Source organism: Ahaetulla prasina, chromosome 6, assembly GCF_028640845.1.
Source record: "Ahaetulla prasina isolate Xishuangbanna chromosome 6, ASM2864084v1, whole genome shotgun sequence".
Lineage (NCBI taxonomy): Eukaryota > Metazoa > Chordata > Lepidosauria > Squamata > Colubridae > Ahaetulla > Ahaetulla prasina.
This window is the reverse complement of record NC_080544.1, coordinates 14,569,520-14,857,877: the sequence shown is the minus strand read 5'-3', so window position 1 is coordinate 14,857,877 and position 288,358 is coordinate 14,569,520. Positions and strand designations below refer to the sequence as shown.

The 288,358-nt window shown below is 42.7% G+C and overlaps 2 protein-coding genes and 1 long non-coding RNA gene across 7 annotated transcripts in view; 1 reads left to right on the top strand and 2 right to left on the bottom strand.

Annotated features, from left to right (window-relative positions):
• Positions 1-98,564: 98,564 nt before the first annotated feature.
• LOC131201268 (uncharacterized) lies at positions 98,565-100,738 on the bottom strand. Its single transcript, XR_009155818.1, has 3 exons — positions 100,607-100,738; positions 99,934-100,002; positions 98,565-98,922 (listed from the first exon to the last, which is right to left on the bottom strand). It is a non-coding gene; the product is annotated as an uncharacterized LOC131201268 (long non-coding RNA).
• Positions 100,739-100,781: 43 nt separating this feature from the next.
• On the top strand, positions 100,782-254,722 carry RASGEF1A (RasGEF domain family member 1A). 2 transcript variants are annotated; one of them, XM_058189075.1, is made up of 13 exons: positions 100,782-100,880; positions 160,351-160,530; positions 180,190-180,318; positions 191,891-192,028; positions 201,111-201,332; positions 202,229-202,303; positions 204,747-204,839; positions 231,278-231,380; positions 232,289-232,368; positions 236,774-236,965; positions 238,427-238,550; positions 239,652-239,724; positions 247,305-254,722. In XM_058189075.1, the coding sequence occupies exons 2-13, from the start codon at positions 160,357-160,359 to the stop codon at positions 247,327-247,329; spliced, it is 1,428 nt and encodes a 475-aa protein (XP_058045058.1). In that variant the 5' UTR covers positions 100,782-100,880; positions 160,351-160,356; the 3' UTR covers positions 247,330-254,722. The 2 variants fall into 2 exon arrangements, with proteins under 2 accessions (XP_058045058.1, XP_058045057.1); XM_058189074.1 differs by lacking the exon at positions 100,782-100,880 and adding an exon at positions 141,231-141,401.
• A 15,052-nt stretch (positions 254,723-269,774) lies between these two features.
• CSGALNACT2 (chondroitin sulfate N-acetylgalactosaminyltransferase 2) overlaps positions 269,775-288,358 on the bottom strand; it is a 91,100-nt gene continuing 72,516 nt past the window's right edge. For 3 of the 4 annotated variants that reach the window (XM_058189072.1, XM_058189070.1, XM_058189071.1), the window contains exons 5-8: positions 284,558-284,736; positions 279,885-279,979; positions 276,817-276,898; positions 269,775-270,115 (exon numbers count right to left, since the gene is read on the bottom strand). In XM_058189072.1, the coding sequence (XP_058045055.1) occupies positions 269,823-270,115; positions 276,817-276,898; positions 279,885-279,979; positions 284,558-284,736 (649 nt within the window). In that variant the 3' untranslated portion in view covers positions 269,775-269,822. The remainder of the gene's footprint in view (positions 270,116-276,816; positions 276,899-279,884; positions 279,980-284,557; positions 284,737-288,358) is intronic. The other variant, XM_058189073.1, reaches the window with a different exon arrangement.

Here is a 288,358-nt window from a genome sequence, read left to right as displayed (position 1 = left end):
AAATAAAGATAAAATGGCATTGCCTGTGGGAGATGACCAGGATGAGATTGGGGGAGGGGTCAAACACGTCATCAGTCTTGAGACCATTAGTCCCCACAAGAGATTTAAGTCCAGCCCACCTTGAATTCTGTTGACTCTTATCTGTTGCCGATCTGCTTCTTGTAGATTCTTGTAGAGAGCTTTAGCATACAGTAAACCTACTTGTTGTGACGGAGGCCCAAATAGTGATTACCAAACACAATTCAGTCCTCAACAAACTTATTTTATTAAAACAGCCGAGAATTAATTCATTCTCAGCTTAGTCCAAAACAAATTCTTCATAAACAGTCCTTTGGCCTTATCACCAAACTTTGTTGTCTTTGGCAACCTGCCAAAGGCTTTTCTTGGCAAAAAACCTACAAAGTTCTGACACTGATAAGAAGCAATGGAATTAACGTTGCTTTTCCACAAAGAATCAAATGGCTCGTTGCTGCTCTTTTAAGCCTTAGGAAGTGGCCAATCATCTTCTGGCCTTACTCCTGAGTTGTCCTTTTTGCTTCAGCTGCTCTTGCCTTCTGGCAACTCTTCACATGCGTGCACTAGGAACAGGCTCCTCCTGTTCCTCTACCTCTCTGCTGTCCACCTCTGGAGGCTCCGGAGTTCATGCATCACTCTCACATGGCCCTGGCCCCATCTCTGCCTCCAACGCAGAGCCCTCGTCCGGGTCTTCCCATGACTCGAGGACTAGCCCATTTTCCTCCCCAGCCTCCTCACTGTCCAACTCCGCTGCCAGGTCCACAGGCTGCTGGCAGACAACAACACTACTGTATATATTCATTTGAAGTGCTCGGACTCCTGATTTCCTGTATTTGACATTACCAGTTCCAGCTGGAACTAGCAAGGGAGACTTGCTTCATTCTTGAGAGGAATATATGGGTCTCCCAAATAATTAAGGAGAGCAGGAGAACACGGCAGTCAGACGGCACCCATAGCTTCTGCTTCTTGCCATCGGTTCTCCTGTCCCAGCATCTCCAGCCAAACAGGGCAACCATTTCAATCTGCCTAATAATCAGACCTTGTTTTCTTCTGGGGTTATGAAACACAGAAGGCTCAGGAGTCAACACTACAACCACAATAGTGTGGGTTTCAAAAAATTTTTACTACCAGTTCTGTGGGTGTGGCTTGGTGGGTGTGGCATGGCTTGGTGGGCGTGGCAGGATACTGCAAAATCTCCATTTCCTGCCCACTCCAGGGGAAAGTTACTGCAAAATCCCCATTTCCTCCCGATCAGCTGGGACTTGGGAGGCAGAGAATAGATGGGGGCGGGGCCAGTCAGAATTCTTACTACCAGTTCTCCGAACTATTCAAAATTTCCACAACAGGTTCTCCATAACTGGTCAGAACCTGCTGAAACCCTCCTCTGAACCACAATAAAAAATGAAGGTGTAAGTAACATGCCGTGCCACATGTGAACTTGCTCCCTGAACCACAGTTCCCAAATCAGCGGTGGCTATTAATCAAATGTTATAACAAGCTGATTGCAACAGCATTCTGTATCCATGATTAATTAGCCAGAAGCTTCAAAAAAAAAAAAAAAAAGAAGAAGGAGCAAAGGCTCTTATTCAACCAGCAATGTGACATTTCAAGGCTAGGAAATGTACAAATTTCAATTGTAAGGCTATAGCGGGGTTGTTACAAAGATGTTACTTTGCTTGGGTCTGGGATCAATTGAGGAGGCATGTCAAGAAAATTAAGCATTTTGTACAACAAAAGGGATGATGGGAAGACCATGGGACACTAGTGAAACAGCAGTGCGAGTTATCATCCTTAGATGCTCTACACCAAGGATCAGCAACCTGTGGCTCTGGAGCCGCATGTGGCCCTTTCATCCCTTTGCTGCGGCTCCATGGTGCTCAAAATATGTGTCACAACTGCCAATGTGTGACACCCGCCGGCATGCGATTTATTGAGCTTTTTGACCCCGGTAAGCCAACTATGGATATATCCAAGAAAAGTTTCCGAAGAAAACATAATGTTTAATTCAACTACATATGTTAGTTTTGTGGCTGCTCAGGAAATAGTCAGGCATGGGAAGGGTTTTGTGGCTCCTGGTGTTTTCTTTTCTGTGTGAAAATGGTCCAAATGGCTCTTTGAGTGCTTAAGGTTGCTGACCCCTGTTCTACACCAATTTCTCTTGCTGAAAGCATTTGGAACAAGTGAATGGGACAAAATTCCATTGCATTGAGAAAAGCTTGGGATGACCCAAAAGAAAGATTACTTGACAGGAAAGAAGCAGAGATGGAATTTTTCCAAGGATGGATGATTACCAACTCAGGAACTGCGTCTGTTTAGTCTAATGAAGAGAAGGAATAGGGTGACATGGTAGCTGTCTTCCAATATTTGAGGGGATGTCACAGAGAAGAGAGGGTCAACCTATTCTCCAAAGCATGAGAAGGCAGGAGAAGAAGCAATGGATGGAAACTAATCAAGGAGAGAAGCAACCTAGAACTAAGGCGAAATTTCCTGACAGTGAGAGCAATTAATCAGTGAAACAGCTTACCTCCAGACATTGTTAGTTATCCATCACTGGAGTGTTTTTGTTAGAGTGCGCACAATTTGACTATTTTGAGACAACCCAGGAGCAAAAATACAGTAAACAGCGGTTTGTCTTTCAAATAGTGGTTTGCCAACAAGGAATATATACATACATGTATTAGGCAAAGTCAGGCAATCAATCATCAACTACAGCACAGAAGCACACATGAAGAGAGAGATGCCCTCACAGAGTCTCTCTTATATATACAGCCTCTTAAAGTGATAAGTTAAATAACCCTGCTGACTCATTCTCATTGCATCATCATTTCAGTATTATAGCCTTATAGTATTACAACATTACAGCAGCTGGTCCGCTATTCAATCATCATTACCCTGACAGTTTTTTCTGGTGAGACCAGTCTATCAGGGCAACCTGGTTCACCCAAATATGGGATGGAGAATACTGCTTCCACTTTTGTCTTTCAGCCCCAATCGAGGAGCCTTCACAGGCAGTTGTTTCCGCAACAAAATATTTTTGTGTTAAACTGGAGGTTTTTAAGAAGAGATTGGACAGCTATTCGTCCAGAATGACAGATTATTGTAATTCATTTAAAGCTTCCTGTTTCAGAGGTTAAAAGATTCTGAAAAGACAAAATTAAAATTTAATAAATTAACAAAAAATCATATATATATATATATGTATATATTCTGAGGTTTTCGCGGGTCTTTGTATGTAGGTCTTTGGTTATTCGGGTTTTCTCCCGCGTAAAATTGGAAGTGTCTTGGCAACGTTTCGACAAAGTCTCATTCGTCATCTTCAGGCTTCAGCTTCGTGCTTCTGGGAGCAATGTGTGATTGCAGCTGTTTCTTCCTTTTTAACTGCTAGTGGGGGTTTGAACTGATTGGGTGGGAGCTTGGCTGTGCTCTGATTGTATGGGGTTTTTTTGTGCTCTGATTGGCTGGGGGCTGTGTCCTGTTTGGGTGGGGGCTTGGTTGTGCTCAGATTAGTCTGTGTTGCAGAGGGATTTGAGCTGGTGACTGCATTGCTGTTGTTTGGCTTTGTGTTTGTGGTCATGCTACATCTTCATAGTGGGTGTCTGTCTGCTGCATGTATGGATTGGAGGGGTTTGAAATGGCTAATGTTGCAGCTGCAGTCTGGCTTCTGGTCCTTGGTCGTGCTTCATGATTAGTGTGGATTTGGGTCTGCTTTCTGGGTGGATGTGTGGTGGTGACATCCTGTGTGGACCTCGTGAGTGTGGGTCTGGTGTCATTCCTCGTGTTAGGGACTCGTTTGTCAATAAGGGCGGGTTTCCAAATGGCTGGTAGGCGGGAGGTATCATCTCGTTTGTTCATGCTGTGTGGCAACAAGAAAATGGCACAGCCCTCCTCCCATATATAAAAGGCACCACAGACAGAATCAGCAAGATCCTCCACAAACACAACATCAAGACAGCATTCTGCACAAACCAAAAAATATCCACCATCCTAAGAAACCCCAAAGACAAAATTGAGTTAGAAAATCAAGGAGTATATGAAATCCCATGCACCGCCTGCCCCACCACATATATTGGACAAACCAACAGAAGAATAAGTGCACGCATTGAAGAACACAAGAACTCAGTCAAAAAAGAGGAACCAACTTCTTCCCTGGTCCAACACCTTAAAGCCACAGGACACGATATTGACTTTAAAAAGACCAGAACTATCGCCAAAACTGAACACTTTAACAACAGAATAATCAGAGAAGCCATCGAGATAGAAAAACGCCCACACAGCATGAACAAACGAGATGATACTTCCCGCCTACCAGCCATTTGGAAACCCGCCCTTATTGACAATCGAGTCCCTAACACGAGGAATGACACCAGACCCACACTCATGAGGTCCACACAGGATGTCACCACCACACATCCACCCAGAAAGCAGACCCAAACCCACACTGATCATGAAGCACGACCAAGGACCAGAACCCAGACTGCAGCTGCAACATTAGCCATTTCAAACCCCTCCAATCCATTCATGCAGCAGACTGACACCCACTATGAAGATGTAGCACGACCACAAACACAAAGCCAAACAACAGTAATGCAGCTCACCAGCTCAAATCCCCCTGCAACACAGACTAATCTGAGCACAACCAAGCCCCCACCCAAACAGGACACAGCCCCCATCCAATCAGAGCACAAAAAAACCCCCATCCAATCAGAGCACAGCCAAGCTCCCACCCAATCAGTTCAAATCCCCACTAGCAGTTAAAAAGGAAGAAACAGTTGCAATCACACATTGCTCCCAGAAGCACGAAGCTGAAGCCTGAAGATGACGAATGAAACTTCGTCGAAACGTCACCAAGACACTTCCAATTTTACGTGGGAGAAAACCCGAATAACCAAAGACTCATCTTCAGCCATTAGAAATATGTGTTGGCTATAGATCTATATAGATTATTTGAGCCATGGTGGCACAGTGGTTAGAGTGCAGTACTGCAGGCTACTTCTGCTGTCTGCCGGCTGACTGCAATTTGGCAGTTCAAATCTCACTGGCTCAAGGTTGACTCAGCCTTCCATCCTTCCGAAGTCAGTGAAATGAGGACCCAAATTGTTGGGGGCAAGAGGCTGACTCTGTAAACCACTTAGAGAGGGCTGTAAAGCACTGTGAAGCGGTATATAAATCTAACTGCTAGTGCTATTGCTATCTGAGGAGAGGCAGCCAGAAAAAGCAAACAAGCCCAATTCACTACCTCTCTCAAATTTCTCATTGCTGAACCTAAGGTTAATGCTTTATCTGGGTAGTAGCTGGACGTCCGTGTTTTGCTTGAAACTATGTGTGATCGGGCATGTTAAATTGACACTTAAAGCCTGAAACTTAATTTAGAATGTGTAATTCCTTAGCATCAGAGCGTGTTAATAAAAGGCAACTGGCAGTTGGAACAGAGGTGGAGGGGGAGTAGAATGTCCCAGCCCGCAGGCTGGATGAGTCACGTGCTGGCCATGCCCATGCCCATGCCCAGTTTAGCAAAGGAGTAGCATCAGAACTTGTTAATATAAGGCAACTGGCAGTTGGGACAGAGTTCTTTTCAGGTGGGGAGGGGGAGTAGAACATTAACTCCTTAGCATCAGAGTGTGTGGATATAATACTGTATATGAAATACTAATGATCTGATGGTCATTTTGAAAAATCATTTCTTAGCGGGTACCTAGAAACCAAGAGGAACATACCTGCCAAATTTCAAGTTTGTAGGCTTTACCATTCTGGAGATTTTGTGATGAGACAGTGGGATTTGGCTTTTATATATATATATATAGATAGATAGATTGCGGCTCTTCTAAGTCAGATAATGGTATGCATGGAAGCGGTGGGCAGCCCTTTACTTCATATATTAATTACTATGTCTGTAAATCTTTAGGAAATTGATTCAATTCAATGGAGTGATGCACGGGCAATCAGTTTGCCCAAAGGCAACTTTGAAATGGAATCAATGGGACTTACACATTCATGTCAACAAGGCACATCAGAGCTATTTAAACAGATATGTCATTTCAACTTGGGAAGGTTCCACTTCTTGAATCCAGACTGTGTGACCAGTTGGAAGGTTCCTGATTATCCTGATTGTTTCCTGATTGCTTATTTGTCTTCTATGACTATCATTAAGTGTTGTAAGTGCTGTACCTTGATGAAGGTATCTTTTCTTTTATGTACACTGAGAGCATATGCACCAAGACAAATTCCTTGTGTGTCCAATCACACTTGGCCAATCAAAAATTATATTCTATTCTATTCATTACAGCCTTGGCACATGATGGCTTTCGAGTTGTCACCTTGGGGTCCTAGTGGACAATCCCTGAAACATGAGCCAGCCGTGTGCAGCAGCAACCAAAAAAGCTAATACCATCCTTGGTTGTGTAAACAGAGGCATAGAATCAAAATCACGTGAAGTATGAGTACTGCTTCATAAATCCTTAGTAAGGCCTCACTTCGAACACTGCATCCAGTTTTAGTCACAACATTACACACACAAAAAATGTTGAGACTTTGGAAAAAGTGCAGAGAAGAGCAATTAAAATGATTAAAGGAGACTAAAACATATGAAGAACAGTTGCAGGAATTGGGCATGTCTAATCTAGAGAAAAGAAAGACTAGGGGTGACATAATAGCAGTGTTCCAATATCTTAGGGGCTGCCACAAAGAAGAGGGAGTCAAGTTGTTTTCCAAAGCACCAGAGGGCAGGACAAGAAAAAATGGATGGGAACTAATCTAGAAGAAAAGACCTCCAAAGATGAGGAGGAGGAGGAGGAGGAGGAGAAAGAGGAGAAAGAAGAGAAAGAGGAGGGGAAAAAGGTGGTGGAGGAGGAGGAAGAGAAAAAGGAGAAGGAAGAGGGAGGGAGGGAGGCAGTGGTGGGATTCAACCGGTTTGCACCACTTTGGCAGAACCAGTTGTTAAATTGCTGGCTGGCCCCATCCCACCCTTCCCCTTCCTGCTTCTTCCAGAAGTCACCCCGCGGCCCATTTTTGCTCCCAGGAGGCTGCAGGGTGGCCTACTAGGCCCAAATCGGGGCACAGGGGACTGGTACCCCACCCCCCGAGTCATTTTTTGCTCCCAGGGGGCTGCAGGAGGCTGAGTGCTGCCTACCATACACCCGAGCCATGCCCACCATGGCCACACCCACCCAGCCGGTCATTAGGGCAGAGAACCGGTTGTTAAATTATTGAATCCCACCATTGGAGGGAGGGATGGAGGGAGGGAGGAAGGAGGGAAGGAAGGAAGGAAGGAAGGAAGGAAGGAAGGAAGGAAGGAAGGAAGGAAGGAAAGAAGAAAGAAAGAAAGAAAGAAAGAAAGAAAGAAAGAAAGAAAGAAAGAAAGAAAGAAAGAAAGAAAGAAAGAAAGAAAGAAAGAAAGAAAGAAAGGCAGGCAGGCAGTGGCTTTAAAACAAGAGTGATTTTTTTTCGCTCCTACAAATGGTAAAAATGGCCTTCTTCCAATAGCAGTAGGGTGGGGGGCGGCAGGCTTTACCTCTTTTGCAGGATTTGAAAAAGGTGTCTAATACGCTTGTTGCTAGGTGATTCATGGCTTTAGGTGACAGGCACAAATACTTCTGATGAGCTACAGTCTGCCAAACAAGCCAGCTTCTTGCTGAGTGGGCTCGCTGTTGCCTTGGTAAATGTTAATTTTGAAGGAATAGAGAAAACAGCAATGCCGGACTCGGCTCCACCACACACACACACACACACACACACACACACACACACACACACACACACAAAATAATACTTGAAAGTGGTTTTTAAGTTCACACTCCAAATCTACGGAGAAAGTCAGGAAAACATCTTGGATTGCTTGCTTTCTCCACAGCCTTGCCCAGTGGTGCACAAGGAGAATCTCTCTTTCTCCTACAAACTGGACCGAGACCGGACAGTTCATAACACTTTGGCAGTCCCAAACACCTCAACCTGGATTGCCGGCGGTATTACCAAAATCAAACCAGACTACTATTTCTGTAAGATCAGATAAGAGTGTCAAACTGAAGACCTGGGGGCTGGATCCGGCCCATGGAGTGCTTAGATCTGGCCCGCAGGCTTGGCCTGGAAATAGCAAAGGAGCGGCCCGGAGTGCCTCCACCAGTTAAAACGGAGTTCACGCAGACCACATGCGGCCCTTCTGAGCTCTGTTTTCGCTAGCAGAGGGTTGCAGGAAGCTGTCACAGCCGAAAACAGAGCTCAGGAGCCCGTTTTCACTGGTAGAGCACTTGGGCGCCCCCAACACAACTGATGTCGAGCTGGCCGCGTCTCCTGGCTACATACACCTTGCCCCCTCCAAAGTCAAACACAACCCTGATGCGGCCCTCAATGAAATCGAGTTTGACACGCCTGCTATAGATGAACAGGTTGCAAATATTTAATTTTAAAATATTGCCGTCTCTCAATGGAGAAAAGAGGGAGGAGGAGGAGGCAGGGAGGACTGGGGGAAACTCGCATCCCAACAACAGAGGCGGGACCAATGGGAGACCCCTCCCTTTTCAAATTCAGTCGCTTTTAACAAGACTCGAGTTAATTGGGGGCTTTTGATTTTTCACGGCATCGTTTTCCCCGTTTAGTTTTGCAGCCTGTGCTTTTCGGTCGTCGTAAGTGGTCTTTAAGCAGACACGTGCGGCATAAATTCAATAGGAAAGAATAAATAACCCTAAAGCCGGTCATTCTGCAGAGATGTGACTTAGGGAAAGTCCTGATGGGGTGGGGAACATGTCAGCTTGCGTTTGCAGTTTGGGCTCATGTTGCTTTCACACCTGCTGTCCAGAAGTAACAACACCAGCCGCTCAACTGGAGTTAAAACATATGAAGAATGCAGTGGTGAAATCCAATTTTTTTACTACTGGTTCTGTGGTGTGGCATAGTGAGTTTGGTGTGGCTTGGTGGGAGTGACAGGGGAAAGATACTGCAAAATCCCCATTCCCGCCCTGCTCCAGGGGAAGGATACTGTAAAATCCCCATTCCCGTCCTGCTCCAGGGGAAGGATACTGCAAAATCCCCATTCCCACCCCAGTCTGGGACCAGCCAGAGGTGTTATTTGCTGGTTCTCTGAACTACACAAAATTTCTGCTACCGGTTCTCCAGAACCTGTCAGATCCTGCTGGATTTCACCCCTGGAAGAACGGTTGCAGGAATTGGGTGTATCTTATGTTGGCTGGAGAATTCTGGGAGTTGAAGTCCACAAGTCTTACAGCCGCCAAGTTTGAAGACCTCTGTGGTAGGATAATGAATCTCTCAATGAATTCATGTCATGTCATTTTCTCAGTAGGACAAACCGTGCAACAATTGAATATGAGATTGCAGTCCTTCCAGGATCTCCAGAGTTATCAATGTATTCATTTTAGGGAAAACAATAGTTCTAGAGTTTAGACTCTGATTCAACTGAAAGGCTGTGGACTTTCTGATTTTTGGATCGAGGCAAGAACAAGAGCAAGAGCAAAGCAAGGCAAGAGCAATGCATTAAAAGTCGCATACCTACAAATCAATAATGAAATGCAGATTTACTTATAGTAAATGAACAGGTGATTTTTTTTTAGCTCTACGGTGCTTTGCTTGGTCCTGTTGTTACATTTTTCTTTCTCTTACTCTAATCCCATGCTGTGCTAGCTTCCAATATCAATACTGAAACATCTCCAGAGAAATACAAGATATAACTTAAGTCAAATAAGCTGCCCAGAAACTGTGCACTGCTGTGATCTGGTCTTAAATATTCTACTCTGAAATATTTTAACTCGTAAATCAAAAAACTTCTTTGGTGCAGTCACATTGAAGCTTTGGCTAATCCCGTTGAAAGAATCACCCGGCAATTCCTGCATAAATTCTCCCAAATCAACTCCACAGCTTTGGGCTAGTCACATCAATTCTCTTTCATGATCTAATATCTAGAAGATGCCTCAATCAGGAGGAAGGTTGGGGAAAAGCTAAGGGTGAACTCATGGAACAATGCCAAGCACAATCCTACTCAAAGAGTAATAAGATCTTCAGGCAGTGGTGGTTTTCAAAAATGTTTACTACTGGTTCTGTGGGTGTGGTTTGGTGGGCATAGCATAGCTTGGTAGGCATGGCTTGGTAGGCGTGGCTTGGTGGGCGTGGCAGGGGAAGGATACTGTAAAATCTCCATTCCCACCCCAATCCAGGGGAAGGATACTGCAAAATCCCTTGTTCCTCCCAATTAGCTGGGACTTGTGAGGCAGAGAATAGATGGGGGCAGAGGCCAGTCAGAATTTTTACTACCGATTCTCCAAACTACTCAAAATTTCCGCTACCGGTTGTCCAGAACTGGTCAGAACCTGCTAAAACCCACCTCTGTCTTCAGGGTGTGGATGTCACACTGCAACCACAAAATCATAATCGTCACCAGCAACTACAGCTCAACAATTCCTGCAAAGAAGTGAAGGACATATTCTATTCTATTCTATTCTATTCTATTCTATTCTATTCTATTCTATTCTATTCTATTCTATTCCATTCCATTCCACTCCACTCCACTCCACTCCACTCCACTCCACTCCACTCCACTCCACTCCATATTCTATTCTGTTCTGTTCTGTTCTGATCTGATCTGTTCTCCTATATTTTGGGGGAAACTTTGAATGATGCAGAATATGGCCGAGCAATTCTCTTTTCACAAATTACCTAAATTCCACTTTAAATGTTATCCTTTCCTTCTCACCAGTCATGCTGGCTTTAAAGGCAGGATAAGAAAAGGTTACAGTAGAAGGAGAATATCAGAAAGAAAGAGCAGAAGGTCACAAAATGAACGTTGTGACTGTGCCAGTCATAGGATGCCAAGGAAAGAATGAATGGGTTGCTCAAAAGTAGATGCCAACATCTATAAACATATTATGCTAAGCAGGGGAAAAAAATCTTTTAAGTGGTATTCAGTACAGACCCTTTCTTTCTTTTTAAGGGAAAATAATTATTCAAACTGGATTGATTTCTTCATAATTTTTGAAGGAAACCGGTGTGATGGAATATATTAGTAATCAAAGTTCAAGCTAATCATAGTTCTTCACATTTAAGGGAGATTTGCATTCAATCAGATTTGCACCTGGGCAAATTTTCCTAGCATAAACTTTTGTGGGGTTTCCTCATGCCTTGTCCTGGAACAAATAGCATTATGGATAATAAATAGCAACCAACAGATAGTAAATAGAAGTTTACCAGCGAATTCATACATTGAATTTGGCAAATAAACAGTAACTGGTGCATTTATAGAAAGATTGGGTTTAGGGCAGGGGTGAAATGTAAAATTTGTTACTACTGCTTCTGTGGGCATGACTTGGTGGAGTGTAATGTGACTGGGTGGGCATGACCAATTTTTTTTTTACTTTTAAAAGCATTTTTTCTACAATCTCTTCGGCTGAAGAGGTTGTTAAAAAATGCTTTTAAAAGCCTGTGATGATCAGGCAACTCAGATGGGATTGCCAGAGGGCAAAAAGCTTTTAAAGGGTTCTGACGATCCCAGGTGAGTTGCCTGATCGCCAGAACCTTTTAAAAACATTTTTGTAAAAAAATGCTTTTAAAAGGTTCTGGCGATCAGGCAACTCAGCTGGGATCACCAGAGGAGCCTTTTAAAAGCTTTTTTTTTTACAACCTCTTTAGCTGAAGCTTTTAAATGGTTCGCATGATCCCAGCTGAGCCGTGCGATCATCAGAGGCTTTTTTTTTTACTTTTAAAAGCATTTTTTTGGCTGAAGAAAAAATGCTTTTAAAAGTAAAAAAAAAAAACTTCTGATGATCACGCAGCTTAGCTCAGGTGGGGGGTGGAGGGGCAGGGATTTTTGCTACCAGTTCTCCAAACCACCTGCTGCCATCACTACCAGATTGGGTGATCCGGTCCGAACCTGGAGCATTTCACCCCTGGTTTAGGGACCAATTTCTTTTTCTCTCTATTAATTTTGATGTAACATGGAAAACAATGTTCACTTCATATAGTACCTCCTCAGTCTAGTAGTCATGCAAACGAGGGTTTACCACTCCATGCAGTGGTGGGCTGGAACCAGTTTAACAAAGCATGCATGTGTGCCTAACACGGTAGCTTGCAGCGTTCAAAATACAGCAATTTGAAGCTCAGCTGCTTACCTTCTAAGGCAGCCCCGGTAAGTAGAACAGCGGAGGTGTGGAAATCAGCTGTGCTGTGTGACTCAGCTGAGCCAGAAAGAAGGAAATATAGGACAGGATAGGGCGGGGCCTGGTGAGTGGGGCCAGCTGATCGTCGGAACTACCGGTTTGCCTGAACCGGTCCGAACCGGCAGCAGCCCACCACTGTCCAAGCCTTCCTTCATTGGTCGAATTTCCCAGTATCTTTCAAATCATGCTTACCATTAAATAACTGGCTAGCTATAATGTAATCTGATTTAAACTAGGATACGAAACCAAGGTCAGATTCTCCCATGGGAAAGATGGCATAGAATTCTACCACCTTATCTCTTTTTGCCTACATATATTTTGAAGCATTTTCTTCCCTTCAGCATAGCAGAGAGATCACCTTGCAGACAAAGGTCCACATAATCAAAACGATGGTTTTTCCCAATGGTGATGTAGGGCTGTGAGAGTTGGACACTGCAACTCTCTTGAGCACTGAAGAATTAATGCTTTCACATTGCAGTGTTGGAAAAGACTCTTAACAACGTCGTGCACTGTAAAGAGATCCAATCAGTCGATCCTGAAGGAAATCAACCCTGATTGTCCTTTGGAAGGACAGATCCTGAAGCTGAAGCTCAAATGCTTTGGCCACCAAATGAGAAGAAGACGACTCCTTGGAAAAGACCCTGATGTTGGGAAAATAGAAGGTGAAAGGAGAAGGGGACGGCAGATGATGAACATGGAACATAGTATAATAGAATTGGAAGGGACTGTGGACGTCTTCTAATTCAACCGTCTGCTCAACCAGGAGACTCTAGAGTAGTGGCCAAAACTGTGGAAACCTTTTGGGAAAAGTGTATTTTTGAGGTTTGAAGACTAATAACACCACTTTGCTTTTGGAGTTTCAAGATAATCCTATTCCACTGCTGGAATGGCCTGGGAATAGCCGAGACCTTCACCCAATTGAAAATCTATGGAGCCGACTAAAGAAACTTGTTAGTCAGAAGCGACCCAGCAATAAAACCCAGTTAACAGAAGCAAACCTTCAATCTTGGTTTCACATTAAAACAGCTGCAGAACTAAAAGACTTGATTCGCTCCATGGGAAGACATTGTAAGGCCATAATTCATGCTACAGGTTACCCAACTAAGTATTAACTGACATGGTGATAATTTTTGTATATCTCGTTTTTTCTACGTGTTTCACTTTTCTTCTTTATACTGTAACTGCTATTCTAATAGCAAATCCTTCATAATAGTTATTGCATTACATTCTTGATTCAATTATTTTTCCCTTGATATATAATTTTATGGTACTACTCCCAAAAAAAGTGGTGCTCTTATCTAGTTTTAGGAAATACATTTTTCCCAAAAGGTTCCCACAATTTTGGCCACTATTGTATACCATTTTAGACAAAACGCGATGCAGTCTCTTCTTGAAAGTTTCAAGTTGATGGGGCACCCATAACTTCTGAAGGCAAGCTGTTCCCTTGGTTGATTGCTCTCACCATTAGAAAATTTCTCCTTAGTTCTAGACAGTTAACTAGTGTCATCAATGCAATTAACATGAATTTGGGCAAACCCCAGGAGTCAGTAGAGGAGAGAGGGCCCTGGCATGCTCTGGTCCATTGGGTCATGACAGGTCAGATACAACTTAGTGACTGAACAATAACAAACCCTGAACATCTGTTAAAAAAACAACCCTAAAACCAGCAAGACAAACCCAAAACTATGTCTGTGTATTACTTAGTTTATGATGTAGTTGAAATGTGAAGAGACTAGAGCCACATTTATTTAAAAGAACAACATGTTTCCTCCATTAAAAATAAAAACAAATTAGAATATCCACAGGAGTTCGTTTATAAGTTATTAAAAAGGTGCCGCCAAGCAACTGCATTAAATAACTCAATTTGCGCTGAAGAAAACCGAAATGTGAGTAACATAAGCTCTTCTTTTAAGTTCAGGTGATGAATAACTAAGAAACATTTAAAAGAACTATGCTTAGAAAAACATCCTTTGAGGGAAATGAAGAAGCTTTTGATAACATTCCCCAAGTGGTGTTGTTGCTGTTTGATAGAACCAAGTGCATGAAGATGCTTTTCAAAATTAGTATGCAGGAGTAAACAACTCTTTAATGGAGATAAGAATTATCTAACAATAAAAACCAGGACTGCAAAGAGCAAACATGCAATTTACATTTAGAGAGATTTAAAAAAGAACAACAACAACAACAAAAAACCCAACACATAAACAAGAAAAATAGTTCTATCTCTGAAATGTCTGGAAACAAAGGAAAGAACAGCAAGTGTGCAAATTACACAGCAAGTGTGCAAATTACGCAGCCAGTGGTCACCTTGGAATGGATTTGGAGCTGTCCCTGGTACTGAAATCAGAATTACAGTAAGAGAAGATAACCTAGTTTAAAAAAAACAAAGAGAAATTTCGAGACAGAGAAAAACTTGGGTATAAATAGGGGTGGGATTCAGCCAGTTCATAGCAGTTTGGGTGAACCACCTGCCCACCCTATCTATCCCGCCCACCCTATCTATCCCGTCCTATTTATCTGTGTTTTTTTAAGTTGCGTGCATGTGTGCAGCGCGCGCAGGAGGAAAGTGCACACACAGAAGGCCTCGTGCGCTCACATTTTCAGTGCTGGGTTGAACTGTTTGTCAAATTATGTGAAGCTCACCACTGGGTATAAATAACATGGATTACAAGCCTTGTTCTCTGAAAATCAAAGTGATTTTTAAAAAAATGAGATAGTTACTTACAGAATAGAGTTGCAAGGGACCTTGGATGTCTTCTAGTCTAACCCCCTGCTCAAGCAGGAGACCCTATGCCATTCCAGACAAGTCTTTTCTTAAATTATTAAGCACCCATAACTTTTGAACGCAAGCCATTCCACTGGTTAATTGTCCTCACTGTTAGTAACATGGAGATATTACAAGATGCTAAACTGAAATGTCATGAAGAACTAAAGAGTGTCTTCCAAATCAATTTATCTCTTGGACTAGTCTACTTGAAATAAATAATCTAGACCTGGGGTTCCCTTATTTGTTGTATGGAACCATAATGAAGCTTTTATGAGAATTTTGTCTATGTCTCTGACATCCAATCAAAAGAAAGGCAGGCAAAACCAGAAGGAAATACTACAGAATGGAATGGAATGGAATGGAATCGGGTGAAATGCTACCGGATCAGACCGGATCGTGCAATCCGGTAGCGATCGTGACCAGTAGTTCGGCAATCCGGTAGCGATGGCGGAGCAAGCTCTGGCCACCTGCCCATGTGTGTTTTTTACTTTCTGTGCATGCGCACGTTTTGCGCATGCGTAGAAGGTCTGAGCATGCATGTGACACGGTGCATGCAGTTCTGAGCCAGTAAGGAACGTGAGCAGATTTCACCCTTGAATAGAATAGAATAGAATAGAATAGAATAGAATAGAATAGAATAGAATAGAATAGAATAGAATAGAATAGAATTCTTTATTGGCCAAGTGCGATTGGACACACAAGGAATTTGTCTTTGGTGCATATACTCTCAGTGTACATAAAGAAAAATAAAATACATTCATCAAGACTCATAAGATACAACACCTAGTGATAGTCATAGGTTACTAATAAGCAATGAAATCGTACTAGGAAACAAATAAAAAATATAAATTGTAAAGATACAAGCAACATGGTTGTAGTCATACTGTAAGTGGGAGGAGATAGGTACTAGGAAGGATGAGCAGAATAATAGTAATACAGTCTTTGTAAATAGTTTGATAGTGTTGTGGGAATTAGTTGTTTAGTAGAGTGATGGCATTCAGGAAAAAACTGTCCTTGTGTCTAGTTGTTCCAGTGTGCAGTGCCCTATAACGTCATTTTGAGGATAGAAGTTGAAACAACTGATGTCTAGGATGTGAGGGGTCTCTAGATATTTTCAATCTTCTTTTTGACTTGTTCAGTATACAGGTCCTCAATGGAAGGCAGGTTGGTGGCAATAGTTTTTTCTGCAGTTCCAATTATCCTCTGAAGTCTGTGTCTGTCTTGTTGGGTTGCAGAACCAAACCAGACAGTTATAGAGGTGCAGATGACAGACTCAATAATTTCTCTGTTTGGAACTATTAGAATCAAGCACCAACTTAATCCAATCTTGAATTTAGGACAAAGGATTAAAAACAATGTTTTTATCGGAAGTTAAAAAGGGAAAGATCTACAAAACCCGGAACTTATAAAGGCAATAAATCAGATAAATTGCCTGCCTACCAATTACATAAGGAATGGGATAAAAGAACCATTACTTCTTTCCTGAGATGTTTTTTAACGATAAAAGAGATGATGCAGCAATTTGTTATTCCTGATTATATCCTGAACAGACAATTAATCTGAAAGGGACAGAAGAATATTTGAGCGATAAATTACTTCTAAAAGTCATACATCAAGAGATGGAAAGTGTGCCATGTATGGAAAAGATGTGGAAAAGACAGAAGACATTTTGTGTAGGCCTCTTCAGCTTAATCTAGCCAATCTTAGAAATCTCCAATAAATACTGCATATAATACATATAGTATAATTTTATATTTTATGCATATATCTATGGGCAGTGGTGGGATTCAGTCGGTTCGCACCCATTTGGGAGAACCGGTGGTTAACTTTCTAAGCAGTTCAGAGAACTGGTTGTTGGAAGAAATCTCATTTTGTTTTTTCCCACTTTACAGGACTAATCCTGAAAGGAACTGAAACATTCTGGTGTTATTCCTAGCCTAATCTTTATCACCCTGCTAACAGAAATTGCCTCTCTAGTTAACCCTTATTACATTGTAACAGCTAAGGTGAAGCACCCATCGACATGAGTGATGTTGCGTTGGCCATGCCCACATGACCACCAAGCCACGCCTACCCAGCTGGTCATTAGGGCAGAGAACCGGTTGTTAAATTATTTGAATCCCACCACTGTCTATGGATGTATGCAAGAATGTAAGCACATACAAATCTATTTCACAAATGAATGTGGTGTCCTAATTATAGTCCAGGTCAGGGGTGTCAAACTCAAGGCCCAGGGTCTGAATCCGGCCCATGGGGTGCTTAGGTCTGGCCTGTGGAGTTGCCCTGGAAACAGTGAAGGAACACCCCATGATGCCTCTTGCCAACAAAAACAGGGCTTGGGGAGGGCTGCATGCGGCCTTCCCAAGCTCTGTTTTTACTGGCAGAGGGTTGCAGGAGGCCATTGCAGCCGAAAACGGAGCTCAGGAGCCCATTTTCACTGGCAGAGCGCTCGGGCTGCTACAGGGACCCCCGACATGAGTGACGTTGAGCTGGCCACGCCCACCCTGGCCACACCAAATAAACCCCTCAAGTTCAACCACAACCTTGATGCAGCCCTCAGTGAAATTGAGTTTGACCTCCCTGGTCTAGGTGGTTTGCAAGCATGGAAATAATACTGTAAAACCTTGAAAACATACAAAACTAGGACAAAATTCTCTCCCCCCCTCCCCTCCCCTCTCTTTTGGATAGATGTATGGATGAATAGATGAATGGATAGATGCCAGGGGGAAAATGTAAAATTTGTTACTACCGGTTCTGTGGGCATGGCTTGGTGGTGGTGGTGGGTAATGTGACTTTTTTTTTTTACTTTTAAAAGCATTTTTCTACAACCTCTTCAGCCGAAGAGGTTGTAGAAAAAATTCTTTTAAAAGGCTCCTCTGACGATCCCAGCTGAGTTGCCTGATTGTCAGAGGCTTTTCTTTTCTTTTAAAAGCATTTTTTTTTGCCTTTAAAAGAAAAATAAAATACATTCATCAAGACTCATAAGATACAACACCTAGTGATAGTCATAGGTTACTAATAAGCAATGAAATCGTACTAGGAAACAAATAAAAAATATAAATTGTAAAGATACAAGCAACGTGGTTGTAGTCATACTGTAAGTGGGAGGAGATAGGTACTAGGAAGGATGAGCAGAATAATAGTAATACAGTCTTTGTAAATAGTTTGATAGTGTTGTGGGAATTAGTTGTTTAGTAGAGTGATAGCATTCAGGAAAAAGCTGTCCTTGTGTCTAGTTGTTCCAGTGTGCAGTGCCCTATAACGTCATTTTGAGGATAGAAGTTGAAACAACTGATGTCTAGGATGTGAGGGGTCTGTAGATATTTTCAATCTTCTTTTTGACTTGTTCAGTATACAGGTCCTCAATGCAAGGCAGGTTGGTGGCAATAGTTTTTTCTGCAGTTCCAATTATCCTCTGAAGTCTGTGTCTGTCTTGTTGGGTTGCAGAACCAAACCAGACAGTTATAGAGGTGCAGATGACAGACTCAATAATTTCTCTGTTTGGAACTATTAGAATCAAGCACCAACTTAATCCAATCTTGAATTTAGGACAAAGGATTAAAAACAATGTGGAACTGCTAGATTTATCGGAAGTTAAAAAGGGAAAGATCTACAAAACCCGAAACTTATAAAGGCAATAAATCAGATAAATTGCCTGCCTACCAATTACATAAGGAATGGGATAAAAGAACCATTACTTCTTTCCTGAGATGTTTTTTAACGATAAAAGAGATGATGCAGCAATTTGTTATTCCTGATTATATCCTGAACAGACAATTAATCTGAAAGGGACAGAAGAATATTTGAGCGATAAATTACTTCTAAAAGTCATACCTCAAGAGATGGAAAGTGTGCCATGTATGGAAAAGATGTGGAAAAGACAGAAGACATTTTGTGTAGGCCTCTTCAGCTTAATCTAGCCAATCTTAGAAATCTCCAATATTGGACAATAAATACTGCATATAATACATATAGTATAATTTTATATTTTATGCATATATCTATGGGCAGTGGTGAGATTCAGTCGGTTCGCACCCATTCGGGAGAACCGGTGGTTAACTTTCTAAGCAGTTCAGAGAACTGGTTGTTGGAAGAAATCTCATTTTGTTTTTTCCCACTTTACAGGACTAATCCTGAAAGGAACGGAAACATTCTGGTGTTGTTCCTAGCCTAATCTTTATCACCCTGCTAACAGAAATTGCCTCTCTAGTTAACCCTTATTACATTGTAACAGCTAAGGTGAAGCACCCATCGACATGAGTGATGTTGTGTTGGCCATGCCCACATGACCACCAAGCCACGCCTATCCAGCTGGTCATTAGGGCAGAGAACCGGTTGTTAAATTATTTGAATCCCACCACTGTCTATGGGTGTATGCAAGAATGTAAGCACATACACATCTTTTTCACAAATGAATGTGGTGTCCTAATTATAGTCCAGGTCAGGGGTGTCAAACTCAAGGCCCAGGGGCCGAATCCGGCCCATGGGGTGCTTAGATCTGGCCTGTGGAGTTGCCCTGGAAACAGCAAAGGAACACCCCATGATGCCTCTTGCCAACAAAAACAGGGCTTGGGGAGGGCTGCATGCGGCCTTCCCAAGCTCTGTTTTTACTGGCAGAGGGTTGCAGGAGGCCATTGCAGCCGAAAACGGAGCTCAGGAGCCCATTTTCACTGGCAGAGCGCTCGGGCTGCTACAGGGACCCCCGACATGAGTGACGTTGAGCTGGCCATGCCCACCCTGGCCACACCACACAAACCCCTCAAGGTCAACCACAACCTTGATGCAGCCCTCAGTGAAATTGAGTTTGACCTCCCTGGTCTAGGTAGTTTGCAAGCATGGAAATAATACTGTAACACCTTGAAAACATACAAAACTAGATCAAAATTCTCTTTCCCCCCCTCCCCTCCCCTCTCTTTTGGATAGATGTATGGATGAATAGATGAATGGATAGATAGCCGGGGGGGGGGGGAATGTAAAATTTGTTACTACCGGTTCTGTGGGCATGGCTTGGTGGTGGTGGTGGGTAATGTGACTTTTTTTTTTTTTACTTTTAAAAGCATTTTTCTACAACCTCTTCAGCTGAAGAGGTTGTAGAAAAAATTCTTTTAAAAGGCTCCTCTGACGATCCCAGCTGAGTTGCCTGATCGTCAGAGGCTTTTCTTTTCTTTTAAAAGCATTTTTTTTTGCCTTTAAAAGAAAAATAAAGCCTCTGATGATAAGGCAACTCAGCTGGGATCATCAGAGGAACCTTTAAAAAAAAAATTTCTACAACCTCTTTGGCTGAAGAGGTTTTAAAAGCCTCTGAGGATCCTAGCTGAGCCGCGCGATCATCAGAGGTTTTTTTTTTTACTTTTAAAAAAGCATTTTTTCAGCTGAAGAAAAAATGCTTTTAAAAGTAAAAAAAAAAACCTCTGATGATCGCGCGGCTCAGCAGGGCTTGCGGGGGGGGCAGGGATTTTTGCTACTGGTTCTCTGAACCACCTGCTGCCATCGCTACTGGATCAGGCGATCCGGTCCGAACGAGGAGCATTTCACCCCGATAGATGCCCTGACTGTATCTCAAACTAAGGGATTACAGCTTCATAAAAAGGGCACTGAAAAAAGTGACTTATGACCATTTTTCCCACTTGTGACCATTGAACATCCCCAGGGTCATGTGATGAAAATTTGGATGCTTAGTAATTGACTCATATTTATGACAGTGTCTGTGTCCCAGTGATCACCTGATCCCCTTTTGTGACCTTCTGGCAAGCACAGTCAATGGGGAAGCTGGATTCACTTATCAACCATGTTACTAATTTAACAACTGCGGTGATTCACATAATAAATATATCAAGAGATGTCATAAAATGGGGCAAAGCTCACTTAACGAATGTCTCACACAGCAGGAAAAAGTTTTGGGCTCGATTATGGTCGATTATAATAATAATAATAATATCAGAGTTGGAAGGGATCTTAGAGGTCTTCTAGTCCAACCCCCTGCCCAGGCAGGAAACCCTACACCATTTCAGACAAATGGCTATCCAACATTTTCTTAAAAATTTCCAGTATTGGAGCATTTACAACTTCTGCAGGCAAGTTGTTCCACTGATTAATTGTTCTAATTGTCAGGAAATTTCTCCTTAGTTCTAGGTTGCTTCTTTCCTTGATTAGTTTCCACCCATTGCTTCTTGTTCTACCCTCAGGTGCTTTGGAGAATAGTTTGACCCCCCTCCCACTCTTCTGTGTGGCAGCCCCTGAGATATTGGAACACTGCTATCATGTCTCCCCTAGTCCTTCTTTTCATTAAACTAGGCATACCCAGTTCCTGCAACCATTCTTCATATGTTTTAGCCTCCAGTCCCCTAATCATCTTTGTTGCTCTTCTCTGCACTCTTTCTAGAGCCTCAACATCCTTTTTACATCGTGGCGACCAAAACTGAATGCAATATTCCAAGTGCGGCCTTACCAAGGCATTATAATGTGGTATTAACACTTCACGTGATCTTGATTTTATCCCTCTGTTTATGCAGCCCAGAACTGTGTTGGCTTTTTTGGCAGCTGCTGCACACTGCTGGCTCATATCTAAATGGTGGTCCACTAGGGCTCCAAGATCCCGCTCACAGTTGCTACTATTGAGCAAGGTACCACATATCCAGTACCTGTGCATTTTGCTTTTTTGGCCTAAATGTAGAACCTTACTTTTTTCACTGTTGAATTTCATTTTGTTAGATAGTGCCCAATGTTCAAGTCTGTCAAGATCTTTCTGTATCTTGAGTCTATCTTCTGGAGTGTTGGCTATTCCTGCCAGAATAGTTGAGGGCTTAATTTTTCAGAACTAACACTCTGCATTTCAAACTTTAAATATGTCTGGACTTCAATGCCTAGAATTTCCAGAACATTTGGGTGGGAAATTCTGGGAGTTCAGAGGTTCAGATGTTCAGACATTTGAAAATTGCCAAAGTTGAAAAACATTGTTCTAGACTGGGCAGTGGGGGATAATTAAGAGAGAGAGAGAGGGAGAGGGAGGGAGGGAGGGAGGGAGAGGGAGGGGGGAGAGAGAGAGAGAGAATATCACAGGGATGGAAGGGACCTTGGAGGTCTTCTAGTACAACCATCTGCCCAAGGTAGATCTTACTGCATCCCAGACAAATGGCCAACCAATTTTTTTTCTGGAAGACCTCCAGTGATGGAGCACCCACCCATCCAGGAGGCAGGCTGTTCCACGGATTTTTTGTCAGGAAATTTCTACTTAGTTCCAGGTTGGATCTTCTTCTGACAAGCTTCCATCCATTGCTTCTTGCCCTGCCCTCAAGGCCCATGGAGAATCAATCTATGCTTCTTCCCCATGGCAGCCCGTCAAGGAGTGGTGGGATTCAGCCAGTTTGCACCACTTCGGGAGAACCGGTTGTTAACTTTCTGAGCAGTTTGGCAAACTGGTTGTTGTAAGAAATCATTAGGGCAGAGAACCGGTTGTTAAATTACTTGTATCCCGCCACTACCTTCAAGTATTGGAAGATGCTATCGTGTCTCCCGTTAGTTCTAGGTTAGATCTCCCTCTGACGAGTTCCACCCAGTGGTGAAATCTGAACCGGTTTACTACCAGTTCGCTGGCTGTGCATGCGTGGCATGCGCATCATGCACCAAATGCAAGGTGTGAACAGGCGCAAGCAGTGCACACCAAAAGGAGGCATGGGGTAAGTAGAATAGCACGTGAGGTGGGTGGGGTGATCAGCTGTGGCGCACAATCTTTTTTTTTTACTTTTAAAAGCATTTTTTTTACAACCTATAATAGGTTGTTTAAAAAAATGCTTTTAAAAGTAAAAAAAAAAGGCTCTGATGATCAGGCAGCTCAGCTGTGATTGTCAGAACTCCTTTTTTAACCTATTTTTTAAAAGAAGCGGCAAGCGGGGAAGTGGGCGACTGTGCATTGGGTGGGCATGGGCAGGGGAGCAGGGATTTTTGCTACCGGTTCTCTGAACCTCCCGCTGCCATTGCTACCGGATCAGCCGATCTGGTCCGAACTGGGAGCATTTCACCCCTGGTTCTACCCATTGCTTCTTGTCCTGCCCTCAGGTGCTTTGGAGAATAAGTCAATCCCCTCTTCTCTGTGACAGCCCCTCAAGTACTAGAAGACAGCTATCATGTCTTTGATAGCATACCTACTAGCTAGGCATACCTACTAGCTGAATTAACCATTCATCATATGGTTTAACCGCCAAACCCATTATCGTCTTGGTTGCTCTTCTCGTCACTTTTTCTAGAGAGTTATATCTACAGTTAGTGGCCAAAATTGTGGAAACCTTTTTGAGGTTTGATGGCTGATAACACCACTTTGTTTTTGGAGTTTCAAGATAATCCTATTCCACTGCTGGAATGGCCTGGGAATAGCCCAGACCTTCACCCAATTGAAAATCTGTGGAGCCAACTAAAGAAACCTGTTAGTCAGAAGTGATAGTCAGCAATAAAACTCAGTTAATAGAACCAATCATTCAATCTTGGTTTCACATTATAACAGCTGCAGAACTAAAAGACTTGGTTCACTCCATGGGAAGACCTTGTAAGGCCGTAATTCATGCTAAAGGTTACCCAACTAAGTATTAACTGAGGTGATAATTTTTGCATATCTCACTTTTTTCTATGTGTTTCACTTTTCTTCTTTATACTGTACCTGCTATTCTAATAGCAAATCCTTCATAAAAGTTATTGCACTACATTCTTGATTCAATTATCTTCCCATTGATATATAATTTTACGGTACTGCTCCACGCAAAAAAGGGGTGTTCTTAGCTAGTTTTAGAAAATACACTTTTCCCAAAAGGTTTCCACCATTATAGCCACTACTGTAAATATCTCCTCCCAGAAATGGTAGGGACAGGAAACTCCTCCCCCTTCCTCCCCACGTGACTTGAACTAATATAATTATATTCAGAGGTGGGTTTCAGCAGGTTCTGACAAGTTCTGGAGAACCGGTTGAGGAAATTTTGAGTAGTTTGGAGAACCGGTAGTAAAAATTCTGACTGCCCACCCGCCATCTATTCTCTGCCTCCTGAGTCCCAGCTGATTGGGAGGAAATAGGGATTTTGCAGTAACTTTCCCCTGAATTGAGGAGGGAATGGAGATTTTACAGGATCCTTCCCCTGCCATGCCCACCGAGCCATGCCACGCCCACCAAGCCACACCCACAGAATTGGTAGTAAAAAAAAATTGAAACCCACCTTTGTTTATATTGCCAGCAAAATCAGATGGGGAAGAATAAAGTGTCAAAGGGAAGGCAAGAAAGAGAGAGAAAACCCTTTTAGATGAACAAAAAAACAACCTCACCTGGCAATCTTCCCTCCTAAGGAAAGATTAATTTTCAATCTTTACAGCAGCTGATCTATTGATCATTGTTGGAGTGAGGTTAGGATGGGGAGGGGAGGGGGTAGGTAGACTGTCCTATCCTGTATCCTGCAAGAGTGAAGGCTAAGTAGAAATTTAATCCAGTGTAAATCAGTTTCAAATAATGGACTTAATTAGAATTCAGAGGCATGTGCTATCGATGGCAATAAGAAGCTATTTATAACACCTTCTCAACACGGCATTGCACTGGGAACTGCAGACTAAAATATTGACTGGGAATGAGACACGGTTAATGAGACTTGTGTGTGTGCGTGCGTGCGTGAGTGTAGGTTGTATACAAGGTGTCACAACAAGCAATTAGCCTGGAAGATTGTTTAAGAACAATAGCTTTTCCAAACCACGGTGTGGTTTTTGTGCCAATGATTTTGTGATCAGAGTTTCTGTTCAAAGCTTCCCATTCGGGATGTTGGATCAGGGCTGATGAGTTTAATTGAACCCCAAAGGTTCCTCTCCAATCACAGGAACCCCGAAAAGCTCTTTTATACATGTAGGTCAGATCACTAAACTATCTACTTCGTTTTCCTTGACACTATGTCAGTCCCGGAGGCCATCTTTTTCTTTGGGCCTTCAGGGTAGCCATGCTTAGTGCTGTGGGAAAGTGGGAGGGGGATTGTGTGGAGTTGGTGGAGATATCTAGCCATAACAGCATTCTTTTCCCTGGGAGTCAAGGACGTTCAGCCTGCACATGGAGAGGCGTGACTGGGAGGCAACTCCGGTTGGGATGGTGGATTGATTGGACCATGTGATGGACATGTGGGTACAGGGGAAGGGACTTGGACTTTCTTTTTTTTATTTATAACACAACACAACATAACAAACACAAAACACATAACATATATTCCCTTATTACAACTGTTTCGTAGCGGTAATCTTCTAATATTTACATTTTCTCCCATTTCCCCTTATAATATTTATATCCTTATTGTCCCTTATTACTCTCTAATTTCTATCATAATATTAAATTTATACATTTTATACACTATCTTACTGACATTTTAGACTTATAATTTCACCCCTTTCCTTTATTTTTCACTATTTCTAATCTCCAGCCAGTTGTACCATTTATCCCATATTGCATAATATTCTGTATCTTCTTTTTCTTTAATTTCCTTTGTTAATCTTAGACTGAGGGATGCAGTGGCTTAGTGGGTAAGACACTGAACTTGTCAATAGAAAGGTCGGCAGTTCAGCGGTTCAAATCCCTAGTGCCGCATAACAGGGTGAGCTGCCATTAGTTGTCCCAGCTTCTGCCAACCTAGCAGTTCGAAAGCACTTAAAAAATGCAAGTAGAAAAAATAGGGACCATCTTTGGTGGGAAGGTAACAGCGTTCTGTGCGCCTTTGGTGTTGAGTCATGCCGGCCACATGACCACGGAGATGTCGTCTGACAGTGCTGGCTCTTTGGCTTTGAAACAGAGATGGGCACCGCCCCCTAGAGTCGGGAATGACTAGCACATATGTACGAGGGGAACCTTTACCTTTTTAATCTTAGATTGTGCCAAGATGGACAAATTAACAAAGAACTTGGACTTTCTTTTGGGTGGGGAAAACCTGGGAGCTTTCAGATTCGGGTTTTCCCAGATGTGCCAATATGGCATCTCTAATAAAATGGAACTTTGAGGAATCACATGCCTCATAGTCTTATTCGGTTGGGGGTGTTACTTGGAACCCTTACATTAACTCTAATCGCCTTTAAAACTTCAACTGGCTCCCCATTTAGCCGGATGCTGTCCGGGGTCCTGAACCTCGCACGCTGACCCGATCACCGGGCTGCGTGAAGATTCAGGGAAGATGACACACTAACTGAAAACCAACTCAGGGGGTGTCCAGGTACCATTTTCATGGAAAATGTATCTTCTGCCTTGCAGTTAAAACTTGACTTTGTGTGCAGTTGTTGCAAAAAGACAGATTTCGGTCCAGGGATCATTAGGAAAAGCACTAAGAATAAGAATTATAAGAATATAACTGACAACACTACAGTGCATCTACAGCTCATCAGCACATAAAATGCAATGCTTAGTTCTGGTTGCCATATGTAGCATGGAGGCTAGCATGGGGCAGGAAAAGCCAAAAGGAGCCAATCAGTAAACGGATCAGAAGTTTCAAACAAGGTTCTGATAAGAAACAGTTGGAACGTTTAGGATTATTTACTTAGAAAAATGGTGATTAAGATGGAGCAAACATGGCTGAGAGATATGCACTCGTATATGACCTACAGATTGTAGACAGGGAGAAATTTTACCCCTTCTCTTCGAGTATTAAAACCAGGAGCTGTTCCATGAAAATGAGGAAAAGATTTAGAAGAGATAGAAGGAATGACCCAAACTAGGTAACATCATTAGGACTAAGACTGATGATGTTACCTATTTGGGTAATGAAATGTCTGCAGGAAAACAAACTCATAGAACACCAAGAATTCACAGTTCTCCTTCTCCTTCTCCTTCTCCTTCTCCTTCTCCTTCTCCTTCTCCTTCTCCTTTCCTCCTCCTCCTCCTCCTTCTTTTCTTTTATGTACACTGAGAGCATATGCACCAAGACAAATTCCTTGTGTGTCCAATCACACTTGGCCAATAAAATTCTAAAATTCTATTCTATTCTATTCTCCTCCTCCTCCTCCTCCTCTCCGCTTGCCACACTCCCTTCTAGCATTGATGTATTACCTAGTTATATTTATATTGATATTGATATATTGACCATTATTTGTGTTGTAAATGTTGTACCTTGATGAAAGTATCTTTTCTTTTATGTACACTGAGAGCATATGCACCAAGACAAATTCCTTGTGTGTCCAATCACACTTGGCCAATAAAAAATTATATTCTATTCCTATTCTATTCTATTCTATTCTATTCTATTCTATTCTATTCTATTCTATTCTATTCTATTCTATTCTATTCTATTCTATTTGGGTAATGAAAGGTCTCCAAGAAAACAACCGAGCTCAGAGAGGACCAAGGACCCCTCATTTCAACCCTGAGCTTCGAATATTCTCCTTGATAGATAGAAGGAAGCTCTGCTATTGCTATTGCCTCAACCTTCCATCCTTCCAAGGTGGGTAAAATGAGGACCCAGATTGTTGGGGGCGACACGCTGACTCTATAAACCACTTAGAGAGGGCTGTAAAAGCCCTGTGAAGTAGTATATAAGTCTAAGGGCTATTGCTATTGCTGTTGACTCAGCCTTTCATCATTCTGAGGTCAGTAAAATGAGGAGCCAGATTGTTCGGGGCAATAGGTTGACTCTGTAAACTGCTTAGAGAGGGTACATAAGTCTGAGTGCTATTGCTAATAATATGAATTAAATGTCCATGATCTTATATGTCACACCGGTAGCAGCTGCAAAAAAAAATAAAAAAATGCAATCTATAAAAGAATTCCAGTGAAGCGCCTTCCTTAAAGGTGCTTCAGTTTAAATTCTTAAATATAGTTATTATTGAGTAGGAATTTCCAACCAGAACTCTAAAGAATTCCAAAGAAATACGATGCATATGTGAAGGTTAACGGCCCTTGCAGGGAGTCTCGCTGATTGTGGAGGCTCTGAATTCAAAGAGGATTATTCCAACTTTTAAATGAGTTTTGCAGTAGGTAAAATTAGGTGACGTCGCTACAATTTTTCTGATTCAAGAGCACCCTGAGAAAGACTCGGCTCTAGCGGTCAACTCGTTTTTGGTAAGCATTAGATTGACAAAGCACTTGGCGTAAATGAATGTTGGTGTTAACAATCACATCAAAAAAGCAATCATTGGGCATTGTGTTTGTGCAGTGAACCAACTGCTTCTTTGTGGTGAGTTCTTTTGTGATGTAGTTGGGGAGTGATAATTGTGTTCTCTAGACAGCACATTCCAGCCATTACCGCCTCCTCTCCTCCCATCCCCAAACCATGTTTTCAGATTAAAAACAAGATAAGCAAAGGAGGCCCATCTCTATCTACTGTTTTTCTCACCTACATGATCTTGCATGGAGGGTTGGGCCTGCTCTGATTCTAGAGCAGTGATGGCTAATCTTTTTGCCATCGCGTGCCAGGAGGGAGGGAGTGTGTGTGTGTGTGCGCGTGCCCACACCCATAATTCTATGAGCCCGCCCCTGCGCATGTGCGTGTGACCCCACCCCACCCCACCCCACTCCTGGCACATGATGGCCTGGTAGGCCTGTTTTTCTCTCTCACCTGGCTCCAGAGCCTCTCTATGAGTCTGGGGAGAGTGAAAACAGCCTTCTCTACCCTCTGGAGGTCTTCGGAGGCCAGGAATGGCCCATTTCTCAACTTCTGGTTGGACAGGAAGTGACTTTTTTGCTGTCCCCAGCCTTCAGAGACTCCTAGAAAGGCTAGGAACTTTAAGAACATAGGCCTAGGAGAACTATACCAGGCCTATATTTCAGGAAGAAAGGGAAAAAGGCCACTCCAGAAGTAGGGAAAGACAAAGTCAACAGTTCTTGCCAAGAAAACTATATATCCATGTCCATGAAATTACCACATGTCAGCTGTGATTTAAAAGATAATTTGCCAACTTCCTTTCCTTTCCCTTTCCCTTCCCCTTCCCCTTCCTCTTCCCCTTTCCTCCTCCTCTCCTCTCCTCTCCTCTCCTTTCCTCCTATTTTCCACTCCTCTCTCTTTCTTCCTTTTCCTTCCCTTCCCCTTCCCCTCCTCTCCCCTCCTCTCCTTGCTTTCCTCTTCTCCCTTCCCCTCCCCTTCCTCCTCCCCTCCCCTCCCTTCCCCTTAGTTTTTTTGTTGGTTTTTGTATGTGTGCTAATAGAAGGATTGTAAACCATTTTGCAAGTGATTCAGTCTCTAACAATGGGTAGAGAACAATGACTTTGGTACATCAGCATAGAGTAAACCTATCTGCTAGCTGTTATTTGTTTGATATATTTCTTTATGGCCCTTCAACTTAACAAGGCTAAACATAAACAATAAAATAAAATGTTACCCAGAAGGAATTGGAAGATTTTAATTTGTTGAAATTAAAATTGTTTGTGGGGGGGAAACATCCACAGCTTCAGCTATAATACCTTTTGATGACTGGAAGCCTGGGAGGCTTAAACAATTTACCGAAAAGAATGCAAATACTGTTGCTGCGCATGTTTATTTTTTTAAGTCAAGGATAGTCTATGAATTGGGTTCCTTTGAGGACATTTTGCTTCTCATCCAAGAAGCTTCTTCAGTTCTGATTGAAAAATCTTTTGCTTCTTTTCCAGGAAGCTGTTGTGACCTAAGCTCACTTAGGCATAAAAGACACACTTAGTCTTAAACAAACCTATTTTTTTTTATTATAACAGCTGGGAATTACTTCATTCCCAGCTTAGTCCAAATTAATTCCAAAACAAATCCTTCAGAAAAAGTCCTTTGGCCTTATCACAAACTTTTATCTGCTAAGGCACCCTGCCAAAGGCTTTTCTTGGCAAGAACTGCACAGAGTTAAGAAACAGGAGACAAGAAACAATTGTAGCAACGTTGCTTTCCTACAAAGAGCCCAAGAGCCGTTGTTGCTCTTTTAAGCCTTATGGGAGGGGACAATCATCTCCTGGCCTTACTCCCGAGTCATCATTTTTGCTTCAGCTGCTCTTGCCTTCTGGCAGCTCTTCACATGCGTGCACTAGGAACAGGCTCCTCCTTTTCCTCTACCTCTCTGCTGTCCATCTCTGGAGGCTCCGGAGTTCATGCATTGCTCCCAGATGGCCCTGGCCCTACCTCTGCCTCTGACGCAGAGCCCTCATCCGGGCCTTCTCCTGACTCCAGGACGGGCCCATTGTCCTCCCCAGCCTCTTCACTGTCCAACTCTGCTGCCAGGTCCGCAGGCTGCTGGCGGACCACAACAGAAGCTTCTTCAGTTCTAATTGAAGAACGTTTTGCTTCTTTTCCAGGAAGCCTCTTCTGTTCTCACATTTTCAAGGAAACCAAGATAGTCCAGTTGCCTTTTGGAAAAGCACCTTTGGGGCATGAGTTTTTATAGGAATTCAAAAAAGCAGTTTCTGGCAGGGAATCCTGGTGGAAGTATTGCATCCCATTTCAAAGCCTAAACAACCAACATTTGGTAGGAAAAATACCAGCATTAGAACAAATGAAACGAGAGGACTCCTTGGAAAAGACCCTGATGTTGGGAAAGATGGAAGGCAAAAGGAGAAGGGATCTGCAGAGGATGGGATGGTTAGATGGTGTCATCATTGACGCCATGAATGTAAATTTGGGCAAAGTCTGGAAAACAGTGGAGGACAGGAGGACCCAGCATACTAGAGTCCATGAGGTCTACAAACAACAACAGTAGAAGTACAATAGAGTTGGAGGTCTTCTAGTCCAGCGATGTTCTTTATATAGACCAGGGGTCAGCAACCCGTGGCTCTGGAGCCACATGTGTCTCTTTCATCCTGCTGCTGCGGTTCTCTGTTGCTGGTCGGCTACACAATTGGTAGGGCTTTCTGTTAGGACAGGTAGAGGAAAAAGGATGCTGCGCTAGGAGGACACTCTATAGTGAGGGAACTGACTTCCTGTTCTGTCCTCCCTTGCCTCCGTCCGAATGATGGCTTAATTAGCTGTCACTATCAGCTCTGGCAGCAGAATAGCCAACGTCTGCCAAGAGCCTCCGTTATCTTCCACGACGCTGGTGAGTCACCTAGAAACAAACTTCAGCTCTTAATCAGTGGATTTGCCTGTTACAAAGAGACACAGTAGCTCTGGCTACCTTTTATATCCTGTGGGGTGTGGCTCCATGACTTAGCACTTCCTAGGCCTGCCCCACCCTTGCTTCTGTTGTTCCCTCCTCTCCTGCCTACGAAACCAAGCCTGATTGCTGTCAGCTGGGTCTGCAGGCATGGCCGGGGTGGTGGTGGGGAAGAGTCAGGGGATGGAGGCCTCATTATCTCTTCCACCTGGCCTGTTTCTGGCTCCTGGAGCTGAGCCAGGCAAGCCAGTGCTCCTGAGGTAAGTCCTGACAGCCCTTCCCCCTCACTGTCCAAGTCACTTTCTGGCAGCAGGCCCGGCTCTGGGGGCGCAGACACAACACTTCCAGTTGGCAGAGGAAAAAGGATGCTGTGCTAGAAAGAGACTCTATGGTGCGGGAATTGGACTTCAGCTCCAGAATTGAATTGAGGCTTCTGGTTAGGACCAGTGTGGCTCTTTGAGTGTTTAAGGTTGCTGATCCCTGATATAGACCCTATATAAGAGCTGTGGTGGTGCAGTGGTTAGAGTGCAGTACTGCAGGCTACTTCTGCTGACTGCCGGCTGCCTACAATTTGGCAGTTCGAATCTCACCAGGCTCAAGGCTGACTCAGCTTTCCATCCTTCCAAGATCAGTAAAATGAGAACCCAGATTGTTGGGGGTGATATGCTGACTTTGTAAACTGCTTAGAGAGGTCTGTAAAAGCACTGTGAAGCAGTATATAAGTCTAAGTGCAATTGCTAGTGATATATATATATCCATATATATATATATGGATATATATATATTACATTTATATCCCGCCCTTCTCCGAAGACTCAGGGCGGCTTACAGTGTATAAGGCAATAGTCTCATTCTATTTGTATATTTTACAAAGTCAACTTATTGCCCCCCCAACAATCTGGGTCCTCATTTTACCTACCTTATAAAGGATGGAAGGCTGAGTCAACCTTGGGCCGGGCTTGAACCTGCAGTAATTGCAGGCTACTGTGTTCTAATAACAGGCTCCTTACAGCCTGAGCTATTCCGGCCCTGTTGGAAATATTCTCAATATTTTTTTTTAAAAAAAAATCCAAATGCTTCTTCAAATCCCTACCAGTTTTGGAGAAAAGAAGGCTATTTTGATTTCCAAAAGAACACCATGCCCTTATCATCAAATCTGTGGCAGATGTGACGTAGGCACATGACTGAAGTGAAAGGCATCTTAGAGACAAGTGTAGGATGCAAATATTGGACAACCTGAAGAAAAGACCAGCAGTTCTATTCCCCATCGGGCCTCTGTGGAAAATACGACCATGTAAAGAAAAGCTGCCCTCAAGGTAGCTTTTTCTGGGCAACCTACCAGCCTCAGCACAGCAGGGTGGGCAGAACACTTGACAAAGCCAACGGAAGTAGTTTTGAAGTGTTGCTTCGATTCAAGGTCGACGCCTTGCCGAAACACAGCTTCATGGATTAGGAAAGCTGCCCATCTCTCGCAATGGCCTAGATAACCTGCCATCAAAATATGCCTTTGAGAAACCCATTAGGGCGAAACGGTGAAACCAGAATATCACAGCGAGATGCTTCCAAGCCAATGAACAGAATAAATGGTCAGGTTTCTATTTTTGAGGGAAGAGTCCAATCATGCAAACTGAATGACGTCCTTGCCGTTAAGATCTAGGTGCGTCATTCGACAAGAGCGATGGAGGTCAGCGTAAACCTAACACTCCTTGAATTTTAAGTCTCATTTTCATACAGGGAGTCTTCGACTTACAACCACAATTGAGCCCACAATTTCTCTTGCGAGAAAATTTCTCACAAGCGAGACAGTTGTGCAGTGAACTTTGCCCCATTTTATGACCTTTCTTGCCGCCGTTGTCGAGTGAAACACTGCAGTTGTTTGGTTTGTAACATGGTTGTGAAGTGAATTCGGCTTCCCCATGGACGTTGCTCATCAGAAGGTCTCACAAGGCGATCCCACGCAGTAGTGGGTTTCATATATTCTTACCACCAGTTCGCCACGGATGTGGAACCTCGCTTCACATATGCCTTCTGCACATGCGCCTGGCCTCAGAAACATGGCTAAACAGGATGGCATTACACTGGAGCAGGTGGGCAGGCCCATTTGCAGTAGCACCTGAAGTCACACCTGCAGTGGCCGCTACCGGTTCGCCCAAACTGGTCTGAACCGGCTGAATACCACCTCTGATCCCACAACCCCGGGGCACTGCAACCATCACAAATATAAACCAGTTGCCAAGTGTCTGATCATGATCATGTGTCCATGGGGATGCTGCAATAGTCATGAGAAAAACAATCACAAGTCACTTTTTTCAGTGCTCTTGTAAAGGCGAAGGGGATGGCAGAGGATGAGATGGTTAGATGGGGTCACTGACATGATGGATGTGGGTTTGGGTGGACTCTGGGAGACAGTGGAAGACAGAAGGGCCCGGCATGCTGTGGTCCATGGGGCACAAAGTGTTGAATGAAGTGACTAAACAACAACAACAACAAAACCCCATGCACAGAGTCCTTCCCAATGGAAGCCCCCAACTATCTGTACCAGGGGTGAAATGCTACCGGTTTGTACCGGTTCGGGCTAACTGGTAGTGACAGTGGCGGATGGTTCAGCGAACTGGTAGTGGCGGCAGCACAAGACTCTGCCCACCTGCCCAGATGTGGCTACTTCCTGGTTTTAACCAGGAAGTAACCTGCTTTTGACCCTCTGCGCACGCGCAGAAGGCTTTGCGCATGCACAGAGGGTCTAAAATCGCACATGACACATGCATGCACTTCTGAACCAGTAGGGAAGGTAAGTAAATTTCACCCCTGATCTGTACTCACTATATACTCTGAGAACCGTTAGGGAGGAGTCTTCTTCATCCTCTTTCTCTCACACAAAGTGTCTGAGCTGAGCTGCCTCTTACTCCTCTGCAATGCACACCCTTCCTCTTGGGAATCCAGGCTACGTTCCATCTCACACCTACATAGGCCTTTTCTGTTTATTGGTTCACCCACTAGTCTACCTCTCTTTCATTTTCTGCCTGGTTAAAAGAAAAGTCTTCCCTATTGTGGCTTTGTGTGCAATGTCAGGAAAACATCACAAATGGATCCTCGCTGCTTGCTGGGCTGGCACATTCTTTGGGCTGCACCATTCCACATTGCAAGGAGTAGGATTTATCTACCTCCTTCTCTTACTCGTTGTTTGAACTGCTTGCCAGAGAACAGAGTCCCAGCTTTCTCTGGAATATCTATGCATTGGGTTAGTATGAGGGTTCCTGGATGCTTGGTTTTCTTGTAGACATTTCACTAACCAAACTAGGTATCATCACTAGCACTGATGATGTTACCTGGTTTGGGTAATGAAATGTCTGCAAGAAAACCAAGCTAGTTCAGAGAACACCAAGGACTCCTCCTCATGTCAACCCTGAGCTACAAATATTCTTCTTTAATGGGTTAATAGGGCCTCTGGTGGCTCAGCAGACTAAGTCTGTCTGTTATTAACACAGCTGCTTGCAATTACTGCAAGTTCAAGTCCCACCAGGCCCAAGGTTGACTCAGCCTTCCATCCTTTATAAGGTAGGTAAAATGAAGACCCAGATTGTTGGGGGCAATAAAAGTTGACTTTGTATATAATATACAAATGGATGAGACTATTGCTTAACACAGTGTAAGCCGCCCCGAGTCTTCAGAGAAGGGCGGGATATAAATTCAAAAAAAAAAAAAGTACATTAGTATGCATAGGGAGGTATTTTCTATATAGAGCCGAAGTGATGCAGTAGTTAGAGTGCAGTACTGCAGGCTACTTCAGCTGACTGCTAGCTGCAGTTCAGCAGATCAAATCTCACCGGCTCAAGGTTGACTCAGCCTTCCATCCTTCCGAGGTGGGTAAAATGAGGACCCAGATTGTTGGGGGCAAGAGTCTGACTCTGTAATCATCGCAGGGAGGGCTTTAGAGCACTGTGAAGCGATATATAAGTCTAAGTGCAGTGTTCCAATATCTCAGGGGTTTATTTATTTATTATTTATTTATTAATCAAACTTATATACCGCACCATCTCCCGTAGGACTCAGGGCGGTTCACAGGCATATTAAAACAGTATAATAAATAAACATTAAAACCCAATTAAAACTAAATATTATCATGGCCTGATCACTAAAACAGTAAAACCTATAAAAACCCCATTAAAATATGCTAAAACCTTCTATCTTAGGCTAGTCCTGCACGCTGAAACAATAGAGTCTTCAGTTCACGTCTGAAGGTCCGGAGGTCGGGTAGTTGTCGTAATCCTGGAGGAAGCTCGTTCCACAGAGCTGGTGCCGCCACAGAGAAGGCCCTCCCCCTGGGGGCCGCCAACCTACATTGTTTGGTCGACGGCACCCTGAGGAGGCCCACTCTGTGGGAGCGCACAGGTCGTTGGGAGGCAATCGGCGGCAGAAGGCAGTCTCGAAGGTATCCCGGTCCTAAGCCATGGAGCGCTTTAAAGGTGGTAACCAAGACCTTGAATTGCACCCGAAAGACTACCGGTAGCCAGTTGCCACAAAGAAGAGGGAGTCGGGCTGTTCTCCAAAGCACCTGAGGGTAGAACAAGAAGCAATAGGTGGAAATTGATCAAGGAAAGAAGCAGGAAAAATTTCCTGACAGTTAGAACAATTAATAAGTGGAACAACTTGCCTGCAGAAGTTGTAAATGCTCCAACACTGGAAATTTTTAAGAAAATGTTGGATAACCATCTGTCTGAGATGGTGTAGGGTTTCCTGCCTGGGCAGGGGGTTGGACTAGAAGGCCTCCAAGATCCCTTCCAACTCTGTTGTTGTTAAATGCTATTGCCTCAGCCTTCCATCCTTCCAGTAAAATGAGGACCCAGATTGTTGGGGGCAATAGGCTGGCTCTGTAAACAACTTAGAGAGGGCTCTAAAAGCGCTATAAAGCGGTCTATAAGTCTAAGTGCTATTGCTATTACTGTTGCTATATATAGGAGAGTGTAGGATACAATTTAATTTTCTGAAAAGGTTTAGCCTGGCTTCTCATTTGATTGCTGAACCCGAATTTTCAGTTCACTTTTCAGTCTTGAAATGCAAGAAAATATCAAACTGCAACGGTTGTTTAATGAAAGCTATTCAAGCAGAAGGGTTAAATTACAAGCCATGGCATATTTCTACCTGATGACCATTTCCCTGGTTGAGGAATGTACCCTTCTACGTTCAATGTGGCCTCAGAGTGGGAGAAGGTGACTGAGGAAGAACGATGACAACGAAAAAGGCTCCCGGAAAGGAAGAGTCAAATGATGGAAACCATCATGGCAATTTCGCGTCCTTTATGATTTACGTACGGCAGTTGTCCAAAACTATTTGCCTGGACGGCTGAAATTGGGACTGGTAATTTGAAGCTGAAAACCATTTGTAGCATGTCACTTCTAATTTCTCTAAGTGGAGGTGTATTTCCAGTGGCGAAACATTAACAATTCTTTTCACAGTAGAAAAAGAATGAAGGGCGCAAGCTAATAAGTGGCCAATTTGCATTGGTGAACACTATCACCAACCAGCCTTCCTCTGATAGATTGTCTCTTAGGACCTATCCTCGGGTGGCTGGACACTTAATTTTCTTCTTAAAGATCTCCTATCTTTAGCAATAGCACTTAGACTTATATACTGCTTTACGGTGCTTTCCAACTGTTGTGTCCTCCTCGCCTCCGTCCAAACGATGGCTTAATTAGCCGGCTCTTATCAGCTCTGGCAGCAAAAGAATCAGCATCTGCCAAGAGCCCTCGATAGCTGCCAAGACACTGGTGAGTCACAACCTTCAGCTCTAGTCAATCCGTGGATTTGCCTGATACAAAGAGACACACCAGCTCTTGCTGCCTTTTATATCCTGTGGGGTGTGGCTCCATGACTCAGCCCTTCCTAGGCCTGCCCCTCCCCTGCTTCTGTAGTTCTCTTCTCTCCTGCCTACGAAACCTGGGATTGAGCCAAGCCTGATTGTTGTCAGCTGGGTCTGCAGGCGTGGCCTGGGGGGGGGGAAGAGTCAGGAGAAGGAGGCCTCGTTATCTCTTTCACTTGGCCTGCCTCTGGTTCCTGGAGCTGAGCCAGGAAAGTTGGTGCTCCCGAGGTAAGTCCTGACAGCCCTTCCCTCTCACTTTCCAAGTCACTTTCTGGCAGGAGGCCTGGCTCCAAGTCACTTTCTGGCAGGAGGCCCAGCTCTGAGTCACTTTCTGGCAGCAGGCCTGGCTCCAAGGCTCTTTCGGGCATGGGGCCAGGTTTGGGGGCGGGAGCCACAACACCAACCCTCTCTAAGAGGTTTACAGAGTCAGCCTCTTGCCCACCAACAATCTGGGTCCTCATTTTACCCACCTCAGAAGGATGGAAGGTTGTGCCAACCTTGAACCTGGTGGGACTTGAACTGCCAAATTGCAGGCAGCCGGAAGTCAGCAGAAATAGCCTGCAGTACTACACTCTAACCACTGTACCACCGAGGCTCTTTAACAAGATAACCATTTAACCATCTTTAACAAAGATAACCATTTGCCTGAAATGATATAGGGCAGGCCAGCAGAGGTCCCCAACCTCTGGGCCATTGGTCTTCACCTGGCTGTGGCCTGTTGGGAAACCGGGCCACACAAAGAGCGCACACATGTGCAAAACCATACCTTCCCCACCCACCACTGCTGGTCTGCAGAGCTGGAAAGGTTGGGGACCACTGATACAGGATTTCCTGCTTGAGCAGGGAATTGGACTAGAAGACCTGCAAGGTCCCTTCCAACTCTTGTTATTCTGTTGCAGCTATTTTGCAACTTAATCCACCCTTTTTCAATTATGTTCTTTTTCTGTCTTTCCAAAACTGAAGCAAACTTATCAGAGCATTTTGTGCCCAGCAGAAATTAACCTTCAGCTAGAACTCAGCATGCATCTAACCTGCAATAATTTTCTCCCAGATCCGTCAAAAGTGTCTCCAAGTCAACATGTGGCCCTCTTTGCTTCCACTTCCTCATAACAATGAAGCCATGGGTCAATCAATGCTCACTCCCAGCTAAGCAATCACAATATGCAAACATTAGCATGATGGCCAAACAGAGGTGGGATCCACATACTGCAGCAACTGGTTCATCCAGCACCGGAAATGTGAGCGTGCGCATCCACACATGCGTCCACGCATACATGCGGCATCACAAAACACGACAATTCACTTGTGCACTTCATTTGCACATGTGTGCAATGTCAAACAACATGGCAATTCGCTTGTGCGCGCCATCTGCGCATGCATGTGGTGTCAAAAACACAGCAATATAGGACAGGAATGCAGGCCCACCCACAGGTCGCCACTACTGGTTCGCCCAAACTGGTCCGAACCAGCTAAATACCACCTCTGCAGCCAAACATTTCAAATTAAATCCAAATAAGAGGTTAAAAACAAATCAGTTCACATCAAAATACACTAAAAGAAATGGAACTCCTCAAACATCCTAACACGGCATAAGAAAAGATCCCCAAACTTCCATGTTAAATATCTTCTCAACCCAGGAGGCTAAATACAGTAATTTCCAAGATACATTATCAACAATCATAGCTGCCCTGGTCCACAGGATTTTGCTCAAGCATTCAACTTCTCTCAAAGACTTTCTTGGCCATGTTCTTACAAAGAGCAGGGGATATTATGTGCACAATGATTTCTCTGCTATGCTGAGGAAATGTTTCTCTGACAAGTTCTGGGCCCTTGAATATGTCACCCATATCGAGAAATTTCTTCAGAAGCGATGGCCCTTGCATTTTCCAAGGTTGGAAAACACAGCAGAGTTTTCTCTGTGCTGAAATGCAAAATCCAGATATGGTTTTCTCCTAGGAAATCCATCTCATCTATAATCTCCATCCTGTGTTTCATGACTGAAACATTTGGCCAAATAGAATAGAATAGAATAGAATAGAATAGAATAGAATAGAATAGAATAGAATAGAATTTTTTATTGGCCAAGTGTGATTGGACACACAGGGTATTTGTCTTGGTGCATACGCTCTCAATGTACATAAAAGAAAAGATACTTTCATCAAGAATTCTAAGGTACAACACCTAATGATAGTCAATAGGCTACAAATAAGCAATCAGGAAACAATCAATATCAATCATAAGGATACAAGCAACCAAGTTACAGTCATACAGTCATAAGTGGAAGGAGATGGGTGATGGGAACGATGAGAAGATTAATAGTAGTGCAGACTTAGTAATAGTTAGACTGTGTTGATGGAATTATTTGTTTAGCAGAGTGATGGCATTCAGGAAGAAACTGTTCTTGTGTCTGGTTGTTCTGATGTGCAGTGCTTTATGGCATCGTTTTGAGGGTAGGTGTTGAAACAGTTTATGTCCAGGATGTGAAAGGTCTCTAAATATTTTCACGGCCCTCTTCTTGATTCGTGCAGTATACAGGTCCTCGATGGAAGGCAGGTTGGTAGCCACTGTTTTTTCTGTAGTTTTTCTGTAGTGATTCCCCGGAGCCAGCCTCGTGTCACTTCCTGAGTAGCCAGCACCAGCCAGGAAGGACACGGGTCCAGTAAACATGTAGTTGCATGTAACATCCCCAGTAACCTGTCCATGTCCTCGAGAGCCACAGAATCAAACTCATCCCAAACAACAACAAGTTGAAGTCACCTCCAACTGCAAGCTGTGACTGTGGAGAATTTTAACATTTTGGTCAATCCCTCCCTGCTCTTCATGCTTTCAGCACTTTCCCAAAACCACTCAAGGAGCTATTATTAAAAGCTACATGCACCAAGAGATTATATTTGGTCTGTCAGCGCTACAGCGTTCAAAACGATGGAGTTTGCTGCTTTCTCCATCAAGAGCTTTAATGCTTAAAAGTTATTCAGCGGGAGTTGTTAACAATAGGCGCTGATCTATGAGGCTGTAATCTGTTGGTCCACATTGGAGATTTGTCAAAACCCAGCCTTAGTTATACATAACTGCTTTCTAGCAATAGTTGAACTTTATGCTGGCCTCGAAAGCTTGAATTCAGAATTCAGTAGGTAAATGTTTGGAGGGTAGGGAGGATTCTATGACAATTAGCCATGGCCAACTTGCTGCAGGACAAGAGTTACACTAATATCAAAGAGATAGTAGAATAGAGAGGATGCAAAAGGAGGGACAGAATGAAATGTGAATGGCACAAAATAAACTAATGTTTAAATAGAATTGTTAAATTGTCCTGCATGGACCAATCACCACTGACTGTGAGTTTCAATCTGACCTGGGTCATTTTGGGTCAATCACCAGGAGACAGTGAGTTCTAGTCTCGCCTTAGGCATGACTTTGGGTGACTTTGGACCAATCACCAGGTTACAGTGAGCTCTAGTTCCACCTGAGGCATGAAAACTAACTGGGTGATTTTGGACCAATCACCAGTGACAGTGAGTTTGAATCCCACCTTAGCCATGAATGCTGACTGGGTCATTTGAGGCCAATCACCAGGAGATGGTGAGTTCTAGTCCCACTTCAGGCAGGAAAACCAGCTAAGTGACTTTGGATCTGTTACTTTTAGCCAGCGGTGGGTTTCCAATATTCTTACTACCGGTTTGCTGCACACACGCATGCTTGTTTCACATGCGCACGCGCCTTCTGTGCCTGTGCCCGGCCTTCTATTCATGTGCTTTGTTCACTTGCGTGCCTTCCGCACATGTGCCCGGCCTTGAAAATATGCCTAAATAGATGTCATAAGCCAAGGCAGGTCAGTTGGCCCATTTGTGATCTCCACTACTGGTTCGCCTTACAGAAAAATGCCCACACAGCATGAACAAACGAGATGATACCTCCCGCCTACCAGACATTTGGAAGCCCGCCCTTATTGACAAACGAGTCCCTAACACGAGGAATGACACCAGACCCACACTCACGAGGTCCACACAGGATGTCACCACCACACATCCACCCAGAAAGCAGACCCAAACCCACACTGATCATGAAGAACGACCAAGGACCAGAAGCCAGACTGCAGCTGCAACATTAGCCATTTCAAACCCCTCCAATCCATACATGCAGCAGACTGACACCCACTATGAAGATGTAGCACAACCACGACCACGAAGCCAAACAACAGCAATGCAGCTCACCAGCTCAAATCCCCCTGCAACTCAGACTAATCTGAGCACAACCAAGCCCCCACCCAAACAGGACACACCCCCAGCCAATCAGAGCACAAAAAAACCCATCCAATCAGAGCACAGCCAAGTTCCCACCCAATCAGTTCAAACCCCCACTAGCAGTTAAAAAGGAAGAAACAGCTGCAATCACACATTGCTCCCAGAAGCACAAAGCTGAAGCCTGAAGATGACGAATGAGACTTCGTCAAAACATCGCCAAGACACTTCCAATTTTACGTGGGAGAAAACCCAATAACCAAAGACCTACATACAAACACCCGCGAAAACCTCAGAAAACAAATAGATATATAGATATATAGATATATAGATATATAGATATATAGAATAAAATTTTATTGGCCAAGTGTGATTGGACAAACAAGGAATTTGTCTTGGTGCATATGCTCTCAGTGTACATAAAAGAAAAGATACGTTCATCAAGGTATATATATATATATATATATATATATATATATATATATATATATATATATATATATATATAGATATAGATATAGATAGATATATATAGATATATATAGATATATATATATATATAGATATATAGATATATAGATATATAGATATATAGATATATAGATATATAGATATATAGATATATAGATATATAGATCAGGATCTTTTTCAACATAACTTCTGTTGAAGTGCAAATTATGTAACTCTTCTTAATTCTAGTTTGGGGGCTTCTTAGTTCATTCACCCAAAAGGTACCAGTAATTGAAAGCACATTTTAACCTATTTGTCCGAGTCTGACAGTTGCATAAGAAAAAGATACAGTGCTGCAAAACAAAACAAAAAGTAAAAATCCTTTCTCTGGAGAGGCTGCATAAAGTGGTACATGTAAAAGTCTAATGGTTTTTTAATTACTGAGTGGAGGAGCCTGCTTAATTTCCCTAAGCTACCATTTAATGATAGTCAGCAGTATGAATGTGTGTTAATAAGACACAATCGGGGAAAGAGACTGACCCCTCCGAAATGCTCCTGCTGCATTATGTATTCCATCCGGTCTCGTGGGCATTCTTACCCTACAGACGCAATTCGTTTTATTATTCCAAATTGCGCACAAACTTGCTTGCTTTTATTTTTTTAACCCTGCACGGGAAGAGCTGTAACGGGGTTGCCAATATGTGTTGGTGGGGGGAAAGGAATTGAACTGATTTTAACTCTTTTCTGCTGTAAATCTAAGAAGCCGATGCAATCCTAGACAGAGGGACAGTATCAAGATCATGTAATGCTTTATACTGCCCTGGTAAGACCATACTTGAAAGTTGGACCATAAGAAAGGCTGAGCGCCAAAGAATTGAGGGCTTTGAACTCTGGTGCTGGAGAAGACTCCTGCGAGTCCCTTGGACTGCAAAATGATCCAACCGGTCAGTCCTAGAGGAGATCAACCCTGACTGCTCTTTAGAAGGCCAGATCCTGAAGATGAAACTCAAATACTTTGGCCACCTAATGAGAAGGAAGGACTCACTGGAGAAGAGCCTAATGCTGGGAAAGATTGAGGGCAAAAGAAGAATGGGACGACAGAGAACGAGGTGGTTGGATGGAATCACTGAAGCAATCGGCGTGAGCTTAAATGGACTCCAGGGGATGGTAGAGGACAGGAAGGCCTGAAGGAACGTTGTCCATGGGGTCGCAATGGGTCGGACATGACTTCGCAACTAACAACAACAACAAGACCATATTTGGCAGTTGTTTTATCATTAATTACTGATTGGATTAATTTAACTGAGGAAAGAGTTTTGAATATAGAAGGTTATGGTTTGTTATATGGGTGGCATGCCTATTTATTATATGATAAGAAAGTAGATAAAATATTTAAAAATAATATAATTAGAAATGCATTATTGAGGGTTTGGAGGAAATATCAATATAATTAGATGGAAAGATTCCAATATGGGCAATCCCGAGACACATGATAGAAAATGATAGAAAATATAAATATATATCAAAAGATGGAGGTAGTTACCTATAAAGAACTTCTTTGTATGGAAAAGGGGGAATTACAATTAAAATCCAGAGAAAAGATGGGGGAAGAAGGGAAAAATTATACATGGTTCCAATATGGACAATTACAAGCTAGATGGAAATTAGATCAAAAAATAGGTGTTAAGCAAACTGAGGATAATTTGTTAAAACAAATGAGAGATCAAGGCCAACAGCATATTAAGAGGTTGTATAATGTATTAGTAGAAATAGACTCAGAGGCTGAATTAAGGATTGTATGATTAAGTGGGCACAAAATTTTCAGCAACCAATAATGTTGGAAACTTGGGAAAGAATTTGGGTGAGGAATGTTAAATTTACACAAGCGCAAAATATGAGAGAAAATTTTTATAAGATGTTTTATAGATGGCATTTAGACCCCAAAAAGTTGTCATGTATGTATCCTAATGTACAGGCTAAATGTTGGAGATGCGATTGTGAAGATGCCACTTATTACCATATATGGTGGACTTGTAAAAAAGTTAAAGCATTTTGGATTAAAGTATGGTGGATCATGCAGAATATTTTGAAAAAGAAGATTAAGTTTACTCCGCAGTTCTTTCTACTAGGAATAATTATGGATTGTACAGCTATAGAGACTAAATTGATTTTGAACTTAATAACAGCGCAAGACTTTTGATTGCTCAATATTGGAAGAAAGAAGAATTACCTACAATTGAAGAATGGACACTCAAAGTATCAAATCTGACAGAAATGGCAAAATCTCTCCTTACTTGAAAGACTATACACAAGAAAAATATATTTTAGAATGGAAAATGTGGATTGATTATATTCAAAATAAGTATCAGATAAAAAAATATCGAATAGCATATGAGTAAATTTAGGAAATATTTTGTATTAGATATATTTCTGAAGGAGAGGGGAATTGAGAGTGTGACTAAGTGTGGAGTGACTAGAGATTATAATTTAGGAATTATTTTTGGATTATGATTGTTAGTTTTGATACCCTGCATTTTGTTCTGGGAAGTCGGGTGGGGGTGGGGGGGAAGGGGAGGGAATTGGAGTGATGGTTAATGTACAGGGATTATTGAAGATGTATAAATATAATTAATGTAGGGTCGGGTCTGCCTAGTTACCATTTTAGAACGGTGGGGAGGGAGAAAAGAGAGAGTAGGAGGTAGGAAAGAGGAGAAGAGGAAGGAAGAGGGATAGAAGAGGGAGAAGGAAGGTGTAGGGTGGAGGGAGGAGCGGATGTAGATAAGAGAAGGAGAGGAAGGTTTGGAAAGTAAAAGAAGGTAGAAGAGGGAAGAGTGTTAAAAAGGGTGGTGGTGACTGGGCAAGCCCGACTAATTGTATATAACTGTACATTGGATGAATTATTTGATATGATTGTAAAAATAAAACTTTTTATAAAAAAACAAAAAAAACAAAAACAAGACCATATTTGGAATGTAGGTGTTCCTCGGCTTACACAAATTCATTTAAGTTACAACGTGGCTGGAAAAAGTGACTTATGACCGTTTTTCACATTTACAACCCTTGCAGCGTCCCCACGGTTACACGATCAAACTTCAAACACATGGCAACTGACTCATATTTATGACGGTTGCAATCACCCGGAGTCATGTGATCCCCTTTTGTGACCTTCTGACAAGCAAAGTCAACGGGGAAGCCAGATTCACTTAACAACCCTGTTACTAATTTAACAACGGCAGTGATTCGCTTAACAACGGTGGCAAGAAGGGTTGCAGAATGGGGGAAAACTCTCTTAACAACTGTCTCGTTTAGTAACAGAAGTGTTGGGCTCAATTAAGTAGAGGTCTACCTGTACTGCATCCAGTTTTGTTCACCATGATACAAAAAAGATGCTGGGACTCTAGAAAGAGTGTAGAGAAGAGCAATAAAGATGATTAGGGGACTGGAGGCTAAAACATATGAAGAACGGTTGCAGGAACTGGGTATGTCTAGTTTAATGAAAAGAAGGACTAGGGGAGACATGATAGCAGTCTTCCAATATCTCAGGGGCTGCCACAAAGAAGAGGGAGTCAAACTATTCTCCAAAGCACCTGAGGGTAGAACAAGAAGCAATGGGCAGAAACTAATCAAGGAGAGAAGCAACTTAGAACTAAGGAGAAATTTTCTGACAGTTAGAGCAATTAATCAGTGGAACGACTTGCCTCCAGAGGTTATGAATGCTCCAACGCTGGAAGTTTTAAAGAAGATGTTGGATAACCATTTATCTGAAATGCCACAGGGTTTCCTGTCTGAGCAGGGGGTTGGACTAGAAGACCTCCAAGTTCCCTTCCAACTCTGTTATTCTGTATTCTGATGCACTTTTCTTAGAAAAGAAAGAAAAATATGGAAGGAACCCTACCCGTGTTCTCGCTCTACGTAGCTGAATTTGCCTGCATTCTTCCTTCTCTCTTCTTTCTCCTCCATCAACAGTCAACATTTTGCCTGGGAATCCTGCAGAGATCCTAAAAGAATGTCGTGTGCATTCAAGGTGCTACGTACATAACCATCATTTAAGTATAATTAATCGGCAAAAATTCATTTGTCCCTGTCAGCTCGTTTGATAGGAGGCTGTCTGAGAAAGATAAATAAGTATGCCTGAGCTCTTTGTGCTAAAAACAGCATGTGTGACAAAAGTCAGTGATTTATTATACGGCTGAAATTTTCAACCCAGCTTTTCTCTCTGATGCCCCAGGCAACTCACAGTGATAAAATACAAATAAACTAACCATAAAGTTCCAATTAAAACATTAACTCAGATATGAACACACCCAAGGAAACAGAACAAGTACAGATGTAGAGAAAAAATTAAGGGCATCAATAAAAAAAGAAATGACAGCACCCAGTGGATTAAAACATGCTTCCCCAGCAAGTAAGCTTGGATGCCAATCGTCTGTCTACATAAAAATGACTTGTTCTGACAATTAACCAGGTTCTTTCCATAATGTTCCTTTCCAATAGATGCCTAACAATGCTGGGGGTGATATTTTAAAATTCAGCCTGTTGCATTCCTTCTTTTTGTTTCCCAGGTCACAACTCTCAGTTTAGACAGCACTCCTAAATCTTTCCGTCAAATAGTTTCCCTTGCTTGCAGACTTCCATACACCAAGTTTTGTTGTGGCTTAGCGCGGCCACACCTGGAATATTGGATCCAGTTTTGGTTCAAAATCAGTGGCAGGATGCTGCCGGTTTAACAACTGGTTTGGTGAGCGTGCACTTTGGGCGCACATGCACTTAAAGTGCTTGTGCGTAGCGCTGAAAATGGAGCAATAGTAAGTAGAACAGAGTAGAATCAGCAACGGTAAGTAGAACTGAGGGGGGGGGGAATCAGCTGTGCCATGCAATTGAGATGAGCTATAAAGCAGGAAATAAAGGACAGGACAGAGCAGGGCCGGGGGGCAGGGTCAACTGATTATCGGAACTACCGGTTCGCCTGAACTGGTCCAAACCGGCTGAATGCCACCTCTGTAATATTTGCAGATCCCACCTCTGTAATATTTGCAGATCCCTCGCATCCTGGACATAAATTGTTTCAACTCCTACCCTCAAAACGATGCTATAGAGCACTGCACACCAGAACAACTAGACACAAGAACAGTTTTTCCCCGAACGCCATCACTCTGCTAAACAAATAATTCCATCAACACTGTCAGACTGTTTACTGAATCTGCACTACTATTAATCGTCTCATAGTTCCCATCACCAATCTCTTTCCACTTATGACTGTATGACTATAACTTGTTGCTGGCAATCCTTATGATTTATATTGATATATTGACCATCAATTGTGTTGTAAATGTTGTACCTTGATGAATGTATCTTTTCTTTTATGTACACTGAGAGCATATGCACCAAGACAAATTCCTTGTGTGTCCAATCACACTTGGCCAATAAAATTCTATTCTATTATATTCTATTCTAATATAAAAAAGATGTTGAGATTCTGGAAAGAGTGCAGAGAAGAGCAACAAGAGTGTTGTGACCCAGGCACAAGTAGGAAGTAGGAAACTCAGTCAATGTAAAAACAAACAAACTTTATTCCTAATGGTGAGAGCAATTAGCCAATGGGATAACTTACTTCAGAAGTTGTGAATGCTCTATTTATTTTTTTATTTTTTATTTAATTCAATTTTTATACCGCCCTTCTCCCGAAGGACTCAGGGCGGTGTACAGCCAAGTAAAAAATCACAATATCAATATTAAAAGAAATTAAAACAAGCATATTATAAAATGGCCAGATTTAAAACGAATTAAAATATTAAAATATAAATAACCCAATAAAATTTTAACCCAATAAAATTTTAGGCCAGTCCCGCTTGAATAAATAAGTGCGTTTTCAGCTCACGGCGAAAGGTCCGAAGATCAGGTACTTGACGTAAACCAGGGGGAAGCTCATTCCAGAGTGAGCTCCCACAGAGAAGGCCCTGCTGGGGCCGCCAGCCGACATTGTTTGGCGGACGGCACCCTGAGAAGGCCCTCTGTGAGAGCGCACGGTCGGTGGGAGGCGAACGGTAACAGCAGACGGTCCCGTAAGTACCCGGGTCCTAAGCCATGGAGCGCTTTAAAGGTGGTGACCAAAATCTTAAAGCGCACCCGGAAGACCACAGGAAGCCAGTGCAGACTGCGCAGGAGTGGTGTCACTGGAGGCTTTCAAAAAGAGACTGGAGAACCATTTGTCTGGAATGGTATAGGGTCTCCTGTCTGAGCAGGGGTTGGACTAGAAGACCTCCAAGTTCCTTCCAACTCTGTTATTCTGTATTCTGATGCACTTTTCTTAGAAAAGAAAGAAAAATATGGAAGGAACCCTACCCGTGTTCTCGCCTCAGAATTTGCCTGCATTCTTCCTTCTCTTTTCTTTCTCCTCCATCAACAGTCTACATTTTGCCTGGGAATCCTGCAGAGATCCTAAAAGAATGTCGTGTGCATTCAAGGTGCTACGTACATAACCATCATTTAAGTATAATTAATCGGCAAAAATTCATTTGTCCCTGTCAGCTCGTTTGATAGGAGGCTGTCTGAGAAAGATAAATAAGTATGCCTGAGCTCTTTGTGCTAAAAACAGCATGTGTGACAAAAGTCAGTGATTTATTATACGGCTGAAATTTTCAACCCAGCTTTTCTCTCTGATGCCCCAGGCAACTCACAGTGATAAAATACAAATAAACTAACCATAAAGTTCCAATTAAAACATTAACTCAGATATGAACACACCCAAGGAAACACAACAAATACAGATGTAGAGAAAAAATTAAGGGCATCAATAAAAAAAGAAATGACAGCACCCAGTGGATTAAAACATGCTTCCCCAGCAAGTAAGCTTGGATGCCAATCGTCTGTCTACATAAAAATGACTTGTTCTGACAATTAACCACGTTCTTTCCATAATGTTCCTTTCCAATAGATGCCTAACAATGCTGGGGGTGATATTTTAAAATTCAGCCTGTTGCATTCCTTCTTTTTGTTTCCCAGGTCACAACTCTCAGTTTAGACAGCACTCCTAAATCCTTCCGTCAAATAGTTTCCCTTGCTTGCAGACTTCCATACACCAAGTTTTGTTGTGGCTTAGCGTGGCCACACCTGGAATATTGGATCCAGTTTTGGTTCAAAATCAGTGGCAGGATGCTGCCGGTTTAACAACTGGTTTGGTGAGCGTGCACTTTGGGCGCACATGCACTTAAAGTGCTTGTGCGTAGTGCTGAAAATGGAGCAATGGTAAGTAGAACAGAGTAGAATCAGCAACGGTAAGTAGAACTGAGGGGGGGGGGGAATCAGCTGTGCCATGCAATTGAGATGAGCTATAAAGCAGGAAATAAAGGACAGGACAGAGCAGGGCCGGGGGGCAGGGTCAACTGATTATCGGAACTACCGGTTCGCCTGAACTGGTCCAAACCGGCTGAATGCCACCTCTGTAATATTTGCAGATCCCACCTCTGTAATATTTGCAGATCCCTCGCATCCTGGACATAAATTGTTTCAACTCCTACCCTCAAAACGATGCTATAGAGCACTGCACACCAGAACAACTAGACACAAGAACAGTTTTTCCCTGAACGCCATCACTCTGCTAAACAAATAATTCCATCAACACTGTCAGACTGTTTACTGAATCTGCACTACTATTAATCGTCTCATAGTTCCCATCACCAATCTCTTTCCACTTATGACTGTATGATTATAACTTGTTGCTGGCAATCCTTATGATTTATATTGATATATTGACCATCAATTGTGTTGTAAATGTTGTACCTTGATGAATGTATCTTTTCTTTTATGTACACTGAGAGCATATGCACCAAGACAAATTCCTTGTGTGTCCAATCACACTTGGCCAATAAAATTCTATTCTATTCTATTCTAATATAAAAAAGATGTTGAGATTCTGGAAAGAGTGCAGAGAAGAGCAACAAGAGTGTTGTGACCCAGGCACAAGTAGGAAGTAGGAAACTCAGTCAATGTAAAAACAAACAAACTTTATTCCTAATGGTGAGAGCAATTAGCCAATGGAATAACTTACTTCAGAAGTTGTGAATGCTCTATTTATTTTATTTATTTATTTATTTTATTCAATTTTTATACCGCCCTTCTCCCGAAGGACTCAGGGCGGTGTACAGCCAAGTAAAAAATCACAATATCAATATTAAAAGAAATTAAAACAAGCATATTATAAAATGGCCAGATTTAAAACGAATTAAAATATTAAAATATAAATAACCCAATAAAATTTTAACCCAATAAAATTTTAGGCCAGTCCCGCTTGAATAAATAAGTGCTTTCAGCTCACGGCGAAAGGTCCAAGATCAGGTACTTGACGTAAACCAGGGGAAGCTCATTCAGTGGGAGCTCCCACAGAGAAGGCCCTGCCCCTGGGGCCGCCAGCCGACATTGTTTGGCGGGCGGCACCCTGAGAAGGCCCTCTGTGAGAGCGTCTGGTCGGTGGGAGGCGAACGGCACAGCAGACGGTCCCGTAAGTACCGGTCCTAAGCCATGGAGCGCTTTAAAGGTGGTGACCAAAATCTTAAAGCGCACCCGAAGGCCACAGGAAGCCAGTGCAGACTGCGCAGGAGTGGTGTCACTGGAGGCTTTCAAAAAGAGACTGGAGAACCATTTGTCTGGAATGGTATAGGGTCTCCTGCTTGAGGAGGAGATTGGCCTAGAAGACCTCCAAAGTCCCTTCCAACTTTATTATTTTATGTTCTCTATTTCTTTGTCATCACACTATGCATAAAGCGTGCTCCACTTTGAATTCCTTAAGGAAACCGTTGTTGTTTTTCTATCCATATGTATCTCCAGTGTAGATGGCTAAAAAGTCTCCTTTGATAAGAGGATGACTCTATAGACACATAGACTTTATAGACATGGCGGTTTCCTTCGCAAAACATGGTTTTCTTGACAAAAACACAGAAGTGGCTTGCCAACAGTTTCATCTGGAATGGTTTTTCAATGTCCCAAGCTAGGGGACAGTCCTGACATAATCTTGATGGTCTCCTACTCAAGCATTAATTTATTTATTTATTAATCATTTATTTTATTTATTAATCAAATTTCTAGACCGCCCTTCTCCCGGAGGACTCAGGGCGGTGTACAGCCAAGTAAAAATCACAATATCAATATTAAAGAAATTAAAACAAGCATATTATAAAATGGCCAGATTTAAAACGAATTAAAATATTAAAATATAAATAACCCAATAAATTTTAACCCAATAAATTTTAGGCCAGTCCCGCTTGAATAAATAAGTGCTTTCAGCTCACGCGAAAGGTCCAAGATCAGGTACTTGGCGTAAACCAGGGGAAGCTCATTCCAGAGCGTGAGCTCACAGAGAAGGCCCTTCCTGGGTGTCGCCAGACGACACTGCCTAGCTGACGGCACCCTGAGAAGGCCCTCTGTGAGAGCGCAGGTCGGTGAGAGGTATTCGGTAGCAGACGGTCCCGTAAGTACCCGGGTCCTAAGCCATGGAGCGCTTTAAAGGTGGTGACCAAAATCTTAAAGCGCACCCGGAAGACCACAGGAAGCCAGTGCAGACTGCGCAGGAGTGGTGTCACTGGAGGCTTTCAAAAAGAGACTGGAGAACCATTTGTCTGGAATGGTATAGGGTCTCCTGCTTGAGGAGGAGATTGGCCTAGAAGACCTCCAAAGTCCCTTCCAACTTTATTATTTTATGTTCTCTGTTTCTTTGTCATCACACTATGCATAAAGCGTGCTCCACTTTGAATTCCTTAAGGAAACCGTTGTTGTTTTTCTATCCATATGTATCTCCAGTGTAGATGGCTAAAAAGTCTCCTTTGATAAGAGGATGACTCTATAGACACATAGACTTTATAGACATGGCGGTTTCCTTCGCAAAACATGGTTTTCTTGACAAAAACACAGAAGTGGCTTGCCAACAGTTTCATCTGGAATGGTTTTTCAATGTCCCAAGCTAGGGGACAGTCCTGACATAATCTTGATGGTCTCCTACTCAAGCATTAATTTATTTATTTATTAATCATTTATTTTATTTATTAATCAAATTTCTAGACCGCCCTTCTCCCGGAGGACTCAGGGCGGTGTACAGCCATATTAAAATACATAGATAGACAATGAATTTAAAATAAATTTTAAAATGAAATATTTAGCCGGCCAATTGAACTAAAAATAATAAAACCAATTAAAATCAGTATAAAATTTAAAATTTAAAATTTAAAGCTAAAAAATCTAATCCAGTCCTGCGCACCTAAATAAGTGTGTTTTAAGTTCACGGCGGAAGGTTCTAAGGTCCGAGAGTTGGCAAAGTCCTGGGGGGAGCTCGTTCCAGAGGGCGGGAGCCCCCGCAGAGAAGGCCCTTCCCCTGGGTGTCGCCAGACGACACTGCCTAGCTGACGGCACCCTGAGGAGTCCCTCTCTGTGAGAGCGCACGGGTCGGTGAGAGGTATTCGGTAGCAGAAGGCGGTCCCGTAAATAGCCCGGCCCTATGCCATGGAGCGCTTTAAAGGTGATCACCAACACCTTGAAGCGCACCCGGAAGGCCACAGGTAGCCAGTGCAGTCTGCGCAGGATAGGTGTCACCCGGGAGCCACGAGGGGCTCCTTCTATCACCCGCGCAGCTGCATTCTGGACTAACTGCAGTCTCGGATGCCCTTCAAGGGAGCCCCATGTAGAGAGCATTGCAATAATCTAGGCGAGATGTCACGAGGCGTGAGTGACCGTGCATAGGCATCCCGGTCTAGAAAGGCGCAACTGGCGCACCAGGCGAACCTGGTAAAAGCTCTCCTGGAGACGGCCGCCAAATGATCTTCAAAGGACAGCCGTTCATCCAGGAGGACGCCCAAGTTGCGCACCCTCTCCATTGGGGCCAATGACTCGCTTCAACAGTCAGCCGCGGCTGCAGCTGACTGTACCGGGATGCCGCATCCACAGCCACTCTGTCTTGGAGGATTGAGCCTGAGCCTGTTTCTCCCCATCCAGACCCGTCGGCTTCCAGACACCGGGACAGCACTTGATAGCTTCATTGGGGTGGCCGGTGTGGAAAAGTACAGCTGGGTGTCATCAGCGTACAGCTGGTACCTCACACCGAAGCCACTGATGATCTCACCCAGCGGCTTCATATAGATGTTGAACAAGAGGGGTGAGAGAATCGACCCCTGCGGCACCCCACAAGTGAGGTGCCTCGGAGCCGACCTCTGCCCCCCTGTCAACACCGTCTGCGACCGATCGGAGAGATAGGAGAACCACCGATAAACGGTGCCTCCCCCTCCCAATCCCTCTAACCGGCGCAGCAGGATACCATGGTCGATGGTATCGAAAGCCGCTGAGAGGTCTAATAGGACCAGGGCAGAGGAACAACCCCTATCCCTGGCCCTCCAGAGATCATCCACCAATGCGACCAAAGCCGTCTCAGTGCTGTAACCGGCCGGAAACCGGACTGGAACGGCTCTAGACTCTCTCTAATCACAACCGCCACCCCACCACCCCTACCCTGGCCCCTCGGCTGATGAAATGCTCGGAAACCCGGTGGGCACACCTGAACAAGGGGCACGCCCCCTTCTGGGCCCAGCCAGGTCTCCGTAACGCCCATAAGGTCCGCGGCACCCCCCTGAATAAGATCGTGAATTAGGGGGGCCTTATTGGCCACGGACCGTGCGTTGCATAACATCAGCCGAAGGCCAGGGCCCTGAGGATCCTGACCATCCGGGGAACGGGAGAAGTTTGGGGGCTCGGGGCGCGCAACCGCCTGCAAACATCGAGCGCGCACCCCCCTAACACGATATGAGCCCCCACTTCCGCCATATCATATTAATCAGATCTGACCTGGTTTAACTTTCTGAGATTACCCAAGTGGCTGTTATCTGCTGGAGGTATGAGCTATCCTAGGATGGCTTGAATATACCAATGTATTAATATTCCCTAATATGGCATTATAACCCTGTGCGAGCTTAGAGGCATGCTTCATTAAAGGTTTCATTTAAATACTCCAATTTGTTCATGTTTTTCACCTCAGTGTGAGTCAGTGAACCAAAGGATCAGTGATGGGATTCTACCAGTTCAGACCAGTTCGAGCGAACCTTTAGCTCTGACTTTCAGCTGTGAGCAAACCAGTTCTCTCTTTCTTTGAAGTAGTCCCACCCATCCGCCCCTGCGTTATACTCACCTATATTTCTGCTTCTGAAGCCCAGCTGATCAGGGCGGCAGAGTGGATTGCCACTCCTCAGCTCTCTTCCTTGCTTTCAGCAATGCGGAAGTTCAATTTTCTGCAAACTGCGCACAGATGCACAGAGCGCATCTGGTGCCCACGCTCAGCAAACCGGTTGTTAAACTAGTAGGATCCCACACCTGCAAAGGATCTACGAACAGTGAAAAAAACTGGTGTATTTCAACCCAGGAAATAATTTTTGAGATGTCCCTGGGTTCAGTTGGAATCTAACAAGAATGCCACAAAGCCCTAAAATCAGAGAATCCAGTGCTGGTTGCAGTCTACAATCCTGTAGTTGTGGACGCTGCTCCCATTAGGAGTCTCATTAGGGAAGGAAATACATAGAACCTACTCAGCCTAAAGGAGAAGGAGGAGAGCTAATTCCACCAAGATTTCTTTGCTGAGAAAAAAAAATACCCTTTCTAAATTTATCACACTACAGCAGATGGTGCCAACAAGATGATGCATCAAATTGTCATGGCTGTGGGAGCCTGCTGTCTATCATAGAAGATCTCGCAACTGTCACCCTCTTATCTGAAATACACTGGAAGTTAAGAAGGATGCTCAGATTTAGCATCCACGTTTTAGCATCCAATCAAAAGTAATCATTTGGTGTCTCTTGACAGCGAACATTCTTAGATACGATCGTTAATTCCACGATGAATCTGGATGCATTTCTAAGACAACAATAGATGTCAATAGTCCCTATGTACTAAGAACAGTGTCAGTTTTCTAGCACATATTCTGGACTGATTTCGGCCTGTATTTTGCTTTTCTTTTGGAGAAACTCTGGAGTTTCCGCAAATTGGCAGGGTACGTCAAAGAAGATTTGCATTCTATCAGTGATGATCCCCACCGAGTTGGACTCAACCAATATTCTGGCATTTAGTAATTTCTGATAGTTAGAAAGAAAAAGATCCAGAAGAACAAATCAAGTTCCCTACTTAAGACCACACCTGGAATACTGCTTCCGGTTTTGGTCATCACATTACAAAAAAGATGTTGAAACTTTGGGTGGAAAAGTACAAAGAAGAGGAACTAAGATGATTAAAGGTTTGAGACTTCATACTAAAACGTATGAAGAACAGTTGCAGGATTTAAGTTTGGCTAGTCTAGAGAAAGGAAGGACTAGAGCAGAGGTGGGTTTCAGTAGGTTCTGACCAGTACTGGAGAACTGGTAGCGGAAATTTTGAGTAGTTTGAAAACCGATAGTAAACGTTTGACTGGGCCCCATCTATTCTCTGCCTCCTGAGCCCAGTTGATTGGGAGGAAATGGGGATTTTGCAGTATTCTTCCCCTGGAGTGGGGAGGGAATGGAGATTTTACAGTATCCTTCCCATGCCACACCCACTAAGCATTGCCCACCAAGCCATGCCATACTCACCAAGCCACACCCACACAACCGGTAGTAAAAAAATTTGAAACCACCACTGGACTAGAGGATTCGCACCCGGCAATCTGAGGTACAGTGGTCTCCCTCGGCTCTAGACTCTCTCTAATCACAACCGCCACCCCACCACCCCTACCCTGGCCCCTCGGCTGATGAAATGCTCGGAAACCCGGTGGGCACACCTGAACAAGGGGCACACCCCCTTCTGGGCCCAGCCAGGTCTCCGTAACGCCCATAAGGTCCGCGGCACCCCCCTGAATAAGATCGTGAATTAGGGGGGCCTTATTGGCCACGGACCGTAGTATAACATCAGCCAAGGCCAGGGCCCTGAGGATCCTGACCATCCGGGAACGGGAGAAGTTTGGGGCTCGCAACGCCTGCAACCATCGAGCGCGCACCCCCCTAACACGATATGAGCCCCCACTTCCGCCATATCATATTAATCAGATCTGACCTGGTTTAACTTTCTGAGATCACCCAAGTGGCTGTTATCTGCTGGAGGTATGAGCTATCCTAGGATGGCTTGAATATACCAATGTATTAATATTCCCTAATATGGCATTATAACCCTGTGCGAGCTTAGAGGCATGCTTCATTAAAGGTTTCATTTAAATACTCCAATTTGTTCATGTTTTTCACCTCAGTGTGAGTCAGTGAACCAAAGGATCAGTGATGGGATTCTACCAGTTCAGACCAGTTCGGGCGAACCTTTAGCTCTGACTTTCAGCCGTGAGCAAACCAGTTCTCTCTTTCTTTGAAGTAGTCCCACCCATCCGCCCCTGCGTTATACTCACCTATATTTCTGCTTCTGAAGCCCAGCTGATCAGGGCGGCAGAGTGGATTGCCACTCCTCAGCTCTCTTCCTTGCTTTCAGCAATGCGGAAGTTCAATTTTCTGCAAACTGCGCACAGATGCACAGAGCGCATCTGGTGCCCACGCTCAGCAAACCGGTTGTTAAACTAGTAGGATCCCACACCTGCAAAGGATCTACGAACAGTGAAAAAAACTGGTGTATTTCAACCCAGGAAATAATTTTTGAGATGTCCCTGGGTTCAGTTGGAATCTAACAAGAATGCCACAAAGCCCTAAAATCAGAGAATCCAGTGCTGGTTGCAGTCTACAATCCTGTAGTTGTGGACGCTGCTCCCATTAGGAGTCTCATTAGGGAAGGAAATACATAGAACCTACTCAGCCTAAAGGAGAAGGAGGAGAGCTAATTCCACCAAGATTTCTTTGCTGAGAAAAAAAAAATACCCTTTCTAAATTTATCACACTACAGCAGATGGTGCCAACAAGATGATGCATCAAATTGTCATGGCTGTGGGAGCCTGCTGTCTATCATAGAAGATCTCGCAACTGTCACCCTCTTATCTGAAATACACTGGAAGTTAAGAAGGATGCTCAGATTTAGCATCCACGTTTTAGCATCCAATCAAAAGTAATCATTTGGTGTCTCTTGACAGCGAACATTCTTAGATACGATCGTTAATTCCACGATGAATCTGGATGCATTTCTAAGACAACAATAGATGTCAATAGTCCCTATGTACTAAGAACAGTGTCAGTTTTCTAGCACATATTCTGGACTGATTTCGGCCTGTATTTTGCTTTTCTTTTGGAGAAACTCTGGAGTTTCCGCAAATTGGCAGGGTACGTCAAAGAAGATTTGCATTCTATCAGTGATGATCCCCACCGAGTTGGACTCAACCAATATTCTGGCATTTAGTAATTTCTGATAGTTAGAAAGAAAAAGATCCAGAAGAACAAATCAAGTTCCCTACTTAAGACCACACCTGGAATACTGCTTCCGGTTTTGGTCATCACATTACAAAAAAGATGTTGAAACTTTGGGTGGGAAAAGTACAAAGAAGAGGAACTAAGATGATTAAAGGCCTGGAGACTTCATACTAAAACGTATGAAGAACAGTTGCAGGATTTAAGTTTGGCTAGTCTAGAGAAAGGAAGGACTAGAGCAGAGGTGGGTTTCAGCAGGTTCTGACCAGTTCTGGAGAACCGGTAGTGGAAATTTTGAGTAGTTTGAAAAACCGATAGTAAACGTTCTGACTGGCCCCGCCCCCATCTATTCTCTGCCTCCTGAGTCCCAGCTGATCGGGAGGAAATGGGGATTTTGCAGTATCCTTCCCCTGGAGTGGGGTGGGAATGGAGATTTTACAGTATCCTTCCCCTGCCACGCCCACTAAGCCATGCCCACCAAGCCATGCCACGCCCACCAAGCCACACCCACAGAACCGGTAGTAAAAAAATTTGAAACCACCACTGGACTAGAGGTGATACGATAGCAGTGTTCCAATATTTGAGGGGCTACCATAAAACCTAGGGGATAAATCTCTTCTCCAAAGCACCTGAAGGCAGGACAAGAAGCAATGGATGGAAACTAATCAAGGAGAGAAGCAACCTAGAACTAAGGAGAAATTTCCTGACAGTGAGAACAATTAACCAGTGGAATGGTTTGCCTTCAGAATTATGGGTGCTTAATATTAGAATGTGTAAAAATGGCTAGATTAACACTTAAAATTAAGGAGAAAGAAGAAACTGAATATTTTCTAACATGGGATTCGTTTTATCAATGGCTAATCATTAGAAACAGAAGTTAGAAACCTGAAAGTATAAGAGAAGGATCAATTACAATGAAGATTTACTAAAATGAATAAGTAAATATTACTGTTATTATGTGATCGTTACTGATATTAAGAATATTATTTTTACTATTACCAATACTATATCTCAAACTCAGTTGTACCCAGACAGCACACTGCTTATATAGATACTGAATTTCTATGTTTTACATTGTAAAAAAAATAAAAAAATACAAAAGAAGAATAATTATGGGTGCTTCATCACTGGAGGTCTTTATGAAGAGCCTGGATAACCACATGTCTGAAATGGAATGGGGTCTCCAGCTTGAGCAGGGGGTTGGACTAGAAGACCTCCAAGATCCCTTCCAGCTCTATTCTGGTTGTTCAATTGACTTAGAAACCTTGTTAATTAAGTCCCCAGGAATTACATTTGACTCAGAGATTGTATTCCTATTAAAGTAACTTAACCATTAACAGCCTGGCGTTGGGAGAGTGGGATTTCACTTATTATTATTTTTAACGTCAAGAAACATGTACCACAGTTTAGGGAGAAGAAGAGAGTTGTAGGAAGAGGCCCTCTTCAAAAGCTGTCCTTCTTGCAGCTCTCAGGGTTTGGCTAATTAAAGCTCTAATCTGCAACCTTTTGAGGTCAATGCCAAGATCCTTAAATTGCACCCAGGAAGTAATTAGCATCCAGGGTCTTGTACTACCATGCAAAGACAGGCCGGACTCTTTAGGAAGTAATGCCACGGTCAGGCACCCAGAGTGACACACCATCACAAGAGCATCTCTTGGGTAGCAGAGAATAGAGAGAGCTTATTTTCGCTTCTCTGGACATCGCTGTCCCCCTGGGAACAATCACCACAAAAGGCAATGATTGCCAAGACTTTATTGAATCAAAGCTTGAATAGAGTTTTCCCTTAAATATATTTCTCATTCCTAGCGTAACCAATTAGAAGGAGATGTTGCTGAACAATAAAAATTTTCCAAACTAATGAGAGCAGAGAATTGATCTACATAAATTAGTAATCAGTTAGTTACCCGGAGCTGCCCTGTAGTGCTGTCGTTCTAGAGAGATCTTCCAGTGTGGGAAGGAGGCAGGTGAGAAATGACAAATGCAACACAAAACTACAACATGGAGAAGTTCTTACATACCAGATCAGTGGTGGTATTCAGCCAGTTCTATCCGGTTCGAGTGAACCGGTAGCAGCGGCTGCGGGAGGCTCCGCCCACCCGCCCAGACGTAATCATGTCCCATTTATCCATGTTTTTGATGCTCTGCACATGTGTGGAAGGCCCTGCGCATGCACGGACACATTTGCGAATTGCTGACTCTGCTCACTGCCAGGAGTTTGATCCTGACCAGCTCAAGGTTGACTCAGTCTTCCGTCCTTCCAAGGTTGGTAAAATGAGGACCCAGATTGTTGGAGGCAATAAGCTGACTCCAGTGGTGAAATCCATTTTTTTTACTACCAGTTCTGTGGGCGTGGCTTGGTAGGTATGGCAGGGGAAGGATACTGCAAAATCCCCATTCCCACACCACTCCTGGGGGAAGGATACTGCAAAATCTCCACTCACACCCCGCTCTGGGGCCAGTCAAAGGTGGTATTTGTCGGTTCTCCAAACTACTCAAAATTTCTGCTACCAGTTCTCCGAACTGTTCAAAATTTCCACTACTGGTTCTCCAGAACCTGTCAGAACCTGCTGGATTTCACCCCTGGCTGACTCTGTAAACTACTTAGAGAGTTCTGTAAAAGTACTATAAAGCTGTATATATAAGTCTAAGCACTATTGCTATTAAGTGTTGGACTCCGACCAGCTGGATTTCATTAATCATGTTGTGGAATATTCTTACAATTCAAAAAACAAATTGGAAAGGGACTTACTGTGTTTTTCGGAGTATAAGACACACTCCCCCCCAAAAAAAGTGGGGGCAAGTGTCTGTGCGTCTTATACAGCGAATGTTGTTGAAGCTCCACCCACCCACCAGCCCCCACCCTTCAGCCATTTTCAGCCTCTGTGCATCACATTTTAGGCCTCTGCATACTCCATTTGAGATCCATTCCAGGCTGCACATCGCCGTCGATCACTGCCTCCGCACGTCGTGTTTTCGGCCTCCACACGCCCCATTTTTGGCCTCCTCATGTCACATTTTTGGCTAGTTTCAGAGTGCAGGGATCCCAATCCCCTGGAACCAGCCGAAAACGTGACACGCGGAGGCCAAAAACAGGGTATGCGGAGGCCAAGAATGCGACTTGCAGAGGCCAAAAATGTGACACACAGAGACAGCAATGGGCTATGGTAATCCCTGCAGCCTGAAACAGCTGATCAGCAGTATTTCAGGAGACCAATCCAACTGTCAGTCAGCTGCACAAGCTGAATCAGGCTGCAATAATGTGCTGAGGCTGATCAGGCTATTTGCTGTTTGCTGCAGGGACACTAGCCAAATGAATACTGATGGATGATGATAGGCAGAGGCAGAATTTTTTTTCTTGTTTTCCACCCCAAAAACGAATGTGCATCTTATACTCTGAAAAATACGGTATCTGTTCATAGACCGTTCATAGAATCATGGTGAAATTCTATCTATGGTGCAAGCAAATGAAGAACTGGATTTCACTGCGACGTCTTTGACTCGAGCCTGACAAAGTGGAAATAGTTGTATCTTTCCTTACGACATTTTCATTACTCATTTTGCCTGAGTTAGAAAGCAAAATGAGTTATCGTCCCATGATTAGAAGGACCTCCAAAATGTCCTTCTAACTCGTGGGAAGGAACTTGGAGGGAATACCTGGAGGAACTTAACCCTCAATGATATTCATCAAGGACTTCCTCTAAAGCCACTTTTAGCTTATCCCACATTTTCTAATCTGGGTGTGTAGCTGTCCCTTTTCAGAAGGAGCTAGGTTTCTTGTTACCAGGTCTTGGACAATACGCCAAGGCCAACTCACCGTGGGACAATTCAATACTGTATTAATTGTTTTATTCAGTTATTTTTTTTATTATCGGGGGACCTGTTTTTGTCAAAATAATTGTAACTCTTGTATTTCTGGATTGACTTTCTCTATTTTATTATTACCCTGCTTCCCTGAAAATAAGACCCAACTGGAAAATAAGTCCTAGAATGATTTTTCAGGATGCTCGTAATATAAGCCCTACCCCCCAAAATAACCCCAGTTAAGGTTGTCAGCAAATGGATGCATTTAGTACCGTATTTCTCCAAAAATAAGACCTAACCATAAAATAAGCCCTAATGCATCTTTTGGAGCAAAAAATAATATAAGACGCAGTCTTATTTTCGGGGAAACACGGTATTGATCATTGTTCCATTGAAATTAATTTAACTTTTGTATTTATTAAATTGTCCCATGGCGAGCTGGCTACCGTGAGTTGACCACAGTGAGTTGGTCCATTCTTCCTGTTGCCACCCTTTTGTCGAAAATAGAAACCAGTTTAATTCAAGCAAGAACACCTTTCTCCTGTTTGAAGGTGGGCATTGTTCTTTATTGTAGTTAAAAGGTAAAGGTTCTCCTTGCACATACACACTCTAGGGGACGGTGCTTATCTCCGTTTCAAAGCCGAAGAGCCAGCACTGTCCAAAGATGTCTCCATGGCCATGTGGCTGGCATGTCTCGATGCTGTTACCTTCCCACCAAAGGTGGTCCCTATTTTTTCTACTTGCATTTTTTACGTGCTTTTGAACTGCTAGGTTGGCAGAAGCTGGGACAAGTCATGGGAGCTCACCCCATTACACGGCAGCACTAGGGATTTGAATCGCTGAACTGCCGACCTTTTGATCAACAAGCTCAGTGTCTTAGCCCCTGAGCTACCACATCCCTTATTGTAGTTACAAATGTGCTAATTTGCAAGCCACCTGGGGAATGCCAGGAAAGGGAAGGATAAAGTGAGAAAGCTAATAACAGACAGACAAAGGTAGCCCTTTTCCACTAACTCAGCTCCTGGAAATCCTTCACTTTTTGCAAGCAAAGCATTTGCTCAGCTATAAATTAAGTCCCTTCTCCTCACCAGGGAGATCTTATTCAGTCCAACGCCCACACCCTCAAGCACCCAAAGAGGCAAAAAACTGCATCTCTGCATATATATATTTTAACCTTTTCAGCTATAAGTGTGCAAAAGAGAGGCTTTTCTGTGCCATCAAATCAATAAAATAAAACAAAGCTTTCGAGGGGAAAAAAAGAGCACCCCAGCTTTGGAAAGACCTACCAATCTTTTTTTATCAGTTATTAAGCCCAGAAGCTCCTCTGAATGACGATTTTTCACTTTTAAAACAAAAGATGTTCCCAAGAATTTGAGCCATTGTTCTCTTTCGCTATGGCAACTAAGCAGATATCTTGGCGTTTCTGATGAAGACAATGCCTTGCAGTTTATAAAATAATGTGCAGACTCCCCGTTTCCTCTGCTTTTCTCCCCTCTTGTAAATAGAATGAAGCATTTATGAATCTGATTGGCAAAAAATGGGAAACGAGAAGGAGAGAGAATCAAATTCTGTGCAGAAATTATTCACGCAAACCAGGGGTGAAATGCTCCCGGTTCGGACCGGATCGACTGATCTGGTAGCTATGGCGGTGGGTGGTTCAGAGAACCGATAACAAAAATCTCTGGTCCCCCTGCCTATGTCCACCCAATCACCCGGTCGCCCACTTGCCACTTCTCTTAAAAAATGCTTTTAAAAGTTAAAAAAAGGCTCGGACGATCACAGCTGAGCCATGCGATTGCCAAAGCCTTTTCTTTTACTTTTAAAGCATTTGTTTACAACCTAGGTTGTAAAAATATGCTTTTAAAAGTAAAAAAAAAAGGCTCTGACGATCACAGCTGAGCCATGCGATCATCAGAGCCTTTTTTTTTTACTTTTAAAGCAATTTTTTAAAAATAGGTTATTAAAAAAATGCTTTTAAAAGTAAAAAAAAAAGATTGCGCACCACAGCTGATCACCCCCCCCACACACACACGTGCTATTCTACTTACCCCATGCCTCCTTTTGGCGTGCAATGCGCATGCACGCGCCTTGCATTTGGTGCCTGGTGCACACTGCACAGGTGCGTGCACGGAGTGCAAGCGCAGCCAGCGAACCAGTAGTAAACTGGTTCAGATTTCACCACTGATGCAAAGGGCTTCTGGTGGCTCAGCAGACTAAGTCTGTCTGTTATTAACACAGCTGCTTGCAATTACTGCAAGTTCAAGTCCCACCAGGCCCAAGGTTGACTCAGCATTCCAGGTTGAATCTCTCCTTGGTCAGTTTCGATCCATTATTCCTTGTCTGGCCTTTAGGTGATTTAACGGCCGTAATAGCTCAGGCTGTTAGAAGCCTGTTATTAGAACACAGCAGCCTGCAATTACTGCAGGTTCAAGCCCGGCCCGAGGTTGACTCATCCTTCCATCCTTTATAAGGTAGGTAAAATGAGGACCCAGATTGTTGGGGGGGCAATAAGTTGACTTTGTAAAAAATATACAAATAGAATGAGACTATTGCCTTATACACTGTAAGCCGCCCTGAGTCTTCGGAGAAGGGCGGGATATAAATGTAAATTAAAAAAAAAATTGACCCCCACTTCTCTGGGGCAGCCCCTCAAATACTGTATTGGAAGACTGCTATGTCATGTCTCCCCTGGTCCTTCTCTTCACTAGACTAACCATGCTGAGTACTTGCAACCGTTCATTGTATGTTTTAGCCTCCAGCCCCCTAATCATCTTTGTTGCTCTTCTCTGCACTTTTTCGAGAGTCCCAACCTCTTTTTTTATAGTGTGGTTTTTAAAGAAGAGACTGTTGGGCCTCTGGTAGCTCAACAGACTAATGCAGTCTGTTATTAACAGCAGCTGCTTGCAATTACTGCAGGTTCAAGTCCCACCAGGCCCAAGGTTGACTCAGCCTTCCATCCTTTATATGGTAGGTAAAATGAGGACCCAGATTGTTGGGCGCAATTAAGTTGACTTTGTATATAATATACAAATGGATGAAGACTATTGCTTGACATAGTGTAAGCCGTCCTGAGTCTTCAGAGAAGGGTGGAATATAAAATTAAAAAAAAAAACCTGCTGAAGAAGCAGAATGAGGCCTCAACCCTCCTTGTTTCATCAGCAGGCATCTATAACCCTAGGCAGATTCACTTTTTTAAAAAACAAAAAAGAAAGGTAAAGATAAGCTTAAAAAAAAAAAAGATGGACTGTGAAGGCAGTGAGGTTGGTATTATTTCTCATTCTCCAAAAGGCTGGTCTGCTTTGCTTCTGGTGAACATGTCAGATCTTCCAGAGTCTTCCAGATTCTCTTAAACCTTCCTAGCGTTGGAAGAAATATCCATCTGGTTCAGTTCCAAGCTGGGAGAAAGACACTGTAAACATGGAGGCTGTCTGGCCTAGATTCAAACCTAGAAATTTGAAGGTCTCTACTGTTGATACTAGACAACGCAGTATCAACAGTAGAGACCTTCAAATTTCTAGGTTCTACCCTATTGCAAGATCTAAAGTGGACAGCTACCATCAAAAACGTAATAAAAAAAACACAACAAAGAATCTTCTTTCTGTGCCAACTCAGAAAGCTCAAACTGCCCAAGGAGCTGTTGATACAGTTCTACAGAGGAATTATTGAGTCTGTCATCTGCACCTCTAAAACTGTCTGGTTTGGTTCTGCAACCCAACAAGACAGACACAGACTTCAGAGGATAATTAGAACTGCAGAAAAAACAATGGCTACCAACCTGCCTTCCATTGAGGATCTGTATACTGCAAGAGTCAAAAAGAGGGCTGTGAAAATATTTACAGACCCCTCACATCCTGGACATAAACTGTTTCAACTCCTCAAAACGATGCTATAGAGCACTGCACATCAGAACAACTAGACGCAAGGAGTTTTTTCCCGAAGGCCATCACTCTGCTAAACAAATAATTCCCTCAACACTGTCAAACTATTTACTAAATCTGCACTACTATTAATCGTCTCAGCGTTCCCATCACCCATCTTCTTCCACTTATGACTGTATGACTGTATGATTGTAACTTTGTTTCTTGTATCCTTGATTTATAGTAATATTGTTTGTTTCCTGATTGCTTATTTGTACCCTATGACTATCATTAAGTGTTGTACCTTAGAATTCTTGATGAATATATCTTTTCTTTTATGTACACTGAGAGCATATGGACCAAGACAAATTCCTTGTGTGTCCAATCACACTTGGCCAATAAAAAAATTCTATTCTATTCTATTCTATTCTATTCTATTCTATTCTATTCTATTGGAAAGATGATTTATTGAGGAAGCAGAACCACATGTGATTTTGGGCAGCTGACCAAAATGGAGTTCAGAGTGGATGGGTTTTTATACCTTTTTTTGGGCTTTGTATTTGAGCTTCCTGTTCCTGTGCAAGAACATGTCCTTTAATATTCTATTGGCTGTTGTCAGATTCCTATGGGGGTCATGTAGAGGTCATAGCTGGCTCTATAGGCAAAAGAGGAAATGCAAATCCTAGATGCTTGTCTGAGCTAATCTGTCCAAGCTTTGGCTTATAGTTTATGAGCTCCCAGGTTTCTGTGACTTTGAAGTTTGGACTGCTCTGGGATAGTGTAATGAAGGAGCTTGTGTTCTGAAAGAATGTTGGGTAATTCCTATTGTGGCTAATGGCTTTCATCTTTGTTGGATCTTGGGTGAGGGGCTGCTTGTTCTAATCCTATGCTTTTGTTAGCTGTCAAACTTTGCTGCAAGAGGTTTTGAAATATCCTGTCCTGAACGGATTTCTGCCTGCAGTATTTGCTCTGCTGATGAATAGAGCCATCTAGAGAGTTGGCTTCTTTTTTCAATAAGCTCTTTCACTCGTTAAGTGCTGGCATCTGCTGTGGGCTATTAAGAAAAAGTGGGGGCTGCTTCCTGCCTCTAAAAACATGTTTCTCCATTTCTCCCTTTGGAGAAATATAATATTCTGTCTTTTTAATATTCCTCAAAATATTTCATTCACCTCAGGGGTTTTTTTCCCCCCACATTAGGCAATTCTGAAAACTGTCATTTCAACACATCTGTGTGCGTGGCAGGTTGTGAGCCCCCAGCAGTGAGATTCTAGGGCTTGAATTGCTTCTCGGATCTAGATGTATCAATAAAGAAATGGCCAAAACCGTTGCTTTGGTATATACATGGTTTCCCTGTCTTGATTCTAAAGCAGAGCTACGCAACACTCCGTCCTAACCATTTGCTGTTAGCACACATAGAGCACAGCAGTTCCTGGCTATTTATTATCGCTAATAGAGTGCATAGCCAATTTGTTTAAACAGTTGCTTTTGGCAGAGTAAATTGGTTTCCTGACATACAGTATCTCCTTCTGTTTGAATTTTCCTGTGCCTCGGTGTACAAAGTTATAATACCGTTGATATATAAACTGCGCCACAATTTCTGCTCCTCTTTTTTTAAAAAAAAAAATGCAAACAGAACGAAAGCAAACATAAGTCATCATGACAGCTTTGTTAATATTTCTTCTGTCTCTTAAAACGAATTACTAGCATTGCTTTTGTTCATTCCTGGGGCCATGTCTTCATTTTTGCCGAGCAATAAAGGAATTAGTGAGACAATAGATAAGAGCTCCCAAACAAAACATTTTTTTAAAAAAAGAAGAAGATAAAAACAAGCAGTTGTAGAGAGATTTCCCTTTCTCTTCTCCATCCAGATTACAAATCATATATAGATTACAGATTTCAATACTCCTGAAGCAGGGGGTGCTATTTAGCAGGTTCTAACAGGTTCTGGAGAACCGGCAGTGGAAATTTTGTGTAGTTAGGAGATCCGGCAAATACCAACTCTGGCTGGCCCCAGAGTGGGGTGGGAATGGAGATTTTGCAGTATCCTTCCCCTGGAATGGGGAGGGAATGGAGATTTTGCAATATCTTTCCCTTGGAGTGGGGAGGGAATGGTTTTTTTTTAATATCTTTCCCCTGGAGAAGGGAGGGAATGGGGATTTTGCAATATCCTTCCCCTGGAGTGGGAAGGGAATGGGGATTTTGCAATATACTTCCCCCAGGAGTGGGGAGGGAATGGGGATTTTGCAGTACCCTTCCCCTGCCACGGCCACTAAGCCACACCACGCCCACCAAGCCACGCCCATAGAACCGGTAGTAAAAAAAATTGAATTCCACCACTGCCCCAAAGTGATAGTGGTTTAGCAGTTAGCAGTTTAAAACTGAGCTCTCCAATGCTAGAGGAGGGTAACCAAACCAAAGGTCTCTCATTCCATTCATTAGGCTAATTAGATCCCAGATAGTGACAGGTGAGGATGGCAAATGGGACTCTGTTGCCAGAGATGAAACAAATCTAGGCAAAGAAAGAAATATAGAAAGAGTGAATTGCATCAAACTGGCCCACAGGAATCAGGAGGTTCTCGCGATTAGGTATTGTGTCTGCACCCCCTGAGCCGGGCCCCCTGCCAGAAAGTGACTTGGAAAGTGAGGGGGAAGGGCCATCAGGACTTACCTCAGGAGCACCGGCTTCCCTGGCTCAGCTCCAGGAGCCAGAGGCAGTGCAGGTGGAGGAGATAACGAGGCCTCCGTCCCTTTACTCTTTCTCCCCCCAGGCCACGCCTCCAGACCCAGCTGATGGCAATCAGACCTGGCTGGACCCTAGGTTTCGTAGGCAGGAGAAGCGGGAACAACAGAAGCAGGGGTGGGGCAGGCCTAGGAAGTGCTGAGTCATGGAGCCACACCCCACAGGATATAAAACCAGCGAGGGCTGCTATGCCTCTTCGTAGCAGGCAAATCAACTGCTTAACTAGAGCTGAAGTACTGTTTGTTCCTGAGTGACTCATCGGTATCAAGGGAGATAACAGAATCACTTGGCAGACGCTCGCTAGTTTGCTGCCACAGCTGATAGTGCCAGCTAATTAAGCCATCGCTCGGACAGAGGCGAGGGGGGACAGAACAGTAGGATATAAAACCGGAAGGAAGGGAATAAGGTAGAGAACAATCACCACAAGAGAGGTAAAACAGGCTGAAGTTCAGCTCAGGGAAAATCAAAATGATTTGTCCGCAAAGTTAAAGAAGCAAAATGCCTGGAGAATTTGCAAGAGGTTGGAGGGGGGAAAACTGGAATGACGTCTAAATCAATTGTTGCTACCACACTAGTTTATATACAATATCTAAACTGACTCAGTATTCATCTCCTTCTCCTTCTCTCGCCTTCCCCTTCCTCTCCCTCCAGTGGTGAAATCCAAATTTTTTTACTCCCCACTCTGTGGGCATGGCTTGGAGGGTGTGGTGTGGCTTGGTGGGCGTGGCTTGGTGGGCGTGGCAGGGGAAGAATACTTCAAAATCTCCATTTCTACCACTCTTCAGGGGGAAGGAATATTGCAAAATCCCCATTCCCTCCCCACTCCTGGAGCCAGCCAGAGGTGGTATTTGCCAGTTCTCCAAACTACTCAAAATTTCCACTACCGGTTCTCCAGAACCCGTCAGAACCTGCTGGATTTCACCCCTGCCTCCCTCCTCCCCCTTCCCCTCCCCCTCCTCCTCCCCCTCCTCCTCCTCCTCCTCTTCTTTTTCTTCTTCTCCTCCTCCTTCTCCTTCTCCTTCTCCTCCTCTTCCTCCTCCTCCTCCTTCTTTGCATGTTCCCACAAGTGCAGGGTCCATTTTTCAGATCATTGAACACCACTTTGCACAGTCAGCTGCGTCTCCAGGGCCTAGGTCCACTGCTTGCATATCTTTGTTGATGGCATCTTGCCATCTCTAGTTTGGGTGCCCATGCGGTTGCTGGCCATTGACTTCTAGTTGGTAGGCAGTCTTGGCAATGATGGAAGGTGCTGCTCTCTGGACATGTCCATACCAGCAGAGCCGGCCTTCTCTCATCTTCTCTATAATTGGTGCCAAACCAAAATGTTGTTGAATGGTGTCATTTGTGATGTGATCAGGAAGGGAAAAGCCCGATATCCAATGGAGCATTCACATTTCCATGGTATGGAGATAGTTTTTGGTTCCTGTTGTTGCTGCCTAGCATTCAGTGCCATATAATGCAACAGGCAGATGGTTGTGTTATAAATAGCAATAGCACTTAGACTTATATACCACTTCACGGTGCTTTACAGTCCTCTCTAAGCAGTTTACAGAGTCAGCCTCTTGCCCCCATCTGGGTCCTCATTTTACCCACCTCGGAAGGATGAAAGGCTGAATCAACCTTGAGCCTGGTGAGATTCGATCTGCCAAATTGCAGGCGGCCAGCAGTTAGCAGAAGTAGCCTGCAATACTATACTCTAACCACTGCACCACCGCAGCTCTAATCTTAGATTGAAGATAGGTTGGCATTCATCTGTCACATAAAATACCAGTGAGTTCTTGCCAACACATCCAGGCTGCATGTATATAATTCTGAAATCAGTTTGGGTATTCAACCCTGCTTTTTATTTTTTTATTTTTTATTTATCTGAATTTATATCCCGCCCTTCTCCGAAGACTCAGGGCAGCTTACATTGTGTTAAGCAATAGTCTCATCCATTTGTATATTATATACAACTTTTATTGCCCCCAACAATCTGGGTCCTCATTTTACCTCCCTTATAAAGGATGGAAGGCTGAGTCAACCTTGGGCCTGGTGGGACTTGAACTTGCAGTAATTGCAAGCAGCTGTGTTAATAACAGACTGCATTAGTCTGTAGAGCCACCAGAGGCCCTATTATCACTGCATTGGCTCAGAAATGATTGCAATTAGACCAAAGTACTACAACTACCTACTACCTGAAGACCTAAGGATAAACTCAGCACAGAATGGGTCAACTCTCCTTAGCCAACTAGCCATGGTCAACTCAATTGGCCATGGGACAACTCACTGTGGGAAAATTCAACAATTCAATTTCATTACTTCAAATGATTTTAAAAATTATTGTAATTTTTGTCATTCACATTTTATTTTGTCCCTCTTTTGGCATCCTTCTTTCTTTAATGATTCTGTTTGACTATTTCTTCCAGTTTAGTATAACTTGTCCCGTGATGAGTTGGCCATGGAGAGTTGGCCATAGTAAGTTGGCCGTGGTGAGATGGTCATGGCAACTAGGCCATGGTGAATCAGCTGTGGTGATTTGGCTGTAGTGAGTTGCCATAGACCCAAATTTTGGAAGAAAGGGCACTTCCCAATCCAGTCTATTTAGCCAAACTGGACAATATGATGTAATGCAGCATTCCCCTGTTAATTCTGAATGTTGGGCTATCTTTGATTCTAAGAGAAGAGCTAAGATATGTGTAAGAATAAGCTATGTGTGTGGAATGGGGAAATTAACTTTTAATAATTTAAAACATCAGTAAACCTGTTGGGTACAAAAGAGTAGCAGCATTAAGAGCATTAATCTTTAAAGATGGTACCATAAATCCATTGTGCCACCCCAAATATCTATGGAATGAGTTGGTGGAAAATTTGCGGTCAAGAGGGGAAAACTGAAGGCTGAACAGCTGGATGGAGCATCAGAGGAGAATGAGAGAAAGAGGTCACCATTGCTAGACTTCCACCTGACCATTTTGATGTAATGAGATGTTCAAATAAGGTTATAAGGGGCAAATAATCCTGAGAACATCTTTTCAGCAAGTCCCTGAGTGGCTGGCTTTCATTTTAATGGAGCTGTGTTGGCAAAAGCAGGGATTTGAAGATGCTCATTCAACCCGTACAGAGGAACATTTGTCGGCTTTAATATTTGCCCTCAAAGGACGTGCAAATCAAACCTGGTAGAAGAAAAAAAAACCTGTGTTGTAATGTGAGCTCCATGTCATGAAGCTCACATTACACATTACACATCACACATCACGGTGGCTCAAGGCAAAGAGAAACATTGGAATTCTGTGCACAGAAAACCACTGTGACATGTTGCCCCATCTGCAAGGCGGCAAATCCTCATTCTGTTTGCGTTTCTGAATAACAGAGTCGGGAGGGACCTTGGAGGTCTTCTGGTTCAAGCAGGAGACCCTACAACGTTTCAGACAAATGGCTGTCCGCTCTCTTCTTAAAAACCTCCAGGGTTGGAGCACCCACAACTTCTGGAGGCAAGTCGTTCCACTGATTACTTAATTGTAATCGTTCTCTCCGGAAATTCCTCCTTAGTTCTAGGTTGCGTCTCTCCTTGATTAGTTTCCACTCGTTGCTTCTTGTCCTGCCCTCAGGTGCTTTGGAGAATAGCTTGACTCCCTCTTTTTTGTGGCAGCCCCTGAGATATTGGAAGACTGCTATCATGTCATCCCTGGTCCTTCTTCTCATTAAACTTTATTTATTTTATTTTATTTATTTTATTTTGTCGCACAGTATATATAAGCATAAGCATGAAATAACTATACAATATATAAGCATATATATAAGCATAAGTATGTAATAACTATATTAATTGGATATAATGAAAGGAAACAGTAGGACAGGAACGGTAGGCACGCTTGTGCTCTTATGCACGCCCCTTACGGACCTTTTAGGAATGGGGTGAGGTCAATAGTAGACAGTTTTTGGTTAAAGCTTTGGGGATTTTGGGAAGAGACCACAGAGTCAGGTAATGTATTCCAAGTATTAACAACTCTGTTACTGAAGTCATATTTTCTGCAATCAAGATTGGAGCGGTTAACATTAAGCTTAAATCTATTGTGTGCTCGTGTATTGCTGCAATTGAAGCTGAATTAGTCTTTGACAGGAAAGACATTGTAATAGATGATTCTATGAGTTAAACTCAGGTCGTGCTGAAGGCATATCCAATTCCTGCAACCATTCCTGCTCCAGAAATGCCATTAGTTTTCTTCTTTTTCCTTCCTTCCTTCCTTCCTTCCTTCCTTCCTTCCTTCCTTCCTTCCTTCCTTCCTTCCTTCCTTTCCTTTCCTTTCCTTTCTTTCTCTTTTCTCTTTTTTTTGGGCAAGTGTCACTTTAAATCATTTCCTTTATTTCATCTAAGGTTGAAGATTTCTTCCCTGCCATGAATCAAGATCAGTTCCAGATTTATATCCTCTTAGAATAATATGAAATGATTATAATCCCGGGATACAAGTGCACCTAATTACAGATTTCATCTGCTAGGGCACTCACATTGTTTTAGCAAATTCTAGTACAAAGTAAATCCACATTATAACTTTGATGTGGAAGTTAGAAGCATCAAAGAGAAAGAAGCAAGATTAAGAGGAAAGACTAGAAATTCCCAAGTCTTCTTACCATGATTCTCACCAATAAGAAAATATTGTATGGGATTTGAATACCAGCCTTATTTTTGGGGGGAGTGATAATGCGAATTCGAATACAAAGGATGTGGGGGAGAGACTCAAACCAGCGATCTCTTCTCTGAAATTTATTTTTAAAACTTTAAAACCGATTTCCACAAAATATATTAAACGTGTACAAATGGTCCCCGACGTCAGACCACAACGGAGCCCCAAATTTATGTTGCTAAGTGAGACACTGGTTAAGTGAGTTCTACCCCGTTTTACGACTTTTTTAAGTGAATCCCTGCAGTTCTTAAATTAGTAACCGGGTTGTGAAGTTAGTCCGGTTCCCCCCTGGACTTTGCTTGTCAGAAGATCCCAAAATGGGGATCACATGACCCCAGGACAACCATCATAAATGTGAGTCAGTTGTCAAGCATCTGAATGTAAATCACATGACCATTTGCAGCGGTGAAATCTGAACCGGTTTACTACCAGTTCGCTGGCTGCGCATGCGCAGTGCGTACCACACACCAAATGCAAGGTGTGCACGTGTGCAGTGCAAGCCAAAAGGAAGCTTGGGGTAAATAGAACAGCGTGGGGGAGGTTGTCAGCTCTGGCGCATAATCTTTTTTTTTTACTTTTAAAAGCATTTTTTTACAACCTATTAGGTTGTTAAAAAAATGCTTTTAAAAGTAAAAAAAGGGCTCTGACGATTGCGCGGCTCAGCTGTGATCGTCAGAACCTTTTTTTAACCTTTTAAAAGCATTTTTTTTAAAAGAAGCAGCAAGCAAGGAAGCAGACGACCAGGCATCGGGTGGGGGTGGGCTGGAGGGGGGGCAGGGATTTTTGCTACCGGTTCTCCAAACCACCCACCGCCATTGCTACCGGATCGGCCAATCCGGTCCGAACCAGGAGCATTTCACCCCTGACCATGTGGATGGAGCAACGATCATAAGTGTGAAAGAGTTCCTTTTTTTTTTCCAGTGCTGCTGTAACTTTGGTCACTAAGGTTGTAAGCCGAGGACTACCACTCGTACTTCAATTTATTTAAAAGAGGATGGGGGTATGGTTTCAAGAGAAATTTTGTCTCCCTGTCCCATGGGGGCCATGTTTCGCAAACCTAATACTACGGATGCAAATCTATCATTTTGGCTTCCCGCTGCTTAGCTGAGTTCTCAACAGCTGCCTAAACCCTCCTGTGTAAATAAATCAACATTAAATCAGAAGGCTCCCTTCCCTCCTCTACACACACACACACACACACACACACACACACACACACAGAGAGAGAGACACACAAAGGGACTTTATTGTAGCAATCATGCTTCATTTCATGTTTCTTGTTTGCCGCACCAAGTAATTCACATCATGAAAGCAAAGGCTTTGCTCGATACGATTGAGAAAGGTTATTAATCCGGAAAGGTTATTAGTCCAGAATGCAGCCGACACTGTCTGCAAACGTCAAGCCAAGAGTAGGGAAGGTAATCAAGAAAAGCATTCAAATCCATTAATGGTGGTAATCATTGTTACCCTGGGGAAAGTCTGATTTACATTCGGTTTAAGTGAGAACAAATATCGATACACAATCATCAGCAAGGACGGTTATAAAGGAGAAGTGTTGCTTCGGTTTGTTGATGTCGGAGTACCACAATTCTGATCAAAACCCAGTGAGAAATAACAGTGGCAGGCGTTGTCTTGGTATAGCAATATTGGAACGGTGGAATGATGGGTTCGCTTTCAATAGCAATGACAGCCCTTCCTGGATCCATTTTTTTTTTTTGAACAAAAAAATATATTCTAAATTCCAATCTTTGTGGTTCGGATGAAACATTCCGTATTTTTTGGAGTATAAGACGCACCTTAGTTTTTGGGGAGGAAAATAAGAAAAAAGCTGATTGGCAAGTGGATTGGCCTCCCGGAATACCCCCAATCAGCTGTTTCCAGAGGTGAATTTTAGCAACAGGTTCCTTGGTTGTGAGCTCTGTGCCTTGCTTTTTTTTCTGCCTCTGAAAGCCTCCGAAACAGAGCTTCAGAAAAAAAGCCTCTGAAGCTCTGTTTGGAAGCTTCTTTTCTGAAGCTCTGTTTGGGGGCTTTTTTTCTGAAGCTCCATTTGGAGGCTTTTTTTTTCTGGAGCTCTGTTTGGAGGCTTTTTTTCTGAAGCTCTGTTTGGGGACTTCTTTTCTGAAGCTCCGTTTGGGGGCTTCATTTCTGAAGCTTTGTTTCTGATGCTTTTTTCAGTCTCTGAAACCTCCATTTGAGAAGCTGGACGGGGCTACATTCGGAGTATAAGACGCATCCAGATTTTCACCCTCTTTCTGGGGGGTAAATGGTGGTTCTTATACTCTGAAAAATATGGTAGTTGAAGTGCGCTTGTACTTTTTTTTTTTAACCTACTCAGAACATAACTCTGCTTTGGCATTTTGAATCTGGATTATCGGAATGCTCAAGAAATAAGAGCGGATAAAACATTTTAATTGCCTGTTATCCAGCCTATTCTCAGCTTCTGCAGGTAGTCCTCGAGTTACAACAGTTCATTTAGTGACTGTTCAAAGTTGCCATAAGAATAACTTATGATTGTTTTTCACACTTATGACTGTTGCGGCATCCCCATGGTCCCATGGTCAAAATTCAGATGCCTGGCAACTGGTTCATATTTATGATGGTTGATGTATCCCAGGGATCATGTGATCAGCACTGAATACCACTCTATAAAGCCTTAGTCAGGCCACACCTAGAATATGGCATCCTGCCAGCCAGATGGTCTTCGGAGCACTGCTCCTGGGTTCGTTGGCCTCTGGATGTCAGATTCCCACCACCCAGCACCAGTTCAGGGTTTCCTACTCCCCCCCCCCCCGGGGACACACAGAGAGACAGAGACAGAAAAAGAGAGACAGAGACAGAGAGAGGGAGGGAAAGAGAGAAAGAGAAAGACACAGAGAGAGAGATCCAGAGAGGGGGAGAGAGGGGGGGAGAGAGGGAAAGATCCAGAGAGAGAGAGACAAAGAGGAAGGAGAGAGGGAGAGAGAGACATAGAGAGACAAAGAGAGAGAGAAATATAGAGAGGGGGGAAAGAGAGAGAGAGACAAAGAGGGAGGAGAGAGGGAGAGAGAGACATAGAGAGACACACACAGAGAAAAATATAGAGAGGGGAGAGAGAGAGAGAGAGACAAAGAGGGAAGAGAGAGGGAGAGAGAGACATAGAGAAACACACAGAGAGAGAAATATAGAGGGAGAGCGAGAGACAAAAAGGGAAGAGAGAGGGAGAGAGACAGAGAGGCACACAGAGAGAAATATAGAGAGGGGAGAGAGAGAGAGACAAAGAGGGGGGAGAGAGGGAGAGAGAGACATAGAGAGACACACAGAGAGAGAAATATAGAGAGGGGAGAGAGAGAGAGAGACAAAGAGGGAGGAGAGAGGGAGAGAGAGACATAGAGAGACACTCACAGAGAGAAATATAGAGAAGGGGGAGAGAGAGACACACACAGAGAGAGAAGGAGAGGGGAGAGATAAAGGGAGAGGGAGAGAGAGAGAGACAGAGACAAAGAGATACAAAGATATATATATAGAGAAAGAGAGAAAGGTGGTGGAGAGAGAGACATAGAGAGAGAGAGCTACGGGGTGGTGGTGGTAAAAGGTTTTTGTGGTTCCCGGTGTTTTTTAACAACCATTCCTTGCCCTAATGACCGGCTGGGTAGGGGTGGCTAGGGGGTCATGTGATTTGGTGGGAGTGAGTGATGTCGAGTTGGCCACGCCCACCCAGTTTTTGTGGCTCCCAGTGTTTTCTGTGGAAAATGGGTCCAAACGGCTCTTTGAGTGTTTAAGGTTGCAGACCCCTGGACTAGAAGATTTCCAAGGTCCCTTCCAACTCTATTATTCTGTATTCGGAGCGGCACCCTGCTCATTCTCAAGGCCCAGCGGTGCCTCTGAATTCTTCCGCCTCCTGAAACAGGGTAATGAGCCAACAGAAGACAACCAAGATCCTGATTTTGCTGCAACCCCTTTCCAGTTCTGCGACAGAGGCATTTAAGTGAATTAGCACATGGTTAACCTTTCCCGGAACCTCCTTCAAATTAGTATCAGTTACTGGTGGATTCTCCTTTAACTGAAGTTCTCCCCCTCTTTAAAAAAAACAACAACAACCAACAGCTATTATGCTTGCACTATTGATATTAATATGCAGCCTTTCAGTTTCCTCCTCTTTTTGGTTCAACAAAGACACGTTTCAGTTTACTCAGGGTTCAGCTAATCAATCTGGGAAAGTTTGAAAACAAAGAAGGGACAATCCTGTTTAAGGAAGAAGGAAGATATTTTTTTTCAACAGAAGCTGAAGTTGAGAGGGAAAATAAAAGCCAGTTCGAACAACAACGACAACAGCACTCTTAAATACTGTTTTATTTTTGGTGCGATAAGCTTAGCAGGATAACCGAGTTGGAAGGGACCTTGGAGATCTTCTAGTCCAACCCTCCGCTCAAGCAGGAGACCCTATAACATTCCGGAACAAATCCAATCTCTTCTTTAAAAGCCTCCAGTGATAGAGTACCCACAACTTCTTACTACAAAGAAAATCTAATAATTATGGATTAAATAGAGGAACTTTCTGATCAAATAGCCTTAATGAATTATCATTACAAGAAGATGCTAACCTGAAATATCATCAAGAACTTCATCTAATGATGAAACCCGGACAGCTTTGGAAGATAAGCCGTTCCACTGATTACTTGGTCTCATTGTCAGGAAATGTCTCCTTATTTCTAGGTTGGTTTTTATCCTTGATTAGTTTCCATCCATCACTTCTTGTTCTGCCTTCAGGTGCTTTGGAGAATAGGTTGACAACCCCCCCTCTTCTTTTAGCAGCCCCTCAAATACTGGAAGTCTGCTATCATGTCATCTTTTAGTCTTTCTTTGCATTAGTGATTGATTGGTGATTATATAGTCATTGATTAGTGATTGATTGATTGGGAAGATCATGCCATTTATGTGATCTTGCCATATCACATCAATGACATGCTCTTCCTTGCAGGCATGGTAAAATGGCTGTTTCAACCAAAGACTGATTGGAAGGGGATTTCCGACCTGGTACTGAAAACCATCTACAGCAGAGCTGTATTTAATAATAATAATAACAACAGAGTTGGAAGGGATCTTGAAGGCCTTCTAGTCCAACCCCCTGCCCAGGCAGGAAACCCTACACCATCTCAGGGATTCGTAGATTTCATGAAAAGGAATAAAAGGAGCCAACCATTTGGAAGTTTTTAAGGAGAGACTGGACAACCACTTGTCTGAAATGATATAGGGTCTTCTGCTTGAGCAGGGGGTTGGACTAGAAGACCTCCAAGGTCCTTTCCAACTATTCTATTCTATTCTATTCTATTCTATTCTATTCTATTCTATTCTATTCTATTCTATTCTATTCTATTCTATTCTATTCTATTCTATTCTATTCTATTCTCTCCTGTCCCGTCCTGTCCTGTCCTGTCCTGTCCTGTCCTGTCCTACCCTACCCTACCCTACCCTACCCTATCCTATCCTATCCTATTCCATCCCATCTCATCCCATTCATCCGAAATTTGATAATGTTCATGACAACAAAGTAATTTATAGTCTTTAAACTTCAAACATGGTAAGTTTGTGGCATTATAGATGAGACCCTAAGTAAGGATACCCTGGAAGTTCTGAACCACCGATTTCTTTCGATCGTAGATGTTCATAATATATATGGCATGAGGAGTTAGAAAGTTGAAATCCTCTTTGCACAATCTTGTAACTTCCCCGTAACCTTGTTCTAGTTCAACTTTCATTACATTGTCATTGTCATGATGGGCACGAAAGCTTGAGTGTCACTGTATTGAGAGTGAACTTTGGATTGGATATTTTGCAATATGTGTGTGCACCCAAGTAACTCTGAGCAGGAAGCATTAGGAACTAGAGATCTTGTTTTATACAATTCAAGATAACAACCTTTGATTAATAACTGCAGAAGCAACTGAGTATCTTTAAATGCTGAAACAAATATCTCCGTCAACACAACTCATTGTAATTAAATTAGATCTTGTAGCCGACGAAATTGTGTCTTTCAGCAATGTAATCACACCATTACAGGCCCATTAAAACACAGATACACAGCAAAAGCAATTTGTAAATAATTTAGCCAGCCCAATGTAATTGATGTGGTGATCGTCAACTCATGAGGAATATCATCACGATAGGCAGATGAAATATTTCATGTTTGCTTTTTTTTTTCAGGGAGTGAGAGATTTTTCAATGCAAAACTGAATGGCAGGACAATTTATTAACTGAGCATTTATTGACTGAAAAATATCTAATTCCTTACTGTCCAGGAAAGGGGTCATTCTGACTGACTATCACTTCTCTGCAAGCATTATAGACTCATAGTACAGAGGCCCAGGGGTGAAATGCTACCAGTTCACACTGGTCCAGGTGAACTGGTAGTGATAAAAACTACCGGTTCAGAAGACTTCCGGTTTGGCACCGTAGGTGATGGCGGTGATCTTTACGATCACCAACCTCTGGATTTTGTGGAATCGCTAGGACAGCTTAAATCTGCTGTCCAGCGGTTCGAAAAACCCTCTCTTCGGGAGAAGAGGAGGGGGTGAGCTGAGGGCAGAGGTTGAATTTCCCTAAAGCCCCTGAGAAAAAAGGGGTTTGAAGGGTTAAGTTCCCTCCAGCAACCCGAAGAGCTCCAGATCCGAGGATTCTTCTGCTTGGGCGGAACCAATCACCACGACCAAACGCCGAGATTTATTTTAGACAATAAAGGATTATACCGGACAGAACGAAAGTGGGAGAACTTTATGCAAGTAGCCAAGCCGATTCCCCGATACTTTGTAACAAGTTTGAAAACAGCAAGAAAATGGAGGCGAATTGTTAACAAGTTAACGAGTGGAAAGCGAAAGTGATACTTTCAGCGCTTGCCGTCTGATCTTGGTAAATTGCATGTTATTTGCTACTTCAACTCTTTAACTCTTTGCTGCCTAGAATCTAGGAGAGATTTTCTTTTTAAATATTGCTTTAAAAAAGCTTTAAAGGACTGTGTTTCTCAGAGGTTAAGAAGATTAAAACTGAATATTAAGTTGGAAATAAATAAATAATTTTATAGAAGATGGCAGCCAAACAATTAAAGTCTACTGTAACAAAGGGTTCTGGAATCTCCTCAGCTGGTGCCTCTCCAGCTCATACAGCGGAGACTAGAACATTGAACTTAGAGGCGGTACTAGAGAATTTAAAAGACTTTATGCAAGAAAAATTTAAAGTAATAACTGAGGAGATGTTGGAAATGAAAGAGCAGATATCAGAAATTCAAGTGGGAAATAAAGAAGTTAAGGAAGGATTTGTAACTGCAGTACAAAGTTTGGCAAATAATGTGATTTTATTGGAAGAGGAGGTTGAAGGAATTAAGCAACATAATTCAAAATTAGATAATAAAATGGCTGAATTTCAAAGTAAAATGGAAAAAACAGATGATGAAATAGTTTTGATACAATACAGAAATATGGAATTTGCTCTAAGAATTCGTGGTCTGAAAGAGAATAAAGAAGAGGATTTAAGGGAAATTTTTTCTGAAGTATTTGCTGAGATATTAGCAGCTCGTCCAGCAGATGTGGCTTATCAAATTGATAAAATATATCGTGTGAATTCTTGGATAGCAAGGCAAAAAAAGTTGCCAAGGGATGTTGTTATTTATTTTACAAATAGAACAGTGAGAAATCAGATTTTGCAAGCCTCATATAAGGGGGAGAAGATTCAGATTGCTGGTCAGGATATTTTAATATTAAAGGAAATTCCACCAAAATGTTAAGGGCTAGAAAGGAATTTGCCTTCCTGGTGAATGAACTTAAAAAACGTCAGATTGAATATAGATGGGATATTCCAACTGGTATAATAGTATATTATGCAGGGAAAGTACATCGTCTCAATACAGTTGGAAAAGCGAGAGAATTTTATGTTGAGGTATTAAAAGTTGAAGTCTTTCTCCACTGGATGCTAGAAGAAAGGAGACTGAAGTGAAGGAAAGAGAAGTGAAGCAGGTTCAAGAACAGATTGCGATGGAAGAAGATTTATTACAAGTGTTGGAAATACCTATGACGGGTCCAGATTCAAAAGAACAAAGGCTGACAAGAGCTGCTGCTAAACGCAAGGAACAAGAGATGAAGGCACAACAACAACTGGCAACTACTACAACGGAAACAGTGGGAGGAGCAAGGCCTAAAGCAAAATGTGATTTGCGGCTAGTGTTCCAAAAGTTTCCTTTGGCCGATAATGGCAATTAAACTATTATCTTGGAATGTTAATGGTTTGAATTCACCGAGAAGAGAAGGAAAGTATTTCATTATTTGAAACAATTTAAAATGACATTACTTGTTTACAAGAAACACATATTAGATCTTTAGACCAGAAATATTTGATAAATTCAAAACTGGGAGTACATTTTGTTGCCTCCTCTTTGGAGAAAAAAAATGGTTTAGTTATATATATAAAGAAGGATATATCAGCAAAATTAATTGAGGTGGATAAGCAAGGAAGATACATTGCTATTGAACTCTTGTTGGAGGGAAAGAAGACATTATTAATAGGAGTTTATGCTCCGAATCAACAACAAGAAATTTTTTTCAAGTTTTTACATAAAAGAATAGTATTTTGGGATTATAAATCATATATATTAATGGGTGATTGGAATGGTGTGTTGGATACTCAAAAAGACAAAAAAAGCTTAAGGAAGATATCAAGCCGGGCGAAATTACCAAAGGCTTTTTTTGAAATGATGGAGGACTTGGAATTAAGAGATATTTGGAGAGAACATAATACAGAAGAGAGGGATTTTACCTTCTTTTCTGATAGGCACCAATCATTTTCGAGGATTGATTTTATTTTGATTACTAATGACTTGTATTCTAGAGTGAAGAAGACGAAGATTTGTTCAAGAACTTTATCTGATCATAGTCCAGTTTGGATTGAATTTGATCGGGAAAAGGAGGCTAGGAGATCATGGAGGTTGAATGAGAATTTGTTTAAATATGAACAAAATGTAAATGAATGTAAAAAACAAATGAAAGAATTTTTATTATGAATATGAAAAAGAGACATCTATAGAGATGATTTGGGACTCAGTAAGGCTTATATGAGAGGAAATCTTATACAAATGAATATTAAATACAAAATAAATTGCAGAAAAGAAAAAGGAACTGGAAGAGGAAATTAAAAAGAAAGAACATTTATTGATAAATAGCCCAGGAAATAGTAAAATAAAAGAATCAATAAATATATTGAGAGGTCAGTTTAATATGTTGATGGCAGATCAAGTAGCAATTAATTTACAATATGTAAAACATAATACGTTTAATAATGCCAATAAGCCAGGAAGATGGCTTGCCTATTTAATAAGGAAAAAACAGAAATCACGAACGATTGATAAAATAGAATATAGGGGTAAGGAAGTTTATCAAAAGAACTTGATTAAAAAAGCATTTTAGAGTATTATAGTAAGTTATATTCTAGGGATATGGTTGATGATACAGAGATAGAAAGATATTTACAACAACAAAATATTTGTGAGCTTACAGAAAATCAAAGAGAAGAATTGAATCAATTAATTACTTCAGAGGAAATTTTCTTAGCAATTAAACAACTTAAAATCGGTAAAGCACCAGGAACAGATGGTTTAACAGCTGTTTATTATAAAATTTACAAAATGAGATGGTTGAACCACTTAAAGAGTTATTTAATAAAATTCAAATGGGAGGAGATGTTCCCCCTTCATGGAGGACAGCCTTTATTTCGTTAATACCGAAGGAAGATCGAGATGGTATTAAAGCAGAGAATTATAGGCCTATATCACTTTTAAATACTGATTACAAGATATTTACCAAGATATTGGCTAATAGATTAATGCCAGTGATGAATCAAATAATTCATAATGATCAGTCAGGATTTATTAAGGGTAGGCAGATGAGATATAATGTGAGGCAAATCGTAAATTTACTTGAATATTTGGAACGAAACAACCAAGTATCAGCGGCATTCCTTTTTGGATGCTGAAAAAGCTTTTGATAGATTGGATTGGCAGTTTTGTTTAAAGTAATAGAAAAATGCAATTTGGGGATTATTTTATTCGTGCAATTAAAGCAATATATCAGAAGCAAACAGCACAAATAATAGTAAATGGTGGGTTAACAGAAACTTTTAAAATTGAGAAAGGGACGAGACAGGGATGTCCCTTGTCCCCATTACTTTTATTTTAACTTTAGAAATTCTTCTGAATAACATCGTGGTTCCGATCGAATAAAGGGAATTAGAGTTAAACATCAAGATTATAGATTAAGAGCTTTTGCAGATGACCTGGTTGTTACTGTATCTCAACCAATATACTCAGTAACTGGTTTAAAAGATATAATTGGTCAGTATGGTAAAGTATCTGGATTTAAGGTGAATCAGCAAAAGACAAAGATGATAACTAAAAATATGAATATACAACAAAAGAAGAGTTAGAAAGAACTTCAGGTTTTGAAATCGTTAAAAGGTTAAATATTTAGGAATATATATTACAGCTTCAAATGTTAAATTATACAAAAATAATTATGAGGTATTGTGGCAGAAGGTATGGAAAGAAATGGAGAGTTGGAAGAAGTTACAACTATCTTTGCTGGGAAGAATAGCGGCTATAAAATGAATGTTTTGCCCAGGTTTTGTTTTTGTTTCAAATGATACCGGTGTTTAAGAATGATATTAAATTACAGGAATGGCAAAAGGGATTAGTAAATTTGTATGGATGGGCAAAAACCAAGAATAAAATTAAAAGTAATGCAGGATATAAGGGAAAGGGGGTCTTAAAATGCCTAATTTAAAATTGTATTATGAAGCAGTTGTTTTATCATTAATTACTGATTGGATTAATTTAACTGAGGAAAGAGTTCTGAATATAGAAGGTTATGGTTTGTTATATGGGTGGCATGCCTATTTATTATATGATAAGAAAGTTGATAAAATATTTAAAAATAATATAATTAGAAATGCATTATTGAGGGTTTGGAGGAAATATCAATACAAATTAGATGGAAAGATTCCAATATGGGCAAACCCGAGACACATGATAGAAAATATAAATATATATCAAAAGATGGAGGTAGTTACTTATAAAGAACTTCTTTGTATGGAAAAGGGGGAGTTACAATTAAAATCTAGAGAAAAGATGGGGGAAGAAGGGAAAAATTATACATGGTTCCAATATGGACAACTACAAGCTAGATGGAAATTAGATCAAAAAATAGGTGTTAAGCAAATTGAGGATAATTTGTTAAAACAAATGAGAGATCAAGGTCAACAGCATATTAAGAGGTTGTATAATGTATTAGTAGAAATAGATTCAGAGACTGATTTGGTTAAGGATTGTATGATTAAGTGGGCACAAAATTTTCAGCAACCAATAATGTTGGAAACTTGGGAAAGAATTTGGGTGAGGAATGTTAAATTTACACAAGCGCAAAATATGAGAGAAAATTTTATAAGATGTTTTATAGATGGCATTTAGACCCCCAAAAATTGTCATGTATGTATCCTAATGTACAGGCTAAATGCTGGAGATGTGATTGTGAAGATGCTACTTATTATCATATATGGTGGACTTGCAAAAAAGTTAAAGCATTTTGGATTAAAGTATGGTGGATCATGCAGAATATTTTGAAAAGAAGATTAAGTTTACCCCGCAGTTCTTTTTACTAGGAATAATTATGGATTGTACAGCTATAGAGACTAAATTGATTCTGAACTTAATAACAGCCGCAAGACTTTTGATTGCTCAATATTGGAAGAAAGAAGAATTACCTACAATTGAAGAATGGACTCTTAAAGTATCAAATCTGGCAGAAATGGCAAAAATCTCTGCTTACTTGAAAGACTATACACAAGAAAAATATATTTTAGAATGGAAAATGTGGATTGATTATATTCAAAATAAGTATCAGATAAAAAAATATCAAATAGCATATGAGTAAATTTAGGAAATAATTTGTATTAGATATATTTTTGAAGGAGAGGGGAATTGAGAGTGTGAATAAGCGTGGAGAGACTAGAGATTATAATTTAGGAATTATTTTAGATTATGATTGTTAGTTTTGATACCCTGCATTTTGTTCTGGGAAGTCGGGGTGGGGGTGGGGGTAAAGGGAAGGAATTGGGGGTTGAGGTTAGTGAGGGAGTGATGGTTAATGTACAGGGATTATAGAAGATGTATAAATATAATTAATGTAGGGCCGGGTCTGACCAGTTGCCATTTTAGAACGGTGGGGAGGGAAAAAGAGAGAGTAGGAGGTAGGAAAGAGGAGAAGAGGAAGGAAGGGGGGTAGAAGAGGAAGGAAGAGGGGTAGAAGAGGAAGGAAGAGGGGTAGAAGAGGAGAAGAGTGGAGGTGGAGGAGGAGAGGAGGTAGATAAGAGAAGGAGAGGAAGGTTTGGAAAGTAAAAGAAGGTAGAAGAGGAAGAAGGTTAAAAGGGGTGGTGACTGGGCAGGCCCGACTAATTGTATATAACTGTACATTGGATGAATTATTTGATAAGATTGTAAAAATAAAACTTTTATGTTTGCTTTTTTTCAGGGAGTGAGAGATTTTTCAATGCAAAACTGAATGGCAGGACAATTTATTAACTGAGCATTTATTGACTGAAAAATATCTAATTCCTTACTGTCCAGGAAAGGGGTCATTCTGACTATCACTTCTCTGCAAGCATTATAGACTCATAGTACAGAGGCCCAGGGGTGAAATGCTACCAGTTCACACTGGTCCAGGTGAACTGGTAGTGATAAAAACTACCGGTTCAGGCGAACCGGTAGTTAAAAAAAGCTACTGGTTCGTCTGAACCGGTATTTCCAACGATCATCTGTGCCGCACAGTTTATATTCACTAGAAAGCAGGAAATCCTGCTTTCTAGCGAAGCTAAATAGCGCAGCACAGCTGTTCCCCCCTCGCTGTTCTACTTACTTTCCCAAGCCTCCTTTTTCTGTGCAAAGTGCTTAATTTTCTTAATTTTCTTCTTAAAGATCTCCTATCTTTAGCAATAGCACTTAGACTTATGTACCACTTTACAGTGCTTTTGTCATGTCCCCCTCCCCCTCCGATGACTGGGTCTAGGAAGTCCGTATCAAGTGTGGCCACGAAGCCTCTGCAGCTTTGCCAAATTCCTTTCAGATTTCTCAGGGCAGGCAGGAATCCAAGTTGTGACTTCAGCAAACTAAATGAGACTTTGCTTGACTCAAAGTTGCTTGACTCAAGCTGGTCCTTTATATAGGCTGTGGGGTGTGGCTCCATGACTCAGCACTTATCCAGGCCTGCCCCTCCCTTCCTTCTGCTGATGTCGCCTCTCAGATCTCCGGAAGCGGGGATCCTCCTACTGTAGATTCTCTTCCTCTGGATCTGCTGCCGGAATTCCAGCACACAGCTGGCTCCCTGCTCACACGCTGTAGGAGTGAGGTTTGTTTGTTCATTCCTGACATTCTGTCTGGGCATGGGGCCAGGGCTGGGGGCTGGAGGCATGCCAGGCCATTCCTCTTCATTATCAGACTCTGAATCTGATAGCAGGCCCGGGAGGAGATGGGAGGGGCCCGGCTGAGGAGAGGAGGGAGGACGAGGCACAACACCTTTCCAACCCTCTCTAAGCAGTTTACAGAGTCAGCATATTGCCCCCCCCCCAAAAAAATTTGGGTCCTCATTTTACCCACCTCAAAAGGATGGAAGGTGGGATTTGAACTGCCCAATTGCAGGCAGCAGGCAGGCAGCAGAAGTAGCCTACAGTACTGCACTCTAACCACTAGGCCACCATGGATAGGTCATGTGGCACTCTCAAGAGGTTATGGACTACAATTCTGTAATCTCTGATCATTAGCTATTGGTCATAAGAGTTGTCTCTGCCACATAAATGATTTCCTGCTAATGGTAATGATGAGATACTGCCCAGCTGAAACACACATTAGTCATGCCTCAGCTGTATTTTTATTAAATGCACTTCCGCAAAGCGCAAGCTTATTTATTTATTTATTTATTTATTATTCGTACTTTTATACCACCCTATCTCCCTAGGGACTCAGGGCGGTTTACAGCCATATAAAAAAACATATATATATATACAGGGTAAAACATTAACTTAAAAAACTTATTACATAGGCCGAATATTTAAAATAGAGATATAAATAATAAAACCCATTTAAAACCAAATTTAAAATTTAAACATTTAAAAATTTAAAATTCTAGTCCAGTCCTGCGCAGATAAATAGATGTGTCTTAAGCTCGCGGCGGAAGGTTCGAAGGTCAGGAAGTTGGCGAAGACCTGGGGGAAGCTCGTTCCAGAGAGTGGGGGCCCCCACAGAAAAGGCCCTTCCCCTGGGTGTCGCCAGTCGGCACTGCCTGGCCGACAACACCCTGAGGAGTCCCTCTCTGTGAGAGCGCACGGGTCGGTGAGAGGCATTCGGTGGCAGCAGACGGTCCCGTAAATAGCCCGGCCCTATGCCATGGAGCGCTTTGAAGATCATTACCAAAACCTTGAAGCGCACCCGGAAGGCCACAGGCAGCCAGTGCAGTCTGCGCAGGAGAGGTGTTACGTGGGAGCCACAAGGGGCTCCCTATATCACCTGCGCAGCCGCATTCTGAACTACCTGGAGTCTCCGGGTGCTCCTCAAGGGGAGCCCCTTGTAGAGAGCATTGCAGTAATCCAGACGAGATGTCACAAGAGCATGAGTGACCGTGCATAGGGCATCCCGGTCTAGAAAGGGGCGCAACTGGCGAACCAGGCGAACCTGGTGAAAAGCTTGGTGTGCGTGCGAGCGTAGCAAGCAGATGCGTGGCAATCGCGTGCAAAGCGCGTGCACAAAGCAAACCAGTGGTAAAACCGGTTAGAACCCACCACTGACCTGTACCCAGCCACCCAATGGAAGGCTAGTCCCATTAAAGTAGGGAAAAAAGACCCATAATTATTTGTACCCTATGACTATCATTAAGTGTTGTCCCTTATAATTCTTGATGAAGGTATCTTTTCTTTTATGTACACTGAGACCCTATGCACCAAGACAAATTCCTTGTGTGTCCAATCACACTTGGCCAATAAAATATTCTATTCTATTCTATTCTATTCTATTCTATTCTATTCTTAGAATTGTACCTTAGAATTCTTGATGAACGAATCTTCTCTTTTATATACACTGAGAGCATATGCACCAAAGACAAATTCCTTGTGTGTCCAATCACACTTGGCCAATAAAATATTCAATTCTATTCTATTCTATTCTCTCTTAGAATTGTACCTTAGCATTCTTGATGAAGGTATCTTTTCTTTTATATGCACCAAGACAAATTATTTTTGTGTCCAATCACACTGGGCCAATAAAATATTCTATTCTATTCTATTCTATTCTATTCTATTCTATTCTATTCTATTCTATTCTATTCTATTCTGTTCTGTTCTGTTCTATTCTATTCTATTCTATTCTTAGAATTGTACCTTAGAATTCTTGATGAATGAATCTTCTCTTTTATATACACTGAGAGCATATGCACCAAAGACAAATTCCTTGTGTGTCCAATTCTATTCTATTCTAAACGACTCACATCATTTCGTGAAGTGATGTATAAGCAGCGGGTGCCAAATGTGCAAAATCTCGCCCCCAAGAATGTGTGGTTCTGGCAAATCAGCTTGCCACTGCATTTCTGCAAATGTCACATGAGAAAGTCAGCATACGGAGAGAAGATAACTTCGTAAAGCACTTCCCATGGTTACAGTTACTAGGGAAACCACTTTCTCGAGATGTAAATATTCGCTGGCTGACTCACTCGGTCTGCATTTCAGCACCCAAGGTAAGAGAGCGGGAATAAGTATATAACGGAAGCAAAGTGGCATTGCTGTTCTGCCATTTGAATTTTGTACAGAAAAATGTGATTCGAAGGAGACATGGACACATACGTAACAGCTGTCCCAAACACTCTAAAACTGAGCTCGTGTGTATCTGATTTCTGCTGCAATCTGTGATACCAGGCAAAGCTGCATTTAATTTAAGGTTTAAGGGGGCCTCTGGTGGCTCAGCAGACTAAGTCTGTCTGTTATTAACACAGCTGCTTGCAATTACTGCAAGTTAAAGTCCCACCAGGCCCAAGGTTGACTCAGCCTTCCATCCTTTATAAGGTAGGTAAAATGAGGACCCAGATTGTTGGGAGCAATAAGTTGACTTTGTATATAATATACAAATGGATGAAGACTATTGCTTAACACAATGTAAGCCGCCCTGAGTCTTCGGAGAAGGGCGGGATATAAATTAAAATTTTTTAAAAAAGGTGTCTTTGGGAGGTGCTAAAATGCACACATCTCACAAACCTTGACTCAAATTTTGCCCTTTCTAGATCCAGACTTTTTCAACCTACTAGATACTGGCTAACATCCCAAAGAAGATATCTCTTCTTTATTTCACCACCTAAAAAGCAATGCATCTACCAGTTCTTCAAGTTTATCTGTACTAAGGATATATTAAGGGAAATGTTCACATTGCCTAAGCCATGTGCGTTGTCAATTTTCCATCTGTAACATCGCCAAACAACCTTCCTTGAGGCTCTGGATGGATGGATGGATGGATGGATGGATGGATGGATGGATGGGAGGATGGAAAGTAGGAAAGAAGGAAAGAAGGAAGGAAAGAAGGAAGGAAAAAAAGAAGGAAAGAAAGAAGGAAGGAAGGAAAGAAGGAGAAGGAAGAAAGAAAAGAAAGGAAAGAAAGAAAGAAAGAAAGAAAGAAAGAAAGAAAGAAAGAAAGAAAGGGAAAGAAGGAAGAGAGGGAGGGAGGGATGGGAAGGAAGGAAGGGGAAGGAAAGAAAGGAGGAGAAGGAAAGAAAGAAAGAAAGAAAGAAAGAAAGAAAGAAAGAAAAAGAAAGAAAGAGAAAGAAGGGAAAAGATGGATGGAAGGGAGGGAGGGAGGAAAGAAGGAAGGAAGGAAGGAAGGAAGGAAGGAAGGAAGGAAGGAAGGAAGGAAGGAAGGAAGGAAGGAAAGAAGCCCAATCGATGATGACTTCATAACAACCACAAAGTAGCTCTTTCTATAAATTGCTTTTGGTTTGTAGGCCAAATATCAAGGCAAAACCAAAGGAGAGAAATCTGCTGGACTCCCAGAAAAAGGAAAATGAGGGTTTAGCCCAAAGCAATACAGTACTAAGTCAGGTGGCCCAGAAAGAACAGAAGCTGGAATGTCCCAGATGGCCTGTCCAGATCTTGGAGGACATGCTTTATTTTATTTATTTATTTATATTTTTATTTATTTATTTTTGTCAAACACAACAGTATATATAAGTATAAGCATGAAATAACCATACAAATTGGATACAATCAAAGGGAACATTAGGACAGGAACGGTAGGCACGCTGGTGCTCTTATGCACGCCCCTTACAGACCTCTTAGAAATGGGGTGAGGTCGACAGTAGACAGTCTTAGGTTAAAGTTTTAGGGATTTTGGGATGAAACCACAGAGCCAGGTAGTTACTTCAACAAGGTTCCAAGCAAAGCAAACCGATGAAGGGGGTTTTTTGTGTGTATTTTTGGTGGTTTTTGTTTGAAATGCAAACCTGCCATCCCACTTCTGTGAGCGAAGTTAAGTTCCTGCATCCCTTGGCCTCCCTCTGCAGCCAGTTCCTCTCTTTTCTTCAAGTACTGGAGGGGGCCAAGAGGAAGTGGTGAGCCACGTCATCATGTCCCTTTCTTTATCTCAGCTTTGCCTTTCTGCTTCATGGAAGCCCATCGTTGATGACTGCTGTGTGAAAAGTGTGAACTCAACAACTCTGTTGAGGGACTCCTGCTTGAAGCTGAGCAGAGGATTAGGTTGTGCAGGGAGCTTCTCTAAAGCTGCATTACTTTTATTCCCTCAACTGAACTGAACGCTGTTCAACAGGTTTGACACCTGAAGCCCCAAAGCTCCTGTGGCTGCCTTGAGCTTGGCTCTAATCACAACTGACACTGCAATCCATGAGCAGTCTCTGGCAACTGGAGGAAATGCTTTATTAGCCTTACCCTCTAGACTGGTGGGATCCCACCATGTAATCTTGTTGGCATGTTTGAAAAGGGGGAGGGAAAAAAAGGAACATTGTTTTGCCAAGTATCATGGTGGTGATCAAGTGCCCCGGCAATTGGTTCTGTTAGTTCCAGAGACAATAAACACCCAGTAAATGAAGGGATTTTAATGGAATAGAATGGAGGGGAGGGGAGGAAAGGGGAAGGGAGGGGAAGGGAAAGGAAAGGAAAGGAAAGGAAAGGAAAGGGAAAAGGAAAAGAGGAAGGGAAGGAAGGAAGGAAGGAAGGGAAGGAAGGAAGGAAGGGAAGGAAGGGAAGGAAGGAAAGGAAAGGAAGGAAGGAAAGGAAGGGAAGGAAAGGAAAAGAAAAGGAAGGAAAGGAAGGAGGAAGGAGAAGGAAGGGGAAGGGAAGAGAAGGGGAAGGGGAAGGGGAAGGGGAAGGGGAAGGGGAAGGGGAAGGAAAGGAAAGGAAAGGAAAAGAAAGGAAAAGGAAAGGAAAGGGAAAGGGAAGGGGAAGGAAGGGGAAGGGAAGAAAAGTGGAAGGGAAGGGAAAGGGAAAGGGAAAGGAAAAGGAAGAGAAGGAAAGGAAAGGGAAAGGAGGGGAAGGGGGAAGGGGAAGGGGAAGGGGGAGGGATTTTCTTTCGTTTCCAAAAACAAAATTCTAACCATTAGTGCAAAAATCCCTGAGAGTCCCATGAAACCCTGGGAAATCCCATAAAAGAATTCTCACACCATCTTGATTTTATTTTTTTAAGAGCCTTTCTATTTTTAGGCTGGTTTAAAAAATACCCAATCTTACCGCTGTAGCCATTAACAAACAGAAACCAAATCATGCAAATGAACCGACAGACTCCAATGCAGCCAGAGAGCCAAGCAATCTCTTTCAAGAAACAAGAGCTGCTTTCGTGATTAAGAAAATGAAACAAAACTTCATCATTTCCTCATTTGAATAATTAAGTAGCAACAGTTTCATATATTGGCCTAAAGAAGGGTATCACTTTTTCAGATTCAGATCCTTGCATTACAGGTAGTCCCCAACTTACAACAGTTCATTTAGTGACCATTTGAAGTACTTGGTTCAATGGACATGGTATATGCAGGACAATTGGGGAAACAAAACAACCACTTCATAAGCAAATGGCACAACATAGGAAGACAAACACATCAGGACTAGATTCAGCAGTCCATCTGCATTTAAAAAACAAAGGCCATTCTTTTGAAGACAGCAAAGTTCACAAACTAGAGGACTGCTGGTTTGAAAGAGGGGCCAAAGAGGCCATTATATCAAAATTGAACAGCCCTCTCTCAACAGAAGGGGAGGGATACAACATCACCTATCTCCAGTCCTTTCAACAGTTCCAAGAAGGCTCCAAGAAGGGTCACTCAGGTGACCCTGATGACATAAATAAACCTCCAGGTGACCCCAACGACTCGGTAAAAGAATGCAAATGACCAGCTGTCTGCAAGGAGTATAAACCTTTCCATTCCCCACCATCCAGTCAGAGCTGAAGAAGCTTCTTGGATGAGAAGCGAAATGTCTTCAAAGAAAAACCAGAAAGTCCAGTTGCCTCTTGAAAAAGCACCTTTGGGACAACCGTGTTACTAAATTTAACAACTGCAGTGATTCACTTAACAAACGTGGCAAGAAAAGTGGCAAAATGGGGCAAAACTCACTTAAATTTCTCGCTTAACAACATAAATTTTGGGCTCATTTGTGGTCGTAAATTGGGGATTACCTATATTTTGTGTTGCAACAGCTACAAAATCATTCAGCCAGTAGGTGATAGTGTTTCATTTGCATCTATGGTTCTGTTTGTTCTGAGCAGTAAAGCACATGGTGACTGTACATTTTATTTGTTCTGTGATGCTGTATATACAGTAAATAGAATTCCTAACACAAATGCAATGGGGAAGCCAGATTCACTTAACAACCATGTTGCTAACTTAACAACCGCAATGATTCAGTTAACGCCTGTGGCAAGAAAAATCACAAAACAGGGCAAAACTCATTTAATACTGTCTCACTTGTTTTGCGATGGGCAGAAGTATTTTATGGACAGTAAACAAACAGCTGTCGGTTGAGGACTACCCATAAGTAATACGAGAATACCGATAAGAATCCATTAAAAAAAAATCAGCCACTGATGGCAACTGAAGGTTCATGATTAAAAGGAGAGTATTCCTACAATTTGGAAAGTCCTGACTTATAACAAATAACAAAAGGGGGATTTTATATCTATCTATCTATCTATCTATCTATCTATCTATCTATCTATCTATCTATCTATCTATCTATCTATCTATCTACCTATCTATTTTTATTTTTTTAAAGAAAAGTATCAGACCGATCTGCTTCATCAGCAACTTCCCATTTATTTAAAATTAGCACTCTTTCATTTAAATAGCCGTGACTTTTTTTTTTTCCGTTTCCTAAAACGCAACTCTGGGTCTCTCCGTGCCGGAAACCACAAGCAGACTGATTCTGTCATTTGCTCTGTTGGGAAAGATCAGACCAGTGAAAAGGACAAACTATGTTCTCCCATGTCGGTCTTGTTCTCCTGTTAGGTTACCCCTTTTATTTGTTTTGCTGTCATATTTACATCAGGGCAGAGGTGGGTATTCAGCAGGTTCTGATCAGTTCTGGAGAACCGGTAGCAGAAATTTTGAGTAGTTCGGCCCCGCCCCCATCTATTCTCTGCCTCCCAAGTCCCAGCTGATTGGGAGGAAATGGGTTTTTTTTGTTTTTTGTTTTTTGAATTTATATCCCACCCTTCTCCGAAGACTCAGGGCGGCTTACACTGTGTTAAGCAATAGTCTTCAACCATTTGTATATTGTATACAAAGTTAACTTTTATTGCCCCCAACAATCTGGGTCCTCATTTTATCTACTTTATAAAGGATGGAAGGCTGAGTCAACCTTCGGCCTGGTGGGACTTGAACTTGCAGTAATTGCAAGCAGCTGCTGTTAATAACAGACTGTCTTACCAGCCTGAGCCACAGAGGCCCTGCAGTAACCTTCTCCTGGGTTGGGGAGGGAATGGAGATTTTACAGTATCCTTTCCCTGCCACGCCCACCAAGCCATGCCACACCCACCAAGCCACACCCACAGAACCGATAGTAAAAAAAATTGAAACCCACCGCTGCATCGGGGTAGTTGAGTAGTTGAATAGAATAGAGCTGGAAGGGACCTTGGAGGTCTTCTAGTCCATCCCCCTGCTCAAGCAGGAGAACTTATACCATTTCAGATAAGTGACTGTCTGGTCTCTTCTTAAAAACTCCAGTGATGGAGCATCCATGATTTCTGAAGGCAAACTGTTCCACTGATTAATTGTCCTCGCTATTAGGAAGTTTCTCCTTAATTCCAGATTGCTTCTCTCTTTGATTAATTTCCAACCATTGTTTCTTGTCCTGCCCTCTGGTGCTTTGGAGAATAAATTGATCCTCTTTTCTTCTTGGCAGCCCCTCAAATGTTGGAATACTGCTATCATGTCACCCCTAATTCTTCTTTTCTTTAGACAAGAAGGGTAGGACAATTAGGGCAGGGCAAGAAGCAACGGGTGGAAACTAATCAAGGAGAGAAGAAACTAATCAAGGAGAGAAGAAATTTCCTGACAGTTAGAACCATTAATCAGTGGAACAACTTGCTTCCAGAAGTTGTGAATGCTCCAACACTGGAAGTTTTTAAGAAGAGATTAGATAACCATTTATCTGAAGTGGTGTAGGGTTTCCTGCCTAAGCAGTGGGTTGGACTAGAAGACCTCCAAGATCCCTTCCAACTCTGTTATTCTATTCTATTCTATTCTATTCTATTCTATTCTATTCTATTCTATTCTATTCTATTCTATTCTATTCTATTCTATTCTAGCCAGACCCAAAATCCGCAGCCGTTCTTCCTATGGTTTAGTTTCCAGCCCTTTGATGCTCTTCTATGCACTTGTTCCAAAGTTTCAACAACCTTTTTGTAGTATGGTGACCAAAATTGGTTGCAGTATTCCAGGTGTGGTCTTACTAGGGTTTTATAAAGCGGTACTGAAACTTCACATGATCTTGATTCCATGCCTCTGTTTATATAAGCCAGGATTGTACTGGCCTTTTGGGCGGCGGCTGCACACTCCTGGCTCTTATTCGAATGATCATCCACAAGGACTCCAAGGTCCCTCTGACAGTTACTGTTTCTGAGCCAGATCTCATCTGATCTGTACTTGTACCTTGGGTTTTTCCTGCCTAAATGTAAAACGTGGCTCATTCGCTACACCCTTTGTTTTAAAGGAGACGGTGACCAAATTGATGTCGAAAAGAACAGAGTGAAATAGCTCCAATTCCACCTGCTGGAAAGGTCTGGATGGCAGAACCATTGTATGATGCTACTCTAAAGAAATGTAAAGTAAGTTGTCTATTATTCCTCTTTTGGGTGTGAGGGGTTTTCAGGGATTTTGATTTGATATTGTGACGGGTGTCAATTCCACTTCCAGCATGCGTATCACACGTGCATCTAAAGTAAATAAGTAGATAAATAAAATTGCAATGATGATGGCAATGATGATGATGATATCTCACAAAGCTTCAGGTTTCAAACAGTTATTTTCTCATTTTGAAATTCAGCAATATTGTGAGGGATATCCAGGGCCAGGTTTCTAAGGTGAACTCCAGCACAAAAAAAGAGACCTGACAAGGGATTTAAATTCAAGTCAAGAAAGTTTGTGGTTGTAGTCATCTGACCTTATTCAAAAGTTATAAAACCACTAGGAGATTTTTATATAGGGACACAGTGGCTCAGTGGCTAAGATGCTGAGCTTCTCGATCGAAAGGTTGGCAGTTCAGCGATTCGAATCCGTAGTGCTGGGTAATGGGGTGAGCTCCCATTACTTGTCCCAGCTTCTGCCAACCTAGCAGTTCGAAGGCACGTAAAAAATGCAGGTAGAAAAACAGGGACCATCTTTGGTGGGAAGGTAACAGAGCATATGTACAAAGGGAACCTTTACCATGTATGTAGGTAGGTAGGTAGGTAGGTTTTGGCATATTTGGGTCTTTTCCCGTGTAAGGTTGAAAGTATCTAGGTGACGTTTCGATGAGGTCTCACTCGTCATCTTCAGACTGGAGTTTCTGGCTTCATGCTTATGCGAACAAAGCGTGGTTATAACTGCCGTTTTTCTATAAATACTGGTGGGGGGGGTGTTGTGGAATGCTGGCTTAGTTGCTGTTAGCTGATTGGTTGGCTGTGTTGTTACAACTTGATTGGTTAATGGAGTTGATGTTTGCAGCTGTGTTGTTACATCTTGATTGGTTGATCGAGTTATGAATATATATATTCATAAGTCCTCACTCCTATCATCAACCACAGTCTGTTCTAATGGTTTTCTTCAAAATGGCCTTTCACACCAAAATTGCAGTCTTGCTAGTGATATGCAGGTTTCATTGCTGTAGGAAGTTGGACAGAGAAGTATGTGGGAGGGAGATACCTTGATTATGAAGGATTTAAGGGTGACCTTTCCTGTTGTGACTACTCATGCATGACTGAATTAATAGGTTTCCCTGCAATAAATATTTACGTAATAGCATTTACATCTGGAGATGCTAGATCAAGTCTACAACCTTGGCCACAATTCCTTCCAATAACACTGCAGTATTATTTGAACACACTGGAGACTGAGTTAACAGAATAGCAGAATTGGAAGGGACCAGGGGAGGGCTCAGGGGTGAAAACTAAAAATTTTCCCTACCGGTTCTGTGGGCGTGGCATAATTGGTGGGCGTGGCTTGGTGATCAGGTGACCCGGTGGGCATGACTTGGTGGTCAGGTGACTGAATGGGTATGGCCAATAATAATAAATAATAAAAATAATAAAGTATATCAAACTTGGGAGTGCACCCGCCTACCTTCTTTAAAAATAGAGGCACTGGTCTACTAATTGCCTTTTTTGGTGAGCGCACCGGTCTACTAGCCGCTTACAGTGCTGATCAGCTGTAGTGCAGCCCTTTGAAGCGCCACGGCAGTCATTTAAGGCCGTTTGCAGCTACATCACCACTAAAAGCTTCAGGGACAGAGAAGAGGAACAGCAAGGCGTGGGCAGTGGGGAGGGGGCAGGGATTTTTGCTACCAGTTCTCCAAACTACCTGCTCCCATTGCTACCGGATCGCACGATCTGGTCTGAACCGGGAGCATTTCACCCCTGGGTGGGCTGCTGGGGGCTTCACAGGGGTTTGGGAGAACCTCTAGCTAAGATTCTTTGCAGTTCAGAGAACCCCCAAATCCCACTCCTGGCTGATCCTTCCCACACCTCCCCTCCCCCCCCCAGGAGTCCCTAAGCGGCCTGTTTTGGATGCAGGTAAGTGCAAGGCACGCATAGAGGCTCAGGGAGGACAAAAAACAGGTCTGCTTCCGGCCTCCAGAGGGCCTCCTGAGCCTGGGGAGGTTATTTTTGCCTTCCCGGAGGCTCCAGGAAAGCCTCCGGAGCTCTGGAAGGGCAAAAGCCCCCCCCCATGGTGCAGGAGGCTGACTTGGCCACACCCACCATGGCCACGCCCATCCAAAAACTGGGCAGAGAACCCCTTGCTAAAATGGTTCAGTGATTGTGTGATTTGTGTGTGTAAGTGCGCTTCGTGCAAGTAAGTGTGTGTGCACGGTTTGAAGAAATCTTCACTTCCTAGTTTCTTTGGAGGAGTCACACAGTTGATTTGTGTGGCAAACTGCTCTGCCATGCGAATTAGCTCAGAAGATAAAGGTAGGAAAATAGTGTGGGTGGGCGGGCGAGTGGGCCCATCTGATCATCGGGACAAACCGGTTCGCTCCCAGCTGATCATCGGAGCTACCAGTTCACCCAAACTGGTCCAAACCTGTAGAATACCACCCTTGGATTCAGCCAATTTATCCCTCTCTAAATACACTACATAGTTGTTGTCGTTTTTCAAATCGTCTTAGATTTTTTCCCCCAAAAAACACTTGAAACAGAACTTGTATATATGTTTTTCTCACTGCAAGAGCATCCTTGAGCAAAAAAACAAAACAAAAAAACAGAGCCTTTGGTGAGTAAAAAAAAAAAAAAAAAGTCCGGCTTCTTTTCCAGGTAATTAAACTTTACCATTGCTAATTTAAACAGCCTTCTAATCAACTAAAATTGGTAGTAAATCAGCAAAAGCAATTAAAACATATCCAGTAGCTATAATTGCAAATGTTTGCTGAATTGTCAGCCTGCGATGCACCCAGATGAAGGAGAAGCTACAAAAATAAAACAAGATAAAGTTGTAATGGGACAAAAAACCTTGGAGTACTCATCCCAAACGATCTAAGCGCCAGAGCCCCCTGTAACAACATTGCCAAAAAGGCATTAAAAGTTGTTAACCTAATCTTGCGAAGCTTCTTCTCCGGCAATATTGTACTGCAAACTACAGCATACAAAACCTTTGCTGGACCAGTTCTTGAATACAGCTCATCTGTCTGGAACCCACACTGCATATCAGACATTAATACAATTGAGAGAGTCCAGAGATATTTCACGAGAAGAGTCCTCCACTCCTCTACTTGCAGCAGAATACCTTATGCCACCAGACTTGAAACTTTGGGCTTAGACAACTTAGAACTATGCCGCCTTCAGTCTGACCTAAGCGTAGTACTTAAAATCATCGTCTACACTGTCCTACCTGTCAATGACTACTTCAGCTTCAACCACAACAATACATGAGCAAACAATAGATACAAACTCAAGGTAAACCACTCCAAACTCGATTGCAGAAAATACAACTTCAGCAACAGAGTGGTCAATGCCTGGAATGCACTACCTGACTCGATAGTTTCTTCCCCAAACCCGCAAAACTTGAACCTTAGACTGTCTACTGTGGACCTCACCCCATTTCTAAGAGATCTCTAAGGGGCATGCATAAGCATACCAATGTGCCTGCCATCCCTGTCCTAATGTCCCCTTTCATTCGTATCCATTTCATGTATTCATAATCATGTTTATACTTATATCTGTTATCTAATACATGCTTGACAAAATAAATAAATAAACCAATATTATTAAATGAGATGTATTGTAGGGACTGATACAGTTGAGATAGCAGAAGCTATTTTAAGTCTGAAGAATCCCACCAAAATGCTTCAAAACGCACCAAAATGGAAGTTCTCAGTCATCTAGGTCATGGTGCTTTTTCAAGAGGCAACTGGCCATTCTTGGGTTGTTGTTTTTTTTGAAGACGTTCCTTTTCTCATCCAAGAACTGAAGAAGCTTCTTGGATGAGAAGAGAAACATCTTCAAGGAAAAGCAAAGTCCAGTTGCCTTTTGAAAAAGCACCTTTGGGGTATCTCACCAATAGTTGCATCAATTTTAAGCAAGGTTAAATTTACTACACACTTCCAAAAGATATTTTTATACACACACAGCATTTTTTTTCTTCCAAAGGGGCATTTAAAAACTTTGGAAAACTGCTGCTAAAAACTCCCTATAAATTTCCTTTCTTCCAAATGATGTACACCAACCACCTGTATCTTCCAAGCCTTTAATCAAACTTCTTGCTTTTCTATGATAGAATAGAATAGAATTTTTTTATTGGCCAAGTGTGATTGGACACACAAGGAATTTGTCTTGGTGCATATGCTCTCAGTGTACATAAAAGAAAAGATACCTTCATCAAGGTACAACATTTACAACACAATTGATGGTCAATATATCAGTATAAATCATAAGGATTGCCAGCAACAAAGTTACAGTCATACAGTCATAAGTGGAAAGAGATGGGTGATGGGAACGATGAGAAGATTAATAGTAGTGCAGATTTAGTAAATAGTTTGACAGTGTTGAAGGAATTATTTGTTTAGCAGAGTAATGGCCTTCAGGAAAAAACTGTTCTTGTGTCTAGTTGTTCTGTTGTGCAGTGCTCTATAGCGTCGTTTTGAGGGTAGGAGTTGAAACAGTTTATGTCCTGGATGTGAGGGATCTGTAAATATTTTCACGGCCCTCTTCTTGATTCTTGCAGTATACAGGTCCTCAATGGAAGGCAGGTTGGTAGCAATTATTTTTTCTTCTAGGAGAAAGCACGAAGCTGTAAACACCCAGCCTGAAGATGACAAATGAGACTTCGTCGAAACGTCGCCAAGACACTTCCAATTTTACATGGGAGAAAACCCGAATAACCAAAGACCTACACACACACACACACACACACACACACACACACACGTGTGTGTGTGTGTGTGTGTGTGTGTGTATATATATATATATATATATATATATATATATATATATATATATATATATATATATATATATATATATGTATGTATCTGAAACTCCTGCAGAAAAGTTATCCATAGATGGATTCACAATTGGCTGACCAACCAAACTCTGTGTAGTCCTCAGTGGAACTACATCTAAATGGAGGGGAGTATGCATTGGGATATCTCAGTTCAATCTTGTGCCCAGTACTCATTAGCCTCTTCATAAATGATCTAGACAAGAAGATAGAAGGGGAGCTCATCAAATTTGCAGAAGTCAAATTTGCAAATTTACTTTGGAAAATAAGCTCAAGATCCAGAAGGATCTTGATAGATTTGACCATTGGACCCTTTCCAACAAGATGCAATTCAGTGGTGAGAAAAATTAAGATCCTGCATTTGGTAAAAAACAACAACACCAACCCAGAGTATAGCACAAGTATAGAATTTGACAATAGTGGCCACTGTGAGAGGGATCTCGGAGTCATAGTGGACAACCACTTAAGTATGAGCCAGCATTATCCTACAGCTACCAAAAAAGCCAATGTAGTTCTAGACTGCATTAACAGATGGATAGCATCAAGGCAGCAAGAAGTGATAATACCTCTTTACACCACGTTAGTGAGATCACACTTGGAATCAATTTCTGGTCACATGAGATTAAAGAAACATGTTGAGAGCCTGGAAAGCGTGCAGAGAAGATCAACCAAGATGATATAAAGTTCTGGAGGCTAAATTGTATGACAAATGGTGAAAGACCTAAGAAGGTCTAATCTATTCAAGAGAAGGTTCAGAAGGAAGAACTGCCTTCCAGTACCTGAGGGACTGTCACAGAAATGAGGAGATTGACTTACTGTATTCTCTAAGGCATCAGCGGCAGGACAAGAATGAATGGGTGGAAACTTGTCAAAGAGATATCCAACCTAGAAGTAAGGAGACATTTGTTGACCGTGAGAACAATTAATCAGTGGAATGACTTGCCTCCTGGAATTATGGGGAGGGTCTATGACAACTCCCCACAGCCAACTCGCCATGGCTAACTTGCCATGGCCAACTCATCATGGGACAACTCACCGTGGGGCAAGAGTTACGCTAACATCGAAGAAATAGTGGAACAGAATTATTAAAGAAAGGATGCCAAAGGAGGGGCAAGATGAAATGTGAATGACAAAAATTTAAATAATCTTTTAACTTTTTAAAAATAATTAAATTGAACTGTTGAATTGTCCCACAGCGAGTTGTCCTGTGGCGAATGGGCCACGACGAATTGGCCCATCGCAAGTTGGCCATGGTGAGTTGTCTATGGTAAATTGTCTGGGGCGAGTTGGCTGCGGCGAGTTGTCCCATTCCAAGTTATAGGTGCTTCTCCATCAAGAAGAGATTGGACAACCAATCTCTTGGCTTGGCTGATGTAACGTCTCCTGACTTGAGCAGCGGATTGGACTTAGAAGACATCCGTGGTCTCTTCCAGCTCTATGATTCTATGATTCTACTTAGCCAGAAGAAGAAAAAAAAGAAAGAACTAACAGGCAAATGTTGAGTCATCTCAGAACCCAGAAAGTGTGAAGTCCAAAAATCCTTCTAGCCACAAATTGCATCACATGACCTCTACGTAGTGGAAATCTGTCAGCGTCGTGGTTTCCTGACTCCCAGGGAAAGCCCATGTGACAACCTAAGTATACACAAAAACATCATTGTGATTCCTACATAGAACAGTAGTCTAATCGCAGCTGAAAACTAATAGAGATGATTTGAAAAACCAGGAATGCTTTAGTGGGATTGCTGAAGGCTTAAATCCCAGGTAAGGATTAGTTATAAATTATAAATCTCATCTTTTTTTTTTTTTTTTACTCCTGAGCACGGAACATGAAAAGCAACAGCACAATGAGGATTTTAAATGTAAAACCATTTCAGCCATCAGGACCAGCAAGGGAGTCAGAAAAGTAGTTTAGGAGGTTGCAAAGGAGATGAGTTTGCAAAGAGAAAGTTAGTTTCAGCACTAACTCTAGCTAAGATCTTCAAGGTACACCTGAGCAGTTTAAAAAAACAAGTTACATTTATAATGTAAGCTATAAATGTATCAAAATAATATAGACGGTGGCAAATGGACAGAAAAAATACTGTTTGCATTTTCAGAATTATCTTTATGTATGTTCATTGTTAGTCATATTACATGTGATTCATTATTATTTTTATCATTATTTTTCAACTGTGTGCTTGATTCTGAAATCCTGAGATGTAGGCCAAATACAGGGAAGATAAATTGAGGGCCAGATGACCACAGAAACCCAGAATTCAATTTGGTTTGTAAAAAAAAAAAACATCAGTAACACTTACATGATCTTTTACTGAATATAAAAGCAACTTTTCTAAATTGGTAAAAAAAAAAAAACCAGTTTTGATTTGGCAATGTGGGAACAGAGTCTAATAAGTTAAAACTACAAATGAAGAAATCCGCTTTAAACAATTTTTAACTCTGTAGATTAAAATTGACTGCCAATTTATCAGAATTGCCTCTTATTTAGTGGTTAATATTAAAAGTAACACAATATTTTTGCTGATTTACCAATAGCTTTCTCAAACAGATACTAATTCTTTCTATAGTTATTTCTTCTTCTTGATAGTAGGTTGTGTATTTCTTTACAGATTCTCTTATATATTACTTATTCATCACTTACATTCTATAGCAACTTTTTAATTTTCTAGACAATTATTTGCAAGGAAATATTTGGGGCAAAGTAAATGTATTCGAATTTTAAAAAACCCAAGCTAACGTATTCAAGTAGTCCTACCTTCTTAGAAAAGTGTGAACTTTGGTTGATTGTAAACTTCCTTGCTGATGTTTGTAGCTACATTTGCACTAGTGACACAATTCAGCCAGTTGGAACAGCGGATTAATTTCTTAATACAGAATATAAATGGATGTTTAGCAGTGGGTGACTCCAGCATTGTAGCTTGTGCAATGGATTTCCGTCTGTCTGTAGGCACTGTCCTTTGTGATAGAAGACAAAGAACAAAAACACACTTTGTGATAGGCCGCATAGGGCAAGATGTTGTGCTATCCTTGCGTTTGGTTCTACGAGAGATAGAGAATGAAAAAAAGAAGCAGTGGTTGGTGTCAGGGATCTAAGTAACATCCCCAACAAAAGAAGTCTCCGAGGCTAGAAGTTCCTCCAAGTTCCATTTTATTAGAACTAAATTTATTAGAACTGATAGCGGAAATCACAGTTCCATCCTTCTGAGGACCATGAAATGAGGACTTAGATTGTTGGGGCGATACGCTGACTCTATAAACTGCTTAGAGAGGGCTGTGAAAGCACTGTGAAGTGGTATATAAGTCTAAGGGCTATTGCTATTGACTCAGCCTTCCATCCTTCCAAGATTGGTAAAATGAGGACTTAGCGGTGGTGAAATGTAAAATTTGTTACTACCGGTTCTGTGGGTGTGGCTTGGGGGTGGTAATGTGACTAGGTGGGTGTGGCCAACTTTTTTTTTTTACTTTTAAAAGCATTTTTTCTATAACCTCTTCAGCCGAAGAGGTTGTAAAAAAATGCTTTTAAAAGGCTCTGATGATCCCAGCTGAGTTGCCTGATCGTTCAAAGGCTCTTGTTTTCTTTTAAAAGCATGTTTTTGCCTTTTTGAAAAAAAAGCCTCTGATGATCAGGCAACTCAGCTGGGATCAGGAGAGCCTTTAAAAGTATTTTTTTTACAACCCCTTCTAGAGGTTATAGAAAAAATGCATTTAAAAGGCTCTGACGATCCCAGCTGTGCCGCATAATCAACAGAGGTTTTTTTTTATTTTTAAAAGCATTTTTAAGCCGAAGAAAAAATGCTTTTAAAGGTAAAAAAAAAAAAACCCTCTGATGATCATGTGTCTCAGCTAGGCATGGGGGGCGGGGACAGGGATTTTTGCTACCAGTTCTCCAAACCACCCGCCGCCATTGCTATCGGATTGGGCGATCCAGTCCGAACCGGGAGCATTTCACCCCAGGACTTAGGTTGTTGGGGGCAATAGGCTGACTCTGTAAACCCCTCAGAGTGTGGTAAAGCACTATGAAGTGGTATATAAGTCTATGTGCTATTGCTATTGAGCCTTCCATCCTTCCGCTCAAGGTTGACTCAGCCTTCCATCCTTCCGCGGTGGGTAAAATGAGGACCCAGATTGTTGGGGGCAATAGGCTGGCTCTGTAAACCACTTAGAGAGGGCTGTAGAGCACTGTGAAGTAGTATATAAGTCTAAGGCTTTTGCTTTTGCTTTGGTGCATAAAGGGTTAAACTGGGATCAACCAAGCACTTATGCTTCCCTTGCGGTCATTTCAAATAGAATCTATTCAGGGGATCCACGTTGCCAAGTACTGCAAACATACTGCCTTCCATTGAAGACCTGTATACTTCTCGAATCAAGAAGAGGGCTGTGAAAATATTTACAGATCCCTCACATCCTGGACATAAACTGTTTCAACTCCTACCATCAAAACGACGCTATAGAGCACTACACACCAGAACAATTAGACACAAGAACAGTTTTTTCCCGAAGGCCATCACTTTGCTAAACAAATAATTCCCTCAACAATGTCAAACTATTTACTAAATCTACACTACTATTAATCTTCTCATCATTTCCATCACCAATCTCTTTCATACTTATGACTGTATGACTGTAACTTTTTGTTGCTATCACTAAGGGTTAAATTGCAACCTATGACCATCATTTGTATTGTAAATGTTGTACCTTTGATGAAGGTATTTTTTTTCTTTTCTTTTATGTACACTGAGAGCATATGCACCAAAACAAATTCCTTGTGTGTCCAATCACACTTGGCCAATAAATTCTATTCTATTCTATTCTATTCTATTCTATTCTATTCTATTCTATTCTATTCTATTCTATTCTATTCAGTTTGCTTTAGGCAGATTTTAGCTGCCACTACATAGTTTCTTCTTGTTGGGGGTGGGATGGGGGAAATATTCTGCATTTTATTACAAAAAAAAAAAAAGAGGAGGGAAGTGACATAGAGGAACAAAATAAACATCAGCTTCTCGTGATGCCACATCAAGTAGGCGTTGTTAGATATGACTGAGTGGGTGTGGGAGGCTTGACTAAGTCTGATGGGTTACTCTGTCTGTGTCAAGTCATGCATCCCATAACAAAGCTGAGCCAACTGATTGAGGAGGGAGAGGAGTAAATAAAAAGGGACTTGCAAGATGTCTGCAGTTACAGATTAGGACCGCTTGTGCTTGGAGGCACCCTGCCCATGTTAGCTCAGCTGCTGCCTGTCCTGTGAGTTTGGATCTCAGACTGCCGCTTCTTTTCAAGAATTGTAAGTATGCCCTCATAAGGGACATGGTGGCTCCATGGCTAAGGTGCTGAGCTTGTCGATTGAAAGGTCGGCAGTTCAGCAGTTCGAATCCCTAGTGCGGGGATGGGGTGAGCTTCCGTTACTTGTCCCAGCTTCTGCCAACCTAGCAGTTCGAAAGCACGTAAAAAATGCAAGTAGAAAAATAGGGACCACCTTTGGTGGGAAGGTAAGAGCGTTCCGTGCGCCTTTGGCGTTGAGTCATACCAGCCACATGACCATGGAGACATATTCGGACAGCGCTGGCTCTTCAGCTTTGAAACAGAGATGAGGACCGCCCCCTAGAGTCGGGAACGACTAGCACATCTGTGCAAGGGGAACCTTTACCTTTTACCTTTAAGTATGCTCTCAATTTAAAGAAAATTTTGGCATGCAATTGATCCTGGCAGTGTTTTGGAAGGCATAGCTGCAAATCGGCTGTACTGATCATATTACGAAAGAAGAATTAGCTAGCTCTTTTTCAACAGAAATTCTGGATGTTTCCCCATTGGGGATTTCTGCTGTGATTTTTCTCGAGGCTGTGGACCATGATAAAGAGGAAGTTCTGGAAATAGGTGTGCAGGAAGAGTTTATACCAGGAACCTAGAGTCTTTTCTTTCTTTGCTTTAAGGCCTGGAGAAATTGTGTTAAGTGCTGCTTGAGTTGCGCCTAAACAAATGTCTTTCATCTCATTTGGGTGACGTGATATTCACCCGAAAGTATTGTTTTACCTTACAAAGGTGGAGACCAAATTTCTTCCTGGAATGTAGAATGGGTAGCTAAAACACATCAAAAAGTTGAGTAGAAGATGGCAGGTGGATGGGTAGGTAGGTGATGTCCCTGTCAGGAGCCGGAGCGAAAGACAGGAGCTCATCCCACCCCATGACAGCACTCAGGTCTCAAACGTGAGTTTTCTGCTTATTAATCCAATGTCCTAAACATGCGAGCCACTCTGCTCCATTAGATAGATAGATAGATAGATAGATAGATAGATAGATAGATAGATAGATGGATGGATGGATGGATGGATGGATGGATGGATGGATGGATGGATGGATGGATGGATGGATGGATGGATGGATGGATAGATAGATAGATAGATAGATAGATAGATAGATAGATAGATAGATAGATAGATAGATAGATGGATGGATGGATGGATGGGTGGGTGGGTGGGTGGGTGGGTAGGTGGGTAGGTAGGAAGGTAGATAGGTAGATAGATAGATAGATAGATAGATAGATAGATAGATAGATAGATAGATAGATAGATAGATAGATAGATGGATGGATGGATGGATGGATGGATGGATGGATGGATGGATGGATGGATGGATGGATGGATGGATGGATGGATGGATGGATGGATGGATGGATGGATGGATGGATGGATGGATGGATGGATGGATGGATGGATGATGGATGGATGGGTGGGTGGGTGGGTGGGTGGGTGGTGGGTGGGTAGATAGATAGATAGGTAGGTAGGTAGGTAGGTAGGTAGGTAGGTAGATAGATAGATAGATAGATAGATAGATAGATAGATAGATAGATAGATAGATAGATAGATAGATAGATAGATAGATGGATGGATGGATGTAGACAGGCAGGCAGGCGGGTGGGCAGACCGGAGTCTCTTCACTGATATATTGGTAGAGCAATATAAGTCTTTTGATTTACAAATGAATGGATGGATGAATAGATGGATGGACAGACAGATTGATAGAAAGAAGTAGACAGGCAGACAAGCAGGAAGACAGAAAGACAGACAGGAGTTTCTTCACTGATTTATTGATAGAGTGATATAAAGTGTCTTGATGGCTAGATGGCTAGATTAATGGATCAGAGGTGGGTTTCAGCAGGTTCTGACCAGTTCTGGAGAACTGGCAGCGGAAATTTTGAATAGTATGGAGAACCAGTAGTAAAAATTCTGACTGGCCCCGCCCCCATCTATTCTCTGCCTCCCAGGTCCTAGCTGATCGGGAGGAAATGGGGATTTTGCAGTAACCTTCCCCTGGAGTGGGGTGGGAATGGAGATTTTACAGTATCCTTCCCCTGCCATGCCCACCAAGCCATGTCACGCCCACTAAACCACACCCACAGAACCAGTAGTAAAATTTTTTGAAACCCACCATTGTAATGGATGGCTAATAGATGGATAGATGGATGGATGGATAGATGGATAGATAGATAGATAGATAGATAGATAGATAGATAGATAGATAGATAGATAGATAGATAGATAGATAGATAGATATAGATATAGATATAGATATAGATATAGATATAGATATAGATATAGATATAGATATAGATATAGATATAGATATAGATATAGAGAGACAGAATTCTCATGAATGAAGGTGAATATATGTGTCCCAGGATAATGATGTGATATTGGATTTGGGTCGGTCACTGGGAGTCTCTTCACTGATTTATTGATAGAGAGATATAAAGTCTCTGGAGAGAGAGATAAATAGATAGATAGATAGATAGACAGACAGATTTTTTATTTTGTTCCTGAAATCTTGACCTGAACTTCCTCAAAGGCTACCAGCATCCTACCCTCTTCAAGTACTTTCCCAGGGAGTTTAGTCAGGTCAGTCAGAGGTCAATGACAACTGCAGCCCCTACTCTATTCAGCAAAGCAATTAAACCAGCTCAGCCACCTCGGAAGTCCAACATATAACTTTATTTGCTTACTAAGCAACTCGCCAAACCATAGTTCCTCTTGAAAGAGCCGAGCAAGTTGGGTGATCCTCAGGAAAAGCCAGACAAAGCCTTGTAACCAAGGAAACAACATAGCTGTGCCCTTGTAGTCAGGAGGAGTTAAGCTTGACACAAAACAGACCTTATCTCTATTTATTTGTTTTTTAAAAAACAACAACAAAAAAACCCAACATACCATTCCTATAGTCACGGGCTACTGAGTGCTGTGTTAGAATGTTTAAAGCGATTGAACATTTTTTTTTATTTTTAAAGCATTCATAATGGGCACAACGTCTTTCAGTAGGCTTCTTTGAGCGATGCCATTTCATTGGGGCAAGCTATTCCTTCCAAAGACCTCTCCTTCTTCCCTGTTCCCATGACAGCAAGCTTATATTTTAGGCATATTTGGTATCTTTCTTCTGCATTGCGCTCACTGATAAACACTTTGCCTCTTGACCAGTACTGGGTTTTACTTACCTTTGCTACCGGTTCGTAAACGTGAGCGTGCACATCTGCAGAGCGTCCGTAATGACGTCTGGGTGGGTGGGCGGAGCTATTCATGACCGCCGCTACCGATTTGCCCGAACTGGGTAGAACCGGTAGAAACCCATCACTGCTATTGACCAGTCGAACTTCAGAATAGCAAATCTTCAGCACTGTCACCAATTAGCTTTTGTTGATTGGTTAAAAAAAATTGGTTTAATTTTGTTGAAAACCCACAATTTGTTCAAGTGAATATAGGTTTATTGCATGCTAACACTCTCTACAAGAATCGGAACTACTAACAGTCAACGCAAATAAGCGGTAGATAAGAATCAGTGGAACTCAAGGATGAAATCAGGAGCCCAAGCAGTTCAAAGGAATGTTGGTTTATTGCATGCTAATGCTCTTTGCAAGAATCTGAACTACTAACAGTCAACGCAAATAAGCGGTAGATAAGAATCAGTGGAACTCAAGGATGAAATCAGGAGCCCAAGCAGTTCAAAGGAATGTTGGTTTATTGCATGCTAATGCTCTTTGCAAGAATCTGAACTAGTAACAGTCAAAGCAAATTGGCGATAGATAAGAATTCAAGGTGGGCTTGACTTGCATCCGTTGCGGGCATGCAGGGACTCGAGGAGCGGTGAAATCCACTTAACTTTGCTACCGGTTCAGGAATGGGAGCATGCGGGAGGGCACGCACCTATGCGCGCATCTCTTCTGCATATGCACAGATGGTAAAAAAATGGGACGTAATGATGCCTTGGCAGGTGGGCGGAGCCCCCCACCACTGGCGCTACCGGTTCGGCGAGCCAGATAGAACAGGGAGGATTTCACCGCTGGACTCGAGACTGATATGTTTGACCTCCTCCCTCGGGTTCAGCCTGGTCATCTCCTACTGAGCCACTTAAGATTCTTCTGGGTGTCTTATTTGTAGAGGTCACCAACAAGAAAGAAGCCCAAAAGTGATTAATCATTATGCTTTGAAGAGGGTACTTGCAAAAAAGGATGCATATGTTAATACAAGTCTATGGAAGCTGGTGCATCCCTCATGCAAACGGATTCATTCACACAACGGAGCAACTCACACATAGGCTTAATCTCTTGCTCAGTGCGTAATATGAAACAAGCTTTGGAGATTGCTTTCACTCAGAGGGATGTTCATCCCTCTTATGGCTCCAGCACAGTGCGTGAAGCCGTTTCCAGACATCCTTTTCGGTGAGCACAAATTCCTAAAGAGGAAGAATCCAAAGGCAGGGATTGTTAGTAACTTTAAATGCGGATAGTTGAAAGATCGTAGGACTTCCCCGGTGCCCAGATGCCAGGAGGGAGATCATGAACAGAAGGAGGCAGCAGATTGCAGGCTATATTTCTGACGGGAACCGATTCTTCTTCCTTTGACAGGCAGATTCTGCTCTGTCATTGTCCCCTTTCTGGAGCCAAGAAGCAAAACACAAATGATTGAAAAATGTTGGGTGACTCTTACTTCAGAGTAAACATAAGCAAGGGGACCCAGCTATATTCCCAGCTATATATTATAATGAATCAACTTCAATCTGAGTTACTGCTTATTTCTTAGATGGAATAGAAGGGAAAATATTGCATTAAAATTATATATAAGTAGTCCTTGACTTATGTCCATGATTACATTCGCTACTAAGCAAAGACAGTTGTTAAGTGAATTGCACGATTGTTATGCAAGTCTGGCTTTCCCCCATTGACTTTGCTTGTGGGAAGCCGGGAGGGAAAGACACAAATGGTGATCCCATTAGCAGAGGACTCTGCAAACATTGCAAATACATGCCAGTTGCCAAGCATGTTGATAACGTGACCATGGGGATGCTGTAAAAGTATAAACGTGGTACAAACTTTGTACAGCTGAGTACCAAGGCTGATCATAGGTCATTTTTTCAATGCTATTGCACTTTTGAACAATGGCTTAATGAATGGCTATAAGTTGAGGACTAGACAGATACAGACAAAGAGAGGTACAGAATCAGAGAGAGGGGGTGTTGTTGTGTGTAGAGGTATATTGTTGTTAGTCGCAAAGTTATGTCTGACCCATCGCGACCCCATGGACAACATTCCTCCAGGCTTTCCTGTCCTCTACCATCTCCCAGAGTCCATTTAAGCTCCCGCCGGCTGCTTCAGTGACTCCATCCAGCCACCTCGTTCTCTGTCGTCCCTTTCTTCTTTTGCCCTCAATCGTTCCCAGAATTAAGCTCTTCTCCAGTCAGTCCTTCCTTCTTATTAGGTAGTCAAAGTATCTCAGTTTCATCTTCAGGATCTGGCCTTCTAAAGAGCAGTCAAGGTTGATCTCCTCTAGGACTGACCTAGAGCCTGAGGAGCTGACAACGGAGTCAGACAGCAATGAGGCTGAGGAAGAACATGGGCTAGTCCTGGAGACTGGGGAAGGCACGGATGAGGGCTCTGCATCGGAGGCAGAACGTGGGGTCAGGGCCATCAGGGAGTGAGGTGGGGACTCCAGAGCCCCCAGAGGCTGACAGTAGTGAGGCAGAGGAACAGGAAGAGCCTGTTCCTAATGCACACATGAGAAGAGCTGCCAGAAGGCAAGAGCAGCTAAAGCAAAGAGGACAACTCGGGAGTAGGGCCAAGAGATGATTGGCCCCTCCCATAAGGCTTAAAAGATCAGCAATGGCATTTGGGCTTTGCCGGAAAACAACGTTGGTAGCTTCGTCTTCTTCATCATCTATGTCTTGCATTTATTTTTGTTTTGGTGACCTCTGAACGTTTGCCAAGAAAGGCCTTTTGCAGTTTGCCTAATTGGACCAAGGTTGGTGATAGGACTGAGGAATTGTGTTGGGAAGAATTTGCTTTAGTTTAGTTGAACTACACTGAGAATGAGTTAATTCTCAGCTGTTATAATAAAAGTTATTTGTTTTTACGCTGACCGAGTTTCCTACTACCTACTTGGGCCTGGCTCACAACACTTTTGCCCTCAATTGTTCCCAGCATTAGGCTCTTCTGCAGTGAGTCCTTCCTTCTCATTAGGTAGCTAAAGTATTTGAGTTTCATCTTCAGGATCTGGCCTTCTAAAGAGCAGTCAGGGTTGATCTCCTCTAGGACTGACCGGTTTGATCGCCTTGCAGTCCAAGGGACTCACAGGAGTCTTCTCCAGCACCAGAGTTCAAAGGCCTCAATTCTTTGATGCTCAGCCTTCCTTATGGTCCAACTTTCACAGCCATACATTGCAACTGGGAAAACCATAGCATTGACTGTAGAGGTATATACATAGACAAAGAACAAAATATCAATAAAAGAAAACATTTGTAGCTCAGAGTTTGAAATGAGGGATCCTTGGTGCACTCTGAGTTTGCTTGTGGGTTTGTTTGTTTTTTGTATGTTTGTTTTGCAGATGTTTCATGACCCAACTAGGTAACGTCATCAGTGCTAGTAAGGAGTGTGGCTTGTGCCAGTTTATATTCTGGTGGCTTGGCCTGTCAGTGCTGGTGGGTTTGGTCTTAGAGATTCTTTGGTTGGGCTGCTTGCTGTTGGCTTCTTTGGCAGTTTCTTGATTGGGGTGTTGTTTACTTGATTATTGTTCTGAGGTTAACCTTGGAGTTCATTTATGCTGATCTGGGTGCTGATGGCTGGTGGAGAGGTGCTGGGCTCTTTTTGTTCCCTTTTGGGCTTGTTGATTGTCTCTTTTGCATAGTCTGTAGATGCTGTTCATGTCTATGTGTCTATCGATGGCTGCTTTATCAGAGTGCCAGGCTTGGCCTGATCTAGGATGGTCACATTTTCCCAATTAAAACTATGGTTAAATCAGTCTATGTGTTGTGAAATTCAGCCAGTCTTCTGCCTATTTGTCTGTTGTGGTCCACTAGCAGCCTGCGGAGCTGGCAACGGAGTCAGACAGTGATGAGGCTGAGGAAGAGCATGGGCCAGTCCTGGAATCTGGGGAAGGCCCAGATGAGGGTTCTGTGTCGGAGGCTGAGGTGGGGCCAGGGCCATCGAGGAGTGAGGCACGAACTCCAGAGCTTCCAGAGCCTGACAGTAGTGAGGTAGAGGAATAGGAGAAGCCTGTTCCTAATGCACGCATGAGAAGAGCTGCCAGAAGGCAAGAGCAGCTCAAGCAAAGAGGACAACTCGGGAGTAGGGCCTATTACCTACTTGGGCCAGGGTCACAACACTGCCCTACATAGTGGTTGTTGCAGTCCTTACACTGTATGTTGTAGATGACTCCTGTTTTGTCTTCTGGAGTTGCTGGGTCATCTGGTTTGCTAAGGATGCTTTGAAGGGCTTTATGAACACGTATCTATTGATGTCCTTTCTGCGATTAGAGTTGACAAAAAGGAGATTTTATCCTCTCTCAAAAAGTAGAAACACAAGTAGGGTTCTTTAAATTCTGTTTTCCCCACCAAACCACTTGTGGCATGGAATTGTTCAAGCCTGCAACCAGAATTCAGAGACATCACTTTCTCGATGTGGAAACCCCCCTCATCCTCAAGGGCTTTTCTTAGGTCTGTTCAGGTGTTGTGTTACCTAGCTGGAAAAAAAATGTGAGAGTTAAAAAAACAAAAAATAAAATGACAGATTTCCAAAAACAAAGTCTTCTCCAGGGAAAATAACCAGTGTTGTGCCTCGTCCTCCTCAGCCGGGCCCCTCCCGTCTCCTCCCGGGCCTGTTATCAGACTCTGAGTCTGATAATAAAGATGAACGGCCTGTCATGCCTCCAGCCCCCGGCCCTGGCCCCATGTCCGGAGAGGAATCAAGGAGTGAAAAGAGAAATCCAATACAGCTCACTCATACTGTGTGTGTTCCTTCGACGCAGCCGTCAGAGCAGGAAGTCAGCCAAGTGGTGCAATTACTCGGACCTGCTCCCTCTGACCCCTCCCTTTCCCAGATGCCGACAGTAGAGACAGCTGAAGACAATTCAGAGTAGGTGGACCCTCACTTCCGGAGATCTGAGAGGCGATGCCAGCAGAAGGAAGGGTGGGGCAGGCCTGGATAAATGCTGAGTCATGGAGCCACACCCCACAGTCTATATAAAGGACCTGCTTTTGGCATTCCAACCTTGAGTCAAGCAAAGTCTCATCTAGTTTGCTGAAGTCACAACTTGGACTCCTGCCTGCCCTGAGAAACCTCGAAGGAATTTGGCAAAGCTGCAGAGGCTTCGTTGCCACGTTTGATACGGACTTCCTTGAGCCGGTCATCAGAGGGGGAGTGGAACACGACAACCAGATTTGGTATTCGTCCAAATGAGATGTGTAGCTGGAAGAAGATTCAGATAGGGCATCTTTGCATTTAACTTGCGAAATATCAAATCTGCAAAACATTCAGCTGAATCTATCACAGATCAGGACAATTAAAATCTTCTTCCAGTCTTTTTAACCTCTTGGATTTCACCTGAATTTAAGAAAGTAAGGGACCCTTCGGAGATCTTCCATTCTACAGTGGAGGGAGCCACATAAGTATTCTAATCCAGCGGTTACCAACTGGTGGTCTGTGGACCATTGGTGGTCCGTGAGAAAATTTTGTGGTCCACAGAAAAAATATTTGCATTTTTTTTATATTGCACTAAATCAGGGGTCCTCAAATATGGCCCCTGGGCCAGATATGTGCAACGAACATTTGTGTTGCTGCAAAGAGTCTCCCCCTTTGGGGTCTTTTTTTCTGGGTCAGAGCGGGGCAGAAATTCCAACTTGGGGTCTTCTTTTAGCCTCCTAGTGCGGGGCTTTGGGCAAAGGCTGGAGGGAAGTGCTGCTGTTGGCGGAGAGCCGGAGAGCCTTGTTCCAGTGGGACTGCATCATGGCCTGGAACTGGCTGACCATATCAGCCCGCTGAGCCTCCAGGCACCAATACCTGGCCTTGCACTCCCGCAGGTCTTTCCTCTGCTTGTAAAGCCTATGCTCGTAGTCCTCAGTGAGGTGCTTCTGCTGAGCTTCCTTCTCGGCCAGATCCAATTTGAACTGAGCCAGCTGTTTTGCCAACTCTTTCTCATGGTGGCTCCAACATACTTAGCTCCAACAACTGCTTCCTGTTGGGGTCCTAAGGAACCCGGGTGGGCAGGCAAGGAGTGACTGGGAGGGGAGGGGAGGGGCGTGTAGAAGCTGGTGAGGTGCCCCTTGACATGAGTGACATCGAGTTGGCTACACCCACCCAGTCACATGACCACCTAGCCACGCCCACACAGCCAGTCATTAGGCAGATCATATTAGTGGTCCATGGGATTTAAAATTATGAATTTAGTGGTCCCTGAGGTCCGAAAGGTTGGTGACCCTTGTTCTAATCTATCAAAGAGAACAGTTAGGAAGGACATGATAAATATCTTCCAATACTTGAAGGACAGTCACGGACAAGAGGGACTTGACTTATTCTCCAAAGCAGAGGTCTTCAACCTTGGCAACTTTAAGACTTGTGGACTTCAACTCCCAGAATCCACAAGTCCACAAGTCTTAAAGTTGACAAGTTTGGAGAGCCCTGCTCCAAAGCACCACAGGACAGGACAAGAAGTCATGGGTGGAAGCTTGCTAAAGGAAGCTTTCTTTAATCTAGAAGTAGAGAGAAATTTTCTGACACTGAGAACAATTCATCAGTGGAACATCTTGTCTCCTGGAGTTGTGGGTGCACTATCACTAAAAGTTTTCAGAATTAGATTGGACAATTATTGGATCTGGATGGTATAAACTCTCCTGCTTTGGGCATGGGGTTGGACTGGAAGACCTCTGTTGTGCCTCGTCCTCCCTCCTCTCCTCAGCCGAGCCCCTCCCGTCTCCCACCTGGGCCTGTTATCAGACTCCGAGTCTGATAATGAAGATGAACGGCCTGTCATGCCTCCAGCCCCCGGCCCTGGCCCCATGCCTGGAGAGGATGTCAGGAGTGAACAGACAAGCCCGATAAACTTTACTCCTACAGCGTGTGAGCAGGAAGCCAGCCATGTGCTGGAATTACTGACAGCAGATCCAGCTGAAGAGAATTCAAAGTGGGAAGATCCTCGCTTCCGGAGATCTGAGAGACGATGCCAGCAGAAGGAAGGGAGGGGCAGGCCTGGATAAATGCTGAGTCATGGAGTCACACCCCACAGCCTATGTAAAGGACCTGCTTTTGGCATTCCAACCTTGAGTCAAGCAAAGTCTCATCTAGTTTGCTGATATCGGACTCTATCGCTGAAGTCACAACTTGGACTCCTGCCTGCCCTGATAAACCTCGAAGGAATTTGGCAAGCTGCAGAGGCTTCGTTGCCACGTTTGATACGGACTTCCTTGACCCGGTCGTCGGAGGGGGAGGGGGACACGACAACCTCCATCCGAGTCCCTTCCAGTCCTATGATTCTCTGTTCTCTGGCTTCCCAACATATAGTATGGAACACAAAGGAAGAAAATAGTTGGATACCCCTCCAATGGTTGTTTTTTTTTTCTGGCTTAACGCTGCGCTTGAAACATGAAGAAGCTATGCCCCATGCCTTATGTGTGATTTGTGACTACACCTGAGTCCGGTTTAGGGTTTATTTTCAAACAAACCTAGCCAGGTTTCTCCAAAACAGGTTCCAGGGAATGAATACTAACCTGGCAGTTCTCAAAAGCTCCAGGAACTTACCTTTTTTTGCCATTGGCAACCCGATGCGGCATTGTTAATATCACTAGGCAGCCCCAGTATCACCATGGAAACTAAAAACAACAAGGAATATGAAGCATCGAGACACATCCTTTTCCTGAATCATCACTGATTCTCTATTCCCCCCCCTCCTTTTTTTATATACCATATTTTTCAAAGTATAAGATGCACCTTTCCCCCCCTGTAAAAGTGGGTGAAAATTTAGGTGCATCTTATAGACCGAATACGGGTGTTTTTGGCCTCTCGAACCCTCTGCGTGTCACGTTTTCGCCCTCCCAGGCCCCCAGAAGCACTCTGAAAATGGGCCATGCGGAGCACTGCAGAATGCTTCTGGGGACCTAGGAGGGCAAAAATCTGACCCGCGGAGGCCAAAAACTATTTTTTTCTTGTTTTCCTCCTGTAAATTTAGGTGTGTCTTACAGTCCGGTGCACCTTACAGTCTGAAAAATATGGTATATATAATTTTGGAAAGGAAACATTTCCACTGCAGGTTCCTTCCAAAGAATTCAGGGCCCCATCCAATGAAGGCCCTCTGGTGGCTCAACAGACTAAGCAGTCTGTTATTAACACAGCTGCTTGCAATTACTGCAAGTTCAAGTCCCACCAGGCCCAACGTTGACTCAGCCTTCCATCCTTTATAAGGTAGGTAAAATGAGGACCCAGATTGTTGGGGGCAATAAAAGTTGACTTTGTATACAATATACAAATGGATGAAGACTATTGCTTAACACAATGTAAACCGCCCTGAGTCTTCGGAGAAGAGCGGGATATAAATTCAAATTAAAAAAAAAAAAACTACCTCACTTAGCTTCTTGTTACAACATCCTTGTAACAAGGTAGGTTAGCCAGGCAACTAAGCATACTTTCCAAGGTTTTGTAGCAAAAGGAATGCTTGTCCAGTCTCCTTTTGAAAGCCTCCAGTGATGGAGCAACCCACACTCAGGTCGGCATGACCTCAGTATAACTCATAAAATCATCTGCTACAATGTCCTTCCTGTCGAAGACTACTTCAGCTTCAATCGCAACAATACATGATCACACAATAGATTTAAGCTTAATGTGAACCGCTCCAGTCTTGATTGCAGAAAATATGACTTCAGTAACAGAGTTGTTAATGCCTGGAATGCACTACCTGACTCTGTGGTCTCTTCCCAAAATCCCCAAAGCTTTAACCAAAGACTGTCTACTATTGACCTCACCCCCTTCCTAAGAGGTCTGTAAGGAGCGTGCATAAGAGCACCAGCGTGCCTACCGTTCCTGTTCTAATGTTCCCTTTGGTTGTATCCAATTCATATGGTTATTTCATGCTTATACTTATATATACTGTTGTGTTTGACAAATAAATAAAATAAAATAAATAAAACCTCTGAAGACAATTTGTTCCACCGGTTAATCGTTTTCACTATTAGGAAATTTCTCCTTGGTTCTAGGTTGTTTCTCTCCTTGGTTAGTTTCCAACCATTGTTTCTTGTCTTGCCTTTTGGTGCTTTGGAAAACAGTTCGACCTCCACTCGTCTTTGTAGGAGCCCTTCAAATATTTCTACTATATGCATTAACATCCAAGAATGGGTGCAATTCTAATGTATCTTCAGCAGGTGGCCCCATCTAACTGACCACTGCTGATCTCAGAGAAGCTTGATAGAAAATCTCAGATCTGGCTTGAATGAGAGACCACTAAGTAGCTTGAGAATTGCAAGTTAGATCAGGTAATTTGGGGGGGGGAAATCTGGAAGGAGACAATCACATACCTCCTCCATTCTGCTGCCAAGCAAACAATAAGGATAAAGTTAGCTTGATTTTACAAGATGTTAGAAAAGTCCTTAATTTATAACTATTTGTTACATCACCATTCAAAGTTACAACAGCACGGAAAAAATGACTTATGACCATTTTTCATGCTTATGGTCATTGCAGCACACACACACACACTGGTTACGTGATTTACCGTATTTTTCGGACTATAAGATGCACTGGAGTATAAAACGCACCTTAGTTTTTGGGAGGAAAATAAGAAAAAAGCTGATTGGCGGGTGGATCAGCCTGCCAGAATACCCTCAATCACCTGTTCTCAGAGGTGAATTTTAGCAAAAGGTTCGTTGGTTGTGAGCTCTGTGCCTTGCTTTTTTTTCAGCCTCTGAAACCTCCCTTTAAGAGGCTTCTTTCAGCTTCTGAAACTTTCATTTCAGAGGCAGTTTTTTCAGCTTCCGAAACCTCCATTTCAGAGGCTTTTTTTCAGCCTCTGAAACCTCCCTTTAAGAGGCTTTTTTTCAGCCTCTGAAACCTCCATTACAGAGGCTGGGTGGGGCTACATTCCAGTAGTGGGTTTTTGTTTTTTTTACATTTATATCCCGCCCTTCTCAGAAGACTCAGGGAGGCTTACATTTTGTAAGGCAATAGTCTCATTCTATTTGTATATTTATATACAAAGTCAACTTATTGCCCCCAACAATCTGGGTCCTCATTTTACCTACCTTATAAAGGATGGAAGGCTGAGTCAACCTTGGGCCTGGTGGGACTAGAACCTGCAGTAATTGCAGGCAGCTGTGTTTAATAACAGGCTATCTGACAGCCTGAGCCACACCGCGGCCCTTGCTCTTGGTTCGGTCCGGTTCTATAGAACTGGTAGTAAAACTGGTGGGAGGCTCCACCCACCCACCACGATGTCATCAACAGGAGCGTGCACGCTCCCATTGCGAACCGGTAGTAAAGGTAAGTAGAACCCACCTCTGCTACATTCGGTGTATAAGACACACCCAAATTTTCACCTTCTTTTAGGGGGGAAAAGGTGTGACTTATACTCCGAAAAATACAGTACACTCGGACGGTTGGCAACTGACTCACATTTATGATGGTCCCGAGGTCACACGACCCCCTTTTGAGACCTTCTGACAGGCCAAATCAATGGGGAAGCCAGATTCACTTAACAACTGTGGTACTAACTTAACAACTGCACCGAATCACTTAACGGCCGTGGCAGGAAAGGTCAGAAAGTGGGTCAAAACCCGCTTAACAGCTGCCTTGCTTAGCCAATAGAAGTGTCAGGCTCAATTGTGGTCGTAAGTCAAGGACTACCTGTACTTTTCTAACTGAGACCTAGAGATCTGAGTCCATGTATCAAGGACGTTCTTCTTAGCTGTGCCTTCAACCAAAAGCCATTTCAATGTAGGCTATTTCATGTTTAAAAGAGGGAGTGAGGAACATCTAAACGTCTATTTAATCTGGTGCACTTAGGGCGAGACGAAGTCTTGGCACAGTTTGAAATCCTGGAATAAAATCAGACCAGCTACAAATCACTTCTTGCTATCCAGATGTTTCGCCGTTCTTCTGCTATCTGAGAAAATAAAGCCACCAGAGATGTTGTGAAGTGTGATGGGCTTCGAAGAGATGTTTCCAACTGTAGAAGCAATTCCAGTTCAAAGAATTGCAACTAGAAGAACACTCGGAGTTAAGTGGGTATAAGTGCTACTTCATGGCTCTTTGCCCCTTCCAATGTCCATTAACACCACGGAAAGCACAACATGAACTATCCAGAGAAGTCACAACATTCCCATTTTCTTTTTAAAGGTAAAAGTAAAGTTTCCCCCGCATATGCGTGCTAGTCCTTCCCGATTCTAGGGGGTGGTGCTCATCTCCGTTTCAAAGCCGAAGAGCCAGTGCTGTCCAAAGGTGTCTCCGTGGTCATGTGGCCGGCATGACTCAATGCCGAAGGTGTATGGAGCGCTGTTACCTTCCCACCAAAGGTGGTCCCTATTTTTCTACCTCCATTTTTTATGTGCTTTCGAACTGCTAGGTTGGCAGAAGCTGGGACAAGTAATGGGAGCTCATCCCGTTAACGCGGCACTAGGGATTCGAACCACTGAACTGCCAACCTTCTGATCGACAAGCTCATCGTCTTAGCCACTGAGCCACCGCATCCCTATTTTCTTCTTACATTGGTGGAACTCTCGGCTAAAGGTCAGCAATGAAAAATAGATTGTCGCTTTCCTTTGTGGGTCCCAGAAAATAAATCTGACATGGACAGAGTGTGTTGTGCAGACTCTGAGACAAGACAGATTTAGGGGATGTATTGTTTTTCACACTCGCACCTGTGTGCCTTTTCCAACCAGGTTGAACTGGCTTAGCGTCTAACCTCGCCGCACACCTGTTGGTCATTTTTCTTTTTTGGGGGGCCGAAACTGGTTTGAAGATGTAGTTTTGGCCATATCAAAAATTGAACACAATAGCAGTAGTATATGTGTATAGTGCAATTAGAGAGTTTGAACAATTTCCAGCCGATAGATGCTTTTGAAGAAGAATCACAGATAGCGGAAAGCACACACGGAGAAGAGATTCCTACCCACCCACCCCCGCCTTCTCTAAATAGTACGTTCAATGTTCAACAATACAGCAATAATATCATCTACAGAGGGCCATACCTCAAGATAGTGCCTGAAAGATAAGCATGAAATGATTGCGAGTATCCTGTATTTGGACCAGTGGAACAGCGCATGTGATGTGGAAAGGCTTGGGATTGAGAATAGGAAGATGGTCGAGATTGATTGTAGCTGTAGAAAGGATGCAGCTGGATAAGATTTCCTTCGGCTTTTTTATCTCGGCTCTGCCCCAAGAGTCATCTTCGCTCATTACCCACCTTCCATTTCCATGGCTCTTTATCGCTGTGGGCCATTCAATAGTGGTTTCCTGCAGATGCTAGCAATGAGTAATGGGGAATTATTTGATCATCATTGCTGCATTGGTAATTATGGATCTGGATATTTTTCTCTGTCTGTCTGTCTATCTCTAACTATTTAGCAATCTATCATCTAGCTAGCTATCATCCATCTCTCATCTTTCATTAGCTAGCCATTTAGCTAGTTATCATATCTATCTATCTATCTATCTATCTATCTATCTATCTATCTATCTATCTATCTATCTATCTATCTATCTATCTATCTATCTATCTTTATTTACATATTTTATTTTATCTCTCTCTCTCTCTCTTTATCTATCTATTTATCTATCTATTTATCTATCTATCTATCTATCTATCTATCTATCTATCTATCTATCTATCTATCTATCTATCTATCTATCTATCTATCTATCTATCTTTATTTACATATTTACATACATATCATATACAGATCCCTCACATCCAGGACATAAACTATTTCAACTCCTACCCTCAAAACGACGCTATAGAGCACTGCACGCCAGAACAACTAGACACAAGAACAGTTTTTTCCCGAAGGCCATTACTCTGCTAAACAAATAATTCCCTCAACACTGTCAAACTATTTACTAAATCTGCACTACTATTAATCTTCTCATAGTTCCCATCACCAATCTCTTTCCACTTATGACTGTATGACTATAACGGTGTTGCTGGCAATCCTTATGATTTATATTGATATATTGACCATCAATTGTGTTGTAAATGTTGTACCTTGATGAACGTATCTTTTCTTTTATGTACACTGAGAGCATATGCACCAAGACAAATTCCTTGGGTGTCCAATCACACTTGGCCAATAAAAATTCTATTCTATTCTATTCTATTCTATTCTATTCTATTCTATTCTATTCATCTATCTATCTATCTATCTATCTATCTATCTATCTATCTATCTATCTATCTATCTATCCCTTTCTCTATCTCTGTCTCTTTCTGTCTCTGCCTCCCTGTCTCTGTTTCTCTCTGTGTGTTCTCTCTGTTCTCTCTCCCTCTGTGTCTCTCTGTGTCTCTCTCTGTGTGTGTGTGTGTGTGTGTGTCTGGACCAGAATTGTGGCGATTCGGACGGGCGTCTGAGGCGGTCTTGGTGATATTGTCTGGGATGAGTTTGACCCTGTGGCTCCGAGGACATGGACAGGTTGCTGGGTAGATTGAATGCCACCACGTGTTTACTGGACCCGTGCCCCTCCTGGCTGGTGCTGGCCACTCAGGAGGTGACACGAGGCTGGCTCCAGGATTACGAGCGCTTCCTTGTTGGAGGAGTCTTTCCGGCCGCCTTGAAAGAGGCGGTGGTGAGGCCCTCCTCAAGAAGCCTTCCTGGACCCGGCTGTTTTAGGTAATTATCGTCCGGTCTCCAACCTTGGCGCGAAGGTTGTAGAAATATGGTGGCATATCAGTTTCCCCTGCACCTGGAGGAAACTGTCTATCTAGACCCGTTCAGTCCGGCTTCCGGCCGGTTACAGCACTGAGGCGGCTTTGGTCGCGTTGGTGGATGATCTCTGGAGGGCCAGGGATAGGGGTTGTTCCTCTGCCCTGGTCCTATTAGACCTCTCAGCGGCTTTCGATACCATCGACCATGGTATCCTGCTGCGCGGTTGGAGGATTGGGAGTGGAGGCACCGCTTATCGGTGGTTCTCCTCCTATCTCTCCGACCGTCGCAGACGGTGTTGGCATGGGCAGAGGTCACCTCGGCGCCTCACTTGTGGGGTGCCGCGGGGTGATTCTCTCGCCTTCTGTTCAACATCTATATGAAGCCGCTGGGTGAGATCATCAGTGGCTTCGTGTGAGGTACCAGCTGTACGCTGATGACACCCAGCTGTACTTTTCCACACGGGCCACCCCAATGAAGCTATCAAGTGCTGTCCCGGTGCTTGGAAGCCGTGCGGGTCTGGATGGGGAGAAACAGGCTCAAGCTCAATCCTCCAAGACGGAGTGGCTGTGGATGCGGCATCCCGGTACAGTCAGCTGAGTCCACGGCTGACTGTTGGGAGCGAGTCATTGGCCCCGATGGAGAGGGTGCGCAACTTGGGCGTTCTCCTGGATGTCGGCTGTCTTTTGAGGACCACCTGACGGCCGCTCCAGGAGAGCTTTCCACCAGGTTCGCCTGGTGCGCCAGTTGCGCCTTTCTAGACCGGGATGCTTTGTGCACAGTCACTCACGCCCTTGTGACGCCTCGCCTGGATTACTGCAATGCTCTCTACATGGGGCTCCCCTTGAGGGGCATCCGGAGGCTTCAGTTAGTCCAGAATGCAGCTGCTGGTGATAGAGGAGCCCTCGTGGCTCCCGTGTGACACCTATCCTGCGCAGGCTGCACTGGCTACCTGTGGCCTTCCGGTGCGCTTCAAGGTGTTGGTGAACGCCTTCAAAGCGCCCATGGCATAGGGCCGGGCTATTTACGGGACCGCCTGCTGCTACCGGATACCTCTCACCGACCCGTGCGCTCTCACAGAGGGACTCCTCAGGGTGCCGTCGGCGCGACAGTGTCGTCTGGCGGCGCCCAGGGAAGGGCCTTCTCTGTGGGGCTCCCGCCTCTGGAACGAACTCCCCAGGACTCCGTCAACTTCCGGACCTCCGAACCTTTCGTCGCGAGCTTAAAACTCACTTATTTATCTGCGCTGGACTGGGTTAGTTTTAAATTTATGGGTTTTTTAATGGGTTTTTATTCTAAATTTTAATCTTGGCCAATTCAATAAGTTTTTTAACTGTATTTTAATTGTATTTATTGTATCATTGTGTATTTTAATTGGCTGTGAACCGCCCTGAGTCCTTCGGGAGAAGGGCGGTATAAAAATTTAAATAATAATAATAATAATAATAATTAGGAACAGGCTCCTCCTGTTCCTCTGCCTCACTACTGTCAGCCTCTGGAGGCTCTGGAGTCCACACCTCACTCCCCAATGGCCCTGGCCCCACCTCAGCCTCCGACGCAGAGCCCTCATCCAGGCCTTCCCCAGCCTCCAGGACTGGCCCATGTTCTTCCTCAGCCTCATCGCTGTCTGACTCAGTTGCCAGCTCTGCAGGCTGCTGGCGGACTACAACATTCTGTGTGTGTGGTGGTGGGGTTTATGAGGGCAGGAACATAACCAAAGCAGTTATTATAAACTTTGAATAACACTAGTAATATTCAAACTAATAAGTTTGAATAACACTAGAATTTATCCACACAAAAAAAACACATTATAGGGATAGGCAAAGTTGAGCATCTAACTAACTATATCCTACCAGAAAGAGAGTTCAAGAACATATTCTGTGCATCTGTAGCAAGGATAAAAGGACTTCAGATCATCAACCTCCAAGACAAAACACTACCAAGAAATAGCTAAAGAAAGATGGTAAAGTAAACCTTTAACTTTCTATTTACACCTTATGGCTCTCTTGTGATCCATAAATCATGAGGTACTGAAGGTGCGAGGCCCATGAACCCACACCTTCAACAGATCACTGCTAACCAAATCATGAACAATTGTGATGCACAATTTTTGTTCATCAGGTCAAAGAATGGGAATAGAATAGAATAGAATAGAATAGAATAGAATAGAATAGAATAGAATTAGTTGAAAGGGACCATGAAGGTCTTCTACTCCAGCCCACTGCTCAAGAAGGAGACCCTATACCATTTCTGTCAAGTAGCTGTCTAATCTCTCCAGTGATGGAGCAAACTGTTTTTTGGTTGATTGTTCTCACTGTCAGAAAATTTCTCCTTATTTCTAGGTTGAATCTCTCCTTGATCAGTTTCCATCCATTATTCCTTTTCTGGCCTTCAGGTGCCTTGGAAAAGAGCTTGACCGCTTCTTCTCTGTGGCAGCCTCTCAAATCTTCTTCTTCTTCTTCTTCTTCTTCTTCTTCTTCTTCTTCTTCTTCTTCTTCTTCTTCTTCTTCTTCTTCTTCTTCTTCTTCTTCTTCTTCCTCTTCCTCTTCCTCTTCTTCTTCTCCTTCTCCTTCTCCTTCTCCTTCTTCTTTTCCTCCTCCTCCTCCTCTTCTTCCTCCTCCTCCTCCTCCATATCCGTCATCAGATGTTGATCATGTTGGCAATCAGATATTGGAAGACTGCTATCATGTCTCCCCTGGTCCTTCTCTTCATTAGACTAGTCCAGTTCCTTTAACCGTTCTTCACATATTTTAGCCTCCAGTCCCTTAACCATCTTTGTTGCTCTTCTCTGCACTCTTTCTTGAGTCTCAATACCCTGTTTTTTTTTTATAATGTGGTAACCAAAACTGGATGCAGGATTTTAGGTATGGCCTTACTAAGGCTTTATAGAGCAGTACTAGTACCTCACGTGATTTTCATTCAACCCCTTAGTCAATGCAATTTAGGATCACACTGGCTTTTTTTGACTGCAATAAAGTAGCTAGTTTGAGCTCTACGTGTGTGGGTCTGGTTGTTCACCCCTGATAGGCGAGTTCTCTTAAGCACAAGCTTACAAGCTAGTATAATTGTTTCTGAAGTTTTCCCATTTGCTTGCAAGACTGCTGGATTCCCAGAGTCTGCTGGATTCCTAGCTCATAAATTCAGATTTCTGGCTCATAGCCTGGAAATAATGTATGGATAAAAAGAACAGGAGAGCACGGTTAGAAACTTCCTCTTAGTCCAAGGATGCCAAGACTCATTTGAAGCAGGAATACATCTACGTCTGTTCCTGAAAAATTATGAGTTGGGCCGATGAAATAAGAGGTCTGATGAAAAGCTTGACTTTACAGAGGCCGTCCAAAATGTATCCGCTTTATTAAAAATGACAAAAACATGCAAAGAAGGAGGCAGAGCAGCTTCTTGTCTCCGCATGATTTTACGTATAATCAAAATATGTTTTGACCTGGCTCACAAAATGTTCCGGAGATCTTTTTCGGCACTGAAGGTACCCGAGTAGACCCTTGGAACTCCCCCCCCACAATGGTTTGCTTCTGTCTTTTGAAGTGGAGCCAAGGAGTGCTTCAGTCAGCACACTGCCAAAGAACAAGGCTGCTTCAAAGCCATAGTAAACACTATGCAGAAAACACACAGTTTAACAGCTCCTTTCCATCCCAGGAAAGTTATAGAAACCCCGAGAAAGGTCTGGAGACCGTTATGCAGTGAATGAGGGGGAACAATCTGAGACTTGATGCAGATGAGATAAAAATATTGTGAGGAGGAAAATCAAGTAGTTTCATTATAAAATTGTAACTGACTATGGAGAAGACTGTATGAAGGAGGAGGAGGAGGAGGAGGAGGAGGAGGAGGAGGAGGAGGAGGAGGAGGAGGAGGAGGAGGAGGAGGAGGAGGAGGAGGAAAAAGTGGTAGACAAGAAGGGGAAGGCGGCAGAGAAGGAGGCGGAGAAGGAGAAGTGGTGTACAAGAAAGGGAAGGAGAAGGAGAACAACTAGGTTACTAATTTATCAGCTGTGGTGATAACTGTGGTGAGAAAGGTCATAAAATGAGGCAAAACTCACTTAACAACCATCTCACTTAACACTCAACTTAGCACTCACTTCAGAGATGGGTTTCAGCAGGTTCTGACTAGTTCTGGAGAACTGGTAGTGGAAATTTTGAGTAGTTCGGAGAACCAGTAGTAAAAATTCTGACTGGCCCTGCCCCCATCTATTCTCTGCCTTCCGAGTCCCAGCTGATCCCCTGAAATGGGGATTTTGCAGTTAGCTTCCCCTGGATTGGGGATGGAATGGAGATTTTACAGTATCCTTCCCCTGCCACCAAGCCACATCCACAGAACCGGTACTAAAAAATTTTGAAAGCCACCACTGACTCACTTAATTTGGGGCTCAATTGTGGTCGTAAGTTGAAGAATGTGTGTATACTGTGAATGGCTTTCAAATTCAAATACCTCTTGAGTACTGCTCTGGTTGCAAGGAATGGCAGACAAGCTTTCTTGAAGGCTAACTGGGTTTCCTCTATCAATCTTGGATGGCTTTCCTCCATCCACAAGAGAACATCCATAGGTACTTCAGAGTGAGTCAGAATCCAGGTTGATCACGGGGTTTCCTTGGAAGACCGAAGTGGGAAGGTCCTCAGAGATAACAAACTTTTAACCTGATGACTCTGCATTTGGCTGTACAACAATTTGTGGACTTTAGCCTGTCTGGGGCTCTGCACGGTCACACTTGCAAACACCTGGTGCTGTAGGTTAGATGAGACCAACTGGATGTGTTGAAATTAGCTGAAGTGTTTCTACTTTGCGCTGCTGTACCACACCCAAGGAACCAGACTGGAGGTGATACTTACTGTAACAACCCAACTCATAAAAGCATGCCCATTAAAGCATTTCAGGAATGTTCTTTTTATGGACATTGTTTTTGCTGTTACGTAAGCGAGACATTCAATACATAACAACACCTTTAACTGATTGAACTAGGGTTCAACTCCAATCTGAAATAGAGCACTGTAGTGGATGGCATGAAAAGGTGATGTAACTGATGACGTTCCCCATTTTTAAAATTTAAATGGGAATGCAAAAAATTTTTAAAGAAGAAATCTTACCTAATGCTAACCCCACTCTCCGAAAATAGTTTAGTATAATCAAGCTTCATCACTACTTCTCCACAGCGTTCTATTTTCCAGCGTGGCCAAGCTTTAGAGATGGATACATTATCTACCTACCTACCTACCTACAGTATCTATTATCCACCTACCTACCTACTGTATCTATCATCTATCTATCTACCTATCTACCTACCTATTTACCTACCTATCATCTATCCATCCATTCATCCACATACCGTACCTACCTACTGTATCTATCATCTATCTATCTACCTATTTACCTACCTACCTATCATCTATCCATCAATCCATTCATCCACCTACCTATCTATCATCCATCTATCCATCCATCCATCCATCCATCTACCTCCCTACCTCCCTACTGTATCTATCATCTATCTACCTATCTATCTACCTATACCTACCTACCTACCTAACATCTATCCATCCATCCATCCATCCATCCATTCATCCACCTACCTATCATCCATCTATCCATCCATCCATTCATCTATCTACCTACCTATCATCTGTCTACCCATCCATCCATTCATCCATCCATCCATCCAACCATCCACCTCCCTACCTCCCTACTGTATCTATCATCTATCTACCTATCTATCTACCTATTTACCTACCTACTTACCTACCTATCATCTATCCATCAATCCATTCATCCACCTACCTATCTATCATCCATCCATCTATCTATCTATCCATCCATCCATCCATCCATCCATCCATCCATCCATCCATCTACCTACCTACCTACCTATCATCTGTCTACCCATCCATCCATCCATCCATCCATCCAACCATCCACCTCCCTACCTCCCTACTGTATCTATCATCTATCTACCTACCTATCTACCTATTTACCTACCTACCTACCTACCTATCATCCATCTATCCATCTATCTGTCCGTCCATCCATCCATCTATCTATCATCCATCTATCCATCAATCCATTCATCCACCTACCTATCTATCATCCATCTATCCATCCATCCATCCATCCATCTACCTCCCTACCTCCCTACTGTATCTATCATCTATCTACCTATCTATCTACCTATACCTACCTACCTACCTAACATCTATCCATCCATCCATCCATCCATCCATCCATTCATCCACCTACCTATCATCCCTCTATCCATCCATCCATTCATCTATCTACCTACCTATCATCTGTCTACCCATCCATCCATTCATCCATCCATCCATCCATCCAACCATCCACCTCCCTACCTCCCTACTGTATCTATCATCTATCTACCTATCTATCTACCTATTTACCTACCTACTTACCTACCTATCATCTATCCATCAATCCATTCATCCACCTACCTATCTATCATCCATCCATCTATCTATCTATCCATCCATCCATCCATCCATCCATCCATCCATCCATCCATCTACCTACCTACCTACCTATCATCTGTCTACCCATCCATCCATCCATCCATCCATCCATCCATCCAACCATCCACCTCCCTACCTCCCTACTGTATCTATCATCTATCTACCTACCTATCTACCTATTTACCTACCTACCTACCTACCTATCATCCATCTATCCATCTATCTGTCCGTCCATCCATCCATCTATCTATCATCTATCTATCTATCTATCTATCTATCTATCTATCTATCTATCTATCTATCTGATGGAAAAGGCAGAGATTAACTGGAGGGCTGGATGCAGGGACAGTCGCTCTTGCAAAGCTGTCACTTTATCATATCCTAGAAGCCTTTGTAGGAACGTCCATTTTGGGGGGCATCAGCCAGAGAAGAGCAGCAAAGATGACTAGGGGACTTGGGGGTGAAAACATACAAAGGACTGTTGCAGTGATCGGGGATGTCTAAGCTTCATGAAGAGAAGGACTAGGGGAGACATGATAGCATCTTCCAATATTTGGGGGTCTGCCCCAAAGAAGAAGGGGTCCAGCTATTCTCCAAAACAACTGAAGGCAGGAGAAGAAACAACAGATGGAACTTAATCAAGGAGAGAAGCAACCTAGAACTGACAGTGGAATGGCTTGCCTTTAGACTTTGTGGTTGCTCCAATACTGGAGGTTTTTAAGAAGAAATTGGACAAGCATTTGTCAGAAATGCTATAGGATCTACTGCTTGAGCAGGGGATAGGACTAGAAGACCCCCTCACATGTCCCTTATTCTATCTATATCATCTGTCTGTCTGTTTGTCTGTCTGTCTGTCTGTCTCTGTCTATCTATCTATCTATCTATCTATCTATCTATCTATCTATCTATCTATCTATCTATCTATCTATCTATCTATCTATCTATCTATCTATCTATCTATCTATCTATCTATCTATCTATCTACAGTATATAGTCCATGGACACCCAAGAGAAGACATGAGATGACCCATGAATCATGGATGTCATGATGCAAATGATCTAGCTTACATACATCAAAAGTTATGATGCTACTATGAAGACGTGTTCTTAGCGTGAGGCTGTCACAAAACACGAGCCATCATTTCAGTGTCACTGCACTTTGTTACAGGTGCTGCTTTCTCTTTTATGTAATGGGGAGGTGAGAATGACCTTAGGGGATGAGGGAAGAGTCACAGCCAAAGGAAGGATCAGTTAAGAGGCAGCTTAGCTGTAGAAGGAATTGGGGGCATGGTGCAGGGGTGGGTTTTACTTACCTTTACTACCGGTTCTCATTGTGCCCCCATGCAATTTGTGTCAGTTGCCAAGTGCCTGAAATTTGATCGCATTTAATGACCATGGGGACACTGCAACAGTCATAAGCATGAAAACGGTCATAAGTCACTTTTTTTCAGTGCCATTGTAACTTCAAATGGTCACTAAACAAACAGCTGTTTACCTGCATATGTTTGTGTCTGTGTGAGCAAGTGCATGAATATATGTACCTTGTTTCCCCGAAAATAAGACCCTGTCTTATATTTGTTTGAACCCTGAAATAAGCACTTAGCCTTATTACCATGCACTCAAAAGCCTGATTGGGCTTATTATCAAGGGATGTCTTATTTTGGGGGAAACAGGATAGATAGATAGATAGATAGATAGATAGATAGATAGATAGATAGATAGATAGATAGATAGATAGATAGATGATACCGTGTTTTCCCAAAAATAAGACCCTGTCTTATATTTGTTTGAACCCTGAAATAAGCGCTTGGCCTTATTGCCATACGCTCAAAAGCCCGATTGGGCTTATTATCAGGGGATGTCTTATTTTGGGGAAAAGAGGATAGCTAGCTAGCTAGCTAGCTAGCTAGATAGATGATAGATAGATAGATAGATAGATAGATAGATAGATAGATAGATAGATAGATAGATAGATAGATAGATAGATGATACCGTGTTTTCCCAAAAATAAGACCCTGTATATATATATTTTGAACCCTGAAATAAGCGCTTGGCCTTATTGCCATGTGCTCAAAAGCCCGATTGGGCTTATTATCAGGGATGTCTTATTTGGGGGGAAACAGGGTATGTATATATTCAAAATTATATATATTTGTTAGTTGGTTTATTTCTTTATTGAATAAAGTCGCCCATGGCAACTCAAGGCAGCTTACAGAATATAAAACCACATTTAAAATAATAAAAACTAACAAAAAGAATCAAATAAATTAATAGAGTACAATATAACAAAATCACCCCCCACCTCCCACACCCCGCCTTGCTCCGGCGACGGCAGATCACACGGGCTCCATCCTGCTCTGGGTTCCCCAGGCTATTGGCATTATTTATCGTGTGTGTGTGTGTGTGTGTGTGTGTGTGTGTGTGTGTGTGTGTAAGCTTAAAAAGACAGATATTTAAATGTATCTCCCCAAAATGCACCTTTGAAGGTGAATTTCCAGCCCCCAATTTAATTCCTGTTTTGTTTTGTTGCTAAAAATGTCAACATCCGAGAAACAGCAAAACTTTCTGTCTATCCAAGGATTAGCTTGAGCATCCTTTCCAGGCAGACATCACATCCTGTAAAAGCCAGGGGTTACAAAACAAGTCTAAAAATCATCCTGTGGATGTAATAAAAGGAGGTAAATGGCATATGCCAGAGTTATTTTCCTTTGTAATTAAGAAAGCAGTCTAGGTTGGAAGAATGTAAATTGAGGCTGTTGTAATTACTTGTTACTCTTTGATAGGAAATCAGGCAGGCAATTCAGCCAAGTACCTTTAAGTAAATTGCATGCAGTACACTGTAATTCAACCTCCAATTTATATTTGACTTCCAGCAATTATCTTAGTTCATCTTCTCCTACTTGACTTAAAGAGAAAATCATTATGGAGCAGAAATAAGAACACTGACAAAATGTGCATACTATTTGTTTTTTTGTTAGTTAGCCACCATTAGTTGCATGGGGTCTATATCAGAGGTGGGTTTCAGCAGGTTCTGACCAGTTCTGGAGAACCAGTAGCGGAAATTTTGGGTCGTTCAGAGAACCGGTAGAAAAAATTCCGACTGGCCCCGCCCCCATCTATTCTCTGCCTCCTGAGTCCCAGCTGATTGGGAGGAAATGGGGATTTTGCAGTATCCTTCCCCTGGATTGGGCAGGGAATGGAGATTTTAAAGTATCATTCCCCTGGAGTGGGCTGGGAATGGAGATTTTACAGTATCCTTCCCCTGCCACGCCCACCAAGCCACCCCCACAGAACTGGTAGTAAAAAATGTTGAAACCCACCACTGGTCTATGTCTATATAACCTACATTCTATATATAGGATTGGGTTGGGTACGTATTTGTGTGCAGCTAGGTACACATTTGTGGATGGATGAAATCTACTTAATGTAAATCTGTACCACTCTTTCCCTGGCTATGGAGATTCTCAATCCTACGGGGCCAAAAGTGCCTTTCAAAAGGCAACTGGACTTTCTTGGATTTTTCCTTGAAATAACAGAACAACAGAGTTGGAAGGGACCTTGGAGGTCTTCTAGTCCAACCCGCTCCTCAAGCAGGAGATCCTATCCCATTTCAGACAAGTAGCTGTCCCATCTCTTCTTAAACATCTCCAGTGTTGGAGCATCCACAACTTCTGGAGGCAAATCTGTCCACGAGTTAATTGTTTTCACTGTTTCTCTTTAGTTCTAGGTTGCTTCTCTCCTTGATTAGTTTCCATCCATTGCTTCATGTTCTGCCTTCAGGTGCTCTGGAAAATAGTTTGAGCCCCTCTTCTATGTGGCAGCCCCTTAGACACTGTTGTCATGTCATCCCTGCTCCTTCTTTTCATTAAACTAGACATAACCCAGTTCCTGCAGCCGTTCTTCATATGTTTTAACCTCTAGTCCCCTAATCATCTTTGTTGCTCTTTCTAGAGTCTCAGCATCTTTTTTATATCATGACAGCCAAAACTGGATGCAATCATTTCACTTCTCATCCAAGAAGCTTCTTTAGTTCAGTTCTTCTTCAGTTCTGAACTGAAGAAGCTTCTTGGATGAGAAGCAAAACGTTTCCAAGGAGAAACCGAGGAAATCCCATTTGCCATTTGAAAAGCACTTTGGGATAATTTCTATGCCTGCTTATTTCTAAAATGTTCCCCTGTTCACTCAATGGAACTAACTTACTTGTCAGAAAGTGCACATAGAACTGTGCAAATTGCATATTACAAATAAATGGACTTGGTGTTGAAAAAAAACAACAAGCACAAAATCTTTTGCAACGCAGAGAACAATCTCGAATTAAATTCAGACTTGGTGCTAGGCGCTAATTTACCAGTTCCTAGCTTTGCATCCTCTTCATAACCAAGAAACCTGTTTACCAACTCCAAAGTCCACAAAGCTGAAACAAAGCGCTACTGACATCTCCTTTGCTGCAATTGTTGTTGTTAGTTGCGAAGTCGTGTCCGACCCATCGCGACCCCATGGACAACATTCCTCCAGGCCTTCCTGTCCTCTACCATCCTCTGGAGTCCATTTAAACTCATGCCTACTGCTTCAGTGACTCCATCGAGCCACCTTGTTCTCTGCCGTCCTTTTCTTCTTTTGCCCTCAATCTTTCCCAGCATTAGCTCTTCTCCACTGAGTGCTTCCTTCTCATTAGGTGGCCAAAGTATTTAAGTTTCATCTTCAGGATCTGACCTTCTAAAGAGCAGTCAGGGTTGATCTCCTCTAGAATTGACTTGTTTGTTCACCTTGCAGTCCAAGGGACTCGCAGGAGTCTTCTCCAGCAGCAGAGTTCAAAGGCCTCAGTTCTTTGGCGCTCAGCCTTTCTTATGGTCCAACCTTCACAGTCATACATTGCAACTGGGAAAACCATAGCTTTGACTATACGCACTTTGGTTGGCAGGGTGATGTCTCTGCTTTTTAGTACGCTGTCTAGATTTGCTTAAATAGTAAATAGGCAACTCAAAAAGAAGCCGGACCCCTGCAATGTGCTGTTTACAACTTGGCGCGTGTAATCACAGCCCATCATGGCTTGTCCTGCAAAACTCAGGTCAGCTTGAAACGGGAACCCAGCCGTAACTGCCAAGTACTTTTAGCCGTTGTTAAAATATCATATGATTGGCATTTAACAGCATAAATACTGTGCTAAATGGCTCGAGTATTAGTCATGGATTGTCAAACTAAACAGAGAGTAGCTTGGAAAAGGAATACTAAGCAACTGAAGGTGCATTAAGTAAAAGAAAGGGGGGGTGGAATTGGCACGCAGCCAAGGTCAAACAAAACTGACTCACCAAACCAGTTCTTCCTGCCTACTAGCAACACCCTGTTCTTGCTATGTTCTTGACTGCCTCCCTGTTTGGATAGTTTGGGTCACGCAGCCCATTAAGAGAGCTATCAAATTCTTCTCGAAGGCTTTGCACAAAAACAAAAACAATTGCTCATCTGGTCACAATGTTTATATTAAAAATAGCTTCCTTTGAATCCAGATGGGTTCCTTTGATGCAACTCAGTAAGTTTTCTCGACCACAGTTAGGAAGCAGACCGTAGGGATACCATATTTGTCCCGATTGTTTTCGTTTTGAATTCCCAGTTTGGGATTTCCTAGTGGTGTGCTCTCCAGTATTAGATTTTTTTTTTTTTTAGATCAGCCAAGGCAAGATAGATTTTACTGCACAGTAGTGGGTTTCTACCGGTTCACCCCGGTTCGGCTGAGCCGGTAGCAGCGGTGGCAAGAGGCTCCGCCCACCCACCTGGATGTTATCACAGATGCTCTGCGCATGCAGAGAAGGTTCTGTGCATGCGCAGAAGCGCCACATGCAAGCGCTCACAGTTCCGAACCAGTAGCGAAGATAAGTGGAAACCCACTACTGATCCCAATGACTTAGGAGGAAATCAAAGTATCAGGTCAAGATCATAGAGAACTGGATCATAGTGCAAGTTGAACTCGGCTTAGATATCTGTTGACGCTACAGCTACAGGTGTGCTTCAAATGTATTAATTGACATAGCCAGCCCATAGTTTAATCCTTGGGTCATGTTACATTCTTTTTCTACCTCATTTATTTCAGTATATCACAACCTGTCCTTCTTTAAGTAAGCCTGGAAGACCTGGCACTTCCCCAAGTCCTGAGATGAGGAAACTTATTTTTTTTTGGAGGGGGGAGGTTATTAAATTAATCAATTCATGCAAATCATTATTTTTTTAAAAAAATGGTTGTTTTTATCGTAAGCCATCCAGAATTGAGAGACTTGGGCAGCTCTATCAATTTAATTTAATTTAATAAATCAATAAGTAATTTGTCTGAAATAATAAGGTCCCAATCCACTACTAGAATAGAATAGAATTCTTTATTGGCCAAGTGTGATTGGACACACAAGGAATTTGTTTTGGTGCATATGCATAAAAGAAAAAGAAAAAAGAAAAAAAATACATCAAAGGTACAACATTTACAACACAAATGATGGTCATAGATTGCAATTTAACCCTTAATGATAGCAACAAAAAGTTACAGTCATACAGTCATAAGTGGAAAGAATAGAATAGAATAGAATAGAATTTTATTGGCCAAGTGTGATTGGACACACAAGGAATTTGTCTTGGTGCATATGCATAAAAGAAAAAGAAAAAGAAAAAATACATCAAAGGTACAACATTTACAACACAATTGATGATCAATATATCAATATAAATCATAAGGATTGCCAGCAAAAAGTTACAGTCATACAGTCATAAGTGGAAAGAGATTAGTGATGAAAATGACGAGAAGATTAATAGTAGTGTAGATTTAGTAAATAGTTTGACAGTGTTGAGGGAATTATCTGTTAAACAGAGTGATGGCCTTCGGGAAAAAACTGTTCTTGTATATAGCTGTTCTGACGTGCAATGGTGTGCAATACCACTATTACTACTACTACTACTACTACTTCCTCCTCCCCCTCCTCCTCCTCCCCTCCTCCTCTTCCTTTCCCTTTCACCTCCTTTTTCTGCTTCTCCTCCTCCTTGCCCTCACCCACCCTCCCTCGTCCTCCCTCTCCCTCAGCCATGTAAATCTTTTTCATTCTATTACAGATCTATTTAAGCTGAGCAGTTTGGTTATTAGCTGGATCAGAAATGCTCCAATTTAATCTCTAGCCTTTTCCAGGGACAACCAAGAAAAACATCTAGGGAGCTATGTTACCAAATCAGTATTACCAGTACTAATAATGGGCTCAAATAAGCTTCACGAGTTTCCAAGCAAGGGGTCTATTGCACCTTGAATAAACAGCTTCACAGTAAGGCAGGTGGGTAGAAAAACTACCATTGGGAGAGCCCAAGTGTAGAAAGTACAAATTTTGGCCCATCGATTTCAAGCAGCAAGCCAAGGACATACTGTAAATAATAGCATTTTCATGATAAAAATGCCCTTTGTTCTCCTTCATCATCTCGCTTGAAAATCCTGCTTCTTATCAATCCACAAAGTTAAGTAAAGCCCCTTTTAAAAGTAAAGGTTAAGGTTCCACTCGCACATATGTGCTAGTCGTTCCCAACTCTAGGGGGTGATGCTCATCTCCCTTTCAAAGCCAAAGAGCCAGCGCTGTCCGAAGACGTCTCCGTGGTCATGTGGCCAGCATGATTAAATGCCAAAGGCTCACGGAACACTGTTACCTTCCCACCAAAGGTGATCCCTATTTTCCTACTTGCATTGTTTACATGCTTTCGAACTGCTAGGTTGGCAGAAGCTAGGACAAGTAACGGGAGCTCACTTCATTATGCGGTGCTAGGCCGCCAGGAGAAGGGCCTTCTCTGTTGGAGCACCTACCCTCTGGAACGAACTTCCCCCTGGTTTGCGTCAAATACCTGACCTTCGGACCTTTCACCGTGAATTGAAAACGTACTTGTTCATCCAAGCGGGACTGGCTTAATTCTTAATTCTTAATTTTAATTTTTAATTTTTGAATTTTTGAATTTTAATAATTTTAAATTGGGTATTCTGTTTTATTGGGTCAAATTTGACGGTTTTTAAATTTTTCGGCCATTATAGAATATGTTATTTTAATTTGTTGTTTTAAAATTGTATATTGTATTGTTTAATTTGGCTGTACACCGCCCTGAGTCCTTCGGGAGAAGGGCGGTATAAAAATCTAAATAATAATAAATAAATAAATAATAATAAATAAAACCGCTGAACTGTCAACTTTTCTGATCGACAAGCTTAGCCACTGAGCCACCGCATCCCACTAAATTCCCCTTTTCGGTGGAACCAAAAACCTTGGCCTTTATACAGCCAGAGGAAAGCACAACAGGCAGTTGTGTCCTTTTCCAACCAGGAACGTTCAAGGTGAAAACATTAATCATAAGTGACCCTTTTCCCCCCTCCCCCCAAATTTTCTTTAGAACAAGCAGAAACCGCTTGTGCCTTTACTTTACTCTATGACTTTACTTTCCGAGACATAGTTCTTTATCAGATTAACAGAAAGCACGCCAAGAATTCAAACAGTGGAAGTGTCTAATTACATTCAAACATGCAGGTTTAAAACTTCCCTGACACAGTGAATTTCACCGAGGCACAACAAACAATTGACAATTTTGACTTGAGGTTAAATTAAAATGTGACTAAATAGTGATTACCAAATGCCAATGACTCCAAATATCTTTCAGTGGCATTTCACGCCTGGCCAAATTTCAAATCAACAAGTTTTTGATGTAAGTATTTGGAGAAACCTCCAGCATACCTGAGTCACCCACTCAGTCTTTCTTTCCCTCCTGCGCTACATTTCCCTAGGTGTAAACGCATGGAACCTAGTCCTCGTTTCTAAATGAACACACAGAGCTGGATTTCAGCCGCTTGAATATGAGTGGCACGTGACTTAAAAAGGAATAATTTCAGAGCTTCCAGAGCAGTGGTCACCGACTGGTGGTCCGTGAATCACTGGTGGTCCGCGATAAAATTATTTAAATTTTTATATTGCACTAAATCAGGGGTCCTCAAACTACAGCCCTTGGGACAGATATGTGCAATCAACGTTTGTGTTGCTGCAGAGTCTCCCCCTTTGGGGTGTTTTTGTATGGGTCGGAGTGGGACAGAAATTCCGACTTGGGGTCTGCTTCAGCCTCCTGGTGAAGGACTTTGGGCAAAGGCTGGAAGGAAGTGCCACTGGTGGCGAAGAGCCAGTGGACCTTGGTCCAGTGGGACTGCATCATGGCCTGGACTATCTCAGCCCGCTGAGCCTGGCCTTGCACTCCCACAGATCTTTTCTCTGCTTGGAAAGTCTATGCTTGTAGTCCTCAGTAAGGGCTTCTACTGAGCCTTCTTCTCGGTCAGATCCAATCTGAACTGAGCTGTTTTGCCAACTCTTTCTCATAATGGCTGCTTAGCTGCAACAACTGCTTCCTGTTGGGGCCCTAAGGAGGTGAGAGTGGCTGGGAAAGGAGGGGCGAATAGAAGCTGCTGAGGCATCCCTCAATGTGAGTGACATCAATTTGGCCACACCTACCCAGTCACATGACCACCTAGCCACGCCAATCCAGGCAGTCATTAGGCAGATCATATTAGTGGTCTGCGGGATTTAAAATTATGAATTTAGTGGTCCTTGAGGTCCAAAAGGTTGGTGACCCCTGCCTTAGAAGAGAATTACGGTTTTTAAAACTTTCTCCTTGAGTCAAAAGTTCAACACAGTTGAATGGGATCTTACCAGATAATCCTATGGATGTAATTGCAGGAATTCGGTATGTTTAATCTAGTGAAAAGAAGGACTAAGGGAGGCATGACAGTGTTCCAGTATTTGAGGGGCTGCCATAAAGATGAGAGGGCTCAACCTATTTTCTAAAGCACAGAAGGCAAGACAAGAAGCAACGGATAGAAACTAATCAAGGAGAGAAGCAACCTATATAACTAAGGATACATTTTAGTTAAAACAATTAATCAGTGGAACAACTTGCCTCTAGAAGTTGTGGATGTTCCAACACTGGAGATTTTGAAGAAGAGATTGGACAGCCATCCTTCTGAAATCATCGAGGGCAGGGGTCTGCAAACTTGGCTCTTTTAAATTTTTCGGCCATTATAGAATATGTTATTTTAATTTGTTGTTTTAAAATTGTATATTGTATTGTTTAATTTGGCTGTACACCTCCCTGAGTCCTTCGGGAGAAGGGCGGTATAAAAATCTAAATAATAATAAATAAATAAATAATAATAAATAAAACCGCTGAACTGTCAACTTTTCTGATCCACAAGCTTAGCCACTGAGCCACCGCATCCCACTAAATTCCCCTTTTCGATGGAACCAAAAACCTTGGCCTTTATACAGCCAGAGGAAAGCACAACAGGCAGTTGTGTCCTTTTCCAACCAGGAACGTTCAAGGTGAAAACATTAATCATAAGTGTCCCTTTTCCCCCTCCCCAAATTTTCTTTAGAACAAGCAGAAACTGCTTGTGCCTTTACTTTACTCTATGACTTTACTTTCCGAGACATAGTTCTTTATCAGATTAACAGAAAGCACGCCAAGAATTCAAACAGTGGAAGTGTCTAATTACATTCAAACATGCAGGTTTAAAACTTCCCTGACACAGTGAATTTCACCGAGGCACAACAAACAATTGACAATTTTGACTTGAGGTTAAATTAAAATGTGACTAAATAGTGATTACCAAATGCCAATGACTCCAAATATCTTTCAGTGGCATTTCATGCCTGCCCAAATTTCAAATCAACAAGTTTTTGATGTAAGTATTTGGAGAAACCTCCGGCATACCTGAGTCACCCACTCAGTCTTTCTTTCCCTCCTGCGCTACATTTCCCTAGGTGTAAATGCATGCAACCTAGTCCTCATTTCTAAATGAACACACAGAGCTGGATTTCAGCCGCTTGAATATGAGTGGCACGCGACTTAAAAAGGAATAATTTCAGAGCTTCCAGAGCAGTGGTCACCGACTGGTGGTCCATGAATCACTGGTGGTCCGCGATAACGATAAAATTATTTAAATTTTTATATTGCACTGAATCAGGGGTCCTCAAACTACAGCCCTTGGGACAGATATGTGCAATCAACATTTGTGTTGCTGCAGAGAGTGCCCCACTTTGAGGTCTTTTTGTGTGGGTCGGAGGGGGACAGAAATTCTGACCTGGGGTCTGTTTCGGCCTCCTGGTGAAGGGCTTTGGGCAAAGGCTGGAAGGAAGTGCCACTGGTGGCGAAGAGCCGGTGGGCCTTGGTCCAGTGGGACTGCATCATGGCCTGGACCATCTCAGCCCGCTGAGCGTCCAGGTACCGGTCCCTGGCCTTGCACTCCCACAGGTCTTTTCTCTGCTTGGAAAGTCTATGCTTGTAGTCCTCAGTGAGGGCTTCTACTGAGCCTACTTCTCGGTCAGATCCAATCTGAACTGAGCTGTTTTGCCAACTCTTTCTCATGGTGGTTGCTTAGCTGCAACAACTGCTTCCTGTTGGGGCCCTAAGGAGGTGAGAGTGGCTGAGAAAGGAGGGGCGAATAGAAGCTGCTGAGGCACCCCTCAATGTGAGTGACATCGATTTGGCCACACCTACCCAGTCACATGACCACCTAGCCACGCCCACCCAGGCAGTCATTAGGCAGATCATATTAGTGGTCTGCGGGATTTAAAATTATGAATTTAGTGGTCCTTGAGGTCCGAAAGGTTGGTGACCCCTGCCTTAGAAGAGAATTACGGTTTTTAAAACTTTCTCCTTGAGTCAAAAGTTCAACACAGTTGAATGGGATCTTACCAGATAATCCTATGGATGTAATTGCAGGAATTCGGTATGTTTAATCTAGTGAAAAGAAGGACTAAGGGAGGCATGACAGTGTTCCAGTATTTGAGGGGCTGCCATAAAGATGAGAGGGCTCAACCTATTTTCTAAAGCACAGAAGGCAAGACAAGAAGCAACGGATAGAAAGTAATCAAGGAGAGAAGCAACCTATATAACTAAGGATACATTTTAGTTAAAACAATTAATCAGTGGAACAACTTGCCTCTAGAAGTTGTGGATGTTCCAACACTGGAGATTTTGAAGAAGAGATTGGACAGCCATCCTTCTGAAATCATCTAGGGCAGGGATCTGCAAACTTGGCTCTTTTAAGACTTGTGGACTTCAACTCCCAGAGTTCCTCAGCCAGCTTTGCTGGCTGAGGAACTCTGGGAGTTTCCTGCTTGAGCAAGGGGTTGGACTAGAAGACCTCCAAGGTCCCTTCCAACTCTGTCACAAATAGCCCTCCAGTTAACTTCATTTAGTGGCTGTTCAAAGTTACAGTGGCACTGCTTAAAGAGAAAGAAAGAAGAGATAGATTATTATATGGTTTGGAACAAACGGTATGAATGGCTTGGGACTAGAAATAAAGAATAAAATATAAAGAGGAGAAACTAGAAATGCCAAATACGTATATAATAAATATATAGAAATGTATAAAAGTACCGCTATTAATCTTAGAAAACACAATGGAAATAAAGAAAACGTGACAATGCAGAAAATAAAACAGTAAATGAGATATCGGAGGAAAGGTACAAAAAGGAAAGACGACCACTAATCGTTTAAAAAATAAGATATATTTATATGTTGTATGTTATGTATTTGTCATATTATGTGTCACAATAAAATAAGAAGAAAAAAAACCCAAAGAAAAAAGCCAGGTCAGCTTTTGCGATCTTCTGACAGGCCAAGTCAAGAGGGCAGGCTAAACAATTGCAACAATTCACTTCACAACAATGAAAGACAATACGCAAGAAAGATACTTAAAGGAATGGAAAAAATGGATTGACTATATTCAAAGTAGATATCAGACTAAGAGTTATCAGATTGTTTTTGAATGATTATGATGTATTATTTTTGTTTGTTTTTGGGGGAAGTTAGGAATTGATGATTGTAGGGGTATAATTATGTTGGGACGAAAATTTTTTTAGCATATGTGTTTTATTTTTAACTATACCTTGTGCTCGTTCCGGGAAGTCGGGGGGGGGGTTGTGAAGGGAGGGGGGAGGGGAGGTGGGGGGAAAGGGGGGGAAAAATTTCTGTAAAACTTTTTGAATTAAAAGAGGGCAGGCTAAACAATTGCAACAATTCACTTCACAACGGCGGTCGTAAAATGGGACCAAACTCACTTAACAAATGTTTCACTGAGCAACCGATCCATTTTGGGGCCCGTTGGGGTCATAAAGTCAAGGAATAGCTGTATTTTCTGTCATTTAACTTCCAGGCAACTGGCTTCTTCTTCTTTTTTTTTTTTTTTCCTTGCCACCCCGTCCTGGGCTTTCTGAGCTAGCAAAAACTCAAGGAAAGACACCAAGCAGGTTTGCAGGGAGTCCCGACTCATCTGTTTCCAAAACTGAAAAGGGGCCCTTTTAGTTTTTTTGTTTTTCCAATTTCCAAGGCTGGCACAAAAGACAGATGGGGTCAACCAGCTCTCCTTTTGAATCCGACGTGCCTCCGGCTCAGCCAACAGTGGGTTGAGGCAGCTGCTGACGTCAGAGCCAGTCTGGAAATGGGATGCTTTCAAGCTTTGTTATTTTAGATCTGAGCTGGCGGGAAGAGTTGCTGGACCGAGAGAGCTGCTCTCTGTGTCTCTTTCTTTTTCATTCCCTACTCCTCTCAGGCTGAAACTACAATGCTGGGCTAACAGGGGTTATATACCTGCCAGGAAACCTATATGTACATACTCCAGAAAGCCATGAGGGTAAGAAAGATTTTGTGGTGTTGTTGTTTTTTTCTCCTTCCTATCGTTTTTTCTTCCTTCTTTTTTCACTCCCTTTCCAAAGGCGAGCCGGTAATATTTGAAACTCTCTTAAAAGAAAAGTTGAATGGGGGGAAAAAAAATGTTTTTGATTGATCTCCAGTCTACTCTAGGCAAGTTGTTAAAAGTCAGGCGTGGGAATATCCTTAGCTGTTCTGAAGAACGTAGGAACTCAAATGTTCAACAGAGGTTGAAGTTTTTTCTTTGCTTTTGCCGTCCAAGCGAGTTGTCGCGTTCCTGCTTCAGGCTGCCCTTTCTGGTTTGGCTTAAGCAGCTTGGCTGCCGTTGGGTAAATAAACATAATAACAGGAGCTTTTTCAGTCCTTCGGAGACAGTGCAAATAACACGCTTTTGGAACGGTTCGATTTAGAAACAGGAGAGCTGCAGCCGCTGCATTCTTGGGTCTCTCTTGACAGCAAAGACAGACAGAACAACAAGTGCAAGGGACTTTTAGCCTGCGTACGGGAAGGTGTGCAAACATATATATTTTTTTTTTGACTCAAAAGATTCTTAGCGTGCCAAAAGGTTCTTTCGCGCCAACGCTCGCTAACTTGTAACTTGGAGGCTGTGTTTTGGGTGCATTTTTGCTCTGTTTCCTGAAAACTAGCTCGCCTACCGCTGCAGACGGATGTTGTTCGTTTGGGCACTTTTCCAACATTTCGTTGCTTAGTTTATGGAGCGATCACAAGGCAATATCTGCCCCCCACGCTGTCATGAATCGACCAGTGAAAAGGAGCTAAACAGTCCACCGTTCTCAACTTTTCTCTCTTAAGGTTACCTCTCCCAAAAGTGGAGGAACGATTGGAAAGTCCTGGGTGGGGCAAAGAGGTCTTGGTTCATTAACCCAAGAACATAGAAAATTGAAAGGTGCCGCTCACTTTTCTGGTAACCCATTGAAGCCACCGACTTCATGCCTCGAGTGGCTGAAAAGGGGCGTGCATAAGAGCACCGGCGTGCCTACCGTTCCTGTCCTAATGTTCTCTTTGATTGTATCCAATTTTGTATAGTTATTACATACTTATGCTTATATATATGCTTATTCATTGTATAGTTATTTCATGCTTATGCTTATATATACTGATGTGACAAAATAAATAAATAAAACATAAAAATAAATAAAAGGAATTTAAAAGCTGCCAGCGAATTGAGAATGAATGTTTCAAAGCTGGCAGGAATAGTTAACACTCCAGAAGATAGGCTTAAGATACGAAAGGATCTTGACGGACTTGAATACTGGGCGCTATCTAACTAAATGAAATTCAATGGTGAAAAAAGCAAGGCTCTACATTTAGGCAAGGAAAACCAAATGCACAGGTAGCGTAAACGTGGTACCTTGCTCAATAGTAGTAACTATGAGAGGGATCTTGGAGTCCTAGTGGATAATCATTTAAATATAAGCCAGCAGTGTGCTGCAGCTGCCCAAAAAGCCAACACAGTTCTAGGCTGCATAAACAGAGGGATAGAATCAAGATCACGTGAAATGTTAATACCATTTTATAATGCCTTGGTAAGGCCACACTTGGAATATGGCATCCAGTTTTGGTCGCCACGATGTAAAAAAGATGTTGAGACTCTAGAAAGAGTACAGAGAAGAGCAACAAAGATGATTAGGGGCCTGGAGGCTAAAACATACAAAGAACGGTTGCAGGAATTGGGTATGTCTAGTTTAATGAAAAGAAGGACTAGGGGAGACATGATAGCAGTGTTCCAATATCTCAGGGGCTGCCACAAAGAAGAGGGAGTCAAGTTATTCTCCAAAGCAACTGAGGGTAGGACAAGAAGCAATGGGTGGAAACTAATCAAGGAGAGAAGCAATTTAGAACTAAGGAGAAATTTCCTGACAGTTAGAACAATTAATCAGTTGAACCACTTGCCTCCAGAAGTTGTGAATGCTCCAGCACTGGAAGTTTTGGATAACCATTTGTCTGAAGTGGTTTAGGGTTTCCTGCCTAAGCAGGGGGTTGGACTAGAAGACCTCCAAGGTCCCTTCCAACTCTGTTATTCTATTGTATTGCCGTGTTCAAATAAACAGAAAAACAGAGTGGGAACGGGCCTTGAAGGTCTTCTAGTCCAACCCTCTGCTCAAGCAGAAAACCCTATGCCATTCTGGACAAATGGCTGTCCAGTCTCTTCTTAAAAACCTCCAGCGATGGAGCACCCACAACTTTTGAAGGCAAGCCATTCCGCTGGTTGATTGTTCTTCCCTGTCGGGAAATTTCTCCTTATTTCTAGGTTGCTTCTCTCCTGGCTTAGTTTCCATCCGTTGCTTCTTGTTCTGCCTTCTGGTGCTTTGGAGAATAGGTTGACACCCACTCTTCTTCGTGTGGCAGCCCCTTACCTGTTAGAAGACTGCATGGCCAGACCCATCTCATCAAGAATTGTCCCTGTGGTTTGCCTTACACTGAAAATGGAGAGGGTTGCTAAGCAGTTTAGATTCCTGCCTATGAGATACATGCATATGCTCAGAACAAACCACGGGTGACTGTTTCGTAGTCACAGGGACACGCGTTGGCACATTTGCTGGTAAATGACACTTAGGAGTTGGCACAGGTGCTGAGCAGCGTGTGCCAGTTTCATCCCAGGAGATGTTGTCAAAGAAAGCCTTGGACAGTTGCCAGAGTTTAAACAACGGATGGCAGTTAACAACACTTCTCTCTCTTTTTTTTTTCTTGTGAGATCCTAAGTGGAAGGGAGACCACGAAAATAGAACCTGGGTTGGAAGTGAACTAATCTTGCTTATTCGAAGTTGCTGAGCAGAATCCATCATGTATTTACATGTTTATGTCCCTCATTGTTGTGACGCAGGCCCAAGTAGGTAGTAATAAACTTAGTCCGTGGAAAAACAAACTTTATTCAAACAGCTGGGAAACATAGTTCAACTCAAAGTAAAATAAATGCCTCCCAACACGAATTCCTCAGTTATCTCACAAACCTTAGTCCAATTAGGCAAACTGCCAAAGGCCCTTCCTGGAAAACATCCAGAAGCCACAAAAACAAAACCATATACGAAGCAGAGGACGAAGCAGAAGATGCAGCTACAACGTTGTTTTCCGGCAAAGCTGAAACACCGGTGCTGGTCTGTTTTAAGCCTCATGGGAGGGGCCAATCATCTCTTGGCCCTACTCCCGAGTTGTCCTCTCTGCTTGAGCTGCTCTTGCCTTCTGGCAGCTCTTCTCATGCGTGTATTAGGAACAGGCTCCTCCTGTTCCTCTGCCTCACTACTATCAGTCTCTGGAGGCTCTGGAGTCCACACCTTACTTCCCGATGGCCCTGGCCTCACCTCAGCCTCATCGCTGTCCGACTCCGTTGCCTGCTCTGTAGGCTGCTGACGGACCACAACTCTCATCTCACTGATAACAGCAACTCTGGACAGCTTACAACCTATTAATTTTTTTTTTAAAAAAAACACTGTTTCATAAAAAAAAAATTTAAAAAAAAAGTTAAAAAAAGATCTTACAAAGCAATTAAAATTCAATGTTAACTCAAATGTTAAACATCGGAAGGATCGGTTCTTTCTCCTTCACACATAATATAGAATAGAATAAGAGTTGGAAGGGACCTTGGAGGTCTTTTAGTCCAACCCCCTGCTTAGGCAGGAAACCCTACTCCATTTCAGACAAATGGTTATCTAAAGTCTTCTTAAAAACTTCCAGTGTTGGAGCATTCACAATTTCTGGAGGCAGGTTATTCCACTGACTAATTGTTCTAACTGTCAGGACAATTGATTAATATGGAGAGCTTTAAGAATGATCCTGGGATATTCACAAGATATTTTGTAAAGTTGTCGTTTCAGAAATATTTGGTTTCTGTTACATTTGTAGAAAGCAACAAGGATTAAGATAAAATGCATCAATATCAGGATGAGAATTATGCAAGTATTCTTCTTAATAGTCTAGAGAGGTTTGTATATCTCCATTGTGTGTTTACAGAGTCACAGGTTGGGAGTTTGCCCTTCTCTGGCCCTAAATTTGTTATTTCTATGTTGGCTAAACATATATTAAATATATATATACAGCTCCCCAAAAATATGGCATGGCTGCATCCATGAAGTTATTCAAGTTCCTGGACGGTTTAAGGCATATCTTAAGAGCCGCGGTGGCGCAGTGGTTAGAATGCAGTACTGTTGACTGCCGGCTGCCTGCAGTTCGGCAGTTCGAATCTCACCAGGCTCAAGGTTGATTCAGCCTTCCATCCTTCTGAGGTCATAAAATGAGGATCCAGATTGTTGGAGATAAGAGGATGACTCTGTAAACCGCTTAGAGAGGGCTGTAAAGCAGCGTGAAGTGGTATATAAGTCTAAGGGCCATTGCTATTGCTCTTGACTCAGCCTTCCATTCTCCTGAGGCCATAAAATGAGGACCCAGATTGTTTGGGGCAAGAGGCTAAATCTGTAAACTGTTTAGAGAAGGCGGTAAAGCAGTGGTGGGTTTCAATTTTTGTTACTACCGGTTCTATGGGTGTGGCTTGATGGGCGTGGCTTGGTGGGCATGGCAGGGGAAAGATACTGTAAAATCTCCATTCCCACCCCACTCCAGGGGAAGGATATTGTAAAATCTCCATTCCCACCCCACTTCAGGGGAAGGTTACTGCAAAATCCCCATTTCCTCCTGATCAGCTGGGACTCGAGAGGCAGAGAATAGATGGGGGCAGGGCCAGCCAGAATTTTTACTACTGGTTCTCTGAACTACTCAAAATTTCCGCTACCGGTTCTCCAGAACTGGTCAGAACCTGCTGAAACCCACCTCTGCTGTAAAGCACTGTGAAATGGTATATAAGTCTAAGTGCTATTGCTATTGCTATTGACTCAATATTCCATCCTTCTGAGGTCATAAAATGAGGACCCGGATTGTTGGGGGCAAGAGGCTGACTCTGTAAACCGCTCAGAGAGGGCTGTAAAGCACTGTGAAGTGGTATATAAGTCTAAGGGCCATTGCTATTGACTCAGACTTCCATCCTTTCAAGGTTAGTAAAACAATGGTTGGAGGCAATAGGCTGACTCTGTTTAGAGAGGGGTGTGTGAAGCACTGTGAAGTGATATATAAGTCTAAGGGCTAAGCCTAAGTGCTTATTGCTCTCTGGATAAGTCCCTGCTGGAGCAGAACCAAGCTCCATTTTGCCTTCTGTTTTCAACGATAGCCAGCCAGGTAATTTTGCTTCTGGGAAACTTAAGAACTGTGGAAGGAAAAACTCTTCCTGTGTGGTCTTTCTGACATCAGCCTCTTCTCTAGAAGAGTTGTTGCCCTGAGCTGTCAGAGCTTAGAGCCTCTTAAAGGCTCGTCTTTGTCAAAGATGACTCCACAGGTAGTGAAAACCTTGCAGCTGTCAAACCTGCAAGGGTTTGACACAGGGGTGAAATCAGTGGTGGGATTCAAGTAATTTAACAACTGGTTCTCTGCCCTAATGATTTCTTCCAACAACCAGTTTGCCAGATTGCTTAGAAAGCTAACAACCAGTTCTCCCGAAGTGGTGCGAACTGGCTGAATCCCACCACTGGGTGAAATCTACTTACCTTCCTTACTGATTCAGAAGTTCACGCACCGCGTGCGTGCAACACATGCACATGCAGACTTTCTACACATGCACAAAACCTTTTGCACATGCACAGAAGGTAAAAAACACATTACTTCCTGGTTAAAACCAGGAAGTAATGACACCCGGGCAGGTGGGAGGAGTTTCACTCCGCCATCACTACCAGATCGCCGAACCACTGGCCACAATTGCTACCGGATCACACGATCCGGTCCGAACCGGGAGCATTTCACCCCTGGTTTGACAGGAACGGGAAAACGTCACAACAAGCTCATAGCGACAGGAAAACGTCAACAAGCTCAAAGCAAAATGAAGATTTGTAGGAGAGTCAATATATGGTGGGCGGGAAGGATCAAAATTCTCCGCCCGGTTAAAAACAGCTTCCTTCCAGGGCCCAGGTAGTCAAGAATCAATAAAGGAAAATGGAATGGCGAAATGCATACGAGAGTAGAACGTAGAATCGTAGGGCTGGGAGGGACCTCGGAGGTCTGCTAGTCTGGGCCAACCCCCTGCTCAAGAATTTAGCTTTGAACATTGATGCGGTACACTTATCCTGCAATTCTATCTGTGCCTGCTGAGAAATAATTATGATTGAGATCAGGAAATGCTGTTCTCAACATGGACATATGTCGAGTCCATGGTCAAACAGCTCACCCTGTAGGGGTTTTCCACTCTAGACACTTTCTTCAGATACTTAGTTTGATCAGTATTTCAAATGTTGAACTTGACTTCCTTTTTTCCACTAGCCTAATTGTGTGATTTCAGTTTTACACGCGGCATTCTGCTTTGAATGATATTCAGGTATTGCTACGTTTGGTGAGTGCCATATAGCACGTTTTTGTCGCTTTGGGTGAATGAGAATGAGCCTCTAGTTTTACAAAGCCATATTTCAGAATCAGAATAGAGCTGGAAGGGACCTTGGAGGTCTTCTAGGCAGGAGACCCTAAACTATCCCAGTGAAATGGCTGTCCAGTCTCTTCTTGAAAAAAAATCTCCCGTGATGGAGCTCCCACAACTCCAAGGAAGGAAGCTATTTCACTAATTATTTGTTCTCACTGGCAGAAAATTTCTCCTTAGTTCTAGCTTGGATCTCTCTTTAATGATCTTCCATCCATTACTTCTGGTCCTGCCCTCGGGTCCTTTGGAGAAGAAGTCAGTCACCTCTTCTCTGTGACAGCCCACCCTGTACTGGGAGACTGCTATCATATCGTTGAAGATGGATGACACTTTTGTGAAACTGCGTGGCAAGGTCAGGATTGATCAAAGGGCTCCGTCTTAGAAATAGTGTGAAGGTGGACAATGTAGAAAGTGACATTCTAGACAGAACGCTTTCTGCATTGTCTATCTTCACATGCTCCTAAGTTGAAGGGTCCTTGGTGCTGTCTGAGCTTGGTTTTCTTGAAGACGTTCCATTACCAAACTAGGTAACATCATCAGGTGATAATACTGATGATGTTACCTAGTTGGGTAATGAAATGTCAAGCAAGCTCAGAGAGCATTAAGGACCTCACAGTCCTCCTCCTCCTCCTCCTCCTCCTCCTCCTCCTCCTCCTCCTCCTCATTTCTGCAAACCCCATTTCCTTCTAGCACTGATGATGTTACCTAGTTGGGCCATGAAACTTCTGCAAGAAAAAAACCAAACTCAGAGAGCACCAAGGACCCCTCATTTCCACCCTGAACACAGTTTCGCATGCGTGTCATCCCTACCAGAACAGAGATAGAAAGTTTTCCTCCATTCCAAAATTTATAATATGCATCCAGATCAGAGGTGGTATTCAGCTGGTTCAGACTGGTTCGCCCGAACCAGTAGCGCCACCTGCCCACCTGCCCCAGCTCGATGCCATCCTATTTAGGCACATTTTTGAGGCCATGCACATGTGTGGAAGGTGCGTGTGAGAGCAAAGTGGGAGGCCAGGTGTATTTATTTATTTATTTATTTATTTATTTATTTATTTATTTTTTTATTTTTTTATTTTGTCACAACAGTATACACAAACGTAATATATAAGCAAAAGTATGCAACAACTATATTAATTTGATATAATGAAAGGGAACCATAGGGCAGGAACGGTAGGCACATTTGTGCTCTTATGCACGCCCCTTATAGTCCTCTTAGGAATGGGGTGAGGTCAATAGTAGACAGTTTTTGGTTGAAGATTTTGGGATTTTTGAGAAGAGACCACAGAGTCAGGTAGTGTGTTCCAAGCGTTAACAACTCTGTTACAAAAGTCATATTTTCTGCAATCAAGATTGAAGCCGTTAACATTAAGTTTGAATCTATTGTTTGCTCTTGTATTATTGCGATTGAAGCTGAAGTAGCCTTTAACAGGAAGGACATTGCAATAGATGATTCTGTGTGTTAAACACAGGTCTTGTCGGAGTCGGCGGAGTTCTAAGTTTTCTAATCCCAGGATTTCAAGTCTGGTGGTATAGGTATTTTGTTGTTTTGTTATGTGCAGAAGGCAAGCGAGCGCACAAACCTTGTTCGCATGTGCACACGTGTGGCAAACCAGTAGTAACATAACGTGAAACCCACTGCTGATCTAGATTAACTGCCTGCTAACTACCTTAGCAGCCCACCAGAAATCTCATCCCTATATCTGAAATGGACAAAGTAAACTCCCAAGCAAAATTAAGCCATCTTCCAGCCGACTCCCGCTTCTCAAACTAGCCTGTGTGTTCCCCCAAACAATGCCTTGTGACTAAATTTATGAAATGCCACCAAAAATTACTGCAGAAGCACTTTGGCGTACAATCACCCGGTCTCATTCTTCAATTAGATTTTCTTTAGCGGCTGTACATTCTGTCTTCAAATTCCAATTCTCATGACTCACTCCCAAACATTTGAATGGCAAACTTTGGACTGAACTGCGGGAAGAATGCTTCTGTTTACTATTAGGAACATTTCTTTTCCTAATTTGTAAATAGCCATGCAGAATTTGTTGGACAAGATGTACAAGATCTATTTTTAACCGTTTTGAGGAGAAACAGTTGAAAAACTGTTTAACTGTTTCTTTCCTTTTTTAAAAAAAAATGTCATCTCTTAGCATCAGCACTGAGAGTTGAGTGAACAGATTTGACAAATCCTCAAATCATTAGATAAATATTAACTGTCATTTTGGAAGAAGCTGCCTTAAAAGGAAAGAGAAGCTTGGAATTACCGCTTTACACAGCAAAGTATCTCCAGCACATGTTGTTGGAGCACTCATTCCACATTCTACATGTAGTATTTCTGCTTTCTGTTTGGCATTTTTCCCCCTCCTTCTGCATAAGTGAATACAGACTCCAAAAGGAAAGGAAAGGAAAGGAAAGGAAAGGAAAGGAAAGGAAAGGAAAGGAAAGGAAAGGAAAGGAAAGGAAAGGAAAGGAAAGGAAGTAAATGGATAAAGAAAGAAAGGAAAGGGAAGGAAAGGAAAGGAAAGGAAAGGAAAGGAAAGGAAGTAAATGGATAAAGAAAGAAAGGAAAGGGAAGGAAAGGAAAGGGAAGGAAGTAAATGGAGAAGGAAAGGAAAGGAAAGGAAGTAAATGGATAAAGAAAGGAAAGGAAAGGGAAGGGAAGGGAAGGGAAGGAAGTAAATGGATAAAGAAAGAAAGGAAAGGGAAGGAAAGGAAAGGAAAGGAAAGGAAGTAAATGGATAAAGAAAGAAAGGAAAGGAAAGGAAAGGAAAGGAAGTAAATGGAGAAAGAAAGGAAAGGAAAGGAAAGGAGAGAGAGGGAGAGGGAGGGAGGGAGGGAGAAGTTTTATCTGCTTTGTTTAAAATGGAAGAATTGCAAGAAATTATGGCCGACGCCATGATTGGGTGTCTGCTACCATCCCAGGAGACATTCGCTCAGAGCTAAAATAAATTAAAGCCCTCTCGGAATTGAGTTTAATCCCTGGTGATTTATACGGACATATCCGTTCTGTTTTCTTCAACAGTTTGGCACTATTTTCTTCTGACCTTCCAATTTATCCTCCAGCCTATATTTCCAAGATAGACCCCCCCACACACACACACACTAAAATTCTCACCAGGGTCGGTCTTGTTTAGCGTCCTTGATCAGTGACTCAGAGCTAGATGTTCCCATCTATCTGGGCAGGTGCGAGATAACGGGGCAAAATGTTTCAAAACAGCCTGTAGGAGCTGCAGTTGCAAGAAACATAAATACTTAACTTTTTTTAAAAAAAAAGTCCATAGGAGAATAGAAATTGTTGCTGAGGCTTATCCAAATCAGCTTCATAAAAGGATGTTGTAAAAGTCCTGACTGGCTGAACTGCTAAACTATCAGAAGGAAGGCAGAACATTTTTCTTCTACTACTGGCTCTAAAAGAGAAATGTAATAATAAGGATAGCTACGTAAACGAAGCGGGCTTAGGAGATGGTGGATTCAGGCAGTGAAGCAATTGGGAGGGGAATGAAAAGTTTCTATAGGAGTAGTTCAATAGTAGGTTCCTCTTACCTTCACTACTGGTTCACTTTGCTCGCATGCGGCACTTCCGCGCATGCGCAGAACATCCGTGATGATGTCCAGGCAGATGAGCGGAACCTCCCGCCACCACCACTACCGATTCGCCCAAACCAGGGTGAGCCAGTAGAAACCTACCCCTGGAAAAGTTGTAATAGATAACAGAATGCCTGTTGTGTCTGCGCCCCCCGAGCCAGGCCCCCTACCAGAAAGTGACTTGGAAAGTGAGGGGGAAGGGCCGTCAGGACTTACCTCGGGAGCACCGGCTTCCCTGGCTCAGCTCCAGGAGCCAGAGGCAGGCCAGGTGGAAGAGATAATGAGGCCTCTGTCCCCTGACTCTTTCCCCCCCCCCAGGCCATGCCGACAGACCCAGCTGATGGCAATCAGGCCTGGCTGGACTCTAAGTTTCGTAGGCAGGAGAGGCAGGAACAACAGAAACAGGGGTGGGGCAGGCCTAGGAAGTGCTGAGTCATGGAGCCACACCCCACAGGATATAAAGGCAGCACGAGCTGCTGTGCCTCTTCGTAGCAGGCAAATTAACTGCTTAACTAAGTGCTGAAGTTTGTTCCTGGGTGACTCATTGGCATCGAGGGAGACAACAGAGACACTTGGCAGATGCTCGCTATTTTGCTGCCAGAGCTGATAGTGCCGGCTAATAAAGCCATCGCTCGGACAGAGGCGAAGGGGGACAGAACAATGCCACTAAGAATAACAGAATCGGAAGGGACCTTGGGGGTCTTATAGTCCAACCCCCTGCCCAAGCAAGAGACCCTATACTATTCCAGACAAGTGGATGTCCAGTCTCTTCTTAAACACTTCCAGTGATGGAGCACCCACAACTTCTGAAAGCTGGCCTACGATATTAACTTTCTTGGGCATGGGGGGAGTGAAGTTTTTGTGTCTATCATGGTGAGATACAGTCAATGTTCTTCGGTGGACTTAGGAAATTAAATTCGGCTAGGTAGTGTCCCTTGGCTAAGCTTTAAATGCTCAGCTGGGTCAAACCTGGTTAAGACTTGGACAGGCAAGAATATCTCTGGGCTGTGAGCTAGACGGGGAAATTGAGAAAGTTTTCCAGAAGTGTCAAAACCACTTCTCATCTATGGCTCAGAAGGCTGCATGGGACACATCTGTCAAGTAGAGCTTGATAGAAAAGATTTTACTTACACGGGTAACTCGACGCCAATGAGCTAGAACTGTGATGGAGAACCTATGGCACACAGGTCAGAAGTGGCAGGCAGAATCCTCTCTGTGGGCACACGCGCCATCGCCAGCTGCTCTTCTGGTTTCTGTTGTTTACATGCACACCGGCCAGCTGGTCTTTGTGGGCACCAGAGAGCTGGAAAACAGCCTGAAAATTGCCCAAAACAACAGCCAAAAAACAGGCTATTTTGGGGGGCATTTTCTGGCTGTTTTCCAGAAAGTTTTCAGGCCATTTTACAGGCCATTTCCAGGCCTGAGAAACAGCACAAAAACAGCCAGAAAACAGCCCCAAAATAGCCTAAAAACGGCCCGAAATATGGCCAGAAAACAGCCCAAAAAACAGCCTTAAAATGGCCAAAAAAAAGGCCAAAAAACAGGCATCTGCACTGGCTAGTTGGTTGGCATTCGGGCGCGCGCACATGCAAGCCGAGGCACATGCATTCTGCTTTGGGCACGCGGCAGAGGTGGGTTTCAGCAGGTTCTGACCAGTTCTGAAGAACCGGTAGTAGAAATTTTGAGCAGTTCCGAGAACCGGTAGTAAAAATGTTGACTGGCCCCACCCCCATCTATTCTCTGCCTCCCAAGTCCCAGCTGATTGGGATGAAATGGGGATTTTGCAGTAACCTTCCCCCAGAGTGGGGTGGGAATGGAGACTTTACAATATCCTTCCCTGCCATGCCCACCAAGCCATGCCCACCAAGCCATGCCACACCCATCAAGCCACACCCACAGAACCGGTAGTAAAAAAAAAAAATTCAAACCCACCACTGGCACTCGGTCTCGAAAAGGTTCGCCCTCACTGATCTAGAACACAAACCGGTCTGACTCTAGAAAGGAAATCCAGAGGAAGAGGGAGAGAGACTGAGGCTAGAGTCGGGCCACGCAGGTCTGACTCTTCAACTTATGACAACTGAGCCCAGCGTTTTTTGTTGCTAAGCGAGACAGTTGTTAAGTGAATTTTGCCCTATTTTAACACCTTTCTTGCCACCGTTGTGAGGTGAATCACGGTGGTCATTAAGTTAATAACAAGGTTGTTAAGTGAATTCTCCATCGGCTTTGCTTGTCAGAAGGTCACAAAAGGGAATCGCATGACCCCGGGACCCTGCAACCATCATAAATACGAGTCAGTTGTCAAGCATACGGATTTTGATCACATCCCGTGGGGATGCTGCAACGGTTATAAGGGTGAAAGACGTTCATAAGTCACTTTTTCCAGTTTCTTTGTAACCTCGGTCACTAAATTTATTTATTTTTATTTATTTTATTAAATTTCTATACCGCCCTTCTCCCGAAGGACTCAGGGCGGTGTACAGCCAAAATAAAACACAGAATATATACAATTAAAAGAATTTAAAATGAACTATTACTATGCGGCCGATAATTAAAACATTTAAAAATTTAAAATATTATTAAAACCCCAATTTAAAAACAACTATTTATGCCAGTCCTGCTTGAATGAATAAATATGTTTTAAGCTCACGACGAAAGGTCCGAAGATCAGACACTTGACGTAAGCCAGGGGGGAGTTCGTTCCAGAGTGTTGGTGCTCCCACAGAGAAGGCCCTACTCCTGGGGGCCGCCAGCCGACATTGTTTGGCGGACGGCACCCTGAGAAGGCCCTCTCTGTGAGAGCGTACGGGTGAACTGTTTTAAGTCTGGACTACCTTTATATATCTCTCAATTCCTGGCAGATAGATGGGGAAGAAATGGAGGTAGTAACAGATTTTATTTTCCTGGGCTCCAAGATCACCGTAGATGGGGACTGCAGCCAAGAAATTAAAAGACGCTTGCTCCTGGGGAGGAAAGCTATGGAAAATCTAGACAGCATACTAAAAAGCAGAGACATCACCCTGCCAACAAAAGTGCGTATAGTCAAGGCTATGGTTTTCCCAGTTGCAATGTATGGCTGTGAAAGTTGGACCATAAGGAAGGCTGAGCGCCAAAGAATTGAGGCCTTTGAACTCTGGTGCTGGAGAAGACTCCTGTGAGTCCCTTGGACTGCAAGGTGATCACACCACTCAGTCCTAGAGGAGATCAACCCTGACTGCTCTTTAGAAGGCCAGATCCTGAAGATGAAACTGAAATACTTTGGCCACCTAATGAGAAAGAAGGACTCACTGGAGAAGAGCCTAATGCTGGGAATGATTGAGGGCAAAAGAAGAAGGGGACGACAGAGAAACGAGGTGGCTGGATGGAGTCACTGAAACAGTTGGCATGAGTTTAAATGGACTCCAGAGGATGGTAGAGAATAGGAAGGCCTGGAGGAACATTGTCCATGGGTTTGCGATGGGTCGGACATGACTTCGCAACTAACAACACCACTTGTATAAAGACAAGGAACTGTATAGTAACTGAAAATCAGAATTTACCTCTTTAGTTCCAAGGTTCAACTATTCAAGTTCTGGCAATGATAAACTTGAAAAAAAAAATGATAAAGTCAATCTCAAACAGTAAAGTACAAGTAGTCCTGAACTTATGACGACAAAGGAGCCCAAACTTTCTGTTGCTAAGTAAGACATTGGTTTAATCAGTTTTGCCTCCGTTTTTACGACCTTTCTCACCAGCGTTGTTAAGTGAATCACCGCAGTGAATAAGTTAGTCACCCGACTGTGAAATGAATCTGGTTTCTCCACCGACTTGGCTGGTCAGAAGGTCGTATAAGGGGAATCCCGTGATTTATGACACTGCGACCGTCATAAATACGAGTCAGTTGCCAAGCATCCGAATTTTGATCACATGATCATGGGGGATGCTGCAAAGTTTGTAACGCTGAAAAATGGTCACAAAGTCACTTTTTATTTTCCCGGTCTGATTGTAAATCGGGACGGTCGCTAAATGAACTGTCGTAAGTCGAGAACTACCTGTATTCATGGAGAATGGAAGAATTGTCCTGGAACAAAGGAAGGAAACTGATTTCACCAGAGCAGCTTCTGATATATTCCCTTAGTGTCTCACTAAGGTACAGCTTAGTAACCTTGAAAACTCAAGAATAGTAAACAAGAGCTATTGAGAAACCATGTGGAGGAGGGCTTAATTGCTTTGACATCTGCCAGTAGTAGTAACAATTGGTTTCTCTTAGAAAGCCATGGCAACTCGCTCTTTTCTCGCCTCTGTGCAATTTCCCTTCGGACAATGCCGATATTTATAATTGTTGCACAGTGGAGTAAGAAAAGAATAGGACACAACAGAGCCGGGTTGCAAAAAACTGGGTGACCACCAGATGGAACCAAAGAGTTATTGGGAGCCATATGGAAGGGTGGGAGGAGAACAGATCTCTGCCGTTGGTTCAGCAGTGTGGGTGTGCTGTCGTATATGAACAAGCGGAGACACGCAAGGCAGTCTAAACTAGGTGTTATTATTTCTGGATTATGTCTCGGTTGCATCTTGCTGGCTTCTGATCGGTTTAGAGGAATCGTTACGTGTTCCTGCATATATTTTTTTCCCCTCAATAGTAGGTAGGTAAAGGTAAAGGTTCCCCTTGCACATACGTGCTAGTCGTTGCCGACTCTAGGGGGCGGTGCTCATCTCCGTTTCAAAGCCGAAGAGCCAGCGCTGTCTGAAGACGTCTCCGTGGTCATGTGGCCGGCATGACTCAATGCCAAAGGCACACGGAATGCTGTTACCTTCCCACCAAAGGTGGTCCCCATTTTTTCTACTTGCATTTTTAGGTGCTTTCGAAACTGCTAGGTTGGCAGAAGCTGGGACAAGTAACGGGAGCTCACCCCGTTACAAGCCAGCACCAGGGATTCGAACCACTGAGCTGCCGACCCTTCGATTGACAAGCTCAACGTCCTAGCCCCTGAGCCACCATGTCCCCAATAGTAGCTAGTTTCTGCTAAATTAGCTTTGGCAATGAAGCTGGCACCAATTGGCCCTCAAAATGCTGCTCTTCGGTTAGCAGCGAGCTAGAGGTGGCAGCTAAACTTGGATCCTTTCTAGAGTGGATCATAACTCTTGAGGAAAGATGCTTGCCGGGTCTTAAACCGGTGAAACAAAATTGAGACGAAGCATTGACATACCAAAGAGTCATTCCAAATTGCTTGCCTTTGAACATCCAAACTGCTTGCCTTTGAACAGGGATGGGTGCTTTCATTACTGGAGGCTTTCAAAAAGACACTGGACAACTATTTGTCTGCAATGGTATAGAGTTTCCCACTTGAGCAGGGGGTTGGACTAGAAGATCTCCAAGGTCCCTTCCCGCTCTATTATTCTATGTTCTATCTTTCTAATCAGTTGAGATAGAGCATATCTGGGCAAAAAAGCATCTTCTTCCATGTCAGACTTGGAGAACTTGCTTGCAATGGTATAGGGTCTCCTGCCCGATCAGGGGGCTGGACTGGCTCTCAGGTCCCTTCCAGCTATGTTATTCAGTTATTTCTGTAATTTAACCAAGCATTGAACAAGGCCTAGGAAGTAAAGATCCTTGAAATTATCTCTCAAATTATACTCACTGTTAAAATGTTTTTATGCATATTGCTTTCATGCCGTTCTGTTCTTTCCGGCTCTTAAATTATATTTTATCAGTTTTTAACTCATGTGAGAGCTTTTTAAAAATAGGTTTAGACTTATGAACAATTGCAATTAAGATGCCCTAACCTAATGAAATGAAAAGAATGTAGTGTGCATGAAGAAATGTCTGGAAGATAACAGATTAAATGTACCATGTTAGGGTTGTTGATTTGCAACCACTTTCTTTCTGGTTAAGGTGGTTCCTTTTTTTAACCCTTCCATTGTGAGACAAATCTTATCTTGCCAACCAAATAACAGCATAAGAGTCGTGGTGGCGCAGTGGTTAGTATTGCAGGCTAATTCTGCTGGCCGCCAGTAGTTTGATCCTGACTGGCTCAAGGTTGACTCAGCCTTCCATCCTTCTGAGGTGGGTAAAATGAGGATCCAGATTGTTGAGGGCAATATAACAATAGCAGTTAGATTTATATACCACTTCACAGTGCTTTTACAGCCCTCTCTAAGCAGTTTAAAAAGCCAGCCTATTGCCCCTAACAATCTGGGTCCTCATTTTACTGACCTTGGAATGACAGGGAAGGCTGAGTCAACCTTGAGCCAGTCAGGACTGAACTCCTGGAGTGAGCAGTAAATTAGCCTGCAATACTGCATTCCAACCACTGCACCATCACAACTCTTATCCTGAGTGCTGTAAAGCAGTGATCACCAACCGGTGGTCCATGGACCACTGGTGGTCCGCAAGAAAATTTTGGTGGTCCGCGGTGCACCTGGGCGGAGGAGCTGCTCTGGGATGACCAATGGCCAGTCCTGTGACTAGAGCTCTGGAATATGGGACTGACCAGGTAGCTTATGGTGGGGCTGTACATCTCCACCATAGAGGGAGGTTCATGCAACTTGCAACTTTGCAGTGCAGCCCTCACTGGTCGGAATGAGGTAATGGTGCAAGGGGGATGGCGGTGGCGGTGCAGGCGGGCCGAAGCAATGGTTGGTGGTAACCCCAGGCTGTTTCTTCCCCCTGCTGTAGCTTCCTGTCAGCTGAATCCACCAGTGGCTGTCCCCGCCCTTCGCCCTCCTTTCCCAGTCACTCCTCACCTGGCCTGAGGAGGGAAGGGCAGGGGATGAAGATTTGTTCCATATTCCAGAGCAGGAGCGAAGCTTCGTCTCTTGCTGGATCTTGCGGGTGTTTCTTCCGGCCATTGTTGGTGCTCTGCGCACCTCTCAGCACCAAGACACTGGCTGGCCAATGAGATGAGAGAGAGAGAGAGAGAGAGGGAGAGAGAGAGAGAGAGAGAATAAGAGACAGAGGGAATCAGAGAGAGAATGAGAGAGAATGAGAGAGAGACAGAGAGAGAATGAGAGAATGAGAGAGAGACAGAGAGAGAATGAGAGAGAATCAGAATGAGAGAGGGAATGAGAGAGAGAAAACCAGAGAAAGAATGAGAGAGAAAGGGTGGGATCAGAATGAGAGAGAGAGAGAGAGGGAGAGAGAGAGAGAGAGAGAGAGAATAAGAGACAGAGGGAATCAGAGAGAGAATGAGAGAGAATGAGAGAGAGACAGAGAGAGAATGAGAGAGAATCAGAATGAGAGAGAGGGAATGAGAGAGAGAAAACCAGAGAAAGAATGAGAGAGAAAGGGTGGGATCAGAATGAGAGAGAGAGAGAGAGAGTGGAAGAGAGAGAGAAAGAGAGAGGAGGGAGAATGTCTAAAGGATCGCATCCCGTCACTGGGAGTCCAGGCGCTTCAGCAAGCGGCGCGCTGGATTTGTATTAGTGGTCCATGGGATTTAAAATTATGAACTTGGTGGTCCCTGAGATCCAAAAGGTTGGGGACCCCTGCTGTAAAACACCATAATAATAATAATAATAACAGAGCTGGAAGGGACCTTGGAGGTCTTCTAGTCCAACCCCCTGCCCAGGCAGGAAACCCTACATCATTTCAGACAAATGGTTATCCAACATTTTCTTTAAAATGTACCATGAGATTTGGTATGAGATATACCATGGTATGAGACATACCATGAAGCGGTATATAAGTCTAAGGGCCATTGCTAAGTGCTAGGAGCTTGCCCTTAATCAAATCACAAGCAAAGACTTGTGAGACCCAGCCTTCCAGATGCATCATCTGACAATACTTTCCGTAACGATAACTTGCAGGAAGAGTGCATCATTTGCTTCTATGCCCTTAGTTTACAGTTTAATAATTCTATAGAGGAATTGTTGAGTCTGTCATCTGCACCTCTATAACTTCTGGTTTGGTTCTGCAACCCAACAAGACAGACACAGACTTCAGAGGATAATTAGAACTGCAGAAAAAACAATGGCTACCAACCTGCCTTCCATTGAGGACCTGTATACTACAAGAGTCAAAAAGAGGGCTGTGAAAATATCTACAGACCCCTCACATCCTGGACATAAATTGGTTCAACTCCTACCCTCAAAACGATGTCATAGAAAACCAGAACAACTATATATAAGAACAGTTTTTCCCTGAATGCCATCACTCTGTTAAACAAATAATTCCCTCAACACTGTCAAACTATTCACTAAATCTGCATTACTATTGCTATTAATCTTCTCATCATTCCTATCACCCACATATGACTGTATGACTGTAACTTGTTGCTGTAGCCTTACGATTTATATTGATTGTTTCCTAGTATGATTTGACTGCTTATTTGTATCCTATGATTATCATTAAGTGTTGTACCTTATGATTCTCGACCAATGGATCTTGTCTTTTTATGTACACTGAGAGCATATGCACCAAAGACCAATTCCTTGTGTGTCCAACCACACTTGGCCAATAAAGAATTCTATTCTATTCTATTCTATTCTATTCTATTCTATTCTATTCTATTCTATTCTATTCTATTCTATTCTATTCTATTCTATTCTACTTACTGTACTGTACTGTACTGTACTCTACTCTACTCTACTCTACTCCATTCCATTCCATTCCATTCCATTCTACTTACTCTACTCTATTGTACTCTACTCCAGTCCACTCCACTCCATTCCATTCCATTCCATTCCATTCCATTCCATTCCATTCCATTCCATTCCATTCCATTCCATTCCATTCTATTCTATTCTATTCTTGCATCAGTCCATTGCTTCCAAAGAAATAAGCCCACCTTGATGGTGCATAAGAGCAAGTGGGCATGTCTACCTAACAGAGGCAGGACCCAAAAATTCTGGGACATTCATGGTGCTTCCAAGTCCTTCATGTTGTTTCCTCTCCTTTTTACAGGAAACTATGCCACAGACACCGATATTTTCCAGCATGCTCGGGACAGGATGTAGAGGACAGGTGCAACCAGACTCAGGCGAGAGGAATGGCGATCCTATTTATCAGGATGGGAATCTCATTTCTGGATCCCTGGAGGTCCTCATCCAGCATCTGGTTCCCACCATGGATTATTATCCAGATGTAAGTAGCTGGTTTACCATGGCACTCATCTTTTTGCTGTTGGTTTCCTAGATTCAAGCGTTGACAATACAGGTAAGTCTTCGATTTACGGCTGCAACTGAGCCCAATGTTTCTGTCGCCGAGACGTCTGTTCAGTGAGATTTCTCCCGTTTTACAAACTTTCTTGCCGCAGTCGCTAAGCGAATCAATGCCCTTGCTAAGTTTGGAACACGTGTTGTTAAGTGAATCCGGCTTCCCCAGTGACTTTGCTTTGTCAGAAGGTCGCCAAAGGGGATCGCATGACCCCGGGACACTGCGACCGTCATAAATATGAGTCTGTTGCCAAGCGTCTGAATTTTGATCACACGACGCAGCAACGTTCGTAATTGTAAAAAATGATCGCAAGTCACTTCTTTCAGTGCCATCGTAACTTGGAATGTTCACTAAACGAACTGTTTTAAGTCGAGCTCTACCTGTATTACGAGCTTTTGCAAGTATAGTAAGTAATTTTTTTAAAAAAATTTTTGTCAAGAGCTACAGAAATAATTAAAAACAATTCCTTCCTTAGTCCTGGAGTTGTTTATAGGCAGCAACAACTTCCTGCTTCAGGAGAGGATATGATAGATATAAAGTGGTATTTCCCGAAGAAATCTTGCAAGAACAGAGTTGGCATAAGACAGTCGAACAGCAATCTGGATGAACCCTGGTGGCACAGTGGTCAGAATGCAGTATTTGCAGGCTAATTCTGCTCACTGCCAAGAGTTCATTCCTGACCGGCTCAAAATTGGAGCTGTGGTGGCGCAGTGGTTAGAATGCAGTATTGCAGGAAATCTCTGCCCACTGCCAGTAGTTCGATTCTGACTGGCTCCAAATTGACTCAGCCTTCCATCCTTCCGAGGTCGGTAAAATGAGGACCTAGATTGTTGGGGGCAAGATGCTGACTCTGTAAGCCCCTAAGAGAGGGCTGTAAAAGCACTATGAAGCGGTATATAAGTCCAAGTGCTATTGCTATTAGCTTTATTCCTCTCCTGTAAGTCTTCCTATATAGTAACCCTATTTCCTTTCTTGGAAATGCTGGTCCTTTATTTCAAAAAGTTGCCTTTTAGATTCATTTGTTCGTTCACTCATTCATGTATAAAGAGCTATAGCGGCACAGTGGTTAGAATGCGGTACTGCAGGCAGATTCTGCCCACTGCCAGCAGTTTGATTCTGACTGGCTCAAAGTTGACTCCATCCTTTTGAGGTGGGTAAAATGAGGACCCAGATTGTCGGGGGCCAAGGGGCTGACTCTGTTAAAACCCTCAGAGAGGGCTGTGAAGCGGTATATAAAACTAAGTGCTACTGCTATTCTCAGCTTCTTCTACTGTCATTATTGCATCATGCTAATGAAATAATATAAAACACAGCTGATCTTGGAAAGTAAAGCAGGATCAGATCTAGTTCGTAACTGGATGGGATATGTCAAGAAAATCCAAATGTTGTCTGCTAGACTGGAAAACTAAAAACAATTCTGGAAGATGTCAATCACATGTCACCTCTATCTATATTTTTGCCAAGAAAAATGTGTTGTCATGTTGCAAGCCACAGGAAATGACTTTTAGTTCAAGAAGACCTTCCTTTAACAGACACATACACACACACACACACACACACACACACATTTATTGTACACAAATATACTTGTTCAGTAGATACTATTTTCTCTTTGGAAGTAAGATCTTCATTAGATCTTATTAAAATGTTGGCGATTATAAATTTTTGATGCCTGGGATATTGGGAGGATGGATGGATGGATGGATGGATGGATGGACCAAAGGACAAACAGATAAGGAGATAGATGGATGACAGACAGATAAAATAAAAGCAATTTTTCTTCCGTGCAGTATTTTTAAATGAAACTTAAGATTTTTATTTTCCCATTCAGGCTTAAATCAAAGCTGCACTTGTCTTCATATGTGATACTTACAGTATCAAGCACTGCCTATTTTTATTTATTTGTAGATTGATTTATGTTGTTTGCTGCCTATCTCACTGCAAACGACCCCGGGTAGCTTACAACATTTAATTAAATATCATTTGACTCTTTCGCGTCCGTTGACACCCACAACTCATACATTTTGTGTCACTCTAGTTCCACAACTCACACCCTGCACAATTGAAACACTGGACTCCTTTTTTTTTTTTTTTTTTGGTCCTCCTTGACTTGGCAACTGATGTATTTTGATCCTGGGCTGAGCAAGTGAAAATTCCACCAGAATGCACTTCTGAAATAGATCAGGCAAACACCTGGCTTGGGCATTCTGCTGTTAATTTTGGAACCGCATTAGCACACAGTCCAGGCGGGTTGGGGGGGGGGGAAATCTGCTTGTTCACATTCTCATTATGCTTCTCTAGAGAGGAATTACAGTAATGTCCCAGGCTGGCAGAGAAAGAAAGAAAGAAAGAAAGAAAGAAAGAAAGAAAGAAAGAAAGAAAGAAAGAAAGAAAGAAAGAAAGAAAGAAAGAAAGAAAGAAAGAGGGGAGGGGAAGGAGGAGGGAGGGAGGGAGGGAGGGAGGAAGGAATGAAGGAAGGAAGGAAGGAAGGAAGGAGGGAGGGAGGAAGGAAGGAAGGAGGGAGGGAGAAAGGAAGGGAGGAAGGAAGGAAGGAAGGAAGGAAGGAGGGAGGGAGGGGAGGGAGGGAGGGAGGGAGAAAGGAAGGAGGGAGGGAGAAAGGGAGGGAGGGAGGGAGGGAGGAAGGAAGGAAGGAAGGAAGGAAGGAAGAAAGAAAGAAAGAAAGAAAGAAAGAAAGAAAGAACCAGTAGTTTACTTTAGTGGTTAAAGTAGCAGGCTAGAAACCAGGAGACTGTGAGTTCCAGTCCTTCCTTAGCCATGAAAGCCAGCTAAGTGACTTTGAGCCAGTTCCTCTCTCTCTCAGCCCAAACCACCTCACAGGGTTGTTGTGGTGGGGGGAAGAAATAGGAGGAAGGTGTGTTGGATATATTGGCTGCCTTGAGTTAGAGTTGGCTGCCTTTAGAAAGGAAGGAAGGAAGGAAGGAAGGAAGGAAGGAAGGAAGGAAGGAAGGAAGGAAGGAAGGGGAAATGACTAATTATTCTAGTTAAATCAGAAGAGTGCAAAAACAAAAGAAAGAAAGAGGGAGAGAGAGAAAGAAAGAAAAAAAGAAAGAAAGAAAGAAAGAGAAAGAGAGAGAGAGAGAAAGAAAGAAAGGAAGGAAGGAAGGAAGGAAGGAAGGAAGGAAGGAAGGAAGGAAGGAAGGAAGGAAGGAAGAGAAGGGAAGGGAAAAAAATCACTTGAGAGTACCCTTTTTTTCTCCTGCCATGCTGGAGAGAAAAAAACTAACAAACTGCTGGCTCTCCAGGAAAATCCATTTGCATACAAGAGCTTGTTTGGCACCCAGGGAAATGTGGGTCCTCCCCCCACACCCACCCAGGACAATGAAGCTCCATGTCTGGAATTTAAGAATGGAATGTACTGAACTCCAACTCTTTGGTGCCTGACCATTGCAAGCAACTTTTTCTCCAAACACTCGAACAAATAAACGATTCCAGATCCACCAGTATAAACTGAGGGGCACAATATGCTGGGTTGTTTTGGGGTTCTCCCCCCTTCCTCTTTCCCCAGAAGATATTTCTACATTCTTGCTCTTTAACTAGCAGTTACTATTTTAGTCTCTTCTCCTAGCTCGTTCACCCTCTCGGTCCTCCCTCCTTTAATTTATCACGTCTCTTAGCAACAAGTTTAGGCACTGGAGGAATTCGCCTCATTCTTTCCGATTTGGAGCACCCTGAAGCCTTCTTTTGTTCCGTTTCCAGCTCATTCCGAAGGTTTTTCTTTTGTTTTCGTTTTTGTTGTTTTCCTTTGGCCCCAAATTTGTGTCATCTCCTGACAAACTACTCAGGGCTCAGTCTGGGAGTTCAAGGTTTTCCATTCTCTTTGGCTCATTTTTAAAATCACAACTGATATAAAACACTGCCAGAGTTGGGCCTTAGCTTCCATGGATGGTGTCCCTTCTTTGTGGATGGTAGCCTTTGGTTCAGAGGAAGTCGCTGTTTGAGGCACGTGGGCCTGAAATCAAAAGAATGGAAGATATGGTCAATGTTATTGTGTGAAGTTTCTAAAGCAAATCAACCCTGACTGTCCTTTGAAAGGACGGAGCTGGAAGCTGAAGCTCAAATAGTTTGGCCAACAAATGAGAAGAGAGGACTCCTCAGAGAAGGTCCTGATGTTGGGAAAGTTGGAAGATTAAAGGAGAAGGGGGCAGCAGAAGGATGAGATGATTAGATGGTGTCATTGACATGATGGACATGGGTTTGTGTGGACTCCAGAAGACAGTGGGAGGATAGGGGGGCTGGCATGCTAAGGTTCATTGGGTCATGAAGAGTCAGACATGACTTAGCGACTGAACAACGAAAACAACAAAACATAACAATAGAATGCTTAGTTGTTGTTGTTGTTAGTTGCGAAGTTGTGTCCGACCCATCGTGACCCCATGGACAACGTTTCTCCAGGCCTTCCCGTCCTCTAACATCCCCTGGAGTCCATTTAATCTCACACCGACTGCTTCAGTGACTCCATCCAGCCACCTCATTCTCTGACATCCCCTTCTTCTTTTGCCCTCAATCATTCCCAGCATTAGGCTCTTCTCCAGTGAGTCCTTCCTTCTCATTAGGTGGCCAAAGTATTTGAGTTTCATCTTCAGGATCTGGCCTTCTAAAGAGCAATCAGGGTTGATCTCCTCTAGGGCCGACAGGTTTGATCGCCTTGCAGTCCAAGGGACTCACAGGAGTCTTCTCCAGCACCATCGTTCAGAGGCCTCAATTCTTTGGCGCTCAGACTTCCGTATGGTCCAACTTTCACAGCCATGCATTGCAGCTGGGAAAACCGTAGCCTTGACTATATGCACTTTTGTTGGCAGGGTGATGTCTCTGCTTTTTAGTGAGCTATCTAGATTTTCCATCGCTTTCCTCCCCAGGAGCAAGCGTCTTTTAATTTCTTGGCTACAGAATGCTTAGAAGAATGCTTAGGAGACCATCGGAATACAGAACAAGACAGTTAAGAGAGAAAACAGAAACATTACAGATTGCTGAATTTGGGTTAGAAAGCATGAAAAGTAACATCTCAATCAACCCTGATCATTCTTTGGAAGGACAGATCCTGAAGCAGAAGCTCAAATACTTTGGCCACCTAATGAGAAGACTCCTTGGAAAAGACCCTGATGTTGGAAAAGATGAGAGGCGAAAGGAGAAGGGGATGGCAGAAGGATGAGATGGTTAGATGGTGTCATTGACATGATGGACATGAATTTGGGCAATCTCCAGAAGACAGTGGAGGACAAGGGAGCCTGGCATGGTGTGGTCCATGGGTCATGAAGAGTCAGGCATGATTTAAGAGACTGAACAATAACAGCAACAAAATTCCTATGAAGCAGTTCCTTGCCTAAGTTGTTTGTTATAAGGTTTGACAATTTCGCCCCTATGTTGCAGTGTCTGCCTTCTGTAATAGCACCCCCACCCCCTGCAGGTTTAGGCAACCTTGGTGTTATGGCCTGCCGGCTGCCAGCAGAGCTGGTGGAAGACTCAGACAATGAGGAGGTTGGGGAGGAACGTGGGCCACTGCTGGAGTCTGGGGAAGGCTCTGATGGATGCTCAGCGTCGGACACAGAGATAGAGCCAGGACCATACGGCATTTCCCAGCCACTGGAAAGGCAGTTGCCTTTGGAGGCCGCTATGAGGGAGGAGGAAGAACAGCTGGGGCCTGTTCCAGATGCATGTATCCACAGAGCTGTTAGCAGAGGAGAATAACAGAGGGCAAGGCGTCGACTCGGGAAGCAAAGCACCCGTGGACACTGAATGGCCCCTCCCTGGCTGGGGAATAAACAGAAGGAAAAGGGAGTGGTGGTCGTAGGAGACAACAGCTCATATTTCTGGAGATTTTGCTCATTGTGTTTCGTGCCACAAAGACTGCTTGCCAGAACTTAATTGGCAGCCTTTCAGCTGGGAGCTCACGGCCTTGCAATTATCGCAAGGAACTGATAAGGTCTGTTACTGCAGTTAAACCTTTGAAGGTCTATTGCCTGGATTTTTTGGTGGGTGGATGCCATTAATTTACAAGAGGTAAATAAAGAGGGGGGGTTTTATGACAAGGAGTTTGTTTCTTGCTTCTGCTAAGGCTGGGTCAGAACACTTGGTCTTGCTGTATTTTCAATGAGTCTGGAAATCCTGGCTTTTTCGTTCCTCAGGTGACATGCGCCCACCTGGATTGGATTATGTTTAGTCCATTTATGGCGCTCGCTTATTCTGTCCTCACAATCACCTTTGATTCTTCGGAGGTACAAGTTGCTGTGGTGTTGTTTGTAAGCTGTACGCTGCCAGGAGTTGCTGTTGAACTGGGCAGCCTCAGAAATCTAATAAAGGAATAAGCCTTCCTTACGATGACACAAATCGGCGTCTTGGTGTGCAAAAGCAACAACTTCGGCTGGTGGAACCAGTGCTGTGGTTACAGCGTTGGGCGTTAGAGAAGATCAGAGTCTGACTTTGATCACAGTCCTCCCTGGATGACTTGGGGCTGTTTCTCAGCCTGGGAAGGAAGAGGCACTCCATGGATGGTGTCTTGAATCCCAGAGGAAAAAGTGGGATGTGAATAATAAATAAACTCTATGCATGCAGTTAAGTAAGTCTTGCTTCTTTTGCTCGTTTAATTCAACAGTAAAGTCCTTCAAGTTTCTAGGTTCTATCCTATCTCAAAACTTAAAATGGACACCTAACATCAAAAATGTCATCAGAAAAACACAACAAAGAATGTTCTTTCTGCACCAACTCAAGAAGCTCAAACTGCCCAAGGAGCTGCTGATCTAGTTCTACAGAGGAATGATTGAGTCTGTCGTCTGCACTTCTATAACTGTCTGGTTTGGCTCTGCAACCAAAGAAGACAGACACAGACTTCAATGGATAGTTAGAACTGCAGAAAAAACAATGGCTACTAACTTGCCTTCCATTGAGGACTTGTATACTGCACGAGTCAAAAAGAGGGCTGTGAAAATATCTACAGAGATGCCTCACATTCTGAACATAAATTGGTTCAACTTCTACCCTCAAAACGATGCTATAGAGCACTGCACACCAGAACAACAAGATACAAGGACAGTTTTTCCCTTTAATGCTAACATTCTGCTAAACAAGTAATTCCCACAACACTGTCAAATCAACTACTACGACTGTATTAGTATTCTTCTTCTCATCCTTACTAGTACCTATCTCTTCCCACTTAATGGCTATATCCATGTTGCTTGTATCTTTACAACTTATATTGTTTTTATTGTTTCCTAGTATGATTCGATTGCTTATTAGTATCCTATGACTATCACTGAGTGTTGTACCTTATGATTCTTGACGAATGTATCTTGTCTTTTTATGTACACTGAGAACATATGCACCAAAGACAAATTCCTTATGTGTCCAATCACACTTGGCCAATAAAGAATTCTATTCTATTCTATTCTATTCTATTCTGTTCTGTTCTGTCCTGTCCTGTCCTGTCCTGTCCTGTCCTATTCTATTCTATTCTATTCTATTCTATTCTATTCTATTCTATTCTATTCTATTCTATTCTATTCTATTCCATTCCATTCCATTCCATTCCATTCCATTCCATTCTCAATAAAGATTCTATTCTATTCTATTCTGTTCTATGCTATGCTATGCTATGCTATGCTATGCTATGCTATGCTATGCTATGCTATGCTATGCTATGCTATGCTATGCTATGCTATGCTATGCTATGCTATTCTAAAGCGACTCTTCATCTAGAACCTGATGTACAGGCCAGCAAAGTTGATGCTAATCCCTTTGGTTTAGATTAGTGATCCTCAACCTTTCTGGCTTGGGTAGTGGGGGAGAGGGGATGGTTTCCTGGGAATGGCAGAAGGGCGCCCTCCCCCCCCAAGCACACCCAGCTCCATTTGTTGAGCAAGAGGCGCAGAAAGGAAGCTTCGCACTTGAGTGCAAGCACCCACTGCTCACACAAGGGGAGCTTTGCACATGCATGCAGTCGTCCGTCATTTGCGTGGCCCACTTCCGAATGGGCCTTGCCCCGGTAGTGGGCCATGACCCAGTGGTTGGGGACCTCCGGTTGAGATCCTTGCACTAACCTGAGTTGGACTGTAAAGGCCTCAATAGATGCTTCTGTTTCTAGATTAGGAAAGAGGTAACCACCCAGTAATGGAAGAACTAGCCCATAAGAGCCAGTTGGGTCAGGTGGTTAAAGCACCAGGCTAGAAAACAGGGAGACAGTGAGTTCTAGTCCCACCTTAGGCCTGAAAGCCAGCTGGGTGACTTTGGGACAATGACACTCACTATCTCTCTTTCTCTCTCTCTCTTTCTCTCTCTCAGCCCAACTCACCTCACAGGTTTATTGTTGGAAGGCACACTGGATATAACATAACATAACATAACAACAGAGTTGGAAGGGACCTTGGAGGCCTTCTAGTCCAACCCCCTGCCTAGGCAGGAACCCTACACCATCTCAGTCAGATGGTTATCCAACATTTTCTTAAAAATTTCCAGTGTTGGAGCATTCACAACTTCTGCAGGCAAGTCGTTCCACTTATTAATTGTTCTAACTGTCAGGAAATTTCTCCTTAGTTCTAAGTTACTTCTTTCTTTGATCAGTTTCCACCCATTGCTTCTTGTTCTACCCTCAGGTGCTTTGGAGAACAGCCCGACTCCCTCTTCTTTGTGGCAACCCCTGAGATATTGGAACACAGCTATCATGTCTCCCCTAGTCCTTCTTTTTATTAAACTAGACATACCCAGTTCCTGCAACCGTTCTTCATATGTTTTAGCCTCCAGTCCTCTAATCATCTTTGTTGCTCTTCTCTGCACTCTTTCTAGAGTCTCAACATCTTTTTTACATCGTGGAGACCAAAACTGGATGCAATATTCCAAGTATGGCCTTACCAAGGCACTATAAAGTGGCACTAACACTTCACGTGATCTTGATTTTATCCCTCTGTTTATGCAGCCCAGAACTGTATTGGCTTTTTTAGCAGCTGCCGCACACTGCTGGCTCATATCTAAATGGTTATCCATTAGGACTCCAAGATCCCTCTCACAGGTACTACTATTGAGCAAGGTACCACATATACGGTACCGGTGCATTTTGTTTTTTTTGCCTAAATGTAGAATCTTACTTTTTTCACTGTTGAATTTCATTTTGTTAGATAGCGCCCAATGTTCAAGTCTGTCAAGATCCTTCTGTATCTTGAGCCTATCTTCTGGAGTGTTGGCTATTCCTGCCAGCTTGGTGTCATCTGCAAATTTGATGAGTTCCCCATCTATCCCCTCGTCCAAGTCATTGATGAAGATGTTGAAGAGTACTGGGCCTAAAACAGAGCCTTGGGGTACTCCACTGCATCCTTCCCTCCATGTGGATGTAGTTCCGTTGAGGATTACACGTTGAGTGCGGTTGGTCAGCCAGTTACGAATCCATCTGGTGGTGGTGCTGTCTAACCCACATTTTTCTACTTTATCTAGTAGTAGGTTATGGTCTACTTTATCAAATGCTTTACTGAAGTCCAAGTAAATTATATCGACAGCATTCCTCTGGTCTACTAATTTTGTCATTTTGTCAAAGAATGCGATAAGATTAGTCTGGCATGATCTGTTTTTGACAAACCCATGTTGGCTTTTGGTTATTACTTTGTTTGCTTCTAGGTGTTTGGTGATTTGTTGCTTGATTATCTTTTCTAGAATCTTCCCCGGTATTGAGGTCAGGCTGATAGGTCTGTAGTTTCCTGGGTCTCTTTTTTTTCCTTTTTTGAAGATGGGAACTACATCAGCTCTTTTCCAGTCCTCTGGCAGCTCCCCTGTGCTCCAGGATCTTTGAAAGATATATACCCTGCCTTGAGGTATTTTTAAAAATAATAAGGACAGGGTGCAAATAAATAAATAAAGAGTCAGAGATATTTGGGCTGCCATGTTGAGACAAGTGATGAAAAGATGTTTTGTTTATTTTCTCGTTGCAAGAGGTTTATGGAAATTGTCTGCAGAACTAGAATGGAGGAAAAACTTGTTGATGTGGGACATTTTTTTTCAGGCCACGTGTGTTTGGCATTCAGACCTGCTCACTGTTTTTCTGTTCAGCTTTCCGCCTTGAGCAAGCGCTCTACAGATTTCTCAGACTTCTTAGAGATTAGTCTCTTGAAGTATTTAAAGTGGTTTTGCCGTTAGGGGTGTGTGAGAGATTAGCTATTCAGATTCCACATCCAATCAATTAGAATAGAGCTGGAAGGGACCTTTGGAGGTCTTCTAGTCCAGCCCCCTGCTCAAGCAGGACATCCTACATCATTTCAGACAAGTGACTGTCCATTCTCTTCTTAAAAACCTCCAGTGATGAAGCACCTACAATTTGTTCAAAGGAATATAGGCTTATTGCATGCTAACACTCTCTACAAGAATCTGAACTTCTAACGGTCAAAGCAAATAGGCGATAGATAAGAATCAATGGAACTCAAGTAAGAAATCAGGAGTCCAAGCAGTTCAAAGGAATGTTGGTTTATTGCATGCTAATGCTCTGCAAGAATTTGAATTAGTAACAGTCAGAGCAAATTGGCAGTAGATACGAATTCAAAGTGGGTTGGATTTAGATCTCTTGAGGGCATGCAGGGACTCAAGACTGATGACATGTTTGACCACCTCCCTTGGGCTCAAGCAGGAGAAGACCCTATGTTATATCTGCGCCCCCTGAGCTGGCCCTGCTGCCATAAAATGACTTGGACAGTGAGGGGGAAGGGCCGTCAGGACTTAACTCGGGAGCATCGGCTCCCCTGGCTCAGCTCCAGGAGCCAGAAGCAGGCCAGGTGAAAGAGATAACGAGGCCTCCATCCTCTGACTCTTCCCTCGCCCCCAGGCCACGCCTGCAGACCCAGCTGACAGCAATCAGCCTTGGTTTTGTAGGCAGGAGAGGAGGGAACAACAGAAGCAAGGGTGGGGCAGGCCTAGGAAGTGTTGAGTCATGGAGCCACACCCCACAGAATATAAAAGGCAGCCAGAGCTGCTGTGTCTCTTTGTAACAGGCAAATTCACTGATTGACTAGAGCTGAAGTTTGTGACTCACCAGCGTCGTGGAAGATAACGAGGGCTCTTGGCAGACGCTGGCTCTTTTGTCACCAGAGCTGATAGTGCCGGCTAATTAAGCCATCATTCAGACGGAGGCGGAGGAGGACAGAACACCCTATACCATTTCAGGCAAGTGGCTGTCCAGTCTTTTCTTAAAAACCTCCAGTCCAACCCACAACTTCTGAAGGCAAGCTCATCCATCTTGGCTTCTTGGAGACCCTGGACATGTTCATTTTGTCCACTTAATCTGCAAAACGCTTCTCATCTGCCTCTAAAAAAGGGCTTCTCAAACTTGGCAAATTTCAGTGGTCCGGATTAGGAGGAGTTGATTTTACATCACTGCTCTTTGATTTGTTTTTATCCACCCACTACGTAAGTGGAACAACTTGCCTCCAGAAGTTGTGGATGCCCCAACACTTAAAGTTTTTAAGATGAGATTAGACAATCTCATGGGATAGGGCAGTGATGGTTAACCTTTTTGGTGCTGAGTGCCCAAAGCCCATGTGCGAGTGTCCGAACCCCCAAAATGCAATGCAAGCGCACCCCTGTGCATGTGCCCCACCCACCCCTGAACTGCATTTTAGCTTTCAGGTTGGCGCAGGAGGCTCTCCAGGCCCAAAACAGGGCATGGGGGGCACGTGCACGAATCCGCATAATGCAATGCGAGCACCCCCATGCATGCACACATGTCCCCCACAAAGGTGCCTTGCCCTCCACGCATGCAACCCCCCCCAACGCATGCACCCCGGCCATCCCAGAACTCTGTTTTGGCTTCCAGGTTGGTGCAGGAGGCTTTCCAGGCCCAAAATGGGATGGGGGGCACGCACATGCAAACCCCCAAAATGCAATGCGGGCACCCCCCAGCGCATGTGCTCCGCCCCCCACCGAGCATGCGTCCTGCCCCCCCACACACAGCATGTGCTGCAGAGACCCAAAGACCAGCTGGCTGGCAGGAGGCACACATGCATGCATGGGAGCTGGGCTGGGAGCAACCGCTGGCGTGCCCACAGAGAGGGACATGCGTGCCATAGGTTCGCCATCAAGGGAACCTGAGCAGGGGATTGAATTAGAACAGTGGTTCTCAATCTTTATAGTGCTGTGACTCCTTTAATACAATTCCCCATGATGTGGCGACCCCTTTAATACAATTCCCCACAATGTGGCGACCCCAACCATAAAATTATTTTCATTTTGAATTTATCGCACCTGAAGCCATATTGGCTGGCGATCTGAACTGCTTGCAATTGCCTTGAGGACAGAGGCATTAAAACGGAGACTCCTCCCCTATTAAGTTTATTGCTCCTGAAGCCAGATTAGGCTAGCGATTGGGAGTGATTGCAGCTGGCTTGAGAGGGAAACATCAGAGCAAAGATTTCTCTCTTTTTTAATTCATTACGCCTGAAGCCGAATTCGGCTAGCGATTTGAAGAACCCTGCAGCTGGCTTGTGGAGTCAACCATTGGAGCGCAATTCTTCGACTCGCAAGTATACTTCCCATATTTCTGATGGTCTTAGGCGACCCCTGGCAAATCGTCATTCGACCCCCAATGGGGTCCCGACCCACAGGTTAAGAACCGCTGAATTAGAAGATCTCCAAGGTCCCTTTCCAACTCTGTTATTCCCTTACTCCATTACGTAATATGGACGAGAAGAAATGGGCTTGAACTCAACCCTTAGAAGGGAAGGTTGTGGAAACACCAGCTAACACTTGTTGGGTTGTGTTTACCCGACACGTAGAACTGTTAGCCAGCAAAGGCAGGGAGGAGGAAAAGAAAATGAGGCAATTGTCATTTCTGAACAATTTGTGCTTGATTGTCCTCTCCTTGCGACCTACATCAATAATCTGTCACATCCAGTCAGCTATCTCCATGCAAGCAGACAGATCAGGCAGGGGCTAGGTTTGCCTTCCTGTCTGTGGCCGAAGGTTGGTCCTTATTTTCATTGCATACAACAGCCAGCATTCATTTCAAGACTTCCTCCGTGGAGGTCTGCTTATCTGCTCCTCACTCACCCAACCCATACATGGTGTTTGTGTGTGTGTGTGTGTGTGTGTGTGTGTGTGTGCATCTGTGGGTGTGGGTGTTTAAACAGTCTGTCCTCTTGTAGAGCTGTTTTTGCAGATTAAATTAGGGACATTTGCTTGATCCACTTGGAAACTTTTCAACGGTTATATCGAGGTAGTATTCTTTTACCTTTGCTACCGGTTCACAGATGTGAGTACACGCACGGGCCTTCCGTGCATGCACAGAGTGTCAAAAATGGGGCGTGATGTCGTCTGGGAGGATGGGTGGAGCCTCCTGCAGCCGCCGCTACTGGTTTGCCGGAACCGGATAGAACTGGCTAAATACCACCACTGGGTTATATCCTGCGCCCAGGTTTGCAGTTCCCAATAATTCTAGTTTTTAAGGTAGCCTTCAACTTACAACAGTTTGGTTAGGGAACAAAGTTAGAAGGGCGCTGAAAAAAAAGGGACTTATGACCATTTTTCACACTTACGACCGTTTCGGTATCCCCCAAGGACACATGATCAAAATTCAGAGGCTTGGCAACGGACTCATATTTATGACGGTCGCAGCGTCCCGGGGTCACATGATGATCCCATTTTTGTGATCTTCCAACAAGCAAAGTCAAGGGGGGAAAGCCAGATTCACTTAGCAACCTTCTTTCTAATGTAATAAGTGCAATGATTCGTTTAACAACTGTGACAAGAAAGGTTTACAAAATGAAGCGCAACTCACTTAACAAACGTCTGGCTTAATAGCAAAACCATTAGGTTCAATTGTAGTCATAAGTCGAAGACTACCTGTGTACAAGGGTGAAATGCTTCCGGTTCGGACCGGATCACTTGATCCGATAGCGATGGCGGCGGGTGGTTCAGGGAACCGGTAGCAAAAATTCCTGCCTCCCCCCTCCCCCCCACCCAGCTAAGCCGCGCAATCATCAGAGGGTTTTTTTTTTTTTAAACTTTTAAAGGCATTTTTTCTTCAGCCAAAAAAATGCTTTTAAAAGTAAAAAAAAAAAAGCCTCTGATGATCACATGGCTCAGCTGGGATCGTCAGAACCCTGTCAAAACATTTTTTCCACAACCTCTTCAGCCGAAAAGGTTTTAAAAAAATGCTTTTAAAAGGTTCTGGCAATCAGGCAACTGGGATTGTCAGAACCCGTTAAAAGCATATTTTCTACAACCTCTGTGATCGAAGAGGTTGTAGAAAAAAATTCTTTTAAAAGTAAAAAAAAAAAAACGTTGGCCACGCCCACCCAGTCATATTACTCCCCACCAAGCCACTCCCACAGAACTGGTAGTAACAAATTTTACATTTCACCCCTGCCTGTGTAGCATTTTGAAGCCTACCCACCTTTTCAAAATTTGGCAAACTTGGATACAGGGCTGGGAAGTGGCTCACCAGGCTAATGCAGCCTGTTATTAACACACAGCTGCCTGCAATTACAATTACTGCAGGCTCGAGTCCCACCAGGCCCAAGGTTGACTCAGCCTTCCATCCTTTATAAGGTAGGTAAAATGAGGACCCAGATTGTTGGGGGGGCAATAAGTTGACTCTGTATATAATATACAAATGGATGAGACTATTGCCTTACACACTGTAAGCCGCCCTGAGTCTTCGGAGAAGGGCGGGATATAAATTCAAATTTTTAAAAAAAAGCCATGATAAGATAAAAAGAAGAACAAAAAAAAATAGTATTTGAGAGGTTGCCCCAAAGAGGAGGAGGTCAACCTATTCGCCAAAACTCCTGAAGACAGGAGAAGAAACAATGGATGGAAACTAATCAAGGAGAGAAGCAACCTAGAACTAAGGAGAAATTTCCTGGCAGTGAGGACAATTAACTGGTGGAACGGCTTGCCTCCAGGAGTTGTGAGTGCTCCATCAAGACGTGATGGGTGGAAACTAATCAAGGACAGAAACAACCTAGAAATAAGGAGAAATTTCTTGACAGAACAATTAACCAGTGGAACAGTTTGCCTTGAGAAGTTGTGGGTGCTCCATCACTGGAGGCTTTCAAAAAGAGACTGTTCTGTTTCCCTCCCCCAATACTCCCAACAAAGAGTCAGTCAAAGGCCTCCTTTTCTAATTTATTTACATAGATAAATGTTCTGGCCACGTCTACCCACGGGCCTGCCAAGTCTCTGGAGATAACGAGGAAATTATAGATAAGGCCAGAATTACTCACGAATATATTCTTCCCTCCACTGATACAGTTTGCCCGCGCAAATTCACTGCTTTGGCCAAGACAAAAAACCAGGAAGTTCCGCCTCCTTTTTATAGTCTCTGCAGATGTCACTGCATGACCATCATTCTTTGGCTTTGTCCCAACGCTTCCTCTGCTGCGCGCGCCGGTCACATCTGCGCAGTCTTGCATCACTTGGGGCACTCTTGCATCACTTGGGGCGTTGCCAAATCAGAAGAAGGCCTGGGAGAATCAGGCCTTGCCAGCCCCTCCTCCTTCCTTTGGGTGGGTGCCAGGGAGGGAGAGGGCCCAGGAGAAGCAGGCCTTGCCAGGTCTTCTCCCTCACTTTCTGAATCATCCGAGTCCAGGAGTCCGAGTCCAGGAACCTGGGTCACAACAGAGACTGGACAACCATTTGTCAGAAATAGTATAGGGCAGGGGTGAAATCTACTTAGCTTCCCTACCGGTTTGGAAGCGCACATGCTGTGTGTGCGCATTCGCTCCGTTCGCATGCACAACATCATCATGTCCGATTTTTGACCCTCTGTGCAGGCGCAAAGCCTTCTGCGCATGTGCAGAGGGTCAAAAACAGGCTACTTCCTCATGGGCGCAGCCTCGTGCTGCCGCCGCTACTGGTTCACTGAACTGTGCGCTACAGCCACTGCCGGTTCGTGCAAGCCAGACAGGACCAGCTGCATTTCACCACTGGTATAGGGTCTCCTGCTTGAGCAGGGTGTTGGACTACAAGACCTCCGATGTCCCTTCCAACTCTGTTCTTCTGGTCTGCTTAGTTCGAGCCCTACTATATGCAGTTTGGAGGGTGCACACAACTCCAGCAACGAAATAATCCCACCTGTCTTTCTTTGCAATAACTTCCAAATTAAAATGTAAGCATTAAAGGTAAGCAGTTCGTTCGGATTTGTGCACAAAAAGGTCAGAGAATGTAAATCAGGAATATGGACCTCGGGGGGGGGGGGAGTTTTTTTTCTTTTTTTCTTTCGAGAGCTAATCGGGAGTTCCTAGAAACAGATTGAGCCAAGATCCATTACAACCGGTCGGTGGTGAAGGACGCTAAATGAAAAGGGCTCTCAGACAGATGCAACCGAAGTCTGGCTTTGGTTTGGAAGAGAGGCGCAGAAGCTTCCCCATGACAAAAAAACTTCAAAGAATCAAAGCTAGGGAAAAAAAGCTTGGCGTCCTATTTCGGCTTCTTTCACCACAGCTGCTCAAAGCTGCGCAAAGCGTTCAAAAGGCCTGTTTTGCAAAAAAAAACAAAAAAAAAAAAACCAGATCCCGCACAAACAAAACCCATCAATTTGAAGCGTCAGGCCAGTTCCCGTCTTTTGCAAGATTTGGACAGCTGTCAAAAACTGTCCCCGGCTTTCACACGTGCCTGTGTGTTTGCAGGCACACAATGACACCGCTTCTAAAGGGTCGGCCAGGGAGGCAAATCAGCTGTCCCGTGCTGCCCACATGTGTGTAAATAACACAGCTAACTTTCAAAGCAGCCTCACAAGTCTTTGTTTGATTGTTGAGGGAAGAAAAGTCGATCTGGTTCAGTTCCAAGCCAGGAGAAAGACACTGCAAACGTGGAGGCTGATTGGAAAGATGGTTTATTGATGAAGCAGAACCACATGAGTTTGTGATTCTGGGCAGGTGACCACATGGAGTTGAGAGTGAAGAGTATTTATATCTTCTCTCGGGCTTTGCAGTTGAACTTCCTGTTCCTGTGCGAGAACTTTGCACTTGAACTTCCTGTTCCTGTGCAAGAACGTGTATTCTATTGGCTGTTGTAGGGGTCATAGCTGGCTCTGTAGGTTGTCTGAGCTCCCAGGTTTGGTTGAAGTTTGGACTGCTGATGCAATGAAGGGGCTTGTTGGGCAATTCCTATTGTGGCTGAGGGCTAATCCTACCTTTGTTCAGATCTTGGTGCAGGGAATTTTTGCCTATGAATAGAGCTACCTAGATACTTGGCTTCTTTCAATAAGCTCTTTAACTCTTGAGTGCTGACATCTGCTGAGGGCTATTAAGAAAGACTTGGGGGTGCCTTTCTCCCTCTAAAACAACATGTTTCTCAATTTCTCATCCAGGGAAATATAATATCCTGCCTTTTAAAATATTTCATTCTTCTAGGAGAAGGGTAGGCAGCGGTGGGCTGCTACCGGTTCACATCGGTTTGGGCAAACCGGTAGTTCTGATAATCAGCTGGCCCTGCCCACCTGCCTTCTTGTCCTGCCTTTTGGTGCTTGGGAAAATAGGTTGACCTCCCTCTTCTTTGGGAGGGGGTCTCAACTCTGCCCGCCCTATTTTAAGGTTCTCAACCAAAGCTTGACTTGAGAGCCAAAACCATGGAAGGGCATAGAGAATCAGATTTTGTGTGAATGCATTTCTGGTGTTTTAAGCCTCCTTGTTATGGAGTATGTCAGGGGTCTCCAACCTTGGTCCCTTTAAGACTTGTGGACTTCAACTCCCAGAGTCCCTCAGCCAGCAAAGCTGGCTGAGGAACTCTGGGAGTTGAAGTCCACAAGTCTTAAAGTTGCCAAGGTTGGAGACCTCTGGAATATATAAAATCATCCTGTGGCTAGCTCTGAGACTATGTTTTTGTCAACTCAAAAGAGATTCTTGCCTTTAATGTGTATCTGGGAAGCTCTGCAGAGATCCGCCTTAATGAGCTGCTTCATCTTGATAGAGCATTGATTTGACACTTTCCAGCAGAGCATTGATGTGATATTTTCTGGGGATGCTTTGATCTGTTTTGGAGTTGTGTTGTCTGCATTTCTGTTAGTTGATAGGGGAGAGGGATGTTTGCCGCCTCTGATTGGTGTTAATGCTGTTATTGACAATTTTGTTCCACAAGCTGCCAGGGAAGATTGATAGCTCAAAATAAGGAAAATGTTTTTGAGCCAATGAGGACCCAGATTGTTGGGGGCGATATGCTGACTTTGTAAACTGCTTAGAGAGGCCTGTAAAGCAATATGAAGAAGTATATAAATCTAAGTGCTTTTGCTATTGCTATTGACTCAGCCTTCCATCCTTCCAAGCAGGGGTGCTATTCAGCAGGTTCTGACAGGTTCTGGAGAACCGGTAGCGGAAATTTTGAGTAGTTCAGAGAACCGGCAAATGCCACCTCCGGCTGGCCCCAGAGTGGGGTGGGAATGGAGATTTTGCAATATCCTTCCCCCAGAAATGAGGAGAGAATGGGGATTCTGCAGTAGCCTTCCTCTGGAGTGGGGTGGGAATGGAGATTTTGCAGTATCCTTCCCCTGCCACGCCCACCAAACCAGGCCCACAGAACCGGTAGTAAAAAAATTGAATCCCACCATTGCTTCCAAGGTTGGTAAAATGAGGACTCAAGATTGTTTGGGGGCAATAGGCTGGCTCTGTAAACCGCTTAGAGAGGGCTACAAAAGTACTATGAAGCGGTATATAAGTCTAAGTGCTATTGCTATCTATCTATCTATCTATCTATCTATCTATCTATCTATCTATCTATCTATCTATCCATCCATCCATCCATCCATCCATCCATCCATCCATCCATCCATCCATCCATCCATCCATCTATCTATCTATCTATCTATCTATCTATCTATCTATCTATCTATCTATCTATCTCACCAGGCTCAAGGTTGACTGAGCTTTCAATCCTTCTGAGGTTGGGGAAATGAGGACCTAGATTGTTGGGGGCAATATGCCGACTCTGTAAACTGCTTAGAGAGGGCTGTAAAAGCACTATGAAGCGGTATATAAGTATCACCATTTTTTCAAAAGAGAAGTGTCCAATCCTCCTTCAAGGCAAGCTTGACGCCTTCACAGACCCTTCCATGGGGTTTTCTTGGCCTCTCGTCAACTAATCTTTAGAAGTCTCTCATCAGGGTGTGTGTGTGTGTGTGTGTGTGTGTGTGTGTGTGTCTAAGCTTTGGAAGCCATACTAGGCCGAAGGCTTCCACATGCTGCCACTTTCTCCTGTGTGGGAAAGTAGGAGAAGTGGGGTGGGGTTTGGTACAAGGGGCCATTAGACATAATAACATTCTTCCTGCCGGTCAAGGTCAGGCCAAGACGGCATCTGGAAAAGGAGTGGTCGGAGTGATGCCTCGAGATGGGACGGTTGGTGATTGGAGCACGTGATGCGCAGAGGAGTTAAGGGTGGGGGAGAGGTCTGGGGTTTTCTACTACTGAGGGAAAACCTGGATCTCCAGATTCGGAGTTTATCCAGCTGTGCCAGTTTACCTATGCTAGTAAAAGAACTTTGAAAGATGTTTGCCTCAGAGTCTTTTCTGCAGGAGGGGGTTTTCTGGAACGTTTGACAATGTGTGGGTAGTTTTCAGGGGGAAATCAATCTTAAAGTTCCTTTCTGTTTCCTTCTCCCGTCTTTTTGATGCAGAGGACATACATTTTCACCTTCCTTCTGAGCTCCCGTGTCTTCATTCATCCCCATGAGCTCTTGGCTAAAGTTGGACACCTCTGCTTGAAGCAGAAGCAACAGCTGGAGACTGGAGTCGAAGCAGACAAGGTAAGGGAGCAATCAAGTTGTTCCCCGATCTTAGCTTTGCATGTTCTTTCCTTCTGCAGTGACATCTAACTTTACTAATGGACAAACAGGCCCTTCACTCAATGGCATGAATTAATGAGCACAATGCCGGACGATAGAGGTCTTTTATACCCTATATTTATATTGAATGATTGGAACTTCCTTACCTATTGTAATTTTTTAGGCTAGAGTAATGTTACTTTTCTGTATAAGAGTTGAATAAAACTTGTTGGGAAACCGGAATAAGCTAGTTTCTGGGCTAAGAGCTTGCGTACTGCGGGGTCCTTGATGTTCTCTGAGCTTGGTGGTTTTCTTGCAGATGTTTCATTACCAAACTAGGTAACAACAGGGTTAGGGTTAGCTAGCACTGCTAGCACTGATGATGTTACCTAGTTTGATAATGAAACTGTCGTGTCCCACTCCTCCGCTGACGGCCGGGTCAGGGAAATCCGAATCAGGCTTGCCTCTGCAGCTCTGCCCAAAGTCCTAGCAAAGTCCTCAAAGCAGGCAGGAGACCAGAAAGTGACTTCAGCAAGATAAGTTCGACTTTGCCTGACTCAGAGACTGCCAGAAAGCAGATCCTTTATATAGGCCATGGGGTGTGGCTCCATGACTCAGCACTCATTAAGGCCTGCCCCTCCCTTCCTTCTGTTGCCTCCGCCTATCCAGTCTTCTGATGCGAGGGTCACTCCAATCAGCAGCTGTTGGAAATAAACCTTCCTCAGGCTCACATGCTGTGGAGGAGGGGGAGGGGTCTAGCTGCTCCGTTTGCCTGGGCATGGAGCCAGGGCTGGGGCCGGGGGGTGCTCCCTCCTCTGCAGCCTGCTTGGGCATGGAGCCAGGGCTGGGACTGGGAGGTGCCCCCTCCTCTTCAGCTTGTCTGGGCATGGAGCCAGGACTGGGGCCGGGAGGCATACATTCCTCTGTGTTCGGGAGCAGATAAGAAGGCCCCGGCTGCTGTGAGAGCGGGCAAGACACAACAGAAACGTCTGCAAAGTCATAGAGCAACAAGGAGTTTAACCCTGAGTTACAGATGTTCTCTTCTAGCTTGTTTACTGTTTCAGGTGTCAATTTGCAATACCACAATTCTGCCCAAATTGCTAGACACAGTCTCTCTCTCGGTTTCATTCTGCAGGTCAACACTCAATGAATTTGGACAGATTTTGACGTAAGCATGAATTATTCAAAAACTGAAAGAGGCAAATTTGGCTTCTGAAATACTCCTGAATCCACTTTAATTGGCAAACAAAAACCTAGAATAACTTTTCCAATTTTAATCAATATTACAAGCCATGCACCCAAAATGTTTAAACGGGGGCTGTGCAATTGTTAGATTCTATCTTCAAGGAGGGGCTCCAGATATTCAAAGTAAAATATGCAAAGTGCTTGCGTCTCTTCCTAATTTTGTGCACCCCCTGCTTTCAGACCTTACATACACACTGTTGTTTAATTCATGCTCCAGAAGCACATCCTGAAGGAAAGACTTGTAGAGACAGGATATAGAGCAGCGGTTCGCAACCTGTGGGTCAGGACCCCGTTGGGGGTCGAATGACAATTTGCCAGGGGTCGCCTAAGACCATCGGAAATATGGGAAGTATACTTGCGAGTCGAAGAATCAAGCTCCAATGGTTGACTCCACAAGCTAGCTGCAGGCTCTTCAAATCGCTAGCCAAATTCGGCTTCAGGCGCGATGAATTAAAAAAGAGAGAAATCTTTGCTCTGATGTCTCCCTCTCAAGCCAGCTGAATCACTTCCAATCGCTAGCCTAATCTAGGTTCAGGCGTGATAAACTTAATAGGGGAGGAGTCTCCACTTTAATGCTTCCGTCCTCAAGGCAATCACAAGCAGTTCAGATCGCTAGCCAATACGGCTTCAGGCGCGATAAATTCAAAACGAAAATAATTTTACGGTTGGGGTCGCCACATTGTGGGGAATTGTATTAAAGGGGTCGCAGCATTATAAAGGTTGAGAACCACTGATATAGAGTATCTGGAGAGTCAAATGATCCATTTGGATACATTCATGTTTCTTCTCTGGACCTAAAATTATGCATGTCCATAAGCTCACAATAAATTAAAAACCTTACCATTGTGTAGCCCTTAAACTTTCTCTGATTCTAATCACACCACTATTAAGTATGAAGGATATTAAAGGGAGAAGCAACCTGGAAGTAAGGAGAAATTTCCTGACAGTGAGAACAATTAATCAATGGAACAACTTGCTTCCAGAAGTTGTGGGTGATCCATCATTGGAGGCTTTTCAGAAGAGACTGGACAGCCATTTGTCTGGAATGGTAGAGGGTCTCCTGCTTCAGCAGAGGGTATGACTAGAAGACCTCCAAGATCCCTTCCAACCCTATTGTTCTATGTTCAATGCTCAGTCAACCTGAACTGAGTTATATTGGAGCAATGTTTTTATTTCCGTTTCGATATGCTTCCCAAGAGGGGATTAGAAAAAGAGAAGCTGTGCAAAGACAAAGCCAGAAGAGATTGGGAGGATAAGATTTCATTAACTTGGGAGGTGGTGGGGGGAACCTATTTGCAAAGCTTAACAGAGGCATCCGGTGTCTCTTGCTATTGAGACTCTGAATGTTCCTAACTGAAACATTGAAATGGGATATAGAAACGTGTCTTGCATTTCTTTCAGCTCCTCCAACTAATAAATAGAAAAGTTTAACTTTTAAATGTCTATGGAAATTTTCAGTCATACAGGTCATGGTTGTCCCAAAGGTGCTTTTTCAGGTGACCTCAATGACTCTCTAAAAGAATGCAAATGGTCAGCTGTCTGCAAGGAGTATAAACCCTTCCATTCCCCACCATCCAGTTAGAGCTGAAGAAGCTTCTTGGATGACAAGCAAAACATCTTCAAGGAAAAACAAAGAAAGTCCAGCTGACTCTTGGGAAAAGAAAAATATTGTGGTCCACCACAGCCTGAGGAGCTGGCAATGGAGTCGGACAGTGAGGAGGCTGGGGAGGACAATGGGTCAGTCCTGGAGTCAGGGAAAGGCCCAGACGAGGGCTCTGCATTGGAGGCAGAGATGGGGCCAGGGCCATCTGGAGCGATGCGTGGACTCTGGAGCCTCCAGAGGCGGACAGCAGAGAGGCAGAGGAACAGGAAGAGCCTGTTCCTAGTGCACATGTACAAAGAGCTGCCAGAAGGCAAGAGCAGCTAAAGCAAAAAGGACGACTCGAGAGTAAGGCTAGGAGATGATTGGCCCCTCCCATAAGGCTTACAGCAAAGGCTCTTGGGCTCTTTGTAGGAAAGCAACGTTGCTACATCTGTTTCCATTCGGCATCTCTTGTTTCCAAACTTTGTGGGGCTTTGCCAAGAAAAGCCTTTGGCAGGGTGCCAAAAAAGATAAAGGTTTGTGATAAGGCCGAAGAACTTTTTCTGAAGGATTTGTTTTGGAATTAATTTGGACTAAGCTGGGAATGAAGTGATTTTCAGCTGTTATAATAAAATAGGTTTGTTTAAGTGTGTCTTTTATGCCTAAGTGAGCCTAGGTCACAAGAAAAACACCTTTGGGTTCAACTTTTAAAATATATGTTTTAATCAACAGCACCATGATTTTTTTAAAAACCCAAATGTTGAAAATAATTTAAAAAAAACAGTAAGGTAAGGATATCAATCAAAAGGGACCATGGTGCAAAATAGGGACGGTTTACCCACACACCTTGCGGAGCGATAAAAATATTGGCAGAAACACTGTATGAAAATCAAAGCTGGCCGATGGTTGTGTAAGTAGAAACATTGGCAAGAGAACCCCGTGTTGTTGTTGTTCCGTGCTAAACTACTTGTCATTCCCACGTGAGCGCCACCAGCAACTAGCGAAATCTCAAAGAAGCTGTTCCAAACCGTAAACCGGCAGATTAAAAGCAAACTTGAGCGCTGCTCAGATCAACTTGGGTGGCTTGACGTGACAAGGAGACATCTCAAATCCCCAGCTTTATTACACCTTCAGTGCGTTATGTGAACCTTGCCAAGGATGGTTAAGCAGAAAATAAACAGGAAATCCATCTGAGGGTTCAGGAAACAATCCTAATATAATAGTAAGGTGGAATCGACATGGTTGCTGAAAAAGTACAGTGTGTTGTGACCCAGGCCCAAGTAGGTAGTAATAAACTTAGTCCGTGGAAAAACAACAGCTTATTCGAACAGCTGGGAATTACTTCATTCCCAGCGTCGTTCAACTCAAAGTAAAACAAATGCCTCCCAACACAAATTCCTCAGTTATCTCACAAACCTTAGTCCAATTAGGCAAACTGCCAAAGGCCCTTCCTGGCAAACGTCCAGAAGCCACAAAAACAAAGACATATACGAAGCAGAAGACGAAGCAGAAGACGCTGCTACAACGTTGTTTTCCGGCAAAGCCGAAACACCAATGCTGGTATGTTTTAAGCCTTATGGGAGGGGCCAATCATCTCTTGGCCCTACTCCCGAGTTGTCCTCTCTGCTTGAGCTGCTCTTGCCTTCTGGCAGCTCTTCTCATGCGTGCATTAGGAACAGGCTCCTCCTGTTCCTCTGCCTCACTACTATCAGTCTCTGGAGGCTCTGGAGTCCGCACCTCACTTCCTGATGGCCCTGGCCTCACCTCAGCCTCATAGCTATCCGATTCCGTTGCCAGCTCCATAGGCTGCTGATGGACCACAACACTGTGTTTCCCCGAAAATAAGGCCCTGTCTTATATTTTTTTGAACTCTGAAATAAGCTCTTGGCCTTATTGCCATGCGCTCAGAAGTCTTATTTGGGGGAAACAGGGTAGAACATTAAAACATATATGACTACAGCAAGTCGTGCATATACGACTTACGACAGTTGGTTTGGTGATCATTTGAAGTTACGGCAGCATTGAAAAAAAGGGAGTTACAGCTATTTTTCCTACTGATGACCACTGCAATCACAGGATGGTCATGTGATCAGAAGTTGGACGCAACTGGCATGTATTTATGACGGTTGCAAAGTCCCGGGGGTCACAAGATCCCCTTTGGCAACCTTCTGACAAAAAAAGTCGGTGGGGAAGCAATTATTCAATCAACAACCATGTGACTAGCTTTACAACTGCAGTGATTCTCTTAACAACTCCAAGAAAGGTTGTAACATGTGGCAAAACTCACTTACCCAAGCGCCTTGCTTAGCAATGGAAATTTTGGCCTCATTTGTGCTCATACGTCAAGCACTGCCTAGAGTAGCTAGGTTACCCATATCCCAGACAGTTAACAGGGAACAATTTTCTTAATATCTTCACTTTGTTCTTGTTTGTTGTATATAAACAACATTGCTTCAAAACATGCCCTTGTGCAACACACCAATGTGTTACAAAATCGGGAACAAGCATCTGACTTGTTCTTTAAATGTCAAATCCCAGTTATAAGAGTTTGATCTGTTTCAAGGCATCATGTTTACTCTGGGTCCGAAGCGATTTTACAAATACACAGAGGTAGTTATGACTCTTCATATTCATCTACCGGTATCAAACGCAAGAAGGAGCATGCATTTCAGGCAACAGCTCTTCGAACCAAGCTGGATTCTACAGACGGATATGTAATATTTTCCTGGAAACAATCTCAGTTGCCCTTGTTTTGTTCTAGGGTCCCTTTTTACAGTATTTACTTCCCTGTCTAGCTTTGTGGAGTTCCATCCGATCACTAAACAACTCTGATTCTGCAGAGATTTTTTTTGAGTTCAGCCAGAGGTGGTATTCAGCTGGTTTGGATTGGTTTGGGAAACCGGTCGCTCCAATGATCCATTGGCCCCGTCCACCCGGCCCCGCTCTATCTTGTCCTTTATTTCCTGCTTTTTAGCTCATCTCAATCGCGTGGCACAGCTGATTTTCCCCCCCCTCGCTGTTCTACTTATCGTTGCTGACTTGGACGGTAAGCAGTTGAGTTTGTAAATGCTCCATTTTCATTGCTGTGCGCAAGCACCTTAGGCGCGCGCAAAGCCCATGCTCTTTGAACTGCTGGTTAAACTGGCAGCATCCCACCACTGAGTTCAACCAAAATACTAAATGCTGCCTGTGTTAGTAAGAGTGAAAGAAAGTCAGCAATCTGTTTAAACTTGATCCCTGGAAATTTAGGGGGAAAATGGGGGATTGGACCATGTTCTACCACCTCTCCTTCCTGACCACCTTGTAAGCCTATGAAGTCCTCGGTATCTAGCTTGATGTTCCTTCTCTATGCTCCTTTTACTTCAACAAAGAGACCTAGAGTTTTTGGGGAGCGTTTGAAGAAGTTTCAAGTCCAGTCTTTTGCAAATGATGATGATGATGATGATGGGGATTCAATAAAGTGTTTGAGCAGGGGGTTGGACTAGAAGACGTCCAAGCTCCCTCCCAGCTCTATTCTGATGGATTGATTTATTTTTTATTTATTTATTTAATTTTGTCATAACAATATACACAAGCATAACACAAAAGATTATATAATATATAAACATATATATGAGGAGAAACAAGGTAGTATAAGAATAGAATAGAATAGAATAGAATAGAATTTTATTGGCCAAGTGTGATTGGACACACAAGGAATTTGTCTTTGGTGCATATGTTCTCGGTGTTCATAAAAGAAAAGATACGTTCATCAAGGTACAACATTTACAACACAATTGATGGTCAATATATCAATATAAATCATAAGGATTGCCAGCAACAAGTTATAGTCATACAGTCATAAGTGGAAAGAGATTGGTGATGGGAACTATGAAACGATTAATAGTAGTGCAGATTCAGTAAATAGTCTGACAGTGTTGAGGGAATTATTTGTTTAGCAGAGTGATGGCCTTCGGGAAAAAACTGTTCTTGTGTCTAGTTGTTCTGGTGTGCAGTGCTCTATAGCGTCGTTTTGAGGGTAGGAGTTGAAACAGTTTATGTCCAGGATGCGAGGGATCTGCAAATATTTTCACGGCTCTCTTCTTGATTCGTGCAGTATACAGGTCCTCAATGGAAGGCAAGTATATATATATACAGGGGAAGAAACAATAGGACAGGAACGGTAGGCACGTTTGTGCTCTTATGCACGCCCCTTAGAGTCCTCTTAGGAATGTGGTGAGGTCAACAGTGGATAGATTTTGAATAAAGCTTTTGGGGTTATGAGAAGAGACCACAGAGTCAGGTAATGCATTCCAAGCATAGATAATTCTGTTACAGAAATCGTGTTTTCTGCAATCTAAACTGGAGCAGTTGACATTAAGTTTAAATCTGTTGGTAGCTCTTGTGTTATTGTAGTTGAAACTGAAGTAGTCATTGGCAGGAAGGACATTACAACGGAATGATTCTATGAGCTAAACCAGGTCCTGTCGAAGGCGACGAAGTTCCAAGTTTTCTAGACCCAGGATATCAAGTCTGGTGGGATAAGGTATTTTATTGGTTACGGAGGAGTGGAGAACTCTTCTCATAAAATACCTTTGGACACGCTCAACTGTATTGATATCAGATATATGGTATGGGTTCCAGACAGGCGAGCAGTAATCAAGAATTGGCTTAGCAAATGTTTTATATGCTCTGGTCAGTAGCGTGGTGTTTTTGGAAAAGAAGCTACGTAGAATTAAGTTAACAACTCTTAGAGCCTTTTTTGCTATATAGTTGCAGTGGGCTTTGGCACTTAGATCATTAGATATAAAAACTCCAAGGTCTTTGACAGGGTGGGGGTGTGATTGATGATGGTGTCATCCAAAATCAAAAGTGTTGGATGCCACAAGAAGGGAAGTGGAACAAACTCGTTGAAGCCACCCGCTTAGGACGAAAGGGACGTAAGGTTCACCCTATTACCTGAGAAATCATTTGAAATTTTCCAGAGTTCAAATTTGGACAATTATAAATGAGATCCCCAACTCTCCTGTGACTTAGCAGGAGGCAAGTAACCTAGTTGAGAACACCAAGTTTGGGGTGTCTGAAGAACTTCACAATAGGTAGCAGCAGTTCCTTCCATGTTTTTGCCAGGGAGAACACATGATGGAGGTCTCCACAAAGGACAAAAATCTGAGCTAAATTCAGAGTCTCACTCAGAAAAAAACAAAACCAAAAAACCCCCCCAACTTTTTCATTTGCTAAGACTCAATGAAGAATTTACGGAATTATTATCTCTTTCATTAATTAAATGTGAAACTCAGTCAATTGATCATTTAAAAATGTGTCACAAATACCATTGACTGGTGCTGATGGTTGATACGGGTTGCTGCCAGCATCCTAGGTATCAACTATCTTCTTAAAATAAATGATGTTCCAAGTAGTGCAGTTTTTTGCAGTTCCACTGCCGTTATTGCAGGAAGCTGCAATTTCTTGATGTGTTTTGTAAAATTCTTGGACATGGTACTAAAGGCCCTGATGACAATGGGTATCACTGTTACATGTTTCATCCATAGCCATGTAGAGTTTCGATGGCCAGATTATTATTATCTCTTTTATTCATGAAACATGAAACTCAGTCAACTGAACATTTAAAAATGCATCACAAATGGTTGATAATAAATAAAGCTAATGTTTGATATGGGTTGCTGCCAGCATCCTAGCTTTCAACCAAGTATCATCTTAAGATGTACGATATTCCGAGTAGCGCAGTTTTTTGCAGTTCCACTGGTGTTATTGCAGGAAGCTGCAATTTCTTTTTTTTGTTTGTTTGTTTAAATACTTTTTATTTTTTAAAAAAACAACAAGAAGAAGACATATACTAATATAAAACATATATTCCTTCTTTACATCAGCTTCGTATCGGTATTCCTCTATTATTTACATTTCTACCCTCTCGTTTTCTTTAATTATACTTATCTTTTTGTCCCATTATCCCTTATTTCTGTATATATTCTATCATTCCTATCATTATAACAATACATTTTCTTTCATGAACTACCTTTTGTTTTGTGACCTTTTCCCCTTTTTTGTCATTTACCATTTCTAATGTCTATCCAATTATACAATTTATTCCATACTATATAATATTCCATATCTTCCTTTTCTTTTATCTCCTTTGTTAATTTATCCATCTCAGCACAGTCCAGAATTTTCCTTATCACTTCCTCCTCCGATGGTATGTTCTCATTTTTCCAGTTCTGTGCATAAGATATTCTTGCGGCTGTTATTATGTGTAAAATTAGATAACTTATTTCTTTACTATATTTCCTATTGAGTATTCCCAGCAAAAAGGTCCCTGTTCTAATATATTACATTATAATTATAATTATTATTAAAGCAGAAGCCCAACTTAAACCGAGCATTCTCTTGTAGAGGAAATTCTAAAAAAAATACATCTTCCTTTTTCTCGTAAAGGGAATTGGATTAATTTGGCATCTCTCTCAATTCCCAAGCAAGGGTGCACAGCACAGAAGGAATAACCCGTTTTCCTTCCTCTTTAGAAAGAGGGAGAAACAGTCATGAACTTTTCAGCTGATCTGATTAGAAGGCTGAACAAAGGAAGTCCCTGCTTCTCACCGCTTCGTTCAAAGAAATCTCTCTACTCACCCCCAGAACAAGCATTTAAGCATTTCCCTTCCTTGAGAACTAGCTTTCTGTTAATACCCAGCCATCAATATGAATATAAAGAAACAGGATGAAGTTTATGACAACAATGGGGACCAGGAGCAATGAACAAAATGCCCTGTGACCAAGGGGGGACCAGAAAGTCCACCACTTCAGGACCACACCCTTCAGGAACTGGTTGACTGACTCAATAAGGAAGCATATTTCCAACTCTCTCCAACAATGCCCCATTGAAATCTGATCGTCTTTGAATTCAAGCTATTGTCCAATAAAGCTGGAGGAACTATCTCTCTACAAATTTGATAACTCTAGGAAGAGTTGTGTGTTTTTCTTCTTCTGAAGAAGTTCTTCCATCCCTTGGTCAACCATTGAGTGGTGTGCTAGGGTGGTCCATTCACAGGAATGGCGCTGTCCAGAAAGTCAAGGTGCGGGTCGCCACCATGCAAAGTCACAAGAAGTTTTTGTTGTGTTATCTCCTGGATTAAGCTTTGATTGTACAGCTGTGGCCATCCTGCCTTTTTTATTTTTGACCCTTCCCACCATGGATGCCCCTGTGATGGGGGCCCTATTCCTGACAGTTAGAACAATGGATCAGTGGAACAACTTGCCTCCAGAAGTTGTGAGTGCTCTTAAAAACACTGGAAGCTTTTAAGAAGAGATTGGACAACCATTTGTCTGAAATGATATAGGGACCTCCAAGGTCCCTTCCAACTCTGTTACCCCTATCCCTATTCCTATTCCTACTCTGTTACCCCTATCCCTATCCCTATCCCTACTCCTGTTACCCCTATTCCTACTCTACTCTACTCTACTCTACTCTACTCTACTCTACTCTACTCTACTCTACTCTACTCTACTCTACTCTACTCTACACTCTGTTCTCTCTTCTCTTCTCTTCTCTTCTCTTCTCTTCTATTCTGTTGTATTCTATTCTCTAATGAAATTAAGACAAAAAATAATTTTGATTTGATCTCATTGACGTATCTACTTAATTCATTATTAATTTGCACGATTGACCTCAAGTCATGCATTTAATATTTTTCTCGCCCTTCTCCATATTAAAAACCCGAATCCCACTGCAAATTCTGAAGATGTTCAAGGAACACAGCCCACTTTGTCCAGGGATAATGTGACCAGTGCTTTTTGTTCTCTTGTATAAAAATTGCACAGATATACCCCCATTTGAAAATGCTGAAAACTCTCACTCACTTCAAAACGCAGGCACCAGCCTGATATTTGTACTGGTTTTAGAGGAGTTGAAAAGCTTCAAGCTAAGTGAGCCCGAAGGATCCTTTTTCCAAGGAGTGTAAAATAGCACTTAGATTTGCTAATGTTTTTCACCGGGAGCCTTTTAAATCCTTCCTTGCCGTGTCCAATTCATTTCATGTTTCTTTGTGCTGCAGCCTCTTCTTTTAACTCAGGGTGTTGGCAGTGTGCTGGGATAAGCATTTATGGATACCTATAATCTTTCTCTTTATAAACAAATTTCAAAACCAAGCCGATTTAGAAGACCAGCTTAGGTCTAACATAACGCAGTATACGGAATGTTATTTCAGAATATTCTATAACCAAATGGGAAGGGACCTTGGAGGTCTTCCAGTCCAACCCACTGATCAAGCAGGAGAACTGGACAAATGGCTGTCCAATCTCTTCTTAAAAGCCTCCAGTGGTGGAGCAGCCACAACTTCTGGAAGCAAAGAGTAAACAAATACAGATTTCTCTTTTCCTTTGTTTTATTTCTCCCTTTTTCTAATTGATGGTTCAAAATTTGGTGTCAGGAACCAAATGAGTTTGTTCAAATGAGTACACGTTTATTCCATGCTAGCTCTCTACAAGAATCTGAGCTACTAACGGTCAAAGCCCATTGGCAGTAGATAAGAGTCAACAGAATTTAAGGAAGGCTGGATTTAAATCTCTTGTGGGCATGAAAGGACTCGAGGCTGATGATGCACTTGACCCCTCTCTCACTCTCACACCCTGGTCATCGCCTACATTTGGCACTGAACAGCATCCCAAGGTTGGCCGAATTTCAGTATTAGGAAGATGTTTGGTACCCTGATTAACAAACTCCCTGTTCTCGTTTAGGGGAAGCTCAAGGCCTTTGCAGCGAAGATAATCCAGCTTCTGAAAGAATGGACCGAAACATTTCCGTATGACTTCCAGGATGAGAAATCCATGAAGGAGCTAAAGGAAATTGCTCACCGGATCACCCAGTGTGACGAGGTAAGGAAGAAAAAAGAATGAGTGGTGAGAAAGAAAGAAAAAAAAAGCTCACTGCTACCAACCCATGTATTAACTTGTCAAAGGGAAAAATATTTATTGGTAGCGGTAGATTTATGTCTGAGGCAGCACTGAGACAGACAGACTGCGGACTGTAATTTGCCCTACGCAGTTGGGACTTGGATCCGAAGGATCTTTTGGTGCACATTCATGTTTCGCAACATATTTTGCTCTTTCAAAGCCCAGCAAAGATATAACAAAACTAGAAGGAAAAATTTAACTTTAAAATTTAACAGCGATTAGAAATGCAGTACTGCAGGCTAACTCTGCCCACAGCCTGGAGTTTGATCCTGACCGGTTCAAAGTTGACTCAGCCTTCCATCCTTCTGAAGTCAGTAAAATGAGGACCCAGATTGTTGGGTGTAAGAGGCTGACTCTGTAAACCGCTTAGAGAGGGCTGTAAAAGAGCTATAATGTGGTATATAAGTCTAAGGGCTATTGCTATTGACTCAGCCTTCCTTCCTTCCTTCCTTCCTTCCTTCCTTCCTTCCTTCCTTCCTTCCTTCCCTCCCTCCCTCCCTCCCTCCCTCCCTTCACTGGTTAGAATGCAGTATTGCAGGCTAACTCTGCCCACTGCCAGGAATTTGATTTTGATCAGCATAAGGTCGACTCAGTCTTCCATCCTTCTGAGAGTAATAAAATGTGCACCCATTGCTGGAGGCAAGAGGCTGACTGTGTAAACCACTTAGAGAGACTGTAAAAGCACTGTGAAGTGGTATATAAGTCTAAGTGCTATTGCTATCTTCCTTCCTTCCTTCCTTCCTTCCTTCCTTCCTTCCTTCCTTCCTTCCTTCCTTCCCAGTACCCAGATTCTTGGGGGCAAAAAGATGACTCTGCAAACCGCTTAGAGAGGGCTGTGAAGCACTGTGAAAGCTGTATATAAATCTAAGTGCAATTGCTATTGCTGTTTAAACCCGTCTTTTCAAGAATGCTTTATTGCAGAGCTAAACGGTTTTTTAAAAACAAAAAACAAAAAAACCCCAATGCATTGAATCAGCTGCCAGAATAGTATCATGTGTTGCTCTTGATAGCCACAATTATTTATTGGTTGTGGGAACGCATCCCAGGCTTCTGATTTGATTGCTGCCTTTTCTCCCATTCTTTTCTGGAAAGCAAACAGCCTCCTCCTTTTGCTACCTAACATTGCTGCTGTGGTGTTTGCTCGCTCCCAAGACAGGAGCTTGAATCGATGGTTCTAAACAGCGTAAGGATTTATGGATCCTTAATCTTCCCTTCCTAGAGACATTAAGCAAAGAAGAAGCCAGAAATGGGATAAACACAACAGACAGAATCCAAACTCCCATTAGGAAGGCATTAGTGTAAGATTTTGGCCAGCAGTGTTTCTCTGCACATTATTTGGCAGAAGGGGTTCAGATCAGGGATGGGCTTCAAATATTTTAGCAAGGGGTTCTCTGCCCGGTTGCTGGGTGGGCGTGGCCATGATGGGCGTGGCCTAGTCAGCCTCCTGCACCATGGCAGGGGGGGTCTTTTTGCCACCCCTGGGCTCTGGAGGCTTTCCTTGAGCCTCCGGGAGGCTCTGGAGGCCCTCTGGAGGCCGGAAACAGGCCCGTTTCTGGCCTTCCCGAACTTCCGGTAGGCTCATTTTTCGCCCTCCCCGAGCCTCCGTGCACACCCTGCACTTACCTGCATTGAAAACGGGCCACGTGAGGACTCCTGGGAGGGAAGGGGTGGGGTGAGCGAGGCCAGCCAGGAATGGGATTTGGGGGTTCTCCAAACTGCTCAGAATCTTAGCTAGAGGTTCTCCCAAACCTCCGCGAACTCCCAGGAGCCCACCCCTGGTTCAGATGTCCCAAAGGTTTTTTTTCAAGAGACAACTGAAAACAGTCTTCTTGAAGACATTTCACTTTTCATCCAAGAAGCTTCTTCAGTTCTGAGTTAGAACAGTGCTGACTCAGAACTGAAGAAGCTTTTTAGATGAGAAGTGAAATGTCTTCAAGGAAAAACAAAGGAAGTCCACTTGCCTTTTGAAAAAGGACCTTCGGGACAACCACGACCTGGATGACTGAGAATCTCCGCAGACAAGGGGTTCAGACCTGACGAAGCACCTCTTTGCAACTCATTAAAGCAGCCCAATTTTTTGACGGCTGCTTTGAAAGAACCTAATCTTTGTTTTAGTTCCGACCAAATCTCCTCCAGCAGCTCAGTTTGCGTGGATGAATGTTTGCACTCGCCTTCATATGAGGGCCAAGATGTTTGTACTTCCCCAGGGGAAGAGCGTTCTCTTTTTGGGGCTCCTGCCCTGTGGAATGAACTACCCGTGGGGCTAAGCTTACTCCCTGATCTTCGGACCTTTAAGCGCGAGCTTAAGACTTTTTTCTTTCATCAAGCAGGGCTGGCCTAATGATAAATTTTAATTGAGGGTTTTTTAGTGGGGTTTTTAGCGGGATTATTCTATTTTATAATTTTATCTACGTATTTTAAATATTCAGCTCATGGAATCAGATTTTTAATTATATATTGTATTTTAATTTTTTTATATATGTGTTTTATCTATGCTGTACACTGCCCTGAGTATTCGGAGAAGGGCGGTATAAAAATTTGAACAATAAATAAATAAATAAATAAGTGATTTTTGAAGCACGCGCCACGCGGCTATTAAGTCATGCAAAATGTAAAGATAATATTTTTTTTAAAAAAAAATAAAGAATATGATGTTTTGAGATTGCTCATAAAGCTTTAAGGGTAATTGAGTCTGTGCTTATTAAAAATAACTAATAGCTATAAAGCAGACAGTGCCTTTGATGATTAAAGTTGATGCTTAACTATTAAGAGTCTCGTCAGCCAGACATGTTCCGATTCGTAAGTCCAGCTGTTTACTGGAATGTCACATCTTGAGTGGGGAGAAGCCACCGTGGAGATCATATGGAGGATGATTAAAAACATGCTTGCAAGAACATGCTTTCAAAACTGGTAGACTCCAAGGAAATTCTTGTTTTCTTTGGCAGTCAGGATTCATTCGCTGCTTTTCCCAAAATAGGCCTCCTGTGGGTGAGGCCACATCTGATTAAAGAAAAGGTGGCATAAAAAGGCCCAGAAAGGCGAAGACAGAAAACTGGTTTTGTGGTTTTCATTGCTTTTAATGGTGTAAGTCGTCCAGAGTTGCTTCAAAGCAAGATGGGCGGGCAAACAAAATTAAATTTTAAAAAAGTTTAAAAAGGAAAAGGAAAAAAAAAATAAGCTGGCAATAAAAAACTAAACAGGGTAAGAAGCAGGGGTGAAATGTAAAATTTGTTACTACTGGTTCTGTGGGCGTGGCTTGGTGGGGGGGGGTAATGTAACTGGGTGGGCGTGGCCAACTTTTTTTTTTTACTTTTAAAAGCATTTTTTCGGCTGAAGAGGTTGTAGAAAAAATGCTGGCTCTCCAACTTGGTCCCTTTAAGACTTGTGGACTTCAACTCCCAGATTCCCTCAGCCAGCAAAGCTGGCTGAGGAACTCTGGGAGTTGGAAGTCCACAAGTCTTAAAGGGACCAAGGTTGGAGACCCCTGTTTTAAAAGGGCCTCTGGTGGCTCAACAGACTAAAGCAGTCTGTTATTAACACAGCTGCTTGCAATTACTGCAAGTTCAAGTCCCACCAGGCCCAAGGTTGACTCAACCTTCCATCCTTTATAAGGTAGATTGTTGGGGGCAATAAAAGCTGACTTTGTATATAATATACAAATGAATGAAGACTATTGCTTAACACAATGTAAGCCACCCTGAGTCTTCGGAGAAGGGCGGGATATACATTCAAATAAAAAATAAAAAATAATTTTAAAAAAAGGCTCCTCTGATGATCCCAGGTGAGTTGCCTGATCGTCAGAGGCTTTTCTTTTCTTTTAAAAGCATTTTTTTCCTTTAAAAGAAAAAAAAAGCCTCTGACGATCAGGCAACTCACCTGGGATCATCAGAGGAGCCTTTTAAAAGCATTTTTTTCTACAACCTCTTCAGCCGACGATCCCAGCTGAGCTGCGCGATCATCAGAGGCTTTTAAAATGCTTTTAAAAATAAACAAAAAACAAAAACCTCTAGTGATCGCGTGGCTCAGCTGGGCAAGGGGGGTGGTGGTGGCAAGGATTTTGATACCGGTTCTCCAGACCACCTACCGCCATTACTACTGGATCGGGCAATCCGATCCAAACTGGGAGCATTTCACCCCTGGTCAGAAGTGGCAGTATTGGGACGCAGCACCAATAGGAAATTCTAGGGTTTTCCTGATGGAACAATTAATCAGTGGAATGGCTTGACTCCAGAAATTGTGGATGCTCCACCACTGGAGGTTTCTAAGAAGAGATTGGACAACTGTTTGTCTGAAATGGTATAGGGTCTCCTGATGAAGCAGAAGGTTGGACTAGAAGACCTCCAAGGTCCCTTCCAACTCTGTTATTCTGGTCTAATAGAATCTAACCCGAGTTTCCACTGGAAAGTCAAAAACATCCTAAGCTTAAGAAACCGAAAGTCTAATGTGGCCGGGAATAATGTACAAACCTATCCCCATTTTATTTATTTTTGTTCTAATAAACTCACGGTTCCTAGTCCCGAAATTCACGAAATTCAAATTAAATTGGAAATGGATGCATGTTAGAAATATGCAGTGCTTTCAATTCAAGGCAAGGTGATGCTTTCAAAGCAAGCCAACCAGTGGTGGGATTCAAGTTTTTTTACTATCGGTTCTGTGGGCGTGGCTTGGTGGGCGTGGCATGGCTTGGTGGGCATGGCAGGGGAAGGATTCATTTCCTCCCGATCAGCTGAGACTTGGGAGGCAGAGAATAGATGGGGGCAGGGCCAGTCAGAGGTGGTATTTTCCGGTTCTCCGAACTACTCAAAATTTCCACTACCGGTTCTCCAGAACCGGTCAGAACCTGCTGAATACCACTTCTGAAGCCAATTTCACACCTCAGCATGGCCCAAACCACCTCTTTGCATTCGAATCTAAATCATCACACAGCCCTCATCAGCCTATTCAGGGTCATGTGGTCCCGTGGAAGAGAAACCAACTCTATAAATGTCCCAGGCTTACTTCCAAAGTTAGGGAGATAAACCATTAATCCAGGTCTCTGCACTTTTCAATTTAAAGCCACGACCAATTAAATCCAGTGAGAATGTGCCATTGTTCAGGAACCCTGACAAATGTCAATGGCCCAAAGCTAGACAAGCCAAAAATTAAATATTAGCTCTGGCTAGAATATGTACCCCCTCCCCCCAACAGATGCTCAAGAAATTACAGGAACATAGATGCCAATGCTCACTAGGTGGAGAAGCAGAAATATAAATAATTTAACCTTTCAAAGTTACAAGATGTTCCCATCTGCGTGGCAAGGGGTAAATTAAGACAACAGGGGAAGGTTTAAAGTGGATATATCCTCTTTGAGATGATGGGTTTATTTTTCTAAATGATTATTTGCAGGGATTGTTTTGATTTTACATCAGATGTTTTAGAAATGTTGTCTCTTTTCTTGCTTCATCAAACTGTTTTGTTTCAGCAAGATGGTCTTCTGAACCAAAGTAGCAGGTCAAGCAAGGATGTCCAACCTTGGCAATTTTTAAGACTTGGGGACTTCAACTCCCAGAATTCCCCAGCCAGCAGGTGTGCTAGCTGAAGAATTCTGGGAGTTGAAGTCCACAGGTCTTAAAGGCGCCAAGGTTGGACAACCCTGGTGTAAAACCATGCATGCTATATCTTTACCTATAAGTTAAAGGTAAAGGTTCCCCCACACATGCATGCTAGTCGTTCCCAATTCTAGGAGGCGGTGCTCATCTCTATTATAAAGCCGAAGAGTCAGTGCTGTCCGAAGACGTCTCTGTGGTCATGTGGCCAGCATGACTAAACGCCGAAGGCGCACAGAACGCTGTTACCTTCTCACCAAAGATGGTCCCTATTTTTCTACTTGCATTTTTTACGTGCTTTCGAACTGCTAGGTTGGCAGAAGCTGGGACAAGTAATGGGAGCTCACCCCTGTTACATGGCGCTAGGGATTCGAACCACTGAACTGCCGACCTTTTGATCGACAAGCTTAGCCACTGAGCCACCACGTCCCTTGTGACTCCCTATAGCCATGATGGCGAACCTATGCTATGCGCGTCCAAAGTGGCACACGGAGCCATGTTGCCCGGCACATGCAGGGGCATCTCTTCCTCTTCCGGGTTTCTGGCACGCATGCGCACATGACAAGCAGCTGGCCTTTTTGCATGCGGCGGTGCCGGAAACTAGAAGAGGTGGTCTTGCATTTTCCTGCGTGAACATGCACGCCGGCCAGCTGATCACCATGTGTGCGCGCGCGCCAGAAACCTGGAACAGTAGCTGGTTGAAACCGGAAGTTCAGTAGCTGAAACCGGAAGTTCATTTTCAAACGCGCGCATGCGACCAGGTTGTGGTCCAGGCGTGCAAGCGCATGCACTCCCTTTTCAGCACTCGATGCTGAAAAGATTCACCATCACTGCTGTATAGCGTCTCCTTATAGCCATTTGTTATTCCTTTATTTTTTTTAAAAAAAATATTTTTAAAAAAAATAAATGTGATCATTGTTGTATGGGTTCATCGTCTCTAAGTAGGCAAAAATGCAGACAGGTCTGAAATTTCAGGAACAAGGAAGCACATTATTGGATCTACTTGTTCTTTCAAGTGTCAGGTCTGAACAGATATGTTTAATCTCAGGAGGCATTCACACTTACGCAGGCAGAATGAAGACGTTTAACCGAAGTCCATTAAGCATGTCTTTGAGATCCCAAATAAGTTACACACATACACACACACACACACACACACACACACAAGAGCAGGTTATCATCTGCATCATCAAGGAGAATGCATCTTAATCTTCCAGTTACGATGACGCCGTAACTGGTTAGATCTAATTAGGGAAGCCAGAATCTGTCTGCAAGATGGCAGGTAGAAAATACCTGCAGTGGGACTTAGGCTGGGCTACATATTACACCGATAACCAGATTGACCGGTGAATAATTTTTTTTAAAAAAAAAGTTGAGCACTTCGATTTGCTTAACAGCTGTGGGAAGAGAGGTCATAAAACGGAGCAAAATTTACCAAATATCTCAGTTAGCAACAAAAAATATTGGACTCAACTGTGGTTGTAAGTTGAGGTCTACTTCAGTAGTGGGGTTCAAATTTTTTTAATACTGGTTCTGTGGGTGTGGCTTGGTGAGTGTGGCATGGCTTAGTGGGTGTGGCTTGGTAGGCGTGGCAGGGGAAGAATATTGTAAAATCTCCATTCCCACCCCACTCCAGGGGAAGGATACTATAAAATCTCCATTCCGTCCCCAATCCAGGGGAAGGTTACTGCAAAAATCCCCATTTCCTCCCAATCAGCTGGGAATTGGGAGGCAGGGCCAGTCAGAATTTTTACTACCGTTTCTCCAAATTACTCAAAATTTCTCCAGAACTGGTCAGAACCTGCTGAAACCCACCTCTGGTCTACTTGTATAAAGAAAAGACTGAGGCAGCAGCAATACCCATATACACGGCAGCTATAAATATAATGCAGCACTAGTCCTTAGCTAGGGAAGAATGTAAGCAAAAATTTTGTAGCCTTGGAATATTTCTCAGTGATGAAAACCCAGATGGTGGTGCCCTTAAGCAAATTTGGCAGGAAAAATGAGTTTGCTTGAGATTGAATTCTAAACCCATCAGCCTTTTCAAAATATTTGTACAGAATTTGCACAGGTAGTCCTTGACCAATGATGACAGTTGAGCCCCACATTTCCATTGCTAAGCAAGATGGTTGTTAAGTGAGTTCTGGCCCCATTTTACAACCTCGCCGTTGTTAAGCTACTAACACGGCTGTTCAGTGAATCTGGCTTTCCTTCTCCCAAAAAGGTCCCCAAAAGGAGATCACGTGACCCCCAGGGCATTGCAACCGTCGTAAATACACTCCAGTGGTCAAGCATCCGAATTTGGGTCAGGCGACCATGGGGATGTTGCAAGTCTTAAGTGTGGAAAAATGATCTTTTTTTCCCCCCATGCCATTGCAACTTCAAAAGAACAGTTGTAAGGAGAGGTCTAAGAGACACGGTGGCTTAGTGGGTAAGATGCTGAACTTGTCGATCGAAAGGTCGGCAGTTCAGCGGTTCGAATCCCTAATGCTGCATAAAGGGGTGAGCTCCCGTTACTTGTCCCAGCTTCTGCCAACCTAGCAGTTCGAAAGCACGTAAAAAATGCAAGTAGAAAAATAGGGACCATCTTTGGTGGGAAGGGAACAGCGTTCCATGCGCCTTTGGCATTGAGTCATGCCGGCCACATGACCAAGGAGACATCTTCGGACAGTGCTGGCTCTTTGGCTTTGAAACAGAGATGAGCACTGCCCCCTAGAGTCGGGAACGATTAGCACGTATGTATGAGGGGAACCTTTACCTTTAAGTAAAGATCTACCTGCACAGAATAATAACCAAGTTGGAAGTGTCGTGTCCCACTCCTCCGCTGACGGCCGGGTCAGGGAAATCTGAATCAGGTGTGCCTCTGCAGCTCTGCCAAAGTCCTAGCAAAGTCCTCAGGGCAGGCAGGAGACCAGAAAGTGACTTCAGCAAGATATGTTTAGACTTTGCCTGACTCAGAGAATGCCAGAAAGCAGATCCTTTATATAGGCCATGGGGTGTGGCTCCATGACTCAGCACTTATCCAGGCCTGCCCCTCCCTTCCTTCTGTTGCCTCCGCCTATCAAGTCTTCTGACGCGGGGGTCACTCCAGTCGGCAGCTGTTGGTAATTGACCTCCCTCAGGCTCACATGCTGTGGAGGAGGGGGAGGGGTCTAGTTGCTCCGTTTGCCTGGGCATGGAGCCAGAGCTGGGGGCTGGAGGTATTTCTTCTTCTTCAGCCTGTCTGGGCATGGAGCCAGGGGTGGGGCCGGGAGGCATACTAGAACATTCCTCCGTGTTCGGAAGCAGATAAGAAGACCCCGGCTGAGGTGAGATTGGACGAGACACAACAGGAAGGGAGCCTTGGTGGTCTTCTACTCCAAGGCCCTGCCCAGAATAATTTACCCGTTCTCAATCAACTCTTCTATTTTATGGATTAGGAAAATGGAACGGTCAAGAAGATCATCAGCCAGATGACACAAGATCTTCTGATGGCTCTTGCTGCCCGCAATCAGTACCAAGAGATCCGAGAAAAGTTTCGCCAACCGGTGACCGACAAGGGTGCCATCCTCAAAACTAAGCCACAGGCATCCCAGAAGGACATTCTGAGTGTGTGCTGTGACCCCCTGGTCCTTGCGCAGCAGCTAACACACATCGAACTGGTGAGTGAGCCCTTCCTTGTCCTTGTTCTGACCTAGATCTCCCTTAAAAAGCAGGAAGCAGAGTCTTGGTCATGGCAAAAAACCCTTTTTATTTACACGACTGTGAATTCCTTTCATTCACAGTCAGCAAGGCCTGTCCAAACAGTCTTTCAGAGGAATATTTATCAACACAGACCTTATCTCGCTTGGAAAGCTGCCAGGTAACTAGTTTCCAAATGCAGTGCAAGGCAAAACTTGGCAGACAGATCTTCCCACTCTTGAAATGAACGAACGAATGAACTGTTTCCTGCAAAAACCCACCCCCACCCTCCATTCACTCCTCTTTTGTTTCCTATGGGAAGGTCCAATCACCTCCAAGGTGTGGCTTTATTCCTAAGTTGACCCTGCTTTCTTAGTTGTTCTTGTCTTCTGGCAGCTCTGCGCATGCACACACTGGGAACAGGCTCCAGCTGTTCTTCTGCCTCCCAGCTGTTAAGCTCCTTCTCGGCATCCGACACAGAGCCCTCATCCGAGATTTCCCCAGCCTCCAGGTCTGGCCCATGTTCCTCCCCAACCTCCTCACTGTCCGACTCTGCTGCCATCTCTGCAAATTCTCCGATTCAAGACCAGCTTTTTTTAGAAAGGCTACTCCAAGAGGGGAGGAAGGCGATGGGCAAGTGTAGAGGATGGCTTTGTCAGAACTCAAAAGTTTGTGTAACTTCTCACTTGCTCAAATATGTTTAAGAATGAAAAAAAAGCTAATCTCAGGAAACTAAGAAAAATGTTCATTATTAAAACAGCGCTTTATTCCAAGTGTATAGGCAGTTGTCTACGCTGGGATGAAAAGCACACCTCTTAATGTTACATTGGTGTCTTCTTTACACATCTGTGATATTGATCGTCTTTTTTGGTTTTAGGAGAGGGTAAGCAACATTTATCCAGAAGATCTTATGCAGATAGTCAGTCACGTGGATTCCCTGGATAACCACAAGGTGAGTTTCAAAATTTGAAAGAAGCGGGCATGGGAACTAGAAAGATTAACCAACAATCGCTCGTCATGCCCTAGTCGCCTCTTGTCTTGACTACTGCAATGCACTCATCCTGGGACTGCTCTTGAAAAGTATCAGGAAGCCTCAATTGGTTCAAAATGCAGCAGCTCGTATCATTTTGGGAATATCCAGATGTGAAGAGGTGTCGTCTCTCCTGTGAGAGCCACATTGGCTGCCGACCTGCTTCTGGATACAATTCAAGGTGCCGGTTGCCACCTTCAAAGCCCTTACATGGCTTGGGACCAGATTATCTGAAGGACTATCCTTTCTCAGGGACTGTTCTGTCTCCGTCCTCACTCTGGAGTAACAAGCTGGCCTACAGCCAGTGGGTTCACGGCTCCTATCAGTCCTGGCCGAGAAAACGCAGCTGCCTGCCAAAAAGTTCAAACAGATTAAGACTTCAGCTCACTTCAACACGGTTCAGCTAATTTGCTTCCCATGGAACTGAGAGCAGTCCCAAAGTTCCTTATATATCCTGTGGGGTGGGGCGTCCCTTTGATGACGCCGCCTCTCTAATCTTCTGAAGCGCGGGTCGATCCAGGCTTGATTAGTATGATTATCAGCTGCGTCTGAAGGCGTAGCCTAAGGAAGGGAGGAATCAGGGGATGTCAGCCTCATTACATCCTCTGACTGGTTCTGGTTCTGGCTCCTGGAGCCGGGCCAAAGGAATCGGTGCTTCTGAGGTAATCCTTACCGGCCCTTCCCCCTCACTCTCGGAGTCACTTTCGGGCATGGGGCCAGGTTCGGGGGCTGGAGCCACAACAGCGACTATCTATCCAACCCAACAGAATGGGGGGGAGGCAGGGAATGTTGTGGGTCCCCCTCTTTTAAAATGCTCCATCTGGTGGGACCTAGAAGAAGGGCCTTCTCTGTGGTGGCTCCCTCCCTATGGAACATCATCCTTTCAGAAATTAGACTGGCCCCACTTTGACCATCATCGCAAGGCCCTGAAGACCTGGCATTTTACAAACCACAACTGAGCCCAAAATTTCTGCTGTTAAGCGAGACAGTTGATAAGTGACTTTTATGACCTTGTTTGCCTCAGTTGTTAAGTGAATCATTGCAGTCGCAAAGTCAGTAACAGGGTTGTTAAACGAATCTGGCTTCCTCATTGGTTTTGCTTGTCAGAAGGTCGCAAAAGGGGATCGCATGACCCCGGGACACAGCGACCATCATAAATATGAGTCAGTTGTCAAGTGTCCGAATTTTGATCACGTGATCACGGGGACGCTGCAATGGTCATAAGCGTGAAAACTGGTCATAAGTCACTTTTTTTTCAGTGTAACTTTGAATGGTCACTAAATGAACTATTGTAAGTCAAGGACTACCTATAGACAGGGTACATAATTGGACTGTGAAAATCCTATAGCTGTTTCACACACACACTCAGAATCTCCTAAAAGCAGGTTGCTACTTGGGAGAGGTCCACTTTAAAAAAACAAAACCCCAAAAAAGCCTAAACTACTAAAAATGCTATACTAGGCTTTCAAGAAGAGACTGGACTGCCATCTGTCAGAAATGGTATAAGGCCGTGAGGGCGAACCTATAGCACGTGTGCCACAGGTGGCATGCGGAGCCATATTGGTGGGCACATGAGCGTTGCCCTAGCTCAGTCCCGGTGCGCACCAGCTAATTTTTGGGCCTTCTGGGCCCACCGGAAGTCAGGAAACAGGTCATTTCCAGTCTCTGGAGGGCCTCTGGGGAGCGATGGGGAAGGCCGTTTTCGCCCTCCCCAGGCTCTTAGAAAGCCTCTGCAGCTTGGAGAGAGCAAAAAACGAGCCTTCCGGTCTCACCGGAAGTTGGCAAATGGGCATTTCCTGCCTCCGGAGGGCTTCTGGGGGCAGTGGAGAAGGGCGTTTTCGCCCTCCCCAGGCTCCAAGAAAGCCTCTGGAGCCCGGGAAGGGCGAAAAACGGGCCTACCAGGCCCACCATGCCATCGCGTGCCAAAAGTGGGGGGAGCACGGGGGAATTACGCGTGCATGCGCGGGGGGCAGGCGCATTGAATTATGGGTGTGGGCACGGACGCGCACGACCCCCCTGCACTCCCCCTGCTTTTGGCATGCAACGGCAAAAAGGTTAGCCATCACTGGTATAAGGTCTCTTGCTTGTGCGCAGGGGGGTGGGGAGCTGGACTAGATCAGGGGTCTCCAACCTTAGTAACTTTAAGGCTTGTGGACTTCAACTCTGGGAGTTGAAGTCCACAAACCTTAAAGTTACTAAGGTTGGAGAGCCCTGGACTAGATGACCTACAAGGTCGCTTCCACCTCTGTTAATCTGTTAAACATACATCTAAGCTGGGTTTACTTATGAAGAAGAGACGATGACTTTGCTGGAAGTGGTATCCTCATTTCGACTCAGGTCTAACGGCGGATGTTTGATTTTTCAGTGCCGAAGCGATGTTACGAAGACTTACAATCTTGAAGCCTACGACAATTGGTTTAACTGCCTCAGTATGTTGGTGGCGACAGAGATTTGTAGGGTAAGTATCCACAGGAGAAAGGAACTGGGGATGGATGTACTACTGACCGGTTCAATGTCTCTGTTTTGAGGGTAGCTGATTCACATGCTAGCAGAACACTCCTGTCGACTTTAAATCTGCTTTTCTTTGTTTTGCTGTGGCTTTCATTAAAGTACTTAGACCTGGTTCATGCTGGAGAGTTAAGGCATTATCTGTCCGTTATCCAAGCATCGCTGTTATTATACACCAGGGGTGTCCAAACTTTTTTGAGTGAGGGCCAAATACAGAAAAATAAGCAAAGGCCCGGGCCACCGGGGGGGGGGGGGGGATGGGCGTGGCTTATTTTGGGGTGTGGCTTGGTGGTCATGTGACTGGTGGGCGTGGCTAACTGCTCATGTGACTGAGTGGATGTGGCTATGGGCATAGAAACTACTCAGAGGGCTAAAAAAAGTAATTTTTGACCAGTCCTCACACTTATGACCATCCTCACATTTATGCCCATTGCAGCATTTTTTTTTTTTTTTTTTATAAAAAGTTTTATTTTTACAATCATATCAAATAATTCATCCAATGTACAGTTATATACAATTAGTCGGGCTTGCCCAGTCACCACCACCCTTTTTAACACTCTTCCCTCTTCTACCTTCTTTTACTTTCCAAACCTTCCTCTCCTTCTCTTATCTACATCCACTCCTCCCTCCACCCTACACCTTCCTTCTCCCTCTACTATCCCTCTTCCTTCCTCTTCTCCTCTTTCCTACCTCCTACTCTCTCTTTTCTCCCTCCCCACCGTTCTAAAATGGTAACTATGCAGACCCGACCCTACATTAATTATATTTCTTCAATAATCCCTGTACATTAACCATCACTCCATCTCTACCAAACCCCCCCCCCAATTCCCCTCCCCCTTACCCCCCACCCCCCACCCCGACTTCCCAGAACAAAATGCAGGGTATCAAAACTAACAATCATAATCCAAAATAATTCCTAAATTATAATCTTTAGTCACACCACACTTAGTCACACTCTCAATTCCCCTCTCCTTCAAAAATATATCTAATACAAAATATTTCCTAAATTTACTCATATGCTATTCGATATTTTTTTATCTGATACTTATTTTTAAATATAATCAATCCACATTTTCCATTCTAAAATATATTTTCTAGTATATAGTCTTTCAAGTAAGCGGAGATTTTGTCATCTCTGCCAGATTTGATACTTTGAGTGTCCATTTGTTGTTTTGTTTTGTCCATTCTTGATTGTAGGCATTTTTAACAACCATATCACTCATTTCACAACTGCTTCACAACTGGACAACAAACAGTATATAAGCCTAGTAAATTCATGTGTGGCCGGGCCACACACAAGAAATATATATTGACACATGATTACTGTGTGTATTTCTAACTCGCCTATAATGTGAAGAACATTGCTCTCAGTGGGAGCAGTGATGCTGTCCTTTGGATTGAAGGATGGCTGGGATGTCAGGAGAAAGTTTGGTGGTTGAGACACGAAGGACTTCACAGAGATGGCTATCAGTCATTCTGGATCTCAGTCTGCTTTTGTTCTGATTTAACAGAGAAAATGTTTGTTCACATATGTATGTTGAGCCGAACAGGCTCATCATTCTTTCTGCATGGCGTCTCATCAGAGGAAACTTGGCATGATCCAAATTCTGATAGAAGTCAGGGAGGGAGAGAAGCTGATGTTGACTCTTCAGAGAATCATCACATTGCATTTCAATCAGTTCTAACTGCAGACTCTCCTCCACTTCTTCTGCATCCACCAGGAAGGGGGTCGAGAACAGCTTCATTTGTTTTCAATGACAGAAAAATCTTGAAAACGCTGGTTGAATTCTGTCACGAGAGATGTAATTATAGAAACATATTTCTCCTTTTTGCAGAAAGGTCTGCCTTTGGAAAAGCAGACTTGATTTCAGACAGCGCAGGGAAGTGTACAGCATTAAAGCTTCGTAGTTGTGTCTCAAACAGGCGGAGCTTTACACAGAAGGCTTTCATGTGCGCATACAGGTGTGATACCAGCTGTTCTTTGCCTTGTAGGTTCTTGTTCAGTGTATTCAGATGATGAGTAAGATCAACTAAAAATGCCAGGTCTGCCAGCCACAGAGGGTCACTCAGTTCATGAAGAGGTCGGTCCTTCTCTTTCAAAAAATTGTCGATTTCTGATCTCAGCGAATAAAACCGCTGCAGAACAGAGCCACAGCTGAGCCAGCGCACATCAGAGTGGTAGAGTACATCCCCGTATTCAGCATCCATGTCAGATAAGAAAGCTTGAAATTCCCTGTGGTACAGTCCTCTAGCTCGAATTATGTTGACAGTTTTTACAACAGTGTTCATCACATCGCCCAGCTGCACAGTCTTGGCACACAGTGCTTCTTGGTGGATTATACAGTGCATCCTAACAGCCTCACCTCCGCTCTCTTTTACCTTGGACACACCATGGATGCCATTCCTTTGCGCTCACCCGTCATGGCGGAGCTCCATCCGTTGTTACTCCACAGAGCTTGTCCCATTTAAGCCCCATCTTTTCAATTGCCTCTGACACAGCGTCAAAAATATTTCCACCTGTCGTTGTGCCTTTTAGGCTCATCATATCAAGCAGCTCCTCCGTACAGCAAAATTATCATCGACTCCCGCAAAAAATTAAAAGCTGTGCGGTGTCTGTGGCGTCTGTGCTCTCATCGCATGCTATCGGTAAAAATCAAAAGCACAAGCTTTCTCTCTCAGCTGAAGTTTCAGGTTAGCTGACAAGTCCTCGATTCTCCGCACCACTGTATTTCTGGATAAGGTCACGTTGTTGAAATCCTGCACTTTTCCGGGCACATTACTTCTGTGACTTTGATGAGGCACTGCTTTATGAAATCACCGTCTGAGAACGGTTTGCCATGCTGGGCAATAAGTTTTGCGACTTCATAGCTTGCTGCTGTGGCGTTTTCCTGTATTTTGTTAGCACGAAATAAAACTGTTGTTGAGCTTGCAGGCTAGCTGCCATTTGCTTGAATTTCTGTGCTCGTTTGGCACCTGTATGCGATCGTAGCTCTGATGCTTGGTCTCATAGTGCCGATGGACATTATACTCTTTCATCACGGCAACATCTTCATTGCAAATCAAACAGACACACTTTCCGTTGATTTCTTTAAAGAAATATTCATTTTCCCACCGTGTTTGAAATCTTCTACACTCACTTGCTATCTTGCGTTTCTTGTGCTGCCATTTCTGGTGACTCGTGGTAAATAGACTATATCAGAGGCCTGAAAACCTGGGACATTACAATACAGATGGATACAGTCAGTCTACTAAAAGCAACAATATGTGGATATCATCTTCAATTAAGGGAAAATGTTTCATATTCATTCATCTTGGCCAGGGGTGTCCAAACTTGGTCCCTTAAGACTTGTGGACTTCAACTCCCAGAGTCCCTCAGCCAGCAAAGCTGGCTGAGGAACTCTGAACTGAAAATCACAAGTCTCAAAAGACAGTTTTACACTTCAAACTCTCATCTTTGCTTCTCTCCAAATGTATCTAAATTGGTCTCAATCCATATTTGTGGTACTCAAAATTGGACCCTGTACTGAAAGTAAAGAATGATTAATGCAGAAAAAGACCTATTTCTGATAATGCAAGATAAAATACATTTGCATTATTTATATAATTATTTATTGAATTTATATGCCTTCCATCTCTGTGATAATGCAACTCTGGGCATCATGTTATATGGCTGAGTCACATTCAGTTTGTAGTAACATAACAACATGCAATTCAATTTTCTTGATGAGTACCTTGATAGCTAAATTCTGGATGCTGAGTCCACCTACAAATACCACTCTCACTCTCTCTCAATTCTGATCTTTTCCACCCTATTTGTTTTACAGGTGGATTCTAATTCACTTTTTTCCCCAAAAACTTCATTCTCTCTACCTGGATGTCACACTGTTGCCTTTTCATCCTGTTAAGGGAAAAAATTAAAAATATTTTAGTTTGGACTCGATTATGGACTCATAAATTGAGGACTATCTATAGTCCCTGTACATGTGAGACAGAGAAGCTTTCCAAAAAGAAAAGTTTATCCAAAAATTAGGATTCCCTACCCAGACCTTTTTAATCCTCCTCAAGATAATTGCTTCCTGTTTGGCACCTCGTGATGGTGGTGATCTTTCTCTCCAACCTCTGGATTATGTGGAATCGCTAGGAGAAGCTTAAATCTGCCATCCAGCGGTTCAAACCCCGGAGAAGAAGAGTGAGGTGAGCTGCAGGTAGAGTGGTAGAACTTCCTAAAGCCCTGAGAAAAAGGGGTTTGAAGGTTATGTTCCTCCAGCAAACCAAACCGGATCCAGGATTTTTCTGCTTTACTGGAACCAATCACCCCGACCAAGGAGGGAGGATTTTGGACAATAAAGGATTATACGCCCGGGTCAAGCGGTGGAGAACTGCAGCAAGTAGCCAACAATTCTCCATTACTTTGTAACAAGCTTGAAAATAGCAAGAAGAGGAATGGAGACAAGCTAATGAGTTGAAAGCGAAAGTGATACTTTTATTGCTTGCTGTCTGCTGCTGGTAAATTGCATGTTATTTGCTACTTTAACTCTTTGCTGCCTGCTGATAGACTCTAGGGGCGATTTTTAAATATTGCTTTAAAGAGCCAGAGGAAAGATTTGAAAGTGAATATTAAGTTGAAATAAATAAATAAATAAATAATTTTATGGCAGAAGCCAAGAAAATCTACTCAGGTAAACCCTGGAAAGACTTTCTCTGAATTTCATCAGAGATTTCTTCTCAGCTACAGCCGCTTGTTAATTTAGAAATGGAGCTTTTTCTGTCTATATTTAAAGTAATAACTGATGAGATGTCTGAAATGAAGAGCAGATATTAGAAATTCAAGTGAAATAAAGTTAGTTAAAGAAGGATTTTTTAATTGCAGTACAAAGTTTGGCAACAAATGTGATTTTATTAGAAGAGGAAGTTGAAGAAATCAAGCAACTTAACTCAAAATTAGAAAATAAAATGGATGAATTTCCTGGAAAAACAGATGATGAAATAGTTTTGATACAATATAGAAATATGGAATTTGTTAAGAATCCCACCTTGAAAGAGAATAAAGAAGAGAATTTAAGGACATTTTTCTGAAGTATTTGGTTATTCCCACCAGCAGATGTGGCTTATCAAATTGATAAAATATATCGTGTGTTCTTGGATAGCAAGGCAAAAAAGTGCTGGGATGTTGCCAGCATTTTAAATAGAACAGTGAGAAATCATTGATTCCACCCGAGGGAGACAGAGCTGCTGGGTCACAGAAGCATTTTTTTAATATTATTCCACCAAAATGTTAAGGGCTAGGAAGGAATTTGCCTTCCTGGTTTGAACTTAAAAAGGTGAGGTTGAATATAGATGGATATTCCAACTGGTATAATTATTATGCAGGAAAGTACATCGTCTCAATACAGTTGGAAAAGCAAGAGAATTTTATGTTGAGGCATTAAAAGTTGGAAGTCTTCCTCCATTGGAAGCTAGAAGAAGGAGACTGAAGTGAAGGAAAGAGAGTAGCAGGTACAGAACAGACAAAATTGTGATTGGAGCAGTGAGTCAAAATCACGTGTTGGAAATACCTCATAAAGCCAGTAAGGCCACAAGAATCCTGCAGTTTTGCTAAATGCAAGGAACAAGAGATGAAGGGCAGAAGAACAACTGGCAACTAGGCCTACAAACTAAAACATATGAAGCAAGGCCTGCAAAATTTGATCTGGCTAGTGTTCCAAAAGGGATAATGGTAATTAAACTATTTGAATGCTGAATGGTCAACTTATTTTCCAAAGACCAGAAGGAAAAGACAGAAACTATTTGAAACAATTTAAAATGACATTACCTGTTTACAAAAAACTTCCTAATCTTTAGACCAGAAATATTTGATAAACTCAAAACTGGCATTCATTTGTTGCCTTCTTTGAAAAAAAAACAGTTTAGTTATATATATAAAGAAGGATAATAGCAAAATTGAACAGGTGGATAAGCAAGGAAGATACAAGGCTATTGAACTTTTGTTGGAGGAAAGAAGACATTATTCTGGGTTTATGCTCCATCAACAACAAGAAATTTTTTCAAGTTTTACAGAATAGTATTTTGGGATTATAAATCATATATATTAATGGGTGATTGGAATGGTTGGACTAGAAGACAAAAAGTTTAAGGAAGATATCTGTTACTTCAGCAAAGACCCAGCTAAAGGCTTTTTGAAATGATGGAGGACTTGGAATTAAGAGATATTTGGAGATTACATAACCATCAGAAGAGAGGATTTTACCTTCTTTTCTGACAGGCACCAATCATTTTCGAGGATTGATTTATAATGTTGATTAACTTGATTTGTATTCTAGAGTGAAGAAGACTAAGATTTGTTCAAGAACTCTATCTGATCATAGTTAATTTTGGATTAAACTTCACCCAGAAATATAATATATCATAAATATAATATGAATGTCTTAAAAAAGAAAAAATACATGATGCATGGAAAAATGCTGAAGTGATTCTTATATACAAGAAAGGGCCAAGATGATTTAAAGAACTATTATCCAATAAATTCTTTCAGTTTTCACCAAGGAAAACAGTTTTCACCAAGATAATAGCAAAAAGAATATTGAGAATATTAAATGATGCACAGCCAAAGGAGCAAGAAAGGTTCAGGAACACAACACAATGGATCACATCCAGGTTGTTCAGCAAATCACTGAAAATATATAATAAAAAACACCATGCCTCTGTGCATGGTTCCTAACTATGAAAAGGCATTTGACTCTATTTTGTAAAATATAATATAAGAACATCTTTATGTTTGAAACTGAAACCAAATAAACTGAAGTGATCAACAAAGATGAGTACATAGTTCTGCAGAATCGTTATGCTTTGGATATCATTTAGCTGCTTGAAGGAGAATTTGCTTTGATTCATTCTCATTGTTGTGTTTACATCACTGACTATAGGCCAACATTTCCATACTGTTAACCACATGGAAACTGTGGTTCTCAACCCTATTGATACTCAGCTATGCAGTCCCCTTGGGATTGGCTGTGGTCTTGGCTTCCTGATTTTGGATGGGTAAAGCTTCATCCTACCCATTTTTTTATATTTGCCCTTAGCTGCTGCTGTTACAATGTGTCCCTGGTCTTATCTCTCTGTTCAGGTTTCACCAAAAAGTCTCCTCAGCTTCATCTACTGTATTATGCTTGGGATATGAAAGTGACAATCCCTATGTTGAAGTTTCTGTTAGTGGTCTAATTGAATCTTCAAAAGGAGGAAAATGAGGCATTGGAATAATCCATAAATCCATTGTTCCTCCTTCCTAATATGATACCTGTACTTTTAAAATATCTGCTTTTTCAACTACCTTATATTTTATATCTTATGATTGTCTGCATAACCTCGATATAAAAGAAACTGAATATAGCTGAACAGAACATTACTAAACCTACAAGAGATGGCATAACAGGAAGATATGGGTGGTGTATGATACTTGCTCAATTACCATATTTGGATATTAGGTGCTTTTGCTGTATGAAATGTATTATTAAGACGAAACTGTACTTTCATGTAATTTTCCATAGTTACTTCTGCTTTTGAATTAAGGTCTTTAAAACCACCTGCCTGGGTGTATCCCAGACAGTCCAGACTTTGGTGTTTGAATACACTGGGCTCTGATGCATCAATAAAGTCTGTTTCTCTCACCTTCCTGGTCTATAATCTTTCTTGGCAAAGTGTGGAGTAACTGGACAACTGGACTTTGCTGCCAATAATATTCAATTCAACATCTTTTTTTGAAAAGTCAAAAGAACAGATACATCTTACTGAGCTTTAGTTTCCTAATCATACAGTAATTTAAAATAAAAAGCTTTATGGTGTAAAGCAGAGATCCTCAATAATTTTTAGATATCTATATGTAAGACATTTACCAAGAAATCATCTTTATCACCAGAGTAGCCAATGGCAGATAAAAATGATTATTGATTTTTCATTTTATATCATAAGTTATAATATTTGATAGAAGTATGCCTGTTCAATCTTGTTAATTCTAAAACACCAGTGGGGACTCTGCTAGCCATATATATTTGCAGCCTAAAAAATGGTTCTATTCCACCTGCCAAGTTCTGTGAAAATCTTTTCCATTTGAATTAAATTTGCTTCACTATGTACTAGATTTCAATTGCTCTAATGTTATAAATGCATGCTCTGGCACTTTGTACATTTGTTTGTGTTAGAAGAGCATAACTCTCTTGGTATTGAACTTTGTTATATATTACTGTTATTATATTATATTACTGTAAATATATAGCAAAGTGATGCAATATACTGCTCTAAATTGAGGTTTAGTAAGAAGAAAGCAAAAGGAATTGTTTTATTTCTTGTATATACTATTTTCATTTCTTAAATCAGATAAAACAGCAGGTCTTTCAGATGCATAATATTTTAAACAAATTTACACAGAATAAAATGATTACTTGACTAAAATCTTTGCACAGACACACACACTCACACACAGACATACACACGGTGATAGACAACAATCAAATTGCAATATTTCCTCATCTCTTCCTTTTCAGTTACAGTCAAAATCAGAGAATATACAACATTTTGCATAAGAAAACAACAGAAAACGTTACAAATAAGTTTGTGGTCATACATTATTACTGTTAAGGTTTATTAAAATAGAAAGTTCTTATAAGCAAATCTGAAAAAAATAGTAAATGTATTGGTGGTCGATTTATTTATTTTCACATTTTGCAAATTCTGCATCAGCAGACTTACAGGTTGATGAACTAGAAGAAAACCAGCACAAATTAATAAGCAGAATATTAGACTATTAGTTGCTAATCAAAAGAATTCATATTCATATATTTAAAAGAATTACTGCTTTCCTGTTCTCAAAATTTTAACATAAAAAATAAAAGATGGGATGAATTTTTCATTCTAATTCTGCTGAGAGCTCTAAGCTATCTAAACCAATTATGCTAGTCTGCATTAGGAAGTTGTACAAAACAGGCTGTTTAAATGGTCAACTGCATTTCTGGACCTCTAGTTTCACTATGTGATCAGCAACCAATAAAATGGGGGTTAAATGTTTCCCTGTATTTAAAAGCAAGAAAATCTGTAGCTGTCTAAAAGCTAGATCTGTTTAATTTAAACAGCCAGTAGTAAGCATTTATACAAAAGTTTATCTATAACTATGTAAATATGAAGTTAGTTAACTAAAGTTCCCTCTGATTTTTACTAATTGCTGTTTTAAGAAAACCTTAAAAACTTTTATTTTGACCTAGTTAATTATTGTAGTATTTGACAATTAGCCACAAACTTCATTCTGATAAAAAGAAATGATGGGAAATCTAAAATAATCTGTTTAAGACAAAGAGTCTTTTAGCACAGGAAAGGAAAATGCTCTGAAGTCAGAAAGATTGAAAAAATTACATTTAAATACATTGATGCACCAGTTTTAACTCTTCTTTTTTTTTTTTTTTGTAGGCTTGACTTAACACATTTGGTCAAGAACAATGATCCTTTCAAACTTTCCTCCATGGAAAATATGACATCTATAAAAACAACGTATTTTGCTGTCACAGCACACAATGTGAATTCTAGAATCAACTCAAAAAATGTTTCCATTACCATTTGGCTCAAATTGTTCCTTTCAATCTCTTCTGAATCTTCACAAAAGCTCATTCACTTTCAAAGTGTATTTATTGTTTCAATAAGCACAGATGATCTTACAATTAGAAAAGTTGGGTTTCAGTTAATAAATAATGGTAACATCAAACATAATGTTCAGTTTGGGTTTGTTTGGCCTGCCAATATGATGCTGAATTGTCTAGTAATTAATTTTATCAATATGCATGTTAAAAATCAGCTTTTTCATTCTTTAAACAGAACTGATTTTGTAGCTTGATTGACCAAGCATTAAAGACCAAATGTTTTGAAATTTTCAAACTACTCAAGATGCTGTATCTCAAAATCCTGCCTACACATTAGAATTAAGTTGTCAGTCTTTTTTAATTATTTCTCTGGATGAAAGAGGAAGATAAGAGCGCAGGAATGTTGGTAGACCTCCCCAGAGGCTTTGTTTTAATTAAGCAGAGCCCAAGGGTCGATGGGTCCCATAAATATTTCTCCGACTTCAGTGCGTGTCTGCAAAAGCAGGAAAAGAAGAAAGGTGTCCATCTCTGCTAATTGTCTTATCTTTATGGATCTCTTTAAGCAGACGGAATGAGTGCAAGTGGACAATTATTGGATTGCAAGTATTTTTGATTTCCTGACTTCTATTTTCTAAAAAAGAATTTTTTTTTTTGTTCTAATTGACTCTAAGATGGCGCCTGAACGGGAGGAAATGACGAATTTTAAACAGTCTGTGCAACTAAGAAGATAAGAAATGTGTGTGGATTTTAATGAAGTGAACTGAGCTCTCCTATACTTAAAGGGAAGAGAAGTTTCTAGACTTATATTTTGTGAATTTTAAAACTGAAATGGCTACTAAACCACCTAAGACTGGGGGAAGGGTTCTGAACCAGCTTTAGAAGATCTGATTAAAGAGCAAGGAAAGTGTCTGAAGAAAGGTTTAAGGAGATTATGGATAATAATGAGAAAATAAGAGAAGAAATAAGAGAATAATAAAAAATAAGAGAAGATATCTTAATGGCTTTTCAAGGTTTGGCAAAAGACTGGAGGTGGTGGAGGAGGAGGTGCAAGAAATTGTTCAGTCAAATCAACAAATAGAAAATAGAATGGGGAATGCAAATCAAATTGGATAAAAATGAAGATCAAGTGGTGGTGATGCAGTATAGAATGATGGAAGGAGCTCTGAGAATTAGAGGTTTGAATGAGGAGACAAAGGGAAGATTTAAAAAATTTTATCAGAAGCTCTGGCTGAATTTATTGAACTTGATCCACAAGAGGTTGCTTATCAAATTGACAAAATTTATAGAGTTAATTCTTGGATTGCTAGGCAAAAGAAACTTCCTAGAGACATTGTGGTTTATTTTTGAAAAGAACAGTGAGGAATCAAATTTTGCAAGTTGCTTTTCAGAAAAACTTGAAAATAGGGAACAGGAGTTGAAGGTTTTGAAAGAGATCCTCCCAAGATGTTAAGGATAGAAAAGACTTTACATTTTACACAAGAACTTAAAATACCAGATTCAATTTAGATGGGAGGTTCCAGTTGGCTTGACAGTGTATTATCAGGAAGAAGATATCGTATTGACACAGTGCTTAAGGCCAAAGATTTTCTTTCTACAGTGCTGAAATTTGAAATAGAAATAATAGAAAAAAGAATTCAAGAGACTCAAATGGGTGTGGAAGCTGAGGTGATTCCAGTGATGTTACTATCAGAGGAACAACCACAAGAACAAAGACTGACGAGGAGCCCTTAAGCGTAAAGAAAAGGAGCAACAAACTCAAAGTAAAGTTCAGGACTGCTACAGAAGCGGTGGGAGGAGCACGGCCAAGATACGGAGGACGATCTTCAGTTGATTGCCCAAAGGCTTCAGCAGCCCAGTAATGGCAAATAAAATCTTGACTTGGAATGTCAATGGTTTGAACTCAGCTCAGAAGAGAAGAAAAATATTTCATTATTTGAAACAATTTAAAATGATGTTATTTGCTTACAAGAAACGATATTAAATTATCAGATCAAAAGTACCTAATAAACTCAAAGTTAGGTAAACATTTTGTTGCTTCAGCTTTGGAGAAAAAACATGGCATAGTGGTTTATTTGAGAAAAGATATACCAGCCAAGTTAATAGAGGCAGATATTTATGGAAGATATATTGCTATTGAACTTACAATAGAAACAAAAAGGACTCTCTTGCTTGGTATATATGCACCCAACCAGCAACAAGAAAAATTTTATAGAATGTTATATGATAAGTTGATCCTATGGGATTATAAATCGTGTATTATATTGGGTGATTGGAATGGAGTAATAGATACACGAAGGACAAGAGAACTTCTTCCAAGAAGATACCTGCACATGCAAAGCTGCCTAAATCCTTTTTTGATATGATAGAAGATTTTGAGTTAAGAGATGTATGGAGACTGAGGAATCTGGAGGAAAGAGACTATACTTTTTTCTCTGATAGGCATCAATCCTTCTCACGTATTGATTTTATTTTAATTTCTAATGATTTGCTTTTTAGGGTGAAGAAAACTAAGATATTTCCAAGATGTTTGTCTGATCATAGTCCTGTTTGGATGGAATTGCAATATGGAAAAGAGGGTAGAAGAACTTGGAGATTAAATGAAAATTTGTTTAGATATCAGGATAATGTAAATCAATGTAAAAAGCAGATGAAAGAATTTTTTGATTATAATTTGAATAATGAAACATCGATAGAAATGGTTTGGGACTGCAGTAAAGCTTTTATGAGAGGTGTATTAATATATCTTAATAATAGACAGAGAAATAAGCAACAAAGACAGCGTAGGTATTTAGAAGAGGAAATCTATAAGAAACAACAATTATTAATACATAACCACATGATCAAAAACTTAAAGATGCAATAAAGTTACTACAGAATCAATTTAATATGATAATGGCTGATCAGGTGGCAACAAATATACAATATGCCAAACATAATACTTTTGTGTAATAGACCTGGTAGGTGGTTAGCATACACTTTAAGGAAAAGACAAAACAACGTGTATAGAAAAATAGAATACAAAGGTAGAGAGATATCAACAGGATAAAATTAAAAAGCTTTTTAGAATATTATACAAATTTATATCTTAAAGATAATATATTGAATAGGGATATTGATAATTATTTGAAGGAATATAAGGTTAAAATTTAACTTTAGAACAAACGGATGAATTGAATCGCCTATAACCTCGGAAGAAATTATTTTGGTAATTAAACAATTAAAATGGGGAAAACTCCTGGCGGATGGGCTTACAGTTAGTTATTATAGGAATTTACAGGATGAGATGTTAGGTCCACTTAAGGAATTATTTAATCAGATACAACTAGGAGAATTCCCCTCATGGAGAACCTCTTTTATTTCATTGATACCAAAGAGGAACAGGATTGTTCTAAACCTGGGAATTATAGGCCAATCTCACTTTTAAATAATGATTATAAGATTTTGTTAAAATAATAGCTAATAGATTAATGTTGATTCTGCAGCGAAGAATTCATAATGATCAATCTGGATTTATAAAGGGAGACAGATGAGGAATAATGTTAGGCAGATTGTTAATTTACTGGAGTACTTAGAAAAGAAAAATTTTATTCCAGCAGCATTTATTTTTCTCGATGCAGAGAAAGCTTTTGATCGATTGCATTGGGATTTTTATTTAAATTAATAGAAAAGATGCAATTTGGAGATGGTTTTTAAGAATAATTAGGGCAATTTATGGAGAGCAAACAGCACAGATTATAATCAATGGTAGCTTAACAGAACCTTTTAAGATTGCGAAGGAACAAGACAGGGATGTCCTTTATCACCATTATTGTTTATTTTAACTCTAGAACCATTATTGGATAAAATACGAGAAGTAAAGGAGATAGAGGAATTAGAGTTAGACAGTATGAATATAAGTTAAGAGCTTTTGCAGATGATTTGGTGATTACTTTTAACAAACCCTATAAATTCTAGTAAATCTTTGTTGGAAATAATTGATCAATATGGGAATGTCTCAGGGTTTAAGGTAAATCAGAAAAGACAAAAGTGATAATAAAAATATGGCCAGACAACAGAAAGAAAAACTAGAGGAAGTAACAGGATTTGAAATTGTAAAGAAGGTTAAGTATTTAGGGTTTATATTACGTCATCAAATGTGAAATTGTATAAGAATAACTATGAGGTTTTATGGCAAAAGTTCAGAAGGAGTTGATTGTTTGGAAAGAATTGCAATTATCTTTGCTGGGAGAATTGCTGCTATTAAAATGAATGTTTTACCTAGATTTTATTCCTCTTTCAGATGATACCAATAATTAAGAAAGATAAGAATCTTGAGGAATGGCAGAAGGAATTAACAAATTTATATGGGAAGGTAAAAAGCTAGGGTTAAAATGAAAATAATTCAAGATTCTCGGGAAAGGGAGGTTTAAAATGCCTAATTTTAAATTATATTGAAACAGCTGCTCTCTCTGCAATAAGTGATTGGTTTAATTTAACAGAGGACAGAATTTTGAATATAGAAGGTTATGATTTGTTATATGGATGGCATGCATATTTAATTTATGACAAAAAGTGGATAAGGCCTTTAAAATCATGTGCTAAGAAATGCCCTTCTGCGTGTTTGGAAAAAATACTCTTATAAACTAAATTATAAGGTTCCTATATGGGCATGTCCTAGACATACAGTAGAAAATATAAACATAGAACAGAAGCAGGAAATGATTACATATAAAGATCTTTTATATACTGAAAGAGGTAATTTGCAGTTAAAATCTCTGCAAGTATTAAGAGAGGAAGGGAAAAATTATACTTGGTTTCAATATGAGCAATTACATGCTAGATGGAAGGGAGATCAAAAAATTGGTATAGAACAGAACGAGGGAAATTTGGTAAAGCAAATTAGAAATCAGACTCAGGAGCATATAAAGAGATTGTATAATGTGTTACTTGAAATAGATTCTGAAAGGGACTTGGTAAAGGACTGTATGATAAAGTGGGCACAAAATTTTCAGGAGCCAATATTATTGGAAACGTGGGAAAGAATTTGGGTTAGAAATGTTAAATTCACAGGCACAGAATCTGAGGAAAATTTTATAAAATGTTTTATAGATGGCATCTAGATCCTAAAAATTATCGTGTATGTATCCAGAAATGCAAGCAAAATGTTGGAGATGTAATTGTGATGGCCTACATATTTTCACATTTGGTGGACTTGTAAGGACATAAAGGCCTTTTGGATAAAAATTTGGTGGATTTTACAAAATGTTCTGAAAAGAAGATAAAGTTCCTACGCAATTTTTCTTGTTGGGAATTATTACGGATTGTACAGTAATTGAGACTAAATTGATTTTAAATCTAATAACTGCAGCAAGATTACTAATAGGACAATATTGGAAGAAAAAAGAAGTACCAACAATACAAGAATGGATATTGAAAGTTGCCAATTTGGCTGAGATGGGGAAGATATCAGCCTTTTGAAAGACAATACGCAAGAAAGATACTTAAAGGAATGGAAAAATGGATTGACTATATTCAACGTAGATATCAGACTAAGAGTTATCAGACTGTTTTGAATGATTATGATGTATTATTTTGATTGCTTTTGGGGGAAGTTAGGAATTGATGATTGTAGGGGTATAATTAAGTTGGGACGAAAACTTTTTAGCATATGTTTGTTTTACTTTTAACTATACCTTGTGCTCGTTCCGGGAAGTCGGGGGGGGGGAGGGGGGTTGCGAAGGGAGGGGGGAGGAGGGGGGGAAAGGGGGAAAAAAATTTTGTAAAACTTTTTGAATAAAAAAAAAAAGAAAAAAAGAAACCTCCCACAGCCACCACTACCTGATTTGATAGAACCAGCTAAATGTCACCTCTGGCTGTGGTGATTAGGTATTCAGCAGAATGATGGCACAAGGGGGAAAACTCTCTTTGTTTTCTGGTTGTTTTGGCGTACAATGTTTTGTAGTGGAGTTCTGATGGAAGAAATTGAAACAATTTATGTGCAGGATATGAGGGGTCTGTAGATATTTTCTCAGCCCTCTTTCTGACCCATTCAGTGTACAGGTCCTCAATGAAAGGCAGGCTGGTTGCAATTGTTTTTTTTTCTGCAGTCCTAACTATCCATTGAAGTCTGTGCCCGCCCTGTTTGGTTGCTGTCCCAAACCTTGATTTGCTGCTATGGCTTTTCGGTAACATTTATAGAAGTAGCTAAGTACAAATAACAGACCCAACCTTTCCCCTGTATTAAAAATACAAAGAAATAATTCGTCTCTATTTAAAAAAAAACCAATAAATGATTTAAAAAAATACATTGATACCAAAAACCATCTGGAGCGTCTAACTCAAGGGTCTGCAACCTTAAACACTCAAAGAGCCATTTGGACCTGTTTCCCACAGAAAAGAAAACACCGGGAGCCACAAAACCTGGGTGGGTGTTGTAATGTATCTTTAAAAGTTTTGGAGGGAAAACTGAGCGGGAAAAAGCACGTTGCTGATTGGATGAAGCTTCTGGCTAAACTGTATATAAAGAGAGGGTTTTCCCAGCCCGGGCTGCTGGGTTCACCATATAGTAAAGAGCTGTTGTCACTATCCTGGTCTCCTGCCTCGTTATTGCCCGAATCTAACACTGGCGACGAGGATGGGATCTCGAGGCTAGGAGCGCCAGGAAAAAAGCTGAATTCACCAGGAAGACGCGAACCCAGCAAACAAGGGGTGGAAAGCAGCGATGTCCAGCTACACACCGCCAGCGCCATTCGACCCAGCTAAGGAAAAATGGGGGTCATACATGGCTCGTTTCGAGTGCTTCCTCGAGGCGAACGAACTTCAAGGAGTCTCGGACAACAGGAAGCGGGCGTATTTCCTGAGCCACTGCGGCCCAGAGGTTTTTGACACCGCAGAATCGTTGGCAGAGCCAACGCCGGTACAATCGGTGCCGTGGCAGACTCTGCAGACCGTATTGAAAGCCCATTATGCACCAACGCCGTCCAAGTATGTGCAACGGTTGAATTCAGGGGCGCAGCAGCAAGAGGCGAGTCCATCAGCGTATACATGGCAGCCCTGAGGAAAGCCCTCAAAACCATTGCAGTACCGAGACTTGGAAGAGGCATTGCTGGAGCAACTCATTCGTGGGGTCAGGGACATCCGTTTGCGACGGCTGCTGTCAAAAGCAACAACGCTGGCAAGCGCTTTGGATGAAGCCAGGGCTCATGAGATGTCTACCAAGCGGCGGAAACCCTACAAAAGCAGGTCGCACAACGGCTGGTGCAAAATCAACCCCGGTCCACAATGAAGAGGTCCAGGCCGAGTCGGACGGTGAGGAGGAGGAAGGAGTCTTCCACACGGGAGGCCGGAGAAAGAAGACCGGGGTGACTGCGCGAGTTGTGGAGGCAACACCAACGACAACAATGCAAATTCAAGGATGCAACTTGTCGGTGATGCGAAGGAAGGGCACATAGCACAGGTCTGTCGAGCACCCCAACCTTCCGCCAAAATTCAAACCGACCAATCAGGCGCGGGCAGCGAAGCGGCCCGTGATTGGTCAATTCAAAAAGGCGCGGTTGAATCAGACTGCCGTGAGAGTGGGTCACGCAGCAACACGCCTAGAAAAAAAATCTTTACGAAATAAAGATTGAGGGGTGCCGTGCCGATTGGAGGTGGACACCGGCTCAGCGATCACGATCATGTCCTGGGACACTCTGTGAAAGCCTTACCCGCCATCGCAAAGCGCAAGCTGAAACCACAGAACTTAAAGGTACAAGACTATCAAGGAATCGCATCCCTGTTCGAGGGTAACGTCCGTCCACGTCGGTATGGACACTACAAGAAAACTCTGCCCATCACCATAGTCGAGGACCCTGCCAAGCTTGTTGGGACTGGACTGGTTCGAGCATTGGGCATGGGAGTGACTGGAATCTTCAGAAAGCAAGTCAGCCTCAAAGACGCACTCATGAAGGAATTTGGGGCGTTTCAAAGACTGCCTGGGCAAGTACAGGGACCCCTATTTCTTTTAACTTAGACCCACAAGTTGCCCTATTCGGTTAAAGGCTAGGAGGGTCCCGTTGCCCTAAAGCCCAGGATTGACCGGGAACTGGACAAGCTAATAAACCAGGGAATTCTAGTGCCAGTTGACCATGCTAAGTGGGAGACCCCTAGTCACCCCAGTCAAACCGGACGGGTCGGTCCGGTTGCGCTGACTATAAGGCAACGCAACAAAGCATTGCAAAGAGTGCTTACCCGTCGGTGGTACAGCACTTACTGCACTCATGGGGCAGGGCAGGTTTCTGCCAAGCTAGACTTGGCCCAAGCCTATCAACAGCTGCCTGTAGATAGCAGCACAGCCGAAGTGCAGACAATTGTGACTCACAGAGGGGCTTTTAAGTGTACCCGGTTACAGTTTGGGGTTAGTGTGGCTCCAGGGTTATTTCAGAACCTAATGGAGCGGCTATTGCAGGGACTACCAGGGGTGGTACCATACTTTGACGATGTACTGGTATCCGCTGAGAATCTAGAGGAATTAGGGGTAAGGCTGCGAAAAGTTTTGGGCATTTTCCGGTCTGCGGTCTCAATGTTAAACTGAACAAATGCCAGATCGGGGTTGAATCTGTGGAATTCCTAGGCTACCGGATAGACAGGGAAGGATTCACCCACTGAGAGCAGGTACGGGCCATCAGGAAGGCCCCGGTTCCAAAGAACAAAGCGGAGTTACAGGCATTCTTAGGTCTGGTCAATTTCTACGCGGTATTTTTAAGAAATAAGGCAACAGTAGCCGAGCCGCTCAAATTACTAGCAAAGACGGCTGCATGGTCTTGGGGAAAGGCGGAAGCTAGGGCATTCGAAGGGTAAAGAATCTCCTATCGGTGATAGCCTCCTTATCCAATACAATGGCACGCTGCCATTAGTGTTAAGCTTGTGATGCATCTCCCTATGGGGTGGGGCTGTGCTCAGCCACAGGTTGCCAAATGGCACAGAAGCCCCTATTGCATATTACTCCCGAACAATGTCATCAGCTGAAAGGAATTATAGCCAGCTAGATAAGGAAGCCTTGGCTATAGTCTCGAGTAAAGAAATTCCATGAATATGTATTTGGTCGTGATTTGAAATCATCACGGACCATAGACCTACTAGGCCTGTTGGCAGGCGACGCCCAACGCCCGTGGCACTTCGCCCAGACTGACCAGATGGACTATCTTCCTAGCGGCGTATTCTTACAAACTACTACACCGGCCAGGAAGGAATTAGGGCATGCGGACGCCCTGAGCAGATGCCCGTTACCAGAGACTATCGAAGACCCCACTCCGGGGATACCAGTTCTGCTAATTGACTCTTTGGACTCTGGCCCAGTCACATCCAAAGAGGTGGCTCGGGCCTCATACAAGGACATTACAATAAGGACTGTAATTGGTTGGGTACAAAGAGGTTGGCCCGCTGCACCGGGCGAGCGTTTCAAAGAATTTGTAAAAAAACGTGGGGAACTCTCAACTCAAGGGGGGTGCCTGCTATGGGGGGATCGAGTGGTGATCCCGGAGAAATTGAGGGAAAAGGTATTGGAGATCCTTCACGAAGGCCACCCAGGGATCGTGAGAATGAAGGGTCTAGCGAGAAGCTATGTGTGGTGGCCCTTAATGGACATGGAAATTGCTGAAAAGGTAGGGAAATGCCAGGCCTGCCAGGAGTCCAGACCGCTACCCCCAACGGCCCTGATTCGGGAATGGGAGAGACCCCAGGGCCCTTGGTCTAGGATCCATATCGATTTTGCCGGCCCCTTCCACGGCCAAACCTTTCTGGTAGTGATGATGCCTACAAATGGCTGGAAATCATTCTCATGAGATCCATGACAGCCGAGGCCGTGATTTCAGTCCTACGGCACCTATTTGTGACCCACGGGTTGCCCGACACTTTAGTCTCCGATAACGGCCCGCAATTCACGGCAACCCAGTTTGAGGGGTACTTGGCAGAGGAGGGCATCCGGCATGTCCTCTCAGCGCCTTTCCCCCCTGCGAAACGGCCTTGCAGAACGCTTCGCTCGAGCGCAAAGGAAGCATTGTCCAGAATCAGGCCAGGCGATTGGCAAACAAAAATCGATACATTCCTAGCAGTCCAACACAGAACCCCCTGTGTAACAACTGGCCGCAGCCCCGCAGAGCTATTAATGGGTCGGAAGCTTAGGTGCCCACTAGACCGTTTAAACCCAAACTACACACCAGACGGTTACAAAGGGGCACACGGTAAAACAAGAGGGATGGCAGTAGGCGACCTAGTGTGGGCACACAACTACAGCGAGGGCCCGACCTGGTTAGCAGGAAAAATCCTAGAGATAACAGGACCAAAATCATATCTAGTAGAGATAGAGGATGGCCGGGTATGGAAGCGCCACATAGACCAAATAAGGAAACGCATAACCGGTAAATCAGAATCAGACGAAACAGGCCCTGACTATCCAATGTTTGAATCCACAGCTGACTCAAACCCGGGGCAAACGCGGGACTTATCTGAGTTCCAGGAGGTCCAGCGACGCCAACCGGTTCCTCCTGAAGACAGCAGGGACGACTCTGCAAATAATCCAGGGCCGGATGGCCTAGAGGAGGAGCTGAGAGGAACAAACAGTCCCTCCGGTCAGCTCGACTCACTCCCAGAAAATGAATTGTGCAGGTCCCAAAGAGTCAGGAGACGCCCAGTCTACTTGCGTGATTACATAGAAAAATAAGATGTTAATTCTATGTAAATATTGGTAAAGTGTTCTCTGGGAGGGAAGGAGTGTAATGTATCTTTAAAAGTTTTGGAGGGAAAACTGAGCGGGAAAAAGCACGTTGCTGATTGGATGAAGCCTCTGGCTAAACTGTATATAAAGAGAGGGTTTTCCCAGCCCGGGCTGCTGGGTTCACCATATAGTAAAGAGCTGTTGTCACTATCCTGGTCTCCTGCCTCGTTATTGCCCAAATCTAACAGGTGTGGCCAACTCGACGTTACTCACTCCCACCCAGTCACTTGACACCCCCAGCCATGCCTATCCAGGTTTTGTGGCTCCCCTTTTTTTCTGTGGGAAACAGGTATCTCTTTGTGTGTATCTCTTCCTCTGTCTCTGTCTCTCTCTCTGTCTCTTCCTCTATGTCTCTCTCTCATCTCTCTCAGGCCAGGCGAGGAGTGACTGGAAGGGGAGAGCGAGGGGTGGGGCCAGCCAGTAGTGGGTTCAGCCAATAGGGAGCCACAGCAGGGGGACGAAAGAGTCACATGTGGCTCCAGAGCCGCAGGTTGCAGACACTCAGTCTAACTCATGTGAACAACTGATAGGAAAATGAAAAGCAACCAATCAGTATGGAGGCCATTTGATCAGGGGACAAGCAAACCAGTAAAAACAGTCGGAATGAGTGCATTTTGTTTCCAAAAAGGGCCAGATAGAATCATGCAACGGGGACCCTTATTTATAGGAAGAAATCCCTTAGAGGACTCTACTATGTAAGCATTTTCTCCCCTCTAGAAATCTATCAGAGCAAAGCAAGGTACCTTACCATAACCGCTTAGAGAGGGCAACCTCGTGACAGTCCTGGATCTCTTGATGGCATTCATGATCTTTTGCCACCCTACCTCCCCAGAAGTTCTCCAAATTTAGAGCAGGTGGAACAACCTTAAAACAATTCCATCATCAGAGAGAGATTGGCTTGAGGCAGGGGGAGGAGTCAAGCAGGGAATTAGTCTGGAGTCTTTATATAGGCACAAAAGGTCACAGTCCTGTCTGGGTCAATATATTTTAAACATAGTACTACTGCTGCTGCTATTATTTAGATATACATAATCATAATCTTTCAACTTCTAACATAGAACAGACAATACACTGTTCACCAAGCATTTATGGATGTTAAAGGAAAAGTATAAATAAAATTAGATAGATAGATATAGGTATAGAGAGAGAGATCTACATAGAAAGATATAAAAGGTCTTGATCCGATCCCTTTTGAATGGTATTGAACCTCATCTACTCTAGTCTGGTCTGGTCTAGGGTCTCCTGCTTGAGCAGGGGGTTGGATTAGAAGACCTCCAAGGTCCCTTCCAGCTCTATTATTCTATGTTTTATGGTCCAGGTGCAAACTGCCAGTTTGGGAAGATTGCTGCGAAACAGACCCACAGAACAATAAAACTCTCTTTTAATGACCCTGTTTTGAATTCTTCACATGTGGGTGTGGTTGTTTGGCCCCGACATCCATTTGTTCAAAGATGCCCATCTCTAGAACATGGTACTAGGCTGGGTTTTAAGGCTTCTTCTTCCTTTCTCTTCCCGCAACCACAAGGGTCAGAGTAAGGCTTATTGATTGATGGACGACGGTTATTTATTTATTTATTTATTTATTTATTTGATTTATTTATTTATTTATTTATTTATTTATTTATTTATTTATTTATTTATTTATTTATTTATTTATTTATTTATTTATTTATTTATTTATTTATTTATTTATTTATTTATTTATTTATTTATTTATTTATTTATTTATTTATTTATTTATTTATTTATTTATTTATTTATTTATTTATTTATTTATTTATTTATTTATTTATTTATTTATTTATTTATTTATTTATTTATTTATTTATTTATTTATTTATTTATTTATTTATTTATTTATTTATTTATTTATTTATTTATTTATTTATTTATTTATTTATTTATTTATTTATTTATTTATTTATTTATTTATTTATTTATTTATTTATTTATTTATTTATTTATTTATTTATTTATTTATTTATTTATTTATTTATTTATTTATTTATTTATTTATTTATTTATTTATTTATTTATTTATTTATTTATTTATTTATTTATTTATTTATTTATTTATTTATTTATTTATTTATTTATTTATTTATTTATTTATTTATTTATTTATTTATTTATTTATTTATTTATTTATTTATTTATTTATTTATTTATTTATTTATTTATTTATTTATTTATTTATTTATTTATTTATTTATTTATTTATTTATTTATTTATTTATTTATTTATTTATTTATTTATTTATTTATTTATTTATTTATTTATTTATTTATTTATTTATTTATTTATTTATTTATTTATTTATTTATTTGAAAAGGCAAGTCGGCCACAATCTATTAACCGTGAAAGTGATAAACAAACGCAGCAAGGAATTGCTTTTGGGAAGCTACATACCCGGAAAAAAAAGATAGGCAAAATTACAATTCAGGAACAAAACTTGTGAGGAAAACTCCTGGAACTGAAAAAAAGTCTGGATTGTCCTATTAAATGGTCATTACTAGAATAAAGTTAGAGAGAGGGCAACCTCGTGACAGTCCTGGATCTCTTGATGGCATTCATGATCTTTTGCCACCCTACCTCCCCAGAAGTTCTCCAAATTTAGAGCAGGTGGAACAACCTTAAAACAATTCCATCATCAGAGAGAGATTGGCTTGAGGCAGGGGGAGGAGTCAAGCAGGGAATTAGTCTGGAGTCTTTATATAGGCACAAAAGGTCACAGTCCTGTCTGGGTCAATATATTTTAAACATAGTACTACTGCTGCTGCTGCTGCTATTATTTAGATATACATAATCATAATCTTTCAACTTCTAACATAGAACAGACAATACACTGTTCACCAAGCATTTATGGATGTTAAAGGAAAAAGTATAAATAAAATTAGATAGATAGATAGATAGATAGATAGATAGATAGATAGATAGATAGATAGATAGATAGATAGATAGATAGATAGATAGAGGTATAGAGAGAGAGGGAGATAGATAGATAGATAGATAGATAGATAGATAGATAGATAGATAGATAGATAGATAGATAGATAGATAGATAGATAGCAAGAGGGGGGGAAGGGAGGGAGAGAGAGGGGAGAGAGAGAGAGAGAGAGATAGAGATACATAGGTTGAGAGAGAGAGAGAGATCTACATAGAAAGATATAAAAGGTCTTGATCCGATCCCTTTTGAATGGTATTGAACCTCATCTACTCTAGTCTGGTCTGGTCTGGTCTAGGGTCTCCTGCTTGAGCAGGGGGTTGGATTAGAAGACCTCCAAGGTCCCTTCCAACTCTATTATTCTATGTTTTATGGTCCAGGTGCAAACTGCCAGTTTGGGAAGATTGCTGCGAAACAGACCCACAGAATAATAAAACTCCCTTTTAATGACCCTGTTTTGAACTCTTCACATGTGGGTGTGGTTGTTTGGCCCCGACATCCATTTGTTCAAAGATGCCCATCTCTAGAACATGGTACTAGGCTGGGTTTTAAGGCTTCTTCTTCCTTTCTCTTCCCGCAACCACAAGGGTCAGAGTAAGGCTTATTGATTGATGGACGACGGTTATTTATTTATTTATTTATTTATTTATTTGATTTCTATACCGCCCTTCTCCCGAAGGTTATCTCTGGGAATTCAAGTCCTCTTGACATAATCACAAGATTATCACACTGTTAAGATTCTCAAGGATATCACATCCATTGATTACATCTGCAGTGGGCAAAAACTCTTTGCATGTGAGATTTTAGCTCTGGTGTGACACATACACAACACACAAAAGAAACAAGAGGCAATTTCAGCTCAATCTCAGCTCAGTCTCAATGAAATTCACTAGCTTCGGTTTTATCCCCTCTACTTTTCAACATTTTTTTTAATTTTTTTTTTATTTTTATCACACAATATATATAAGCATGAGCATGAAATAACTATACAATATATAAGCATATATGTAAGTATGAGTATGTAATAACTATATTAATTGGATGTAACAAAAGGAAACAATAGGACAGGAACAATAGGCACGCTTGTGCTCTTATGCACGCCCCTTACAGACCTCTTAGAAATCAACATCAACATGAACATGAACATCATCATGAACATCAACATCAACATCAACATCAACATGGAACCATGGATGGAGAAGCTTTTGAGATTCAGAGGGAAATGTCATCACTGTGACACAGTACTCCCTTGCTTTAGATACAGATGTAGCAGTAGAACGTTGCCTTAGCTCTTATCACCCACCACACAAACCACAATCTTCAAAGCCAAAACAGCAGGGGGAAAAATTAAGGGTTTGTTGCAGATATCCCCTGCATCATACTGGTTAATCTGGACAGTCTCTGGTTATCAGAGACCTCCAAATGGCCAAGTAGAGCATGAAAGGAAGGAAGAAATGGAGGTAGTGACAGATTTTATTTTCCTGGGCTCCAAGATCATCGCAGATGGGGACTACAGCCAAGAAATTAAAAGATGCTTGCTCCTGGGGAGGAAAGCTATGGCAAATCTAGATAGCTTACTAAAAAGCAAAGACATCACCCTGCCAACAAAAGTGTGTATAATCAAGGCTATAGTTTTTCCAGTTCCAGTTGTGAAAGTTGGACCATAAGAAAGGCTGAGCACCAAAGAATTGAGGCTTTTGAACTCTGGTGCTGGAGAAGACTCCTGCGAGTCTCTTGGACTGCAAGGACATCAAACCAGTCAGTCCTAGAGGAGATCAACCCTGACTGCTCTTTAGAAGGCCAGATCCTGAAGATGAAACTCAAATACTCTGGCCACCTAATGAGAAGGAAGGACTCACTGGAGAAGAGCCTAATGCTGGGAAAGATTGAAGGCAATAGAAGAACAGGACAGCAGAGAATGAGGTGGCTGGATGGAGTCACTGAATCAGTTGGCATGAAATTAAATGGACTCCAGAGGATGGTAGAGGACAGGAAGGCCTGGAGGAACATTGTCTATGGGGTCGCGATGGGTCAAACACAACTTTGCAACTAACAACAATAACAAAGAGCATGGTCAGATATGAAATGCATTGCGTAGCTCGCTCTCAGCTGATTGCCCATATTTTATGCAGAAAAACATCTCAGTGTATTAAAGGATAATTGTCATTGTTGACCTAAGAGCATTGTTGGGAGGAAATATCTCGAAGTCCTTTTGGGACCTGTGTAATAAAATATGTAATCAGGAGATAATCCAAACCTGAATTCAACAGCGGTTGTAATTAAGTCGAATCAAATCAGCTTTTAAGCTTATTGGTCTCATTTATTTGCATATTTGAAGCGAGGAATGTTTTGTTTTAGGGTAGAATATGTTCTGCATCAATATGACGCTTAAAAAGTTGTATTATGGCTTCTCGGTGTCATAATCAAAACCCTACAGGATCGAAGCAATCTTCTCTTTTTAGAAGCAGGACAACATATTTGGCAGTTTCTATCTTTAAGGCTAGAAAATTTAAATACTTTTCAGTATTTAGCACACCAGAGGGATTTTTTTTTCACGCGTTCCTTATCCTGATTAGAAGGAAATTATTTAAATTCTTGCTAGTTCAGAAGCACTTAAGACCCCGAATACCTAAAGCAGGGAATCACACTTAGCACCTAACGACTCAACATGCAGGATTTTGGTGTTCTCCTAAAAGACAGCGGAGAAACTCAACTTTCTGCCTAACCCTGAAGACTTCCATGAAAAATGGAATTCACCCTGTGGATTTTCCAACAAATGTGTCGGCTCTGCTATTAGTTTAACATTCCTGTGGTATTAATACAGTTCCTGAGTGGTGCGGTGGCCTAGAGGTGGAGCTGTCGCCTTACAATCAGGAGGCTGTGAGTTCAATCCTAGATAGAGGCAGTTATTTCTCTCTCTGGGCACAATGGGAATATATCTGCTGAAAAAAAACCTCTGCATTGGTGACAGGAAGGGCATCTGGCCAGTAAACACTCAGCTCCATTCAGTTGCCCAGACTCTACCCCATAAGGAGATTAAAAGGAGATGATTAGTACGTTCCTCTCACCGAACATCTTTTTAATATTTCAGGTGGTGAAGAAAAAGCAGCGAACAAGAATCGTGGAATTTTTCATTGATGTGGCAAGAGAATGCTTCAACATTGGGAATTTCAACTCCATGATGGCCATTATTTGTGAGTAAGGTCTCTGTGGGCATGACAGTAAAAAATGAGAGAGTTGAGTAGATAAAAACTTAGCTTGAGAATGCAAGTCAGCTATTTAGTACATTGGTGTAATTTCCTACTAGTATTAACTGCTCTGCACCTATATTATTAACTGATCCTGTGTAATGATCCTATCTATCTATCTATCTATCTATCTATCTATCTATCTATCTATCTATCTATCTAATCATTACACTGGATCAGTTAATCTGGTAGCGGAAATTTTGAGTAGTTCGGAGAACCGGTAGTAAAAATTCTGACTGGCCCCGCCCCCATCTATTTTCTGCCTTCCAATTCCCAGCCGATTGGGAGGAAATGGGGATTTTGCAGTAACCTTCCCCTGGAGTGGGGAGGGAATGGAGATTTTACAGTATCCTTCCCCTGCCACGCCCACCAAGCCACGCCCACCAAGCCATGCCACACCCACTAAGCCACACCCGCAGAACCGGTAGGAAAAAATGTTGAAATCCACCACTGGTTTTGACCCCTTGGCTTGTGAACATTTAATGTGCTTGGGACAATCCATATGTCTGCATGACACGAGTCAAGAGAGTCCTGAGTGAAGTTTTATGAAAGACCATTCTTGCTAGAAAAGTTTTTGAAGTGCATGCTGAAATATTGCCTATTATTTGCATTTAAAAATCCTTTTCTTTCTTTTTTCTTTGTTCCTTCTTCTCGCTTTCTCTTTCCCCTTCTCTCTGCCTTCCTCCTTTCTTTCTTTTTCTTTCTTTTCTTTTTCTTTCTTTCTCTTCCTCCCTCCCCTTCTCTTTCTCTTTCTTTCTTTTTCTCCTTTCTCTCTCTCTCTCTCCCCTATCTATTTCTTTCACTTTCTCTCTCTCTTTCTCGCTTTTTCTTTCTTTCTTTCTCTTTTTTTGCAGCTGGCATGAATTTGAGTCCTGTTGCCCGACTAAAGAAAACATGGTCCAAAGTGAAAACAGCCAAATTTGATGTTTTAGAGGTAAATATTTCATACTTTGCTGCATTGGGTCGGTCAAGGTTTTTCACACAACTGATCCTTTTCATTTCCCTTTTTATTTTAAAAAGCAATGGCAAGCCCGAACAGAGCAGCAAAAGACATGGGCTTAACCATAGTCCCCTGCTCAGAGTCAGGGAGAAGGACAGAACAAGCATGAAATAATAATGAATAAGCGCTTCCTCCCAAATCTTAAAATCAATCAAATTTCAATCAAACTGGATATATATTTTTTTCTGTTAAAACTAAGTTCTTACGGCATTTCTGGATCTTTGCACAAGTGGATAGCTACGTTGCTATCAAACAGGCATCAAGTAGTTAAAATTGGAAACACTATATCAAACCCTGCACCAGTTAACAGTGGTGCTCCCCAAGGCAGTGTTCTAGGACCAACATTCTTTCTGCTTTATATTAGCAACCTTTGTGATAGAATAGAGTAGAGTAGAGTAGAGTAGAGTAGAGTAGAGTAGAGTAGAGTAGAATAGAATAGAATAGAATAGAATAGAATAGAATAGAATAGAATAGAATAGAATAGAATTTTTTATTGGCCAAGTGTGATTGGACACACAAGGAATTTGTCTTGGTGCATACGCTCTCAGTGTACATAAAAGAAAAGATACGTTCATCAAGAATCATAAGGTACAACACTTAATGATAGTCATGGGGTACAAATAAGCAATCAGGAAACAGTCAATATCAATATAAATCTTAGGGATACCAGCAACAAAGTTACAGTCATACAGTCATAAGTGGAAGGAGATGGGTGATGGTAACAGTGAGAAGATTAATAGTAGTGCAGATTTAGTAACTAGTTTGACAGTGTTGAGGGAATTATTTGCTTAGCAGAGTGATGGCGTTCGGGAAGAAACTGTTCTTGTGTCTAGTTGTTCTGGTGTGCAGTGCTCTGTAGCATCATTTTGAAGGTAGGAGTTGAAACAGTTTATGTGCAGGATGTGAGAATGTGTAAATATTTTCACAGCCCTCTTTTTGACTCGTGCAGTATACAGGTCCTCAATGGAAGGCAGGTTGGTAGCAATTGTTTTTTCTGCAGTTCTAATTATTAATTAACGACCTTTGTGATCATATTACAAGCAGCTGTGTCCTCTTTGCTGATAATGTAAAACTATTTAACACCACAGACAATTCTAGTACCCTACAAAACGACCTAGATCTCTGCTAACAAATGTTCAGTCCTGCACATTGGCAATAAAAATTAGAACATCAAATTGTCAGCGTTCCGGAAAACCCTCCTTGCAGAAAAGACTCCGAAGCAAACAAATACAAGCTGGGCGAGAACAATTTAAAAGATGGCCCACACTCTGTCAAGGACCTAGGAATATTCATTTCAAAAGATCTAAGCCCCAGAGCTCAATGTAACAACATTGCTAAAAAGGCATTAAGAGTTATCAACCTTATTTTACGAAGTTTTCTCTCTGGTAACTCTCTTCAAACTAGGGCGTACAAAACCTTTGCCAGACCTATCCTTGAATACTGCTCACCTGCCTGGAACCCACACTGTATTTTGGACATTAATACATTAGAGAGATTCCAGAGGTATTTTACAAGAGTACTCAACTCTCTGCTTGCAATAAAATTCCTTATACCACCAGGCTTGAAATTTTAGGCCTGGATAACCTTGAACCGACCTAAGCTTAGTACACAAGATTATCTACCTTAACGTCCTACCTGTTAACGACTTCTTTAACGTCAACCGCAATAACCCAAGGGCTATCAATAGATATAAACTAAATGTAATTCGCTCGAATCTTGATTGCAGAAAATACGACTTCAGCAATAGAGTAGTAAATGTCTGGAACACTCTACCTGATCTTGTGGTTAGTTTCTCTAACCCCCATACCTTTTTCCTTAAACTGTCTACCATGGACCTTACACATTTCTTAAGAGGTCCCTAAGGGGGCCTGCATAAGTGCACCAGTGTGCCTACCATCCCTGCCCTAATGTCCCCGTTTATATGTAATCATTCTATGTGTTTATGGCTATGTTTTGCCTATTTATATCCATTTATTTGTGCCATTTTTTCATGTCTCCATGTCTACATCTATACTGATTCCCTAACACTGTCAAACTATTTACTAAATCTGCACTACTATTAATCTTCTCATAGTTCCCATCACCAATGTCTTTCCACTTATGACAGTATGACTGTAACTTTGTTGCTGGTAATCCTTATGATTTATATTGATATATTGACCATCAATTGTGTTGTAAATGTTGTACCTTGATGAAGGTATCTTTTCTTTTATGTACACTGAGAGCATATGCCCCAAGACAAATTCCTTGTGTGTCCAATCACACTTGGCCAATAAAAAATTCTATTCTATTCTATTCTATACTGATACTTGTTTCCTTGTACTTGTTGACAAATCATTAACTAAATAACTAAATACCGTATATACTCGAATATAAGCCGATCCGAGTATAAGCCGAGGTCCCCAATTTTACCCCAAAAACTGGGGTAAACTGGGGACTCGAGTATAAGCCGAGGGTGGGAAATGAGGCACCTACCGGTTGGGGAAACCCTCCCTCCCTCAGCTGAGAAGGCTGGCGGCTCCCCCGCCCCGCCCTCTCACTGCACCGGCAGGGCTTCCCCGCGCCGTCCGGTAAAATGTGAAAAAAAAAAAACAAAAAAACTCGAGTATAAGCCGTATATACTCGAGTATAAGCCGAGGGGCTTAAAAAACAAACAAACTCAAGTATAAGCCGTATAGACCCGAGTATAAGCCGAGGGGACGTTTTTCAGCACAAAAAACGTGCTGAAAAACTCGGCTTATACTCGAGTATATACGGTAGTTAAATAACTGAATTCCCTCAGTTGTCATCAGACACTCAAGCAGGTATGCATTGATTGGCTAAAAGTCTGTCTTTCTCTCTTTTTTTTAATAAGTTTTTTATTTTGAACACATTAAAACACAAGACAAACATACAACATTTATATACATATCACTATTTCTTATCAGCTATTCAAAGCGGTCCTTTCTTACTATTTACACATATTTTAATTCTATCTTATTCTACTTTTATATTATCTATCTTCCTTTATTTCCTCTACATTTTACCCTGTCATTCAATTTTCTTATCTTTCCTATTTTCCAACCATTCATACCCTCTACACCAGACCTTATTATAATATTCTGTATCCTCTTTTTCTTTGATTTCTTTTGTGAGTTTATCCATCTATGCACATTCTAGAATTTTCTTAATTAAGTCTTCTGTTGGTGGGTTCTCCTTCTTCCAATTTTGCCCGTAAGCTATATGTGCTGCTGTTAACATGTGTAGTATTAAGTATTGTGTATCATTGGTATAGTTTTCTGTTGGGATCCCTAATAAGAATTGTTCTGGCTCTCCCTTTATTGATTCCTGTATTCTCTCCTCTAACCACTTTTTGATTTTAGCCCAGAATTGTTTTGCCACCGGACAGGTCCACCAGAGATGATAGTATGCTCCATAGTTGAAAAGTCTGTCTTTCTCAGTGCATTATTTTTTTAACGTAATTTCATCAGTTTGAAGAGGGAAATCTTCCATATCATGCTGGAAGGATCCTCTTCCCTCATATTCAAAATTTTCACATGGTGGCTGGAGCTAATAGCATTTGAAAGAGAAGGGTTTGGCCACTCATAATCCATCTATATTAGTTTTCATTTCATTTTCATTTTTTTTTTCTTTTTTTAATCACCTCTCACAAAATGCCTGCCCTCTGGTGGAGAATTATATTCAGGGTTTAACAAAACGCAAGCCATCTCAAACCAAAACTGAAAATCAAAAAGGATTAAGTCCCAAAGGTGCTTTTTTTCTTTCTTTCTTTCTTTTTCAAGAGGCAACTGGACTTTCTGTCTCATGACCCTAGGACGTTGCAACCGTCGTAAACGTGAGTCACTTGTCAAGCATTCCTGTGACCATGGGGGTGCCGTTGCAACTTCGGGTGTTCATCCCAAATTGCATAGCTAAAAAAGTCTGTAGAGGTTCTCAGACATCCAGATCATGGTTGTCTTTATTCCCAAGGATGAGCATTTGGGATGAACACCCTTCGAACAGTGTGGGAGTATGAGCGGATTTCCAAAAAATATTGCAGACTACAGGAACCGTTAGCACCACTCAGGTCCTGAGGACATAGATAAACCTCCAAGTGCTTCAAGGACCCTCAAAAAGGATGCAAATGACCAGCTGTCTGCAAGGAATATAAATCCTTTCCCTTCCCCACCGTCCAGTCAGAGCTGAAGAAGCTTCTCGGATGGGAAGCGAAACGTCTTCAAAGGAAAACAACGAATGAAAACCCAGTTGCCTCTTGAAAAAGCGCCTTCGGGTCAACCTGGGATGACTGAGAATCTCTGCAGACTTTAAGCCCCTGCTTCTTATCGTTCTTTGGAAATAGCATCACATGGATCCCTCGAGCAACTTTTGTAACTATCGGACGGCTCTCCAAGGGGCGGCACAGAGATCTCAGATGGCGCACAGCAGCCGGGAGAAAATTGTCATCCCTGTTTTCAACCTATTCATTAAAGATATCTACTTCCTGCATAAGATACACACCAACCACTTGCCGAATGGACAAATCAACTTCAAGGTAAGCAGCCATTTTGCGATGCACAATAAATGCACCCGGCATGCAACAAAGGGGGTGAATATGGCAACTGAAACGGGAAAATAAAAAGGGCTCCCTTAAAAAAACAAAAATAAAAGGCCATTTTGCTACTTTTGGACTCGTTTTTGTTTTCATTGCTATCCTCAAGGATCCGTTTGCCTCAGTGAAGCCTCAAGGCTGCACCTGGTGATTACAGCATTTAGAAAGTATATTTCAGTGCACGCATATCACAATGAAAAAGATAAAAGTCTTTTGCTCCACTTAGCTACTCTGAACGGAACAGATATTTCAGATTTATTTATGCAGAAAAAGAACGGGTTGTAAGCTGGTAGATACTCCATTTGGTAAGAATCCAGAATAAAATAGGATAGGATAGGATAGGATATGGGATATGGGATATGGGATATGGGATATGGGATATGGGATATGGGATATGGGATATGGGATATGGGATAGAATAGAATAGAACAGAACAGAACAGAACAGAACAGAACAGAACAGAACAGTGATGGCAAACCTTTTCAGCACCAAGTACCCAAACCGGAACGCGCATGCATGTTCACACGCCGGAACACTGGAAACCCGAAGACCAACTGGCCAGCATGCACAGGCCTCTTTTTTGGCCCATTTCAGGCCATTTTTGGCCTGAAAATGCCCCCCTAAAACTACCTGTTTTTTGTCCATCTTCCAGCACTCTGGCAACCGCGAAGACCATCTGGTGCATGCCTGTTTTTTTGCCTGGTTTTTGGGGCTGTTTTCAGGCCAAAACCGCCCCAAAAAACAGGCATGCACCAGATGGTCTTTGCAGGTGCTGGAGCGCTGGAAAACGGCCAGAAAATGGCCCCAATACACACCCCAAAAACAGGCTGTTTTTCGGGCCATTTTCAGGCCGGTTTTTTTGGGCATTTTCAGGCCGCTTTCTGGCACTGGCAAAGACCAGCATGCATGCTGGAAACCAGAAGAGCAGCTGGCGACGGCACAGGTGCCCACAGAGAGGGCTCTGTGTGCCACCTCTGGCACGCGTGCCATAGGTTCGCCAACACGGGAATAAAATAACTTTATTGTCACTTTGAATGACACTTTGCTCATCTTAGCATGCTGCATGCGGGAGAAAGCCTTGATTTCACGGGAAGAAAAACAGATTGCAGTGGAACACAAGCTAAAGTGATCCTAACAGGAATATGACTTCTGAACCAATAAGCAAGGAAGGTGTAGGGATGCCCTGAGGACTGTTTGTCCTCCTCCCCTTGACCAAAGCAAGGCCGGATAAGAAGCAATGGGTGGAAACGAACCAAGGAGAGAACCAGCCTAGAAACAAGGAGTAATTTCCTGACAGGGAAGACAAACAACTATCTCTTAGGCATGTTTTTAATGTGGAGGGAGGGATTCTTTCGATTCCATTATGTTAACAATACTAATTTTGGTGGTGTGGATCTCCTGCAGAAATTCTGGGAAATTTCAAGGCAAATCCACGACTTCGTCACATGGAAACAGGTGGAATGTCCTTTCGAAAAGGACCGGAAGATTCAGAGCTACCTACTCACTGCACCTATTTACAGTGAAGAAGGTGAGACTCTGGGGCTGGTGGACGGGTGGTGGTGGTTACTCTTAAAAAGAAGAAGAAAACTAGTTCCTCACAACTAGAATCTCTCACACTTAACACTTTCTGCAAGTACGGAAGAGCTGTAGAATTCAGCAGGAAAGGCCAATCCCCTTCCGGACCCATTAAAGCCTAAATCACAAAAATGCACGGGATGCTTTCTACGGAATCTATTTTTTTCTGCTGTTGGAGTTTCAGTAGGAAAAATGTATGCGATGGGTCTGTTCACCAAAATGCCATTCTAAAGAAGTAGGATTGAGGTCAATGAGGAACAGAACAGAACTAACCACATTTGATAGAATATGTCCGTCTGTCTGTCTGTCTGTCTGTCTGTCTACCTACCTACCTACCTACCTACCTATCTCTCTATCTTTCTATCCAGCAGTGAAATCCACTTACCTTTGCTACCGGTTCGGGAATGGGAACCTGCACACCTTTTCTATGCATGCGCAGAGCCTTCTGCACATGCACAGAGTGTCAAAAAAGGGATGTAATGATGTCCCAGTGGGTGGACAGAGCCTCCTGCCGCAGGTGCTACCACTTCGTGCGACCCGGATAGATCCGTCTGGACTTCACTGCTCTCTCTACCTCCCCCCACTCTACCTACTCCTCTACCTCCCTACCTATCATCCGTATCTCTCTCTCTCTCTCTCTTTACCTATCATCCATCCATCTATCTATCTATCTATCTATCTATCTATCTATCTATCTATCTATCTATCTATCTATCTATCTATCTTTCTAATCTATTTAATCAATCAATCAATCTATCATCTATTTATCTCTCTATATCTAATCAATCAATCATCTATCTTTCTATAATCTATCTAATCAATCTATCTATCTATCATCTATCTATCTATCTATCTATCTATCTATCTATCTATCTATCTATCCTATCTTTACCCCCTTCTTTCTATCATTTCTATCTTTCTGTATCTATATATCAATCTATATCTTTCTACCTACCTACGTATCTATCTACCCAGCCCCAAATGGCGTATTTCTGACACTATTATCATCACAAACTGATCAACAATCCTGTCACTCTTTTTCTTCCTTCTCCAGCTTTGTTTATTGCCTCATTTGAAAGCGAAGGTCCAGAAAACCACATGGAGAAAGACAGCTGGAAGACTCTCAGGTAATATTAATAAATGGGAAGCAAAGTTGTTGCTGGAAGGAAGCCAAAAGGGCTACTTAGCCATTATGCAAAGTAGAGCTTCTCATACTCAGGAAAACAAAAACAAAACTTCCCAAGTATTGTCCTATTGGCCACAAAGGAAAGGAGAACATTCAAAGACAGACTTGCCTCCCTAGTTCTTCTAGCGGCCAAGCCACCAACCATCGTGGGCCAACTCAAAGCCACAAAACCTTCCTCACCGCTTTCTGAATATGGAGCAAAGAAATAAACTATGCTTCTTCACTGAGAAGGGGAAAGAGACTATTTAAATCAGGAGGTCCTCCAGAACGTGGACAGAGATTGAGATGATGGCCACCAAGATGGGATCAAAGCCCTGCCCCCTTCTTTACATGGGTCAGAACGCAACTTTCAGTCCTAAAAGTTGTGCTCACTTCCTGACCTTTCAACCTGCTGCAGACACCAGTTTTAATGTTTTAATGGTTAAGGTCAAAAACTCCTTGCATGGTAGACCAAAGACTGAGTTAAGTTTTTTCTCCCCAGTCTTCTCATTTTAAGGTTTCCAGGAAGTATTTGTTTGTTTGTTTGTTTTCTGTAGTCGCCCATCTCACAACAAACAATTGTGGGCAGCTCATAATTCAAAACGTATGTTATAGTTTAACATTTAAATTTTTTTTTTTGAGTAAGAACAATAACAATGGTAAAAAAGCATGGAGACAGTCAAAGGTATTAAAATGTCTGATCCGAAGTACTTAAAGGTAAAAGTTCCCCTCGCACATATGTGCTAGTTGTTCCCAACTCTGGGGGGGGGGTGCTCATCTCCGTTTCAAAGCCGAAGAGCCAGCGCTGTCTGAAGATGTCTCCGTGGTCATGTGGCCGGCAAGACTAAATGCTAAAGGTGCACAGAAAGCTGTTACCTTCCCACCAAAGGTGGTCCCTATTTTTCTACTTGCATTTCTTACGTGCTTTCGAACTGCTAGGTTGGCAGAAGCTGGGACAAGTATCGGGAACTCACCCCACTACGCAGCACTAGGGATTCGAACCACTGAACTGCTAACCTTTCGATCGACAAGCTCAGCGTCTTAGCCATTGAGTCACCCACTTCCCTCTGTTAATTTGTCCATGCATGTTTTAAATTGGGGAACACCAAGAAGAATTCTCTTCCTTTCATTTACCATTTCAGGATTTAGTACAGTAACCCCATTTTCATCTTTTCCCAACAGAGGAACAATCCAATGGGAGCGTTCTGAATTATTCAGGGATTAGAGGTCTGCTTTCTACTAACTGGACTTTATTCCATTTCAAGCGCAAAACAGACCCTGTGGCTTTGGCCTGCTTTTAATGGCACGTTCTGCAGGAAGGGAACAACAGCAAAATTGTGTCCACCAACAAAAGTTTTGCCTGTAGACAATTTTCAGCATATGTTTTGAGGGCTGGCTGGAAATCATCTTCAGAAATCAGAACACAAGGACAATTTCAGTGTTCCTTATACAAGTGAAGCATTAAATTGCATGATTAGGGGACTGGGGACTAAAACGTATGAAGAACAGTTGCAGGGATTGGGTATGTCCCATCTAACAAAGACAAAGGTTAGACTATAGAATAATATAGAATATAAAATAACAGAGTTGAAAGGGACCTTGAAGGTTTTCTGTGTTGTGACCGAGGCCCAAGTAGTGATTACTAAACACAATTCAGTCCTCAACAAACTTATTTTATTAAAAACAGCTGAGAATTAATTCATTCTCAGCTTCATCCAATACAAAATTCTTAATAACCAATCCGTCGGCCTTATCACCAACCTTTGATGTCTTTGGGAACCTCCCAAAGGCTTTTCTTGGCAAAACCCTCACAAAGTTCAAGAGACGCTGACAAGAAGCACGGAAATCAACGTGGCTTTTCTACAAAGAACCCAATGGCTCATTACTGCTCTTTTAAGTCTTATGGGAGGGGCCAATCATCTTCTGGCCTTACTCCTGAGCTGTCCTTTTTACTTCAGCTGCTCTTGCCTTCTGGCAGCTCTTTCCATGCATGCACTAGGAACAGGCTCCTCCTGTTCCTCTGCCTCTCTGCTGTCCACCTCTGGAGGCTCCGGAATCCGCGCATCCCCCCCAGATGTCCCTGGCCCCATCTCTGCCTCTGATGCAGAGCCCTCATCCGGGTCTTCCCCTGACTCCAAGACGGGCCCATTGTCCTCCCCAGCCTCCTCACTGTCTGACTCTGTTACCAGGTCTGTGGGCTGCTGGCGGAGCACAACATTCTAGTTCAACCCCCTGCTTAGGCAGGAAGCCCTACACCACTTCAGACAAATAATTAACCAACATCTTAAAAACTTCCAGTGTTGGAGCATTCACAACTTCTAGAGGCAAGTTGTTCCACTAATTAACTGTTCGAACAGTCAGGAAATTTCTCCTTAGTTCTAAATTGCTTCTCTCCTCGATCAGTTTCCACCCATTGCTTTGTCCTGCCCTCAGGTGCTTTGGAGGATAGCTTGACTCCCTCTTCTTTGTGACAGCCCCTGAGATATTGGAACACTGCTATCATGTCTCCCCTAGTCCTTCTTTTCATTCAACTAGCTGATAGCAGTCTTCCAGTATTTGAAAGGCTGCCACAAAGAGGAGAGGGCCCACTTATCTTCCAAAGCACCAGAAGGCTAACCAAGGAGAGAAACAACCTGGAATAAGGAGCAATTTCCTGACCCTGAGAACAATTAACCAGTGGAACGGGTTGCCTCCAGAAGTTGTGGGTGCTCCATCACTGGGATTTTTTAAGAAGGGACTGGGCAGCCATATGTCAGAAATGGTCTAGGGCAGGGGTCTGCAAACTTGGCTCTTTTAAGACTTGTGGACTTCAACTCCCAGAGTTCCTCAGCCAGTTGGAGTCCACAAGTTTCAAAAGAGCCAAGTTTGCAGACCCCTTGCCTGGATCTTCTGCTTGAGCAAGAGGTCGGACTAGATGATAGAATAGAATAGAATAGAATTTTTATTGGCCAAGTGTGATTGGACACACAAGGAATTTGTCTTGGTGCATATGCTCTCAGTGTACATAAAAGAAAAGAAAAGATACGTTCATCAAGGTACAACATTTACAACACAATTGATGGTCAATATATCAATATAAATCATAAAGATTGCCAGCAACAAAGTTAGTAGTGCAGATTCAGTAAATAGTCTGACAGTGTTGAGGGAATTATTTGTTTAGCAGAGTGATGGCCTTCGGGAAAAAACTGTTCTTGTGTCTAGTTGTTCTGGTGTGCAGTGCTCTATAGCGTCGTTTTGAGGGTAGGAGTTGAAACAGTTTATGTCCAGGATGCGAGGGATCTGCAAATATTTTCACGGCCCTCTTCTTGATTCGTGCAGTATACAGGTCCTCAATGGAAGGCAGGTTGGTAGCAATTATTTTTTCTGCAGTTCTAATTATCCTCTGAAGTCTGTGTTTTTCTTGTTGGGCTGCAGAACCGAACCAGACAGTTATAGAGGTGCAAATGACAGACTCAATAATTCCTCTGTAGAATTGGATCAGCAGCTCCTTGGGCAGTTTGAGCTTACTGAGTTGGCGCAGAAAGAACATTCTTTGTTGTCCTTTTCTAATGATGTTTTGATATTAGCTGTCCATTTGAGATCTTGCGATATGATAGAACCCAGAAATTTGAAGGTTTCTACTGTTGATACTGTGTTGTCAAGTATTGTGAGAGGTGGAAGTATGGAAGGGTTTCTCCTAAAGTCTACCACCATTTCTACGGTTTTGAGTGTGTTCAGTTCCAGATTGTTTTGGTTGCACCACAAGGCTAGTCGTTCGACCTCTCGTCTATATGTGGATTCGTCATTGTCTCGAATGAGACCAATCACTGTTGTGTCATCTGCGAACTTCAGTAGCTTAACAGATGGATCATTGGAGATGCAGTCATTGGTATACAGAGAGAAGAGAAGTGGGGAGAGCACACAGCCTTGGGGGGCCCCTGTGCTAATTGTACAGGTATTTGATGTGATCTTGCTTAGCTTCACCTGCTGCTTCCTGTTTGTTAGGAAGCTTGTGATCCACTTACAAGTCTGTTCCGGTACCTGTAGCTGGTTTAGCTTAGTTAGAAGAATGTCTGGAATGATGGTATTGAATGCTGAACTAAAGTCTACAAAAAGGACCCTTGCATAGGTCTTTGGAGACTCAAGATGTTGTAGGATGTAGTGCAGAGCCATATTAACAGCATCATCTGTTGATCTATTTGCTCGGTATGCAAATTGCAAGGGGTCTAAGAGCAGATTCGTGATGGTTTTCAGGTAGGAAAGCACTAGCCTTTCAAAGGTTTTCATGACTACAGATGTTAAAGCAACTGGTCTGTAGTCATTCAGTTCCTTGATGGTGGGCTTCTTCGGCACTGGGATGATGGTAGAGCGTTTGAAGCAAGAAGGAACATAACACATCTCTAGTGATTTATTGAAAATATGGGTGAAGATGGGGGCCAATTGGTCAGCACAGACTTTTAAGCAAGAAGGAGTTATCTTGTCTGGGCCTGGAGCTTTTCCTGGCTTTTGTCTGTGAAATAGGTCCTGCACTTCCTTTTCTGTGATCACTAGGGGTTGTGAACCCAATGAAATGGGGTCAGTTGTAGGAGGCTTGGCTGTTGTTGGTGTGTCTGAGATGGGGGTTGTGGAGATAGGTGGCTGTAGTTTCCTTTCAAACCTGCAGTAAAACTCATTCAGGTCATCTGCCAGTTGTTGATTACCTTCAGCCTGGGAAGGAGGTTTGCCATAGCCGGTGATATTTTTAAGAGTTTTCCACATGTTTGCTGGTTCATTTGCTGAAAACTGATTCTTTAGCTTTTCAGAGTAGCTTCTTTTGCTGCTCTTATCTCCCTTGTTAGTGCATTTCTGGCCTGATTGTACAGCATTTTATCACCTTTTCTGTAGGCTTCCTCTTTGGAATGTCGTAGCTGCTTAAGTTTAGGTGTAAACCAAGGTTTGTTGTTACTGTGTATTCGCAAGTTCCTTGTAGGTACACATAGGTCTTCACAGAAGCTGACATATGATGTTACAGTATCTGTGAGTTCATCCAGGTCTGCAGAGGTATCTTTAAAAATATTCCAATCAGTGCAGTCAAAACATGCCTGTAGCTTTAATTCTGATTCCTCCGTCCAGGTCTTCACTGATTTAATTATTGGTTTTGTGGCTTTAAGTCTTTGCCTGTAAGCAGGTACAAGGTGAATCATGCAATGATCAGAGTGTCCTACAGCTGCACATGGTAAAGACCGATAGGCATCTTTTAGTGTTGTGTAGCAATGATCTCCAAAGTCCTGTCCAACTCTGCTATTCTGTTAATTCATCAGCCAGATTTTTGAGGTCCTCAGAGAAAGTTTAAGCAGGAAGTCAAGGGAAGCTGAGATTTCACATCAACATAGTCTGATTTCTCCTCAGCATTAAAATCACATAGCATTAGTTAATGCGAGATGACAAGAGGCCCACAAAATATATAGCCAGTGCCTATACTAGTAGTTGGAGGAGCAGTAGGAGGAGGTGTAGTAGAAGTGGGGAAAAGTGTAGTAGAGAACAGTGGACGCTGGAATTGCTTGTGTATCTGTGTTGCATAGCAACCTTTATTGTTCTATGGGCTCTCTTAGGTTTTGGAGCCCACTCACTTGGAGGTACATTTCCTCACTGTCAAAATAGAGCTGGAAGGGACCTTAGAGGTCTTCTAGTCCGGGGGTCTGCAAACTTGGCTCTTATAAGACTGGTGGACTTCACCTCCCAGAGTTCCTCAGCCAGCTGGCTGAGGAACTCTGGGAGTTGAAGTCCATAAGTCTTAAAAGAGCCACGTTTGCAGACCCCTGTTCTAGTCCAACCCGTGCTCAAGCAGGAGACCCTATGCCATTTTAAATTGGTTGTCCAGTTTCTTCTTAAAAACTTCCAGTGATGAATGTCTTATGGGGATTCTCAGTCATCCAGGTCATGGATGAGAAGCTTCTGGATGAGAAGCAAAACATCTTCAAAGAAAAACCAGAAAGTCCAGTTGCCGTGAAAAAGCACCTTTGGGACTCACAACTTCTGAAGGCCTCTGTGGCTCAGACTCCTAATGCAGTCTGTTATTAACAGCAGCTGCCTGCAATTACTGCAGGTTCTAGTCCTACCAGGCCCAAGGTTGACTCAGCCTTCCATCCTTTATAAGGTAGGTAAAATGAGGACCCAGATTGTTGGGGGCAATAAGTTGACTTTGTATATAAATATACAAATAGAATGAAGACTATTGCTAACATAGTGTAAGCCGCCGTGAGTCTTCGGAGAAGGGCGGGATATAAATGCAAATTAAAAAAAAAAAGGCAAGCCATTCCACAAGTTAATTGTTCTCATTGTTTGGAAGTTTATCCTTAATCCCAGGTTGCTTCTCTCCTGGATTAGTTTCCATCCATTGTTTCTTGTCCTGCCACTGGGTGCTTTGTAGAATAAGTGCCTCTTTGGGGCAGCCCCTCAAATACCAGAACACTGTAATCATGTCAGCCCTGGTCCTTCTTTTCTCTAAACTAGCTGTACCCAATCCTTTCAACCATTCTTCATATGTTTTGGTCTCCTGGGCTTTAATCATCTTAGTTGCTCTTCTTTGCACTTTTTCCAAAGTCTCAGCATCTTTTTTGTAATGTGGTGACCAAATCTGGATACAGGATTCCAGGTGTGGCCTTACCAAGGATTTATAAAGCGGTATTAATGATTTTATAGGGATGCGGCGGCTCAGTAGCTAAGACACTGAGATTGTCGATTGAAAGGTTGGCAGGTCAGTGGTTCGAATCCCTTAGCTCTGTGTAACGGGGTGAGCTCCCGTTACTTGTCTCAGCTTCTGCCAACCTAGCAGTTCGAAAGCACATAAAAAATGCAAGTAGAAAAATAGGGACCACCTTTGATGGGAAGGCAACGGCGTTCCGTGCGTCTGAAGTCATGCTGGCCACATGACCACGGAGATGTCTTTGGACAGTGCTCGCTCTTTGGCTTTGAAACAGAGATGAGCACCGCCACCTAGAGTCGGGAACGACTAGCACATATGTGCAAGGGGAACCTTTACCTTTTTATTGATGTTTTTGTTGCCCCTGTTTATATAACGAAAGATTTCATTCACTTTTTTTTTTGGCTGCTGCCGTGTAAAAGAACCCCTGACAGTAACCTTTTACCGTGACCTGCTCCGGGTGCCATCATCCAAACAATGTCGGTTGGTGGCCCCCAGGGGGAGAGCCTTCTCTGTGGCAGCACCGGCCCTTTGGAACGAGTTACCTCCGGGGTTACGCCAACTCCCTGACCTCCAAACCTTCAAGCGGGAATTGAAGACTTTACTATTTAATCGTGCGGGACTAGCCTAAGTGTGTTTTAATTAATTTATTATAATTTTAAATTTTAAAGGGTTTTATATCGGTCTATGACCGTTTTAGCTAATCAGGCCTATTAAATATTTCATTTTAAATTCATTTTAATCCGTTATTTATACTTTGTATATTCTGTGTTTTTAATATGGCTGTAAACCGCCCTGAGTCCTTCGGGAGAAGGGCGGTATAGAAATTAAATTATAAATAAAATAAATAAATAAATAACCTTTTATCTTTTCATTTTTAGGACAACCCTCCTCAACCGAGCCTGAGAATTGGGACTTTTGGATTTTAAAGCACACTCTACAAAACACTGTTTTGCTTTTTTTTTTTTTTTTTAAATCCTAAAAGGCTTGGTTTGTGAAAGAAGGCCTCACTGGCTGGGGTCAGTTTTGTACATATATATATATATATATATATGATACCTTTTATGAACGACTGAAAAAAAAATGTGCTCGATAGTATTTCACGTCAACTTTAAGGCACTTAATGATGATTTTTGGTCTTTTTTTTTTTTTTGAAAAAAGAAAAACTCCAAATCAAGGGCAGGGCCCTGGTCTCAGAGATGAAACGGACTGTGGGGAAGTAGAATTCGTGGCGATGTCATCAAGATCTTTATTTTCGTGTGTGACGATTTCTACCCAATACTGTACATGTACCCTCTTGCCAGGGAGTCGGTACTCTCTCATTTTTTGAGAGGGGGTCTTGTGTGTGCCTGGGACTTCCTGGTGAAGAGCGGACACATCGTGGCCTTGCGTGTGCCTGGCGCTTTCATGGCGTGGAGCGAATGCATCGTGGTCTCGCGTGTGCCTGGCGCTTTCGCGGTGAGGAGCATCTCGAAAACACTGACCCGAAGAGCAACCGAGTTGATTCGAGAATGACCCCCAGGTTAACTACGAAACTTAAAAGCACGGAGCGTTTGGTCAAACTACACACCTGTTTAAGGGAACTGATATTCCGATAAGTGTGCTTCTTCTCGGCCACCAAGTTTCTAGCTATACTTCACACTTTTTTTTTTCCCACCCTGGGTTGAATCTGGTAAAGGAGTCACTTGGCTGGAGAAATTTTAAAAAGGGTAAATTTCTTTGTCTCGAGGCTGCCCTGGATGAGTCATTCGTTTGCTGCGATATATTCCATACTTGCAGAATCATCCCGATTTTTTGTTTCTGTGCCGCTTTATTTATTAATTTTCCTCCAGTGATGAGGAAGGTGCTTTGCTTTCCTACTTAACACTACAGATGTACAATCCTTTGGGAAATGTACAAAGCTGCTTCTTCCCCCATTCCCCCATCCTGTCCACCCGCCCCATCCCAAATTGTTACATTGGCCATTCCCACCTCCACAAGAATTGTGATTGCTTAGGAAGCTACATTCATGCGTGCACACGGCTGCATAGATTTCCTCCCTCCCACACCACCAGGGTTGGTAACCACTTACCTTCACTACTGGTTTGCAAATGTGAGCATGTGTGCATGCGCGCTCACTTCGCTCATCCATGCTAACTCTGCACATGGACAGAACCTTCCGCGCAGGCGTAGAGCATCAAAAATGGGACATGATTATGTCTGGGTGAGTGGGCGGAGCCTCCCACAGCTGCCGCTATCGGTTTGCCCGAACCGGATAGAACCGGCTGGATACTACCACTGCACACCACCATCCCCAGTGAAGTGGAAAGGATCACCTAGAAACATACTCTGGTATGCTTTAAAGAAAATGGTTTAAAGAAAATTGTATGGTGATCACGGACAAGTGATAGAAGCCACATCTGCACTGCCACACACATAACAAAGGGCAGAGTTTCAATCGCGCCATCATGGATGCCACCTCGACTTATCTTACCCTAGCTTGGGGAGTCCCTGTGGGAAATTTGGGCAAAGAGGCAGCTGCCGTTCTGTCTCCTTCCCCACTTCAGGGTAACGAGCTGGCCTTCAGCCAATGGATTCATGGCTCTTATCAGTCCTGGCAGAGAAATCGCAGCTGCTTGCCAAAGTTCAAACAAATGACTCACAGAGTAAGACTTCAGCTCTCTTTGAAATGGTTCAGCTAAACTTTTGCTCCCCGTGGAGTGCGAGTAGTCCCAAAGCTCCTTATATATCCTTCCCTTTGATGACGCCGCCTCTCTAATCTTCTGAAGCACGGGTTAATCCAAGCTTGATTATTATTATTATCAGCTGCGTCTGAAGGCGTAGCCTGAGGTAGGGAGGAATCAGGGGTTGACGGCATCATTACGTCCTCTGACTGGCCTGGTTCTGGCTCCTGGAGCCGGGCCAAAGGCATCAGTGCTCCCAAGGTAAGCCTTACCGGCCCTTCCCCCTTACTCTCGGAGTCACTTTCAGGCATGGGGCCAGGAACGGGGGCTGAAGTCACAACAGCTGCTTTAAAAGGCTTAGAAGTTCCAAAGCAGCTTCTTCAAAGGTTCTCCACAGCCCTACTTTAAACAGCCAACAAAATCAATTAATTCTTGCCCAGAATATATCCCTAAAGACAAAGGTGTTGCGTTAGTGGCTTGTCCAACGAACTGTGTAGGGAAAAAAAAATGATGTGGAAAAGTGTGGTACAGGAAGACCAAGTTAAATCTTTCTTCTCCTCAGATGTCAGGGCTTTCCGTTGACTCTTGAGTTGCTAAAATGAGGCAACTTAAAGAAGCACACAAAAAGGAACATTTCTCGTCTCCTGCTCCTTTTGCGGATACCGCAGCCCCAAGAAAGGGGCCCTTTCATGAAGGATCAGAGGAGGCCTTCATGAACATGTGGGCAGGCCATGATGGCGTGAAGGAAACGGCAAACTTCTTTGAAAAAGAAGATTGGGAAAAAAAAAAGAGAAAAGATCCAATTCTGAGGAAGCTCTGCTGGCAGGGCAAAAAGTAGGGAGCAAACAATTTTTAATCTCTCTTTTCTCAAGATTTAAAAAAAAAAATACAGATTTTTTTTCCCCCCTTACAAGCATTTGGTGTGATACACCATCTTAGAGAAATGTTTTTTGCTGATCTTGGATGGGAGTAGAAAATTCCAGGGCTGGAAGCTAGACGGAGCTTCAAAATTGCCCCCAAAGTAGCAGTTCACATCTATGTATTTTTAGTAAGAAAGTTGCTTGTATGTGGTTGACACGGAGAGAATCCAAGGAAGTCTCAGCAGACTCCTCGAATCAACTCTCAGCATGGCTTTTAGACCGGGACTGCAAACCTACAAAGGATGGTTAGGGGGTGGCCATGAGTTTACAACAACCCCTTTGCTGCCATCTGGTGGCCGACTCCATTTTTTGCAGCTCAGATGTGACTGCCCCCATATTTGATCAACCCGAATTTAGAGGCTGGCAGAGCAGGGATGGAGAGTAATGTGCCTGTAAAAGTTTTTATCCCGACTTTGGAAAGGAAATCAAAGCTAACCCACCCAAACACACCTTGTAAACTCCAGGAATGCTCTCCGAAGGACCAAAGATTGCAGCTTGAATTAGCTTGTGGTAGGAACGCAAGCCAACTTAATTGTAATGGGGAGCATCCAAACGCATCATCTTCCACCCAATTTATCCTAGATTAAGATTCCCTGTTGCATTTCCCCATTGCATTGCGACACAAAGAGACTTTTAGCAACCAGGAATGCAGTATTGGTGCCCTCGTCGCCACACAAGGATTCTTCTCCTTCCTGTCTCTGGCCTTAATCGTTGTTGTAGCAGCCTAGCTGCCCCCTCTCACAGCAGAAATTAGTGCCTTACATGGTACTGAAATTGTTTAGCGTACCTTTTAGCGTCAGAAAACAAGCAAATTAAAACTAGGGATGTCTGGAAAAACCAGCTAATGCTTTGTAAATAACCTGGAGGATATCTCTGACGAAATCAGCGTCTACCTTTCTCTGGATTAATAATGGTGCAGCAGAAATTATTTTTGTTAACAAAAGACCATAGGCGAATCGCTCAATTTTTTTTATTTATTTATTTTTGGTTTTGTTTTGTATCCCCCTTAAGAAAGTTTTACCAACGTTAAGAACTCTTTCATTTGCATTGGAATTTTGTTCATCAGGGATTATAAAACTTGAAGGAATCGTAATCTTGAGCAACTGGCGTTGGGGTATTGACTATTATAACCTTGCCCATAAATACAAACATTTGTTTTCGTGGATTTCCCTAAATCTACCATAAGAGCTTGCAAGAGATGCTGGATTTTATAAAGAGGACTTTTTTTTGGTCCGCGAAAAAATAAAATAAAAGAATTGACAGCATCTTCTCTTTTGTCTTGGCTCCCAGCTAATTATACAGATAAGTGTTATCTGTATAACCCAGTGTTGGCGAACCTTTTCGGCACCAAGTGCCAAAACGGGAGCGCGCACGTGGGTGCGTACCAGAAACCGGGAAAGCAGCCAGCCACATTCGCGCACCGGGCGGCTAATCTTCCGGTTTCCGGTGCATGCACGGGCACCATCCAGCTGATCTTTCGGTTCCTGGCATGCATGCGTGTGTGAAAACCAACTGGCCGGTGTGCATGCGCATGCCAGAAACTGGAAGAGCAGATACCCAGTGCGCATGCCCGCGCCGGGAAGATAATCTTCCGGTTTCCGTCGTGCGCATGTGCACCGGCCAGATGGTCTTCACCGAAAGACTTCAACCAGACGACCAGGTGGGCAGTGCACATGTGCGTGCCAGAAACCAGTAGAGCGGTCACCCGGCGCACACATGTGCAGCAGGCGGCTGCTCTTCCGGTTTATGGGGCACCTGTATACATGAAGACCAGCTGAATGGTGCGCCGGAACCCGGAAGAGCAAAGGGCGATGGCTCATGTGCTGGGAGAGATGGTTCTGCGTGTCACTTCCGGCACACATGCCATAGGTTCGCCATCACAGGTATAACTCAATGCAGTAACTCTACATTAAGAGTTAAAACCATGATAAAGCTTGATAGATCGGGAGAACTTTAAGAAGAAACGAAAAACATGAAAGTTGCCACCTTGTTAGAGTCTCAATAGGCCAATTGCTCACTGAATATATATTCATATTTTAAAAAATCTCGCTATCGATTCAATTCATAATTGTCCTGGCTGGATTGTTCACTAGAATTGACTTTCTTCGCTCTTGCTGAATTCTTGGATCCTGTTACGGAATTGAGACCACATATTTTTTTAAAAGTTATCTCCCATCTTCTATTTCCATTAGAGCCAAGTTTTAAATGTGTGTGTGTGAGTGTGTGTGTATGTAAGTGTATATATTTCACTGCCTCCTGTTAATTTATTCTGTTCTAAACGTGTTTTCTGATCATCGCGAATCTAATTTCTTGCTTCCTGGGTTTTAAAATTGCATTAGTTTCAGCGGGAGAAAAAAACCCCAGAAATGGACATTCAGCCTGTGCAAATAAATGCTTTGAATGTCAGAAGGTGTGAATAGAGGTGATCCTTGACTTACAATGATTCATTTAGTGACCAATCAAATTTACCCTGGAAAAAATGACTTATGGCCATTTTTCACACTTATGACCATTGCAACGTCCCCCCACCCCCTCGATCACGCAATCAAAATTCAGATGCCTGGCAACTGACTCATATTTGTGACGGTTGCAGTGTACCCGGAGTCATGTGATCCATTTTTACGACCATCTGACAAGCAAAGTCAATGGGGAAGCCAGATTTGCTTAACAACTGTGTTACTGACTTCGCTGCAGTGATTCGACTCAACAACTGTGGCAAGAAAGGTTGTAAAATGGGACAGAACTCACTTATCAAATGTCTCACTTAGCAACAGAAAATTTGGGGCCCAGTTGTGGTCATAAGTCGAGGATTACCTGTATTGCAGCTACTATAACCTTTTAAGGCACCCATGTACTTTCCTAAGAGAAAATGCGGCTGCGTTAAAAAGTTTGCAGAAATATTGCTATGTTCTCACCTTTGGCTTCGAAATCTGATTAGTTTGAGGGGGTCTATTATCCATTAGCAGGGACGTGGTGGTTCAGGGGCTAGGACGCTGAGCTTGTCGATCGAAAGGTCGGCAGTTCAGCGGTTCGAATCCCTAGTGCTGCCGTGTAACGGGGTGAGCTCCCGTTACTTGTCCCAGCTTCTGCCAACCTAGCAGTTCGAAAGCACGTAAAAAATGCAAGTAGAAAAAATAGGGACCCCCTTTGGTGGGAAGGTAACAGCGTTTCGTGCGCCTTTGGCGTTGAGTCATGCCGGCCATATGACCACGGAGACGTCTTCGGACAGCGCTGGCTCTTCAGCTTTGAAACGGAAATGAGCACCACCCCCTAGAGTCGGGAACGACTAGCACGTATGTGCGAGGGGAACTTATTATCCATAAATGCAAGCTAATTATTTGATTTTTCTAAGTTAAAACATGATTGGCTATTTTGTAGCTCAGCTGTTGTCAGAAAATAAAAAAGCCACTGCATAAGGCTGTAAAAGGCTTAAAAATTGGATACAAGTTGAAAAGCAGTTTGGCCAAGTCAGAGAAAGAGATGATACCGTCCCCACGGGCTACAATAAAAAAAAATGTGGAAAAAAACCAAAGCCAGTTCTTTTTAAAATATATATTAATTCTAAAACACATGTCTACATCACCAGAATTCAATTAGCTCATTGTTACTCTCCAACTTCCTTCTCATTAAAATTTTTAAAAAGATGAGAAACCCTTTTTAATTTATTCAATAATGGTTTACCAATTTTACATTTACGAGTTCCAAACGGAGGGCCATTAAAATGCTATGAAATCTGTGCATATGTACATGGTGTATGCACCATAAATAAATATTCCATTCTTTTGATTAATACATTAGAACATCCCTCTATCCGACTCAAAAATAAAAAAAATAAAATATTTTGCCAAAAGCATTTTGCTACTTGCGTTCAGATTGTTCAGGGCAGATAGAGAAAGCAATGAAAGAAACAATAACATTGATTTACGCCGATCAAAACAAACGTATATGAATTTATAGAACAAAAGAACCCCAGGAAGGCAGACAGAATTAATGGCTCGGTTTATTGGTTGAGCTGCTGCTATTCCCCCACCCCACCTCACCCCGATCCTGAAGTATTGATTTTTGATCCCAGTGGGAGGAAAAAAAATATTTGTACTGTATTATTTCAATGAGGGTTTTTTTTTCTTTTTCTTTTTTGCACTTTGAGGGGGTCTTTTACTTAAAAACATTGTCAAATCCTACGAAAGGGATTGTATATTTCAGGGGTCTCCAACCTTAGTAACTTTAAGGTTTGTGGACTTCAATCCCAGAGTTGAAGCAAAGCTGGCTGAGGAACTCTGGGAGTTGAAGTCCACAAGCCTTAAAGATACTAAGGTTGGAGACTCTTGATATATTTAGCTTTGTGATGTATTTGAAATTTACAACAGGATGTTTCAAATGTCATATATGAGAAACACAGTTCTGGAACTCATGATGTGTAGGCATATTTAAAAATAAAACCTAACAAAGCTTTGTTATGAATGTGCACTCCAGTGGTTATCCGAGCTGGTTCCAGTATATCCTTGAAAAAAAAAACGTGATTCCCACACAAATTCTCAAATTATATTCATCCCCACTCCCCCTTACGCTTTGGTTTGAATCATCCCTTCAAAGACATCTGTATTTTGTTATTGGGAACTGAATTGCTACATATAAAAAGCTGTACCATAAAGCAGGATATTCCGTGTTTGAGTTTGCTGTGCTTGCATTAATAAAATCAAAATGGCTTCAACCAGGCTTATGTGGCTCTGTCGTATGTAATAATCCTTGTGTCAGTTTTGGAAGGCAGTTTTCTTTTTTGCTTCTTAACTGCCACATATTTTAGCTGTTGAAGTTGGGAGGGGGTTATTGTTGGAGCGGTAGAAAGTTAGACATAACAACATTCCGTATTCAAGGACATCCTGTGTCTGATGGAGACTGCCTGAAGATTGTATCCAATTGAGTGTGAAGAGTTGATTGCACAATGTGATGAACTTGTGGGTGTGGGGCAGGGCTGTGAACTGTCAAAACCGGTGTGGAAAATCTGGAAGCTTTCAGTTTCGGGTTTTCCCAGCTGTGCCAACATGTCATCTCTAATAAATTGGAACTTTGAGGAACTTCAAGCCTTAGAGCTTTATTTTGTTGGGGGTGTTCCTTGGAACCCTGACACCTTGAGGAAAAAATATTAACCACCTACCTCCAGAAGTTGCTCGTCCCCTTTTTAAAAGTCTGTGGAGATTCTTAGTCATCCAGGTCATGGTTGTCCCAAAGGTGCTTTTTTCAGGAGGCAACTGGACTTTCTTCTTTTTTTCTTTGAAGACATTTCACTTCTCATCCAAGAAGCTTCTTCCGCTCTGACTGGATGGTGGGGAATGGAAAGATTTATACCCGTGGTGGGTTTCAAATTTTTTTACTACCATTTCTATGGGTGTGGTTTGGTGGGCATGGCATGGCTTGGTGGGTGTGTCATGGCTTGGTGGGTGTGGCAGGGGAAGGTTACTACAAAATCCCCATTTCCTCCCAATCAGCTGGGACTTGGGAGGCAGAGAATAGATGGGGTGGGGCCAGTCAGAATTTTTACTAGTGGTTCTCAGAACTACTCAAAATTTCCGCTACCGGTTCTCCAGAACTGGTCAGAACCTGCTGAAACCAATCTCTGATTTATACTCCTTGCAGCCAGCTGGTCATTTGCATCCTTTTAGAGGATCGTTGAAGGGGACGCAGTGGCTCAAGGGGCTAGGACATTGAGCTCATCGATTGAAAGGTCGGCAGTTCAGCGGTTCGAATCCCTAGTGCTTCTGTGTAACAGGGTGAGCTCCCGTTACTTGTCCCAGCTTCTGCCAACCTAGCAGTTTGAAAGCACGTAAAAAATGCAAGTAGAAAAAATAGGGACCACCTTTGGTGGGAAGGTAACAGTGTTCTGTGCACCTTTGGCATTGAGTCATGCCGGCCACGTGACCACAGAGACGTCTTCGGACAGCGCTGGCTCTTCGGCTTTGAAACGGAGATGAGCACCACCCCCTAGAGTTGGCAACGACTAGCACGTATGTGCGAGGGGAACCTTTACCTTTAACTTAGAGGGTCGTTGAAGCACTTGGAGGTTTATCTGTGTCCTCCAGGTCACCTGAATGGCCCTTATGGTTCCTATAGTCTAGCAATATTTTTGGGAAATCCATTCATACTCCCACACCATTTGAAAAGTTCATCCCAAATGTTCATCCCTGGGAAAAAAGGACCTTTGGGACAACCATGACCTGGATGTTTGAGAATCTCTACAGACTTTTAGCTGTGCAATTTGGGATGAACACCCGAAGTTACAACAGCACTGAAAAAAGTGATGTTTTTCTGTCAGAGTGCGCATAGTGTGACTATTCTGAGACAACCCAGGAGCAAACTACAGTAAACAGAGGTTTGTCTTTCAAACAGTGGTTTATCTACAGGAATATATACATACACATACTAGACAAAGTCAGGCAATCAATCATCAACTATAGCAGGGGTCACCAATCTTTTGGACTTCAGAGACCACTAAATTCATAATTTTAAATCCTGCGGACCACTAATATGATCTGCCTAATGACCAGCTGGGTGGGAGTGGCTGGGTGGTCATGTGACTGGGTGGGCGTGGCCAACTTGACATTATGCACATTGAGGGGTTCCTCACCGGCCTCTACTTGCCCCTCCTCTCCTCCCTGCCTGGGCTCCTTAGGGCCACAACAGGAAGCAGTTGTTGGAGCTAAGCAGCCAACACGAGAAAGAGTTGGCAAAACAGCTGCTCAGTTCAAATTGATCTGGACAAGAAGGAGGCTCAGCAGAAGCACCTCACTCAGGACTACGAGCATAGGCTTTCCAAGCAGAGGGAAGACCTGAGGGAGTGCAAGGGCAGGTACCTGCGCCTGGAGGCTCAGCGGGCTGAGATGGTCAGCCAGTTCCCACTTTTCGCAAAAGATTAGCCATCCCTGGTATAGCGAGTTGAACTACGATACCTCCAAGATTCCTTCCAAATCTATTTTATCCTATTCTAATTCTATTCCTGATCCAATTCTATTTCTGTTCCAATTCCAATTCTATTCCTATTCCAATTCTATTCCCGTTCCCATCCCATCCCATTCCTGAATTCCTATCACAAGCTGAATCTATAGTATCCCAATATGGAAGTATCTTCTTATATTTTCATCCTGGATTTACTACTTTAATAATAACCCAAGGCAGCGGCATCTTTCCAAACACATTAAGAGAGCTTCCAAGCTGGTTCTGCACCTGGATGTTCCCTGAGAACAGCTTCTGTTTGTCAGTTTTTCTTCTGCAATGTTGAACCTCTAAAACAAGGGTCCTCAAACTGTGGCCCGTGGGCCAGATACAGCCCACCAAAGCCATTAATCTGGCCCATGAGGGACCACGAGGCTGCCCACTCACATTGCCCCACCTACCTGCCGGCCCCCTCCTGCCTTCTAGAGGCCGAGGAAAACAATGGGACATACAGAGGCTCAGGAGGCCAAAAACAGGCCTGTTTTTGGGTGGCACAGTGGTTCTGGAGGAGGGCAAACATGGTGGGGGGAGAGAGAGAGAGACAGTGAGAAAGAGAGAGAGAGGGAGAGAGAGACAGAAACAGAAGTCCCTCTCCCTCCCCCCTCAAGGCAGCCACATCCCTTCATTAACCTGCTTTCCACTCTCAGGAGCATAACAAATTAAAGTTTAATTTGTGTGACTTGTTTAATGGACTGCTAAATTGGCCACACCCACCCAGTCACATGACCACCTAGCCCTGTAATGGCGACCCTATCGCACACGTGCCAGAAGTGGCACGAAGAGCCCTCTCTGTGGGCAAGCACGCCGTCACCAGCTGCTCTTCCCTTCCAGCCAGCTGGTCTTCACAGGCAGCTGAAGCGCTGGAAAACAGCCCAAAAACGATTTTAAAAAAAGCCTGAAAAAGGCCCGAAAAACAGCCTGAAAATGGTCCCCAAAATGGCCAAAAATGGCCAAAAAACAGACATGTGCGCACATACCAGCTGGTCTTCAAGTTTCCGGTGCTCTGGTGCACGTTTTGGTTTGGTCACTTGGTACCGAAGAGGTTCACCATCACTGACCTAGCCACACCCATCTAGCTGGTCCGCCCCCACGGTCTGAGGGACCGTGAATTGACCCCCTGTTTAAAAAGTTTGAGGAACCCTGCTCTAGAAGGTTTGGTGAGATTGCGCGATCCGGTAGCGATTGTGGCCGGGAGTTCGGCAATCCAGTAGCGATGGCGGAACAAAGCTCTGCCCACCCGCCTGGGTGTCATTACTTCCTGGTTTTAACCAGGAAGTAATGTGGTTTTTTTACACATGATGCACACGTGCACTTCCACACCGATAAGGAAGGTAAGTAGATTTCACACCTGCTATGAACTGTTGTAAGACAAGGATTATCTGTATAGCGTGAAATTCCCTTTTGTTTCATACTTGTTCTACTTCTAGATTGGGAAAAAAAAAAGTTAAAGTCTCTTAAATTAACTATTTTACCATTATTCCAAGGCAGACAACCCTGGTCTAGTTTTACATCAACATTTTCTTTTTTTATAAGAAATATTAAGCTTTGTAAATCATGCCACAGGAAAAATTGGGATCTATTGTGTTAAAATGTACATAATCCCACAGAAATATGCAAGACAGACACGCCACCTAGTGGGGGCTGGAAAAAAAAAACACATTATTGAAGGTTTTTTCCCCCTAGGTAACAAAGCTGCAGTGGTTAATCCCAACTTCCACTGAATTCATTAAAGCAGCAACGTTGGTTTTTATTAGGCTTCCTTGCAAGGCAGAAAAAAATGAGGTGGCTACTTTAAGAGTGCTTTTCCCAGTTGCAATGTATGGCTGTGAAAGTCCGACCATAATAAAGGCTGAGCACCCAAAGAATTGAGGCCTTTGAACTCTGGTGCTGGAGAAGACTCCTGCCAGTACTTTGGACTGCAAAGCGATCAAACCGATCAGTTCTAGAGGAGAGCAACCCTGACTGCTCTTTAGAAGGCCAGATCCTGAAGATGAAACTCAAACACTTTGGCCATCTAATGAGAAGGAAGGACTCACTGGAGAAGAGCCTAATGCTGGGAACGATTGAGGGCAAAAGAAGGGGATGACAGAGAATGAGGTGGCTGGATGGAGTCACTGAAGGTGTGAGCTTAAGTGGACTCCAGAGCAGGGGTCTTCAACCTTGGTCCCTTTAAGCCAGCTTTGCTGGCTGAGAGACTCTGGGAGTTAAAGTCCATAAGTCTTAAAGGGACCAAGATTGGAGACCCCTTCTCCAGAGGATGGCAGAGGACAGGACGGACTGGAGGAACGTTGTCCATGAGGTCGTGATGGGTTGGACACAACTTCGCAACTAACAGCAACAACTTTTAAGAGTCTCATTAAAATTCCACTCCTTTTATTATTTGATTCTTCTTTGCACAGGAGCCTGGGGAAAAACCAAGGTAGTCCTTGACTTACAACTATTTGTTTAGGGAACCGAAGTTACAATGGCCCTGGGGGAAAAAAGTGACTTTTCCATTCTCCCACCCCCTGTAAATAATAAGCAGTTTCCCTCCCATTTTAGAGACAGGAACAAGCTTACCTTGGGAGCAAGCTGGACAAAATGACTCCTAGATTCCTGAAGGTCCTCTTACAAATTGGGGCAGCTGGATTTTGAGCTTCTCTGAGCAGCAGGACAATATCTGGTGATGTCCCAGCAGTGTTTGGCTTCTCCTTTCCCATGAAAATCAAATATATATTTTTTTTTAAGGAAAGGAGTTCAGGAAACAGAAGGTTCCCACCTGTAGCAGTTGCTTCCTAGTTGAGATGATGACTCCCTGTAGGACCTGCAAGGTCCCTTCTAGCCCTGGGGTTCTAGGATTCTATGGTCTCCAGCTGTGGCAACTCAATAGCTGCAGGTGCAGTCTGTAGTTTGCTGGGGAAGGAGATGGCTGCATGATTCTTATGGAGGAAACTAAGACTAGAATAGAATATTCTTTATTGGTCAAGTGTGATAAAGAATGGGATGGAAGGGAAGGGAAGGGAAGGGAGGGCAGGGGAGAGGAGAGGGGAGGGGAGAGGAGAGGAGAAGAGGGAATGGAATGGGATGGGATGAAATGGAATGGAGAGGAGAGGAGAAAATAGGAGCTGGAAGGGACCTTGGAGGTCTTCTAGTCCAGCCCCCTGCTCAAGTAGGAGAACCTATACCATTTCAGACAGGTGGCTGTCCAGTCTTTTCTTAAAAACCTCCGGTGAAGGAGCACCCACATCTTCTAATAGCAAGTCGTTCCACTGGTTAATTGTCCTCACTGTAGGAAATTTCTTCTTAATTCCAGGTTGTTTCTCTCTGATTAGTTTCCATCCATTGTTTCTTGTCCTGCCTTCTGGTGCTTTGGAGAATAGCTTGACCCCCTCTTCTTTATGGCAGCCCCTCAAATACTGGAATGCTACTATCATGTCACCCTAATTCTTCTTTTCTTTAGATTAGGCCAAACCCAAATCCTACAGCCATTCTTCATGTTTTAAGTCTCCAGGTTTTTGATCATCTTAGTTGCTCTTCTCTGAACATTTTTTCCAAAGTCTCAACATCTTTTTTGTAGCATGGTGCCTAAAATCGGTTGCAGTATTCCAGATGTGGAATACTTCCTAGGGTTTTATAAAGCGGCACTAATATTTCACGTGATCTTGATTCAAAGAGAAATTAGAGAGAGGAAACCAGGCCTTTTCCAGATATCGATTTAAAAAAAAAAATCTTGATTAATGAGGCTATATCTGCCCGGTATTGCAATAAGCAAATGAATTCTGCCCTTCTTTTCACAAACCCATTTCCTACGTCGGCCTTTTTTTCCCTTCGGATTCTTCTTTCTTCAAAAGACGCCGCCAGTGCAGGAGGTCGACGTAGGAAATGGGTCAGTGGTGAAATGTAAAATTTGTTACTACCAGTTCTGTGGGCGTGGCTTGGTGGTGGGGTAATGTGACTGGGTGGGCGTGGCCAACTTTTTTTTTTTTTTACTTTTAAAAGCATTTTTTTCTACAACCTCTTTGGCCGAAGAGGTTGTAAAAAAATGCTTTTAAAAGGCTCTGATGATCCCGGCTGTCAGGCTGCCTCTGATTATATCTAGGAAAGAATACATTTGCAAATAAAGAAAAGTACTTTTACTAGATACATTTGACTGCAGCAGTATAAAGTTGAATCTGAGACAAAATATGGCTAACATTTCATATCCCATTGTTAGTCCCTCCTCCTCCCAAGAGGTCAGCAGGTTTGGTCCAATGCCAGCTCCTTCTCAGCCCCCCCCCCCGTGGTAATGTTCTTCCGCAGGTCTCTGGCTGTAAATCATCTCAGGAATGAAAGCGCGTGCTCTAACATTCCTGTTGAATTCAAACTATGTCAAGACTACACTCTTAAAAGGCCCTCTCTACTTAAACTGAATTCATGAGCTATTTACATTACACATAAAACCCCCATGCAATCTAACTACTGAAGATAAAGAGTATAAAAGGGCCATAATAGCTCAGGCTGTTAGAAGCCTGTTATTAGAACACAGCAGCCTGCAATTACTGCAGGTTTAAGCCCGGCCCGAGGTTGACTCAGCCTTCCATCCTTTATAAGGTAGGTAAAATGAGGACCCAGATTGTTGGGGGGGCAATAAGTTGACTTTGTAAATATACAAATAGAATGAGACTATTGCCTTATACACTGTAAGCCGCCCTGAGTCTTCGGAGAAGGGTGGGATATAAATGTAAATAAAAAAAAAAAGAAAAAAAAAGGATGTGAGGATTGGAGTGGAGGCTGACACTGGCTGAGTTGCCTGATCGTCAGAGGCTTTTCTTTTCTTTTGAAAGCATTTTTTTGCCTTTAAAAGAAAAAAAAAAGCCTCTGACGATCAGGCAACTCAGCTGGGATCGTCAGAGCCTTTTAAAAGCATTTTTAAAAAAATGCTTTTAAAAGGCTCTGATGATCCCTGCTAAGCCACGTGATCATCAGAGGCTTTTTTTTTTTTTTACTTTTAAAAGCATTTTTTCGGCTGAAGAAAAATGCTTTTAAAAGTAAAAAAACCCAAAAGCCTCTGATGATCGCGCGTCTCAGCTGGGCATGGGGAGGGGGGCAGGGATTTTTGCTACCGGTTCTCCGAACCATCCACCGCCATCGCTACCGGATTGGGCAATCCGATCCAAACCAGGAGCATTTCACCTCTGAAATGGGTTTATGAAAGAGAAGGCAGGATTCATTTGCTTATTGCAATACCAGGCAGATATAGCCTCATTAATAAAAGTTTTGTTTTTTTTAAATAGATTTCTGGAAAAGGCCTGGTTTCCTCTCTCTAGTTTCTCTTCGAATCAAGATCACGTGAAATATTAGTGCCGCTTTATAAAACCCTAGGAAGTATTCCATGCTACAAAAAAAATGTTGAAACTTTGGAAAAAAGTTTAGAGAAGAGCAACTAAGATGATCAAAAGCCTGGAGACTTAAAACATATGAAAAAGGGCTGCAGGATTTGGGTTTGAAAAGAAGAATTAGGGGCGACATGATAACAGCATTCCAGTATTTGAGGGGCTACCGTAAAGCAGAGGGGGTCAAATTATTCTCCAAAGAACCAGAGGGCAGGACAAGAAACAATGATTAGAAACTACTTCAACAGAGAAGCAACCTGTAATTAATGAGAAACTTCCTAACAATGAGGACAATTAACCAGTGGAACGATTTGCCACTAGAACATGTGGGTGCTTCATCACTGGAGGTTTTTAAGAAAAGACTGGCGGTCACCTGTCTGAAATGGTATAGGTTCTCCTGCTTGAGAAGGGGGCTGGACTAGAAGACCTCCAAGGTCCCTTCCAGTTCTACTCTATTCCATTCCATTCCATTCCATTCCATTCCATTCCATTCCATTCCATTCCATTCTTCTATTTTACTCTACTCTACTCTACTCTATCAAAATACCTTACCTTGCACACCAGTTTCCAACTCGCAATATCATCCTGTCAGTCGTGTCCGACTCTTGATGAATCTATGGGCCAGGTCTCCCCACATCTTCCAATCTTGCACTAATCCTTTGAGGTTGTTCTATCCTTCAGTGGTGCAGGTGGCCCTCGACTTACAATGATTCATTTAGTGACCATCTGAAGTCACAACGGCACTAAAAATGGACTTTTCACGGTTTTTCACACCGACCACAATTGCGGCATCCCCACGGTAATGTGACCCAAATTCAGACGCTTGGCAACTAAATTCGTATTTATGACCATCGCAGTGTCCCGGGGTCACGTGATCCTCATTTGCGACCTTCTGACCAGCAAAGTCAATGGGGAAGCGGGATTCATATAACAACCATGTTGTTCACAATGGCAGGAATTTGCTGAACAACCATAGCAGGAAACATTGTACAATGGGGAAAAGTTCACGTAACAACTGTTTTGCTTAGCGAGGGAGATTTTAGCTCCATTGTGGTCGTAAGTCGAGGACTATCTCTATTCTAACGACATGCTATTTTCTGTGGCGGCAAGACAAACTCTCCCTTCCTGTAACTTTGGTTTCATTCTCTCAAATAATTCCAGGAAGGGAAAAGGCTGTCTGAAAATTTCCCTTTACCGAACTGTGTGTTGTGGCCTGCCAGCGGCCAGAGAAGCTGGCGGCAGACTTGGACAGACAGGAGGTTGCGGACGAACATGGGCCAGTCCTGGAGTCTGGGGAAGGCTCTGATGAGTGCTCTGCATTGGAGGCAGAGATGGGGCCAGGGCCGTCTGACAGTTGTCAGCTGCCTTCGAAGTCGGACATCAGTGGGGCAGAAGAACAGCTGGAGCCTGTTCCCAGTGTGCCCATGTGCAGAGCTGCCAGGAGAAGGGAACAGCTAAGGCACAAGGGCCAACTCAGGAGTAAAGCCACAGGTGGACGGTGAATGGCCCCTCCCATGGGAAATAAAGAGGAGCGAAAGGGGAGTGGAGTTTGCAGGAGGCAATTAGTTAATTTCATTACCGTGAAGATCTATTCGTGACTCTCAGAGACTCCTTGCCAAGTATTTTCTTGTACAGTGTTGCGTTTCGAAGATATCAGCTTGGCAGCTCTCCAAGCCTGATAAGGTCTGTGGCTGTAAATTCACCCTTGAAAGACTGTTTGCCGGGACTTTGCTGGATGTGAATAAGAGGAATTCACATTAGCTTAATAAAAATAGGTTTTGTCTGCGTCGTGGTTTTGTGAAGCCTAGGTCAGAACGCTGTGAGCTTACAGTCAATTTGTTAAGAAGGCTCACAACAGCCCATCCTCCAAACTGGCTTCACAAACCTCTCACAATTTGGGGGTTCTTTGATGCAACTGTTCCCTCTTCTCCCTATCCTCTTCTCCCAGGTTGAAACTCCAAGGAGGAGAAACCAGCCAAATATTACAAGAGAGGTATATTCAATTTATTTATAAAGACACGACAACAGCAAGCCCCATGACATTCTCTCCCAAGTCAGATAAATAATATTTGTTCTCCAATGTTATATAAAAAGCAAAACTACGTGTTAAAAAGGGATGGGCCCAAATAGTTATATGGTGATTCAGACCGAGAAAAACTCCAACCTGTTTTGTTTTTTTTGTTGTTTTTTTTTTGTTTCGTTATCCAGGAGTTTGTTGGGAGAGTTCTGCCATCTCTTTGACAAATACTGTTTGAAATGGATAGATTAAATAAGAGAGAGAGAGAGAGAGCGAGAAAGAGAGAGAGAGAGACTGTAATTCCACTTTTCTGCCACTAATGTTCATTCCAGTTCAGCATGAATAGACAGACTTGTGTGCCCAAGGCTAAGAAATATAAAAAGGAGATAGTTAGCAAAGTTGATTTCTGTCTTAACTTTCAGGGCCATTTTCTGATGCTCTGTGACTCAGTCAAGGGACAGAAACATTGCTACTTTTCTCTGAAGTGCCAAGAGGATCAGAATTGAAGGATTTAAACCCTTGTTCATTCTAGGTCCCCAAACATGCAGAAAAAGAAAAAAGAAAAAGAAAAATTGGCCGGTAGCTTGGATAAGCAAATAGCGTATAAAGTTCAACTCGTGTACAATCTGCTAAAGTACGGCACGGCGGCCGTATCACAAACTCCTGAACGGAATTTTTTTTTATTAGTTTTTTAAGAAACCTGACATCTAGAGTTTTTTTTTTTTTTTTGCAAGTGGATGGATGCTCCTGATAAGGCAAACTCAGCGGTTCTAGCTGCAACGGTGTGTCAGTCAGCACAATCACACCACCTTCTGCCTCTTCCCATTGAAGGGATATGTGTTGTGGCCCGCCAGCGGCCAGCAGAGCTGGTGGCAGACTCAGACAGTGAGGAGGTTGGGGAGGAACATGGGCCAGTCCTGGAGCCTGGGGAAGGCTCTGATGAGTGCTCTGCGTCGGAGGCAGAGATGGGGCCGGGGCCATCTGACAGTTGTCAGCTGCCTTCGGAGTCGGACGTCAGTGGGGCAGAAGAACAGCTGGAGCCTGTTCCCAGTGTGCGCATGAGCAGAGCTGCCAGGAGAAGGGAACAGCTAAGGAACAAGGGTCGACTCGGGAGTAAAGCCATAAGTGGACGGTGAATGGCCCCTCCCATAGGGAATAAAGAGGAGCGAAAGGGGAGTGGAGTTTGCAGGAGACAATTTGTTCACTTAATTGGTTCATCGCTCTCTGAGACTCCTTGCCATGTTTTGAAGATATCGGCCTGGCAGCTCTCCAAGCCAGATAAGGTCCGTGACTGTAAATTCTCCCTTGAAAGACTTCGATGGATGTGAATGAGAGGAATTCACAGTAACTTAATAAAAAGGGGGTTTTGTTGGGACAAGGAATCTGCTTCATGCTCTTGGGAAGCCTAGGTCAGAACAATACGTCCTGTGTCCCTTCTAAAAAAAATAGAAGGAAAGGAACAATGCAGAATAACAGCGGGAAATGGAAAGGTGTGATCCATCCCTTTCGCGGGATGCAGGTTGGAGAACCCGAGATATGAGAAGTGGAAAATTTGGAACAGATGCGGTCTTCTCCTCCCCAGCCCACCCTACCCCACGCGCACCGTCCAACTTGTCAAAGCGAAGGGAAAGACGCCCCTTTTGGGTGAACGCCTCCTCTGGTGAGGTCCTTGGTGATACCTGGCCGCGGAAAGAGATCTTTCGACTCCGAGAGAAAGAGAGAGAGAGAGAGAGAGAGAGAGAGAGAGGAGAGGCACTGCATGTTTGTAAGCTGAGTTAATTAAGGCTTCCGAACCAAACTTGGTTCATAGCAGCTATGGAGTCTGAAGGTTGCCCCGAGGATCGTTCTAGCCGATGGCTTCGCTGTTAGTCTTGTAGGCTTGCTTACGCAGGTGGGTTTCGATCTCCTCCCGGAAAACAAGCATGCCAAGGTGCGAGTGAGAAGCCTCGTTCATGGCTTTCGACTGGATGCACATGCGGTATTGCTCAGGAGTCAATTCATCGGCACAGTGCTTCTCGTGCCAAAGGTGAAAGAGGCCGGGCACCGGGGTCCTTACCACCATCAGGTTGCTGTGCAGGTACTTCCGGTAGAGGTGAACATCTTCTCCGCCCCACCCTTTGACTTCCAGATCGAAGCCGCCTGTGGGAAATCAGAGAGAGGTCAGGAGAACCGTTTGAAGGTTGTGGAAGACGGAGCCGGAATCAAAAGGGATGATGGGCGTCAATTATTTTATTAAAATAATTCAGCAGAGTGGCAGAATCTCCAGTTAAGACGCCATGCCAAAATTGTGGAAAGCTTTTGGGAAAAGTGTATTTTTGAGGTTTGAGGTTTGAGGTTTGAGGTTTGAGGTTTGAGGTTTGAGGTTTGAGGTTTGAGGTTTGAGGTTTGAGGTTTGAGGTTTGAGGTTTGAGGTTTGAGGTTTGATGGCTAATAACACCACTTTTTTTTTTGGAGTTTCAAGATAATTATATTCCACTGCTGGAATGGCCTGGGAATAGCCCAGACCTTAACCCAATTGAAAATCTATGGAACTGACTAAAGAAACTTGTTAGTCAGAAGTGACCCAGCAATAAAACACAGTTAACAGAAGCAATCATTCAATCTTAGTTTCACATTATAACAACTGCAGAACTAAAAGACTTGGTTCACTCCAGGGGGAATAAAGAGGAGCGAAAGGGGAGTGGAGTTTGCAGGAGACAATTTGTTCACTTAATTGGTTCATCGCTCTCTGAGACTCCTTGCCATGTTTTGAAGATATCGGCCTGGCAGCTCTCCAAGCCAGATAAGGTCCGTGACTGTAAATTCTCCCTTGAAAGACTTCGATGGATGTGAATGAGAGGAATTCACAGTAACTTAATAAAAGGGGGGTTTTGTCGGGACAAGGAGTCTGCTTCATGCTCTTGGGAAGCCTAGGTCAGAACAATATGTCCTGTGTCCCTTCTAAAAAAAATAGAAGGAAAGGAACAATGCAGAATAACAGCGGGAAATGGAGAGGTGTGATCCATCCCTTTCGCGGGATGCAGGTTGGAGAACCCGAGATATGAGAAGTGGAAAATTTGGAACAGATGCGGTCTTCTCCTCCCCAGCCCACCCTACCCCACGCGCACCGTCCAACTTGTCAAAGCGAAGGGAAAGACGCCCCTTTTGGGTGAACGCCTCCTCTGGTGAGGTCCTTGGTGATACCTGGCCACGGAAAGAGACCTTTCGACTCGAATGTTCATTCCAGTTCAGCATGAATAGACAGACTTGTGTGCCCAAGGCTAAGAAATATAAAAAGGAGGGAGCCAAAGATTGGGAATCCTCTTGTGAAGGGATAGAATGCAATAGTTATATTTCTATGGATTAAAATACTACAGAATGTTTTAAATACATCATATGCTAATTAGATACATTATATGCTAATTAGATACATTATATGCTAATTAGATACATTATATGCTAATTAGATACATTATATGCTAATTAGATACATTATATGCTAATTAGATACATTATATGCTAATTAGATACATTATATGCTAATTAGATACATTATATGCTAATTAGATACATTATATGCTAATTAGATACATTATATGCTAATTAGATACATTATATGCTAATTAGATACATTATATGCTAATTAGATACATTATATGCTAATTAGATACATTATATGCTAATTAGATACATTATATGCTAATTAGATACATTATATGCTAATTAGATACATTATATGCTAATTAGATACATTATATGCTAATTAGATACATTATATGCTAATTAGATACATTATATGCTAATTTTTCCTAGAGGAGATCAACCCTGACTGCTCTTTAGAAGGCCAGATCCTGAAGATGAAACTCAAATATTAACAGCATCATCTGTTGATCTATTTGCTCGGTATGCAAATTGCAAGGGGTCTAAAAGCGGATTCGTGATGGTTTTCAGGTACGAAAGCACTAGCCTTTCAAAGGTTTTCATGACTACAGATGTTAGAGCAACTGGTCTCTAGTCATTCAGTTCCTTGATGGTGGGCTTCTTGGCACTGGGATGATGGGCGTCAATTATTTTATTAAAATAATTCAGCAGAGTGGCAGAATCTCCAGTTAAGACGCCATGCCAAAATTGTGGAAAGCTTTTGGGAAAAGTGTATTTTTGAGGTTTGATGGCTAATAACACCCCCCCTTTTTTTTGGGGAGGTTCAAGATTATCATATTCCACTGCTGGAATAGTCTGGGAACAGCCCAGACCTTAACCCAATTGAAAATCTATGGCACTGACTAAAGAAACTTGTTAGTCAGAAGCGACCCAGCAATAAAACCCAGTTAATAGAAGCAATCATTCAATCTTGGTTTCACATGATAACAACTGCAGAACTAAAAGACTTGGTTCACTCCATGGGAAGACGTTGTAAGGCTGTCATTCATGCTAAAGGTTACCCAACTAAGTATTAACTGACATGATAATTTTTGTATATCTCGTTTTTTTCTACTTGTTTTCTTCTTTATAGTGTAACTGCTATTCTAATAGCAAATCCTTCCTAAAAGTTATTGAATTACGTTCTTGATTAAATTATCTTTACATTGATATATAATTTTATGGTACTACTCCAAAAAAAAGTGGTGTTATTAGCTAGTTTTAGAAAATACACTTTTCCCAAAAGCTTTCCACAATTTTGGCCATTAGAATAGAATAGAATAGAATAGAATAGAATAGAATTTTATTGGCCAAGTGTGATTGGACACACAAGGAATTTGTCTTGGTGCATATGCTCTCAGTGTACATAAAAGAAAAGATACGTTCATCAAGGTACAACATTTACAACACAATTGATGGTCAATATATCAATATAAATCATAAGGATTGCCAGCAACAAGTTATAGTCATACAGTCATAAGTGGAAAGAGATTGGTGATGGGAACTATGAGACGATTAATAGTAGTGCAGATTCAGTAAATAGTTTGACAGTGTTGAGGGAATTATTTGTTTAGCAGAGTGATGGCCTTCGGGAAAAAACTTCTTGTGTCTAGTTGTTCTGGTGTGCAGTGCTCTATAGCGTCGTTTTGAGGGTAGGAGTTGAAACAGTTTATGTCCAGGATGCGAGGGATCTGCAAATATTTTCACGGCCCTCTTCTTGATTCGTGCAGTATACAGGTCCTCAATGGAAGGCAGTTGGTAGCAATTATTTTTTCTGTAGTTCTAATTATCCTCTGAAGTCTGTGTTTTTCTTGCAGGCGTTTCATTACCAAACTAGGTAACATCATCTGTGCTAGAGGAGCGGGGTGGTGATGATGGAAAGGAGGAAGAGGAGGAGGAGGAGGAAGAGGAGGAAGAGGAGGAGGACAAAGAGGAGGGAAAGGAGGAGGAGGACTGTGAGGTCCTTGGTGCTCTCTAAGCTTAGTTGTTTTCTTACAGATGTTTCATTACCAAACTAGGTCCATAGCAGCTATGGAGTCTGAAGGTTGCCCCGAGGATCGTTCTAGCCGATGGCTTCGCTGTTAGTCTTGTAGGCTTGCTTACGCAGGTGGGTTTCGATCTCCTCCCGGAAAACAAGCATGCCAAGGTGCGAGTGAGAAGCCTCGTTCATGGCTTTCGACTGGATGCACATGCGGTATTGCTCAGGAGTCAATTCGTCGGCACAGTGCTTCTCGTGCCAAAGGTGAAAGAGGCCGGGCACCGGGGTCCTTACCACCATCAGGTTGCTGTGCAGGTACTTCCGGTAGAGGTGAACATCTTCTCCGCCCCACCCTTTGACTTCCAGATCGAAGCCGCCTGTGGGAAATCAGAGAGAGGTCAGGAGACGGAGACGGAATCAAAAGGGATGATGGGTGTCAATTATTTTATTAAAATAATTCAGCAGAGTGGCAGAATCTCCAGTTAAGACGCCATGCCAAAATTGTGGAAAGCTTTTGGGAAAAGTGTATTTTTGAGGTTTGAGGTTTGATGGCTAATAACACCCCCCCCTTTTTTTGGAGGTTCAAGATTATCATATTCCACTGCTGGAATAGTCTGGGAACAGCCCAGACCTTAACCCAATTGAAAATCTATGGCACTGACTAAAGAAACTTGTTAGTCAGAAGCGACCCAGCAATAAAACCCAGTTAATAGAAGCAATCATTCAATCTTGGTACCACATGATAACAACTGCAGAACTAAAAGACTTGGTTCACTCCATGGGAAAACGTTGTAAGGCTGTCATTCATGCTAAAGGTTACCCAACTAAGTATTAACTGACATGATAATTTTTGTATATCTCGTTTTTTTCTACTTGTTTTCTTCTTTATAGTGTAATTGCTATTCTAATAGCAAATCCTTCCTAAAAGTTATTGAATTACGTTCTTGATTAAATTATCTTTACATTGATATATAATTTTATGGTACTACTCCAAAAAAAAGTGGTGTTATTAGCTAGTTTTAGAAAATACACTTTTCCCAAAAGCTTCCCACAATTTTGGCCATTAGAATAGAATAGAATAGAATAGAATTTTATTGGCCAAGTGTGATTGGACACACAAGGAATTTGTCTTGGTGCATATGCTCTCAGTGTACATAAAAGAAAAGATACGTTCATCAAGGTACAACATTTACAACACAATTGATGATAATATATCAATATAAATCATAAGGATTGCCAGCAACAAGTTATAGTCATACAGTCATAAGTGGAAAGAGATTGGTGATGGGAACTATGAAACGATTAATTAAATTAATTAAATTAAATTAATTACTGCAGATTCAGTAAATAGTCTGACAGTGTTGAGGGAATTATTTGTTTAGCAGAGTGATGGCCTTCGGGAAAAACTGTTCTTGTGTCTAGTTGTTCTGGTGTGCAGTGCTCTATAGCGTCGTTTGAGGGTAGGAGTTGAAACAGTTTATGTCCAGGATGCGAGGATCTGCAAATATTTTCACGGCCCTCTTCTTGATTCGTGCAGTATACAGGTCCTCAATGGAAGGCAAGTTGGTAGCAATTATTTTTCTGCAGTTCTAATTATCCTCTGAAGTCTGTGTTTTCTTGTTGGGTTGCAGAACCGAACCAGACAGTTATAGAGGTGCAAATGACAGACTCAATAATTCCTCTGTAGAATTGGATCAGCAGCTCCTTGGGCAGTTTGAGCTTACTGAATTGGCGCAGAAGAACATTCTTTGTTGTCCTTTCTTGATGATGTTTTTGATGTTAGCTGTCCATTTGAGATCTTGCGATATGATAGAACCCAGAAATTTGAAGGTTTCTACTGTTGATACTGTGTTGTCAAGTATTGTGAGAGGTGGAAGTATGGAAGGGGTTTTCCTAAAATCTACCACCATTTCTACGGTTTTGAGTGTGTTCAGTTCCAGATTGTTTTGGTTGCACCACAAGGCTAGTCGTTCGACCTCTCGTCTATATGCGGATTCGTCATTGTCTCGAATGAGACCAATCACTGTTGTGTCATCTGCGAACTTCAGTAGCTTAACAGATGGATCATTGGAGATGCAGTCATTGGTATACAGAGAGAAGAGAAGTGGGGAGAGCACACAGCCTTGGGGGGCCCCTGTGCTAATTGTACAGGTATTTGATGTGATCTTGCTTAGCTTCACCTGCTGCTTCCTGTTTGTTAGGAAGCTTGTGATCCACTTACAAGTCTGTTCCGCTGGTTTAGCTTAGTTAGAAGAATGTCTGGAATGATGGTATTGAATGCTGAACTAAAGTCTACAAAGAGGACCCTTGCATAGGTCTTTGGAGACTCAAGATGTTGTAGGATGTAGTGCAGAGCCATATTAACAGCATCATCTGTTGATCTATTTGCTCGGTATGCAAATTGCAAGGCCTAAAAGCGGATTCGTGATGGTTTTCAGGTAGGAAAGCACTAGCCTTTCAAAGGTTTTCATGACTACAGATGTTAGAGCAACTGGTCTGTAGTCATTCAGTTCCTTGATGGTGGGCTTCTTGGCACTGGGATGATGGTAGAGCGTTTGAAGCAAGAAGGAACATAGCACATCTCTAGTGATTTATTGAAAATATGGGTGAAGATGGGGCCAATTGGTCAGCACAGACTTTTAAGCAAGAAGGAGTTATCTTGTCTGGGCCTGGAGCTTTTCCTGGCTTTTGTCTGTGAAATAGGTCCTGCACTTCCTTTTCTGTGATCACTAGGGGTTGTGAACCCAATGAAATGGGGTCAGTTGTAGGAGGCTTGGCTGTTGTTGGTGTGTCTGAGATGGGGGTTGTGGAGATAGGTGGCTGTAGTTTCCTTTCAAACCTGCAGTAAAACTCATTCAGGTCATCTGCCAGTTGTTGATTACCTTCAGCCTGGGAAGGAGGTTTGCCATAGCCGGTGATATTTTTAAGAGTTTTCCACATGTTTGCTGGTTCATTTGCTGAAAATTGATTCTTTAGCTTTTCAGAGTAGCTTCTTTTACTGTAGGCGGTTTAAAGAGGGATCAAGATTAAAGTCCTTGCACAGAAGAAACCAATAGAGGCCTGACCTCCCCCAGAATTCCTGAAGAATTCTGCCCGAATGGAGTCAGTCTGGTGAGATCCTTGCAACCTATTGTAAGTGACTTAACAATAAAGCTTCTGATTGAAACTATATTCACATGTGGTTCTGGCTGCTTGCAGCTTCAGCAGTACTACGAGGCCACCATAAAACTTCTAGCAAAACAATTATAATGAGTTATTTCGTTCTATATCTTTAGTCATTGTTTCTCTTGATAGAGGAGAATATTTGTAGCTCAGGGTTGACATGAAGGGTCCTTGGTGGTCTCTGAGCTTGGTTGTTTCCTTGCGGACGATTCATGACCCAAACTAGGTAACATCATCAGTGCTAGAAGGGCGTGGAATGATGGTGGTGGAGGGGGAGAAGTGGGAGGAGGAAGAGGAGGAGGACTGTGAGGTCCTTGGTGCTCTCTAAGCTTGGCTGTTTTCTTGCAGATGTTTCATTATCAAACTAGGTAACATCATCTGTGCTAGAGGGGAGCGGGGTGGTGATGATGGAAAGGGAGGAGGAGGAAGAGGAGGAAGAGGAGGAGGAGGAGGAGTACTGTAATGTCCTTGGTTTTCTCTAAATTTGGTTGTTTTCTTACAGATGTTTCATTATCAAACTAGGTAACATCATCTGTGCTAGAGGGGAGCGGGGTGGTGATGGTGGAAAGGGAGGAGGAGGAAGAGGAGGAAGAGGAGGAATAGGAGGAATAGGAGGAGGAGGAGGAGGAGTACTGTAATGTCCTTGGTTTTCTCTAAATTTGGTTGTTTTCTTGCAGATGTTTCATTACCAAACTAGGTAACATCATCAGTGCTAGAAGGGAGAGGGGTTTGAGAGGCAGAGGAGGAGGAGGAGGAGGAGTACTGTAATGTCCTTGGTTTTCTCTAAATTTGGTTGTTTTCTTGCAGGCGTTTCATTACCAAACTAGGTAACATCATCAGTGCTAGAAGGGAGAGGGGTTTGAGAGGCAGAGGAGGAGAAAGGGAAAGGAGGAGGAGGAGGAGGGGAGGAGGACTGTGGGGTCCTTGGTGCTCTCTAAGATTAGTTGTTTTCTTGCAGATGTTTCATTACCAAACTAGGTAACATCATCAGTGCTAGAGGGGAGTGGGGTGGTGATGGTGGAGGGTGAGGAGTAGAAGGAGGAGGAGGACAAAGAGGAGGGGAAAGGAGGAAGAGGAGGAGGACTGTGAGGTCCTTGGTAGGTAGCTCTGATGTTGTTACCTAGTTTGGTAATGAAGCATCTCCAAGAAAACAACCAGGGCTCAGAGACCCTTCAACTGTTTATAAAAAAAGGGAGGGAGCCAAAGATTGGGAATCCTCTTGTGAAGGGATAGAATGCAATAGTTATATTTCTATGGATTAAAATACTACAGAATGTTTTAAATACATCATATGCTAATTAGATACATTATATGCTAATTTTTCCTAGAGGAGATCAACCCTGACTGCTCTTTAGAAGGCCAGATCCTGAAGATGAAACTGAAATACTTTGGCCACCTAATGAGAAGGAAGGACTCACTGGAGAAGAGCCTAATGCTGGGAAAGATTGAGGGCAAAAGAAGAAGGGGACGACAGAGAACGAGGTGGCTGGATGGAGTCACTGAAGCAGTCGCCATGAGTTTAAATGGACTCCCAAGGATGGTAGAGAACAGGAAGGCCTGGAGGAACGTTGTCCACGGGGTCGCGATGGGTCAGACACAACTTCGCACCTAACGACAACAACAGCGCTAATTTACAGTAGATATGTTAGAAAGGCAATTATTCCTGTTACTGAAATGTTTAAATTTTGCTCTAGGATCTGTTTACTTTCCATTAATAAATCCTGCACTCTAGAAGATGGGGAAAATCTGTATTGTGCCATTTTGAAAGAGCAAACCTGGACAAACATTACGGTTTTCACTTAAGAGATTTACCTAGCGAATGAAGTGGTTTCCAATTTCACCTCTTTTACTGCAATGTATTACAATTTACACGGAGGCATAATCACAATAATCTGTTATGCTGAAAAATTCGGTTGAGCCACATGATGGCACCAACGCACAAAATGAAAAAAAGTTTCAGTTATTCATGCTAGTTTTTTTAAAAAAAAAGTTATGTGAACAGTAATGAATGTTTCACAAAAGTCCAAAATCAAAATATTGCATCCAGGAAATCCCGGCAAGATTAATTAATTTTACATTCGATAAATAACTAATTGAAAGCTCATGCTCGCCCACCTCTATCCTTTAGATTTAACCACCCACACTTTAGATCAACCGACATAAGAGTTTGCAAGCTGTGTATTTCAGCATAAAATCCATTTGCTACAATAAAAGCGATAAATAAAAGAGAAAGCATTTGGGCCAGGGTGGATAAAAATCAATGCTTTTTAAAAAAAAAAAAAATTAAAAAATCTGATTTTTTTAAAATTTAAATTGATTTTTTAAAAATTTAAATTGGACTTTTTAAAATCAAATATATTTTAATAAATAAAATGCTTTTGGAATAAAAATCTATCTAAAGGTAGTTATCTATTTAAGATACATTCATAATTTAGTTTATTCAGCAGGAAATGGAGCTTCGTTATGTAGCATCAGGGTGTATATTCTGCAATATTGGGACTGTCGGTGAGTCAATAGCAGGTCAGAGGAGGAGCCGCTGTGGGACAGTTGCTCTTTTAAAAATATGATTTAAAGATAAATAACTAGAAGATAAATAATATAATTTATTGCAATTACAATATGTATGTCAAGATTAGAAGCTGCAAGACTATGATTATGTATATTTAATTGTATTATTACTGTAAACACTGTGTAAAAAATGCATTAACTCAGTCAATACATTGTCCACAAAATATGTAAGGATGTTAAAGGAAAATTACAAATAAAACATATTTTTTTTACATGGGGCCTATTACACGTGCAACAGCCAAATTGTTTAATGGCATATAAAGGCAGAGATCTCTGTAATGGTAGTTTAATATTCTGACCATGTCAGCAGATGGCTGACGAAAGCTTAGTAGAATAAATTTTTTAATTATTTTAGTTCTGGAGCTTGCGGAATGTCTGTTTCTTATTTTACAAATATACCTGGAACTCGTATTTTTAGAATAGCTTGGTGTGTGTATGTGTGTGTGTATATATATATATGGTAAAGGAAAAGGTTCCCCTTGCACATACATGCTAGTTGTTGCTGACTCTAGGGGGTGGTGCTCATCTCCGTTTCAAAGCCGAAGAGCCAGCGCTGTCCGAAGATGTCTCCGTGGTCATGTGGCCGGCATGACTCAACACCAAAGGCGCACGGAACGCTGTTACCTTCCCACTATTTTTTCTACTTGCATTTTTACGTGCTTTCGAAACTGCTAGGTTGGCAGAAGCTGGGACAAGTAACAGGAGCTCACCCCATTACGCGGCAGCACTAGGGATTCGAACCACTGAACTGCCGACCTTTTGATCGACAAGCTCAACGTCCTAGCCCCTGAGCCACCGTGTCCCTTATATATATATATATTATATATATATTATATAATATATATATTATTATAATATTATATACGTCGCCAAGACACTTCCAATTTTACACGGGAGAAAACCTGAACAACCAAAGACCTACATACAAACACCCGTGAAAACCTCAGAAAACAAATATATATATATATATATATATATATATATGTAGGTCTTTGGTTATTCGGGTTTTCTCCCACGTAAAATTGGAAATGTCTTGGTGACATTGCGCCGAAGTCTCATTCGTCATCTTCAGGCTGGTGTTTACTGCTTCGTGCTTCTAGGAGCACCCGCGAAAACCTCAGAAAACATATATATATATATATATATAAATATATATATATATATATATATATATATATATATATATATATATATATATATATATATATATATATATATATGATTTAAATCAAGCCTTTTTACTAATAAATTAAATCATGATTTAAATCAATTTGATTTAAATAAAATCCATCCTGATTTGGACACCATCTCAACCAAAATCAGAAAGTGAGTCGTTTATACATCTTACCAATGGCCAAGAAATCTGTGCGATACTGACACATCATCCCAAAGCCAAAATCTCTCCAGAAGCCGGAATCTTTTTTGTGGACCTATTACATAAATAGACACAGAATTTTAACTTCAGGAAAGAGCAAAACAACAAGGCCTGAAATGAAACCCACTTCAGCGTTGCCCGATTGTGAGGAAAGAAGGCGACAGGAGGTAAACATGAACCATCAACGGGAGGAAGAGGTGTTTAGAAGTAGATTATTGCATCAAGTCCCAAAGGTGCTTTTTTTTTTTCCTTCAAGAGGCGACTGGACTTCCTTTGTTTTCCCTTGAAGACATTTCGCTTCTCATCCAGGAAGCTTCTTCGGTTCAGAACTGAAGAAGCTTCTTGGATAAGAAGTGAAACGTCTTCAAGGTAAAAAAAGGAAGCCCAGTTGCCTCTTGAATAAGCACACCCTGACCTGGATGGCTGAGATTCTCCATAGACCAGTGATGGTTAACCTTTTTGGTGCCGAGTGCCCAAAGTGCATGCCCGCTCACGCGAATGCACGTGCACATATCTGTAGGCAAACTGTAGGCAGAGGTCAGGGATGGTGTTCTGTCTCCTTCCCCACTTCAGACCCACGAGCTGGCCTTCAGCCAGTGGATTCACAGCTCCTATCAGTCCTGGCAGAGAAATCGCAGCTGCCTGCCAAAGTTCAAACAAATGACTCACGTAGCAAGACTTTCAGCTCTTTTTGAAACGGTTCAGCTAAACTTTTGCTTCCCGTGGACTGAGAGCAGTCCCAAAGCTCCTTATATATCCTGTGGGGTGAGGCTCCTGTCCCACCCTTCCTTTTGATGACGCCGCCTCCCTAATCTTCTGAAGCGCGGATCAAGCCAAGCTTGATTATTATTATCAGCTGAGTCTGAAGGCGTAGCCTGGGGAAGGGAGGAATCAGGGGATGATTCCCATTACATCCTCCGACTGGTCTGGTTCTGGCTCCTGGAGCCGAGCCAAAGGAATCGGTGCTCCCGAGGTAAGCCTTACTGGCCCTTCCCCCTCACTTTCTGAGTCACTTTCAGGCATGGGGCCAGGTTCAGGGGCTGGAGTCACTACAGATGATATCTAAATCAGTGGTGGGATGCTGCCAGTTTAACAACCGGTTTGATGATTGCGTGCATGCGGGTCTAACATGCGCGTGCAGTTTTACAATACTAACCTTCGGTGTTATCATTTGGGAGTAACACAGCTGAGGTGTGGCAATTTGCTCTGCTGTGCCAATCAGCTGAGAAGATAAAGGTAAGTAAAGTCCAGGGGCGGGTGGGCAGGCCAACATGATTGTCAGAGCGAACCAGTTCGCTTCCAGCTGATCGTCGGAGCTACCGGTTTGCCCGAACTGGTCGGAACCGGACGAATCCCACATCCGAGCTAAATGCACCATCAGTTTAGGTCCAATTCCAGACCTCTCCCTCCTTGAATTCCACTGAGCTTTCTCCAGTGTTGATTTAGTGCTGACCATGAGTGGATCAGATTCTTGTGAATGAGTTTGAATAAACCTTCTACACTGTACCTTAAATTGTGATAACTGGACCAAGGTTTATTAAAAGGGAGACTTTCATTTCTCATCCAAGTAACTTCTTCACTCACAATGAAAATTTTTGGGGAGGCAGAGTGTTGTTGGAATGAACCAACTCTTGCCATACAGACTGCAGGGGGTTTCTCCCCAAAATAAATTTACATTTCATTTATATCTATCAATTATCTATCTATCTATCTATCTATCTATCTATCTATCTATCTATCTATCTATCTATCTATCCATCCATCCATCCATCCATCCATGTATCCAGCTATCTAGCTATCACTCAATCATTCATTTATCTACCCATTCATCCATCCATCATTTATATCAGCGGTAAAATCCATTTTTTTAACTACTGGTTCTGTGGGCGTGGCTTGGTGGGTGTGGCAGGGGAAGGACACTACAAAATCTGCATTTGCACCCCATTCTGGGGTCAGCCAGAGGTGGTATTTGCCAGTTCTCCGAACTGCTCAAAATTTCCGCTACTAGTTCTCCAGAACCTGTCAGAACCTGCTTGATTTCACCCGATTTATATCATTAGTCTGTCTGTCTGTCTGTCTGTCTGTCTGTCTGTCTGTCTATCTATCTATCTATCTATCTATCTATCTATCTATCTATCTATCTATCTATCTATCTATCTATCTATCTTTTTTTAAAATTTGCTTTTATATCCCACCCTTCTCCGAAGACTCAGGGCGGCTTACACTATGTCAAGCAATAGTCTTCATCCATTTGTATATTATACAAAGTCAACTTATTGCCCCCAACAATCTGGGTCCTCATTTTACCTACCTTATAAAGGATGGAAGGCTGAGTCAACCTTGGGCCTGGTGGGACTTGAACCTGCAGTAATTGCAAGCAGCTGTGTTAATAACAGACTGTCTTAGCAGTCTGAGCCACCAGAGGCCCCTATCTATCTATCTATTTATCTATCTATCTATCCATCCATCCATCCATCCATCTTATATCATCTATCTATCTATCTATCTATCTATCTATCTATCTATCTATCTATCTATCTATCTATCTATCTATCTATCTATCTATCACCTGTCTGTTTATCATCTATCTTTGTATCTATCATCTATCTGTTATTTATTTATTTATTACATCTTTATGCTGCCCATCTCCCTAACCCCTATAAAGTGACTAAAATAAATAAACACTAATAAAACTGACTCGAAACACATTTCCTCCCACCCCCCAAAAAAATCCGCTGAGTCGAAGAAAACTAGAATAAATGGAAACTTGCTAAATGTTAATCTGATAAACTAAGAACAAGTTTCAGCCAAGGTCTCTCTCTCTCTCTCTTTTGTTCATGTCATTTGAGGACACCAAGTCCTTTCGTTTCTGTTGTTTGGGGAAAAAAATTCAATGAAGCCCAGGCAAGGACAGATCCACTGGCAACGAGTGAAACTTCATTTTTAAAGATGTTCCAGGAAATGATACGCTGCACGGTGTTGTTGTTACTATGGCGAGTAACGTTTTGAAAGCTTCTCTGAAACCCCGGCCGGTCTCTTACCAATTGCTGTTCCACTGGAGGTGGCCCGTCTTGATTAGCGTAGACAATGGCAGGATTATAAAGGCTGAAAACCACCGGATAAAAAACCTTCTTGCCTGCGAAAAAGAGGGAAGACTGCGTGTGAACGACTGACCGAGAAAAGGCATCCCGCTTTTTTTGTTAAAACTATTTCCCAAGCACTACTATAACATGGAAGGAAGGAAAGGAGTTGATTATAGTAGGGCTCTCCAACCTTGGGCGCTTTAAGACTTGTGGACTTCAACTCCCAGAATTCCCCAGCCAGCCATGCTGGCTAGGGAATTCTGGGAGTTGAAGTCCACAAGTCTTAAAGCGCCCAAGGTTGGAGAGCCATGGATTATAGGGAATGGTGCTCATGTCCGTTTCAAAGGCGATTGAGCCAGTGTTGTCCGAAGAGGTTTCTGTGGTCCTATGGCCAGCATGATGTCATGGAAGGCTCTTTTCTCCTGAACAAAGTCATCTACTCTACTCTAGAAATCAGAAGAAATTTCCTTATGGTGACAGCAATCAATCAATGGAATAACTTGCCTCCAGAAGTTGCGGGGGCCTCATCATTGGAGGTTTCCAAGAAGAGGTTGGACAACCGTTTGTCCAGGGTCTCCTGCTTCAGCAGGGGGCTGGACTAGAAGACCTCCACGGTCCCTTCCAGCCCACTCTATTCTTACTCTCATTTGCATGCTTTCGAATGGCTAGGTGGGCAGGAGCGAGGGGAAAGATGGGAACTCACCCCTTTGCGTGATGCTCAGGTCTCAAACCTGGGCTGTCGGCTTTCCGACCGACAACCCCAGCGTCTTTTAACCAATGAGTCATCGCCCTGCCCTAAAACATTTCTTGCATCTAACAGAGACTATTGAGAGTACAATATAAATCTAAGACTCAAGACATCCAGTTGGAGACATAGAATACAGAATAACAGAGTTGGAAGGGATTTTGAAGGTTCTTCTAGTCCAAACCCTTGCTCAAACAGGAGACCCTATACCTGTGATGGTGAACTTATGGCATGCGTGCCACAGGTGGCACGTGTAGCCATATCAGTGGGCACGCCAGCTCAGCTCCAGCGCACATGCGCACACCAGCCAGCTGATATTCGCGCCTTCGGGGCCCACTAGAAGTAGGGAAACAGACTGTTTCCTGCCTCCGGAGGGCCTGTGGTGGGTGCGGAAGGCCCGTTTGTCTTTCTCACCTGGCTCCAGATCCTCTCTATGCATCTAGGGAGGACGAAAACAGCCTTCCCCAGGCCCTCTGGAGACCCAAAACGACCAGTTTCCCAACTTCCAGTTGGATAGGAAGTGACATTTTTTGCTGTCCCCTAGAGAGGCTCTGGAGGCTGGGGACAGCAAAAAAGTCATTTCCTGTCTAACCGGAAGGTGGAAAACGGGCTGTTTTGGGCCTCCGGAGGGCCTCCGAGGGGGTGGGGAAGGCTGTTTTCGCCCTCCCCAATTGCATAGAGAGGATCTGGAGCCAGGTGAGAAAGAAAAATGGGCCTACCAGGCCATCATGTGCCAGGAGCGGGGGGTGAGGTGGGTTGCGTGCGCATGCACAGGGCAGGGCACATAGAATTATGGGTGTGGGCACGTGCGTGTGCAAACCTTTCCCCCCCCAATCCTGGCACACAATGGCATCACTGCCCTATACCACTCTGGACAAATGGCTGTCCAATCTCTTCTTAGAAACCTCCAGTGATGGGGCAACCGCAACTTCTGCTATTCCATTGATTGATTGCTCTCACTGTTAGGAAATTCCTCCTTAATTCCAGGTTGCTTCTCCCCTCCATTAGTTTCCATCCATTATTCCTTGTCTGGACTTCAGGTGCTTTGGAAAATAAGTTGAGCTCCTCTTCTTTGTGGAAACCCCTAAAATATTGGGAAGCTGCTATCATGTCAGCTCTAGTCTTTCTCTTTATTAGACTAGGCATACATATCTAGTTATAATCAAGGGTGAAATGCTCCCAGTTCGTACCGGATCGCCTGATCCAGTAGTGATGGCGGCGGGTGGTTCAGAGAACTGGTAGCAAAAATCCCTGCCCCTCCCCCCCCCTCCGTGCCCAGCTGAGCCACACGATCATCAGAGGTTTTTGTTTTTTTACTTTTAAAAGCATTTTTTCTTCGGCCAAAAAAAATGCTTTTAAAAGTAAAAAAACCCAAACCTCTGATGATCGCGTGGCTCAGCTGGGATCATTAGAGCTTTTTGAAAGCATTTTTTCTACAACCTCTTCGGCCAAAGAAGTTGTAAAGAAATGCTTTTAAAAGCCTCTGACGATCAGGCAACTCAGCTGGGATCGTCAGAACCCTTTAAAAGCATTTTTTTTACAGCCTCTTCGGCTGAAGAGGTTGTAAAAAAAATGCTTTTAAAAGTTAAAAAAAATTTTTTTGCCATGCCCACCCACCCAGGCACATTACCCCCCCCCCCACCAAGCCACGCCCACAGATCCAGTAGTAACAGCTTTTACATTTCATTACTGGTTATACTCTATAGTGTATGTGTGTGTTTCTCTGTGTATTTGTATGCATGCAGACATACACATGACAGACATAACTGTTTGACCTGTTTCCAATTCCTGGCTCAGCTGTGAAGCTCAGTTAGGCCACGGTTCCATAATATACAGTTTTAGGAACAATAAGGTAAATACAGAAATACTGCCCTCCATGAAACGTGGTGGAACTGTGGGAAAGCTGTGATAGAAACATTAGACCCCACTTTCCTTCCAAAAGGACATATGTAACACCACAATTACCCTTTACTATAAATACTTCCAGGTGTTCCACATACTTTTCTACTACAAACTGCTTACTTGCAGGACTGCAAAACTGCAAGGCAGCTAGCCAAGTTCTGTTTGGCAGCTTGTGAGATCCCAAAGAGGAACATAAAGGACAGGAAGGTAGAAATAGAGGCAGAGTTTCTTATTGTAATGTATACAATATAATATGTATACCCCCAAAATAAGACATCCCCTGATAATAAGCCCAATCGGGCTTTTGAGCGCATGGAAATAAGGCCAAGCGCTTATTTCAGGGTTTAAAAAATATATAAGACAGGGTCTTTTCAGGGAAACACGATATATATGTTTATAACCTTATCACTAGTTTTGTTTATGATCACCTTGACAAAAGCGATGAATCGTCTACTCGTGCCATGTTCAGGGGAGAAAGCCTCCTCAAAGAAAACCCTCTATATAAATATAATAAATGAAATGAAAACAACCACTGTCTTACACCCTCCCCCTCAAGTAATTTTCCAGATGTCTAGCGAAGGATTAATTCAGCAGTTTATGGCAGATCAGCTGTTCCCAAGGAAAATATATGACCCTATCAGGACTGAAGAAACCATGAGAAATGAAATGCCTCAGGAAAATTTACAATGCAGGAGGAGGTTATCCAAAGAAATATTTTGCAGTATAAGGCTTCTTCGTACTGGGAAAAAGGGAATAATCTAAAATGAGGGAAGGGAGAAGGGGAAGGAGAAAAGGAAGATGGGGATAATGTGGCAATTGGTGGGGCTTATATGTCTACTTTTTAGAAGCACCAGCTACAAAGGTAGGCCGGTTTCTTGGGTTCACAGGTACATTCTGAGAAGATGTGACAGCTACGTCATCCAATTTACTTACTAATGTCATTTTCCGCACCACCCAATGAGCAATTGCAACTCTGGGCAGCTAACAAAGGATTAAAACCTGCTGAATTTCACCCCTAAGGAAATACATTGATAAAAACCTAGCTAGAGGGATTATTCGGCCTAGCCGGTCTCACATGGCAACGCCCGTTTTGTTTAGGGGGAAAAAAGATGGAAGTTTATATCTATGTGTAGACTTCCGGGGCCTGAATGCGGTTTGTGTTGAAAACCTATACCTATTAATGAAGGATTTACTATCCACCCTATCAACAGGAGAAATATTCACAAAATTGGATTTGAGGGAAGCGTAATACAGGGTACGTATACGACCAGCGGATGAGTGGAAAACAACCTTCAATTGCCCTTTAGGCAGTTCCCAATTTCATGTAATGCCGTTCAGCCTACTGGGCACTCCTGCTGTCTTTATGCAGGTCATTAATCAAGTATTGCATGACCATCTGTACCGGGTTTTTTTTTTGGTATACTTAGATGATATATTAATATATACCAAAACTATGGAGGAACACACTCATAAAAGTATTTTCCCATAAAAATATTTTTGGGCCAATTTTAGCCACTACTGTACATGCAAAAATTTTTCACTTCAATCCAAGTTCCCAGAGGGCCGGTGTATCCACAGAAAATCTCATAAATTAAGAGGGTGCTAAAAGTTATTGATCATCATTAGAACTAAGGAGAAATTTCCTGACAGTTAGAACAATTAATAAGTGGAATGACTTGCCTGCAGAAGTTGTGAATGCTCCAACACTGGAAATTTTTAAGAAAATGTTGGATAACCATCTGACTGAGATTGTGTAGGGTTTCCTGCCTGGGCAGGGGGTTGGACTAGAAGGCCTCCAAGGTCCCTTCCAACTCTGTTGTTATATTATATTATATCTCTCTGTTAACACCACCCTTATTTTATTATGTGGGTAAGAAACCTTACCAGGTGCCAAGGAAACTGGACCCCCTATCACAAGGATATCAACAGGGACCATGTTGCCCCACCTCTTCTCCATTTTCTTCAAGGTATAAGAGGAACCTACCTGGTTCTGTATTCAGGCGGCAGCTGTTCAAGAATTCAGCCGTGAAATAAATATCCACATCGCAGAAGAACATCAAGACTTCCCCTTTTTCCCAAGCTCGGGCCCCCACGTCCAGTCCTTGGCCACGGTTGAATTCCTCATTCAGAGAAACCAGAGTGTAGTTATGGAAGTCAGCCTCTCTAACAAGAGAAAGAATCAAGAGTTTGGAACATTCAAGTTCTCGGTCCACGGCCCAGCAGCTCAACACAATACCCTGAAGGCAGTCATGGGATTCAAATAATTTAACAACCGGTTCTCTACCCATGACCGGCTGGGTGGGCGTGGCTATGGTGGGCGTAGCCAGGGGTGTGTGACAGGCAACACTCGGCCTTCTGCACTTCCGTGGGAGTGAAAACGGACCATGGAGGGGAATGTGTTCCTCTTCCTGTGCCCTGTTTTAGGCCTAGTAGGCCTCTCTGCAACCTCCTGGGAGCGAAAACGGGCTGCAGGGAATCCGCCCCCCTGTTTTGGGCCTAGGAGGCCTCTCTGAAGCCTACTGGGAGTGAAAACAGGGTGCGTGGGAATTCCGGGAAGAGGCGGGGACAGCCAGCAATTTAACTACCAGTTCCCCTGAACCAGTCCGAACCGGCTGAATCCCACCACTGCCTGAAGGCCAATTAATTCAACCAAGCTCTATATCTTACATTTCACCCTTGCAGAGTTGCTATTGGAAGGAAGATCTGTGTTGGGTTCCTTGCGATGCAAAGATTACTACACACCACCCCCTACTGTTCTTCATGAATACAATGGGCCTCTGGAATTTCCTAGCTAGATATTCCTTCTTTAGATGCAGTGGTGATTTCCATTTCACTTGTTGAGTGTCATTCCGTGGCACCTACCAAAGATAGGCCAAAATCTGCAACATGGCGAGCGCAGAGTTGCAACTTGTGTGTACATGTCACAGACACACAAAAGCTTTGACTGCAACACTTGCCTGCCATCTTGCAGATTCCAATTTCCCGGCAGATACCCGAGTCTTGCATTGGTGTTATGAAAAGGCAGCAGCCACTTGGATAATTTCTTTTTGGGAGAAGCTCTGCAAAGGTGCTCATTATTTAAAGTTGCATGTGATAAATTAGGGAAGCTAATTTCTCTTTCTCCCAAGTCTATTTGGACAGAAAACTTTTCTATACAGAACCACCAACGTATAACAAACTCTTCCCCTGTTCAGACACTTAATTTAGCAGGACGGAGACTGATAATGTCAGGCCTGGAAGCCATCTTTTTACTACTGTGGGAAGCTGGGAGTGGGGATTGTACGGAGCAGGGGTGATATGTAGTCATAATAACATTCCTTTCTCAGAGAGTCAAGGACATCTTGCCCTGCACCTGGAAGGCTGGAACTGGAAGGCATCTCCAGTTGGGACGGTGCTTGGATTGCACCATGTGATGGACATGTGGGTGCAGGGGATGGGAATTGGACTTTCCTTTGGATGGGGAAAACCTGGAGGCTTTCAGATTCGGGTTTTCCCAGATGTGCCAATATGACACCTTTAATAAAAAGGAACTTTGAGGAACTTCAAGCCTCAGAGTTCTCTTTCGTTGGGGATATTATTTGGAACCCTGACAGATAACCAGACAAACACTCTTGTCAATGGAAAAGAACTTTGCTGCAAATGACCACATGAACATGGTAGCTTTGTATCAACTTGGGTAATGCTAATAGCGTCACCAAAAAAACAGGTTCGAAGAATGGTGGAAATTTAACATAGCCATTTCTCACTGGAATAGCTACAAGGACCAGCCATTGTAAATCATCCCCTGTATTATATTTCTTTGGGTGAAGTTTAGTTCAAAATTAACATTGGATGTCCTAGATTATAGTTTACTTTCATTGTTCAGCGAAAGACTTTTCAGAAACTGAATTTCCTGAAGTCCCTAATCACCTCCAATTACAAATAAGAGTTTCACTTGAGGGCAGAAACCAAATTATTATTTGAGGAAGCATAACATGATGGCTGATGGCTAGGTAACAGCAATAGCACTTAGATTTATATATCACTTCATCATGTTTGCTGATGCGTTATGCTTTTGCTAAGATTGGGTTCTTTTAGCTGGGTCTGCTGTGCCCATGAAGTAACAGAATAGCAAAGTTGGAAGGGACCTTAGAGGTCTTCTAGTCCAACCCCCTGTGCACGCAGGAGACCCTGCTTATGATTCTGGACAAGTAGTTGTCCAGTCTCTTTTTAAAAGCCTCCAGTGATGTAGCATCCACAATCCAGAATAGAACAGGGTAAGAGTTGGAAGGAACCTTGGCAGACCAGGTGGCAATGAATATACAATATGCTAAACATAATACCTTTTGTAATGCAAATAAACCTGGGAGATGGTTGGCATATAATTTAAGGAAGAAACAGAAAGCACGTGTCATACAAAAAATAGAATATAAAGGTAAAGAGATATACCAACAGGATAAAATTAAAAAGGCATTCTCAGAATTTTATACTGCACTATATGCAAAAGACAAAATATTGAATAGGGACATTTATGATTATTTGAAAGATTATAAGGTTAATATTCTAACATTAGAACAGAGGGAGGAGCTGAATCGGCCGATAGCTACTGGAGAAATAGTGGAGGCAATTAAACAATTAAAATAGGGGAAAATCCTGGTACAGATGGTCTTACAGCAACTTATTATAAAAACACAGGATGAAATATTAGGCCCACTTAAAGAATTATTTAATCAGATACAATTAGGAGTGGGAATACCCCCGTCATGGAAAACATCTTTTATTTCACTGATACCAAAAGAGGAGCAAGACTGCTCTAAACCTGGTAACTACAGGCCGATTTCACTTTTAAATAATGATTATAAGATTTTTGTAAAAATAATAGCAAATAGATTAATGTTAGTTTTACAACAAAGAATTCATACTGATCAATCTGGTTTTATAAAAGGGAGGCAGATGAGGAATAATGTTAGACAGATTATTAATATATTGGAATATTTGGAAAAGAAGAATACTTCAGCGGCACTTATTTTTTTGGATGCAGAGAAAGCCTTTGATCGATTGCATTGGGATTTTTTATTTAAATTAATAGAGAAAATGCAATTTGGAGACTGTTTTATTAGAATAATTAAAGCGATTTATGGTAGCTTGACAGAAGTTATTAAGATTGCGAAAGGAACGAGACAGGGATGTCCCTTATCACCATTATTGTTTGTTTTGACTCTGGAACCATTATTAGATAAAATACGAGAATTAATGAAAATAGAGGGAATTAAGATTAGACAATATGAGTATAAAGTTAGAGCTTTTGCAGATGATGTAGTGGTTACGTTAACGAATCCTATAAATTCAAGTAGATTTTTGTTGGAAGTAATTGATAAATATGGAAAGGTATCAGGATTTAAAATAAATCAGAATAAAACAAAAGTGATAATTAAAAATATGTCCATACAACAGAAACAAAAACTAGAGGAAATGACCGGATTTGAGGTAGTAAAAAAGGTTAAATATTTAGGGGTCTATATTAGCTCATCGAACAAGAAACTTTATAAGAATAATTATGACTTGCTATGGCAAAAAGTTCAGAATGATATGAGTGGCTGGAAAATTAAGGTCTTTTGGATAAGAATTTGGTGGATTATTCAAAATGTACTGAAGAAGAAGATAAAGTTCCTGCCACAATTTTTCCTATTGGGAATTATAACGGATTGTACAGGGATTGAGACTAAATTGATTCTGAATTTAATAACAGCAGCAAGACTGTTGATTGGACAATACTGGAAGAAAGAAGAGATACCTACAATAGAAG

Excerpts from the sequence above, each read along its gene's own strand:
- RASGEF1A (XM_058189074.1), top strand. The coding sequence starts at position 141,375 with ATGTACATACTCCAGAAAGCCATGAGG. Across the intron at positions 141,402-160,350 it reads TACTCCAGAAAGCCATGAGG|GAAACTATGCCACAGACACC; the intron begins GTAAGAAAGATT and ends TCCTTTTTACAG. Across the intron at positions 239,725-247,304 it reads GACAGCTGGAAGACTCTCAG|GACAACCCTCCTCAACCGAG; the intron begins GTAATATTAATA and ends TTTCATTTTTAG.